The sequence below is a fragment of the Schistocerca gregaria genome, chromosome 2, assembly GCF_023897955.1.
Source record: "Schistocerca gregaria isolate iqSchGreg1 chromosome 2, iqSchGreg1.2, whole genome shotgun sequence".
NCBI lineage: Eukaryota > Metazoa > Arthropoda > Insecta > Orthoptera > Acrididae > Schistocerca > Schistocerca gregaria.
In genome coordinates, this window is record NC_064921.1 from 301,700,198 (window position 1) to 301,961,325 (window position 261,128).

Sequence of the window (261,128 nt, forward strand, 5' to 3'; positions counted from 1 at the left end):
TCAGTGGACAGTTATTTATGGGAATTACATGATTTGTGGGTAGACATATGGTGTCACATAGCTCCACAGATGTACCAACAAACTGTAGAATCGATGATACACAGAATGACTGATATACTGCATTACAAAGATGACCCAACAAGCTATTAAGCAGGTGGTGATAATCTTTTGGTTCATTAGTGTATAATATGCTGCATATAAAAGTAGGGGAATAGCATAGCCAAAATTATTCAATTTTCTGACTCGTTTTAATATAATTGTTATAATAATTGTAACTAAATGATTTGGCCTTAGAGGCTCTAGGGAAAGGACCCCGAGGCTTGCATGACTTGCTATTGATAATTTTTATGACTAGTTTAGTCTTGATGTGGTTTACCTTGGACTAATCCTCATCAGTACTAAAAGGTGGATTTTGCCAGTTATCTTGAAGTTGATAAGAACAATCGTGGTATGTTTCAAACTGTACATCCATAGATTTTACGCCCTGTTCATTTTCACGGCTGGTATCATGTCCTGTATGAACTTGCAATCTGTCAGAACCTTCCCCATTTCATTTTTGCAACCCATTCCAACTTTTAAATTGTCAGACTTTTCTCTAATTTCACTTTCATTACTAATTTTGGTAGCTATCTGTTCTGGGCATGCAGCTGATCACTGAAAGTTCGTATCTCTCTTTATTGTGTTTTCAACTTCTTTGTCTTGGCAGACTTTCGACCTTCTCTTCTGAGCACCACTTAAATATGACCTGTTACAGACATTGGAAAACCCAGGATGTAAGGTAACAACATTTTGAAAAGAATAGTTGCCACTCATTTGACTACTGATGCCAGACAGTGAACAGCAGCATATTATGGAAGAGACAAACAGGTGGTGGGGGTAAGGAGGAGGCTGGGACAGGGAGGGGGAGATAGCAGATAGTGGTGGGGGATGGTAAAGTGCTGCTTGTGAGAGTGTACAAAGTGACAAGGTGGGGAGAGGGAAGGGCAGCTAGGTGTAGTTGGGATGTTAGGCAGAGGGAGGGGGGGAGTAACAGTAAAAATACTGAGGATGCATTGGTGGAACAGAGGGCTGTGTGATGCTGAAATTGGAACAAGGAAGGGGCTAAATAGGGACGGATAATGACTAACGAAGGTTGAGGCCAGGAGGGTTATGGAAATGTAGGATATATTGCACGGACAGTTTCCACTTCCGACATTCAAAAAACTGGTCTGGTGGAAAGGATCCACATACAATGCAGCACAGTGATTGCAGCTTAGCTTGTAGATCATGTGACTGGTTTCACAATTGGCCCTGCTTTTGATGGGCTAGGTGAAGCTTGTGACTGGAGTGGAGTAGGTGGTGGTGGGAGGATATATGGGACAAGTCTTGCATTTGGGTCTATTACAGGGATATGAGGCATGAGGCAAGGGATTGTAAGCAGGGGTTGTGTAGGGATGAATGGGGATATTGTATATGATCAGTGTGTGGCAGAATACCGGTGTGGGAGGGGTGGGTAGGATAACGGGTAGGACATTCCTCATTTTAGGGCACGATGAGAGGTAGTCGAAACCCTGGCAGAGAATGTGAGAATGTGAGTAGGGCAAGGTGAAGCAAATGGGAAAGAATGTGTTGTGGATCTGGAGGAATGTGGATAGGGTTTCCTTCTGCCAGGTAATCCTTGTGGTTCAAACCAGCAGTGGTTGAGACTTTGTCAGCAGGTAGGATTATAAGGTTTGGATTATTTTTAGGTGGTGGACTGCAGTACTGTCTGTGCATCTAAGGTTACTTTGGATGTTGAGGGGGGATTTGGGGAATTTTAGTGAGGCACAGTTTGAAATTAAGAAATTCTGGAATGTTAATAAAGGTTGATTTGGGGACAGTGAGGGTGGATCATGGTTGTCCTCCCAACTGCATCTAGCTGCCCTATCCTCTCTCCACCTAGTCCCTGTATGGTCTCACAAGCAGCACTTTTCTGTCCCCCTAACCCTATACTGCTATCTGGCCCTCTCCCAGTCCCAGCCTCGTCCTTACCCCCACCATCCAGTTGCCTCTCCCATCATGTGCTGTGCTCGCAATTTGGCATCAGCAGCCAGATACTGTGATCATGAGTGTGTGAGTTACGTTTTCACGAGTGTGTGTATGTTTGTTGTCTGTTTCCAACGAAGTCGTTGTGGGCTAAGAGCTCACTTTCTGGCGGTCTCCTTTGTTGCGCCTGTATATGACTCAGCATCTCTCCTATATGGGGAGTAGCCACTATCCTTGTAGGCACACATCGTTCACTTCTCCTAAATGAGTCTCCATGGCTACTGATCCCACATGGTACACAAAACGGATCATTTCGCTGCAGCAGAAACAGCGGAAAACCCAAGCCAAATTTAAAAGAACGGAATTCCCCAAGACTGGAATAGTTTTACAGAAGTTCGAAATGTGGCGCGTACTTCAATGCGATATGCTTTTAATAACTTCCATAATGAAACTCTGTCTCGAAATCTGGCAGAAAACCCAAAGAGATTCAGTCATACATGAAGCACACCAGTGGCAACACGCAAGCAATACCTTCATTGCTCGTTAACAACGGTGAAGTCACTGATGACAGTGCTATTAAAGCAGAGTTATTAAACACAGTTTTCCGAAACTCCTTCTCCAAAGCAGACAAATTAAATATTCCTGAATTCCAATCAAACACCTTGCAAGTTGAGAAACATAGAAGTAGATAACCTTGGTGTCGTAATGCAGCTTAAATCACTTAATAAAGACAAGGTTCCTCTCAGAGTATGCTGATACAATAGCTCCATATTTAGCAATTATATACAACTTCTCGCTCTCAGAAAGATCCGTACCTAAAGACTGGAAAACTGTTGAAGTCACAACAATATCCAAAAAGAGAAGTAGGAGTAAACCGTTGAATCACAGACCCATATCACTAACGTCGATTTGAAGTAGGGTTTTGGAACATATACTATATTCGAAGATTATCAAATACCTCAAAGGAAACGATTTATCGACACCTAGTCATCACGGATTCAGAAAATATCGTTCTTGTGAAACACAGCTCTTTATACTCATGAAGTAATGGGTACTATCGACAGAGGATGTCAAATTGATTCCATATTTTTTGATTTCCAGAAGGTTTTCGACACAGTTCCTCACAAGTGTCTTCTAACCAAACTGTGTGCCTATGGAATATCACCTCAGTGATTTCCTGTCAGAAAGGTCACAGTTTATAGTAATAGACGGAAAGTCCTGATTTGTATTAACAATATACGAGACAATCTTAGCAGCCGTCTTTGATTGTTTGCAGATGATGCTGTCATTTACGGTCTTGTAAAGTCATCAGATGACGAAAACTAATTGCAAAATGATTTAGATAAGATATCTGTATAGTGTGAAAAGTGGCAATTGCCCCTGAATAAAGAAAAGTGCGAAGTTATTCACATGAGTACTAAAAGGAACCTACAAAATTTCGCTTACGCGCTAAGTCACACAAATCCGAAGGCTGTAAATTCAACTAAATAATACTTAGAGATCACAATTACAAATAACCTAAACTGGAACGATCACATGGATAATATTGTGGGCAGAGCAAAAGAGCAAACCAAAGACTGCGATTCGTTGGCAGAACACTTAAAGGGTGCAACAGATCTACTAAAGAGACTGCTTACACCACGCTTGTCCGCCCTATTCTGGAGTATTGCTGTGTGGTGTGGGATCCGCATCATGTGGGACTCAACTGACGACATGGAAAAAGTACAAAGAAGGGCGGCTTGTTTTGTATTATCGTAAAATAGGGGAGATAGTGCCACAGACATGATACGTGAATTGGAGTGGCAAGCATTAAAACAAAGGCGTTTTTCGTTGCGACGGCATCTTCTCATGAAATTACAATCACCAGTTTTTCCCTACGATTGCAAAAACATTCCGTTGGCACCCATCTACATAGGGAGAAATGATCATCACGATAAAAAAAGAGAAATCAGGGCACGCGCAGAAAAATTTAATTGCTCGTTTTTCCCGCGCGCAGTTCGGGAGTGGAACGGTAGACAGACAGATTGAAGGTAGTTAATTGAACCCTCTACCAGGCACTTTATTGTGAATAGCAGAGTAATCACATAGATGTAGATGCAGATGTAGATTCTAAAAAAGGGGGAAATTAGTCTTGCTTCTGCTATTGGTATCAACTCACCTACCTTCCCACTAATATACAAAAGTTAGTGCAAACATTAATAAACCTTTGCTTATTAGAAATCAGGCATTTCTCTGGCAGTAGAAAAACGCCTTTTGATGTACAGGATGAAATATCATTTAACGAAAAAGAAAAAAACACTTTTGACCTATGTCTTCAGAATCAGTACTTGTACAACAGAAAGTTCCTTTTACTCTGCACTTTGTAGTGGCTAGCAGAGTGTAGGTGTAATTTCAAAGAAGAACATGACTGCATCTCACTAGTAGGAACTGGGGAATGCTAGAAGCTTGCTACCATTACTACTACAGAAATTTTCGTCCCAAGTAACACAGCGATGTTCTTGCAACTGTTCGTTATTCTTTGCAGCATATTACACTGAACTTTAGCAATCAGCCCTTGCTGACGCTGCACATTTTCAGTGCCATCAAACAAAATAATTATGTTAATGCCATTCGGTTCATGTAAATAATACAATACAGATACAATGCATAAGTTGGTAAATTACAACAACAAACAATCACACAATAGATCACTTACAAGATAAATGCACACGTACTTAGATAAATGACAGTCAGTAATTAAACAGCTAGGTGAATGACAATAAATAATAAAGTAAACACACAACATGACTTATGGTTATATAACACAGTCTGCTGCGGTGGTTCAAATAACAGCCACCATGACCGGGAAGGACAACATACCAAGGCGGCCACATAATTTAGAGGACTGCAAAGTACCTTCAGTGATATATTTAAAAATTCTATTCCTATATTCAATATCATTCCACAACTTTTCGAAGCTTACATGATCAGATCGGAAGGCGTGAAGACAGTCTCTTAAAACGGCATTAAGGGGGGGTAGGACGTCAAACGGGCCGACTTGGAGCAGGAGATGCACCACAGGACTTTTTAATTTCCACTGTCTATACTTTTACAAATAAATTCACAAAACTTTAACAGCATGACCAGGAAGGATTCAGGATTCATACTCATAGCAGTGGAAGCTCAAAAACGTAACAAAACACTTTTTTTTTACATGTGAAATTTCATCATTTTTTCACTTACTACTGGCTGCATGTGTTGCTATAGGTACACTTTTCTTCCTAAGTAAGAGAGATTCTTTGGTGACTTTTGTGCAGCATACAAACCATAGTTACAGGTGTATGAAACTCTAGAAGTTATTTAATTTATGAAAAAATAAATGAACTGTTACATTTTAAACTTCATGTCTAGAAAAAACTCAAGTTTTGTAGTTAATTATCTCAATTTTTTCACAGTTTTTTAGTAGATTTGGAAAATTCTAGAGTTTTATACACCTGTAACTACTGTTTGTATGCTATGAAAAATTCATCGAAGAATCTCTCTTATTTAGGAAGAAAAGTGTACCTATAGCAACAAATGCAGCCAGTAATAAGTGAAAAAATGATGAAATTTCACACGTAAAAAAAAGGTATTTTGCTACATTTTTGAACTTCCACTGCGATGCGTGTGAGTCCTCAATCCTTCCTGGTCATGGTGACAAATTTTTATGAATTTATTTGTAAAAGTATAGACAGTAGAAATTAAAATGTCCTGTGGTGCCTCTCCTGCTCCAAGTCCGCCCGTTTGATGTCCTACCCCCCTTAAGAGCATTGTTATACCTTTTTTAAATATATATACTTTGTGTTTCTTTTTTATGATTATAGGTGTTGCAGCATTCAGCCCAGCAACTGCCTTGTGGTCGCTAATCCTTGTATTCGTCATGATACTTTTTGTCCAGGATTATTTGGTCCTAAGAGGTCAAGTATGCTTTCGCAAACATTTACACTTCAAGTGGGCTCTTGAACTAACTGTTCAAAAAAATTTTCTGAGGAAGCATTCAGTAGAATTTCGGATGACATTTTATGCCTACTGCCGTCTTTAAATGTATAATTTTTCCTGCATAACGAGGGTAGATTGAAATCACACTGTCTTTAACTGTATGAGTGGGGAACCTATTTGAAATGAGACTCAAGTTTTCTTTGAACTGTTCGGCAACTATATCTACCCATACCGTAAAATGGGGTAAAGTGGATCAAAAATTGATTGATTGATTTATTATTTTTTTTAAGAAAAGAGGACTTAAATGATTAATGAGAATCTGACAAAAATTGCCAGGTATTTTATATTTATAATCTTTCATATTCCACTAACATTATATTTTTACAGAACATGGTTACCAAGAGAAAAATTATGAAAATCTACTTGGGGTAAAGTGGATCACCTATATATTTTCATAGTTAAACCACTTTACCCCATTCCAGGTGGAAAGTGGACCACTGTATGTCTTTTATGATGAAATAATGGTGAATGGTAGTATATATTTTTAAAAAAGACATTTAATATCAAAATTACAACTGAAAAAACCATTAAATGAGTACTACTTTTAAGAACTTGGACACAAAAACAACATCATAAAAATGTTATCATGTCACATATGTAAATTCTGTCAACTCCACATTGTTCATATTAATGTCTGAGTCTGCATAATGTGGAAGTAAGACAAAACGAATGTTGTTTGCTTCACAATCTTGGATAATTTGTAATGTTGAATGACTTGATAGATTGTCACATCAGGATACACAAAATGTGTCTCTTTTTTGCCACCTTTTTTGCTTAAAAAACTGACCATAGCAGTGTCTTTATCTGCTTCCATAATTTTTCCTACATAACATCTTTCTCTTTTTTCAGTATTGAAGGGAACAAGGACATGATCGCCTTTGTCATAAGGCATTTCGGAAAATCCACTCTCTTCTGTTTCCATGACATCCTCCATATCAGTGTCATTAACTGTTCTTTCTGCCTCATCTGTAACAATCAAATCTTTGCATTGGACACTTTTTCCTGGTAAAATGTTGAGTCGTTTCCCAACTTTACAAGAGCCTGTTGGTATTTCACTTTCATGAGTTTTATGTTTGAGGCAGTTTGCTCAGAACTTTCTGTGGATCTAGAGGGACTATGGCAGAAGCTTTACAACCCGATTTCACATTCTCTGCTGAATTAGAATTTATGGCTTCGAATGCAGATTTCAGCAATCTAGGAAATTCTGTTTTAGGAAGTGGTCCCCTGTTTTTCATCTCCCACACACCAAGAACTTTTTGCCATGCTCTCTTTAAAGGAAAAAAGTATGCCACATCCAGAGGCTGTCATGTGTGAGTTGAGTTAGGTGGAAGTAAGACAAAACGAATGTTGTTTGCTTCACAATCTTGAATAACTTGTAATGTTAAATGACTCGAGAGATTGTCACCAATAAGCACTTTTGGACCACCAAGCATCCTGCAATATGGCATAATTATTGTGGAGAACCATTCACAGAAAATGTCTGCATCAAACCATCCACTGGAGTTTCAGTTGTATGCAGCACTACTAATTCCACCTTCAGTCCATCCTGAGTAAATGTATTTTGCCTTATATAACACATAAAGGGGAAGAACATTTCTATCTGCTGCTGCAGCAACCATATGATGGTGTCACTTTTGCTCCAGTGTACAATTCTCTTAGGATGTTTTACGCTCCTCTTCACAACTACTTTGACTGCTCCTGGGTCATCTGTAAAATTTGTCTCATCATAATTTATAATGTGAGACAATGGAACTCTAGGTTTCTAAAATAAGGTACAATAACTTCCTGTGATATTCCAGATCTATCCCTCTTTATATTCTCTGAACATTTCACATTCAGTTCACAGTTCTGTGACATAAATGACTGAAACCAGTCCACACCTGGCATATTGTCTGTAAATCGTGACTCTGTCACTCCCTTCCTGTTTAGATACTTCTGTACTACAATTCTAATGTCTGTACTTCCAAGTGGAAACCCCCAATGTGCACATAGAAGAAGACCTTCCACAAGACATTTCTCCTCATTTTCACTTAACACAGTCCACCTTCCATATTACATTAATTTATCACCTTCTTTCACCCATCTTTGAAGTGTAATATAAGGCACAGCATAAATTTCAGAAGCTTTTCGCGAACTCATTTCATTGTTCTTTACTTTTTTCACTGCTTTATGCAAATAAACTTCATTATAATTCCTTTTTCCTTTTGCTCCAAGCTGTTTTATGTATTTTTGAGGCATGATCCACTTCACCCCTGGGATTACAAAAAAGTCATGTTTGGAACAATAACTAAAAGATAACCTATGATAAGAAAGTGAGTGTCATATACATTGTAGATGTAGTATTGCTCTGATTGAATTCAGCTGAAAAATAGATGTAGCTACTAACCTGTGGGCAGTGCAACAGTTTGTTTTTGTTGAAATCACAAATCTTTAAATGTACACTAAGATAATAATTGCTGATGGTTGTCACAATCTTCATTTCTCATCTTGCTTATGACACAGGTAACAAACATATAGGTCACAGCCTTCTATGTACTTCTCAGGGTTCATGTTGCTCTCTCCTGTCACCAGTGATTTAGTACAGTAATGTGTCTGCTTTACCCCATGTGATCCGCTTTACCCCATTCTATGGTACTATTTCGCAGGAACTACCTAATTCAATTTCACTACAAGGTAAACTACTTCTGACAGCAATAAATACTCCACCACCATATGTATTTAATCTATCCTTTCTGAACACTGTTAGGTTGTTTGAAAAATTTTTGGCTGAACTTATTTCTGGCTTTCCATACCTATAACTATTTGAGCTTCAGTGCTTTCTATTAGGGCTTGCTGCTCTGGTTCTTTCTCTACACAACTATGATAATTTACAACTACAATACCAATCTTGTCTACAACTACCTTACTATGTTCTACCTATCCCCTTTTAGACGGATGCCCATTCTGTGGTTCCCTGAGACCCTCTAACCTCTTGTTAAAATTCTTTTATCAGAATTGCATGTAGCTCATAGCACTGATTGGAAGTAATGGTTTACAGATCATAAGTGAATTTTATGATTGTTCACAAGAGGAGACAGTAATTTGTGGCATTATTTCTGTTGCATCCTTTGCAACTTAAACAGCTCATCACAGTCATATTGCAGTTTCCTAGCCAAATTATCTTCCCACAGAGGAATTAAAAGTGTTTAGTTGATGTAAAAGCAAGCCAGACAATTACCATAAAAGTTATAGTGGTGATGTCTAATTAATTCAAGTCAACAATTATTCATCACAATAAGTTATCTCATTAATAATTAACAGCCCCCAGGGACTCAGAATTCATTTGCTGGGTACGGGCTTGGCGACCCTGGGGTTACTGAGCTGGGGACTGGTAAGCGCCGCCAGTCCCCTGTCACTGTAAGCTCAGGGCATACTTCAGCGACCACCGTGCAGCGCGGCGGTGGAATGTTGTGTGTCTCAGGGAATGGGGATCTTGGCTTGACTGCCTGGATCGCGAGGATGGAATAAACCTCTATAAACAACCCCTCAATCTCAAGGTGTGCTGCGTGCTGATGAGATGCATGGCTGTTGAGGTGGAAGAGTCGTTAGCGGGCGACCTCTGGGGAACCTGCCGCACCTCAGTTGTATGAGGCTTACCTCGTCTCGTGGGGCTCTGTCTAGGTGGACTTCTAGTTCCCTAGCTGCTCGTGGGACCGAGCTGGAACCCTCGAACTTTTATTCTTCTCCTCTCAGCGGAAAGGGAGGACTGATGGTGGGTTCTAACACCCAATCCAATAAGAGGGCTCGTGTAGCCAGTCCTCCTGATTCAGTTACTAGTAACAGAATGCAAACTGCTTTGCAGAATGTGTTTCTCATAATTAAAAGAAAGGAGGGGAGTTTCGATAAATTTTCACCATTTTATATACAGAAAGGCTTAGAAGGCATTGCTGGCACCTTAAAATCTGTCAAGCGCTTGCGAAATGGAACCTTGTTGGTTGAAACATCTAGCTTCCAGCAAGTCCAGAATCTTCTTTCTTGGGGAGTTTGCGATAGAGACTGAATTTCACAACACCGTGAAATACAGCAAGGGTGTTGTGACTTGCAAACATCTCGTTGACATGCCCCAAGATGAACTGAAGGCTGAATGGTCCTGGGAAGGTATTGTCGACGTGCAACACATTATGAAACTGGTGGATGGTGCCCTCATGAAGTCTGACTCATTTATTCTTACGTTCAACAGCACCAAATTGCCGGAGCATGTGAAGGCAGGTTTCCTACGTCTCAGTGTACGGCCTTATTACCCCAACCCCATGCGGTGTTTTAAATTTCAACAATTGTGCACTGCCCAGCGCTGCTGCACCCCCTACTTCTTGTGAGGTTTTGGCTCCAATGCCACCTCAGGCCAAAAAATCTAAGCCAAAGCCAAGGTGAAGACTCTCCCGCTGAAGGAGACTTATGTTATACAATCTGCTGATGTTGATGTCATTCTCTCTGACGTCTCTCTCGACTCCTCTTCAGAGGCGATGGAGGTTGATGTCAGACTGGGGCAATCATCTCGCCCCAAAACTGAGCCTCCACCTGTTGTGGGCTCTCCTCCTCGACAGGAAGTGAGGATGAAGGTACTCCCACCCTGATAGATGGCTCCCATTATACAGTTGAATATGAATGGATTCTGGGCACATGTGGAGGAACTGCACCTCCTAGCACGGCAACACCCCCTGTGCTTGTGTTTACAGGAAACACATTTAAAACCATGTGATGCTCCTGTACTAAGGGGCTATATGTTATATCACAAGGGTGACCTGACTGGGGAAAGGGCCAAAGGCGGAATCGCTGTATTTGTCACTAATGACCACCACTCCTCTGCTCTCCCCCTGGATACTGACCTGCAAGCAGTTGCAGTTGAAATTCATTCACGTTGGAGGCTTACTGTTTGCTCCCTTTATTTACCTCCTCTGGATGCAGTGAACTTAGAGGCTCTCAGAGATCTTATCGAACAACTCCCCCGCCCATTTCTCCTCCTGGGCGACTTCAATGCCCATCATGTCCTGTCGGGCTCAACTTCTCTTTGTGCTTGAGGTCGAGTTTTGGAGAGCCTCCTAACATTTCAAGTGTTGTGCATCCTCAACACAAGTACTCCAACTCATTTCTCTGCTGCTACTGGGTCATTCCCAGCCATTGACCTATCTTTCTGCTCTCCAACCCTCACCGACTCTGTTCACTGGCAGGTCATTGACGACCTTCATTCCAGTGATCACTTCCCCATCCGCATTCATCTCCTGGATGGTGTATTTCTGGAGCAGAGGCCGCCATCGTGGATGATTGGCAGGGCTAACTGGCCACTGTTCAGTCGGTTGGCTGTCTTTGAACGCCACAACAGTGTACAGGAATGGGTGGACCATATCACACTTGTTATCCATCATGCTGCTGACCTGTCCATACCAAAGTCTTTTGGCCCTCTTAAGCAGTGCCTTGTGCCTTGGTGGACAGAAGAGTGCCTTTCAGCCATCCGGGACAGGGGTGGGGCTCTTCAACAATTTAAATGCCGCCCAACAGCGGTCAATCTTACCGCCTTTCGAATCGCAAGAGCCAGGGCATGCCGTGTCATTAAAGAGAGCAAGAAAAGGTCATGGCAGGAGCTCCTGGACTCCATCAATCGTTCCACTTGTTCTACAAAAGTATGGGAAGCCATCCAGAGGATTTCCAGTAAACGCAGCTGTTTACCAATAGCTGCAGTCCTGAACCACAGATGCCTGCAGACGACACCCAGAGCCATTGCTCAGATGCTGGCAGAGCATTTTGCACAAAGTACTGCCACTGCAAACCAGGATCCAGCATTTTGTTGCTATCATGCAACTGTCGAAAGAGCAAACTTGGACTTTCGGTCGAACAGTTCTCACGCCTACAACTCCCCTTTCTCTATGTGGGAACTTGAATTGGCACTTATTGAGAGTTCTGACACTGCACCAGGTCACGGCCACATCCGGTACTCCATGCTTCGACATCTGCCAGGAGCGTCAAAGGAAATCCTCCTCGAATGGTTTAATCTCATATGGCAGACAGGAGTGTTCCCCACCTCGTGGAGGGAGGCAATCCTCATCCCTCTCCTCAAACCAGGTAAGGACCGCACATGTCCCAGTAGTTATTGTAGTATCCCTTTGACAAGCTGTGTCGGAAAGACCCTGGAATGGATGGTTAACCGGCGTCTGGTCTGGCTTTAGAGACAAGACAGCTTCTTAGCTGCTTTCAGTGTGGATTCTGGAAATTTTGGTCCACGGTCAACAACCTGACCCTCCTTGAGGCGGCTATTCAGCAGGCTTTCCTCCATCAGCATCACTGTATCAGTATCTTATTTGATATACTACTTGGAGACACTGTATTCTTGCACAACTGCATCAATGTTTCGTGGCCGCCTCCCCATTTTTATTCGGGCTTTCCTGCCTCAGCGGTTTTATCGGACCTGCATTGGTAGCACACTGTCTGATTTCTTTGAGCAAGAGAACGGTGTCCCCCAGGGCAGTGTTTTAAGCATTACCCTCTTTGCCATAACCATCAACAGTATAACGTCTACAGTGAGGAGTCCAGTACAGTGCTCCTTGTTTGTGGACGAGTTTGCTGTTTTCTGTTACTCCTCCAGTGTTGCAACCGTGAGCCGTCAGTTGCAGCTAACAGTGTGGCAGTTAGAGGAGTGGGCTGCAAAGACAGGTTTTTGGTTTTCTGCCAATAAGTGTTTTTGTGTTCATTTTAATCATTCTTGTCATCTTTTTACTTTGCCTGCCTTACACATGGGGGATACTGTCCTACATTTTAAAGACACAGTACGGTTTCTGGGCCTAATTTTTGACTCCAGGTTGTCATGGCTGCCACACCTACACGACTTGAAAGCTAGAACCCTGAAGGCACTGAACATCCTCAAGTGCCTCAGCCACAGGTCTTGGGGAGTGGACAGGGCGTGTCTCCTTCAGTTTTATTGAGCTTTTGTGTGTTCATGGCTCGTCTATGGGTGCACAGTGTATGGGTCCACAAGGCTGTCTTAGTTGCAGATCCTTGATGCTGTCCACCATGCTGGGATTTGACTGGCCATGGGTGCTTATCGGACCAGTCCCATAGCCAGCCTCTGTGCTGAGGCTGGGGAACCGCCACTTACCATCCGGTGACAGCTCCTGCTGGTGCGCCAGGCTTGTAAGTTTCTTGCAGCTCCCACCTCGCCTGCTCACCATCTTGTTGCTCATCCACCTCTGGACTGCCTTTTTTCCCACTGTCCCCTGGCTATGTTGCTGTTTGGGATCCGTGTACAGCGTGTCCCTCGGTGTGGAGTCTGTTCAACCCCAAATCCTGGGTTTTAACCACCTGCCACCCTGGTTACTGAAGAGGCCCAGAGTGATTTTAGATTTATTGCAGTACAAGAGAGATTGCATTCCTGCCATTGTTTTTAATGCAACATTTTCTGCCATTTGATCTGAGCACTACAACTATGTAACTGTTTTTACGGATGGGTTGAAACAAGGGGATTCCATTGGTTGTTCTGTTGTTTTTCCGGATCATGTCCTCTAGGCCCGACTGCCTCAAGCATTTACTGTCTTTGATGCTGACTTATCTGTGATCTTGCGGGCACTGGAGCAGATGAGACATTCTTCTTGTCCTAAATTTCTTGTCTGTTCTGATCCACTAAGTGCCCTTCACTCTTTGCAACATTTGTATCCAGCAGATAAAATAGTCCAGATCATTCAGGATGCCCTCCTCCACCTACAGCGATTGGGGAAGGTGGTGGCTATCTGCCGGGCTCCGGGGCATGTCGGCATTGCTGGGAATGAATGGGCAGATCTCGCAGCCAAGGAGGCGTGTCCTTATCCACAAGTATCTCAGTGTGCTATACCCCTGGATGCACTCACCTCGCTGTTGAGCAGACGAGTCATGCACCGGTGGGAGGATGAGTGACTGGAAGTGACTGACAATAAGCTCCGTATACTCAAGCCCACAATGCAAGTGTGGTGTACTTCCTTTCAGCCCTATTGATGGGACGAGGTTCTCCTCACTCGGCTTCGGATAGGCCACAGCCCTATAATGCATGGCTTCCTGCTCCGGCAGGAGGACACTCCAATGGTGGGGCTTGTGGCGTCCAGGTCACTGTGCGCCACGTTTTAGCGGATTGCGTTTTATTTTCTGACCAGCGGGCCGCGGCTGACTTGCCAGCGGACCTGCCATCTCTTTTAGGCAACACTCAGACGAATGTGGTTAAAGTTTTAAAGTTCTGTGCCATGTCTAATGTTTTTACAAATATTTCAGGGAGAGGATCTTAGTTTGCGCACTGTGTGACAAGCTCGCCTATATTTTATGTAAGTGGCCAGCCAATGGCAATTTACGGTGGCATTCTTGTTTCTACATTTTCCCTTTCCTTACGTTCTGCTTTCTTATGTAGCATTTTCCTTCTTTTCCTGCTTTCTTTGTGTGTGTGTTTCATTTTTATTAGGTCTGTCCACATTCATTCCCTCTAATGTGTGTCAGGGCGCTGATGACCTCGATGTTGAGTGCCCATAAGCCCCAACACACACAATAATTAGCAGTCATGATATTCTGAGCGTTGCACATATCTGGAATCTAGGGCAGTTCTGAAATGCTAAGATTCATAAGCCAACATTGGAAATTCATTAGTTCAACTGCAAAAATAAACAAACATTGTGAGGTTTGCTCCTACTGCCGGCAACAAAGAATGTCCCTGTTTATGTACATTGTTGTAAATGTACATTGCTGTAAGTGTTAGTTTTCGCTAAGACATTGTCCACCAGGGTACAAGCAGCAATGGAGCCTCACAAGCAGCTGTTCAGTTCCATAATAATACCTCCACATGTCATTCTCTGAAGCTCTTTTTATGACTGCAGTTTGTTAGCTTGCACTTATATTTCCTGACGAAATAGAGCTCATTAGAAAAAAAGAAGTATTCCCCCCCATCCCACCCCCACCTAATATATTAGTGAGCTCTTCTTTCTTGCCTCTGTGCAGATTAATCAGTTTTGCTGATGTCTCTCACAACTTGCAAAATTGTTTCCCTATTTCTCTAGCTCCTCACTACGAGTTATTTTTAAAACATCCTCAGAACTCCTTTCTCCCACATTTTTGTTAATCTTAATCACTCAAAACTGAGTACTTTCATTTATGTCATTCTGATTTATTGCTTGTCATGTACTTAATATTCATTTTCACCAAATCTCTTTCATTAATACTATAATGGCAGAATGACCCCCCTCTCATACTTTTTCCTTCACTATAGTGTTCAACTCTTCTTACTTCATTCATGAAATCACATGTCTTTTCTAATTTTTTTCTCATCTTATTTTATTTTCTTTGAAATTTCATTCAGTATACCTGGATTGGTGGAGGGTGTCTGTTTGACGCAACTGTAATTTCTCTTATGGATGTATGTAAATAATCCAACAGTGAAGTGGCAACAATCAGCAATCATGCAGAGTTGTTGCTGCTCATTGTTGTGCCTTGGCACATGCATGTTCAGTCTGGCACAGTTTATATGTTACTCAGGAAATGTTCTTTGTCCGTGAAAGACATTTTCAATCATGTCTAGTCAGTGTGGGCTTTCTGATGAACAAATGTTACATCTTTTAGAAAATTCCAGCACTGAATCAGAAATTGACTCCAGACAAATGAAGATTAGGATGAAGACATTATGAATGGGGAGAAATTAGTGGAGGAGGATTCAGGATGCTGATCTACGCCAATCCTCACCTCATCCATAACAGCAGGCCCAGCTGAATGTGAATGTGTGTACGAAGATGCTTGCTAGGGATGAAACAGTATGGGAGATTGCCAGTTTTGCATTTTCTGGAGGAAAGTTGGCTGTGAATGTGCTAAAGGAGAGAGGAGGTTCCTCTACTTATGCTTGCCCATGAATAGGTGACTATGTCATAAGTGCTTTCTGTCTTAATTTTGATGAAGCCGTGCTACTCCTCACAAAGAAATACCAAGAAGCAAATGCTTGAAAAGTATAAAAGAAATACTGAGTGGACTGTGTCACTTGAGGAACTGGATAAAATTATAGCTATCATATATGCTCGGTGTGTGATTTGTATAAAAGATAATCTCTGGTTGCATTTCTGGGGCCTAAGTTGATCAAGGATGTTATGTCAAGGGAAAGAGTTTAGGAGCTTCTCAGATTTTTCTGTTTTGTTGAAAAATCAGTCCAAGCTGAGTGCCTGCCAGCCAACAAACTTTCTCTTGTATCTGAAATTTGGAGAAATTGGAAGAAAATATAAATGAGTAACTATTACCAAGCAAAACAAGATAGAGGTTCACAATTTGTGCTCAACATATTCAACAAATATAATTTCAAATTCTGGATTGCTACCAGTGTAGCAACAAAGTATATATTTAATGCTTTCCCATCTTTAGAAAAGAGGACACACATAGGGAGAAGCAACCAGTCAGAGACGGTGTCATTCTGTGTGTGCATAAAAAAGAAATCACCTGTGATAAGTGTGCATAGCAGAATCCAATGACGTGAGTAAAAATTACAACAAAGTCACATATAGAATACATGCAATTATAATATGGATCACAAATACTAAATGTCTCTACACGGTTATACAAAGTGTTAACATTCATGGTGTCTCAAGAGGAATGGTCAGTATCCAGTGATATGACAAGAATGACAATTTGAAGCAGAAAAGTCTAGTAAACATTGATTTTGAAATGCTTACCTTAACAGCTCTGAGAACTTCTTTAACTTCTGTACTGTGAAACAAATATCTTGTACTGAAAGCTCTACGATTTCCACATTTTGGCATGAAATACTTTGGACCAAAACAAGAAAAAACCGTCTAGTAAACACGGTTCTAAAATATGTAGCTTAATGGCAATGAGCACTGGTTCAACAGAAGATATGTACAGTAGTATAGATTTTTTTCCTTGTTTTCATCCATGCTACCACCTATCAAAATGTGGAAAGCAGAGACCTTGTGGTAGAAGAGATTTGTTTTGCAGTACAGATAATGAAGTAGTGCTGATAGGTCTTTAGGTATACATTTTAGAGGCAATGTTTCCTAGCATTTTTTGCTTCAAATAATTCCTGTAATATCCCTGAATACTGATTATTTATAGAAAATTTAAAAAGGGAAATGGACAGGTTGAAGTTAGATATAGTGGGAATTAGTGAAGTCCGGTGGCAGGAGGAACAAGACCTCTGGTCAGGTGACTACAGGGTTATAAACACAAAATCAAATAGGGGTAATGCAGTAGTAGGTTTAATAATGAATAGGAAAGTAGGAACGCGGGTAAGCTACTACAAACAGCATAGTGAACGCATTATTGTGGCCAAGATAGATACGAAGCCCACACCTTCTACAGTAGTACAAGTTTATATGCCAACTAGCTCTGCAGATGACGAAGAAATTGAAGAAATGTGTGATGAAATAAAAGAAATTATTCAGATAGTGAAGGGAGATGAAAATTTAATAGTCACGGGTGACTGGAATTCGAGTTAGGAAAAGGGAGAGAAGGAAACGTAGTAGGTGGATATGGATTGGGGCCAAGAAATGAAAGAGGAAGCCGCCTGGTAGAATTTTGCACAGAGCACAACTTAGTCATAGGTAATTCTTGGTTTAAGAATCATGAAAGAAGGTTGTATACATGGAAGAACCCTGGAGATACTAAAAGGTATCAGATAGATTATATAATGGTAAGGCAGAGATTTAGGAACCAGGTTTTAAATTGTAAGACATTTCCAGGGGCAGATGTGGACTCTGACCACAATCTATTGGTTATGACTTGTAGATTAAAACTGAAGAAACTGCAAAAAGTTGGGAATTTAAGGAGATAGGACCTGGATAAACTGAAAGAACCAGAGGTTGTACAGAGTTTCAGGGAGAGCATAAGGGAACAATTGTTAGGAATGGGGGAAATAAATACAGTAGAAGAAGAATGGGTAGCTTTGAGGGATGAGGTAGTGAAGGCAGCAGAGAATCAAGTAGGTAAAAAGACGAGGGCTAGTAGAAATCCTTGGGTAACAGAAGAAATACTGAATTTAATTGATGAAAGGAGAAAATATAAAAATGCAATAAATGAAGCAGGCAAAAAGGAATACAAACGTCTCAAAAATGAGATCAACAGGAAGTGCAAAATGGCTAAGCAGGGATGGCTAGAGGACAAATGTAAGGATGTAGAGGCTTATCTCACTAGGGGTAAGATAGATACTGCCTACAGGAAAATTAAAGAGACCTTTGGAGGTAAGAGAACCACTTGTATGAACATCAAGAGCTCAGATGGAAACCCAGTTCTAAGCAAAGAAGAGAAAGCAGAAAGGTGGAAGGAGTATATAGAGGGTCTATACAAGGGCGATGTACTTGAGGACAATATTATGGAAATGGAAGAGGATGTAGATGAAGATGAAATGGGAGATACGATACTGCGTGAAGAGTTTGACAGAGCACTGAAAGACCTGAGTCGAAACAAAGCCCCCGGAGTAGACAACATTCCATTGGAACTACTGACGGCCTTGGGAGAGCCAGTCCTGACAAAACTCTACCATCTGGTAAGCAATATGTATGAAACAGGCGAAATACCCTCAAACTTCAAGAAGAATATAATAATTCCAATCCCAAAGAAAGCAGGTGTTGACAGATGTGAAAATTACCGAACAGTCAGTTTAATAAGCCACAGTTGCAAAATACTAACATGAATTCTTTACAGATGAATGGAAAAACTAGTAGAAGCCGACCTCAGGGAAGATCAGTTTGGATTCCGTAAATATACTGGAACACATGAGGCAATACTGACCTTACGACTTATCTTAGAAGAAAGATTAAGGAAAGGAAAAACCTATGTTTCTAGCATTTGTAGACATAGAGAAAGCTTTTGACAATGTTGACTGGAATACTCTCTTTCAAATTCTGAAGGTGGCAGGGGTAAAATACAGGGAGCGAAAGGCTATTTACAATTTGTACAGAAGCCAGATGGCAGTTATAAGAGTCGAGGGGCATGAAAGGGAAGCAGTGGTTGGGAAGGGAGTAAGACAGGGTTGTAGCCTCTCCACGATGTTATTCAATCTGTATATTGAGCAAGCAATAAAGGAAACAAAAGAAAAATTTGGATTAGGTATTAAAATCCATGGAGAAGAAATAAAAACTTTGAGGTTCGCCGATGACATTGTCATTCTGTCAGAGACAGCAAGGGACTTGGAAGAGCAGTTGAATGGAATGGACAATGTCTTGAGAGGAGTATATAAGATGAACATCAACAAAAGCAAAACGAGGATAATGGAATGTAGTCAAATTAAGTCAGGTGATGCTGAGGGAATTAGATTAGGAAATGAGACTCTTAAAGTAGTAAAGGAGTTTTGCTATTTGGGAAGCAAAATAACTGATGATGGTTGAAGTAGAGAGTATAAAATATAGACTGGCAATGGCAAGGAATGCGTTTCTGAAGAAGAGAAATTTGTTAACATCGAATATAGATTTAAGTGTCAGGAAGTCTTTTCTGAAAGTATTTGTTTGGAGTGTAGCCATATATGGAAGTGAAACATGGACGATAAATAGTTTGGACAAGAAGAGAATAGAAGCTTTCGAAATGTGGTGCTACAGAAGAATGCTGAAGATTAGATGGGTAGATCACATAACTAATGAGGAAGTATTGAATAGGATTGGGGAGAAGAGAAGTTTGTGGCACAACTTGACAAGAAGAAGGGATCGATTGGTAGGACATGTTCTGAGGCATCAAGGGATCACCAATTTAATATTGGAGGGCAGCGTGGAGGGTAAAAATCGTCGAGGGAGTCCAAGAGATGAATACACTAAGCAGATTGAGAAGGATGTAGGTTGCAGTAGGTACTGGGAGATGAAGCAACTTGCACAGGATAGAGTAGCATGGAGAGCTGCATCAAACCAGTCTCAGGACTGAAGACCACCACACACACTAATCATTCCTCCAAGAACACTGCTACGAAAGACTACAGTTTAGGGAACTTGTTTGCATGAACAATGATAAATTAGTAAGATATTTTTTTATGGAAATAAGCAAGTAATGTGTTAGTTATCATCTAGGATGCGTTGCTGCAACTGTAAAATGAGTCGGGCAGTTCTTTTCATTTGAAAATTAAGTCAGTGCCTACTTCATAGTTTGAGGGGTTTGTCTTCACATATGTTGGGGCAAACTGAAGCCCGTTGGTCTAATGTGGGTATTTAGGTTGCTTTGTAATCTGGTGGTGCCATGTATGACATCACTTGTCAAGTTGTTCTGTAGTAGTGTTTATAGTTGGTTTCCTGGATTTCAGCCTGCCAGATGTAGCATCTGGGATATAACCACAAATAGGAAGCTTGGAGTTGACTTCTATCTTCTTACACTTATGTGACAAAATCTTGTGTGTTCAGTTGGAGAGAAGTGGGTTAGATTTGGGAGCCAGTGAGTTGGTATAGTATTTAGACAGCTTGTGATCACAGGTGATGGTGTATTGAAATGGGTGTCAAGCTTACTGTTAGTGACCTAGGAGCATCATATTCTTCTGTGCTATAGACTAATCCCAGTTCACAGAAGCAGAGCATTGCAACTCTTGATCTGCATGTGGTGCCCCATAGATTTTGGAGGATATTATTCCTGATACAAACTTTGGTTGACCTACTTACATAATAAAATGGTCCTGCAAAGGACATTTGTCTTCATATGATGTACTCTACTTGTGTAATATGGCCAGATCAGAAAATGATGACTGTATGAACACTAGTTGTTATTGCTCATTTGACACCTGGAGACACATGCAGGGCAATTGACAGGTAAGTTTTGTGGAGGTTAGCAATGCTAATCCCCCTGTGGAATGCTACAACCATATTTTATGTTACATTGGTGAGTGAGGAGAGTAGTGTGTTGGCAATTTGTGATTATCTCTGTGTGCTTGGGTAACCAGCCACCTTTCTGCAGCTCAGTGAGGTCTTATTATTTATTTATTTACTAGCCTTTGCTCCCTCACAGAACTTCACTGAAACACACCGTGAACAATTGTGCATTTAACAAGTTGGTTTAATGGTACAAGGATGTCCTGAGCAAAGAGATTGAAAGCAGTGAGGTAGGCTGGGCTAGAATAAAGTACCAAAGAGGTTGAGTGAGTAAGACACACATATGCATACCACTAGCCCAAAAATTTTTTTGCTTCAAATGAGCATTCCTGTTATAGTGTTCAATATTGATCACCCCTCACGAGACACCCTGTATATATAGATTACCTAAAGTTTTTACATATGCCCTTCATGCTAGAAGCTGCTACAGGCCACGTGTGACTGTTACTGTTATTATTATTAAAATCACAGTGAATGAATAAAATTATTTCTTTCTTTTACAAATGCAGTTATCTGCGCAGTCCTGAAACCCAACACCATTTTACATTACTGAACTGTTTAAAAAGAAAAAAATGAAGAGAAAGTCATCAAGTCATCTAGAAAAGATTGAAAAAGGCAAGGGACTACCTAGCTGCAGACAGGTGTTGGACATAACCAGTAATAATAAAAAAAAGTAAAGAAATTAGTGAGATAAAGCTAGGCATAAGTAATACTTGTTCATGATCCACTTATTGTTTTATCTGCACATAATGAAGGGCAATCAACCAATTGTGGAGCAATACAGTATCTTCAGACCCTCAGCACCAGATCTGGAAAACATGGCCTTCTTCTTTTCTTGAAAAATGCATGTCATTCGCTCTTGTAGTTAATCTGTAGAGATAATGAGAACAAGGTCATTTTTACCTCAGCATGAGGATCATCCTCTTTGAAGGTATTAGGTAACCCATTTTTGGACATTCTCTAATGTCTGGCAAAGTACTATACACTCTTCTTTCTGTGCTGGTACTGTCTCAGATATGATGCCGTTTACCTGTCATCCATCTTTTTATGCCTTTCTTGTCAGTTATTGGTCATTTCTCTCACTTTTACAATACTTGACTTTTCTGAGCAAATATTCAACATCCTTTCTCAAGATCCATAGATTGACTTGATATACTACGAATCTTTCAACCAATATTATCAGAGAGGCTCCAAAGATCCTTATGATGACACTGCACTGCATTCTGTGAGGATTTGAGGTCTCACTTGCTGAAGTTTGAATGTGCACACACTTGTACTGAGAGAGATTAATGAGGTCAATTTTGCGTCACGATAAAGTTTAATGAGACTAATTGATAATCTAAATCATTGATAATCTACATTTATTTGCTGCAGTAGTGGCCGCTTTGCGTGTAAGCTTTGAGGCCTTCTCCCAGACTTCAGAAATGTGAGCGAAGTATGTCCTACTTTCATTCAGTTATATCCCCAAATATCTGTTAACCTCTTTCCTATTAATCAGACCACCATTTATTCTAAGACAACGATTCACAGGCTTTGTCCACTTTCCCTTCAGCAGCATGCAGGAAGTCTTGTTTGTGGCAATCCTCAATATGTTGTGTTATGCTTTTGTTCTACCTGAGCTCTAGAGTTTACACTAATAATGATAAGTATACCATGAACACCCTCTGCTCCCCACCCACCACCCCCACCCCCACACCCCAGGGGGCTTGCCACTCTTTGCCAGGTTCGTGCTTGGCTACCACAGGGCCCCAGCCTTTGCAGCATTTTTCCCCTTCCATGCTGCATGTCTATCCTCTTGCTATTCTTTTTCCTCTCCCTTGGGGAACATGTCTGGGGTATTCTTCATTCTGTTGCTGATGTGTGAACAGTCTTATCTGCTGCCTTTTGCTTTCTTTGTCTCCCTTTTCCTCTCATTTCACCACTTCGGTGTTTAAGGATCCTCTTTCCTCTTCTTCCTCCCTGTGTGCTCCTGAAGGCCAGCCCATGTGTCTGACGCATAACAGGTGACTGGGTAACGCATAATTCCCAGCCCCAGGTCAACAGGTAGGGTTCACATGTACCCCCTGGTACAGGCCAGGCCCAGGGAGGGGTGGCTGCCTGAGCTATAACCTTCCCAAATTGCTGATTGGTCCCTCCATTAGGGGTTCGGGAATTGTGACCTGAGATGAGAACAATCACCTAAGACGGGTATGCCGCCTTGTGAAGGAGGGGGCCCTCAGTTGGAAGGAGCACACCATTGGAGACACTAGCAATCATGGGGGATTTGCTTGCGATGAGTCAATCATCTTCCCACTCAACTTCTACAAAACATAAACACAATGAGGCTAATGATTCAATGACTCTTCCCACTGCTCCATGGTTCCTCATGGTCTCACGCACTGAAGACGGTCAGTCTTTTGCCACAGTAAATTGGGTCATTATTCAGAAAGGTGTTGATGCAATTGCTGGCCGTGTGAAATCTTGCTCTCGTTTATGGAATGGTACTTTGCTTTTGGAGACCACTTCCGATTCTCAAGCACAACAACTGCTTGCTGCATCACTTCTCCACAGTTGCCCTGTTTGTGTCAAGGCCCACAGAACCTTGAATTCTTCCCATGGTATAATTTACACCAGGTTGCTTGACTGTCTAACTGAGGCCAAAGTACCATATTACCTCTCAGATCATGGTTCAGCATGTAATGAAAAAGGTAGATTCCTCTTTAGTGTCCACCTGCACTCTTTCTCACCTTTGATAGAGTGGTGCTTCCATCCAAGCTCAAAGCCGGCTATGAAATTATCACAGTCCTGCCATACATTCTGAACCTGATGTGCTGCTACCAGTGTCATTGTTTTAACCACACCAGAATGTCTTGTTGACACCCAGCCAAATGTGTCACCTGTGGTAGGGATGCGCACTAGGGTGATTGTCCACCTCCTTCGCCCTGCTGTATAAACTGCAATGGTGGCCATGCCATCTCTGCTTCAGGAGTGTCCAGTATATCCAGTATATCTTGATGAGCGGGCTTTTCAAGAGATCTGGATAAAGGAAAAGGTGCCTTATCCAGTTGCTCGCAAGTTACTGGCTAGTCACAAACCCTGTGTTCTCCCATCTGGTACCTATAGTTATGTTCTTGTTACCTCTCACTCCATGAAGGACATGGCCACACAGACATGCAACGTCCAATTCAGCTCTGAGCTCTGAGGTTGTGGAATTGCCCAGTGTCAAGGTAGCATCACCAGACCCCCCCCCCCCCCTCCCCCCTTAATCCAGCTGTGCAAGAAGCTGTCAAACTCTCGCCTCAAGGAGTGAATCCATCAGCTGCACAACCAGTAGGCTGAAAATGACAGAAGGAATACTCCTGTGAAGACTTCCTCTGTTGCTCCAGCAAACCAACACCTGAGACTTCATCTAACCGGAAAGGCTCGAAGAAGTCCTCCAAAGGCCTTCTCCTTCACCACCTCAAAGATCCTCTTCGATGGTGTCGGCATATGATACCTTAGCCCAGCCAGCCTCCATGTCACAGGTGCGCACCAATAACCATTTTTTGGCGTTGGACTCTACAGACCGACTGCACAAGCAAGCTGATGCTCTGTGGACCTCATGGCGCAGGATCCTCCTGCTTCTGTGCCCTGTATTAGTGCCCTTCTGCAGCTGTCACTTGGCAGCCACCCAGGTCCCCAGGTCTCTTCATCATGACTCTCCTCCAATGGAACGTTTGTGGCCTTCAGTCCCACAAAGAGGATTTATGGCTGCTTTTAGTGTCGCAGCATGCCCTTGTATTCTGCCTTCAGAAAACAAAATTGCACCCTCACAACCGCTTTGAGCTTTCAAATTTCTTACTGATTCATTTTGACCTCCCTCCTGAGGTCGGCACTTTGGCACTCCCTCTCATGGGGGCATCATGCTGCTAATACGGGATGACATTCATAGTCAACCCATTTCGCTGACTACAAATCTTCAAGCTGCGGCAGTTCATTATTTCTTTCCCCACCTGACTTTTTCCCTCTGTACTATATATGTCCCTCCATCATTTGCTGTCGCCAGGACAGACTTCCTTCAACTTATTGGGCAGCTACCTCCCCAATTTTTGCTACTTGGTGACTTAATGCACATCATCCCCTTTGGGGCTCTCCCAGAACCTGTCAGAGAGTTGCCCTCTTGGCTGACCTTCTTAACCAACTTAACCTCTACTGCCTTAACACTGGAGCACTCAGTTTCCTTTCCGACTCCTTGCACACCTATTCCCCTTCTGCACTGCCCAGCTTGCCCATCGTCTTGAATGGTCTGTTCTCTCTGACACCTACTTGAGCGACCATTTCCCATGTGCTATCCATTTGCTGACCCCTACCCCATCTGTGTGCATGCCTAAATGGTAGCTTCCTAGAGCTCACTGGCAGCTCTACTCCGCCCTGGCGACCTTCGAAGAACAAGATTTCCCCAGTTGTGATGACCACGTCGAATATCTCACAAACGTTATCCTTACTGCTGCAGAACATTCCATCCCCCCACATGTCGTGCCCCAGTCCCTCAGTGGACTGAGGCATGCCGCAACACAATTCGCACACATAGACATGCTCTCTGCATTTTTAACCACCACCCTATGCTGGCAAACTGCATTCATTACAAACAGATGCATGCGAAGTGTTGTCACATTCTTCGGGATAGGAAAAGAGCCAGCTGGATTTCATTCACTAGTTCTTTTAACAGTTCCACACCTTCCTTTGCTGTGTGGGCCAACATCTGACGGCTCTCTGGAACCAAGATCCATTCACCAATTTCCAGCCTGACAGTTGCTGATGATGTCATCGTGGACCCTATTGTTGTCTCAAACACTTTAGGCCATCATTTTGCGGATGTTTCGAGCTCTTCCCCCTATCAACCTACCTTCCTCCATCAGAAACAAGTAAAGGAGGCTCAGACGATACCCTTTTCTTCTCTGAATTGTGTTTACTACAGTGCCATCTTTACTGTGAGGGAGCTGGTTTATGCTCTCAGTTCGTCCTGATCCTCCGCCCTAGGGCCAGATGCCATCCACATTCTGATGTTGCAGCACCTTTCTCTTGCAGTCAAGCACTTTCTGCTTAACATGTACAACTGCATCTGGGCAGTGGGCACATTTCCTGGGTGCTGGCATGAAGCCTCCGTCATACCCATACCTAAGCCCAGTAAGGACTAAAACCTTCCTTATAGCTAACGCCCCACCTCTCTTACTAGCTGCTTTTGCAAAGTGATGGAATGTATGATTCATGCCTGGCTGGTGTGGTGGCTCGAGTCTCGAAATTTACTAACGAATGCACAGTGTGAATTTCGAGTGTGGCATTCTGCAGTTGACCATCTCTTTTCTTTGTCCACCCATGTCATGAATGGTCTTCTGCAGAAATCCCAGACTGTGGCTGTGTTTTTCAATCTGGAGAAGACCTATGACATCTGCTGGAGGACTGGTATCCTCCATACTCTTTATACATGGGGCTTCCTGTTTTCTTTGGGCATCTTTACAAGACCAAGTGTTCAAGGTGTATGTGGGTTCTGCCTTGTCGGACACGTTTATACAGGAAAATGGTGTGCCTCAGGGCTCCATCTTGAGCATCATCCTCTTTTCATTGATTGATGTCTTTATTAATCCATGTAACAATTTACATTGTGTGGATTTTGTCAGCAAAAACATATACAATACAATATACCTACAATTATACACATAAAATTAGTATTTAGACACATTTTTGAGGTATCTTAAATTAGTTTTATATCCTTATGTAATTTGTAATTTTCTTATAGTACTGTACAATTTTTTGTTTCATATTATAATTATTTCCTCATGTATTACAATGCAGGCTACTTTAATTACACTACATGTTTTAATTAAGATAGTCCGTTACTGCGTAATAACTTTTATTTAATAAAAAAATTTTAGTTTTGTTTTGAACTGTCCGATTGTGTCAATATCTTTTATTTTTTGGGGTAATTTATTATATAATCAAACAGCATTGTACAACAAGCTCTGCTGAGTTTTAACTTTATTTTTTCTCTCTAGATGCAGATTGTATTGGTTTCTAGTTTCATAGCTGTGTACTAAAGAATTTTTCATATAGCAGTCAATATTTTTTTTACATACATAACACTTTGAAAAATGTATTCACAGGTGACATTTAGGATTTCCAGCTTTTGGAAATGTTCAAGGCAGTGAGCCCTACTGCCACTCTTGGTTATTATACGAATTGCTCTTTTCCGTAATTTGAAAACTATTTGAATATCTTTACTGTTGACTCCCCAAAATATTATTCCATAGGTAATAACAGAGTGAATATAAGAAAAATATACAGATCTGACACATGTAGTATCACACACTGCAGTCAGAATTCTCAGAGCATAGCATGCTGTAGTGATTCTGTTACTAAGTATTTTAATATGTTCTTCCCACTTTAACTGACTGTCAACATGCATACCAAAAATTTTTGTGTAGTCTACACATTCTATAGTTTTATTGTTTAACTTAAAGTTGTTATAGTGTGGTTTTTTGCAGACATAGAAGTTAACAGCATTTGTTTTTTTTTTAAGATTTAGTGTTAGTTTATTATTGGATGCCCACGCACGTACACTGTTTAGTGTTTGTTCGGCTTTTTCTGTTAGTGCATCTGGTAATTTGTCACTGATTAGAACATTTCAGTCATCTGCAAACAATATTGTTTGTCCATGCTTGGTGCTCTGTGGGAAGTCATTTATGTAAATGAGGCATAGTACTGGGTCAAGGACACTACCCTGTGGGACACCTATATTTACATAATTTGGGTCTGAAGTATACTTTACAATATAGTTTGAGCAACTTGAAATATGTGAGATTTCAGTTAACTGTCTTCTTTTAGATATGACTGGAACCACTTTTTCACAAGTCCCCTTATTCCCAGTTCATCTAACTTATTTAACAATATGTTGTGGTCTACTGTATCAAACGCTTTAGTTAGATCAAGAAATATACCTGTTGTGTAGTTCCCTTTATCTAATGCTTCTAGAATGTGTTTTGTGAGGTGTGCTGTTGCTGATTCTGTGCTTTTCCCTGTTAAATCCAAACTGGTCAACAGACAGTAAGTTGTATTTATTTAACTAACTCATTAGCCTATCTTTCATAATAGTTTCTAAGAGAAATTGGCCTATGATTTTCAATTTTTCCTGCATCACCTTTTTTGAAGAGAGGTAGTAATTTCGCATATTTCAAAGTAGTAATTTCGCATATTGTAAATAGTCTGGAAAGTAGCCCTGCTTGAAAGATTGATTTATAATATCAACTAAAGGTGGAAGTAGGCTCTTGATACAGTCCTTAATTATAAAAAATGGGGACTTCATTCAGACCAGCTCAGTTTTTGTTTTTCAGTTTGCTGACTGCTTTATAGACTTCTTCCTGTGTTGTAGGGAATAACACCATTGAGTGTGATACACCATTATTTGGCTTTTGGACCTGAGGGGCTGTTAGAAAATTTTCATGTAATTTCAATCCTATGCTACTAAAATAATCATTTATATAGTTTGCCAAATATATTGGGTCTTTTATTAGAGCCCCTTCCTCTTTGATTTTCAAGTTTGACAGATTCATTTTCCTGTTACCAGTTTCCTGCTTCACAATCTTCCATACTGCCTTATTTTTGTTTTCAGCAAACACCAGTTTGGAGTTATGAGCTCTCTTTCCTGCAAGCAATATTTTCCTGTATGTTTTCCTATATCTTTTATAAAAGAGTGAGAAAACAGGATTAGTTTGGCTGTGTTTAATGGAGCTCAGGTACTTTAGTGTTTCAGACGATTTTTTGATTCCTTATGTGACCCACTTGCTTTTTAATGCTGTTGATAATGGACATAATACTTTAGGAAATGTTTCTTCAAAATTTAATTCAAACAATGTCATCAAATTTTTGAATTTTTCATTTGCACCTACCTCTGAGTATACTGAGTCCCATGTTTGTCCTGCTATCTGTTTGGCAAACTCATGTCTATTTTGTTTAGAAAAAATTCGTCTGTAAATATGCATTTTCTTTGTTTCTTCTGGAGCCACTTTTATATTAATGATTTGACCCGAGTGATCAGATAATCCTACCTCTGCTACCACCACCTCACAGTTTTCTTTGCCTAAATCTGTTAATACCTGATCAACAGCTGTCTTTGAGTATTTTGTTATTCTGGTTGCACTGTTAACCATTGGAACTAAATTGAAAGTTTGAGCAAGACTTTGTAATGAGTCCCATGTAGAATCAGGATTCAGTTTATCCACATTGAGGTATCCACATATGAGAATGTGGTTCTTTGGAGTGGATATCTTGTCAAGAATATGATTAAGTTTGGAGAAAAGGATATTGAAGGCTCCACTAGGAGATCTGTATATACATAAGATAATCAACTTCCTACACCTGTATTGGTCCCTGATTTCAACTGCTGCCAGTTCAAAATGTTGCTCTTCACTGATTGCACATAAATCGCTTCTGGTCTTATACTGATAATTTTGTTTTACATAAATACAACACCCTCCAACTTCATAGAAGTCCTACAGTATGCACACGCAAAATTATAAGACTGCAAGACTAATTGATTAATTTCAGCCTCATTGCACCAATGCTCAGAGAGACAAACAACTGAGCACTCTGTAGACTCCAGCTCCACTTCTAGCTGTTGGGTCTTATTTGCTAGGGATCATATATTTTGGTGAACAACTGTTAAGCAATTTTTTCCAACACTATTTGCATTTACACTTTTTTTCGTTTTAATCTCATTCTGTTTTGGTTCAACTGCTTCCTTATTACGATTACACTCACATTTTATGTTTGCATATGGTATTCTTGGATAGTCACCCCCTGCAGACCGTATTAGTTTCCCTTATTTTTTATAATTTGACATAAATCCAGGAGCATTTTACTGAAAGTCATTGCACCTAGTCTGTTTAGGTGCAGGCCATCCCTACCCAGACATTTGTCATCAAGAAATTTATTTGGGTCAACAAATACAACACCAAGTTCATCGCACTGTTCCCTGATGCCAGTGTTTATTTTGTTTGTATACTTGTTACTCACCAATCTTCTTTGTAGAATTCTGTTGATAACAATTCTGGAGCTTGTACACAAACTTTTGGCTCACCGAATTACATTGCCACTAACCGTATAGTGGCCTGTCCCCCACTGGGCATCTCCGGCTCTTTTTTTGTAGATGATTTTGCCACCTATTTCAGTTCTCTGTGGACCTGTCTCACTGAGCGGCGTCTTCAGCGCTGTCTTGGTTGTCTTTACTCCTGGAGCATCAACAATGGTTTTTGCTTTTCCCCTGACAAAACTGTCTGTATGAATTTCTGGTGGCGTAAATGGTTTCTCCCACCATCTCTACATATTGGGCCTGTTGCCCTTCCGTTCGTTGAAACTACGGAATTTCTGGGGCCCATGCTCGATAGGAAACTCTCTTGGTCCTCCCATGTGTCTTACCTGGCAGCCCTTTGTATGCGGTCCCTCAGTGTCCTATGTGTCCTCAATGGTACTTCCTGGGGTGCTGATTGAACCACCCTACTCAGTTTGTACTGGCAACTTGTCCATTCAAAACTAGACTATGGGTCTTTGTTTATGCGTCGGCATGCCCACCCCTCTTACGACATCTCAACAACACCCACCATCATGGCATCCGTTCGTCCACAAGTGCCTTTTACACCAGCCCAGTTGAGAGTCTGTATGCTGAACTACCAATGTGCTACTGCTGTTACCTTCTCCTCAGCAGGTACGCATGCATTTTGTCTGCCATGTGTGGCCACTCCTCCTATGCCTCCTTGTTTGTTAATTCCTTTGATCATCAGTAAGGGGCTCGTCCCTCTTCTCTGTTACCTCCTGGAGTCCGCTTTTGCCACTTGCTACAGTGGCTTACCTTCACACTATCTGCAACATTCCTAGTGGGTGTTAATCCCTTCACCACCTTGGCTTTGTGAAACCACCCATGTTAACCTTGGCCTTCATTCGCTTCCTAAGACACTACTCCAGCCTCTGTCTGTCGCCTCCAGTTTCATGACCTTCACATGGAACTTCGCGATAGTACCTTTGTCTACACTGATGGCTCTGGGACTGACCGTGAGGTCGGGTGTGCCTTCGTCATTGGCACCCATGTCTTTCAATATCAGCTTCCAGTACACTCATCAGTATTTACAGCTGAGCTCTTCACCTGGTGTCAGGCCATGGAGTACATTTGGTGACACAGCCTTTCCAATTGTGTCCTCTGCTCTCTGACTCACTCAGTGCCCTGCTCATCCCTTAGTGCAGCAGGTCCAGGTAAACTGTCACTTGCTCACTCTTTGTGGAGCCACTGTCATGTTTCTGCTGGTCCCTGGTCATGTTGGTCTGCCAGGAAACAAGGCTGCTGATGCTGCTGCCAAGGCTGCAGTCCTCGTACCTCAGCCCGTGAGTACCTACATTCCCTTCGATGATCTCTGTGTTGCCGTCTGTCAGGAGGAGGTGTCCCTTTAACATCACCATTGGTCCTCCCTTCACGGGAATAAGCTTCGGCTTGTTAAGACTCTCCCAGCACCTTGGATGACCTCCACTTGGCTCTCCCACTGGGAGGAGATTATTTTAACACGGCCGCTTATTGGACACTGCCTTTTTAGCCATCATCATTTGCTAAGTGGTGCTACCCCACCACTTTGTACACACTACACCCAAATTTTAACTATCTGACACTTCCTGCTGGAATGCCCCTTTTTTAACAATTTACAGTCCAGCTTGGGTTTGCCGTCTCATTTATCAGCCATTTTAGTGAATAATGCGCGGGCTGTCGACTGTGTTTTACTTTTTATCCGCAAAGCAATATGGCAAAGGCCATTTAGTTTTTAGTTTTTTACCTCCATTTCTGTACGGTGTTTTTTACCCCTTTCTCCACCTACCTGTTTTTAGCTGTCTCCTATTGTGTCCATCGGGACTGACGTATAGTCATTTCGCGCCTCTCTGTGTTTGTGTTGTATAGTTTTGACTTGGACGCATATGACCCCAGTTGTTTTTTGCACCCTAAAGCAAAACAAAACAAAACAGTCAACACACACAAATGACCATTGCACACTTTTCTACCATTTCCAAGAGTAATTCAATCGCTACATTCCAGAAGGGCCATAGAAAGACCCTTCAAATCGTCCTTTTGTTATTACTCTTCTGACTGTCATATCAGGAGATTTACATGTCAATAGTCTATCGTGACAGTAGTCTATGAAGAATGGTAATTTTACAATGAGAAATAACGTTGAAGACCCAAACATTGCTAGAGTGGCATCTAGTACAAATGAAAACAACGAGTGTGTCAGTGAAACTAAATCCCTCATCAAAAACAAACCAAATACAGACGTAAACAAGCTGATAGATGAAAACTCTTCAGAAGGCATCAATGCAGACTGGCAAGAAGTGAAAAACAAGCAAGGAGGCAGAAGAAATTCGACTGTAGTGAAACAAGAAAATGAACTGGCCAAAACCACTGAAGACACAGAAAAAGAAAACAAAACATCCTACAAGACTGTGCTGCAAAATGGAAAATCTGGTGAACAGTGTTTGAGGTCCACTATACAAACGTTTGTGAATGCCAGTACTAAACACAGAAATAAAGCCATGATAGGTATTGGCGATGAAAAAAGAATACTATATGGTGACAAAAAATCCTGGTTCCACCTATGCAAACTAAGACGTGGCACCACAGCTGAACTATAACTAACTTCTTACAGAACACTTTCCCAAATAACAACAATTTTACAGTTGAAAAACTGGAAACAAAGCGAATATATAATAGCTTCAAAATTGGTGTTGATTTCGACCTAAATGATAAAATAATGGACAACAGTATATGGCTGAAGAACATTGCAATAAAATGTTTTTTATTCCTGAGGGTGCCCAGTGCACCAGTGCGATAAACTCCAAGACCAAGAACATTCCAGTGAAAAAGAAAATGATATCATTGAAGAAAATGCTGTCTTAGTTATAGTGAGTGTAAATGTACAGTGCCTCAGAACAAAACTTGATACATTATTACTGTTTGTCGATGAAGTGAGACCTGATGTATGATGTACACTACTGGCCATTAAAATTGGTACACCATGAAGATGACATGCTACAGACACGAAATTTAACTGACAGGAAGAAGATGCTGTGATATGCAAATGATTAGCTTTTCAGAGCATTCACACAAGGTTGGCACCGGTGGCGACACCTACAACATGCTGACATCAGGAAAGTTTCCAACTGATTTCTCATACACAAACAGCAGTTGACTGGCATTGCCTGGTGAAACATTGTTGTGATGCCTCGTGTAAGGGGGAGAAATGCATACCATCACATTTCCGACTTTGATAAAGGTCAGATTGTAGCCTATCACAATTGCGGTTTATGGCATTGTGACATTGCTGATTGCGTTGGTCGAGATCCACTGACTGTTAGCAGAATATGCAATCGGTGGGTTCAGGATGGTAATACGGAATGCCGTGCTGGATCCCAACATTTTTGTATCACTAGCAGTCAAGATGACAGGCATCTTATCCGCATGGCTGTAATGGATAGTGCAGCCACGTCTCGGTCCCTGAGTCAACACATGGGTACGTTTGCAAGACAACCATCTGCATGAACAGTTCGATGGCATTTGCAGCAGCATAGACTATAAGCTCAGAGACCATGGCTGCAGTTACCCTTGATGCTGCATCACAGACAGGAGTGCCTGTGATGGTGTAGTCAACGACGAACCTGGGCGCACGAATGGCAAAACGTCATTTTTTCGGATGTATCCGGGTTCTGTTTACAGCATCATGATGGTTGCATTGTTTGGCGACATCACAGTGAACGCACATTGGAAGCGTGTATTCGTCATTGCCATACTGGCCTATCACCCGGCATGATGGTATGGGGTGTCTCGGTCACCTCTTGTTTGCATTACTGACACTTTGAACAGTTGACATTACGTTTCAGATGTGTTACACCCCATGGCTCTACCCTCCATTCGATCCCTGCGAAACCCTACATTTCAGCAGGATAATGCACGACCGCATGTTACAGGTCCTGTACAGACCTTTCTGGATACAGAAAATGTTTGACTGCTGCCCTGGCCAGCACTTTCTTAAGATCTCTCACCAATTGAAAACGTCTGGTCAATGGTGGCCGAGCAACTGGCTTGTCACAATACACCAGTCAATACTCTTGATGAACTGTGGTATTGTGCTGAAGCTGCATGGGCAGCTGTACCTGTACACACCATCCAAGCTCTGTTTGACTAAATGTCCAGGTGTATCAAGGCCGTTATATTATGGCCAGAGGTGGTTGTTCTGGGTACTGATTTCTCAGGATCTATGCAACCAAATTGCGTGAAAATGTAATCACATGTCAGTTCTAGTATAATATATTTGCCCAATGAATACCCGTTTATCATCTGCATTTCTTCTTGGTGTAGCAATTTTAATGGCCAGTAGTGTATATGTGAACACTGGCTAGCCCAACCAGAAACAGAATACTGCAGAAACATTGAATATTTAGAAGTGGTGAATGCCTGGTGTAGAGAAACTACTATCCACAGTGGTATGGCTGTGTATGTAAACAGTAAACGCAATGGCAATAAAATTGACTTAAGTAAATTTTGTGTAGATTTAGACCTAGAATTAGCTGCTTTGGGACTGTCAGATGCCAAACTGATTGTTGTTTCTGTGTACCGTTCTCCAGATGGAAATTTTGAAATTTTCCTCAACCAATTGGAACGCTGTCTGTGTCACTTAGGGACAAAAATTGCTTTATGTGGAGACTTCAACATTCATATTGGAGAAGGTAATGATAAAGAAAGAGCTGTCATGAACTTAGTAAGCAGCTACGGGCTATTTGTAGGAAACTCCATCCTTTAACGCGTTTTGGCGGCAACACAACCACCTAACCTTTATGCACATCGTTGTCTACCACAGGATCAACATAACCCAGCTTTAACAAACACTTTGTCGGCTTTTTTCACACCAGATCACCAGTAGCTTTCTAGTTCACCTTTATCTCTCCCCATATATTTCTATTTTCATTTTCATTTCAGCCTCATGTTACACTTTCCACCTACTAATACCATGTCACCCTCACAACACCCCCACAATGACCCCATTAAGTTTTATTTACATTCCCTCCGCAAACATGCCTTCACCCTAGCCAGATTACGCTCTCATATTTTATTTTCTTAGGCTTGTCTGACATTTGGTATTACCTCCAAAGGCCTCACACTCAAAGTTTCCATCTCTGGCTGCAACCCTTCTTTCCATCAGTCCCTATACCAGTTCCAAACTGAACAATCCATTGCCCTCACCCACCTAATCCTTCACCTACAAATCAACTCAGCTAATGAACACACCCGTCAACTCCTATCCTTAATAAAAGTCCTCAATCTTTCCTCTCCCACATCCACACCGGCTGTTCAGAGCATCCTCCTACAGGCCAATCGCAAATTAGAACAGCATGCCACCCTCCACCTCAAAAAACTATCCAATCTCCTGGTTTCCCACCTCCGAAAAGGCAACTCACTCACCCTTCACGACCTTTCCAGCAAACCTCAACCTCCTCTCATTGCACACAAACCCAGTCTCTCCCATCTACTCAATCTCCCACTTTCAGTTCCACTCCCTCCAAAACCTCAAAATTCCAATCAACACAATCTGGAACCACAAAACCCTAATTCAGTAGTTAACGTTTCCTCCAAAGCTCTCTCTCAATCCGAAATCTCTGTCCTATCCAAAGGCCTCACCTTCAGCCCCCCTCCCAGATTCAACCAAACAGCCCTCGTCAAAGATTTACTGTCCTACACTCGTACTCTCTGCTGGAAATATCACTTTGCCACGAACAGAAATGATCCTAATCCTACTCCTAATGATCCAACTCCCCAAGACACTATCCAAATTGAACCCTGCCTGGAACAGTTCCGTCCTCTGTCACAGCAGGACCCACCTCCTCTTCCTCAAAATCACCCTCTCCAAACCTTCCAGGAGTTTATGACTTCCAGCCTTGCCTCTCAATCCTTCTTAAAAAAACCTTAATCCTACTCCCAACATCACCACTGCTGAAGCCCAAGCTATCCGTGATCTGAAGGCTGACCGATCCATCGTCATTCTTCCGGCGGACATGGGTTCCACGACTGTGGTACTTCATCGTCGGGAGTATGTGGCTGAGGGACTGCGTCAGCTTTCAGACAACACCACATACAAAGTTTGCCAAGGTAATCCCATTCCTGATGTCCAGTTGGAGCTTCAAGGAATCCTCAGAACCTTAGGCCCCCTACAAAACCTTTCACCTGACTCCATCAACCTCCTGACCCCACCAACACCCCGTACCCCTACCTTCTACCTTCTTCCTAAAATTCACAAACCCAATCATCCCGGCCGCCCCATTGTAGCTGGTTATTAAGCCCCCACAGAACATATCTCTGCCTACGTAGATCAACACCTTCAACCCATTACATGCAGTCTCTCATCCTTCATCAAAGACACCAACCACTTTCTCGAATGCCTGGAATCCTTACCCAATCTGTTTCCTCCGGAAACCATCCTTGTTACCATTGATGCCACTTCCTTATACACAAATATCCCGCACGTCCAGGGCCTCGCTGCGATGGAGCACTTCCTTTCACGCCGATCACCTGCCACCCTACCTAAAACCTCTTTCCTCATTACCTTAGCCAGCTTCATCCTGACCCACAACTTCTTCACTTTAGAAGGCCAGACATACCAACAATTAAAGGGAACAGCCATGGGTACCAGGATGGCCCCCTTGTACGCCAACCTATTCATGGGTCGCTTAGAGGAAGCTTACTTGGTTACCCAGACCTGCCAACCCAAAGTTTGGTACATATTTATTGATGACATCTTCATGATCTGGACTCACAGTGATGAACAACTCCAGAATTTCCTCTCCAACCTCAACTCCTTTGGTTCCATCAGATTCACCTGGTCCTACTCCAAATCCCATGCCACTTTCTTTGACGTTGAGCTCCAACTGTCCAATGGCCAGCTTCACACATCCGTCCACATCAAACCCACCAACAAGCAACAGTACCTCAATTATGACAGCTGCCACCCATTCCATATCAAACGGTCCCTTCCCTACAGCCTAGGCCTTCGTGGCAAACGAATCTGCTTCAGTCCTGAATCCCAGAACCATTACACCAACAACCTGAAAACAGCTTTCGCATCCCGCAGCTACCCTCACGACCTGGTAAAGAAGCAAATAACCAGAGCCACTTCCTCATCCCCTCAAACCCAGAACCTCTCACAGAAGAACCCCAAATTGCCCCACTTGTGACAGGATACTTCCCGGGACTGGATCAGACTCTGAATGTGACTCTCCAGCAGGGATACGACTTCCTAAAATCCTGCCCTGAAATGAGATCCATCCTTCATGAAATCCTCCCCACTACACCAAGAGTGTCTTTCCGCCGTCCACCTAACCTTCGTAACCTCTTGGTTCATCCCTATGAAATCCCCAAACCAACTTCCCTACCCTCTGGCTCCTACCCTTGTAACTGCCCCCGGTGTAAAACCTGTCCCATGCACCCTCCCACCACCACCTACTCAAGTCCTGTAACCCACAAGGTGTACACGATCAAAGGCAGAGCCACGTGTGAAAGCACCCACGTGATTTACCAACTGATCTGCCTACACTGTGACCCTTTCTATGTGGGAATGACCAGCAACAAACTGTCCATTCACATGAATGGACACAGGCAAACAGTGTTTGTTGGTAATGAGGATCAACCTGTGGCTAAACATGCCTTGGTGCACGGCCAGCACATCTTGGCACAGTGTTACACTGTCCGGGTTATCTGGATACTTCCCACTAACACCAACCTATCAGAAGTCCGGAGATGGGAACTTGCCCTTCAGTATATCCTCTCTTCTCGTTATCCACCAGGCCTCAATCTCCGGTAATTTCAAGTTGCCGCCACTCATACCTCACCTGTCATTCAACATCATCTTTGCCTCGACTGACATCTCTGCCCAAACTCTTTGCCTTTAAATATGTCTGCTTGTGTCTGTATATGTATGGATGGATATGTGTGTGTGTGTGTGTGTGCGAGTATATGCCTATCCTTTTTTCCCCCTAAGGTAAGAGTTTCCACTCACGGGATTGGAATGACTCCTTACCCACTCCCTTAAAACCAACATCCTTTCATCTTTCCTTCTCCTTCCCTCTTTCCCGATGAAGCAACCGCCGGTTGTGAAAGCTCGAAGTTTGTGTGTATGTTTGTATTTGTTTGTGTGTCTATATATACAAAGATAATGTGACTTACCAAAAAAAAGCGGTGCCAGGTCGATAGACACACAAACATATATATACAGGGTGTTACAAAAAGGTACGCCCAAACTATCAGGAAACATTCCTCACACACAAAAAATGAAAATATGTTATGTGGACATGTGTCCGGAAACACTTACTTTCCATGTTACAGCTCATTTTATTACTTCTCATCAAGTCACATTAATCATAGATGGGAAACACACAGCAACAGAACGTACCAGCGTGACTCAAACACTTTGTTACAGGAAATGTTCAAAATGTCCTCCGTTAGCGAGGATACATGCGTCCACCCTCCGTCGCATGGAATGTTCTGGCTTGTGTCTGTGTATGTGCGGATGGATATGTGTGTGTGTGCGAGTGTACAACTGTCCTTTTTTTCCCCTAAGGGAAGTCTTTCCGCTCCCGGGATTGGAATGACTCCTTACCCTCTCCCTTAAAACCCACATCCTTTCGTCTTTCCCTCTCCTTCCCTCTTTCCTGAAGAAGCAACCGTCGGTTGCGAAAGCTAGAAATTCTGTGTGTGTGTTTTATTTATTGTGCCTATCTACCAGCGCTTTCCCGCTTGGTAAGTCTTGGAATCTTTGTTTTTAATATATTTTTCCCATGTGGAAGTTTCTTTCCATGGACCTTGCCGTTGGTGGGGAGGCTTGCGTGATTCTGCGATACAGATGGCCGTACCGTAGATGCAACCACAACGGAGTGGTATCTGTTGAGAGGCCAGACAAACAGGTGGTTCCTGAAGAGGGGCAGCAGCCTTTTCAGTGGTTGCAGGGGCAACAGTCTGGATGATTGACTGATCTGGCCTTGCAACATTAACCAAAACGGCCTTGCTGTGCTGGTACTGTGAATGGCTGAAAGCAAGGGGAAACTACAGCCATAATTTTTCCCGAGGACATGCTGCTTTACTGTATGATTAAATGATGATGGCGTCCTCTTGGGTAAAATATTCTGGAGGTAAAATAGTCCCCCATTCGGATCTCCGGGCGGGGACTACTCAGGAGGACGTCGTTATCAGGAGAAAGAAAACTGGCATTCTACAGATCGGAGCGTGGAATGTCAGATCCCTTAATCGGGCAGGTAGGTTAGAAAATTTAAAAAGGGAAATGGATAGGTTAAAGTTAGATATAGTGGGAATTAGTGAAGTTCGGTGGCAGGAGGAACAAGACTTTTGGTCAGGTGAATACAGGGTTATAAACACAAAATCAAATAGGGGTAATGCAGGAGTAGGTTTAATAATGAATACAAAAATAGGAGTGCAGGTAAGCTACTACAAAAAGCATAGTGAACGCATTATTGTGGCCAAGATAGACACAAAGCCCATGCCCACTACAGTAGTACAAGTTTATATGCCAACTAGCTCTGCAGATGAAGAAATTGATGAAATGTATGATGAGATAAAGAAATTATTCAGGTAGTGAAGGGAGACGAAAATTTAATAGTCATGGGTGACTGGAATTTGTCAGTAGGAAAAGGGAGAGAAGGAAACATAGTAGGTGAATATGGATTGGGGGGAAGAAATGAAAGAGGAAGCCGTCTGGTAGAATTTTGCACAGAGCATAACTTAATCATATCTAACACTTGGTTCAAGAATCATAAAAGAAGGTTGTATACATGGATGAATCCTGGAGATTCTAAAAGGTATCAGATAGATTATATAATGGTAAGACAGAGATTTAGGAATCAGGTTTTAAATTGTAAGACATTTCCAGGGGCAGATGTGGACTCTGACCACAATCTATTGGTTATGACCTGTAGGTTAAAACTGAAGAAACTGCAAAAAGGTGGGAATTTAAGGACATGGGATCTGGATAAGCTGAAAGAACCAGAGGTTGTACAGAGTTTCAAGGAGAGCATAAGGGAACAATTGACAGGAATGGGGGAAAGAAACACGGTAAAAGAAGAATGGGTAGCTCTGAGGGATGAAGTAGTGAAGGCAGCAGAGGATAAAGTAGGTAAAAAGATGAGGGCTGCTAGAAATCCTTGGGTAACAGAAGAAATATTGAATTTAATTGATGAAAGGAGAAAATATAAAAATGCAGTAAATGAAGCAGGCAAAAAGGAATACAAACGTCTCAAAAATGAGATTGACAGGAAGTGCAAAATGGCTAAGCAGGGATGGCTAGAGGATAAATTTAAGGATGTAGAAGCTTATCTCACTAGGGGTAAGATAAATACTTCCTACAGGAAAATTAAAGAGACCTTTGGAGAAAAGAGAGCCACTTGTATGATTATCAAGAGCTCAGATGGCAACTCAGTTCTAAGCAAAGAAGGGAAGGCAGAAAGGTGGAAGGAGTATATAGAAGGTTTATACAAGGGCGATGTACTTGAGGACAATATTATGGTAATGGAAGGGGATATAGATGAAGACGAAATGGGAGATAAGATACTACGTGAAGAGTTTGACAGAGCACTGAAAGACCTGAGTCGAAACAAGGCCCCCGGAGTAGACAACATTCCATTAGAACTACTGACGGCCTTGGGAGAGCTAGTCCTGACAAAACTCTACCATCTGGTAAGCAAGATGTATGAGACAGGCAAAATACCCTCAGACTTCAAGAAGAATATAATAATTCCAATCCCGTAGAAAGGAGGTGCTGACAGATGTGAAAATTACTGAACTATCAGTTTAATAAGTCACAGCTGCAAAATACTAACGCAAATTCTTTACAGATGAATGGAAAAACTGGTAGATCCGGACCTCGGGGAGGATCAGTTTGGATTCCGTAGAAACATTGGAACACGTGAGGCAATACTGACCTTACGACTTATCTTAGAAGAAAGATTAAGAAAAGGCAAACCTACTTTTCTAGCATTTCTAGACTTAGAGAAAGCTTTTGACAATGTTGACTGGAATACTCTCTTTAAAATTCTGAAGGTGGCAGGGGTAAAATACAGGGAGCGAAAGGCTATTTACAATTTGTACAGAAACCAGATGGCAGTCATAAGAGTCGAGGGGAATGAAAGGGAAGCAGTGGTTGGGAAAGGAGTGAGACAGGGTTGTAGCCTCTCCCCGATGTTATTCAATCTGTATATTGAGCAAGCAGTAAAGGAAACAAAAGAAAAATTTGGAGTAGGTATTAAAATTCATGGAGAAGAAGTAAAAACTTTGAGGTTCGCCGATGACATTGTAAGTCTGTCAGAGACGGCAAAGGACTTGGAAGAGCAGTTTAATGGAATGGACAGTGTCTTGAAAGGAGGATATAAGATGAACATCAACAAAAGCAAAACGAGGATAATGGAATGTAGTCAAATTAAATCGGGTGATGCTGAGGGAATTAGATTAGGAAATCATACACTTAAAGTAGTAAAGGAGTTATGCTATTTGGGGAGAAAAATAACTGATGATGGTCGAAGTAGAGAGGATATAAAATGTAGACTGGCAGTGGCACGAGAAGCGTTTATGAAGAAGAGTAATTTGTTAACATCGAATATAGATTTATGTATCAGGAAGTCGTTTCTGAAAGTATTTGTATGGAGTGTAGCCATGTATGGAAGTGAAACATGGACGATAACTAGTTTGGACAAGAAGAGAATAGAAGCTTTCGAAATGTGGTGCTACAGAAGAATGCTGAAGATAAGGTGGATAGATCACGTAACTAACGAGGAGGTATTGAATAGGATTGGGGAGAAGAGAAGTTTGTGGCACAACTTGACCAGAAGAAGGGATCGGTTGGTAGGACATGTTCTGAGGCATCAAGGGATCACAAATTTAGCATTGGAGGGCAGCGTGGAGGGTAAAAATCGTAGAGGGAGACCAAGATATGAATACACTAAGCAGATTCAGAAGGATGTAGGTTGCAGTAGGTACTGGGAGATGAAAGGGCTTGCACAGGATAGAGTGACATGGAGAGCTGCATCAAACCAGTCTCAGGACTGAAGACAACAACAATATATATACACACAAAGATGATGTGACTTACCAAATGAAAGCGCTGGCAGGTCGATGACACACAAACAAACACAAACATACACACGTATATATAAACAAAGATAATGTGACTTACCAAACAAAAGCGCTGGCAGGTCGATAGACACACAAACAAACACAAACATACACACAAAATTCAAGCTTTCACAACCAACGGTTGTTTCATCAGGAAAGAGGGAAGGAGAGGGAAAGACAAACTCTTTGCCTTTACAAATGTCTGCTTGTGTCTGTGTATGTGCGGATGGATATGTGTGTGTGTGCGATTGTATACCTGTCCTTTTTTCCCCCCAAGGTAAGTCTTTCCGCTCCCGGGATTGGAATGACTTCTTACCCTCTCCCTTAAAACCCACATCCTTTCGTCTTTCCCTCTCCTTCTCTCTTTCCTGATGAAGCAACCGTTAGTTGCGAAAGCTTGAATTTTGTGTGTATGTTTGTGTGTCTATCGACCTGCCAGTGCTTTCATTTGAAGTCACATCATCTTTCTATTTAGATATATTTTTCCCACATGGAATGTTTCCCTCTATTATGTATATAGGGAAACATTGCACGTGGGAAAAATATATCTAAAAGCAAAGAAGCTGTAACTTACCAAATGAAAGCGTTGGTATGTTGATATAGAGACAATAAAAACAAAAAAAAAAAAAAAAAAAAAAAAACACACACACACACACAAATTTCAAGCTATTGCAAAGATGATGTGACTTACCAAACAAAAGCACTGGCAGGTCGATAGACACACAAACACACACAAACATACACACAAAATTCAAGCTTTCGCAACCAACGGTTGCTTCTTCAGGAAAGTGGGAAGGAGAGGGAAAGATGAAAGGATGTGGGTTCTGAGGGAGATGGTAAAGAGTCATTCCAATCTTGGGAGCGGAAAGAGTTACCTTAAGGGGAAAAAAGGACAAGTATACACTTGCACACACACACATATCCATCTGCACATACACAGACACAAGCAGACATCCTTTCGTCTTTCCCTCTTTCCTGAAGATGCAAACGTTTGTTGTGAAAGCTTGAATTTTGTGTGTGTGTTTGTGTTTGTTTGTGTGTCTATCGACCTGCCAGCACTTTTGTTTGGTAAGTCACATCATCTTTGTTTTTAGATATATTTTTCCCACGTGGAATGTTTCCCTGTGACCCACCAAATGAAAGTGCTGGCAGGTCGATAGACACACAAACAAACACAAACACACATACAAAATTCAAGCCCCTGCAACCAACGGCCGCCCCATCAGGAAAGAGATTGTTTTTAGATATATTTTTCCCACATGGAATGTTTCCCTCTATATATATATATATATTGCAATCTAAGTGTTGGATAGCTTGATAAATAAGAGCTCTCAAAGCCAGTAATGATTTCATGCAAAGTGTTGGATCATAAAAGTCGTTCAACAGCAGCTTCTTTTGTGAATGACAGACCTAAATTGCTGTGGCCTGAGGGAATTCAAGATGAAAAAAAAATATTGTTCTGCATTTGGATGCTGTGGCCTACATGCCAAAGGCAGCAATTGCTCTTTACGTCTTCTTTTTGCATTCCACTTTACCTGTCTATCTCATTCTATAACTGCAGAAAATTAGAGAAGTACTTGTCTTTTCATTGTGCTTCAGAATGAAAAGTAAGGTTGCGTACATTGGTAATTTAAGTGCAGACACACATTTTAGTACACAGATATGACCAAAAATAATAATCTATTATGGTACAGTATAGACTTTCAAAATAGACTTTTAATACCTTCTCCTTTGTTTTTGGAACTTTTATGTGCATGTTAAAATAATATAGCGGAGTATGGTGCTAATTCAGATGTTGATTCAGTTGAAATTATTATTTAATGCTAAATATTTATTAAAGCAGTTTCATGATATTACATATTTTCTTACATGTTTTACCATTTTAATTACTTAAATATTTACATATTTTGTGTGTTGGTATTGCAAAAACGTTTGTGCTGCAGTCGTAACTATTAGCAATGATTGCAGATATCTGATATACAGTGTCACTAATCGACTTTCTCTTCCTGAAATCATATTAAGTCTGTTTGAGCCTTATTAGCTCTATCTAAGTGCAAATAAATCTTTCAACTTAATAAGAGCTTTATGAGGACGTGATAGAAATTTGAGAACTATTTCAGCAGTGTCTTATAAAACTCCCAGTCAGCCTGGACTGCAAGTCGGCAGTGAAACTACCACCATGCCAAGAAAATGGCACAGTTTTGCTTGAACAACCTGGTAGACAAGAAAACCTGTTTTCCATTGCCCTCTGAAATTCTAAATATGCAGTTCAGTAGAATCACAGACAATTATTTTTGTAAATACAATAAATAACTGAACCCCGGAACCCCAGGTTTCATTCTGGATACTGGAAATGGAAATAATTTCACTGTATTATCCAGTTGCTCATGAAACAATTTCATCCAAAAAAGATGTTCTGTGAGTAATTAGTGCCATCTTTTCCCTCACTGCAAGCGATAATCTCAAAATAAGACAGACACTTCTTCCTCCTTCCTAGTATCATCTAGTATATTTTGATGTAATCATTCAGGGTTCCATTTTTTCGTGAATATGATAATAGGTTTAACAATCTAAATACAGGGGTATCAAAAAGAATCATCTGATTTGGCTTGTCTATATTCCTGTAACTAATAAACATATGCAATGAATTTTATTTTTTGATGAACAGGAAACTCAAAAAGTTTTTTTTTCCTCTCCATACCTTTCCTAAGTGTTCAATATGCCCCCTTGAGATGCACAGCATATGTCAATGCGGTATTCAAATTGTTTCCACACTGCAACGTGAAAATCTTGAGTTACAGCTTCCACAGCCGGTAATGAAGGCACATAAACAGAGTCTTTTATAAACCACCACAAGAAATAATCACATGTAGTCAGGTCTGGTGACCTTGGAGGCCAGTAATCTAAGGCTGAATAATTTGATCCAGTGCGACCAATCCATCATTCAGTAAACATTTGATTGGAAAGTTCCCGCACTTCCAGATGCCAGTGTGGTGAATCGGTCTCCAACTGTGGGAAAAGAAAGTCCTCAGGCATATCGAGATATGGTTCCTGTAACAGTGTTCTAGGGCCCTTTTCCCATGAAACTGCACAAAACACATTAAATGTTGGAGAGCCCCTCTCATGTTGTACAACTTCATATAGTTGTTCTGTACCCCATATTCTCACATCATGATGGTTCACCTTTTATATAGATGGAATTTTGCCTCGTTACTAAACACTAAGCATGTAAGAAAACTGTCATCCTCCATCTTGCCATGAATGAAATTACAGAACTCCACATGTTGTCACCTTCAGGAAGAGTTTTCAGTAGCTGAATTTTGTATGGTTTCATGTGTAAACATCAATGCAACACATGCCAGATGGACATCAGGGCCATTTTGAGCCATCAAGCTGCACGGAGAATGAATTTTTGTGGACTCCCTGTGAAACTATGGCTGATGTGTTCGATGTCTGTGTCAGACACTCGGGGATGGTCTGGTGATTTGCCTTTACACAAACAACCTGTTTCTTGGAATAGTTCATGCCATTGTCCAATGCTCTGTACTGTAGGAGGATCCACACCATACCTATTACAAAAGTCACACTGAACAGTTATTACTGACTCGCAATTCGCAAAACGTAGAATACAAGAAACTTTCTATTGTCCTGGCACCATTTTTACTAGAACTGAAGTGGGTGCACATTGCTGCTACCTACTATCGGGACCATGTAAAACTTGAGAGTTTACTCTTTCCAACAGTATATTTTTCATGCACATATCTCAAATAATATGAGAGTTATGATTTTTTTAAATCAGAAAATTCTTTTTGATACACCCTGTATTATGATGGTCCTTCAAACTAGGCATAATTCTGACACTGTTTGCTGACCCAAATCATCCGATAAATAATTAATGACAAAAGCAGATTTAATTGTCTCAGTCCATATGTTTGAGAATACACTATTCAATCTTCATGAAAGCTGCTGAATGGTCGTCATTACCTAACTACTTAAATGATTGAAAGTGACATGTATCAAATAATTGTCAGCTTGCTCTCCAGTCATTGGAGTTGCTAATACTCTTTAATGATCTTGAATACTTTCATGTACTTTGTAAAAAGCTTCTTCTGTACGTCCTGCAATCAGGAAAGTTCACTCTGGAAATGCTGTTCAGCAAATCTACTGATCTTGTCCAACTTCCAGAAAGATACACAATATCACCGTATGTACAAATACACTATGTGATCAAAAGTATCCAGACACCCCCAAGAACATTCATTTTTCATATTAGGTGCATTGTACTGCCACCTACTGCCAGGTACTCCAGGTCAGCGACCTCAGTAGTCATTAGACATCATGAGAGAGCAGAATAGGTTGCTTTGCGGAACTCTCGGACTCGCTATGTGATTCGGGTGTTACTTATGTCATACGTCTGTACATGAGATTTTCACACTCCTAAACATTCATAGGTTCCTTATTCCCAATGTGGTACTGAAGAGAAAATGTGAAGGCACACTTACAGCAGAAAAATGTACAGGCTGATCTCGTCGGTTGACTGACAAAGACTGCCGACAGTTGAAGAGGGTCGTAATGTGTAACAGGCAGACATCTATCCAGACCATCACACAGGAATTCCAAACTGCATCAGGATCCAATGTAATTACTATGACAGTTAGGCAGGTGGTGAGAAAATTTTGATTTCATGTTTAAACATCTACTAATAAGCCACACATCACGCTGGCAAATGCCAAATGACACCTCACTTGGTGTAAGGAGTGTAAACATTGGATGAGTGAACAGTGGAAAAACATTGTGTGGAGTGACGAATCATGGTACACAATGTGGCGATCTGATGGCAGGGTGTGGATATGGCAAATTCCCAGTGAACATCATCTGCCAGCATGTTAGTGCCAACAGTAAAATTCAGAGGCAGTCGTGTTATGGTGTGGTCATGTTTTTCATGGATGGGGCTTGCAGCCCTTGTTGTTTTGCATGGCACTATCACAGCATGGGCCTACATTGATGTTTTAAGCACCTTCTTGCTTCCCACTCTTTAAGATCAATTTGGGGATGGTGATTGCATCTTTGAACATGATTGAGAACCTGTTCATAATGCACGGCCTGTGGCGGTGGTTACATGACAATAACATTCCTGTAAGGGACTGGCCTGCAAAGACCCCTGTCATGAATCCTATAGAACACCTACCAGAGGCGGATAACTTTTAAGTCTTTTTCAGCCAGGTGTCTGGATACTTTTGATCACTTAGTGTATAAGTATAGTGGGTTACGTTAAATCAAATGGTACTGTGCATCAATTTTTCTCCATTCTGATGTCTAATGATAGCTTAGCTCATTAAAAAAAAACTGTGTACAGTTAACAAATTGCACTCTATACAGAATCTAGTATTAAAAGTGCCCTTAATGCCACAGACGTTGATCTTGTCTCACAACTGAACTAAACTGATCTGAACATATGTGCTGTGGCTGTAGGACTGCTGCTGAATATTGTTCACGTGCAGGTGACCAGAGTATTTGTTCACGTTTCAGCAAATGCAGTCTCTAGTTGTAATTGTCACTCATGTAGTCCAGTTGGTACACATCATGGATTATATATTAAATGCTCTCTTATATGTCAAAATATAGGAAAAATACAGTTTATCGACGTCACAACATCAGTTGAAAATTTGCATATCTGGAACCCTGACACTCTTTCTACAGGTGCTGACAAATGTACATTGTCCAAGAAAACTTCTTTGTCTGTGGTACTTAACCAGCTGCACTTTTGGCACTCCTTAAAAATAACATACCCATGTCATTAGCTACCATGGAGTAACCCTTATCTTGGGTTATTGAAAGTGAAACCAAATAACTTGCAGGCTTGGAAGATTTCACTCCTTCCATGGTTACCACAGTGCCAGCTCAGTCCTGCCAGAACTCATGGGTACCAACCAGTATAAAACTGCAAATGGCAGTGACCTGATCAGTAACTCACCTTTCAGCTCCTGATGACTGGTTACATCTTGACTTTGTCAGCTCAGATTAGTGTTCATCTTTGAGGGAGATGGGCTTTGGAGAGAGAAAGTTCATATACAGTGGAGTCACTGAAAAGGACACATTCTAGATGCTGAGATTTTATGTTTCAGATGGGTGGACTTTTGAGAGGATGAGTGCATTTTTTAGTTCATGTGAAGTGGATATCTGGATAAGATATACAAGTACAGACCACAAAGTAATCATTCACCATTAGTACTCAAGATTTTACCTAATAATAAGTAATATTGATTTGCAAAAAAGGTTTTTAAGGAAATTTATTTGTGGACTGGACAGTGTCATTCTTTTCCTGGAAAAATATGATGTTTCCATTCAAAATAATTATTTTTAATAGGGATAATAGTGCAGTTTAATGATACATTTCAGAATTTTCCTCTGTAATGACAGGAGGTAACTACTTGGTTTAGTGAACGTCAGTGTATAATTTCAGATAATATCTCATTGTACAGAATGTAATGTCATGGATTAAGGGTGACCAACGTTTTTTTTTTTTTTTTTTTTTTTTTTTTTTTTTTTTTTTTTTTTTATGCAGTGGTTGTGGTATGAGCCATGTGTAATACAGTAAGATCCAAGGCTGTTTCTACATTATATTGTTGGGTACAGAAAGTTGTTTTCTTTACTACCTTTGTACAACCTCTAATTACAAGTTGGCCTTTTCTTTAAAGATTAGCACTACACAGTTCAGTTTTAGTCAGATACATCACTATGAGACATGAGCATGGTTACACAGTGATGGTAATTAGTGTATGTGATGGGCAGAGGTAAGCTCTAAAGTTCACTTGAAACATGGCTTAGTAATAGCCTACTACTTATTAGTGTTGACTGGGTGAACACTAAAGTGGTATACAAGATACAATATTTCAAGAGATAAGTGATTGTGTAAACTTGCAAGTAATAATTCAGAGAGAGAGAGAGAGAGAGAGAGAGAGAGAGAGAGAGAGAGAGAGAGAGAGAGAGAGATTAACATTTCACTGAAACTTGTATACAGAATGAAATCAGGAGCCAATTTTAATATCAAGCCTGGCTTTCTTGTCTAAGGGATGAGAAAATGGAAAGGAATGACACATGCCTCCTTTCCTCTTCTTTTTTTTTCAAACACAGAAAGTGTCAATATTTGTGGCAAAATTGGTTTGTTTATTACACTCATAATGAGCAAGGACTACGTCTATGTATCTGAGAATAGTGTTAACATGAGTGAAAGCTAATTTAGAGAACTCAGTTTCATACTTTACTGCTAAATGTAATTATAATTATGAAGTATTACATGCATGTCATTCACAGGGTGCTGTTAACCAGATGAGTCATGTAATTATTGCTATAGGAGAGCATTTATAGTGGACTGCCAGCTTAATACAACTTCTACAGCGATAGTATATACAACTGTTAGCAATTAAGTCCAGTTTTTCATTAATTGATTTGAATATTTGTTGTCATTCATTGATTCATCTGGAGAATGTGTATGTACGATAAAGGAGATCATCTAGTTAAACTTGTTTTTCAGCTTTAACTTGGAGGAATTTTATAATTGGAGCAAAAGACAAGCATTTTCTATAGTCAAAATGATCGTAGAATTAACTCTTGATGATTTATGATTATAACACTGATTTAAGATACAGTTCATCTATTGTTGTGCTCAGTGGCTGTCACAGGCAATTCTTAAGAGCATACTAAGTGCACACAGATATGTATTCTCTACTGTGTATAAACACCTTCAAGAACAGAAAGATTTTACAACTCTCAAAATTGAAACCAGCACTAGAAAAATAAACTAATGACAAGCAACAATCAGACTTTTGGAAGACTGTGTGGTGCTTTTACTCATTTATATCAATTCTTTTTTCTTTCCCCTTCTTCTTGTTTTAGTGTATAGGTTTTTACTTTTTCTTTATATTGGTTTACAGAATGTAACTTTTGAAAAAAAAAAATTATATTCATGTGTGCCTTTGTCAATAAATGAAGCTGAACAAAAAAATGTATTGAAATTGAAAGGATATTGAACATTTATGGCAATGACTCCTAAATATACTGTACACAGTACCTCATTATGAGACACATTTTAATTTTGTTGTGTCATTTTTACAGTGATACATAAGATATTGTTGCCTATAGATTTTAAATTGTTACATTTTTGTTTTTTGGTGATTATTTTTATATCCAACAAAGTATCAAATGTGTTCTCCTTTGGTGCTGTCAGTGTAATAAAATACAGAAGTTACAAAGCATCTCTCAGCAAAAGCCAATATGGCAGGCTGAGGTTGTTGGATCAAAGTATGTGAACAGTGGGCACCACCTCAAAGCCATAGTCAGAGCTCCACCCCAGGCCCGCCAGCAGTGCACATACCTGCAGCAACAATGATGCACTATGTCAAAAATCATGTAAGAGATGGATTTTTATTACATATAATAGCTCTTGTTTTAGCCAAAAAATCCTTGAACCATGGTAACAGACTGACTAACTAAACTAAACATAAAATTTTATCCTGGAAATGAAAACACGAAAATGATATTATGTGACAGGAAAACAATTAAAGAGAATGAATAGCAGTGGAGTTGATCTGAAAAGTATGTGAGGCCTACATCCCAAGAAGTGTAGTCTATGGATGGCACAGCAAGGTAACTAATGTGTGCCTTTGGAATTGGCAGCCCACCCAATAACTTTAATTGCATTTCAAAATAATGTATTGTTAACAAGATAAAACAGTAAGATGTTTCACCACTACCATGCTCTTTTGATTTCTTCCACCAACAGTCAAAATTACTACATTCATGTATTCTATCAAAATTTTCTATAGTTTTAGCTACTCATCCAATCCATTGTCATGGTATTCATAAAGTTATTTACTGTAATGTTAACTAAGACCCAGAGTCTGAATTGTAAGAGCAATGTGTGTAAACTACCACCTCACTGTTTAAGTTAGGCCTATTCTAATATGTGCAAGTGGATAGCATTCTCATCTACACAATTTCTTTCATTTGCTGACAGTCTTCTGACAGATGGAACACATCACCAGACACTTCTTGTGAGTTTACTGCTCTTTGAAGAGAAAGTAGTTCTTTTTATTAAAAGAGCTTTTCTATTTCAATGAAAGATACAGAAATAATACAAACATATGAATTTATACCAATATTCCATACTTACATCCAAACAGTGGTTGCCATGAACCAATGTCACAAGTTCTCTACTTGGGGAAGAAGGCATTTTCGGATTTTTGTGAACTACTATCATTTAGAGACAGAAATAGCCCATTTCAAAGTTTTATGCTTAAGCAGGAGTAGCTCCCCATCTTGGCTTCTTAAGAGATTCAGAATAGTTTTGGACATTACAGTTTTAAGAAGGATACACCCATAAGTTAATTTTAAATACTTTTTTTTGTAACAGTTTAGATAAGCATGATGATTTCCATGTCATATACATGACTATTGGCTGCTCAGTCATTTTCTCTGACTATGGCTCCAGAATTTACCTTTCCAATCAGTAAATGAATATTTAGTACAGAACTGCATGTGATCCCGAAGTTCTGTAGGCACTTGAGTAGTCCTGATGACTGAGTGTCTGAAGATGATAATAAGTCATGCCTTTTGGACTAAACCAACTGGCTGAATATCTTGGAACATTTAAGAAACAAATTATACATGCTTCCCTAGTTGTTGAAGAAGCAGCAGTTTTTTCTTCAAAGCAAAAAGTTTCTCATTTGTTGCAGTTTTCTTAGTCCCCTAAAAGTACTGCAGCAAATGTATCCAGCAGATAAAATGATACAGCACTGCAGGAAAAACACTGTTTTTTCAACAGCAAGGGAAGCATGTATAATTTGTTTTTTAAATGTTCTCAGCAGATAAAATGATACAGCACTGCAGGAAAAACACTGCTTTTTCAACAGCGAGGGAAGCATGTATAATTTGTTTTTTAAATGTTCTCAGGTGTGTAGATGGTTGACTTTGTCCAAAAGGTGTGATATTTTGGCAAACTGACTTGTTGCCATCTTCAGACAACCAGTCATTAGGACTGCCTGAAGGCGACAAAAAATCAGTTTCTTTATTTGAGTGACATCACCTAGCCGACTACTCAAGAACATTAAAAATACTCATATGCTCAGAACACCTGAAATGACACATGTTTCATTATGTTATGTACTGGGGCATGAGGGAGTCTTGGGAAATGAATAAGCAACCAAGAATTCCTGCTAGGAACTCAACGTGACAAATGAGACATTCCCTTGTCAGCTGTCATCCTGCTGCTGACTCAGAAAGCCATATAGCTGAGGGAGGAGGAGGGGTTCACACTCAACTATCTGGCTGTAGCAACTCTCTGTATGCCACATTTTGTAACTGATGCATTTTATATTTTAATAAGAGGGTGGGGGCAGAATTATATTGACATTTGCCCTTGCAGATGATGACAAGATGGATGTGGTAACACTGTTGAAATTTTCATGTAGTGTGTTGCAGATTGCCTGGTTAATTGATCCAGTGATCAGCCATGCACACTTACCTGCTATACTATTTTAGATCATTCCAAAGGATTTATCCTTTTATCATAAGTTTCAGAACTGTCTACCAACATGAATTTGGTGTCCCTAAGTGTGTGTGTGTGTGTGTATGGGGGGGGGGGGGGGGGGGCAATATGAATTCACACCCTCTCAAGTTTTTATTGTCTTTTCATATTTTAATTCTTGTTGTATCTTACTGTTTTTATACTTTTAACCACTCTCATCTCTTAAAAAGCTTTTAGTTAGGCCACCCAAACCTATATGTCACCACAATTACAATTGTGCATCTACTGCTAGTCTGCACCTTAGTCTTTCTTTTGTCCGAAGAGAAGTTATATGTATTTGTTGCAAAGTGTGGGAATTGCTTGAACACTAAATTGGTTGCATATAATGATTTTGGTGAACAACAGTGTCAGCAGTCTTTCAACTGCTGTATTTTGACATAAATTCATGTTGAGAATTGTGTTGGTAACCCAGTAGCTTTCCACCAACTCCACCTGTGTGTAATCATACTAATATGTGAAACTCACGTGAAGTATCCTTTTCGGCAAAATTTGTAATGGTGTACTCAGTTTTGTAATAAGACTGTGACCTATTTAGTGGTCACTACTAGTACTATATTCTCTCTCTGAACAAATATGTTCCTAAAACTGTGTAGATTACAAGGAACATTGCTGAGCTAAACATTTGGAATAAACATACTTCTGATATGACAGTTGTTGTAGAGGAAGCACAACAACGAGTTTGATAATCCTGTAAATTGACTGCTACAAGAAGTATCATGCTGTGTCTTACCTATCTTAGTTCCTTCCCTGTGTGGTTTGATGTTGCTCCCCACACTAATAATCTATCCCATAGAGTTTCTTCTCTCTCTCTCTCTCTCTCTCTCTCTCTCCTTGTTAGTGGTCACGCCCACATAGAATGTTGGACAGTGTTGCAGCTAAGTTGGTAGACCACTTGGCTGCTATGACAGGTAGCCCTGCCTTTGATGGGGTAGAAGGTACCTGTGGCAGCATTGGAGTAACTCATAGTGGGAGGATGTGTGGCTCAGTTCTCAAGGTTAGGTCTTTTACAGGGATATGAGCCATGGGGCAAGGGGTTTGGAACAGGGGTGGAATAGGGACAGGAAAGGATATTTCATAGGTTAAGTGGGTGACAGAATACCACTGACAAAGGAGTGTGGAGAATATTTCTCATTTCAGGATACGGTTGCATATATATGAAACCCTGATGGAGAACGTGATTCATTTGCTCCAGTCCTGGGTGGTACTGAGTCACAAGGGAGAACTTCTTTCTGACCAGTTTACATCAACCACTATACTCTTCAAGCTATCTTCTTATGGTGTGTGGTTGAGGGCACTTGCTGTCACTCCCCCACCTCTTTCCTGTTCCAGGTGAGAGTGGTTTGTGAGAAGGACGTTCATAGTAAGCCTCTATGTCAGCCGGAATCTCTCTAATTTTATGTTCATGGTCACTTTCTTTGTGAGTGGGATATGCTTCCTGAGGATTCTTCTAATGAATATGTCTGGCTTCTGCCTTACTGTGATAAATTTTATGTGGTCATTCTACTTTAAATTGTTTCACATGCATATCTTAGATATTTTATGGGTGTGACTGCTTCCAGTGATTGTTCTGCAATCATGTAATCATACAGTAGTGGGTATTTCTGCCTGTTTATGTTCAGTATGTTACACTTGTTTATGTTGATGGTAAATTACCAATTCCTGCACCAAGCATCAATGATCTGCGGGACTTTTTAGGCACTGCGACTTCTCTGTATGCAACAGCCTTGTGGAACTATTGACATTATTCACTTGGTTGTTTATATCTGTTATGAGTGGTAATGGTCCTATAGCACTCCCTTTGGGTTGTTGTTGTTGTTGTCTTCAGTCCTGAGACTGGTTTGATGCAGCTCTCCATGTCACTCTATCCTGTGCAAGCTTCTTCATCTCCCAATACCTACTGCAACCTACATCCTTCTGAATCTGCTTAGTATATTCATCTCTTGGTCTCCCTCTACGATTTTTACCCTCCACGCTGCCCTCCAATGTAAAATTTGTGATCCCTTGATGCCTCAAAACATGTCCTACCAACCGATCCCTTCTTCTGGTCAAGTTGTGCCACAAACTTCTCTTCTCCCCAATCCTATTCAATACCTCCTCGTTAGTTACGTGATCTATCCACCTTATCTTCAGCATTCTTCTGTAGCACCACATTTCGAAAGCTTCTATTCTCTTCTTGTCCAAACTAGTTATCATCCATGTTTCACTTCCATACATGGCTACACTCCAAACAAATACTTTCAGAAACGACTTCCTGATACATAAATCTATATTCGATGTTAACAAATTTCTCTTCTTCAGAAACGCTTTCCTTGCCACTGCCAGTCTACATTTTATATCCTCTTTACTTCGACCATCATCAGTTATTTTATTTCCTAAATAGCAAAACTCCTTCACTACTTTAAGTGTATCATTTCCTAATCTAATTCCCTCAGCATCACCCGACTTAATTTGACTACATTCCATTATCCTCGTTTTGCTTTTGTTGATGTTCATCTTATATCCTCCTTTCAAGACACTGTCCATTCCATTCAACTGCTCTTCCAAATCCTTTGCTGTCTCTGAGAGAATTACAATGTCATCGGCGAACCTCAAAGTTTTTACTTCTTCTCCATAAATTTTAATACCTACTCCGAATTTTTCTTTTGTTTCCTTTACTGCTTGCTCAATATACAGATTGAATAACATCGGGGAGAGGCTACAACCCTGTGTCACTCCTTTCCCAACCACTGCTTCCCTTTCATGCCCCTCAACTCTTATAACTGCCATCTGGTTTCTGTACAAATTGTAAATAGTCTTTCGCTCCCTGTATTTTACCCCTGCCACCTTCAGAATTTGAAAGAGAGTATTCCAGTCAACATTGTCAAAAGCTTTCTCTAAGTCTACAAATGCTAGAAACATAGGTTTGCCTTTTCTTAATCTTTCTTCTAAGATAAGTCGTAAGGTCAGTATTGCCTCACGTGTTCCAACATTTCTACGGAATCCAAACTGATCCTCCCCGAGGTCCGCATCTACCAGTTTTTCCATTCATCTGTTAAGAATTTGCGTTAGTATTTTGCAGCTGATAGTTCAGTAATTTTCACCTGTCATCTGTCAGCACCTGCTTTCTTTGGGATTGGAATTATTATATTCTTCTTGAGGTCTGATGGTATTTCGCCTCTCTCATACATCTTGCTCACCAGATGGTAGAGTTTTGTCATGACCGGCTCTCCCAAGACCGTCAGTAGTTCTAATGGAATGTTGTCTACTCCGGGGGCCTTGTTTCGACTCAGGTCTTTCAGTGCTCTGTCAAACTCTTCACGTAGTATCTTATCTCCCATTTCGTCTTCATCTACATCCTCTTCCATTTCCATAATATTGTCCTCAAGTACATCGCCCTTGTATAAACCTCCTATATACTCCTTCCACCTTTCTGCCTTCCCTTCTTTGCTTAGAACTGGGTTTCCATCTGAGCTCTTGATAATCATACAAGTGGCTCTCTTTTCTCCAAAGGTCTCTTTAATTTTCCTGTAGGCAGTATCTATCTTACCCCTAGTGAGATAAGCTTCTACATCCTTAAATTTATCCTCTAGCCATCCCTTCTTAGCCATTTTGCACTTCCTGTCGATCTCATTTTTGAGACGTTTGTATTCCTTTTTGCTGCTTCGTTTACTCAATTTTTATATTTTCTCCTTTCATCAATTAAATTCAATATTTCTTCTGTTACCGAAGGATTTCTAGCAGCCCTCGTCTTTTAACCTACTTTATCCTCTGCTGCCTTCACTACTACATCCCTCAGAGCTACCCATTCCTCTTCTACTGTCTTTCTTTCCCCCATTCCTGTCAATTGTTCCCTTATGCTCTCCTTGAAACTCTGTACAACCTCTGGTTCTTTCAGCTTATCCAGATCCCATGTCCTTAAATTCCCACCTTTTTGCAGTTTCTTCAGTTTTAATCTACAGGTCATAACCAATAGATTGTGGTCAGAGTCCACATCTGCCCCTGGAAATGTCTTACAATTTAAAACCTGATTCCTAAATCTCTGTCTTACCATTATATGATCTTTCTGATACCTTTTAGTATCTCCAGGATTCTTCCTTGTATACAACCTTCTTTTATGATTCTTGAACCAAGTGTTAGATATGATTAAGTTATGCTCTGTGCAAAATTCTACCAGACGGCTTCCTCTTTCATTTCTTAGCCCCAATCCATAATCACCTACTATGTTTCCTTCTCTCCCTTTTCCTACTGACGAATTCCAGTCATCCATGACTATTAAATTTTCGTCTCCCTTCACTACCTGAATAATATCTTTTATCTCATCATACATTTCATCAATTTCTTCATCATCTGCAGAGCTAGTAGGCATGGGCTTTGTGTCTATCTTGGCCACAATAATGCGTTCACTATGATGTTTGTAGTAGCTTACCTGCACTCCTATCTTTTTATTCATTATTAAACCTACTCCTGCATTCCCCCTATTTGATTTTGTGTTTATAACCCTGTATTCACCTGACCAAAAGTCTTGTTCCTCCTGCCACCGAACTTCACTAATTCCCACTATATCTAACTTTAACCTATCCATTTCCCTTTTTAAATTTTCTAACCTACCTGCCCGATTAAGGGATCTGACATTCCACGCTCCGATCTGTAGAATGCCAGTTTTCTTTCTCCTGATAACGACGTCCTCCTGAGTAGTCCCCGCCCGGAGATCCGAATGGGGGACTATTTTACCTCCGGAATATTTTACCCAAGAGGACGCCATCATCATTTAATCATACAGTAAAGCTGCATGTCCTCGGGAAAAATTATGGCTGTAGTTTCCCCTTGCTTTCAGCCGTTCGCAGTACCAGCACAGCAAGGCCGTTTTGGTTAAGGTTGCAAGGCCAGATCAGTCAATCATCCAGATTGTTGCCCCTGCAATTACTGAAAAGACTGCTGCCCCTCTTCAGGAACCACATGTTTGTCTGGCCTCTCAACAGATACCCCTCCGTTGTGGTTGCACCTACTGTACGGCCATCTGTATCGTTGAGGCACGCAAGCCTCCCCACCAACGGCAAGGTCCATGGTTCATGGGGGGTCCTTTTGGGTATGCCCAGAGATATTTTTATGTCCACTAGTTTAGCTCTGTTGAGAGTGTCATGCTGTGTTTCATTTGCTAGAACTCTTCAATCCAAACACTCAGCTGGTTTGATATTCCCCACACTCGTATTTTGTTCATTAGGCAGCAGGGTGAAGCTGTGTCAAATGTGTTCTGAAGTCAAGAAACACAGCATCAACTGGGCACCAGCATCTACTGCTTTCTGGCTCTCATGGGCAAACTGAGCAAGCTAGGTTTCATGTAATCACTGTTATTGAAACCCATGTTATTTCCTACAGAGGAGATTTTAGATCTCCAGTAATGTTGTAATACATAATTATAAAACACATTCCAAAATTCTACAGCAGACAGTTTTGCATGTCTTTTCTATGACCCTTCCTGAAAATGGGAATGACCTGCTATGGTATGTGGGGGATGGTAGGTAAGTAAAGAGATAAGGTGCAGGAGATCTGTTTTTGAACAAGGTAGTGAGGATAATTTTGGTCTGTGAAAGGAAGGGTAACTTTTGTCCATGAAAGCCTCTGTGAGAACCTCAACATATATGATGAGGGACTACTCATCACTGCATCATGAGTAATTAGGCTTTATGGAAGAGACTTCTTGGTGAAGAATGGTTGGCAGCCATCAAAAAGAATGTATTGTTGGTGGTTGGTAGGTCTGATGTGGATCTGAAAGCCGGAGGCTGACTTCCAGGAAGGTATCTTGCTGGAATGAGAAGGACCAGGTGAAACGAATGGAGGAGACAGTGTTGAGGTTCTGGAGGAATGTGGATATGGTGTCCTCATTGTTAGTCCAAATCATGAAGGTGTCATCATTGAACTTGAGCCAGGTGAGGGTTTTGGAATTATGGGTGGTTAGGAAGCACTGCTCCTGATGGCCCATGAAGAGTTTGGCATAGAATGTTGCCATGAAGGTGCCCATGAATGTACCATGGTATTTGTTTGTAGGTGATGCATTCAAAGGAGATGTAATTGTGGGTGAAGGGATAGCCAGTCACAGTGACCATGAATGATATTGTCCCTACTATTGTCCCCTCCTCTGCCATCCACCCATCCTATGCAGCATCCTTGTTCATACCTGTTCCACCCCTGCTCCCACCCCATGCCCGTTGGCTCACATTTCTGTAAAAGATGTAGCCACAAGACCTGACCCATACATTCTCCCACAATCACCTACTCCAGTCCTGTCACAAGCATCTCATAACCCATGAAAGGCAGAGCCAACTGTGAATGCAGCTATGTGATCTACTAACTTTGCTACAACCACTGTTCAGCACTCTATGTGGGCATGACCACTGACAAGCTGTCTGTCCTCATGAATGGCCACTGCCTAACTGTAGCCAAGAGAGAGCTGGACCATCCAGTTGCTGAGCATGGCACACATCGTGGTGTACTTGACTTCACTAGTCCCTGTTCCACCTTACCTCTACCCCCTTACTGCTCCCACTCCAGCCTTACACACACCTGCTATCCACCCAGCACATCTGCATAGTCATTTTCCCTTCTCTTCTTCTCTCCTCTCCAGTTTTCCTCCATAGCAGAGACACCTGATACTAGCAGCTCACCACACTGTCCCTTCATATTGCTGCATACTTGCACAGGCAGCACTACAGCATCTCCCTCCCCCCTCCATCCATACCATAATATCCCTCGCCCTCAATGCCCATTTGTCTTCTGTCCCTCTGCTACTCCTCAGCCAAGATTGCTGCTGACCACTTTCATGCTTTAGTGCCCAGGAACAACAGTGGCCATATGTATGTGAGTTGCGCATGTATAAATATGTGTGTGTGTATTTTTCTATGTCTGAAGGAGGACTTTACTGATGGTATATGATATCTAACAGTCTTCTCTCAGTGTGTGGGTCTGCCACTCAATGCCTTCTTTATGTGGTGGTAATCTATCAATTTTACATTGTTGTCATTCTAGCCCAGACTTTCTGTTCTCCTCTAAGGTAAATCATAGTGTCAGTATTACTTAAAATGTCCCTATATCTCTGAAACTCAAACTACTTTCCCCCAGGTCAGCTACTACCAGCTTTCGGTACATAAATTGTAACCATCTTGCAATCATGACTTATTAAACAAACATTTTGGTAATATTCACACCTGTCATCAAATTTACTTCCTTTCCATAACACTTCTATTTATTCTTTGCACTTTTCAACCTTCCTTTCTTTGCTTAGAACTTCCTTGCCATCTATGGTCTTGGTGTTCATGTAGCTGCTGCTTTATCTTCCAGAGTTTTTTAAAAATATCCTGTAAGCACCCCCTTAACTAAAGTTACACGTGCTTCTACAGCTTTGGATTTCTCCTTTTGTCATTCTTGTTTTGCCACTTTACACATACTGACAGTCTCACTTTTTAGACATATGTATTTCATTTTACAAGTTCCTTTTGCTGCATTTTATATTTTCTACTTTCCTCATTCAAATTGAATGTCTTCTGAGTCATCATATGTTTTCTGCTACGACCTGTCTTTTTACATAAATCTTCCTCTATTTCATTCACTACTTTATCTCACAAAGCTTCCCATTTCTTTTCTGTTCTATTCATGTCCTATGTTTTGGTTTGTCATTGCATAATACTATCTCTGAAATGCTGAAAAGTTTCCAGTTGTGTTAACTTATCCAAGTACCATCTTCTAGCGTCCTACTTTTTTTACAGTACCTGAACCTTTTGTCTGCAATGTCTGCAACTAATAAATTATTGATTGAGTGCTCAACTGCTTCTGGAACTCTTTTGAAGTTTAAAACATTACTTCTAAATCTCTGTATACAACAACGCAATCTCTGAAAACTTCTTCATTACACAGTATTCTTTCATTTTTATAAACCAAGTGTTTGCAATGATTAAACCACGCTCTGTGAAAAATTCTGCTTGGCAGCTTCCCCATTCTTCCTCCATTTCATGATCTGCTCTTTTTCTTTCTCATCCTCTTCCCACTACTAAATTCTAGCCCCCAAAAATTATTAAATTTTCTCCTTTCTTAGTATACTGACGAATTTCTTTTATCTCATCATACCCTTTTTAAATATCTTTTTCATCTACAGAGCTAGTAGCATGTATTATTTTACTACTGTGGTGTGTTTCTGTTTTGGTTTATGATAATCCATTCGCCCTGTTCTTCATATTAGTTCACCTACATGTCTCTCTTCTTGTTCATTATTAGACCTACTCCTTCATTAACTCTATTTGATTTTGTATTGATCCCCTTGTGCTCACATGGCCAGAAATACGGTTCTTCCCACCTCTGCAGTTTAATATTTTTGACTATATCTAACTTCAACCTATCCATTTCTCTTTTAAAGTGTTTCTAATGTACGTGCACCATTTTATTTTAAATGTTTAGTTCCATCAAGCCAAATTAAGAAGCAGAGCTCCATGGTTACAGAATATGTCAGCACATGAAATTACAACAGAAAACTAATAACAGATTAAATAAAATGTTCATGAATCCTAAAAAAATCTCAAGCTATAAGTTTATGTAAATGGAATCAGAAATATAACCCAGGAATCAGCTTAATTTTTCAAGGATCTCTGTGACAGAATAGAAGGAATGACCCATGAGGAAATTCTTCAGTTTAGATTTGAAAGTGCATGGATTACTGGTAAGATTTTTTAATTCTTGTGGTGGCTTGCTGAAAATGGATGCAGCAGAATACTGCACACCTTTCTGCACCAGAGTCAAGGAGGTACAATCCAAATGCACTGGATTTCTGCCTAGTATTAACTGAGTGAAAGCTACTAATTCTTGGGAATGAGCTGAAATTGTCAATAGGAAATGACAGTACAGAAGATATATAATGAGAGGCCAGTGTCAGAATACCCAGACTAATGAACAGGGGTTAACGAGGAGTTTGCAAACTTATACCATTTATTGCCCAAACCGCCCAATTCTGAGTCAAAAATACCCTTTGAGAGTAGGAAGAGTTGCTCCAAAATATAATGACATACAATCATAACTGAATGAAAATAAGCAAAATAGATAACTTTTTGTGTTGAATTATCACTTACTTCAGGCGCTGTTCTAAATTGTAAAAATGGCAGCATTAATTCTTTGGACAAGATCCTGAACTTGGGCTTTCCACGACAGTTTACTATCATCTGAGCACCTAGAAATTTGAACTGTTAAGTATCACCAATCATATGCCTATTCTTTGTAATTAATGCTTTGTAATTAAAACATCAGATTTGGTTGAACTGTGTTTTGGAAACTGTATAAACATAGTCTTACTGTGATTTAGCATTAGTTTATTTTCTCTACAAACCATGAACTCATGTCTTGAACTGCACTATTTCAAACAGTGCCAACATTGCACACAATGTCTTTTATTACCAAGATAGTATCGTCAGCAAGCAGAAATAGTTAATAATCACTTGTAATACTACAAGGCATATCCTTTATATAAACAGGGAGCAGGAGTGGCCCCAGCTCTGATCCCTGGGGCAACCCCCATTTAACTGTGCTCTTTCAGATCCCACTAACTATTGTCTGTTGAGAATGACCTTTTTCTGTCTGTGCTTGAAGTAAGAGGTGAAACAATTGTAAGCTACTCCCCTAATTCCATAATGGTCCAATTGCTGGAGCAATATTTTGTCATCAACACAGCCTTAGTTAAATCAAAAAATATGACTAGCATTTGAAACCTTTTGTTTAATCCACTCAGTATCTCACAGAGAAAAGAGAATATTGCATTTTCAAGTGTCAAACCACTTCTAAAATCAAACTGAACATTTGACAGCAAATTATGTGAAGTGAAATGATCATTTATCCTTACATACACAACTCTTTCAATAGCTCCACCAAACACTGATGGCATAGAAAAGGGCCTAAAATAGTCTACATTATCCCTTTCCCATTTTATAAAGTGATTTTACTACTGAGTACTTTAATTGTTCAGGAAATTGACCATTCCTAAAGGGAAAATTACAAATATGTCTAAGCATGGTGCTAACATGTACAACTTAGTACTTTAGTAATCTACTAGATACTTCATCATATCCTTGAGAGTCCTTAGTTTTTGGTGATTTAATTATTAACTCAATCTCCCCCTTGTCAGTATCACAGAGAAGTATTTCAGATACCAGTCTCGGAAATGCATTTTCTAAGAGTGTTATATGATTCCCTGTAGAAACTAAGTTTTATTTATTTCACCAGCTATGTTCAAAATGTGACTGTTAAATACTGTACCTATGTCTAACTTATCAGTAACAGATATATTTTCACTATATACCAACTTTATATGCAACCTTTTGGTGCTGACCAGACACTTCCTTCAGAACTAACCATATGGTTTTAATTTTATCATGTGAATTAGGTAGTCTATTTGTGTACCACTTCTCTTTGCTGACATAATAACATTTTTTAGCATCTTACAATACTGTTTGTAATGGACTACTGTAGTTCAATTGTGACAGCCTCTAACATTTTGATATAATTACCACTTTCTTCTTCATGAATCTGTCTGTCTGTCTGTCTGTCTGTCTAAGTCTGTGATAAGTTCCCATGGGACCAAACTGCTGAGGTCATCAGTCCCCAGGCTTACAAACTATTTAATCTAACTAAAACTAACTTACACTAAGGACAACACACACACCCATGCCCAAGGGAGGACTCGAATCTCCGACAGGAGGAGCAACATGAAGTGTGGCAAGGCACCTCTTCTTCATGACAACCTTATCCCACTAGTCAACTACCCAGGCTGTCTTTTACTGCTAGTGCCCTGTTTAAAACGTTTTAATGGAAAGCAGCTTTCAAAGAGCATGAGAATTGTGTTAAGGAAAGTATTATATTTTTCGTCTATGTTAGCAGCACTATAAACATCCTGTCATCTTGTTCCTTGTTTAAAAAAATCTCTATTGCCATTGGATTAACTTTTCTACTTAGTTTGTAATTATATATAACCTTTGTTTGAGTATAAAAACATTTTAGTATTAAAATTTGTGCATTGTGCAAGGAATCAAACATTCCATGCTCTGAAATGTAGGACTTCAGATTTGTTTTTTCTTCTTACAACATCCTCCTGAGTAGTTAACACTTAGAGAATCAAATGAGGGGGTGTTTTACCTCCAAAATAATTTATTTCAGAGGATGCCATCATCATTAAACAATGCAGTAGAGCTGCACACCCTCAGGAAATTTAATAGCTGTGTTTTATCCTTGCTTTCAGCCGTGCTACATTATTACCAAAGCAACATGATATTGGCTAGTGTTAAAATGCTAGATGAGCCTGGAATCAGGACTGATGCCCCTGGATTTAATGAAAATGCTGCTGTCTCCATGTGTCATAGTCCACAATTCATTCCTTTTATATAAAGGAATTTAATTGTACAAGTTTACAAACATATGAATCATTACACTTATGTCACTGCTAACATTATACATGTGAGTGATAAATCCTCAGATAATCACCCATGTACTTCCTTCAACACAAGGTTTTAAGTAAAACAAACTTATGGCAACTGATCATATCAGAAGAAATTGTGACAAACCAACAGCTTGGCTGACCTGTTGAGCGCTATACAGAGGCGGGCATGGAGAACTGGTTTTTTGTTGTGTATAGCTGGGCTAGGTGAATTGGGGAAGTTGAACAGAGATGTAGCATGAGTGAAGTGGCTGAGTACTGGCTTGTCCACAGACAGAGCATGACACTGGGGAAACCTGAGGATAATGTGCCTGGTGACAAAGGAGCTGAAAGTCAATGTGGCCTGGCAACTGAATGTGTTTCATTAAAAGTATTGATCATGTATTAAAATAGCCAAAACCACCAACAGTTGAGGTAAAGATAATATAAGGACATTTCTGGAATTTTTGGAAGCCATAGAACACAATAAAATTAATACCAAATTTATATGACAGCTTATTTAGATGTCATTAAAGTTTAAATGTTTATTTATTTATTACATAACATTGATTAGCAGACATCTTATAAAACAAAATTTTAAATTATTTATTATTTTTAATTAAGCCTGTTACAACAGAATTCTGCATACAAACACTATTATTTAGCTTCAACGTGTCAGAGATTAAGATATAATATGTACATAAATATGATTTGCAATGTTCATTAAAAAAAAAAAAAAAAAAAAAAAGATGTTTGACTTCCGTAATGCCACAGTGACGAATAGAATACAGTTGTGTATTTTACTAGCTTTTGAGATTTCATTTCTGAACAAAAGTAAAATAATAAATTAAAAGGATAAAGTGGAGACATTTAGTTATAGTATAAGATGTAAATATATGTGATTCAAAAAAATTAATTTTCATAATGTATTCAAAACAATGTAAAGTGTATTTTCCATAAGGAAGACCAGGGAAAGTAACAGACTTGACTGCAGTAGTTGGTCATGTGACCAAGCTCTGGAGTAGGCAAGCAGAGTGGTCTTTTGACACAGTTGTTGGTGTAGTGAATATAGTTTTCTGATCATTGTCACTGGAACAGCCAAGGTTTTTGTTGACAAGATTGGGCGGTTGATGAGCTGCTTGTGATAAAGTGGTTCAGGATAGTGGTAGTATGGATTTATTGTGATTTTAATTGACTGTGTGGTGTCGATCCATGGATTGATAGGCCAGAACATCAAATGTGTATCATGTCTTCGAGTTGAGCTTTGTTTTGTATACCTCCGGGACCTAAGTTCCCACCTAGTCTTTGACCTATATGTTTGTCATGTAATAAAAGTATTGATGATTAGAAGAGAGAAACATGGTCATTACCATACCACCCTAATATTCCCTTAAGTGGTGACCCCGAAGTTAGAATAATCCGTCGAACCGAGTACAAAGTGACTACCGCGCCAGCTTCCGCGTTCCACGTGGACCTTTGTCTGCTACACAATGGCCTTCTACAACACACCGCTGCCGCCTGGTTTTCACTAGCAACAGCAACTAAATTCAAGCACTCCAGCTGTAGTCAGTGCCTGACATGAATTTCCGCAGTCCTATAGCCTCGAGAACCCAGGGACCTCGTCAGGTGCAGTGGTTTTGAACATGATGCCAGCGGTCTCCACCTCCATCTTTGTTAACCCTGAAGTGCTTCAGTTTTCACCGCACAGCAGTGCAAGATACCAGTACACACTGATACCGAACTTTAATTCAAGTACTGTAAATAGTGGGGAGCATAGTTTTAATAATGAGCCACAACAGGACTCCTTTTTGAACGTGCAAGCTCCACATGTGTATCACTCCGTGCCAGTTGCACACTACGTGAATGGCATTCGCCAGCCTGTTACTCCGAGTGTTCATCAGTGCAGTAATTTGAGCACGTCAGGTTCCACCAAGCTCATCAGTGACTCTGTGATGGACAATTTCGTTGCAGATGTGGAGGACCAATTGCAAAATAGCCTGTCGAGGACCCGCAGTGACCAATTAGACCTTCTGCCGCAACAACCCGTCCCGCTTCGCTTCCTGCTAACGGATTTTGCTTCCCCTCCAGCTACTATGAACACAGCTGGCACATCTGCTTCCTCTCTAACGCCCTCACGACACAGAGTTAACTTTGACTTGCCTACTTCTGCGTCCGCGAGTGGCTGCCCGCATTCTTTGACTGCCAGTTCATCGAATCTACCGAAACTTCCGGCATTCAAACCTGTTAAACCAGAATTCTGGTTCAACCTGGTCGAGCAAACTTACGTTGTCTGTGCCTTGATGGCAATGCCCGTTTCACATGCCTCATGAACCACCTCTACGACCAGGTCGACTTAGTTTATGACCTGGTTAAGTCACCTCCTCCAAACGAGAAGTACGCTACAGCTAAACAAGCAATACTGGAACATGTCTCCAAGACAAGAAGAGAAAACGTTTAACAGCTCATCTACGAAGAACGCCTTGCCGACAGATCTCCGTCCCAGCTGTGGTGGTGCCTTCGACTTTTTGTCTGGGAATGCGACATGCCAGACGCCACGCTCACCGAGATTTTACGGAAAAGCTGCCTCTGTCTGTCCAAATGGCCATCTCCACCTAAGAAGATAGACCAAATAGTGAGCGCTTGCACGCCGCCGACTGAGCTTACTCCACTCTACTATGTGAACACCTGGCCCAGCAGTCTGGCAGCTACGCCAGTTTCCAACCACAACCAGGGCTCCAACGTGGATGTCCCACTAAACCTAAGTCTTTCAAGCTTGTCGCACTACCAGCACCTTCACATTTGCACAACAACAGCACATCTGACGCCGCGGAAGATTCTGGGCCACCGCCGTCTGAACGCTTGCAGGAGTAGACATCCATCATAAATACTGTTTCTTCCATGCAAAATTCGGGGAACAAATACGGAATTGTAAACCGCTGTGGGCTCCTACCCAAACTTCAACCGCAGACAGGCAGCGGTGCCACCTCCTGCGACGTAAACAACAGGCGCCGTCCCACGCTCCATTCTGTGTCCAACACTAATGCTTCGACTGGACGAGTCTACGTCTGTGACTTGAACTCTGGCACAAACTTTTTCATCGACACGGGCGCAGATGTTTCCCTACTTCCATCTCGTCTTACTACCGAAAAGGTCTGACTACACAAAACTGTCCTACGTGCTGTAAACTCATCTAGTTTGTCGCACTTAGGTTCTACTTCATATGCAGAGTCCCTCTCGCCTGAGTGCAACCTGAAGTGGTCCTTCCTGGTGGCTGACATCAATGATCCCATTTTGGGCATCGACTTTCTACGACACCACAAACTGTGGCCTGACCTCATCAAGAATACAGTGTACTACCACCCCACACAGGAACACATCCCATGTGCTTCGTCGAGTGTCAATAGTACTGCTAAACAGGTCCACTTAGCTAGGAAGTGTAATAACCCCTCCTCCAAGCTCTTGTCATGGACCAATAAGTGGCTCATGGAGATTCTTAGGCTACATCGTGTCAGCTAAGGCCTCACTCCTCCAGAGGGTAAAATCAAACCTGTTTTGGATTTGCCATGCCCTCACTCGTTTAAGGACTTGCGCAGATTCATCAGAACAGTTAACTATCATAGGAAGCACTTGCCTGCTGCAGCTGAGTTTCAGGCTCCCCTAACAGACGCCCTTGCTGGCAAAAATACACTGGTAACCGCCCGGTTCCCTGGACCCCTGACATGAGAAAAGCTTTTGACAAACTGAAGCAAATCCAGTGACTGTTGCCCACCCACATCCAAATGCTACATTTTTTATTACCGTGGATGCCAAACCATCGGAGATACTACCTCTCCTTTGCAGTTCTTTTCTAAGAAGCTCAACCGCGCTCCATAAAAGTACTCAGCCTTTGATAGGAAGCTCTTGGCAGTTTATGAGGCTGTGAAACACTTTCGTGCTGAGGTTGAGGGCAGTGACTTCTGCATTTTAACCGCCCATAAACCTTTGGTTGCTGCTCTAAAGACCCCCCCGACTGACCCCCCCACCAAGACGCTTCCGTCATTTGGACTTTATATTGCAATTTACCTCTGACATACGATACATCAAGGGTGCAGATAATGTGGTCACAGATTTTTTGTCTCGTGTTGGCGCTCTCACAACTCTGATAGACCTCTCTAACTTGCCTCAGCTGCAGTCTGCCAACACGGACATTATGGACCATATTTCCGACCACAGCTCATCACTCAAACCTGTGTGATCCACCTTTCCCTGTGTCACAGGTGAGGTTTGGTGTGACAAATCAACTGATACACTTCATATCCAAAGCTCTACAGAAACAAGTGTTCGACAAATTACACAACCTAGCTCATCCAGGTGTGAGAACCTCTACCAGACTTAATTCAGAGCACTTCATCTGGTGCGACATGCGTCGTGACTGCCAACCCTGGGCCCGTGCCTGCATTCCATGCCAACAAAATAAAGTTTCGCGGCACACATTGCCCCCACTAAGCAGCATGACCGCTCCTCCCAGTGGCTTCCAGCACGTTCACATCCCCCCTCTGAGGGTTACATATACGTGCTATCTATTATAGACAGAACCTCTCATTGTGTGGAAGCTGCCCCACTACCCAATATTACATCCGAATCAGTGGCACGATCCTTCATAGACACTTGGATTTCATGCTTTGGCTGCCCTGTTTACTTGACGACCGACCAAGGCCATCAATTTGAGTCTGCCTTGTTTTCTGAACAATGTAGAAAGAAAATTCATTCAACAGCATACCAACACCAAAGCAACAGCCTCGTGAAATATTGGCATAGCACGCTTAAGACGGCCCTAGGTTGGCACGGCCTCCTTTAGATGGAAGCCCTGCCATTCGTCTTACTCGGTTTACAGACCAATTTCAAGAAAGACCTTAAAGGCTCAGTGGCCGAGTTCATCTACAGCCAGTCCCTTACACTGCCAGGCAAACTTGTTGCTCCTACTCCAGTTGCCAAACCCTCGTAACTGCCGTCCTTAGTAGAACAGGTGAGGTTACACTGTAACAAGCTCCAACCCCCTGCCCCCTTCCAGCCACACTCTGTCGCACACATATGTTCACAAGGTGCTCAACACTTGCGAATTTGTGTTCCTGACGACACTGTAAAAGCCCCATTACAGCCCCCTTACACAGGCGCATACAGAGTTGTCAAACAAACCAATAGCACAATGGACATCGTAATTAAGGGCTCAGTAACTACTGTCTCCCTCAACAGGGTTAAACCTGCTCACATCGAGTTTCCCCCTACCTCACCTACTGTCAAAGAGACCACGCTCTCTGGCCACCCTCGGCCTTCTTCCTCTGCTCATGATCCGAGTAAACTACACCAGCCCCATCAATGAGCTCACACTCATTCCGGGGTTTTCCACCTCCCAGCTCCCATAGTAGAGGTCCCAACTCCCAGGGCTCTAATATAACAGTTCCATCTTCATGCAACAGCATACCGTGCCGCTCTTCTAACCAGTAGAGCCCGCAGGTTCCTGCTACACCCACTCAGACCTCACCGTCTGACACTCACCCCTCTACACACAGCACACTGCCCTCACCATGCTCGGTTTCCCCACCCCACCGGCTCAGCATACTTCTCCATTAGCAGGTGCCACTTACGAGCTTTCTACCCACGTTTATCCTAATGACATTTGTGGGTTATCTATCGCTGTTAGTGGTGATACCGCATTAGTGCTGCTTGCGTGTGACGATTCGTGTGACTTGTTAGGTGGTGTGTCACAACGTGTAGTGAAACATTTCAAAATCTCTCGAAGTCCTACATGTGGCAACCTACGTGCTTAAGTTAGGCCAAGTGGAAAGGTGATCATTAGGTTCCCTGCCGACGACACCCTTCCACACCAGTGCTCCCGCACCAGCCGACGACTACAACCGCCGACGTCGCTTCAAGACTTCAGCATCAGGATTCCAGGATTTGCTCCATGCTCTCCTCCCATATGGCCCACGCCATTAGAGATGTAGGAACTGTAACCCACTTAAACTCTCGCCAACCCCCCCCCCCACCCCCTCCCTTTGGGTACGTACTCCATACTGCAGGGGGGAACTATCTGGCGTCCACAGATCGATAGACCAGAACATCATATGTGTATCATGTATTCGAGCTGATCTTTGTTTTGTCTACTTCTGGGACCTCAGTTCCCACCTAGTCTTTGACCTGTATGTTTGGTTTGTAATAAAAGTATTGATGATTAGAAGAGAGAACCGTGGTCATTACCGTGCCACTTTGATATCCCCTTAAACTGCATTAGGATATTAAAGTATTAAGAGGGATGGGTGTGAGAAAGTAAACTGAATTAATTCATAAAGACAGTAAGTGAGAAACCAGTTGGTGAAATAAAATCTGGTTGTGATGATAAATTTGAAGAGATAAAAATCTGAAATTGGCAAGAATAGTAAGGAACTGGGAAATATAATCAGTGCTGTGTGTAATAAATTGATCAGCTGGAAAATAAATTTGCAGAAGTAGAAAATAATGTTAAAAGGGTTCCAGAACACTCTAATAGAGTAGAGGGGTGGAAATAGTGTTATGAGAAAAAAACAGAAGCTGTGCAAAGTAGCCTTCCGGGTCAAATTCAGGTGGAGGTACAAAACTGCACATTACTTGAAAGACAGACAGAGGCAGAAATTAAATTAATCAAAGTGGGAATTTCTGACTTTCATAAGAGAATCTGCAATAATAAAAGGGAACTAGATGGGGAAATGAATTTATTGAGGGAAACAATTATCTTTGCAGCAGCAGGGAATGGGAATGTGTTGAGATGTACTATGGGACATGGATATTGGTGAAAACTAGTGGGGAAAGTAAATACCATGCAGTTGGCTTGGCTTTTTGGCTGCATCCAGAGATGACTTTGTGACAGGAAAGAGTGATGTGGCAGGAATAAAATTTGTTAAGATACCGTTGGAAGGGGGTGCTTAAACATGGGCAGCCAAAATGCAGATAAGGTTTGTGATCTTTGAAACTTTGTTCTTGAATAAATACTGGTGTCAGTCAAAACAACTAAGATAGCAGAATGATTTTTTAAATGGACTTAGTTATAAGAGTGGAAAGGAGAGTACGAGAGAGGTTTGTTTGTTAGAGAACTGAATAAATTACATTGTTTGGACAGACCACTGGGTATGCTAACAGAAATTTCAATACTAAAGAAAAGGTTAACAGAGCACTTGCAATGGGATTTGATTCATAGTGCAACAAAGTCAGCAGAGGAATTTCTAAATTTTGTGGAGAAGATGACAGGGCTTTATGTTATAGATCTAGATATATGGAACAGAGGGAGAATGAATGGAAGGTATTGTGAAAGGGTAAATATTAAAAAGGAGTACAGTAATTAATGACAGTAATTAATCACAATAACAGGTGTAGAGAGCATATAAATGGTCAAAATAATCAGGATAGAGATTGGAGAAGCAGACCACAAAAGGATAACAGAAATTTTGGAGGGAGAAGGAACAGTTTTGATCAGAGGAGTGATAGGGCAGGTATGAGAATAGGCGAATTGACAGATGCAAATGGACAGGATAGGCAGTCAAAAACTTAATGTCTGCATGGGGAACAGTAATTATGACATGGACAGCACCAGACAAGGACATGATGGGATCAGGAATAAAATTAGCAAGGAAAATAAAGAAGTTGGGAAGTGTCATATGAATGTTGTCTTAAGTAATCAAAGTTTTGGGGAGGATTTAATAATTACAGAAATAGAGATAAAAAGAGAAAATGGTACATAGGTCAATACCAGTAATGAACAATGCAATTTTAGCAATGATGAGATTATTTAAGAGAGCAACAGAATCAGAGGACAATATTGGTTTAAGTGGAACAAAATTCATTGACATATCAGAGACAGATGTTGTAGTTTCATCAAAAGGGGAAACAGAAGTGGGTATAGAAACAAGGGCCAATGTTCACAGTAATAATGGGTGTGATGAAGAAAGGAAAGAGGTAATGTCTCCATTGAATTGCAGGGAGAATTATGCAAAAAGTAGAGAAAGGATTATTCATTGTTTGAATTATTTGGTGATAATGTTGATGAGCCTGTGGTTGCAGGTGATAATTATGGAAATGGAGATGTGCAATGATATGGAAACTGCTATAGTTTTCCCTGAGGATAAAACTGAAACCTATGCTTTCTTAAATGGTGAGCATGCAAGTCTGAATGATGTCAATTGTAGTTGATAAGGACAGGAGGAGGCTGATTGTGATTTAAATAATCATATGCAGAGTTACACAAGGCTTTGTTGCCTGAAGAATGGGATGAATTAAAATTTAAAACTGCCAATAAATAGGAGGAACAAAGTGCTGAAGAGGTGGGGGGGGGGGGGGGGGGGGGGGGGAAGGGTAGCGTCTTTGATTAGTAATCAAAACATCGTCATACCAGGTTTTGAAACCCGCCACTGCTTATTTTGATTAATAATCAGCATTTGGCAGCCAAAGACGTCTGGTATAAGAAGTCACCGTCATTCTGAGAATGGCCTTGTCAAAGAGGATGGAGGAGTGGACAGAGTTCAGGGCACTGTCTTGTCTTTAGGTTGGGAAACTGCCCCTAAGGGCAAATGAATCAGCAATGATCAATGGTATGAGGATGCAGACGGCAATAGAAACCACTGAATTAAAGACAAATAATGTGTATCCACAGGCCATGTGGCCTGTAATTGAAACAGTGTCGTGATGATCTCTCCATTGGCAAAAGATTTTGGAATAGTCCCCGCATTTAGATCTGTGGGAGGAGACTGCCAAGGGGGAGGTGGCCATGAGAAAAAGATTAAACAATCAATGAAAGGGTGACATTCTACGAGTTGGGGTGTGGACTGTCAGAAGCTTGAAAGTGGTGGGGAAGCTAGAAAATCTGAAGAGGGAAATGCAAAGGCTCAGTCTAGATGTAGTAAGGATCAGTGAAGTTAAATGGAAAGAAGACAAGGATTTCTGTCAGATGAGTATACGTTAATATCAACAGCAGCAGAAAATGGTATAACAGTTGTGGGATTTGTTATGAATACAAAGAAAGGCCAGATGGTGTGTTACAGTCAACAGTTCAGTGACAGAGTTGTTCTTGTCAGAATTAATAGCAAACCAACACCGACAATAACAGTTCAGGTATACATGCCAACATCGCAAACTGAAGATAAAGAGATATAGAAAGTACATGAGGATACTGAAAGGGTAATACAGTACATAAAGGGAGATGAAAATCTAATAGTCATGGGGGACTGGAATGCAGTTATAGGGGATACAGGAGAATATGGGCTTGGGGCAAGGAATGAGAGACGAGAAAGACTAATAGAGTTCAGTAGGCCCAATAAATTTCAGCTAGTAATAGCGAATACTCTGTTTAAGAATCACAAGAAGAGGAGATATAATTGGAAAAGATCAGGTGATATGGGAAGATTCCAGTTAGATTACATCATGGTCAGGCAGATATTCTGAAATCAGATACTGGACTGTAAGGTGTACCCAGGAGCAGGTATAGACTCAGATCACACTGTAGTAGTGATGAAGAGTAGGCTGAAGTTCAAGAGATTAGTCAGGAAGCATCAGTACACATGAAAGTGGGATACAGAAGTGCTAGGGGATGAGGAGACATGCTTGAAATTCTCTAAGGCTTTAGATACAGCAGTAAGGAACAGCTAAGTAGGCAGTACTGTTGAAGAGGAATGGATAACTTTAAAAAGGGCAATCACAGAAGTTGGAAAGGAAAACATAGGTACAAAGAAGTTAACCACAAAGAAACCTTGGGTAACAGAAGAAATACTTCAGTTGATTGATGAAAGGAGGAAGTACAAAAGTGTTCAAGGAATATTAGAAATACAGAAATACAAGTCGCAGAGGAAGGAAATAAATGGAAAGTGCAGAGAAGCTAAGATGAAATGGCTGCCTGAAAAATGTGAGGAAATAGAAAAAGAAATGATTTTTGGAAGTACTGACTCAGCATACAGGAAAGTCAAAACAACCTTCGGTGACACAAAAAAGTGAGAGGGGTAACATTAACAGTGCAACAGGAATTCCACTGTTAAATGCAGAGGAGAGAGAGGATAGGTGGAAAGAGTACATTGAAGGCCTCTATGAGGGGGAGATTTGTCAGATGCGATAGAAGAAGAAATAGGAGTCGATTTAGAAGAGATAGGTGATCCAGTATTAGAATCAGAATTTAAGAGCACTTTGGAAGACTTAAGATCAACTAAAACAGAAGGTATATATAATATTCCATCAGAATTTCTAAAATCATTGGGAGAATTGGGAACAAAACAACTATTGATGTTGGTGTGTAGAATGTATGAGTCTGGGATATACCATATGACTTTTGGAAAAATATCATCTATACAATTCCGAAGACTGCAAGAGCTGACAAGTGCCAGAATTATTGCACAATGAGCTTAACAGCTCACGCATCCAGGTTGCTGACAAGAATAATATGCAGAAGAATGGAAAAGAAAATTGTGTATGTGATAGATGATGATCAGTTCGGCTTTAGAAAAGGTAAAGGCACCAGAAAGGCAATTCTGATGTCATGGTTGATAATGGAAGCAAGATTAAAGAAAAATCAAGACACGTTCATAGGGTATGTCAACCTGAAAAAAGGGTTCAACAATGTAAAATGGTGCAAGATGTTCAAAATTCTGAGAAAAATAGGGGTGAGCTATAGGGAGAGATGGGTAATATACAATTTGTACTAGAGCCAAGAAGTAATAAAAGGAGTGGATGGCCAAGAATGAACCGCTCAGATTAAAAATGGTGTTAAGACAGGGATGTAGTCTCCTCCCCCCCCCCCCCCCCCCCCCTACTGTTCAATCATACATTGAAGGAGCAATGATGGAAATAAAAGAAAGCTTCCAGAGTGGAATTAAAATTCAAAGTGAAAGGATATCAGTGATAGGATTCGCTGATGACATTGCTATCCTGAGTGCAGGTGAAGAAGAATTACATGATATGCTGAATGGAATGAACAATTTAATGAGTACAGAATATGGGTTAAGAGTAAATCAAAGAAAGACTAAAGTAATGAGAAGTAGGAGAAATGAGAACAGTGAGAAATTTAGCATCAGGATGGATGGTCATAAGGCAGATGAAGTTAAAGAATTCTGCTACCTAGGCAGCAAAATAACTAATGACAGACAGAGCAAGGAGGACATCAAAAGCAGACTGGCCATGACAAAAAGGGCGTTTCTGGTCAAGAGAAGTCTAATTGTATCAAACATAGGCCTTAATTTGAGGATGAAATTTCTGAGAATATACATCTAAAGCATAGCATTGTATGGTAGTGAAACATGGACTATGGGAAAACCAGAACAGAAGATAATTGAAGCATTTGAGATGTGGTACTACAGGTGAATGCTGAAAATTAGGTGGACTGAAAAGATAAGGAATGAGGAGGTTCAGCACAGAATCGGAGAGGAAAGGAATGTGCGGAAAACACTGACAAAGAGAAGGGACAGGATGATAGGAAATCTGTTAAGACATCAGGGAATGGCTTACATGATAATAGAGGGAGCTGTAGAGGGCAAAACTATAGAGAAAGACAGAGCAAATAATTGAGTACATAGGTTGCAAGTGCTACTCTGACATAAAGAGGTCAGCACAAGGGAGGAATTTGTGGTGGGCTATATCAAACCAGTCAAAAGGCTAAGGCCACCCCCCCCCCCCCCCCACACACACACACACCCCCAAAAAAAAGGGCCTTATGCAGACTAAAGGCAATGAGGACTGGAATTAACACATATTAACTAGCAGTGAATAGTGTCAACCAAAGTCAGTTTTCCCTTGTGTGATGTAAGTGTTATGACATCATATAAATCTAGAGTAAGAAACAAAAGCGTGTATAAACTGAGTTAGATATAAGGTGACGGACAAGCTGGCTAATAGGCTAATACACAACAACAATATTAGCACACACCTTTGTGGGCCAATTAATAAGTAATCATTTGGAATTTTAACTGAGGAGTGTATTCTTGGTACTACTTTGTCTCAAATGTGATGGGCAAAATTGACACAAAATGGGAGTAAGTCACAAATTCAGCCGTCTGTTGAGTGCTATATGGAGGCAAGCAGTGGAGAGCTGGTTTTTTGTTGTATCTGTAGAGGCTAGGTGAATTGAGAAGGCTGGACAGAGCTGCAGTGTGAGTAAAGCAGCTGAGGTCTGGCTTGTCTGTGGACAGAGCATGGCACTAGGGAAAACCCAAAGCTAACACACCTGGCAACAAAGGATGTGAATGCCAAGGTGGAATGGAAATTGAATTACATTAAAAGTATGGCATATCCACTAAAATAGCGAAAACTGCCTACAGTTGAAGCACAGAAAATGAAAGGACATTTCTGGAATTGTTGGAAGCCCCACCCATACAATGCTATCCTTTACCTTCCCTGCCCCCTCAAGATTGTTGCTTCCACTACATGTGACAGTTGCATTCTGATCCGAGCTGCTAGATTTGAGGTCATGTGTGTGTGAGATGTACTTGGTGTTGTTAATGAATGATGTGTGTTTCTCTTTCTTTTTCTGATGAACACTATCGTCAAAAACCAATGTGTAAGTGTCTTTCAATTCTGCCTGTCTACAACTTAATGTATCATCTTTATGGTAGTACTCTATCTTTTCCTTACATTGTTCACATCACAACCTGGAGTTTCCATTGTTTGATAAAATTATTACCATATTTATACGACTCTGATTTAGAAGTCATTAAAGTTTAAATGTTTATTTATTTATAACACATAGTAACTGTTAGAAGGCTTCTTATTAACACATATGACACACCAACAAATAGGGTTGACATCGGTTATATGATAAGCAAGCTTGTTGTGCAATATGCGCAAAAACAAATTGTTAAATTATTTATAATTTTGAATTAAGCTGTGATACAACAGAATTCTGCACACAAACACTATTATTTAGCTTCAGCATGTTGATCTTGCAGTAGGGACTATGATGTAATAATTTATGTAAATATGATTTATTATGTTCATAAAAAACAATTAAGGAATGTGCTTTGAGTCTCACGGTGCCACAGTAGAATACAGACATGTATTTGACTAGCTAATGTAATTTCCTTTCTGAACAAAAATAAAATAATAAATTAAAAGTATAAAGTGTAGACATTTAGTTATTGGATAAGATTTAAATAAATGTAGCTTTAAGAATATGTTAACTGATGTTTCATAATCTATACCAAACAGTGTAAAGTGTATATCTGAGAAAGTGGGCCAGGGAAAATAACAGACTTGACTGCAGCAGCTGACCATGCGACCAAGCTCTGGAGTAGGCAAGAAGAGTGGTTTTTTGTTGCTGTCATTGTTGGAGTGAATATGGTTTGCAGATTATTGTTGCTGAAGAGCGGAGGTCTGTGTCGGTAAGACTGGGAGATCAATGAGCCATTTGTGATAATAAGGTTCAGCATAGTGCTAGTATGGACTTGTTGCAATTATAGGTGACCACATTGGGACACTAAAATAGTAAGCAAGTAAATATTAGGAATGAACACTAGATCGCGTGTTGGTGGAATTTAGAAAACACTGCGAAGTGTTTAAATTGTGTTACATGTACTGCAAACTCTGACACTTGTTAGCGTCCAGGACCTTTTATTCAGTGTCTTGCTAGCTGTGCTCTTCTCTATACACTGATTCATGAAAGTATCTGCTGCAAGTCTACTTTGAAATGTATGGCCACCTTTTTGTAATGTTTCCTCTGTTTGGTTCTTTGCTTGCAAGTAAATTTGCAAATTGAATTTAAACCAATGCATTAGGGATCTCATTTCCTGCCAGGTATATATCTAGAAGTCTCAAAGTGTTCAAAAACATAACTGGACTAATATTTTTCCCAGTATTTATAGCTGTGTTTTTCTGATTGCAACACTGTTGCCAGCAGTTACCAGTGATTCTAAGAATATTCAAACTATTTTGTTGACAGTATTTGACACAATTATTTTAAAAGTCCAGATAATTAATTTTGTTCAGTGATTAACATCTATTCTGTGTAATTATATGTAGAATATTTGAAGATGTTCAACACCGGATAAAATTATTGACATTTTTAAAAAACTATGATGGAAGACTACGCCTAAAATAGTTTCAGTAATGGTGTCTATTTTTTAAACCATAAAATCCATGAAAAATAAAATATTTATTCAGAACACACAAAGCACCAGAAATAAACATTCTGGATGTGTTAAATGCACAGTTAACTAGTCATAATTCAAATCCGGCTATTGATATCTTTTTGTAAATCTGTTGCTAATTTACTGATGAGGGTTGTTCTTTGTTTGGTTAATATAATGTAGTCACAACTGTGACAAGTCTTACCTCCTGCAATTTGAATGGTCTATAAAACGGCCCTCAGTGATGCAGAATGGATGCTGTGGCGCCTGAGTGTTGGTGATAGCTGGTGTCACTGATGCTTCTTGGACTGGAGATGGTGCAGCCTGTTTCATTTGTGAAGTTGCTGTGGTAGCTGGAGAGTTTACATGAGGAGGGCTTGTGATGCTCTCCTAACAACAGGAAATTTAACTGCTTCACAATGACACACATAACAACAACATTATGATAATGTAGAAAAAAGTCTTGATGAAAGGTTATAGTTTGATTACTACACACACGGGATCCAGTTCTGTTGTATATTTTTTGCAATTCCAGGAAGTCGAAGTTTATTTGTTACACTCTATATGTATCATTTATTACATAATTATGAGCATTACATAACACTGATCTACACAGTATGACACTTCACTTGCAAAAAGCAGATTTTATGAAATGTTCCCATTTAATATACAGAATCATTTGTTTCAGTATGTTATGCATTTGTAGCAATGAAGGGTTTCACTACAACTTTACATAGTCTGTAACAGCTGTAGTTTACTGTGTACTGGGTTCCATTTCATATGTGAAGATTAATGAGAATGCAAGAAGAGAAGTTTGTCTTTCACCGGACAGAGTATTCAGCATACACTGGCGACTCACCAATTCTGGAGATTCATCACTGTTAAACAAAAAAGATCAATACTGTTAAACAAATAAACAAGTTTTGAAATGAAAAGAGAATGTTGTTATTACTTTAGGAACTCACGGAAATGTGGAGTATATTTAGTTATAAAACTAGCTGGTTTTGAACTTAGACATTTAAGGTAAAATGAACTACTTGTATGAGGGTTGACTGAATAGTAATGCCTCCACCTTTGTAACTCTTCAACAGTTGGCAGCATTGGTATGCGGCAGGTACTGGGTTGTTCCGTAGCCTCTTCTCTACAACTCCAGTAGGCAGAAAGCCTTAGCACTGAACATTTGTCTTGTTACAGTGTTGAGTATAGAACCCTGTGCAGATGGTTGGTCGATGCGATTTAAGCAACATGCAGTCATTGAATTTTTGATAGCAGAAGGTGTCACCCCAAAGGAGTTTCATCAGAGAATGAAAGCAGTTTATGGTGATTGTGTTGATGTGAGTACTGCACGTTGTTGGGTGAGTAAGTTTAAAGGTGTTGAGGCGGGAACATCTGACCTGTGTGACAATCGAAGAGTTGGACGTCCTGTGATACCAAGCAAAATGTTGACAGATTGATTCAAGATGATCGTCATCAACTCAGAGAGAATTTGCAAGCACAATTGGCATTTCACAAGAATGTGTGGGTCACATTATTGCTTTGCTTGGCTATTGGAAGATCTGTGCACAATGGGTAGCCTGGATGCTGATTACTGAAATGAAAGGGCACCACTGTACAGCATCCTCCATACAGTCCAGATTTAACACCGCCTGACTTTTATCTGTTCCCAGTAATGAAAGATGATCTGTGGGGTCATCATTATGCTTCTGACGAAGGCGTGGAGAGAACTGTGAGACTATGGTGCGGAAACACAGTGTTGACTTCTTCCGTGATGGCTTCATAAAACTTGTTCATTGTTGGCAGCAATGTCTCCAAGTGGCTCGTGATTATGTGGAGAGGTGAATATTGGTAATTAAAGATAATGTTCTAAAGATTATTTGTGCATTTGATTTATTAAAACGTTCCCATTCAAACCCAATTAATGAAGCATTACTTTTCATTCAATCCTCGAATCATTTGCTTGGGAATATGTGGAAATGTGTATTTCACGGATAATATCAGTCAGAAATGGATCAGATTTTATTCAAACAATAATACAGAAATTAAGGTGCTTACTTACACCCTATAATTAAACTAGCACAGATAATTTTATGATTTATGACTGGGTATTAAGTACTTATACACACATCCTTTCTTGTATATACTGTTACAATTAGTCACTGAAACACACATTAACATGAGAAGAAGAAATATACTAAAACTTAAAATTGAAAAATAAATATATAAAATGGTCACTAGATTAGCTGGTCACTGCAGCTATGCATACCATCTGCTGGTATTCCTTGGGCCTTCTGATAGGCACAGGAGCTGTCACAATAGCAACATATCTGCATGAACTATTGGGGTGATGCAACACATTTGTTTATGTGTGTGTTTTACAATCTGTTCTTATAAAAATAATGGAAGGAGTAAAGGTAACTGTAGCAATGTGCTGTTAACTACACTCACCAACCACACCATATATAAATCAGGCCACTGTGGCAAATGTAGTGCATGTGCTGACATTAGAACAGCATGTCTGCAGTCAGAGAAACCTGATGTGGATAGCATCTTTTTAAGAACATGTTTGGGCATCCAAGGCCCTCAGATGTTAAATATTTTCCACATAAGTAAATACTGTCATTGTATGCTATTATATCTCTTTTACAGTCATTTGTCTATCTCTTTTACAGTCATTTGTCTCCTTGTGTTCCTATTTATAACACAAGTGGCAACATTGAGGGTTAAGTTTTTGTGTGATTTGGATTCTGTGTTTTTTCTGCTGTTTGGCTCTTACATGAAGGCTTTACTCCAGTCTCTTTTGCATCAACTTCAGGTGCATATGGCTATGTTGGAACAAATGTTGGCTGCATTATTCAGGCTAGCTCATTTGGCTTTACCAACATTTCATAGCATTCCGTGTGTCTGACACAAAGGTCTGTAAGGCTTTTTACTTATTTTGAATACTCAATCACAAGTATCACTCATTGTACCAATGTTCCTACGGAAAACCAGCATCACTTTCTTTTGACAATCTGTGAGGTTTGCTACCCTCCTGTCACCACAAGCATACACATGTGGTCAAGGCATGTGCTGAATTCTACTAGTGTCACAAGCAGCTGCAGCAATTGTTCCAAGTTAGGGTGACCAAGCTTCTTGGCCTCAGTGATAAGTGTCAGTTTGGAGTCCTATGCACACGCCATGGTCAGAGAGGCCATCATTTCTATGGCCCCAGAAAAGGAGGTGCATCAATGTGCCCTTCAGTTTGCAGAACATGTATTAAAAGAGGTTTTGATGCTGCACAACTGTTCAAGGCCTCCCACGCTCTGAATTACTAATTAGAGGCTTGGAATGATGTCACCATTGTTGACAGTGTTGTTGTTTTGTGCAGCATTAACAGGCACCCTGCCCCAAGTAGTGGGCCTCAAGGGGGGAGGGGAGAGAGGGAGAGGAGAGAGAGAGAGAGAGAGAGAGAGAGAGAGAGAGAGAGAGAGAGAGAGAGAGAGAGAGATGGAGAGAGAGGGGGGGAGGTCGGGGGGGGGGGGGGGGGGGAAAGGTCACATAGTAGGGGTATGTCGATGTTTAAATGCCACATTTGCTGTAGCCCACAACAAACTTTCCATTGAAATGTGTCCTACAAGTCGACACAGGGGCCGCTGTATGTCTACTCAACTCATAGATGTACATCAGGCTAGGGTCCCCACTGCTCGTGCTCTTTGAGTGTCAGTTTGTAAGCTGTAACAAAGAGCAGTTTTCTGTTCTTGACCAATTCACAGCCAGTTTACAAGTCAGTTGTCCACTCCATTACATACTTGGTGATTAATGATGCAAGTACTAAATATTTGCTTGGGTTAGATACCTTTACAACTTTTGGTTTATCTGTTGCTGATGTGGTGTATCTGGTGTCAGACCCCATGCCTTATCATGAATTGGATTCCTTGTGTTCTGACTTTTGTATCTATTTGACCCAGAGTCAGGTGGTGCAAACAATTTCACAAAATACATTGCCCTCAAACGCTCTGACAACTCTCATTTTTTTGGGTGTGTGGCTTTTGTCGGTAACTTTAGGTGATCAGGTAAAGATGGACCCAGATCGCTTAACATCACTGGGAGTGATAAGACTGATTTCCTGAAGTGAGTGAGCCATGCCCTTAGCGGTAATAAAGAAGACATTCAGTCAGCTGCAGCCCTGGGGTGACTTCAAAGTTGTTATTAATGGACAGGCAGTCATAGACACCTACTCCCTGCCTCGACTGGAGTAGTTGCTCACAAAGTTGGCTGGGGACCAATTGTTTTTAAAATTCGACTTGGCTGAAGTCTACCTTCAGATTTCTTTGAACAAGGCCTTGAAAAAGTTTCTTGTGGTTAATATTCATTTAAGCCTCTATCAGTATCAATGGGAAATGTTTGGGATCACTAGCGCACCTACCATCTGTCTTCATTTTTTAGAACAAGTTACGACAGTTGTCCCTCCATGCATAACTATCTTTATGATATCATTATGACAGGTGCCATGACAGAGGATCACCTACCTAACCTCTGTTTTTTGTTTACTGTTCTACAAACTATGGGCCTCAAGAATAATCTTGCTAAGTCTAACTTTTTCCAGCCTTCCATTGTTTATTTTGGTCTTGAAATTTTCCAACAGAGCATGTGGCCCATGGGACAATATGTCACCGCCACTACAGCATTGCCCCATCCTTCCAATCCGTAGGAACTTAAGACGTTGCTCAGAAAAGTGGCATATTATCACAAATTTATTCCCAGAATGGCTAGTATTATTCACCTCTTGCATTTGTCGCTTCAGAAAAGTGCTCCTTTTGTTTGGTCTGCAGCCTGTCAGCATGCTTTTATGTAGTTTAAGGATAGTCTTCACCCTGAACCATGTCTTGCAACATTTCATTCTGGTAAGCATCTGCTCCTGGCCACGGATACATCCCAGTATGGGTTGGGGGTGGTCCTCATCCATCGCCATTCAGATGGCTCTGTACAGCCTATTGCCTTTGTGTTGAATACACTCACCTCAACTCAGCAACATTATTCTCAGTTGGAAAAAGAAGCTCTTGCTATGACCTACACCCTAAAAATGTTAATGTGTTCCTGTGTGGTGCAAAAGTTCATTTAATTCTCACCCATAACTCTGGAATTCACAGTTTAGCCCATTTTTGTCCTTTCCAGACAAAGCTGCTCATCATCTTCAGCACTGGGCTCTGTTCTTGTCCCAGTACAATTATGAGATCCATTTTAGTACAACATTGCAACATGCAGAAACGGATGCTCTGCCCTGGTTCCACATGGGTCCTGACCTCTCACTGCACCAGGAGGAATTATTTTGTTTTCAACTAGATGCAGAGGTGGAAGAATGCCTAGTCCAAACATTTAAGATGTAGATGAGCAAGTACGTAGAACATTTCCCAGCCAGGGAGGCTCTCGTATTTTTTTATCCTCTTACAGAATGATACCAATTGGGACCAAAAGTCCTGACAAGCTCCTTCATGGCTGTCAGGCCAAATGCTGCTCAATCTCTTACTGCTGGGCAGGTGTTCCACAGCATAACTGATTTTGTCAACATCTGCACCTGGATGCCCAGGCCTTGGTGTTTGGACAGTACCCTCACTGGGTTGTGGCTATCATCCACAACCAGCACAGTAACTGAATCCTCATGGTTCACACCAAAGATTGACTCATGACATGCCACCAGAACCAATTGCATCCCATGATGGGCACAGGAAGCACTCCTCATTCTTCATTAGCCCTGACCACTTCGGCAATTGAGCATGCCTGGCCTTGTGCACCTATCCCAATGGTCAGGGCTTCTTCAGCACTGGAGGAGGTTTGCTTTCTGCAGCAGTGTTGGTGCCAGTGCCCCTCACCACACTGAGCAGGAACCGTGTCAGTGGGGACAGAAGCCAGGTCTCTGATACCAGAGCCTCTCCTCTCCAATCTACCAATGCCCATATAGGGTGGTCCTCCTTGTGGACTCTGACATCAAGATGGCTCCCTCCCCGGGGTGCAGCAGTGTCCTCATGTCACTCACTTTCATCCATATTCACAGATTTGATTTGATCGGGAACTTCTCAGATCTTTGGCTGCTGCCCTCAGCACCGCCACAGATAATGTGGACATCTCTTCAGTCACAGCTCATAGATGACAACACCTGGTCTTTCCAAGTTGGGGCACTGTGGTAAGTGTAATGTGCACTGACATTCAAATGGCACACCTGCAACTACCTGAGGAGACTTCCAGGGGCAGCCCTATCACTGACCACCAACAACAGATTCACCATGTGTGCACAGCACTACACCAGTGACACCTGACTTGGATACTGTATTTATAACGGCATGCACAGGCCTTCGGGCTCCAGTTGTTAAATGTGTTCAACATGTGTAAACTACTTCATTGTATTCTTATTGATGTCATTCTGTAACCCAATAAATTGTATCTCCTTTATGGACATGTGTTTCCTTGTGTTTCTAATTAGAACAGTAACGATCCACTATATAGCTGAAGCATTGAACAGTCAACCTGCGTATAAAGAAGACTGAAAAAGTTGGTGAGCCTTTGGACAAAGTGCTTCTTCATAGGTAACTAATACAAAATACACATACACTCACACAAACTCGTTTAAGTGCATGACTACATTGTCCAGACCAATTACATTCTCCCACCAATGCAGCATGACTGAGGTGAGTGGTTCTGTCAAGTGGAGTGGATGAGAAGTGAATGGAGGTGGGGTGAAGGAGGGAGTGGTGGAGGTGAAGGTGGATGAGGGCTGGGAGATAGAGGCAACAGTGGAATGGGATAGGATTGTGACAATGGCAAACTTACACTGCACAGGCATAGGGATTTGCATGTAGCATGCAATGACCTGGAAGGGCGTGTGGCGAAGAGTAGATAGAACAGACAAAGAGGGACCTGCGGAGAGGATATAGTGAGTATAGATTGATGAGCTAAGTGGGAGGAGGGGGGGGGGCATAGAGACAAGGACATAGGAGGGTGTGGGGCAGGGGTAATGGAGACTGGGGACAGATTGGAGAATGTGTTATAAGCACAGTTCCCGTTTATATGATTCAGAGAAGCTATACTGGGCAGGGGATATCCAGGTACAGTGGGTTGTGCGAAAGCCATTGACAATGAATACATTGGGCTCTGTAGCCTCTTCAACCATTGGGTGGTCAACAACACACTTGATCACGTATCCACAGTGGGTCACATATCCGCAGTGGGCATGCATTTGGGCAGACAGTTGACTGATTGTCATGATTACATAAAAGGCTGTCTAAAAGTTACAGAAGAGCTGCTATATAGTATGACTGGTCTTATTTGTGGCCCTGCCTTGTATAAGGCAAGACAGATCTGTGATGTGAAAGGAATGTGATGGGTGGGCGCATAGGCCTAGTCTTGTACCTTGTGTTCTGCAGGGATGTGGCCAATGTGTCAAGGGATTGTAAGTAGGTGTGGTGTAATATGGACTAGAATATTTTGCAGATTGGGTGAGCAGCAAAATACCATTTTGGGAGAGATGGGAAGGATTATGCTTAGGATGGCCCTCATCTGATATATTGATAGTCATTCATAACTCCTAAATTGTGTACATGTAAACAAGCCCATCAACACATAGGGGAAGAGGATCAACTGGCTGCCCTGACAAGGTCTACACCTGATCCCCACCCTCAGATAGGGTCCAAACTACCCAGCACAGTTGATGCTGTTACAGTACTGAGGGCAACAAAACAAACAGGAAGATTTGCATGTTCAGTAAAATAGGCAAAGAGGAGTATTGTACTGTTTCAAGGAAAAAGCTGGAACTTTTAAATCTGGAGAGGATCATGTAGAGAAATTGTGGCTCAAGTTGAGAAGAACAGTTGGCCAAGCATTGGTTTGCTATGTGGCTAGCAGAACATGATAGGAGGAAACTGCCCTCACTGAAAAGAAACTTAAAAAAAAAAAAAAAAAAAAAAAAAAAAAAAAAAAAAAAAAAACAGTGACTACTGCATAATGTTTGTAAAACGGAGTATAGCACTATCAATAGAAAGACGCTGAGAAGAACATGTAACCTTCAACAAATATTGTTGCAGAATCTTATGGAAGGACTTCCACAAAACTCAAATAAAGTCTGGTCATTTGCATTGGTTCTTAGTGGCACTAAAATTAGTGTTTAGGCACTCACAGATGACCAAAGTAATAAAGATGATATTAACAATGCAAAAGCAGAAGTGCTGAACCCCAGTTTCAAATGAAGGTAAAGGAGTACTGCCACAGTCTAATTCTTTCACTATTGCAAAGATGAATGACACAGATATTAGTATCAGCTGCACTGAGAAACTGTTGAAATTGCTAAAACTGAATGAGGTTCTAGGGGCCAATGGAATTTCTGTCACATTCTACACAGAACTTGCATTTGAATTAGCTCATAATCTAACTATAATAAACATAAATCCTTTGAACAAAAACTTTAATCAGCTGTTGGAAGAAAACAGGTCACACACATGGGCCAGAAGGTACCACAAGTGACTGACAAAACTACTGTCCCTTATCACTGTGGGCCATTAAACTTTGATATTCCTTCTGTTTTCTCCAATATCACTGACATCAATCTGTCTTGCAAAACCAAACTTGTGCTTTTCTGACATGACATCCTGAAATCAATGAATTAAGGCATTGGGGGATGCAGTATTTTCTGATTTGTGGTAAAGCATTTGACTCAGTACCAATGATTATTAGCAAAAGAATGTTCATATGCGGTATCAAATGAAATTAATGACTGATTTCAGGGTTATACCATGTTAGCCTAAACATTTCTCTTACAGACATATTTCCTCCTCCTTCTCCTACTTAGTTTTTGCTTTGAGGAGGCAGCGACACCCCAGGAGTGATGAATCTATATGCTTTGGTTGGTTGGGGGTTTGGTTGATTCAGCGGAGGGGACCAAACGGTGAGGTCATTGGTCCCATTGGATTAGGGCAGGACAGGGAAGGAAGTCAGCCATTCCCTTTAAAAGGAACCATCTCGGCATTTGCCTGAGGTGATTTAAAGAAATCATGAAAAACCTAAATCAGGATGGCCAGACAAGGGTTTGAACCATTGTCCTTCCGAATGCAAGTCCAGTGTGCTAACCACTGCGCCACCTTGCTCAGTCATGCTTTGGAAATAAAGGCATGTGTACCCTTCATTACTTATGACATTTGCAACACAATCAACCTCATTAACAGCTTCCAGTGCAATCTTTGCAGTATTGGCAACAAAATTACTGTCTGCAGTTCCACTCTGCTTCACACGAAAACTACCGGCACACGTGCTTGCCAGTACATCTGGCCCAGACTCTATGGCCTCTAAACATCACCCATTATCACTCAATGAGGCTGATACTACTGCACTTAAATCACCCATGTTGCTATCCACACGTTTAGCTACTTTAGTACAGACTACAGTTTTGAGGGCCAGTCAAATGAAAAGGAGACAGATGGAAAAAAAGTAAGTAAACTGTTTATTATTTCAAAAGTGATCACCATAACTGTTAAAACATACATCCCACAATGAGGCAAGTTGGTTAAAGCCTTCTTAGAAAAATGTTTGTGATTGTCTATGAAACCATGATAGTATCCTGGCATGCACCTCTTTGTCCGAAGCAAATCGATGGCCGTGAATGTTTTCCTTCAGAGGAAGAAATCACACGGGAAGAGAATGGGATTTGTAAGGGCTTCAAAGTGAAACTTTTGCAGCACAATCAACCTTATCAACAGCTTCCAGTGTAATCTCCGCAGTGTCGGCAACAAAATTACTGTCTGCAGTTCCACTCTAGCAACATGGATCTAGCAGGAAACGAGATTCCAAAGTACCTGGACGTGAAGAACAACAGTACAACTGCACACACAACAAAGAACAAAGGTGTGGTATTTGTACAAGAAACCATTATTGATGTCTGATGATGGACTCAGGCCCAAAACTAGTTAAAGTGAAATAAATCATTCATTCAAAAACTGTGGTTGGTTGAAGTTTTTTCTTCAGTGTTATTTTATGGAATATCCTAGAGGGGAGCTCACATGTAGCAATGAGTTGACACAGGAGTGGACACTGCAGTTCTGGAGGCAAGAACAAAGGCTGTATTTACAATGGTTGCATATCTTGAGAATGTTACCAATGAATGTGAACCAGACAACATGTTAAGATGGAAACCAGATAGTAGAGTTTCCCCTGTTATATGAACAGATTGGTGCAGAAAGGAGCCTATGGTAGTTCTGCAAATTTCTAATTCTTGTCTTCAAGGAGGAATAATTAATGCCAGAACGTAGTTAACCAAAAGAATTATAAATGGGGCAATTGTTCTGAGCTCCAAGAGGATGTTGGGAAAAATAAATTCTATGACAACAAGACTACAGGGTAGAAGAATTTTCTTGTACAGAATTGTAGCATCAGCAATAACAAAATACATACTGTTTGTGGTATTTAAGAAGGAAGTAAAGAAGATTAAAGTTTTAATCCCCTTGACGACAAGGTTGTTAGAGAGAGTGGTTGTGGGATAGTCTCATCACAATGCCTTCTACACTCCTGGAAATTGAAATAAGAACACCGTGAATTCATTGTCCCAGGAAGGGGAAACTTTATTGACACATTCCTGGGGTCAGATACATCACATGATCACACTGACAGAACCACAGGCACATAGACACAGGCAACAGAGCATGCACAATGTCGGCACTAGTACAGTGTATATCCAACTTTCGCAGCAATGCAGGCTGCTATTCTCCCATGGAGACGATCGTAGAGATGCTCGATGTAGTCCTGTGGAATGGCTTGCCATGCCATTTCCACCTGGCGCCTCAGTTGGACCAGCGTTCGTGCTGGACGTGCAGACCGCGTGAGATGACGCTTCATCCAGTCCCAAACATGCTCAATGGGGGACAGATCCGGAGATCTTGCTGGCCAGGGTAGTTGACTTACACCTTCTAGAGCACGTTGGGTGGTACGGGATACATGCGGACGTGCATTATCCTGTTGGAACAGCAAGTTCCCTTGCCGGTCTAGGAATGGTAGAACGATGGGTTCGATGACGGTTTGGATGTACCGTCCACTATTCAGTGTCCCCTCGACGATCACCAGAGGTGTACGGCCAGTGTAGGAGATCGCTCCCCACACCATGATGCCGGGTGTTGGCCCTGTGTGCCTCGGTCGTATGCAGTCCTGATTGTGGCGCTCACCTGCATGGCGCCAAACACGCATACGACCATCATTGGCACCAAGGCTGAAGCGACTCTCATCGCTGAAGACGACACGTCTCCATTCGTCCCTCCATTCACGCCTGTCGCGACACCACTGGAGGCGGGCTGCACGATGTTGGGGCGTGAGCGGAAGACGGCCTAACGGTGTGTGGGACCGTAGCCCAGCTTCATGGAGACGGTTGCGAATGGTCCTCGCCGATACCCCAGGAGCAACAGTGTCTCTAATTTGCTGGGAAGTGGCGGTGCGGTCCCCTACGGCACTGCGTAGTATCCTACGGTCTTGGCGTGCATCCGTGCGTCGCTGCGGTCCGGTCCCAGGTCGACAGGCACGTGCACCTTCCTCCGACCACTGGCGACAACATCGATGTACTGTGGAGACCTCACGCCCCACGTGTTGAGCATTTCGGCAGTACGCCCACCCGGCCTCCCGCATGCCCACTATACGCCCTCGCTCAAAGTCCGTCAACTGCACATACGGTTCACGTCCACGCAGTCGCGGCACGCTACCAGTGTTAAAGACTGCGATGGAGCTCCGTATGCCACGGCAAATTGGCTGACACTGACGGCGGTGGTGCACAAATTTTGCGCAGCTAGCGCCATTCGACGGCCAACACCGCGGTTCCTGGTGTGTCCGCTGTGCCGTGCGTGTGATCATTGCTTGTACAGCCCTCTCGCAGTGTCCGGAGCAAGTATGGTGCGTCTGACACACCGGTGTCAATGTGTTCTTTTTTCCATTTCCAGGAGTGCATATTGCTGTGGCATGTGTCACACACCATACTGAGCAACTGGTTTGATGCATCTGATTCTCAAGTTTCTCTCATAGCAGAGTGTAATACCTCCAATCATTCAGATAATCTGTAACTGGCACCTCTAATTATTAAGTTGTTGATTACTTTCCAATAAGCACTGCTGTGCTGCCTATGGGAGTGGGCAGGGAAGTGGTGGGGACAGGGAGGGCTCCTACTTGCAGAGTCAGGAGGCTGTGCTGGAGTGTGGGTTGGGTAGGAAGGGGTGAGGGGACAGTTGGTAGGGGGAGGGGAAAGGGAGAGAGAGGAGGAGAGAAGAGAAGGAGAAGAGACTAGTAGGTGTGATGGTGGGATACAAGTTGTGTGTACTGCTGAAGTGGGAGCAGGGTAGGGGATAAGTAGGTGTAGGGCAGTGGCTAGCAAAGTTTGAGATCATGGGGGTTATGGGACCGAAGGATATAGTGTAGTGAGGGTTCCCACCCTGTGCAGTTTAGAAAAGCTGGTGTTGGTAGGAAGAATGCAGATGCTACAGGCTGTGAAGCAGTCATTTAAGTGAAGCTTATTGTGTTGGGCAGCGTGTTCAGCAAGTGGGTGATCCAGTTGCCTCTTAGGCACAGTTTGATGGTGGCGAGTCTTGTGGACAGACAGCTTTGTTTGTTGTCATGCCCATGCAGAAATGGTACAATGGTTGCAGCTTAGTTTGTAGATCACATGGCTGTTTTTACAGACATCCCTGGAGTAGGTGGTGACAGGAGGTTGTATGGGTCAGGTTTTGCATCTAGGTATACTGCAGGAATATGAGCCATGAGGCAAGGGGTTGGGAGATGGTTGGAGTAGGGATGGACAGGGATATTGTGTAAGTTTGGTGGGCAGCAGAATACTATTGTAGGAGGGGTGGGGAAGATAATGGGAAGGATATTGCTACTTTCAGGTCACGACTAAGGGCAGTGAAAACCCTGGTAGAGAATGTGAATCAGTTGTTACAATCCTGAATGGTACTGAGTCAGCCATGAGAGAAGTGCTCTTTTGTGGCTAAAGAGTGCATATGTGGGAGGTGGTAGGTGATTGGAGAAAGGATGCACAAGAGATCTATTTCTGTACAGTGTTGGGAGGGTTATTTCGGCCTGTGAAACCCTAAGTGAAGCCCTTGGTATATTAGGGGGCTGCTTGTAACTACAGATGTGTTGACCTTGGGTTGCTGGATGAGAGGGACATATTGGTGTGGAATGGGTGACAGCTATCAAAGTGGAGGTACTGTTGGTGGCTGGTAGGTTTGATGAGGAGGGAGGTATTGATGTACGAGGGTTGTTTTTTAAGTAAGGGCTGTCCACGCGTATAGTCCCGTAGTTCGCGCAGATCCTGCAACAAACCACCGCACCACTTGGCGGCATCCTTCCTGTTCACACTGATGCAAGTTGCAGCTCTGTAGCTGACGTGTACGCATCGCTGTGCTACTTTTTAATGTTTACGATAATTAAATCACCTGCCGCGTGTGAGATACGGTCAGTGATACGTTTTTTGACTGCGAGAGGCTTATCAGCTGTAGAAATTCATCGTCAGTTAATAGAAGTCTATGGCTTGAATGCAATGAGTGAAGGTAAAGTGCGTCAATGGGTTTGAGAGTTTAAAAGTGGCCGTAAAAACGTCCATGATGAAGAACGCTCAGGCCGGCCCTCTGTGATCATTGATGATTTAGTGGCTGCAGTCAAAACAAAGATTCGTGAGGACAGAAGATTGACAATTTCCACTCTTTCTTTGGAATTTCCACAAGTTTCAAGATCAGTTTTGTACAAAATTGTGTCTGAAAACCTAAACTTTAAGAAACTGTGTTCTCGGTGGGTACCCAGACTCCTCACAGACCACAAAGGGAAGAGATTTGCCACTTCATTGAACTTTTTGATTCATTACGAGGAAGAAGGGGATGACATGTTGAGTCAAATTGTCACTGGAGATGAAACATGGGTATCCCATATCACTCATGAAAGCAAGCGACAATCGATGGAATGGCGACACACAACCTCACCTGTCAAGGTCAAAGCCAAACAGACACTGTCAAAGTGCAAGATTATGGCACTGTGTTCTGGGACCGGCGCGGTGTTTTGCTAGTGTACTTTATGCCATGAGGAACGACAATCAGCTCAGATGCCTACTGTGCAACTCTAAAGAAGCTCCACAGAGCAATTCAAAACAAAAGGTGCGGCATGCTGACAAAAGGAGTTTTGCTCCTGCACGATAACGCTAGGCTTCACACCTCTCAAAAGACTCGGGATTTCATTGATTCTTTTGCCTGGGAAGTTTTTGACCATGCACCATACAGCCCCGACCTTGCTCCTAGTGATTTTCACCTTTTCCGGTACCTGAAACACCATCTTGGCGGGCAGCGCTTCAATGACGACGATGAAGTGAAAGTGGTCGTGAACTCTTGGCTGTCGGGGCAGGCGGCCGAATTCTTTGAGGAGGGAATTAAAAACTTAGTTGCACGGTATGACAAGTGCTTAAATAAACAAGGCAACTATGTAGAAAAATAGGTAAAAGTGTGTAAATCAGAAAATAAAAGTTTTTTTTACAAAAGTATTTGTATCTTTATTTAAAAATAAAAACGGCCCTTACTTAAAAAACAACCCTCGTGGCTACCTTTGAAGATGAGGTCAGCATCAAGGAAGGTAGCTTGTTGGGTTGAGGAGGACTAGGTGAAGTGAATGGGGGAGAAGACGTTAAGGTTCTGGAAAAATGTGGATAGGTTGTCCTCACATTCCCCCAGAACCTCAACACCTTCTGATACATTTGCCTCACCTGCCTCCACCCCAGCAGATTGCTGCTCACATCAAGTGCAATCACAGTCTACAGTTGGGGCTTGGCGTCTGAAGACAGTGGCCATGTGTGTATGAGTTGTGCTTGTGTGTGTGTGTGTGTGTGTGTGTGTGTGTGTGTGTGTGTTGCTTGTGTATGTGTGTGTGTGTGTGTGTGTGTGTGTTCTGTTTCAGGAGAATGACTTTCTCGTCTGGAAGCTTAATTGTTAGCTGTCTTTCTCATTGTTCCTGTCTGCAACTAAATGCTTCCTATTTGTGGTGGGTAAGAAGCTGTCCTCATATTGTTGTTACCTATTAATGTGTCTTCCGAAATTATATACATTGCATATTTAAGTGTAATTTAGCTATATGAATGGACACTGAAGTAATTGATCAAATTTATGGTATAAGTGGAAAAAATTTCTAAGCTGACACAATCCTTGTGAAACAACTATGTAGGGAAAGCATAGAATAAAAAAAAGGAGGAAGAAATCAAAATTTCTTTACGAGGTCAAATGAAGTCACACCGATCTCGTTTTTTCTAAACATTTGTGGGATTCTATATATGGTATAGTAAGAGTACTCACTACACTGTCTAAGAGTTTCAATGCACTAAACAAGCAGCTGCTATTTTTAACTCATTAAATAAGTTTTTACTCTACAGAGATCCTGTTAGGAATATGTTCTTCAGCAACTGTAAAGTAGCAGATGATTACTGTTAGTAATGATTCAAACAATGTGCACTTAGTCTTTCATAGGGTATGCAATCCTGTCCTGATCAACCATCCATAACTCACTGTGCTAATAGTCATCTGCAAGTGTAAACCAGTGCAATGTGAAGGGAATTACAGTACCTGTTGAGAACAGCCTGGCACTTGAGACTCAGGCAGACACATGTGGCGAACAGCGTGGAAGGCAAGTCCTGGTCCACACATCAGGCGACGGGGTTGTGCGCGATCACCAGTGCACTCGATGTAAGCTCGGCAGTCACCCTCCACAGGCATCCGACCACGACGGCTCCCACAGCTATCATAACAAAACATTTAAATAATGCTGCCTTAACTTTTCTTTTCTATGGCTACTATCTCATTTATATTCTAGATCTGCAGTTGAGTTTTAACTGAACTGGGCAGACATAGCCAGAAACAGGGATACACTGATGAGCCAAAACATTAATGACCATCTGTTTAATAATGTGTTGGTGCAATTTTCAGACAGAATACAGCCATGATTATGCATGGTTTGGATTCAATACGTCCTTGGAAGGTTTCCAAAAGGTATACAACATATGTCACTGCTCAGATCAGGCAATTACCACAAATTACAGGCTGGTGGTTTGCATGTGTGCAGTTGACACCTGATATGTATTCCAACTGGTACAGGTCATGGGCGTTTGCTGGCCAAGACATCAAAGTGGCTTTAATGCCATGTTCCTCACACCTCGCAGCAAGAGTCTGACTTGTGACATCGAAAGTTATACTGCTGGAAGGTTTCATTGTCATAGGGGAAGACATCACACATGAAGCGATGCAGTTGGTGCTCAATAATGTTCACCTAGTCCACAGCTTTCATGGTGCCTTTGATTACTACCATGGGTGCCATAGAAGCCCAACTCAACATACCCCATCACATAATTCTGCCCTCACTGGTCTGCATCTGTGGCACTGTGCATGTTTCAAGCACCTAGATTATGGTGTGTAAGGACAAAACTGTCAACCTGGTATAAGAAGAAATGTGATTCATTTGACCAGGTGACCTATGTCTAAAGATCTATGGTGAATGCACAGAGATGACTTGCCAATTGTAACTGATGATGTTGTTGGGTCAATAAGGGAACAAGTAGGGGGTCATGTGCCCTGGAGTTTGATGTTCAACAATGGCCTTGTACAGTGTGCTCTAAAATACATGTGCCTGCAGCAGTGTTGTATTCTATCATCAGATCTGCCACAGATCACTGCCTATCCTGCTTTACACAGCAGGCAATACTCTAGTCTCCATGCTTTGTGATGAGATATGGATGTCTAATACCATGTGGCTTACTCATTATTTCATCATCCTCCAATCACATTCCACAGATGCTAATGACAGTAGTACACAAATAGCTGACTAGCTTCACAATTTCAGAGATTCTTGTTCTCAGGCTCAGGGTCATAACAATCTGACTTTTGTCAAAGTCACTCATATCAGTGAATTTCCGCATTTGCGGTCGTTATGTTCGCTATAAAGACCACCAATTCATCTCTGTTCCGCTTATATTCTTTCCTTACTGCATCATGTGACTGCAACGCTAGGAGAAGACATTCAGTCTTGTGGTGGCAGTGGTCAATTTTTTGGCCATCAGTCTATAATAAATGATTAATGTAAACAAAAGGCTGAACAAAACATGAAAAATTGATGCTGTCTTGCTCTAATCACCTGTGCATCACCTATATATGTATTTAGTGCATCATGTGACATAAAATCTTCCACTTAAGTAATTAGAAATGAGATACAAATGTCAGAGCACTAAGTTGATGTTAATGACACACCTTTTTTGTAAACTGAGATTTGACTAAAATGAAAGGACATAATTAGAAATGATATGTACTGAAACCTATTCAAGAAAACCAATATTTTACTGTACTCCACTAATTCCACATGAACAACTTTGACAACGCCAGCCAGCAATAATGCCCAAATGCTGCCTCAGGAATGGTACCCAGCAATGACTGAAATGTGACATTGGCTACAAGCACTGTTTTCCAGTTTTTTTCCATGCTCAAGTTAATGTCAGTTGCCATGCTGTATGATTTCTGGTAGGATAAACAGACATACACCATACACAATGGCCTTAACGATGCAATAATATGCATTTTACATCAGTAGAAACTTTCAGGTTTTTATAAATAAAAAACAGACGGCAACACAATCAATTTGTTACAATATAAATGGTGCAGCTAAAATTTTTGGTGAATTGACCAATATCCAAGTAAGGACCAATGTTGAATATTCTTACATAGACCTGAGCACTGGAGCACCATGCTCAAAAGTACCAGGAATGTCTAAAACAGTAAGCAGAAGCAGCTTCGTTTAGCTAACCAAATATAGTGAGTTCAGAGCAACTGATAACGTGGAATTTTGTTACACAATGAGAAGGATGGTGATGTACAAGCAAACTGTCAGCAAATTTTTTGTTTATGACTGGATAAAATGCTTCTTATATGGAAAAGACACTATTTATGATGTGTCACATTCATTAACTGTTGGCAGCCACAGTGTCAAACAAACCTGAGCATATTCTGCCACAAAATCAGTCGCTGCCTCTGAGACTGAAATAGAGATTAGCAAAAACAGTTTTAATGCTGTCATTCAGAGATATGTCTATTTAGAGGTAGATTTATTGAACATTTGTGCCACATAAATTGCCTGATAGGCAGATGATAACACAAATGGAAACTACTGAGATTTCATTGACCAGCATAACTGATGCAGATTGTCATCGCAGGACACAAACACTGAGAAGGATAGAAACCATACATCCATGTCTGCCAACTGGTATGACACACTTGTATTTACAGATGCAATTAATTCACTCAAAATTTTATAGGGCTTGATATGAACATATTTTGGGGGAATACACTTATTAATGTCTGTTTTTGTCACATAAGTGAGGATTTGATGTTCATAAATGAATTTTAGATTGCATCTCGGATTATCTGAAGTTCTACTGTTTCTTATGCCTGCTTTTATGAGCCAGGTATTCCAAAAACATTATATTGTAAACTTAGTACCACAATTTCCATCAAATTAAGTCAAAAGTAAATAACATGCACTGAAATAAAAGGAAAACATGATAAATAATTACCATACTGTTTGTTTATGTATAACTTGAAATATACTGACCTGTAGCCTTAATAAACAATGTATCTTTTTGTGTATTTACATCCTTCATTACTGCTTCTGCCTTCAATATTTTTCACCAAGAGTGCGAAATTTGGTTGCTGTCACATGATTGTGGGATTTATTGCAAATCTTATAAGCAATGTTTCATCAGGGCTGAGTGCAGTGAATGAGCACTTGGGAAAGTAGAGAGTCCAATAGATGTGCTGGGCTGTGTCATGTGCCATTATGTAGGGTTTTCAGAAAGAAAGTTTAGGTAGTAATAATGAGTAAGACAAGAGACAATCTGAACAGGGTCTTTAACGTAAGTAGTGAGCTGACTCTGTGAAACCAATGTGAAATTTGTTAAACTGTTACAACATTGTGACTGGCCTTGCCTCACTAAAGCTGCAATGAGGATTAATGTGAGGCTGTGGGTGACAATAGAGACAGTTGACTTCAGACACATTATACTGATATCAAAAGGTAGTAGTAGTAGTCGTAGTGTTATTCATCTGTAGATCTCTTTTTACAAGGATATAGGACATGTTAAAGTATTTAGAAGTTTAGACCAATTTAAAATAAGCTAATTCATATACACATACATTTACAGACTTCTAGTTGAGATAATCATTAGATTTATTCCTGGTATACTATACTTTTTTCACAAATAACTTATTAAATAATGTAATGCCACACTGTTCACTCATATCTCACTATCAGTCATTGCACACACTATACACTCATTGTTTCATAACACTTCACTCACTACACACACACACACACACACACACACACACACACACACACACACACACTGGTGATCTGTAATCTCTGGGCCATTTTCTGTGCAACATCTTCCCATTTTCTATCCTGAAAAACTGAGTCAGCATTCCTCTATAATGAGTGACATGTTGAGCTCAGGAAGAGGTATTAGCATTATGCAATGCATAGCTTGGGAGTAAGGTTTACTAGAAAAAAAAGAAGAAAAAAATATAGTGTGAAGGTGTTATATGGAATGTTGGGTGTTTTATAATCATTACTATTATTTATTTGTATAATATTTTTTTACCAAACCCTTACTCTGTTCTATCTAAGTAATCCTTCAATGTATAAAATGTATTGCATAACAAGTACTTTTTAGCTGCCTTTTTAAAGAAGTGTATTTTTGCAATTTCTTTTATCTCTTTTGGTAATTTATTGTACAGTTTTATTCCTTGGTAGAAAATGCTGTTTTGAGTTTTATGTTTAATTTTTCTTGGGAAATGTAAGTTGAACCTAGCTCTTGTTCCATAGTCATGGACAGAACCATTTGTGCAATAATTACCAACTGACTAATATTTTTGGTTATGCTTCTTATAGCTATTTTATGGAGTTTGAAAATTGTGTTCATATTTTGTGCATTTTTTCCCACAAGAATGCCACAGCTAAGAATAGAGTGCATGTATGAATAGTATGTAACTAAAAGACACTGCATCTTACACACTGATGATAAGATTTTTAGGGCATAACATGCTGATGCAATTCTGTTTGCAAGAACATTTATGTGTTCTCACCATTTCAACAGAGAATCAATATTCACTTCTGGAAATTTTGCATTTGTTACACAGTCTATAGAGGTGCCACTACATTTAATTTAAGATTTTCATTTTCCATCTTCAAATTGAAATTCATGGCATTAGTTTTCTTTATGTTCAATGTCACCTTTTTGCTTTTTGACCAATTGTAAACTTCCTTGGGAGCTTCATTTGCTTTTTCTGCAAGGAGTTCTCTGGTTTTTTCAGTGACTATAATATTGCTGTCATCAGCGAAGAGAAGTTTTCCACCATGAGTAACACTACTGGGAAAGTCATTGATATATATCAGGAATAGTATTGGTCCTAATATGCTACCTTGCAGAACCCCTATATTAATGTATTTTGGTTCTGGTATGTGTTTCACTAAATGTTTAGATCTATTTGAAGTATATGTTATCACCACAGTTTGTACCTTATCTGCTAGGTATGACTGAAACCAGTCATTAGCTACCCCTCTTATTCTGAATGCTTCTAATTTATTTAATAGAATCTTGTGGTCAATTGTATCAAAGGCCTTAGAAACATCCAAAAATATGCCTATGACACACTCTATCTTTGTCAAGAGCATCGAGTACAACCTTTGTGAATTCTATTATGACTGACTCTATATTTTTGCCACTTCGGAAACCAAACTGTGAGTCGCTTAAAAGATTGTGTTTATTTAGGTAATTTATTAATCTGTATTTCATAATTGCTTCTATTATTTTTGAGAATGGTGACAGCAGAGAAATGGGCTGGTAATTTTCTGATCAATTTTCTCTAACTCCATGGTTACCATTATTTTGGGATGTCATGAGTTCAAATGATCCAAGAAGCCCTCCAGTCTTTCCCAGATGTGGGGCCACATGACGATTGTGTCGTCCACATATCTGAAGAAACATGTCTGCTGGTAGGTGGCAGTTATAATGGCCTCATGCTCAAACTTCTCCAAAAACAGATTGGCTGCTACCAGAGACAAAGGGCTACCCATCACCACTCCCTCAGTCTGCTCACAGAATTGGCCTCCACATAGGAAGTAAGTTGATGTTAAAGTATGTTTGAAGAGATCCAGATGAGCTTCATCAAACATCTTACTAATAAAACCGAATGTATCCTAGAGTGGTATCCCAGTCATCATGGACACCATGTCAAAACTGACCATGATGGCTGCATCTGAGATATGGCCATAGTTTGTATTGAACGACAAAATACCAGTTTATATCTACTGGCCAACAGCTGCCATCACCCAGCACACAAGACCAGGGTGCTTGGAACGCTTTGACTCTGAGCCAAGACATTTTACAACTTAGACAGCTTGACAACAGGGTTGGAACATCTTCAATGAGTGTTCACTGACAATAGATATTCGACCAGGGACAACTGCAAAGCATTATGTCCCACCAGATGACCCAGTACAATGGAAGAGGTACAAGAAGAAGAGAACAAGAACGCCACTGCAGGGTACAAGCCTCATGGGTGCAGACCAAATATGTGATACCAGGAGGTGGCTGCCACCATGGGAGACAGTTACAACAGGTGCAGATGGAACAGGGAACACCTGGAGCAGTGTGGAACATGCCCTGTGGAACACGCCTCACAGGTGCAGGCTGAACACAGAACATCAGGAGATGGATACCACTGTTAGAGACAGCAACAGTGAGCATGGATGGCATGGGGAATGCCTATAGTAGTGCAAGATTGCAGAGAACATGCCTCATAGGCATGGACTGAAAACAGAATACCATGATGCAGCCACCACCATGGGAGACTGCAGCAGTGGGTATGAAAGGAATGGGGTACACCTGCAGTGGTGTGGGAGCATGCCTTGTGAGCATGGCCCAGAGAGGTTATACCCAATCTGGAGAGGATGGCAGATGGAACTCCAGGCACTGCTCAGGCATGAATATGGGACCCAGTCTGTCAGGTAGCCAGTCTCAGCAAACATTTAATGAAGACATCAAGTTTCAGTGTGGAAATGTCATTTTGGGAAAACATGGACCACCAGCAGAACACCCAATCTCAACAAGACGACAATGATTCACTGGGAAGTCTATAAGATTGTATCAACATATCCATATTTTAGAATTTCTTCAACCTGCCCATAAATGATAGAATTGAATACATAAAAAAGTATGCTTATTAGGTATCACAAACAAAAAGCCACAGCTACAAGTAAAAATAGAATATAGTAAAGAACTAAAAATACAGCAAAACAGCCCTCTATAAATAATACAGTTTAATGCCAAACATGACCTAATCACAATTAATTATGATAAATACTTCAAAATTTTCGTCTTGGAACTAAAAGAATTTGGCATTTACAAAAAAATTAGTACTGCGTTGTGTATACTTATCACCTGGAGGTAGCGTAAATAAATTTTCAATAATGCAACAGAAGTTCTAGAGAATATCTCATGTCTTTTATAAAGATTTTATATGAAGACATAAATATAAAAAAATGTCATGGATGAAATCAGTAGCTTTGTCATAAACATTTCTCACAGTTTTGGCATACCACAGCAGTTCAAAAGACCAGGAATTGTAAATGAAAATTGAGCATCAAGTGATTACAGATACATGCAGGGACCACTGCTATGTATCTTCAAAAGTTCTTGGACACTGATCATTTCATTCAAATAATAAAGGCTGTTGGAAAAATCCATCAAACAACAGACATACTTAAGATCTTTTTCTAAAAAATACAATCGTTGTTGAAGAAACAGTACTCTATAATTGGCTTTTCTGATTTTCTGGATTTTGGTCAGTTGACTAAGTGCACCTGCTGTTACTTCAGGATAATGAATATTCAATTCTTCAAAGTGCAAATTAAGCTGAAAGAATACCTAAATCGAATAAGTTAAAAGAAGTTTAAATTATAGGTAACTACAAAAGAATCTTTGCAGATTATTCTGTTGTCTGTAGGGAGGTGACAATGCCAGAAGACTATAGCAATGTGCAGGAAGACATGTAGAAGATTGATGATTGTTGCAGTATCTGGCAGCTATTAATCAGTCTCAAAAAGAAATCTCTTCTTTAATATCATACTTGCAAGTGAAACCAATCAATTATTGATGAAATTATTTAATTGGATAGATAAAAAATCTACTCACCAAGCAGTGAAAGAACACACACATAAATAAAAGACTGTTGTGACTGGCAAGGTTTCGGGGCCGGTGGCTTCTTCTTCAGGCAGAAGAGTTGAAGGGGAAGGAAGAAGGGTGAAGGAAAAATACTGGAGACGTCTAGGAAAAGGGACAGATTTTGGGAAAGTTAATCAGAATCGTAGATCAGGGGAGACTTACCATATGGGTTAGGTTCCCGTGACCTGCAGTTCTGGGTGACTTTCCCAAAATCTACCCCTTTTCCTGTACTTACTGTATGGGGTATGTTTCTCCTGACCTGCAGTTCTGGGTGACATTCCCAAAATCCCATTTCCTTCCCCTTTTCCTTCACTCCTCTTCCTTCTTCAACCCTTCTGCCTGAAGAAGAAGCCAGTGGCTCTGAAAGCTTGACAATCACAACACTGTTTTATGTGTGTGTTCTGCCGCCGCTTGGTGAAAAGATCTTTTATCTATCCAATTGAATAATTTTCTCACTACTTTCAAATGAGCAACAATTTCTTTCTCATATCTTGTGAAATAATGTCTATTTCCATTAGTGGTAATCTTGACTCAAGAACTACTTCCCTTCATGGAGAGGTAGGTAACATGCAGTAACAATGTATTGTGGCTGTACACACTTTTGCATTTACATGCAAATTGACCCAGAATACAATTACATTTTATTTTTCCTTGGTGATGAAATGCAGAAATCCTTAAGGGTATTTTTTAAATCAGAACTAGGAGGAAGTGGTACAGAAATGATATAGGTGGAAAATTTTCCATTTCTCTAGACTATTTAAACAGAATTTTGTGTGGACATTTGCAAAAGTACACATATCAGTAACAATATCAATAAAAAATGTGCATAACAACATTTATTAGAAATTCCTCCCAGACTGTTCAGTTTCTCACTCATTACCATCAAAAAACATAGTGAGCCTCAATTTCTTAGCTCTTATTAATATCACAAAATAGTTTACAGTATGCTGCTGCCCAGTGAAATAAGTGATCAAGTGATAAAATAATATTTAATGCTGAAAATAAATAAAGGAATTTTCACTCTGCAGTGGAGTGTTCCTCACAGACTAAAAGTGCATACAAGACTGTGACTTGAACCTGGGACCTTTATTTTTTGCAGGCATGTGCTCTACCAGCTGAGCCATTTAAGCACAATCCAGGAGCCACCCTCACAGGCTGGTAATGAGTTGTGCTTGGATAGCTCAGTCAGTGGAGCACGTGCCTGTGAAAGGCAAAGGTCCCATGTTTGAGTCTCAATATGACATAGAGTTCTAACCTGCCAGGAAGTTTCAAAAGCAATGGAATTTGGAAGGTCATTTAACAGCAAACACACATAAAACAAACATATGCATAAAACATATAGGGGAAGAACAGGGATAGGTTAGTAAATGATCCACACAACTGTACCTTCATCAGTGAGATGGGGGCAAGATGCGACCCACAAAGGAGTCATGAAAACAGCGCAAAAATTAAAAATTAGCACACATGGATGAAGTGCAAGTCTGTGTACTGGCAGAATGCACAGGCATAGTATCAGCTTTCATAACTAACATAATAAATAAGTCATTCAGTTAAGGTATCTTTCCAGAGTATCTAAAACAAGCTAAATAATTTAATTGGGTAGATAAAAATATCTAATCACCAAGCAGTGGCAGAACACACACAAAAAAGACAGTTGTAATTGGCAAGCTTTCAGAGCCAGTGGCTCCTTCTTCAGGCAGAAGGGTTGAGGGATAAGGAAGAGGGGAGAAGGATAAGGACTGGAGAGGTATAGGAAAAGGGGTAGATTTTGGGAAAGTCACCGAGAACAGCGGGCAGGGGATACTTACTGCAGTGATGAGAAGGAAAGACTGATTGTTGGGGATTGCATTGGACGATATTTGAAAACCTGAGAGAATTAAAGGTGGAGGACAAGGTAATGCGTAGACAGAGATTATTGCTCAAACATCATGCATGAGGTAATAAGAGTGAAAAGCTAATTGCATTGTACGTAATAGAGGTGGGAGGGGAGCAGTAAAAAATAGATGGGCAAGACAATGAAAGATGTAGAAAACTAAAACAGAGTGAAGTAAAGAGTAGTTACTGTGAAGAAATGGTGGGTCAGAAGAAATTAACGTAAATTAAGGCCTGGTGAGTGGCAAGAAACTGGTGTCTTGGGGGAAGAATCCAGATGGTATGTGTGGAGAAACAGGCACCGAGGTCACGTCTGTCATGCTCTGCAACAGGTTATTGTGAGTTGCCAGTATACACCCTCTGTCTATGCCCATTCATCCTAATTGATAATTTGGTGGTAGTCATCCAGATTTAGAAGGCCAAACAGTGTTTACACATAACAGCTGGTATATGACGTGTGTCGTTTGACAGAAGGCTCTCCCTTTGATAGTATATGTTTTGCCAGTAACAGCGGTGCTATAGGTAGTGGTAGGAGGGTGCATAGGGCAAGTCTTGCAGCAAGAATGATCACAGGATTAGGATCAATAGGGTAGGGAGATAGGTGCAGAAAAGAGCATGGGGTCTGACAAGAATATTGTGGAGATTGGGAGGATGACAGAAAACTATTCTAGGAGTGGTGCATAAAATTTCAGACACAATGGATCTCACTTCAGAGTATGATTTTAGGAAGCTGAAGAAGCTGATTAACACATTCCAGCCCAGGATAATACTGAGTCACCAGTGGTGTGCTCCAAAGTTGTATTTCGTACCAGGATTGGATGTGATGGCTCGGGAAATCTGATTTTTAACTAGGCTTGTGGGGCAATTATGTGCAGTGAAGGATGAGGTGAGACTGGTGGTATATTGCTGTAAAGAGTGTGCATCTGAAGAAATACATTTGCCTTGGATGCCAATGCTGTATGGGATGGAACATGAGACATGGAAAGGACGGCAATTGTCAAAACATAAGTTTGTTGGTAGGTTTAATGTGGACAAAAGTGTGTAGCTGGCCTTCGGTGAGGACAAGATCAAGATCAAGGAAAGTGGCATGAGATTCAGAATAGGACCATGTGAAATTTAATTGGGAGAAGGTATTCAGAGATTCCTGAAATGTTAGCAGGTTAGCCTCACCATGAGTCCATACGGTAATGATGTCATCGATGTATCTAAACCAAACCAGGGGCTGAAGACTTATGGATCCCAGGAAAGTGCCCTCCAAGCAGCCTATGAAAAGGTTGGCATAGTAAGGAGCCATCCTGGTTCCCATGGCCATACCACTGATCTTTTTGTATGTCTGCCCCTCAAAGATGAAATAGTTGTTGGTAAGTATAAAGCTGATTAAGGTGAGCACAAAGGATGTCATATGTTGGGAACCAGGTGGGCACTGACTGAGGAAATGTTCAGTAGCAGACAGACCATGTACATGGGGGATGTTGGTATAGAGATAGGTGGCATCAGTGGTGACAAGCAAGGTATGTGGTGGGAGTGGGACAGGCATGGATTTCAGACACTCTAGGAATTGTTTGATATCTTTGATGTAGGAGGGGAGTCTTTGAACTATGGGTTGAAGGTGTTGATCAACTAAGGCAGACATAGTTTGTTGGGTGCTTTGAATCCGGGCGAGTATGATTGGGTTTGTGGATCTTACGAAGAAGGTAAAAAGGTAAAAGTTTCTTCCTAAGAAGGTAAAAGGGCTGCACCCCTCATACCTCTGTTATGCACAATGCACTTAGCTTTTCACTCTTATCACTTGATGCACGATGTTTAAGCAGTAATCTCTGACTGAATATTACCCTGTCTTCCACCATTAAGCTCTCAGATTTTCAAATCTCGTCTGATGCGGTCCCCAACAATCAGTCTTTTCTTCTCGTCCCATGTGATAAGTCTCCCCTGACCCGTGGTTTTAGGTGACTTTCCTGAAATCTACTCCTTTTCCTAGATCTCTCCACTACTTTTCCTTTACCCCTCTTCCTTCCCCTTCAACCCTTCTGTCTGAGGAAGGAACCACTGGCTCTGAAAGTTTGCCAATTACAGCCATCTTTTATGTATGTGTTCTGGCGCCACTTGGTGAGTAGATTTTCTTATCTATCCTATTAAATTATTTTGTCAACAATTGATTGTTTTTGTTGTTATAAAACAAGCAAAAGTTGTATCTGCACAAAACAAAGGTAATACAAAAGACACAGGAAACTGCAGGCCTGCTTCTGTCATCATTTAAAACAATAATTGAATAAATTATAAAAGATGAATTACCTTAAAAAAGGTTACCTCACCAACAAAGCTCTCATTGGTTTCTGGATTAGTAGAAGTACAGAATCATAGCAGAGTTTACGAAGGTGGTACTTGATGCACTAGACAATGATGGCAGTGTCACAGGCATATGTTTAGATCCATTCAAAGTCTTTGATACTGTTAATGATAAAATCACACTAGAGAAGCTACAATCATTAGTAATAATGGGAATAGCAGATTAATCATTCTGTTTTTATCTGGAAAATGAGGTAGAAGTCAGAAATCTCCTTTCCTGTGAAATATTTAAGAGACGGAAAATAAATTATTACAGGAGTTCTTTGGTATAGCATACCGGTATTAAGACTATTATTATTTCTAATATACATCAATAACTTTTCAGATAATGCTAGACACAAGAAAATATTATGTTTGCTGATGACAGAAACACTGGTTAGCCATTTTAATTGTGGCGATCTCTACACAAAACGCTTTGCAGTGGGCATAAATTAGTTGGTAAACAACATGCGTTCAGGTTGTTTTACCTTTGATATTGTAGGAGGTACCAGTAGGGGGACTGGAGTAGGTGGTAATGGGTGTATGCATGGTGCAAGTTTTACATGGTGTTAGAGGTCAGAAGGGTAGCAGAAGGTGACTGTGGGTGGTGTGGGGAAGATAACAAGGAGACAGAATCCCATTTCAGAGCCTGACTTATGAAAGTTACAGCCTTAGAAGAGCAATGTAGTGGCCATCCAGGGCCTGGTAATACTAGATAACAAGGTGGGGGCTGTATTAGAGTGCAGCAGGGGGCAACTGCCAGGAGAATTGTTTGTAAATAAGATCTGTGGCGTAGCCACGGGAGGAGAAAGCATGGGAGAGTTGTTGGTGTAGATGGTAAAGTTGACTCCATTCACTAACAACAGTAACTTCTGTCAGGTATGAAAATCATCTGTTACTGACAAACCATGACACTCATCTCCAATTCCTGTCAGTTAGGATCTTCTTATGACCTTCATTCTTATGCCGTGTTACATGAGTGTGGGTGATATACAGAGGGGTCCAGAAAAATGTAGACACTCTTTGATAGTTAATATCTTTTGGAAAAACTGAGATATCATTGCAATTTTGTGTGGCAGTGTAGTCCATTGTTTTCTCAACACATCATGGTATGCATTTTCCGGCAGTTGACAGTGCAGCAACGAACGAAGTAAGATTGTCTTTTGAGGAGCACAAGTATATATAGAAGTGGCACTGGAAGTGCAAAAATATGATAGATATGATAGGGGTTGTAATGGTTCTTTATTTACATGACCATTACGCCACTCCAACCCCAATTCTTGATACCAGTAATATCGTACTACTTTTCTGCGAAGTAACAAGTTTTATTAATGTATAGGTACTCCGATGTATTGATATATTACAGTGATATGGTTCTTGTGTGTATTCATTACTGTGAGACTGTCATAATCTTTGACTTACTTGTAAATGTTTTGGCGCAAATGCACACAGAGCAGTCTTTGTTTCACTTTGCAGAAGTTAAGTTGTTATTTCGCTTTGTAAAAGAACAGTCAAGTCTTGTGTTTGGTTAAAGTGGAAATTAAATATATGAAGATTGATACAAAACTGTTTTCTTGATGATGTGACAATTAAGAAGAAGAATATGTGAACTTACGGGAAGTTTAATAAAAATGTGGATTGTGAACACCAAGTCAAAAATTATTTCTACCATACCATTGTTCTGATCTGGGATTGCCTGAAAAATGCATTTTTTAGGTCTTCAGATATTGCTAAAATACAGATCTGGACCTTCGAGCAGTCAAAGTGGAATTGTCCTAGAATCAACAAGATGAGCCATAACAACTTCCATGAAATCTGTGTGGGAATCCATTCAAGATAAGTGCCAAAATTAATGACTTTTTTTACAGTGACTTCATTATTTACAATCTGACAATACCATCCACAGTCAATAACTTTGTTGTTGCCCAATAAAGCGGACATATGCTGTGTGAGCAACATTATTAATCTGATTTCTAACCTACTTTGCAAGTGGTGGTATTGTTAGAAGGTGCAATGGCAATGGCACAAACACATATAACAATTCATTGCATTCAGGATAAATTTAAAGCTGACAGTACTCTTCAGGATGTGGCCAACCAAAAACATCAACAAGTCCAGGTTCCAGTGCTGCTGTGTTGTAACATTCTGTTAGGTAACCTAAAAAGTCTGAAACAAGTGGAAAGATTGCTGTGTGCTATGAACAAGGATGACCTGGATCAAAGGATGGAGTACTGTGAGTGGTTTGAGCGCATACTTCGGGTGTTGATGTGTGGTGTGGTTTGTCATCAGGCATTTGATTGGCCTATTCTTCTGTGAATGTACCGTAACTAGCGAGGTGTATCTTCATATGATGCAAACATTGATTTTACCTGCCATCCGAGAGGTGTTTGGAAAAGAAAAATTTTACCTACAACAAGATGGCACCCCACCTCACTAACACAGAGATGTCAGAGCCTACTAGGACAATAATATATCTGGACCATGGATAGGTCAAATAGGAAGTGTTCTGTACCCACCACAATCTCCAGACCTTACACCTCTTGACTTCTACCTGTAAGGAAAGTTGAAGACTGAAGTTTATCAACAGAAGCCAGCTACACTGAATGAACTATGAGAAAGCATTGAGACATCCTGTGCAGCTATCACACCAGCAACACTGACAGCTGTAGTTCAGTCAACAGTTCAACAGCATCTATGTTGTTTGGCTGCCAATGGGAGTCACTTTGAACACAAAATAATCTTCTCCCCCATGCAAGAATTGTAATTATGTCATTTCACTCCAGTAATATTGACGATCGGAGAGTGTCTACATTTTTCTGGACCCCTCTGTATTATTGCTTGTAAAAACATTGTACAATCTTTGTTGATTCACCATTAAATTGGTGTGTCCAACGGCAAGCCCCAACGATATATCATTTCTACAAGTCAACTCATCTTGCTGTACAGATTCCTACAACCAACTGGCTCATACACACCACCTCACTGCCACAATTTATATCAGCACTGGAGAATCATATGACTGCCTGACACTCCAGAAGATATGGCGGCGATTGAGAAGTTTAGTGAATTTGTGCCTCCAGCTATTTCGAATTTTCAAATGTTATCCGGCATCAATAGCAAGAAGATGATGAACAAAAGTGCTTCGCAAAGTTTCAAGTCTAGTACCACGTAAAAAACTCGCAGTGAAAAATCATCCAGATCAAAATGCAAGTGTGTAACATGTGAAGTCCATCCTGACAAAGCAAAACTAGTTGAAACTATTAATTCGTTGCAAGAAATTGTGCGCAGATCCCTGGCAGAAAACAAAGTGTTAGCTGATAGACTCAAATGTCTTGAAAATGATCGTAGAAAACTAAAAACCGCCGAGCAGGGCGTAAGTGAATTCGACAGAAATAAAGTATACACAATGACCGAAGATTCCGTCGCCATTTCAAGTTTTCCAACACATTCTGGGTGTACCGGTAACGCTAACAATAGCGCAATCATTTCGTCGTCTTTAGTAATAAATTCTCCTGCCGTGCTCCAAAAAACGGTAGGCCTATCTACAAAAGATAAAATCGTGCACCATCTGAAAGAAAAGCCTGTTATTAAGCCAAATGTGGAACCTCGCCAGCCAAAACCGTCACTCGTAAACAGAAGCAAGTTAAATTCAACATTCAAGACGACAATTAATTTAACTAACACCACAAATGCAGCAAGAAGAATAAACGTATGTTTAATGGGTGATAGTCATCTTAGAGTCCTTGCACACGAAATAAAAAGCGTAAACAGTGAAGTAAATGCTTCAGGTTTTATTAAACCTGGCGCTCGTCTTGACCAAGTGCTTTCAACTGTAAACAATATCTCTCGAAAGACAATGAAGGAAGACTTCACTGTAATATGTGGTGGTGCAACTGACGTCGCACACAACGATGGTTTGCATGCTGTTAATGCCCTAAAATCTGCCTTACACCATCTAAATAACTCAAACGTCATTGTTCTCGAAATTCCACACAGGTATGACTTGCCCAATTCTCGTGTGTAAACAGGGCAGTAGCATATACAAACAGTCAATATGCAGAAATTTGCAACCGTTATGCAAATGTACAAATGGTTAACGTGCAACATTTTAGTAGAGATCTTTATACCAGTCACGGCCTTCACCTCAATCGGCGCGGAAAAAGTCACTTAGCGTCCATTATTTGTGAAATCGTCGTAAATGCTAGGAACAACATATACTCAAAACACACGCATTCGAAGAATGAGTGCTCCGCAACACAAGAAGACTGCAGGAATGGCTACAGACAGACGACATTGGACAAATGGCTGCTGAAAACATCAGGTAAAGCTGATTCTTCCCAGGCTCCCAGTACATGGAAACAGACCAACTTGAATAAATGGATAGTGAAAAATACCAAACCCACTCTGTCAACTGATATTTCTTTTTTAGGGATAAATGTATAAGTGGTTCTGGTAGGGTGACATGTCCATCAAGCGTTCAACAATCCAAGCTCACTTTCAAATTAATTCAGCAGAACTTTCAAAGTCTTGGCAATAAGCACAACGAGTTGGATACCATTGCATCAATTGATAAGCCTGATGTTTTAGTTATAAGTTAACACTGGTACACAGTTGAGCTAATTAGTGCATGTGAGCCACTTTCCATGAACTTTTGCTCTGCCTTCAGTAGAAAAGAGAACCGGAGTGGTGGGGTAGCTATCTTTGCAGCCAGTGGTAGTAATTATAATGTAATAGATGTAAGTGCTTTCAGCATTTAGGGTGTAACAGAACTAGCAGCAATTAATTATAAGTGGGGGAAAGAGAACTTAATTATTATAGGCCTATACAGACCTCCATCTGGTAGCCTAGATAGTTTCTTTGATGTTCTTAATGACCTGCTTGTTGACATTGACAGTAAACACTGCAATAAAAATGACTGGGTTAAAATAATACTAACTGGAGATATAAACATTGACTTGCTGTCCAATGACTCTGAATCTAAAAAACTAATGCTAATACTAGCTGAATTTAACTTAACATTTCTGATAAACGAGCCCACCAGAGAGGTCAATAGTGTAAAATCATGCATTGACAACATTATAACTAACATGTCCCACTTTACATGCAGTGCATCAGTTCTGAAGCTTGCCATTTCTGACCACCACACAGTACAGGTATTGATAGAAGCTGAAAACGATCGTGTCAATAGAAAAGAGAAACAATATGTGACAAAAAGAATGACCAATGATGACAATGTTAAAGATTTCAACAGTTTGCTAAAAAGCTTACAATGGGGTGAAAAAAACAGCATTACTTTCAGTGAATTTTCATAAGATTTTTATTATTGCTTCAATGTCTCATGTCCAGAAATGACCTTTACAGTAAATGACTGCAAAAAGATACAAAGAAATAACTGGATAACTCATGAAGTTAAAACAGCAAGAGAGAAACTTAGACCTTTCCAATATGCAATGATAAGTAATAACAATAATAATAGACTAAAGGTAGAATTTAAGAACTATCAGAATTACTATAAAGATCTTCTGCTAGAAACTAAAAGTAAATATGTAGCCACAATGTTAAGAAACTCTACTAACATAGGTTTAGCTGTTTGGAAAGTAATAAATAGCTTCAGAGATTGTAAGGACAGATCAACAAGTGATTTTACTATAAACCATAAAGGGCGTATCATGAAATGCCAATGTCAGATTGCAAATATTTTTAATGAGTACTTTTCTTCTGTTAGAAAATCTGTCAGTGACGATTTTAAGAATCTTCAGCACAAATATTGGGGCATTCCAATCAAACAAAGCATATACTTGGCCCCAACCAATAACAAGGAAGTCAAAAACATAGTAATGTCAATAAAAATACAAAATCAGCAGGCTATGATGGATTGTCTATCTGTACACTGAAAAGATGCATAGACAACATATCTGATGCCATGGCCACAGCAGTAAATGGTGTAATTGCAACAGGTTGTTTCCCAGATAGTCTAAAGACAGCACAAGTAACCCTGATTCACAAGAAAGGTGATAAATCTAAAATTGAAAACTACCGCCCCATCTCAATCTTACCTGCATTGTCGAAGGTAGATTAGAAAGTTATTTATACTAGACTAATGACATATTTGAGTCAACACAATTTAATATTTGAAAATCAGAATGGCTTTATGAAAAACAAGTCAACATCAGTAGCAGCAGCACAATTAATAGACAAAATAATAACGGCCATAGAGAACAAGTAGAATGTAACTGGAGTGTTCCTTGATCTAGAAAAAGCTTTTGATTGTGTCAACATCACCATATTACATGACAAGCTGTGGAACCTGGGTATCAGAGGAACTGGCTATGAGCTAATAAGTATATGAGCAATAGAAAACAATTTGTCTTGCTTAAAACAAACAGTGGGTCTTACAAATCTAAAATTACAGACATCAAATATGGAGTGCCTCAAGGTTCTGTCTTGGGACCCCTTCGTTTCTTGATATATATTAATGATATACAGTATTGTTCTCCTAACTGTACAAAAATATTGTATGCAGACGACACATCAATAGTGTGTAAACACAAAGACTATGAGAGTCTGGAGGTACAGTGCACAGTGTAACTAATGAAATAGTCAAGTATTTTAATGAAAGCCATCTAAATGTAAGTGCTTCAAAGACAGCAGTGATGGAATTTAAGACAAGGAAATAAATAGAATTTGACATGAAATTATCCGTAGGAAATGCCATTGTAAAAAAGGAGAAATGGACAAAGTTCTTGGGAATTACAATCCAGGACAGCCTCAAACGGGATATGCATATTGATTCCTTAGCATGTAAGCTGTCGAAGAATGTGTTTGCTATAAATATGATTAGCAAATATTGTAAGGACATGGGTGTACTAAAAACTGCTTATCATGCCCTATTCTCATCAAACTTAAACTACGCTGTAGAAATATGGGGAGCAACAGCTCAAGCCAACCTAAGTACATTATTAATACTACAGAAAAAAGTTATCAGGATCATTTGTGGTGCCAAACCTCGAAAAACATGTCGGAATCTGTTCCCAAAATTAGGTGTGGTTACCATTATAGGTGTGTACATATTGAAAGTTATATTGCTTGTGAAAACAATAAATCCAAATTTCAACTGTGACCTGCACCAATATGATACAAGGCAAAAGTTCAGATACTATGTAAATAGCCACAGAACAGCTTTATATGAAAAAAATGCACTTCATGCTGGGCTGAAGCTAGCTAATGCCCTACCAAAAAGTCTCACAACCCTTCCTACTAACAAATTAAAAGATCAGCTAAAAAGAATTCTAATTGAAAACCCTTTTTATTCCCTAGATGAGTATTATATCTGTATGAACAGTGTTTCATAAGTACGTCAAGCTCATAGTTTTAAGTAACCTACAACTAATATAATGTTGATAAAAAAAATATTTGTAATATCGTGATTGTATAATACCAGATGTAAAATCCATCAAAATGTGAAATTTATTAATACAAACAAATCTTTAGTTTGTAATTTATAAACTGACGTATTCAGAAGAATAATCTGTATGATGTCCTGAAACTGTATTATTTCTAGGGATTGTATTTGATTATTCGATGTTGAATAAATATTATTGTTATTATTATTATTATTAAGTTCCCACACTGCTTCACCAGTATGTTCTTTCAATGAGGTGACTACTGTTTTGTCTGGAGAGGCTTTTGCTTTTCTGTATATGTCCTCCTCCTTCCTCTTTTCTCATTTCTTTTATTCTAGTTCTAATACACACTATTCATTGCTCATCCTCTAATTTATCTGTACTTCTCACTCTGTTCCAATCATCTCTAAACTGAAACTGGTACAGTGGTCACCAATGTACTATCTTTGACCTCCTACTCTCTCTGACATTTCCCTCTTCATCTTTGTCTCCTTTCAACCTCACAACAGGAGAGTCCCACTCATCCTGAGCTATGAGTGATCTACTTTCTTTTTTAACCTTCCCCAACCTATCCCTTCCTCCTCTCTGAAGAAGGAAATAATAGTTTCAACACCAATTATAGTGTTTGTACTTTTATATGTATCTACTGACAGTACTAAATATTTTGCTTTTTGATGATAATTACTGGCCAGCAATTCTGTCTCATACATGTTTTACTTTCTTGGTTGTTTTTTGCATTTCATACAAAAGTCAATTTTTCATGTATTATCAAAGGATTTCTGCTGTAACTTGTCTTTTGCCTTTTTAGTTCTATCCTGTCTTATCTATTTCATCTCTCAAAGCTACACATTTGTCTACTGTTGTATTTATTTCCCATTTCCAATCAATGCTAAATGCTCCCTTCAAAACTCCCAACAAGCAATGTTTCTTTCAAATTATTCAAGTTGCAGCTCCATGATTTCCAATTTTTCTGCAGTTTCTTCAGTTTAAAGCTGTAGTCCATAACCAATGATTTATGTGCAGAGTCCACATCTTTCTTGTGTATGTTTTGTGGTTTAAAATCTGGTTTCAAAATCTCTTTCGCATCATTACATTATCTACCTGAAGGCTTTTGGATCTTCAAACTTCTTCCGTGAATGCAATCTTCTTTCATGATTTGTAAACCAAGTGTCAGCAATGATAATTGTGTTCTGTACAAAATTCTATCAGGTGTCTTCCATTTCATTCCATTCCCCGAGTTTATGTTCTCCTACTACTTTTCCTACTATTTAATTTGAGTGCCCCATCAGAATAAAATTTTTGTCTCCTTTCATGGTCTGAATAATTTCTTTTATCACATCATAATTCTTTCAATCATCTCATCATCTGTGGACATAGTAGGCACGTAATACAAACTTGAGCTACTGTGATGGGTGTTGGTATTGTGTCTACCTTCGCTACAATAATGCATTCACTATGCTGTTTGTAGTAGCTTGCCTACTTTCTTATTTATTGATTCATTATTAGACATATTTGTGCATTACCTTAATTTGATTTTGTGTTGATAATCCTGTACTCACATGTGTAGAAGACCTGTTCTCCATGCCACCCCACTTAACTAATTCCCACTATAACTTCAACCAACCCATTTCTCTCTTGCATTTTGTCAGCTTACTGATCAAGGGTCTAACATTCCACACTCCAACTTGGAGAACATACTCTTTACAGTTCCCACCCAAGGAAACAAATGGGTTACTATTTTACCTCTGGAATATTCTACCCACAAGGATGCCATCATCATCATCAAATCAAAACAGTAGAGCTCCACGTCCTCGAGAAATATAATGGCTGTAGTTTCCCCTTGCTTGCAGCCATTCACTGTACTGTAAAAGCAAAGCCATGTTGACTAATGCTACAAAGTCAAACCACTCATTCACTTAGGGGAGCCTTCAGGGATGGACTTAACACATAAACAGTACCTATTTTGGGGGAAAAGGCGGAAAAATAGAAAGAAAAAAAGAAAGAAAGAAAGAGAAAGCCATTGCTCTTCTTCTTACACTTCTCAGCTACTGTTTTTATTTAATACTTTGTACTAAATATTTGTGTAACTTAACTACTGTAATAATTTCAGAAACCACTATCAGCTGTGTACACAAAGTGAGGCAGCTAAGAAAGGTCACCTCAAATATTTCCAGAATGAATGTCAGGGTGCAATTTTCTTTAAGTTACAGTAGGTGACGTAGCAAATTTTCTGAGATATGCAAGGAATTCTTGATGTTTATAGCTGCTAAATATGACACCAATTCTTTTAATGGAACTATGTACTTATTTCTGTGGCATCAAAAAGAGTGTTTGGAGGGCAATTCAGTCACATAATGGGTGGATCTTGATCAAATAGTAACAAGGTAACAACATAGCTAACCACTATCCCACTGTCAGAGGAAGAGATCCAACAAATGTCTGCCTTACTGTAAAAAAGCTTATGATCATTAACCATAGACCCCAAAAACTGTTGTAGCCAACTGCAGTCCAATGTAGTAGTAGTAGTAGTTTTATTCATCCGTAGATCTCTTTATACAAGGATATAGGACATGTCAAAGTATTTACAAGCTTAGATCAATTTACAATAAGCTAATTCGTATACACATATATTTACAGACTTCTAGTTAGAGACAATCATTAGATTTTACTCCTGGTATACAATAATTTATTTACAAATAACTCATTAAATAATGTAATGCCACACTATTCACTCATATTTCACTATCAGTCACTGCACACACTATACACACATTGTTTCATAACACTTCACTCACTACATACACACACACACACACACACACACACACACACACACACACACACACAGGTGATCCTTGGGCCATTTTCTGTACTGAAAGTTCCCATTTGCTATCCTGAAAAACTGAGTCAGCATCCCTTCATAATGAGTGAGATGTTGAGCTCAGAAAGAGGAATAGGTGTTAGTATTGTGCTATGCATAGCTTGAGGGGGAGAGTGTCTCTAGAAAGGAAAAAAGAAGAAAAATAATAAAGTGAAGGTGTTATGTGGAATATTGGATGTTTTATAATCATCATTATTATTATTATTTGTTTGTATAACATTTTTTTATCAAACCCCTACTCTGCTTTATCTAAGTAATCCTTCAATGTATAAAATGTATTGCATAACAGGTACTTTTTAGCTGCCTTCTTAAATAAGTGTATTTTTGAAATTTCTTTAATCTCTTTTGGTAATTTATTGTACAGTTTTATTCCTTGGTAGAAAATGCTGTTTTGAGTTTTATGTTTATTTTTTCTTGGTAAATGTAAGTTGAGTCTATCTCTTGTTGCATGGTCATGGACAGAGCTGTTTGTGCAGTAATTGCCAATGTTACTTTTGATGTGTACAACTGACTGGTAAATGTGTTCACATGGAGCAGTTAAAATTCCCAGTGTTTTGAACAGATCTTTACAATGAGCTTGACTACTATTTCTGGTTATTATTCTTATGGGTCTTTTCTGGAGTTTGAAAATTGTGGATTTGTTCCCCAAAAAAGAATGCCATAGCTAAGAATTGAGTGTATATATGAATAATATGTAACTAAAAGACACTGCATGTTACACGCAGATGATAGAATTCTAAGGGCATAACATGCTGATGACATTCTGTTTGCAAGTACCTTTGTGTGTTCGCACCACTTCAGCTGAGAGTCAGTATTCATTCCTAGAAATTTTGCATTTGTTACACAGTCTATAGAGGTGCCATCTACATTTAATTTAACATTGTCATTTTTCCTCTTCAAACTAAAGTTCATGGCATTAGTTTTCTTTATGTTTAATGTCAATTTGTTGCTTATTGACCAATCGTAAACTTCCTTGAGAGTTTCATTTGCTTTCTCGGTAAGGAGTTCTCTTGTTCTCTCAGTGACTATAATATTGCTGTCATCAGCGAAGAGAATTTTCTCACCATGAGTAACACTACTGGGAAAGTCATTGATGTATATCAGGAATAGTATTGGTCCTAATATGCTACCTTGTGGAACCCCTATATTAATATGTTTTGGTTCTGATAAGTATTTTACTAAATGTTTAGATCTATTTGAAGTATGTGTTATCTCTACTCTTTGTACCCTATCTGTTAGGTATGATCGAAACCAGTCATTAGCTACCCCTCTTATTCCTAATGCTTCTAATTTATTTAATAGAATCTTGTGGACGACTGTATCAAAAGCCTTAGAAAGATCCAAAAATATGCCTGTGACACACTCATCTTTATCAAGAGCATTAAGTACAACTTTTGTGAATTCTACTATGGCTGACTCCGTATTTTTGCCACTTCGAAAACCAAACTGTGATTTGCTTAAAAGATTGTATTTATTCAGATAATTCATTAATCTGTCTTTCATAATTGCTTCTATTATTTTTGAGAATGCTGACAGCAGGGAAATGGGCCGGTAATTTTCTATGTCTTCTGCATTACCTTTCTTAAGCAAAGGTACAACTCTTGCCTGTTTTAGCTGCTCTGGAAATGTCCCTGATGTGAAGGATTCATTTATTATATTTGTTAATGGGCCTTGTATAATCCCTATGCATTGTTTCAGTACACACATTGGTACATCATCTAAGCCTTCTGACTTTTTATTTTTTAGCTTTTGAACAGTTTTATTGACTTCATTCTCTGTGGTTGGAAGTAACATCATTGTATCTAGTGCAACAATTTTTGCAGGTGTTATATTTGTTTTGGGGAATTTTTGCTGTAACTTCTCTGCAATACTTGAAAAATGCTCGTTTACATAGTTTGCTAAGTGTTGTGGATCACTTATTACCTTATCCCCCTCCCTTAGCAGTATGTTATTCTGCGTTTGTTTGCCTCTCCCCGTTTCCTTTTTTATAACATCCCAGACTGCTTTGCTTTTATTCTCTGCATTATATATTATTTTGTCATTAAATGACTTTTTTGCAGCAATCAGCACCTTCCTATAAATCTTTTTGTATCTATGATAGAAATTTAAGAATTCTGGATCATTGTGAATCTTTTTCATGGAACTGAGGTGTTTAAGTGTTTGGGAGGACTTCTTAATACCTGCTGTTATCCATCTGTTTTTGTGAGATGTTGATACAGTCATGCATACTTTTGGAAATGCTGTTTCAAAGTTCAATTTAAACAATGTGGAGAATTTGGAGAATTTCATATTCACATTGGTTTCCTTATACACTTCATCCCAGCTTTGTTTTTCTAGTTCTTTTGAAAAATCTTTTATTTTGATTTCTGATAGATGTCGTTTATAGGCTTGTAGTTTAGGGAATGATGTTCATAAAAGAAGAAGAGTGAATGTGTATCTTGGTCTTGGATGGTTTTGTGTGAATTGTGTTATCGATCAGCTCCTCATCAGTGTAGCAAACAAGAGCTCCAGTGGTGACCTGTATGGTTCTATCCATCAGATTCAGGTATTGAGGGAGTTAAAAGATTACTGGATGAGTTAATGGTTGGTTGATTTAAGGGAATGGCCCAAACAATGAGGTCATTGGTCCCATTGGATTAGGGAATGATGGGGAAGGAAATTGGCTATACCCTTTGAAAGGGACCATCCCGACCTTTGCCTGCAGCAATTTGAGGAAATCAATGAAAATCTAAATTAGGATGGCTGAACGCGGGTTTGAACCGTCATCCTCCCAAATGTGAGCTTAGTGTGTTAACCACTGCACCATCTCGCTTGGTCACGAGTTAATGACGCTAACTACCACCTTCTGTTGCTTCGCTTTCTATACCTGCTCTTCTTCAGAACTGGCAAATGCTTTCCTCCTGACTGTTAAAGTGTCTATTTCAGACGTTTTACTTTATTTTAATTCATTGGCTTACAATCAATTAGCATTTGCTGATTTGTTGTTTTTCTATCAGTAGTCATTTCTACAAATTATCTGCAGGTGTTTACATAACTATGAGTTAGCTGGCACAGATGGCCAGTCAGCGTAAATGTGCCAGCAATACACTGGTGTCCAAAATTAAAGCAACAAATGGAAATTTTTGCAAAGTTGCATTTATTTTGCCACAAAACAGTACAAAGAGGTGATAGCAAAGTAGAAACAATGTATAAGAACACAGAATGTAAACAACTGCGACATGCATCGCAGTAGACAAAAACGTTGTTCACTTCTTCCAACTTAACAACACACACATTGTGACAACTGGTTAATGTCCTCAATATGGGGGCATGAACTACCGAGGGCATGCAACTTTACTGTATGGTTAAATGATGATGGCGTCCTCTTGGGTAAAATATTCCAGAGGTAAAATAGTCTCCCATTCGGATCTCCAGGTGGGGACTACTCAGGAGGACGTCGTTATCAGGAGAAAGAAAACTGGCATTCTGCAGATCGGAGGGTGGAATGTCAGATCCTTTAATCGGGCAGGTAGGCTAGAAAACTTAAAACGGGAAATGGATAGGTTAAAGTTAGGTATAGTGGGAATCAGTGAAGTTCGGTGGCAGGAGGAATAAGACTTTTGGTCAGGTGAATACAGGGTTATAAATACAAAATCAAATAGGGGTAATGCAGGAGTAGGTTTAATAATGAATACAAAAATAGGAGTACGGGTAAGCTACTACAAACAGCATAGTGAACGCATTATTGTGGACAAGATAGACACGAAGCCCACACATACTACAGCAGTACAAGTTTATATGCCAACTAGCTCTGCAGATGATGAAGAAATTAATGAAATGTATGATGAGATAAAAGAAATTATTCAGGTAGTGAAGGGAGACGAAAATTTAATAGTCATAGGTGACTGGAACCACTTGTATGAATATCAAGAGCTCAGATGGAAAGCCAGTTCTAAGCAAAGAAGGGAAAGCAGAAAGGTGGAAGGAATATATAGAGGGTCTATACAAGAGCAACATACTTCAGGACAATATTCTGGAAGTGGAAGAGGAGGTAGATGAAGATGAAATGGGAGATACAATACTGCGTGAAGAGTTTGACAGAGCACTGAAAGACCTGAGTCGAACAAGGCCCCGGGAGTAGACAACATTCCATTAGAACTACTGACGGCCTTGGGAGAGCCAGTCCTGACAAAACTCTACCATCTGATGAGCAAGATGTATGAGACAGGCGAAATACCCTCAGACCTCAAGAAAAATATAATAATTCCAATCCCAAAGAAAGCAGGTGTCGACAGATGTGAAAATTATGGAACTATCAGTTTAATAAGCCACAGCTGGAAAATACTAATGCAAATTCTTTACAGATGAATCGAAAAACTAGTAGAAGCTGGCCTTGGGGAAGATCAGTTTGGATTCCTTAGAAATGTTGGAACTTGTGGGGCAATACTGACTTTATGACTTATCTTAGAAGAAAGATTAAGGAAAGGCATACCTATGTTTCTAGCATTTGTAGACTTAAAAAAAGCTTTTGACAATGTTGACTGGAATACCCTCTTTCAAATTCTAAAGGTGGCAGGGGTAAAATACAGGGAGCGAAAAGCTATTTACAATTTGTACAGAAAGCAGATGGCAGTTATAAGAGTCGAGGGACATGAAAGGGAAGCACTAGTTGGGAAGGGAGTGAGACGGGTTTGTAGCCTCTCCCCAATGTTATTCAATCTGTATATTGAACAAGCAGTAAAGGAAACAAAAGAAAAATTTGGAGTAGGTATTAAAATCCATGGAGAAGAAATTTAAACTTTGAGGTTCGCCGATGACATTGTAATTCTGTCAGAGACAGCAAAGGACTTGGAAGAGCAGTTGAATGGAATGGACAGTGTCTTGAAAGGAGGATATAAGGTGAACATCAACAAAAGCAAAATGAGGATAATGGAATGTAGTCGAATTACAATGTCATCGGTGAACCTTAAAGTTTTTTATTTCTTCTCCATGGATTTTAATGACTACTCCGAATTTTTCTTTTGTTTCCTTTACTGCTTGCTCAATATACAGATTGAATAGCATCAGGGAGAGGCTACAACCCTGTCTCACTCCCTTCCCAACCACTGCTTCCCTTTCATGTCTCTCGACTCTTATAACTGCCATCTGCTTTCTGTACAAATTGTAAGTAGCCTTTCGCTCCCTGTATTTTACCCCTGCCACCTTTAGAATTTGAAAGAGGGTATTGCAATCAACATTGTCGAAAACTTTCTCTAAGTCTACAAATGCTAGAAATGTAGGTTTGCCTTTACTTAATCTTTCTTCTAAGATAAGTCATAAGGTCAGTATCGCCTCACGTGTGCCAACATTTCTATGAAATCCAAACTGATCTTCCCCGAGGTCGGCTTCTACCAATTTTTCCATTCATCTGTAAAGAATTTGCGTTAGTATTTTGCCGCTGTGACTAATTAAACTGATAGTTCGGTAATTTTCATATCTGTCAACACCTGCTTTCTTTGGGATTGGAAATATTACATTTTTCTTGAAGTCTGAGGGAATTACACCTGTCTGATACATCTTGCTCACCAGATGGTAGAGTTTTGTCAGGACTGGCTCTCCCAAGGCTGTCAGTAGTTCTAATGGAATGTTGTCTACTCCCGGGTCCCTGTTTCAACTTAGGTCTTTCAGTGCTCTGTAAAACTCTTCACACAGTATCATATCTCCCATTTCATCTTCATCTACCTCCTCTTCCATTTCCATAATATTGTCCTCAAGAACAACATCCCTGTATAGACCCTCTATATACTCCTTCCACCTTTCTGCTTTCCATTCTTTGCTTAGAACTGGGTTTCTATCTGAGCTCTTGATATTCATGCAAGAGGTTCTCTTTTCTCCAAAGGTCTCTTTAATTTTCCTGTAGGCAGTATATATCTTACCCCTAGTGAGATAAGCCTCTAAATCCTTACATTTGTCCTCTAGCCATCCCTGCTTAGCCATTTTGCACTTCCTGTCAATCTCATGTTTGAGACACTTGTATTCCTTTTTACCTGCTTCATTTACTGCATTTTTTTATTTTCTCCTTTCATCCATTAACTTCATTATCTCTTTTATTACTCAAGGATTTCTACTAGCCCTAGTCTTTTTACCTACTTGATCCTGTGCTGCCTTCACTATTTCATTCCTCAAAGCTACCCATTCTTCTTCTACTGTATTTCTTTCCCCCATTCCTGTCAATTGTTCCCTTATGCTCTCCCTGAAACTCTGTACAACCTCTGGTTCTTTCAGTTTATCCAGGTCCCATCTCCTTAAATTTCCACCTTTTTGCAGTTTCTTCAGTTTTAATCTATAGTTTATAACCAATAGATTGTGGTCAGAGTCCACAACTGCTCCTGGAAATGTCTTACAATTTAATACCTGGTTCCTAAATCTCTGTCTGACCATTATATAATCTATCTGAAACCTTCTAGTATCTCCGTGGTTCTTCCGTGTATACAACCTTCTTACATGATTCTTGAACCAAGTGTTAGCTATGATTAAGTTATGCTCTGCGCAAAATTCTACCAGTAGGCTTCCTCTTTCATTTCTTTCCCCCTATCCATATTCACCTACTATGTTTCCTTCTCTCCCTTTTCCTACTCTCGAATTCCAGTCACCCATGACTATTAAATTTTCGTCTCCCGTCACTGCCTGAACAATTTCTTTTATCTCATCATAAATTCCATCAACTTCTTCATCATCTGCAGAGCCAGTAGGCATATAAACTTGTACTACTGTAGTAGGTGTGGGCTTCGTGTCTATCTTGGCCACTATAATGCATTCACTATGCTGTTTGTAGTAGCTTACCCGCACTCCTATTTGTTTATTCATTATTAAACCTGCTCCTGCATTATTAAACCTACTCCTGCACTTAGTCAAGCGGGTGACTAAATTATTTTTTATTGACAAAAATATTTATTAAAAAAGTGCGTAGGCAAGAGTGTGATGGGGCCAGTGCGTTGAGCAGTGTTTGTAATGATGTAAAAAACAGATTAAGAATATTCAGCCAAATGTGGAGTGTGTACATTCCACCAGTCATAATTTGAATTTAATGATAAATGATGCCATTGGCAGTTGTGTGGAAGTACAGAATTTTTTTGCGACAGTGCAAGACTTGTATAATTTTTTTGGGAAGAGCGTTAACCATTTGGATGGACTGTCGAAATGCACTGGTGGATCAGAAACCGCTCTAAAAAAATTGAATACAGCTAGGTAGCGGTCTAGGGGAGTTAATAAGAAATTTGCAATAAAACTTCATTTTTTAAAATATAATCAAGACACTATCAGCAATAGTACTGAAGAGTTCCAATAAAGATGAGAATAGCAAAGCAAAAGGTATTAAAATAAAAGTGCTAAATTCCGAGTCTGTATCCCTTTGTGATTTCTTGCACCAAATATTGAGAGACATCCAAAATTCCACAAAAACTGGACCTGGCAAATAGAGCTTTAACAGATGTTACAATAAAACTGATATTTTATAGCTATGATTTCGAATCATTCAAGTGCAAAGCCAGTGGAACTGGGGGGGGGGGGGGGGGGGGGAACTGACAGAGATTACAATTTTCACAGAAAAGAGTGAAAGAAAGTTAAAAAAAACATTTTGATGCACTAGCTTTTGACCACTGATTTCAAAACAGGGAAGAAATATTTAACATTACTATTTTCAGAAATGTACTACACACAATAACAGCTCGGTTAAACACATGTCAAACATTTAATTTCCTAAAATCATCATTTTTGCTTATTGTAGATGAAGTAACTTTGTAACAAAAATGTTTCAATTCCAAGGTAAATATTATGATATAATAGGCCTTAATTTTTCACTTTACTTTATTAATAATTATCACCTTGTTCTATCTAAATTGACTCTGACATGGAGTGTTCACCAATTATGTAAGGATATTATAATTAAAAATGCAATATTATGGAAGAGTTTACCACAATTTTATTATTGTTTACAATACATGTCCCTTCTGCAACAGCCAAAAGATCATTCAGCAAATTAAAAATAATAAAAACTTATTTAAGGAATAGTATGTGTCAAGCTCAACTCCAACATTTGGCACTCAAAGCAATCAGAAACAAGACTGCATCAAGTCTAGATTTAACAGTAATTACTGATGATTTTAGAAGAAGTAAAGCCACAAAAAAAACTGTCAAATACTCTTACTGACAATTACCAATTGGAAATCATAGCTCTAAACAAAATGAGACTGATTGGTACAGTGCACTTAGCTCACAGTACACGAGTTTAGTGGGAATGAGTTGCTGGCTCTGATGGCAGCCCACCTCCCTGCACTTCTGTGCCTTCACAGATGCACAAGTCCTGACTTTGGTGTTTCCAGAGTGCTTTGCAGTAAGGGGCCATGTTTTCATGGCTGTCTAATTCTTCTTCATTGTTTATTTTTTACTAGCTTCTGCCTGGCACTCCGTTCGGTTGGTATGGACCAACATTGAAAATTATCTCATGGGATTCTTTTGTCGGTATGAAAGTATCCTATGTCCTACCCAGGTCGCACTCTATCCGTGTGCAAAATTTCATCCAAATTCAGCCAACAGTTTCTGCGTGAAAGCATAACAAACAAACAAACTTTCCCATTTATAATACTATTATGAAGTATGATTAAATAGTATATGCTGCATTACGCATAATAATTTACTCATAGTAAGTGGGTTTGCCTTATTGTGCCAAGAAGTGGGCAGCAAGAAGTTGATGATGAAGTAGTTTTGCATCTTTAAAGTGTATAGTTTAGTTTTAAAATGTTTAATTTAGTTTAAATAGGGCCCCAATTTCATTTTTGCCCTGGGGCCCTCGGTCACATAGCTACACCACTAGGCACAATCAGGAAAGCTTTCAGAATACAATCTCACTGCTGCACTAACAGTTTGGTACAACTCACTGCAAACGTAAATCATATCTACTTTTTTGACTGCCATGTACATTGCAAAAGTCTGAATAGCTTCCAGAACAATTTGTCTGATTTCTACAACAGCAGAGCAAAGACCAATGGGCTACAAGCACACAGGCAAACATACAAACCACACCTGAGTTACATGTTTGCATTTTGAAATTATTTTGTTCCTTGTATCATGTAAATTTTACAGTTAATCCTAAAATGATTCTTTATTGTTAACCACTAATACCTTTAGGGAGCAAACGTATTGGTACGTAAGATGTAAGAGCCCCAAGATGTGTGAAAAACCTCTTGCAAGCTGTTCAGTTAAATATTTTGCTCGGTATTCTTAATGCACATTTCTGCAGAATAAATAATTTTCTTACCTTAACTGAACCATACGATTATGCCATAGGACAGCAATTAGTGAAAGTATACAAAGTGTGCTAGGAATATTATCTGCAGATTAACACAAGGAGAGAGATTTTCAAGTGCAGATTAGGCAAAATTAAGTAATATACCTGCATATACAACCTTGTTAACTCTTAATTATGTTATATTGTTAACTTTTAATAATATATTGTTTTTGTATTAAGCTGATATGTCTAAAGTGACAGTAAAATGATCTGTGCATAAATCATCAAATAACTAACTAATCAACAAGGCTGCAATGCATAGATTTCGGCATAAATGTGACATCATTGCTTTGTCTGATTCTAAAAGAGGTGATGTGTGGCCAGCTGCAATAATTTTTAAGGTGACTATGGATATTTCATTAGTATTTTTTTTTATCGTTCACCTACACTTTTAGATATACCTTGAGAAAATATTTAACATAAGTTAAAAATAGCAACAATGTAGGAAAAGACAGGTTGCTACTTACCATCAATAAAGACATTTTAAGTTGCAGACAGGCACACAAAGCTTTCACCTGCAGCCTTTATCAGCAGAGGAGAAACACACACAAGCAAGCACACTTCATGCACACATGACCACCAACTCCGGCAGCAGGCTTTTTGGTCTGAGCTGCTGGAGCTGGAAGTCACGCGTGCATGAGGTGTGCTTGCTTGTGTCCAGGATTGGCATGTGTTTCTCCTTTGCCTTTAAAGTCAGTGGCTGAAAGCTTTGAGTAAATATCTTTTAATGGTGCATGCCTGCAACTTAATGTGTCTTCTTTGCAGTAAGTAGCAACTTATCTTTTCATACATTGTTGACATTCCTACCTGGAGTTTCCATTGTTTAAAATAAGTTATGAGCAGTTTCAATATTGCAGAGATGCTGAGTTGCAGATAAGCACAACAAAAGACTTTCACACTTAAAGCTTTCAGTTAATGGCCTTTGTCAACAATAGACACACACACACACACACACACACACACACACACACACACACACACACACACACACACACACACACACACGACTGCCTTACATTGTTAAATTCCATCCTGGATTTTCCATTGTTTGATTAAGAACAGTTTCAGTATTTAAAAATGTCCTAGAATGATATAAGTTTAGTATGGTATCACATCATGAGGAAAAATCTGAAACACAGAGCATAGATTGAATTTAACACATAAAAGCAGTTAGAACATTAAATTACAAAGTCTGATCAAAAAATTCCAGAACATTCATAATTTTGCACCAATGGTGTGTTGGAGCAAAATGCAGTTGGTAAAGCAGCACACTCCCGTGTTTAATGTGCAACTGCTGGAAGTTTCGTCATTGCATGTCTGCTAGTTATTGTTCAGTGCTGTGTTTGAGTAGAACATTGCCTTGCACAGTTTGTCAATTTTGAGATGGCAGAGTTAGAGTAGCAGCACATCTACATTAAATTTTGTGTGAAACTCAAAAAAACCTGCACAGAGACACACCTAACGAGCAGGAGGTTTATGGTGATGAGTGCTTAAGCCATACTGTGTGTTACAAATGGTTCATGTGTTTTAAAAATGGCCAGATGGAAGTTAAAGATGACCCTCGTTCTGGACACCCTTTCACGTTTACCAATAACACTCACGTCAGAAACATCAATGAAATTGTGTGCACCAATCAAAGACTGACTTTCTGAGAGTTTGCAGAAGAATGTAACATTTCAGCTGGATCACGTCAGGAAATCCTGACACAGCATCTCGGATTGCATTGTGTTGTCACCGAGTTCATCCCACGGCTCACGGATCACAACCAGAAAGACTTTCGCCTCGAGAACAAGACGTTCCTTAGAGAATCAAAACTTCCTGTGCTCCATACATGAATGGAACAGGAAGAAACCCTAATACCTGGTACAATGGGGTGTACCCTCTGCCATACACCTTACTGTGGTTTGCAGAGTATAGATGTAGATGTAGATGTGGTGATGAGACATGAGCCTACAGTTATGATGTTAAGATGAAGGTTCAATTGTCACAATGGGTCAGGGAATGTTCTACAAGAACAAACAAAGCTTGCCCGGTCAGATCAAATGTCAAAGCCAAGGTGATAGTTTTCTTTGACTTTGAAGGATTAGTTCATCATGAATTTGTGCCACAGGGACAAACTGTTAAGCAATGGCACTACCAGGACATGTTGTGATGCCTGTGAGAAATTGTGAGGAGGAAATGGTCTGAAATGTGGTGAGACAATCTTTGGCTCCCGCACATTCATCCCTGTTGGTATGTAAGTATTACACAAAAAACAAAATCACTGTGTTGCCTCATGCTCCGTACTCTCCAGGCCTGACCCCTGCCAACTTTTCTTTATTTACAAAGTTGAAAACCCCATTGAAAGGATGAAGATTAGCAATGATAGAGAGACAAAAGAAAATTTGCAGACAGAACTTTGCGTGCGAACCAGCTAGAGGTGTACCAAGACTGCTTCTGGAAGTGGTAAGGTGTTGAAAGTCGTGTATCATTTGTGGCGGAGCTTATTTCAAAAAAGATCATGTACAGTAAGTAAAAGGTAAGCATAGAAAAACTTTGTGGGCAAAGTTCTGGAATTTTCTGAACAGACCTCGTATGTGATAGGTTGCAGCGAAATGTGTAAGATACCTCAATGACCACATGTACCTGGGTCTACACTTCTTGAGTTTATCATCGAAGAGCTGTCCCTCTGGGCAGCTCAGAACTGATATGTGATTGGTTATCTCAGGCTTTGTGCCGTCCTTGGCAGGTGCTAATGAAGGCAAGCAGACTGCATAGTAGGCAGGTGCGTGGGCCAGTGCGTGCACTGCGCCCAGTTTGCTGCTGCAGTCCACAGCTGCTCCGCAAGAGGTAGGAGAGGTTGGTTCTTTAGTCGTAGGACTGTCCGTGCAGCTCTTGCTCTCCGGGTCATAGTGCTCATCACATTTATCTGTGGAGACAGCGTGTGTGATCATAAAATTGTGTTTACTTGCAAATAATTGTTTCTAGTTTGGTACAAACACTGGTTACATGTTCAATGTAATACTGTAAGCAATTGAATAATCAAGATGCTGAAAGCCAAATAAAGGAAACATAAAAATAAATCAATAAAAATAGAAGAGTGCCAGAAACAACAAGAAAAAGCAGATGGATATTTTTTGGACATTTATAGAAAATGAATGATGACAGGCTGACAAAACAAATGTTCAAGTGTCTTGGGGTAAAGGAATCAACAGTGAGTTTGATTTGAGAAGCTAAAAAAGATTTAGAAATGTATAACATAAAAGCAGGAGACTCAGCAGAAACGAATATTTTCAGAAGGAAAGAGTTCAATTTTGAAGGATTCTGCTGTGCCAGAACTGTTCATTGTCTCACATAGCAACCAGTCATATATCAGAATCAAGCAGAGCATATCTGCAGAGGGCAGTCCAGCAGACAACAGCTAGATGGGTTTTCATACCCTTGGGCCAGCAGTGTGACCATCAGAAGTTGCTGACCACATGGTCCTACTTGACTCTGCAGGATCACACAGCTGCATTTAGACCCAGTGATGTTAAGTCCGGTAGTGCTCAGAGCCATTTGAGCCAGACCCAGCTGTACTCTGGTATCTTCAAGGCTGCGACAGGCCAGTTCAATCCTAACAATCTCTCTGGGCCAGGTGCTGATCATAGTAGTGGTTTAGCAATCAGTCTCACTGAGGACCCACCAGCATCTTCCATTCTATATTCCAGCCAGCAATCTCCATCACACAGAGCATCCAGTGCTATTCCAGGCTTCGCTGAGACATGGCCTCTACACTGGGCACATGTGTGGATTACAGTATTGGCTGCAGTAGAGATTCATGCTATTAATTTTCTATCTAAAATGAATTCAGAAATTGACTTTGATATTTCTTGGGGCCACGAGCCCAACAAACAGTAAGTGCAACTCTGACTTAACCACATACTGTCAATGTAAAAGTTTATTCAATGGAGGAGATTTGAGTTCATGTGTTTACTAATTCACTTGTTCTGCACTGTTTACCTGGACTGCGTTCTTACTGCACCTCCTGTGGCACAGTGCATATCAGCTGGCAACAAGGTGTTTTGTCATTGAACTCAATTATAAATTGCATGCTACCTCCCAAGTAGATAGTGTTTTCTTACATGTAATTCTCTGTTCCAGCATGTCTGTTACAACAGATACTACCAACCAAGTGGTGATACTTCTCCAGAATATGCAACAGAGTCAAGAACTGCAGCTAGAGAAGACTGCTGCCATCAACATGACGCTGTCAGAATCTCCAACTGCTTGTGATGCATCAATTCACTGGTAAAAGGCACTATGTGACTAAGCTTGAATAACTTTTTCTGGTGCATGGTATCACAGGTGACGTTCAGAAGTGTACATACTTTTTAGTCTATGCAGACCACAAAGTGTACCGTTTACTGTAGTTGCTCAATGTAGGGGCTGAGGGTCATGCCCTTTGGTATGCACAGTTGAAGTTTTGTGTATTTGACTATTCTGACTCCCAAGTGCACATCACAGCTATCTGTAACAAATTTTTCAGCAGCCATAAGCTCAGTGGACAGTCATAGACGGTATCATTAGCAGCATTATAGGATCTGTCCAGAGGCTGCCATTTTCAGTAGGCAAACCTCCCAGTGCAAACAATCTTACACCACATCCCTAGTTCAGGGCATGATTTCCACCCACTCATCTGATGAAGGACTCTGCAATGATCTCCTGAAGCTTAAGGATTCCTCATTGGATACATTTCTTCCCATTATTACAGCCTTTACACAACCTGTTAGATACTCAGCAGTGTTGCAGGACCCATATCAGATGTTTGCAACTCACCTAACTCCCTGGATCCAGTCTCAGTCTCAGCCTCGGCCTTCACACAGGCTCAATTTGCTCACCACAGGTGAAGACACTTTAGACATGTGATACCTCCATTAGTTGTCCTCCCATGGTAATTGTTTCATTGCATCAACTAAACTGAATGCTTGTCTGTGTAAAAATGGACAAAAGACAAAAGTTTGTGAGTCATCTCTGAAATTAATGTGGACTGTGCAGGATTGTGAGGCTGCAAATAGACCTGGCTGTGTCCTGGCATCTTTACAATCTTTATGCTGGTGTCCAGGCTGTGCCAGGCCAGTTCATTCCTAACGATGAGCTCTATGGTCCGGGTGCTTATCACAGTAGCGGTTCATCAATCAGAGTGTCACTAAGGAGCCATCAGGATTTTCAACATCATTTCCCAGCCAGTAATCTCCACTGTGTAGAGCTGTCAGTAGTGTCATAGGCTCTGAAATGGGGACATGTGTGGTCTTAGGTCCTGGCCCTTGTAGTGCTTTGTATTATTAACTTTTCATTCTAAAGTGAATCCAGAAATTAACTTTGTTATTTCTTGGGGCCATGAGCTCAACAAACATTTACTGTGTCATTCAAGAGCATCTCTGACATAACCACATACTGTCAACATAAAAACTTACTCCAAGGAGGAAAACCTACTCCAAGGGGGAGAAATGAGTTCTTGTAGTTTCTAATTAACTTGTTCTGCATTGTTTGCCTGACGCATGTTCTTATTGCACCTCCAGCAGTGCAGTACGTATCAGATTACAAGCCAACCTGCAGTTCATATCAGATTCCAAGCCAAAAGCAATAAGAGAATAGGCATGAAGCTGTCAGAAGAAAAAATAGAGAGAGATAGTGAAAAGATGGAAAAATATTGGAGGAAAAAGAGAAATGGACATGAGATGGAATTTAAACTGTCACGTGATCTCTGGTTGGGCAGAACAGAAGGGGGAAAAATTGATCTCACTGTGTACTGATAAATTAAGAACACGCTATACTGGTGCCCCCTAAATTAAGAAACTATCACTAACACATGAATAACACAAGAAAATGAAACAACAGTTAGCACAAAGCTTGAGTATGTCAATTTTACATTAGTGCTGCTCATAACTGCTACGTGAAAACCAAAGGGCTTGCAATCCTCTCAAGCCATGTGCACAAAGCAGACAACTGCATAAGGTTTCCTGACAAACAAAACTGTTTGCTGGACAATTATTTGAAGCAGACTGTTGATATCAAGAATAATGATCTCACTAACTGAGTTATCTATGCATGATTCACAACCAATCACACACCTTCCATTTGTTTGTTCCCATCTCCTAGCTACTGTACTCCTGAGAATATTTCCCACATGGCTTGTTGGATTGGCATAGCTAGGGTAAGGGATATATTAGAGAATGAATTAACCTAGTGTTTGTTTGTAAAATGGTTCTGACAGCAGTGAGTGTTTCTGATCAACTTATAGTGTGCACTTGCTTTGCAGCAAAATCATTTTGATTTGGCTTTGTTTGTTAGTTCAAATTATCTACAAAAAATATTAAGACACATTTGTCTGTGGGGTCACAAATATTTGGGCAGATGCATTGACATCCGAGTCTCTTCACCTCTTTTTCCTAGCATGAATCTTATTGTGTAAGCTCAGATGAGTTGTAATGTTCACAGTACATTACCAACCCCCACTCCCCTTGCCATGTTACAAACACTTGAGGAGAGGAATGGTGTCATAGGTTTAATAGTTACTGTATATACTCAAATAATCCGCACATTTTTTCCTGAATTTAAGGCTGAAAAATTGCAGTGTGTGGATTATTAAAAATAAGTTTGGTTCTGCTCTGCCTCCAACAATAGATCCCATTATACTATTCCATTGTTGTGGCCTTGGTCTGTGGCATGTCAGTAGCACAGTAGCACATTAGAAGTGAAGTGTTAACAACATCTACAAACTTGTTAATTATGGCTACAAGTTCTCAAAAAAAAAAAAAAAAGATTCAAATGGCTCTGAGCACTATGGGACTCAACGGCTGTGGTCATCAGTCCCCTAGAACTTAGAACTACTTAAACCTAACTAACCTAAGGACATCACACACATCCATGCCCGAGGCAGGATTCAAACCTGCGACCGTAGCAGTCGCACGGTTCCGGACTGCGCGCCTAGAACCGCGAGACCACCGTGGCCGGCACAAGTTCTCACTATTGCTTGTTCACTGCTAAAGAAAAATTGAAAATTATTGAAGAAACCGAGAATATTGGAAACTGTGCAGTGGAAAGAAAGTATGATATGAGTGAGGGCTGTATTTGCAACTGGTGGAAAAAACAAAATGCGGCCTCAAGACACTAACAGTAATCGCTGGGTATTTTTCAGCCAAAAAGCAAAGCACCTGGACCTCAGAAAAAGGCACTGTGATTATAAGATGAGAAGCAACAATACGGATGCTTGGTGAAAAGTGAAATCTGCCAACTTAAAGAACTAGGCGTTACCAATTTCAAAGCTGGCCAGGGCTGATTATTAAGATTTTTCAATTGAAATGGGTTAAGTTTCCAGAGGAAAACTACCATCACTCATCGGCTTCCATGCTATTATGAGAAAAAAGTAGTGCATTTTCATTGTTACATGATAAATGTGCAATGCAAACAGTCCTATATGTTATTACAAATTGGTAGTGCTCTCAACAACACCATGAACAGGAAAGGAGAATCAAGCATCATGATATGAACTGGCAGCAGTGAGAAGCAAAGGTGTAGAGTGATATTGAGAGTAACTGGTGATGGATGAAAGCTACCACCTTATGTGATTTTTAAAAGGAAAACTATACCAAAAATATCAGTGAAAGGTGTATTAGTGAGAGTAAACCAAAAAGATGGATGGACAATGATTGTGTGATTGACCAGGTGATGCATGTTTGGCAACATCGTACTGGTGCATTACTGAATTTAGGTAACATATTGGTCCTGGACAGCTTCCACAGACATACAACTAAGGAAGTGCAAGACAAATTACAAAAAGGGAAAACTGACTTGATTATTATCCCTGGAGGCCTAACATCCATTCTACAACCACTAGATGCGTGTATAAATTGTTCACTCAAAGCTGTACTTAAACAGCGATATACGCAATGGATGGCTGATGAAAACCACAAGTTCACATTGAGTGGAAAAATCAAACAGCTGGATTTGCCCAAGATTGGTGAGTAGGTGAAAAGTGTGTGGGACTCCATTCTGCAACCACTGGTGGAAAAATTTTCAGAAATGTGGGTTCACAAATTCATTGGATGGACCAGAGGATGACGCTCTATGGGAAGGTGGTGAAGACAACAATTCTTCCCTCACTAGTGATAACGATGAAAATGATGATGAATACAGAGGTAAGGGAGCATACATATTGACTAAAATATTTTATTGCACATATTAACATAAAATTCTTAAACATGGTAATTCGCCTTTTTTTCCTATGGTAGGTAGGCCTAGAGTCCTGGCTGGTGGGGATAATGTTGCCCGGCCGGCCACCTGGTTATGGGCCAACTGGCAGGTCCACCGGCTGGATAGCTGCATGCCGCTGAATTGGTTGCATTTTAATGATTTATCAACTGGTACAACAGCATGAGAAGATTATGATGCATTTCTTCAAACCAATTGACATTATATGTAATTTTGAACACATCATTACCTCAGAAAAAAAATTGTGAATAAAACAAATTAAAGCAAAAAATAAATTCCCTCCCTCAGAATTATTGATTATATACGTTATACTTACAGCAGGTGGGCAATTGAGATATTATGGCTATAGTGAAGCATGGAGAGGAGCACTGTCAAAATGTTTTAAGTGCATCTCACAAACATCTATGACAAAAGGGCACAACATTAAGATCTGAACTAATGACTTGAAAATAGACACTAAATCCATTCATTAGGGAATTCAGGTCATCATCAAAGCTACACAGATAATTGTTTACCACATTGTGCATTCAAAACAGAATGAAAATATGGTATACAAGGTATCAGAACACAGCACCACACAGCATAAGTCGTGCAGTGGCTTTTGCACAGGTACTTACCAGAGATGTGTCCAAGATCAGTGCCACACAGGTGGTAGTGTATGCAGTCCTCAGGATCTGGGAAGATGCCAGGTTCCAGGCAGCGGAATGGCTGTGGTGGTGGACCCACATCGCATGCTGAACCATCTGGCACGCAACTATTTTGCTCGGTCTGAATCACACATTACTATTAGTAGAGAGGCACAACTGTCTCGTGATGTTATGGCACAAAACTCTACATTAGAGGACCAAAATAGAATGAAAGTAACAAAAGCTAAAGAATTTGTGGCGAAGATACATAACCCAGTTGAAGTTTGCAAGTGTGCTGCTGTTCAATTGTTAATCAGTGATGCCCAGGCTACTGACTGAATAAGATAGTAAAAATTAAATCACTGTCCAATTATTTGGAAGGAATCCAATATGATTTCCAAATCATCCATCCTAATTATATTTTCAGTAACTCCACTATATTAGAGTGAGTATATTCAGGAATGGTTCCTGTGATGGTAGATAGAATGTGATGATACAGAATCAGACGTAATAAAATATGTGCCAGAATTGCTAATTGCTGGCCCAAATTTACCTTCAGGAGGTGAAATGTATCAAGGGAAAAAAAATACTCAAATCTAAGCCGCACCTGAAATTTGAGACTCGAAATTCAAGGGGAGAGAAAAGTTTTAGGCCGCATCTCCAAATCGAAACACAGTTGGTCCATTGTAATATGAGAGACAATTTAGGTCGATACACCTACAGTAGTTTGGTTCGAGTCGTAAGCATAGCAGTTAAGCTTTACCAGGTAGACATAGCTATGCGTCAGGCGCTCCGTCGGTATTTCTACGGGTACCCTTCCATTTTCAAGTGCTTTGTCTGGTTTGAATTGATTGCTTATTTTTCTTTGATCTGATAAGCACAGTCTTCTTTGTTATAGGTGTTTACGTCAATCTAAGCTGAAAATGCATTATTGTACTGTGTCATGCATTGTTTGTCGCATTCTGATAGTGCGTGTTTACGGCCTGTTGCCGCTCGCAACATGGCTTGCTTTTGTGCGCGCTACCGCCGCCTACAATTTTTTTTTTAAAAAAAGAGAGGAATTGTCTCATTCGCGAAACAATGGCAAGAGACTGCTATTTGTTGTTACTTACACTGCTGCTTTCTTTGATAATGATCAACAAGAACCAAATAATAGACTGAGTGTGATAGGTGATGTTCTAAACGAGAGTTTAGCGAAAAATTTTCTCCGTTTGAAAATATAGTGCTCAGAGCCATTAGAATAATACGAATATAAACATGACATGATACTATATTCTTCCGCGTTTGCTGTTTTGTCACTCTAGTTTTGTGCCTTATTAGGCAGACAGGATTTAAATGAGATAGCAGCAAATACGAAACAATACATGGCTAAATGTTTATATTCGTATTATTCTTATGGTGATGAGAATACTGCATGTGATTCACAATTTATAAAAGTTCCTATTAGCAACCATCTCTTCTCACAGATAGGAAAAAATCCAGAAGGTAGAGTTAGCCATATTGACAAAGATCCCAAACAGTCTTGCCAGTCGTGTTTTCGTAGTACATTGAAATGCTGCTACATTCGAAGATGAACAATACGGCATTTGTATTTACTTCGTTGGATAATGTATGAAAATGCAGTGGTCGAAACTCGGGGCGGAAAAAAAAGCTCATCTTCCACGTTTTTTTAAATTTATTTACTGACGCACAGGCTTTGGCGCCAGTATTTATCTTTGTGCCTACAAAGCATGCTTGTGTAGCGCTACATATATTCGACTGCAGAAATAAGTTATGGCGGCACCCACCCACATTTTTCAGCACTTCTGCTTGCTTTGCACTCGATTCTAAGCCGCAGGCGGATTTTTGGATTATAAAAACCGGAAAAAAGTGCGGCTTAGATTCGAGTAAATACGGGTAGTACTTACTTGGTGCACGTACCACTTGTTGTCTGGAAAGAAGTACTGTTGGGTTAAGACCCATCTGCCATTGACAAGACAATAGAAGTAAAAATGGATTGACACGGGAGAGGGAAAGAAGGGGAAGAGGACATGGACTGAGAAAGGGGGGTGGGAGGAGAATATGGACAGAGAGGGAAGAGGAAATGGATGGAGAGAGAGGGGAGGAGGAGAAAATGGTCAGGGGGGGGGGGGCATGTGCAATATATGTATCGTACACAAATGCAGGTGAAATTGCGAGTAACCAGATAGTGGCCATAAAAAGCGACACATTTCCTAGCAACCAGGACTAATAGTTTCTTCATGAGTGAGGAGAGGGGGGTTTGGTGTGGAAAGTTAAAAAGGACGGGCTAGTCATTCAGACCCAAGGATGACAATATTATTTTTACTTTTGTAAATCTATTGATAGTACTACACATTTCACCTCCTGAAGATAAAAACTGATCAGCAATTCTCTTGACTGCATAGATTATTAATATTGTAACACAGCTTGTCTGTTGAGCAAATTGAAGTGTTTCACATACAGTAATTGTTTCTGCTGTGTATATGGAAACAAATTTTATCAGTGTATGCTGTCCCTTGCAACTGTAAGAAAAGAAAATTTGGAATATCCTTCCTAATCTTCCTTGGGCTTATTGAAATTGTCTATGTTTATCTGCAATATGCTCCCAGGTGTTTTATTTAAAATGCTCATATATTCCTTTCTCTGTGGTTAGCATCACATATAACATGAACTACCAGTTAATATTTTGAAAAGGCAGATTCATTTTCCATTTCAGAATTTGAGTATAATATCCCTCTTTGCACTGTGATGCACTGCTGGTGAAGACAGTTGCTGTACATAAATCTTCTCTGTTAGTACTCTGTGAGCGGGATTGTAAAAGCATATATCATGCCTTAATGCGAAAAGTGGTGTGATGTATCTGAGAACTAACAGGTGTTTCAGTACAAAGATATGTTGACAACGAAATTTGTATGAGAGAAAAAAATTATGTGTAAGAATAAACACACAGAGAAGCATATGAATTCAAAGTATTTTACAACTATTTATAAAAAACTGAAAGCAGAGAATCCACAATGTCAAATTAATTTCTGTGTACATTCTTCTGCATAAGAAGGACTCATACAAGTGATAAGTGTAATGAAAATTGTTGTAATATGAAGAAAGCTGAATTTAAAATTGATTATAATATTTAGTATCTCATTTCATTAGTTGTAATTACACTTTTTAATCATTAGTAAATCATTCTCACCCAAATGTCAATGTCAACATGCCTTTGCACCAGAATATTTCTTGACAGACCCCAGATACAATTAACTAATGCCAGCACAAAAATTTGCCCACATCTGTAATTAAAAGTCAATAAACCTAAGTTCAAGTGCTTCTTCATCATTGTCTGAACTTGGCATGATAGAAATGCATGACTACTTAAAGTTTTATTTAACTAATGTAATATGTGCATAATCAGGAAATCTTTTCTTTAATTGCCTTTTACACTCACAGAACAGGTATTTCCGCTTCCTAAAGAGGTGCAGGATACACTGCCAACAGGGATGATGCGGCCATTGAGTTGTGCGCAGATTACCAGCCGGCTGCAGTCAGCACAGATTGGTCCCACAATTCCAGCATCACAGTCTTCCTCTGCGCCAGCCAGGTCTACTCCTTCAGCACGACGCTGCCTTGAAGGGACATGAATGTGGACGGGACCGGTGTTGTTCTCATCAGCTTGCTCTGCACAGCCCGCTACCTGCCAACATCATATTATCATCATCCACAACACTGGCGTGTCAGCTCAATATTCATGCACATGATGCCCACTAATATTAACAATAGAATATATGTGAACAGATAATAAAACTCAAGTGATGATTTTTCTGACTGTGGAAATTCAGTGTGTCACTGTTGAGGGAAAGAGGTTAACATTCATAAAGTTGTAAATGACCTCTCCATCAAACAACCAGCCAACTCCATCAATTAATGACTGAGACAACCATCACATACTGTAACACAACACAACACACTACACACATTTCATAAGGACATTAATGATCAGTGCTTCCAATCATGAAATTTACCATTCTGCATACCCTTTATGACAAGAGAAACTGCATTCTTACTGACCAAAATTTTCACTATTCCCTCCATTTGGCAGTACCTATAATTACTTAACTAACAATGAAGGTCTGCTCTTACAATAACTCAGGTTATGGATGTAATGAAAAAGACTGCTAATTACATCATTGTGATGTGCTAGTAATTCATTTACTTTAATCCAGTGCACACTGGTTCAAACATTAACAAGCACTGAACTAATGTCTGATGCAGCATTGTCCCACACTTTAAACAATGGAACACTTACCACGCATAAGCTTTGCCTTTCTCATTCCTTTTTTCTCAACTGGAACCCCTTTCGGAACAAAAAGTCGCCTAAAAACTCTATTTCAAATACTGCAATAACCTCAAAGCCCATTTCCACTATGCATACTAATAATGGACTGATTCTGGCAGGAAATAGTTTACTTAGAAAGTTTTAGAATTATGCAAAACATTTGTATTGGTTGTGTTTCATGACCAAAATATATATATTTTTTAAATTTTAGTAATGTTGTGCAATAAGGTGTCAAGTGATCAAAAATGGATGCCTTAGTGGCTGTGGCCATGGCAGGGAGGGGTGGGATGGCCCTATATTAAGCAAGAACCCTGTCATTGGTGGAAGAGTAGTGAGAGAGATTCAAATAGTTTGTTTCTGAAGTAGCTGTGAAGTACTTGTAATGTTAAATTTATTAATAAAAAATGTAGACACTGATATAAAATTGTAAACCAGAATATCACCTATTTTCTGAATCAAGCAAAGGTAAAATATATTAGAGGAACAGAAGGCCATAAATACTAGCCAATGAAAGTCTTGGAAGATGCAGTGCTTCAGTTGCTGCTAATGACAGTACTACTGAGGCAACACAGATGGACAAGTGGAAGAGATAGCTGCATGCTACAATGTGAGTGACCTTAGGCTGCAATGGAGGCATCAGAGGACTGCCAACACTCATTTGGGCTCTGGAAATATGGTCTACCCCACTATTATCATCTACCAACATCAGTGGACAGGTTGGCAGAGTCCAGCCAGAGAGACGAGAGAAATTGGCTCACGGTATATAGACTTTTCAAGGAAATTCTCATCCATAAAGCTGTCTGCAATTGGTTTCAACATGACTTTGTCATTGGGAAAGGACAATAACTTCAGAGATTTACTGGGACATCAACTAATAGTGGCCAGCAGCAGTGTAACACATTGGTTCAGAACTGCTTTGCCAATTTAGAGGGTTCAAAATTGGTTCCTTAAGCTGCTCACTTTTATTTCACTGAAGCCTTTAATATTCCTAACGCTGTATCTGAATGCTTTCTTATGGAAACTTGCTTGGGGCACAAGATCAATGCAGGCAGGACCGTCAGAGATGAATCCTCAAGCCTACAAAAAGTAAGCAGCAATTCACATTACCTGCAGCTGTAACCAAGTGCTTCCACTGGGATGATTCATTATCTGGTGGGGCTCTTTGTTGGAGACATCATTGCTCTTATTAATCTTTCTCTTACAACTAATAGAAGCGTAAAATGCAGTAGAACCTACGAGTAATATTAGTAATTTTGACTATTAGTGTATAAGGTGGGCTCAATTCCTTCTCTGGAGTGAGGAGTGTTGCTCTACTATTTTGCTAATTTAATGAAAAAATAGAGACGATTGGTATCAGTTTAACAGGACAGATAGGTGAGGTTGATGATAAAGACCCTCAAAATGAAGAACATTATGGAAGAAATAAAAGTCTTGGAAAGGGAATTTCAAAACTTGTTTTTAGCTGATTGGAGAAGTATATAAGATGAAGATAAAAGCTTTTGACATACAGTAAAAAGTAAAACAACTAGAGAAAAGTTCTAAGGAACAGTGCCTTTCTCCAAGGGTTACTGATTGGTCTCATGGGGTAGGTAATCGTAATATGTAGTTTGATTCTAAAGGCAACACACATCCCATGGTATTTATAAATAAATTTAGGCACTATGTAGCAAATACTTGTAACAAAGCAGAAAAAAATTGCTTGATGGAGTATTGTCTTGCTGGAGATGCTTGAGGATGGGCAGTTAAAGCACTGAAAGGATCTGATACTTATAGAGAGTTAATTAAGTGATCCAAAGTTGAAAAATTGGCAAAGGGAGTAATGAATAGACTTCCAAAATTTCCCACAGTATTGTTGAAATTCACATGATTACATGAAGGAATATTGTGAAAGGTTGTCTAGAATTGTGGATTACATTGGCCTGCCAATGTGTGAGGAAGATTAAATCTATTTCATACACAAGAGGTTACCAAGAAAACTGCAAAACCACATTAGTCTAATTCTAGTGATTGTGCTCGGTTTTTAAGTCGAATAAATGAGGTAAATACATGGTATAATTGGGATGAAAACAAGTATTTTAGGGAAGGATCAACACCTATAGAAGGGAAATACTTTTGCAATGAGATCATTTCAGACAAAATGAGGATGGGCTGTAGAAATGAGAGGAGGAAGAGGTCAAAGCTACTGCTGCTGAGGTGCATATTCAGAGTGTATACGTGGACAAGGAAAACAAATTCTCGGATTTCCCGGTTAAAAATACACTTTCTCCCAGGTGACAGTATATTTTCCCTTATCAGTCTTTTGAATGGTAATGGTTTTATACACGGGCATACAATTTCCCGACACTTTAGAAAACGAAACTCAGGGAAAAAGACACGTTTTGGAAATATCTTGAATGTGCAGCAACATTTACGCTGCGTCTTTTCGTATTACGAAAGTATACATTGGAATTCCACCAAACACCGCCTGTTACTTTCCGAATCATTGAAATTGAGTTTTCGATGCGCTTTTGTAAGCCGTTAGTAGCTCATGTCACGTGCCCTCGCCAGCCAATATTCAGATCATAGGACACGTGATGCAGTCAGCCAACAGCAACATCACTGTTAAGTAGCACGAACACACAAACAAGAATAGTTTAAATTAATATACATAGTGTTGCCACAAAAAAAGCAAAGCTTTCACATATAATATTGGTCACAAAGCTGCAAGAGAAGCTAAGCTTTCGCACATACTGTTGATCTTTATGCGCGTGTTACACTTTTAAGACGTATCACACAAAAGTCCCAGTAAAATTTTTAATACTGACATAATGTCTGATCTTCAGGGTTCGAAATTCTTGTAAATGGCTCATCAAAGGGTTGAGTTTTAAATTAGAGTCAAACGCTCTGTGAATTAATGGTACATTCTTGCACATAGTTCAACCTACATAAAAGGATATTTACATTGACAGTAACGCTTTTCAAACCACTGTTCGCAATATTTCCCCGCGACCTGTTAGAAATAGGTTCGTTTCAGCAGTTGCCAGGGAGCGCAGGTACTGTAACACGCGACACCGCGCTTGGGTAGCTATCATGACATAGGAAGCCCGTATGTATGTACGTGTAAAACATTGAAAGATCATACAGTATGTCATAAAAGAAACAAGACACCAGAGGATACTGATAGAGCATCGGAATTTCGTGATCCATATTAAAATGTGAACATTTAAAGTGCATACTTAAAGGGCACATTGTACATCCGGATTCCAAATCCAGTAGACCTCGACCTGATATTAAGCTTTTCAGTGTGTTTTTCGGGATGTAAATTTTCTTGGAGCACCTGTACTGCATTATGTCATGTTTGTTTCCTTATTATGGCATAATGCCACACGTGCTAGAAAATGAAAACGTGCACTTGAAATGCAGCGAACAGTTGAAACTAGCCAGTACTGTGGAATTACACATTTCGTTTAAAATACATTGACTGCCTCTACGGCAAAGGATAACAAAAGTCAAATTTCTTTACCAAACAGACAAAAATAACATTATTGTTCCGCAAAGCGATTAATGCTCAACTGTCAGAAAGGTGGAAATAAAGTAAAATCTGAAACTAATGACATATTTCAGCCTTCCGAAATTATGTGAATGTGTTTTACTTCACTTGATAGCTCCCGGCCAAAGATATCCGTTTTGTTTTCATTTGACCTGAGAGTAAACGAAGGGCAAACAGCAAAATCACTAAATGTATACACGGGTCACTTGGAGACTACCCACTATAACTCAGACGGCCCTGCGCATCAGACCCGGATCCACGATATTTGCAAACCGGGTCAATACTTTAAAAAAACGAATTTTCAAAACCTTGTAGCGCACTTTTTTCTGAAAAGTCTGAAACATAAAACATATGTATTCGAGGAAATGTAAAGACATATTATTTGGTCTTAAGCATGCCAACGTACAGTGCCATCCCTCTCCATACAACATTTTTCTACCGCACATCCAAACTATATTCAGGCGAGTGGAAATTGAAACGTCCTGTGCTGCCTCTCCTGTTCCCAGTCGGCCAGTTTGACAGCCTGCCGCTCTTTAAAAAAAATCTCGCAATTAATAGCGGATGGGATTATTTGTAATCGAGAGAACAAGAACTCTTCAAAAAATCTGAACTCTTTATTTACTATTTAATAGCTTGCTGTTTTGTGTGACATAAAATTAAATATAGGATATATAAAACCAATACTGACAAGAGATGAGCAAGAAATTACACATTTCTTCAAACACCTTAGCTCCTAGAATTTTTCCTCTCTAATCTTGCTACAGCTTTACATGGCGTGCTTTACTTTCTGCGAAAGAATCTATTACATCATCAAAGTTCGTCAAACGTTTTGTTACATGAAAAATCGAAATGTCGTTATCTAATACTGAAAAAGCTGTTAATACAATTAATACCCAAGACTGGTGTGGTTTCTCGATCTGATTACGTCTATTTTGTCACTGTCTGCTAGGTAAAACAAAATTGGCCTTTCTAATATGGCAGCAATTTTGTAACACACCAAATAAAGACTATTTTGGCACAAAAGTACCAATATCAAATGCCTATTAGGCCTGCTATAAGCAAAAAGCTTTATGTTAGGAAATAGCTTCACATTTCATTCATACGCACCAGCTTCTCAAGCATGAGATCCAAAAGCAATATTACGAAATTTTTATATAAAATTTCGAATCGTCTTATTCTTCCATAATTTGTGTGATGTCACCGTTTCTTCTCCTTCCTCGTTCTAACAAACAATCTTGTCGTCACCAATTCTGTAGCTATTGCTGCCATTGTCAAAATTTGTTCGCCGATTAACTTCAGTAACACGGCGAAAACCACAGGTTTAGTCATCCCGCGATTATTTTCCGGTTAGGCGTTATTACGTATTCGAACAACACGTTTTCCGCGTTACTTCCTGAACAGAACTTACGCGGCTGTTAGCCGGGGACTGCACTACTGGTCTTTACTAGTGTAGCGATCTGGCCTATAATTTTCTGTCAAAATTTCATTTTCTTGGATACACCGAGAAGATAATACGTAATCTTTCTCACCTGTTATTCCTGTCAGTCGTTTATTTCCATTGTGGTAGTCTGAATCAATGGATTTCGCTGATCATTCGCAAACCCAATCAACCACAAAATCAGACAACGATTGACATTCATCGGTTCGGCATTACTCCCTCAGCTCGTATAGTCCCGTCCCCTTTTGTCTGAGGGAAGTTATTTCTAGATGCGACGAAGATTCTCCTGACACAGACATTACGTACACTATGCATGCATTCGAAAGTCAACTTATGATTCATTCAGAAATCAACTTAAAATGTGTTCAAAAATGTTCAAAAACAAACAGGGAAGCGTTTCAAAATCATGTGAATAATCGATGAACAAACGTGCGCTGGATGCTAGGCGCTCTATGAAACAAGTTTTTTTTCCTCAAGAATATGAATTTGGCGCCCCCTTTTCCCGGTAGCATCTATCTGCTTGCTGCGACTGCTCGCACAGCCGACAACCACATTTCTGTAGCCAGAAGCGGGAGAATCTACTACTCAAACGTGACTCAACTGCGCATGCGCACCAGCCCGCGCATAACTGCTAAAACAAATCGAATGTAAATAGTTGCGACTTCACGTTCATTGGAGTACAATTTGTTGTTACTAAACACTACATAGTCTTCCTAAAGCCTTTGACACATTTTCAATTGGCAGACGTTTGTATGAGCACTGTGTGTCGTTGTTGTATATGGCGCATTTCCTTTGGAATTAAGTTATTTTCGTTTTTTCTCTCTTTTGTGTTTTATTGTTGAAGTATTATTCTGCAGTAGCGGGATGCAGTAATATCCTTTGTTAGAGTATCGGTTTTTACCAGTCAAAATTACAAAAATTTAACTAAAAACTACAACAATGAAAAATTCCCGGAATTCTAAAAATAACCCGGGTTTCTCCCTGTTTTCTCCCGGATGAAAAAATTCCCGGGTTTATCCCGAATCTCCCGGTTGTCCCGGGTCGTATACACCCAGATATAATTAGAGTGATAGAGAACTCTTTGTGAAATAAGGTTCTCCACAACAATAAGGAGCTCAACTGGGATATAAAATGAGCTGTGGCCAATAACATTTACAGCCAATGCCTACTGAGAAAGAGAAGAAGGAAATCGAAATCAAATAAAAAGAGTAATATGCAGGTTCAGTGTGAGTCAAATTTTTGTCGGTCATGTGAAAATAGGGCATGTTTATGGAGACTTAATTCAGGGAATTTGCAAGACAAAAGAATAAGGATGGATCAAAACTGAATTGTTGGTGATGTGTAGGGATACAGCTGAAGAGCACTGTCCAGAAGGTAGCATGAAGAGAAATGAAGAAAACAAGGAGGCTGAGAGACAATTAAAAGATCCATTCAAAAGAAGACGAAGTAACCCAGTCTGCTTAATGAGAGTAGAGAGGATGCATTCTTGGATTTTTGTTTCAGGGTAGGGGAAGAGAAGAAGGAAGTCAGTCATGAGTCTCAAAACAAAATGTGGTAAACAGATCTCAGGAAGAAAATGCTGTTGATGTTAAACTGTGGCTAGGTGGGAAGAGCAGTGTCCAGGGGAGTGTGAGCTACTTGATATGGGGCAGAATTTTTTGAGTATAAGAAGGAAAAGGAGTGAAAGGTATAAAAGCAGATATGATAGATGGGAAGAAAGAGAAGATTTAACAGATGAAGGGGGTGAGGATGAAGATGAGGCAGAAAGTGATAATGAGCATGATAAGGGTACAGATTGATTAGATTTCAAGGAGAAATTGGAAGTTGAATTCATAGAGGATGACTAGGAAGAAATACTATGTCAAGGGAGCACAGGCAACAAAATAGTTTCAATGGCAACAGAAAAAGTGAAAATGAAAGGAAAGGATGAGAATGACAAAAATAAAATATTTTGTATAAGGAAGAACTGGTAAAGATGAGGAGGAAAAACCAGAAATGTGTGACAATCACCAGGCAGATGAAAATACTGAGATAGGAATTGAAGACCAAGAAGAAAAATGCCACAAGATAAGGGATTAATCCAAGAGGGCCAGAAAACATGAGACAATTAACCGTACAAAGAAGTAATGAGAAAATGTCCCTAGGACAGGGTGAAGTAGGAGGAAACCAACGTGAAATGCTAGAAAAATATCTGTTATAAAAGGAAATTATGGAGGAAGGGATGAACATTTGTCAACCCCTGATTAATATAAAAGTATATGGCAAGGCACAATGTGCATTAGTCAACTCAGGATAGTGAAATATTGGCTATCTCAAAATCTATTTATGAAGTTTTTGAAAGATCATCCAATGTTTAACAGAGATGCCAGTGAGCGGTGCCAAGGTACTAGGGGCAACACGCAAATTGATTAAGTCCATTACAAAACATGTATGTGTGGAGTTTGGAAAAGGAGGATTGAGTATGCGGCATGAAGTTTTAATTGTTTCTGGGATGAGTATGAACTTCATTCTAGGAATGGACTGGATGCTGATATGCAAAGTGCTCATGGATGGTGAGACTGGCTGTTTCAATATAAAACTGAAGGAAGGAATAGTTGTGGTAGATTATAAAGTAATGATAGTAAATACTGAAGAGGAAAAAGGACTGCTGCTACTGAAATTATTACATATAAATTGAAGAAACAATGATGTTGTGGAGTTACAAAGAACTGAGTGGATAGTCCCTGAGGATGAGATGAAAGAAGAAGTTTGAAAAATAATTAATAATCTTGATGGAATACCTGAAGCCAAAAACGACAGAACTAATGAATGTTGTCAGGAAAAACATAAAGGTATTTTCTGACAGGTTGGGACAAGTGATGTATTTTGAGTGCAAGCTTAATATCAAACCACATGAACCATTTAGTGTGAAACACTATCGTATTCCTATTCTTAAGAGGTGAAATCAACAGCAGATCCTCCAAAATGTGTGAACTGTAAAGGATCACACCCAGCCAATTACAGAAAAAGTCCCTCTTGAATAGAAATGGTGAAGTCCATGCAGTCCAAACAGAGACTGAGAGTGGAAGTTGCTCTCAAACTGGTCCTTGTTCTCAAAGTGCGAAATTTTCCACTGCTGAGAAACAGAGTCAGTAACAGCAACTGGTGACTGCAGAGGAGCCTGCTGCTCCTCCCACCACTGCTCTCCCTTCCACTGCCACTGTTGTGCCCACCACACAGGACGCCACTGCACCACCCCAGTCAGCTGGCAGCCTGCCGATGAGAACCACAACCAACTCAACAGCAGAGCGGCCATGCTCACCCAACTTTATGACATTGCCCACCTGTTAATCAATTTCAACATCAGCAAAATACTCACCACAGTGAAACCAATGATGGAGCAGCTCCTGACTGCCCCATATAATCTGTCAAAGTTCATGATTATTGCCACAGTTGTGATGTCATTCTTCAATGGATCTTAATCTTAAGGACTCCCTTACCATAGTAAATTGGAATGCAGATGACATTCAACACAAAAAATACTCCCTAGAACTATTCATAGAAGAACACTAGTACACGAAACTCACCTTATATCTCACAATAACCTTGGGATTAGAAACTGTACTATTCATATAAATGATAGATAAAATCATCCTAGAGGAGAGATGGTAGTCTTAATTAAGAATAGGTTGTCCCATAGTAAGGCTGACATCCTCCAGCTAGGGAGAATTGATTCCACTGGGATAAAAGTAAACAGGACGACTGTCATACTAGTGGCAGCCTACCATCCTGCTGATGGGACTATTACCACAGTAGATGTAGAAACACTATTAGGCTTAGGTCAGGGAGTGATTATTAGAGGGGATCAAACTCAAAAAACAAGGTATGGGGTTGTAGAACTGGAAATGTGACTGTGAGAACCTTGGACAATCTGGAAGAGGCAAAGAACGATATTAATATTATAGCACCAGAAGAGCCAACATAAAACCCTCACAACCAAAACTACTGCCCCAATATACTACACATCTTTCCAGTAAAAAATTTCCCTTGGGTGTATAACACAATGACAACAAACAAGCTCGAATCTGACCGTATTGCAGTCTGCCTGGAAGTAGCTGTTGCCAACCACATAACTAAAAGCACAACCTACTGCACATACTTGACTGACTGGGAGAGCTATGAACATCTGGCACGTCTCCACATCAATGATCTCACAAATACCAACAAAAAAAGACAGATTGATGAAAATTTGGAGCACTTTGTCAACACATTGAGCAAATGCTACTCAAGGTTAGTGACAAAGGTGCACCAAAATATATCCAAGGACTTTCCCAAAGAAATACAAGAACTACTGAGGTCTAAATGACACTTCAGAAAATGGTGGCATATGTACAGGGATTAAATAGCCAGGAGGATAGCCAACAGTCTTGCCCAAGAAGTCAGGACACACCTAACTGAACTCTCAAGTGGCCGATGGGTTCAGTCACTCCACAAAATATGGTATAGTCCACTAAAGCTCTGGTAGATTGTAAAATACCAACAAGAAGCACCAAAGGCTGTTAAACCACCACATAGTCTGTGCAGCCTGTAACAAAGCTGAGACAATGCCAATACTCTTGAATGCCAGTGAGGGAGGAGTTCGCTTTGGTTACACCAAACAAAACCCTTTTGCAGTAGTTAATTTATTCACCCAACACACATATCCATCCGCACATATACAGACACAAGCAGACATACGTATATGTGCGGATGGATATGTGTGTGTGTGTGTATATGTGCACGAGTGTATACCTCTCCCTTTTTCCTTACCCTCTCCCTTAAAACCGATATCCTTTCGTCTTTCCCTCTCCTTCCCTCTTTCCAGATGAAGCAACCGTGGGTTGTGAAAGCTTGAAATTTGTGTGTGTGTGTTTGTGTTTGTGTTTGTTATCGTCTCTATCAACGTACCAATGCTTTCGTTTGGTAAGTTTCAGAATCTTTGTTTTTAGATATAAAATTTATAATTGAATTTACTTGTCACTTAGACATTACAATTGTAATAGAACTACAAGAACATTAACATAAAAATATACAAGTAGGATAACAACATACAAAAGAAAGCTAGTGATTCTCACATCAGAGATTATTTCCATTCTTACATTGACACTGTTTCACACTTTCATAGAAACAGCAAGTATTTAAATGTGAGCAATTATACATATTTATTATGTCAGTGAAATATTAACTGCACTTTTATTGTCAGTGATTCATTAACTCTTCAATACTGTAAAAACTATTGCTCAATAACATGTTTTTTAATTCTCTTTTAAATATGTGCAGTTGTGGTATTATTTTTAGTTCTTTGGGGAGAGCACTGTAGAGGATTTTGGGTTGGTATAGTACACTTTTGTGATACATAGCTGTTTTATGAATTTCTTTGTGGAAATCATTCTATTCCTCATTTCATAGTTGTGAAATTCTCTGTTTAGTGTAGCAAATTCCTCGTGTTCTTTTAAGAAACATATCCATTCATATATGTATATGGAAGGTAGTGTCATGATTTTTAATTCTTTGAAAGCATGCCTAGAAGAGTCTCTATATCCTATACCTTTTATTATTCTGACTGTGTTCTTTTGTAGTCTAAATGAATGTTTTGTTAGAATGTTGTTCCCCTAATACTGTACACTGTATCTTAATAAACTGTGCATGAATGAGAAATAAACACATAACACTGTTTTAATATTACATGAGCTTTTAAGCATTCTAAGTATATAACATGTTTGACTTAATTTTTTGTTAAATGATATTATATGCTTTTCCATCTTAAGTGTTCATCAAACCATACTCCCAAGAATTTAGTGTATGATGCTTGTTCAATCTTACACTTACCCAGTTCTACTGTAACGTTAGTTATTATTTTATTTGTAATATGTCTGAAGATGATCCACATTGTTTTTTTGGCATTCATAATGAGTCTGTTTTCATTACACCATCTATCTGCTTCGTCTGTTGCTAATGTGACTTTTTCTGTAAGTCAGCTTCACTATTTGCTTTAACAAACAAACTTGTAATGTCAGCAAACAGTGCCTCTGCTTCAGACAGTTGACTTGGTAGGTCATTGTTAAATATTAAAAACAGTAATCGCCCTAATACAGATCCCTGGGGTACTCTGTGCAAAACTCTCTCGAATCTTGATGAATATGTCCTATCTGCATGGCTTATCTCCACCTTCTCATACCTGTCTGACAGATATGATCCAAACCATTTGTGGGCAACTCCACGTATCTAGGCATATAACTTCCTAAGCAGTAACTTATGGTCGATGACATTAAAGGTCTTTGATAAGTCTAAAAACAATCCACAATTTTTTCCTTTCTATTTATGGAATACAGAACAAGTTGCAAAAAATTGAAGATAGCTGTTTCAGTTGATTTATTTTTATGGAAACCATTTTGCGCATTAACCAATATTCTATTCTTAATAAGAAATTTGTAAAGTCTATGATACATTAACCTTTCTATTATTTTTGAGAAATGAGGTATCTTGAACAGAATGATCTTCTCAGTGGCAACCAACATGGATTTTGAAAACATCGATGATGTGAAATCCAAGTCTCACTTTTCACACATGACATACTAAAAGCCTTTGATCGAGGCGATCAGGCAGATGCTGTATTTCTTGATTTCTGAAAAGCGTTTGACTCAATACCACACTTACACATATAGTCAAAACTAGAATCTTACGGTGCATCAAGTGAAATTTGTGACTGAATAGAGGAATTTTTGGTAGGAAGGACGCAACATGTTATCTTGTATGGAGAGCTATCGTCATAGGTAGAAGTAATTACTGGTGTGCCCCAGGGAAGTGTGTTGCGACCCTTGCTGTCCATGTTGTATATTAATGATCTTGCAGACGAAGTTAACAGTAAAATCAGGCTTTTTGCAATTGATGGAGTTTTGTATAATGAAGTACGGTCTGAAAGAAGCTGCTTAAATATTCAGTCAGATCTTGATAAAATTTCAAAGTGGTGCAGTGATTGGCAACTTGCTTTATATGTTCAGAAATGTAAAATTTTGCAGTTCACAAAACAAAAAACAAAAAAAGTAGTAATCTAAGACTATAATATCAATGAGCCACAATTGGAATCAGACAACTCATACAAATACCTGAGTGTAGCTCTTAGTAGACATATGAAAAGTAATGATCACACAGTTTCTGTCATGGGTAAAGCAGGTGGTAGACTTTGATTTATTGGTAGAACATTGGCGAAGTGCAATCAGTCTACAAAGTAGATTGCTTACAAATCACTCATGCGACCGGTTCTAGAAAATATTGTTCAAGTGTGTGGGACCCATGCCATAGGCTTAACAGGGGATAATGAATGTATACAAGAGAAGGGCAGCATAATGGCCATAGGTTTGTTTAATCTGTGGGAGAGTGTCATAGAGGTGGTGAAGAGGCAGACCCTTGAAGACAGATGTAAACTGTTCCGAGAAAGTCTGTTAACAAAGTTTCAGGAACCGGCCTTAAATGATTACTCTAGGGATATACTACAATCCACTACATAGCGCTCACACAGGGATAGTGAAGATAAGATTAGAATACACTCCTGGAAATGGAAAATAGAACACATTGACACCGGTGTGTCAGACCCACCATACTTGCTCTGGACACTGCGAGAGGTCTGTACAAGCAATGATCACACGCACGGCACAGCGGACACACCAGGAACCGCGGTGTTGGCCGTCGAATGGCGCTAGCTGCGCAGCATTTGTGCACCTCCGCCGTCAGTGTCAGCCAGTTTGCCGTGGCATACAGAGCTCCATCGCAGTCTTTAACACTGGTAGCATGCCGCGACAGCATGGACGTGAACCGTATGTGCAGTTGACGGACTTTGAGCGAGGGCGTATAGTGGGCATGCGGGAGGCCGGTGGACGTACCGCCGAATTGCTCAACACGTGGGGCGTGAGGCCTCCACAGTACATTGATGTTGTCGCCAGTGGTCGGCGGAAGGTGCACGTGCCCGTCGACCTGGGACCGGACCGCAGCGACGCACGGATGCACGCAAAGACCGTAGGATCCTACGCAGTGCCGTAGGGGACCGCACCGCCACTTCCCAGCAAATTAGGGACACTGTTGCTCCTGGGGTATCGGCGAGAACCATTCGCAACCGTCTCCATGAAGCTGGGCTACGGTCCCGCACACCGTTAGGCCGTCTTCCGCTCACGCCCCAACATCGTGCAGCCCGCCTCCAGTGGTGTCGCGACAGGCGTGAACGGAGGGACGAATGGAGACGTGTCGTCTTCAGCGATGAGAGTCGCTTCTGCCTTGGTTCCAATGATGGTCATATGCGTGTTTGGCGCCGTGCAGGTGAGCGCCACAATCAGGACTGCATACGACCGAGGCACACAGGGCCAACACCCGGCATCATGGTGTGGGGAGCGATCTCCTACACTGGCCGTACACCTCTGGTGATCGTCGAGGGGACACTGAATAGTGCACGGTACATCCAAACCGTCATCGAACCCATCGTTCTACCATTCCTAGACCGGCAAGGGAACTTGCTGTTCCAACAGGACAATGCACGTCCACGTGTATCCCGTGCCACCCAACGTGCTCTAGAAGGTGTAAGTCAACTACCCTGGCCAGCAAGATCTCCGGATCTGTCCCCCATTGAGCATGTTTGGGACTGGATGAAGCGTCGTCTCACGCGGTCTGCACGTCCAGCACGAACGCTGGTCCAACTGAGGCGCCAGGTGGAAATGGCATGGCAAGCCGTTCCACAGGACTACATCCAGCATCTCTACGATCGTCTCCATGGGAGAATAGCAACCTGCATTGCTGCGAAAGGTGGATATACACTGTACTAGTGCCAACATTGTGCATGCTCTGTTGCCTGTGTCTATGTGCCTGTGGTTCTGTCAGTGTGATCATGTGATGTATCTGACCCCAGGAATGTGTCAATAAAGTTTCCCCTTCCTGGGACAATGAATTCACGGTGTTCTTACTTCAATTTCCAGTAGTGTATTTGCTGCACGCACAGAGGCATTCAAACAATCATTCTTCCCACGCCCCATACATTAATGGAAGAAACCCTACTAACTGGTACAGCGGGATGTACACTCTGCCATACACCTCACAGTGGTTTACAGAGTATGGATGTAATTGTAGCTGTAGACACAGACACTGTGTAGCAGGTGTGGAACAAAAGGGGGGCGGGAGGTGGGTTAATGGGGCTCTTGGCCTCCTCCTCCTCCCTCCCCCCACCTGGCCCCAAGAAAATTTTACAATAACGTATACATTTTACCTTTATACCTTTAAATTTCTCAGCCAATTTTGAGAAATAAAGTAGCATGATAACTAAGAATCTCGAAAATGGCAAGGATTCTAGAAAATTACACCCTATGTTTAACACAGGATACTTTTCAGTTGCTTGTTTGAGGTGCTACTCACATGGATGCAAGAGGACTTCCAACCAAGGGAAAGTTCTCGGAGAAAGGAAAAATATAGTGTAGTAAGGTATTATTCCTTCAAACAATTATTTAAAGTCGGTATTACGGAGGTTTTTAAAAGGGTCGGCACAGAATCTTTTTTGTGGCTGCTTTCGTCTTCCATATTAAAAATACCCTATACCCTCACGTCTATCCCCCCCCCCCCCTAAAAACTACCGTACGGGCGCCTTGCATGGATGGGCCTATGACTGACTGCCTGCTGGGCTGCTGGGAGTATTTCAGCCAGGTAAAGGCTGATCATGCCTGCAGCTGACGACAAATCCGACATGGCGCCTGAGTCCACAGGTAAAACCGGCGAACCACAGGAAGCCGAGTCACGCAGGAGAGGGAGGGACCTTCAGAAACACTAACATAAAGCCTGACTTTGATAAAAGTGGGCAGAAACAACTGGAAGATACAGCATTTCCCCCTCTTACACAGTTCTGTGTTCACTATTTTAGAACATGGTAAAATATGTTTAATGGTGAGAGGACATTTCGATTTTGTATCTAATACAGAACAATTTTGTCAGAGCTGCGAGAGTTTGTTACTATTGTAGTTCTGTAAGGTGTCAGGCAAATCCAACACCTTCCATGAAAAACCCTGACATGATAAGCAAATCCAGTAGTATGTCACATAGCTCCGAATAAATCGTGACATTAATTTAACCAAAGTAATTCGAGTAACGAGTGAGCAAATGGAATACCACAGACTAACACAAGAATGCCTAAATGCGTGTCATACCTTCCTACCGTGAGACAGACGCCGTTCCGAGGGAAGAAACGAGAACAGAAGCCGAGAGCAGAACCGTGTTAAGCTAGAAGGCCCTACGATAAGGGAAGGACTGGACACGTCGTCAGCTAACCACTAGGACAACGCCAGCTGCAAGTTTTAGCGTGAGACTTTTTCGCGTCCCTGTTACGTCAAGGACCACCCCCCAGCCCATGTTAAAAGCTAGAGCCCTCCAGAAAAACAGTATAGATCTTACGATAACACAAAAAGGGCCACACCAGCTGCACGTTTTAGCGTGAGACTTTTTCGCGTCTCTGTTACGTTGCAAACTTTAAAAACATTGCCCCACCACGAAAAGCATACCGTTTCTCATTGAATAGACAGATTTTTTGTAGGCGGAGCTTAAGTTTAACATTGAGACCCTGACTGGTCAGATGAAAACACAGCCAGATAGTTTTTTTTAAAACCAACTTCCGTAAATGGTAGTAAGGAGAAGTTAGGAGAGGTTAGTTAGTTCCGAGACGGCGAGCTGGATAGCTGCTGCGCCGGCCGCCGACCCCTGACGAACACCAACAAGGTAATGAACGCACGCGATGCCGCATAACAGCGCATAAAGCTTCACTCAGAACTGCAGAAGTCTCATCTGTTACACCCCCTTTTTGCGTAATACTAGTGTCGATCGTCAATTAAAGCTCAAGGTGTTCACATTTGCCACTTGAAGTAAAAATCTGAAACGCGATGATTTTTCTGTTATATAGTTATTGAGAAGCCACATCAGCCACTGTAATTTACGACAAGTTAGGTAAGTAATTAAAGATAATTGAGGGTCACAGTAGACCATTTTGATAGTTTTCTATTTTGTGAAACTTAATTTAAACCTAGATTATAGATGTGATGTGGCATAGGTCATCCTTCGATCCATTGTAGAACTTGGAAACCCATTCAGGGAATATTCGTTCACATTTTTGTTGAACGCAGTTGGTTTTTACCATCCTGTATCGTCAATTAAAGCTCAAGGTGTTCACATTTGCCACTTGAAGTAAAAATCTGAAACGCGATGATTTTTCTGTTATATAGTTATTGAGAAGCCACATCAGCCACTGTAATTTACGACAAGTTAGGTAAGTAATTAAAGATAATTGAGGGTCACAGTAGACCATTTTGATAGTTTTCTATTTTGTGAAACTTAATTTAAACCTAGATTATAGATGTGATGTGGCATAGGTCATCCTTCGATCCATTGTAGAACTTGGAAACCCATTCAGGGAATATTCGTTCACATTTTTGTTGAACGCAGTTGGTTTTTACCATCCTGTATTAAAACACTTCCTTTTATCAATAGTGCAATTTACAAACAATGTTTTGGGAGTAGAATAAAATTTCCAATGGTAAACTTAACTGCTTTTTCGACGTTATTTTACCAGCTAACTAAAAATAGGAAAGCCTTGAACCCCTTCCACTAAATTTAGTTAGTATTAAGATTCTTTTACAGGGAGTGCAATGGAGCTGACGCTGAAATCATTAAGTATTTGGTTATATCATCGCTAGTCTCACTGAACTCTTCTGAATTCTACAAGTCATGGGTGGTCTGGCGTCTCCTTACCAGCAACAGGTCCCAGGTTGAAACTAGTCAATTCCCTAAAAAACACGCTCAGAGCGTCGTTGCGCGAAAGTGGTAGGGAGACACGATATAGAACAAACAGACACCACCGTGATGTTAGAGTTCTTAAATAAATTGCATGACACATGTAAATTTTAAAGGGTGAATCACCTAAAATTTGCACTGCAAATATTGAGGAAATAGAAAGTGCTGTTGACGTGCAGTTTTCACAGAATGGATTGGCAGTCAGGGGCCTGTATTTTTAGCCAGTAGACAGATTGTAATAATACTTAGAAAGTGTATTTTTTGTGCCAAGTTTGACGGTTCGAATTCGGCGCCAGCGGCCGCCACTTTGAATTCCCAAGTGGCGCCTGCAGCGCTCCGGGATCGGCCACGCCCATCTGCTGCTGGCAGCGTGCAGTCAGAACCTTCTGTCGGCTGATGAAGAGTGGCTGCAGTCTTTGCCCCGGTGATCCGTTGGATTGATCCGGGCACATGGTTGATCAACCGGAGGTTCCAGGTTGTTGTTGGATCGAGTGGCCATGAAGAGCTTTACGAAGGGGCCTGCTGGAGCTACTGCATACCGCAATTCGCCGAATTGTGGACTCTGAGCGACGTTAAACAGCCACATAAAAGAAGGTGATGTTGGTCGTGATGGCCGTTTGCAAGTGTTTAGCCTGTGGGGGTTCGAGCGGCCGTTACAGCTTGTAAAGGCGTGTTCACTGCTTAGACCCCTGAGTGACTTGGTTGTAATGAAGTGCGTTAATGGCGTGCATCGTGGTTATCCTACCGAGTCAGTGTGGGTTTGGATGGGCGTGCTTGCCTTGACAAGAATAATCTTTATCACATTATGTGCTATTCATTTGAGTATTGTGTATCCTGTTATTCATTTGATTCTTGTTGAAAAAGATGTTCACATTTTGGTTGGTTGGTTGGTTTGAGGAGGGGCGGGGGGACAAGCAGCGAGGTTATCGGTCCCACCAGATTAGGGAGGAATGGGAAAGGAATTCGGCCATGCCCTTTCAAAGGAACGATCCTGGCATTTGGGAGGAGAGCTGTGTACGGCTTATGTTAAAAGTGTGAGCCGTCAGTTCAATGTAGTAATTGATTTGTCTGTTGTGTAAGGATTACCTGTGGTCATTTTAATATTTTTTATTCTGAAATGCAGGACGATGGACTCAGTCAGTCAATTTAATTCTTTTCTTGTTAATTGCTAGTGAGATCCGAGCAATTTTGCCCGACCATGTTAGCTTGACGGGATTCGTTTCTTATGTAGAGATTATATGTAGGCTCTTTAAAACTCTTTACTCTAAATGCAGAAAGGTGAACCTGGTACAAATATGAAAGTTGTTTTGGTTGATCAAAAGTACGCTTATGTCATGGGGGTTCATTAGCTGCTGTCTTAATATTTGTTTCTTGAAGATAAAGGGGAATGGTAGTTTAAATTGAAATTTTCCCTGTTCATTTATCTTGGAAGTGTTATTTTTTTTAAAAAAGCTTATTTGTTCAAAATGGTTCAAATGGCTTTAAGCACTATGGGACTTAACATCTGAGTTCATCAGTCCCCTAGACTTAGAACTACTTAAACCCAACTAACCTAAGGACATCACACACATCCATGCCCGAAGCAGGATTCGCGGCCGGCTACTCGTTCAGCGTCCAGAACATTGTGCAACAAAAACTGTTGTATCGAACCTCTTGTGTGGCTAACGGGGTGTTCACCTCTAGAATGAATTTTCTATTTAAATATTTGCGTGTAACAAAAGGATGGAACTTCGTTCATTTGCATGTTATTACATATACCTGTAACCCCAGTACCACCACTCCATTGGTACGTTACACAAACATACACTTTTTAAATGGAACAATGCCTATTGACAGTAACAAACTAAGAGTAGGATAAATTGGAATGTCAGCGGAGTTTGTTGCAGGATTCTAGTGCGAGTCGTTTACGAGCTATTGTATTTTGAAAAGTTCTCCCACCGACACTTGTATAATACCTGTGATAGCATGTGCTAAAGAACAACACAAGTGCACACACTAGTTATGTGGATACTGGCCAGTAACGAGACAATTGACCAACAGAGGTTGTGTTCAAAATGACCACAAGCAGTAGCAGTACACGCTTCCAGGCTGTTACGGAAGGAATGCCGCACACATGCTAGCATTTCCGCGAAGATGTCTGAGCAGGCTGGAGTAATATGTCGTTGCATATCATCAGGTGGAGTTAGTGTGTACTTATAGGCAGTCTTTCGGCTTTCCCCAGGGAAAAAAGTCTGCCGGCGACAATACAGGGAATTGGGAGGGGGGGAGCTAAGGTAAAGGTCCTCTGCGCCCAATTCAGCGATTTGGAAACAATCCGTGAGGACATGCTGCAGCAATTCGTGCGCTGTGCATTCGACAGCCATCCGTACCACAGGTTCTCCCTAGTCTGCAGACGAATTCTAGCACCTGTGGAAGATGGTCTGTCAGGAGGCTGTGATACTTGTGCATGTTCAATGTTCTGTCTATGAATAACGGGCCTATGAGTCGATGATTCACTATCCCTCACAACACGTTTACTCTCCATGGACTGACGTTCCACGTGACATAGCCAATGGGGACTGTCAACAGACCAACAGGATATGTTTCGGCGATTTAACTGACCGCGATTGGTAAACATGGCCTCATAACTAAACAAGATATATGATACATCTGAAGTATCGTATATTAATACCCACGTAAAGAAGTTAACACGATTCTCATAATAATTTCCATGCAGCTCTTGATGGAGAGAGACGTGACAGGGATGGAATCTCTGCCGATGGAGAATTCGTAGGACACTTGTCTTGACTAGTGCCACTCCCTCATGCAATTTTGCGGGAGCTAGAGTGCGGATCAACTGCAACAGCGGCAAGAATATTGATTTCCTCCTCTTCTGTCGTCGTTTGTTTCCTTCTGTTAAGTTGTCTAGGTGTTACCCTACTACTTTCACGTAACTGGTTGAACGCTTTTGATACCGTACCTCACAAGCGACAGCTAATCAAATTGCGTGCCTGTGGACTATTGCCTCAGTTGTGCGAATGCATTAGTGATTTGCTGCCAGAAAGATCACAGTTGTAGTAACTGACGCAAAGTCATCGAGTAAAACAAAAGTAACACTGGCGTTCCCCAAGGAAGTGCTACAGGGATGAAAAAAGGAAGGAAGCTTGGGTTTAACATCCTGTCGACATCGAGGTCATTAGAGACGGAGCACAGAGTCAAGGGCAGAGAAAGAAATCGGCCGTGCCCTTTCAAAGCAACATCCCGGCGTTAGGCAGGAGGGATTTAGGGAAATCATGGAAAATCTAAATCTGGATGGCCGGACGCGGGTTTGAACAGTCGTCGTCCAGTATGCGAGTCCAGTATGTTAACCACTACGCCACATTTCTGTTTCTGATCTACATAAACGATTTAGGAGACAATCTGAGCAGCCCTATTGGATTGTTTGCAGACGATGTCATTTATCGTCTTATAAAGTCATCAGATGATAAAAAAATGTAAAATAATTTATACAAGGTGCGAAAAGTGGCAATTGACTCTAAATAATGAAAACTGTGAAGTCACCCACACGAGTACCAAAAATTGTCCGCTAAATTTCGGTTACAGGATAAATCACACAAATATAAAGGCTGTACATTCAACTAAGTACTTAGATTACACTTACAAATTACTTAATTTGGAATGGTTACATAGATAATGTTGTGGACAAAGCAAACTATAGACTACGATTTCTTGTTGGGAGAACACGGAGAAAATGGAACATGTCTACTAAAGGGACTGCCTACCACTATACTTGTACGTCCTCTTCTGGAATATTTCTGTGCTGTGTGAGATCCGCATCAGGCTGGTTCAACGGGGGATATAGAAAAATCGCGAAATAGAGGAGTGAGCGCCATGGGTATAATACGTGAATTGGGGTGGCAATAATTAAAAGAAAGAAAAAAAAGGTTTTCGTTGCGGCAGGATCTTCTCACCAACTTTCTCCCCAGTGTGTGAAAATATTTTATTGGCGCACACCTACTTAGGGAGGAACGATCATCATAATAAAATCAGAGAAATCAAAGCTCGCACAGAAAAGTTAAAGTGCTTGTTTTTCCCGCGCGCTGTTAGAGTGTGGAGCGGTAGAGAAATAGCTTCAAGGTGGTTCGATGAACGCACTGCCCGGCACTTAATTGTAAATTGCAGATTAATCATGCAGAAGTAGATGTAGATGTAGGTATGTCTTCACTCACATTCACATGCAGTCCAACATCGGGCCACTGTCACATCAGCATGTCCCACAAATCTGAACAGTGCACCATTCGACCAGGCGGTCCTTCACAGTGATAACTGAATGCCTGACGCTCCTCACGCCCCTTGTATGCCGTACCAAGTCTGGTAACAACACTTAACATGAGGTACGGTAATGCATCTTCGAGGCCGTTGTACTGGTCACAGAGAACTGTAACTCTAATTATTTACATATCTGTGTATGTATACGAAGTTACAATGTCATCCGACAATGTAGTCTGGGTGCTTCACTTGAGTTGGACTTATACACTGACGTGGCAACAGTCGTCGTATGCACATGTTCAGACGGCGATAGTATCGCGTACACAAGGTAAAAAAGGGCAGTGCCTTGGCGGAGCTGTCATTTGTACTCAGGTGATTCATGCGCGAATTTTTCCGATTTGACTAAAGCCGTCGCGACACGGACCGTGCTGTCGAACGTTAACGTTGAGCGTGTCAAGTTCAACGTGCTGCTGAACGCTCAGGAACGATACGACTTGTGCATACGGTACGTCGGCCCCAACGTGGTATACGCCATCGCAACGCACTCCAGCGGCAGTTGGATATTGCTAGTTCGTAAATCAGACTGTTTACTCAACAAGCGCCCTTAAAATTCCCACCTTAGCTCTATTAAAACGCACATTTCTCCATCGTCCACGAAAAGGAAAGTACCATGTACAATCAATAAGGACACAAGACTTATAAAAGTTCAATTGCAGACAGTGCGGTAAAAATTTGGAATACTTCTCCGCATAAGATAAACATTATTTCATCATTTCCACATTTTAGTAAAGCCCCAAGGTCAGTCTTACTTGATCACTGTTCGTACCCAGTAGCAGAATCTTTGCAACATGTGAATTACGAAGCGTAAAAGAAAAAGGAGCAAAATATCTTTATACAGGAAGCGCAAGCTGTCCTGTAGATTAAGCCAAACTAACAAAGTCACTCCTCTAAAAAAGGTGAACTTATGTTTACATAACATCAAATATCATAGTATATACTTATATTAAACTAATAATAAAGTATCAGAACCTAATAAAAACGCGAATGTTAGGAAAAAAATTTGGAAGAGTCAAGACGTGAACCACCGCCCCAACAAACAACTCTACATAGGACAGTGGCGCTATTTTTTTTTATTTCACAAAAACAGTAACAATAATGGCTACAATGAAATGACATAAATAAGGTGACAGATAATTGCAGTCATAAATTAGAGCATTGAAAGAATGAGGAATCATATTCAGTCTTTAGCAGTAGCACAATTTAGCACTGTCACCTTTACGCTAAACCAACAACACACCCCCAGCATCCAACATAGTATGTTACCCCTTGCTGAAAACCTTAATCGTAGATATGTCACTAATATAAATTTACTTATAACAAATTGTACCAAGAACAATGCGTTTCGGATGGATCTACAGTGTGTCGCTGCCTTCAAATAGCCCAGTCTCATAATACGCAAGTTACAATAATTCTTTTTCCACGAATATGTTGTTTCTCATTATTTTATTGGAACGAATCACACAGTTAACAACGGGTTTTCCAGTGATTCTCAATTTGCTGGTGCTCAGAAACGGTATATATACATATAGGCTTGAAATGAATGCCAATATGGCGTCTCGCAACTCTGTACTGAAGGGAGACGGCTTGCGTGTGACGTAGGTGGTGTTGTGCCATCTCATTGGTCAACGCTCAGACGCACGCTCAGAATATCTGACATTCGATATATTGCTCTGCACGTTCGGAAAGACTCCCGAACTTGCTATTCCATGCTATGACGTCAGAAACTCGTTCGGATGCACGGTCCGTGTGCCGACGGCTTAAGGCCGCACGACGGCAATTGACAGACTTTAAACGTGAAATTTTAGTTGGAGCCATGGAATATTCCATTTCGGAAATCTTTAAGGAATTCAATATTCCGATATCCACAGCGTTAAGAGTGCGCCGACAATACCAGATTTCAGGCATTATTACCTCTCACCACGGACAACGCAGTGGCTGACGGCCTTCACTTAACGAGCGAGTGCCGTGGCGTGTCCGTAGAGTTTTCAGTGCCAACAGATAAGCAACACTGCGTGAAGTAATGCAGAAGTCAATGTGGGACATACAACGAAAGTATCCGTTAGGACAGTGCGGCGAAATTTGGTGTCAAGGGGCTATGGCAGCACCGACCACCCGGAATGCCTTCGCTCACAGCACATCACCTGCAGCGCCTCTCCTGGACTCGTGACTATGTCGGTTGGATCCTATACGACCGGAAAACGGTGGCCTGGTCACATGAGCACCGATTTCAATTGGTAAGAGCTCATGGCAGGGTTCGAGTGTGATGCAGACCCCACGAAGCTATGGACCCAAATTGTCAACAAGGCACTGTGCAAGCTGGTGGTGGCTCCATAATGATGTAGCCTTTGTTTTAATGAGATGGACTGGATCCTCTGGTCCAACTGAACTGATCATTGACTGGAAATGATAATGTTCGTCTACTTAGAAACCATTTTCAGCCATTCATGGTCTTCGTGTTCCCAAATAATGCACCATGTCACTGGACCGTTCACATTGATTTGAAGCACGTTCTGGAAAATTCGAGCGAATGATTCGGCTATCCAGATCGCCCGACTTGAATTCCATTGAACATTTATAGGAAATAATCGAGAGGCCATTTCATAGGAATATATTAGTTTTTATTCCTATGACATTTCTGTCTAACGGGAGCACTTTTGCTCAGACGTTTTAAACCATGGTGTGATTACATGTATACTATGTAATTTTTTATTCTGATGAAGATTGCTCTAGTGCAATCTAAACCGTGGTCAGTTGATAAAACTTTGTGCAGCCGAAGTGGCTGTATACACGTGCTGTAATTTCTATTACACTTTCTTATGGAGTATACCTACCTTCTAGATCCTAGTATCGCACCTCTCAATCCTTTAGATGCCTGTTGTCATGCCTATGAGAAGTCTCCAATTACTGGTACAACACTCTAGACTTAGGTGCACTAGCGTCTTGTAGACGATTTCCATTACGTAAACACAGCATTATCACAGACCCGTTGCAACAACTCTAAATCTTCCATTCGCCCTTCCTAACTTGTTCCCATTCCGGATTGCTTCTTAGTAGCACTCCTAAATACTTGAAACATGTGACATGCTCAAGGTGACCTTTGCTAATCTTGTAATCGGATACTATTGGGCTTTTTTTTCTCTGTTGCAGGCATTATCTTACATCTGTCCTAATTAAAGAGAGCAGTTCTTCATTAAACCAAGTGGAAATGATGTTCAAATTTTTCTGCATTTCCTTACGACCATCCAGTGACGATATGTCCCATACAGAACAGCAGAACAGAACTGTCAGTTCAGTCTTGTATGGCTGTTTGCTGTATCCACGAGGCTAGAACGCACCACGTGGTACTGCAGTGTTAACCTGGGTTGCCTAAGCAACAGGCCCATGTGGTTAGACGACACTAGATGGTAGCTCCGGTCCGGCATACAGAAGGGCACAATGGTTTAGAGCGCATATATGCAGAGAGAGAGAATGGTCATAGGTGAAATAGCACGTGACTGACTAATCAGTTACAAAGACATGTTTATGCCACGGGTCCATCTCGATTCGTACGTTTCCTTAGTTGGAATATTGTTTTCAAGACTTGTGAAAATGCCCGAAATGTATCTGAGTTATTTTCGGAGTCGTTACGCAATCCATATGTGTTTGGACTTTGGTCAGACAGCCTGTGAGCGTAAATATGAGCTTTTAGCTGACGAGAAGACCTTACGGACAAGCCCTCCTTGAGTTTTTTTATATTTATGGTGTTTGAAAGCCCGTGGCCAGAGATTAATTTCTTAATGGAGTGCGACGCAATTCTAAAAAAAAGGAAAGCTCGGAAAATATTTCTTTCAGAGATTAGAAGATTCCCAAGCGCTGTTAAATCCAAACATTTCGCATGCATTTACTGAGGCATTGGTAGGTGAATGGACAGAATTGAAGTCTAATGATCGAGGAGTCTGGTTCATATCTCGTACTTAGCATTTTTTAACTATATTTGGTGCTGTATTTGGTGTCAAATGGAAATTTTAATAAATAAATATTGAATCACAATTTTCTAATGAAAATATAATCTTGTATTTTTAATTGCTGAACACGTGACACAAAATTTTATACAAACATGTAAATTACTTATATACGTCAATACTTTTGGTGAACTGGTCGGTTTTGTAAGTTCTTATTTCCATGTAACAAGGAAAGAACGAATTAGTGGGCATTTGTAGTAAACAGAGACGATATAAAATATCCAGTAAATAATGTATTTTCAGCTGACTAGCAGACCTTTCTGTAGAAATTGTTTAGCCTTATGAATCTCTTTTACATAGGAAGACTCCATTAAATGACTTGTCAAGGATACTAGACATGACAGTTTTTTGCTTCCTTGCTTTACTCAGATTTTTAGCTGACTGTTTTAGATTGTTCCTGTGAAAGTAATTTGCTCTCCTGAATATTGCAATGTACTGATAAACTACATTTCTTTAAAATTTCGTCTATACGATCACCAGACTTTACGAAGCTTGTACCTCCCAGTCCTTGCAGCTAAATGTTTCACTATCAGTTAATACGATGCACAACACCGTGCTTCAGTCGATTTCAGTATTATCGCTGATTGCTAGTCCCAGTAAGTTGTGAACAGACTATTTTTCGCACTTTTAGTTGGTTACCGTAGCACTGTTTGCTGCAAAGAGCGTCCACCTGAAGATATTTTGCTGAAAAAATTGCCTTCACAGTACTTTATAGTCTCATGGTATACCACACGTGCCGATTTACTGCCTAATTACGACTTTAATATCTACTGTGTTTTACAGAAATTTTCCTGTTATATTTGTTCTTTTATTTAGTTATAACAGGGTAGTGCAATATGAAGTCTCAGAGGTGCTTGTTATTCGTAAAGTTGCTCATAAAAGGGATTTACCCTGAATCCATGAGTGATTCTGAAGAAACACTATCATATTTTCTTACGGCTTCTAACACTTATTCATTGTTGAAAACGTAAGATTGCTTACGATCTTATCTTATCTGTCGTTACGCGAGTTTCTTTTTTGACTTCTTCCACTTGATATGGAAAACAAATCTTGCAATAACGTATATACACTAATACTCATAAATTAATGCTGATACATAGTGAAACAACGCTCGGGTTTAAATCACATCGGGGTATGACCATGCGGTGCATTTGACCTGCGGTCGTCGCACCGTTGCACTGGCAGCAGTCCACATACGCAGAGGTGTGTTGGTGCATGTCAAAGTACAATGCAGCGAGTAAGTGTGTAAACGTTTTCAGACGAGATAATGGTGACTGTGTGTTGAAAATGGCTCAAAGAACACATATGGATGACGTTATGAGGGGTAGAATACAAGGGCGACTGGAGGCTGGTCAAACACAGCAGGTCGTAGCACGGGCCCTCCGTGTGCCACAAAGTGTGATCTCAAGATTATGGCAACGATTCCAGCAGACAGGAAACGTCCAGGCGCTACAGTACGTGACGTCCACATCTACAATACCGCAAGAAGACCGATATCTCACAATCAGTGCCCGCAGACGGCCACGGAGTACTGCAAGTGGCCTTGCTCGGGATCTTAGCGCAGTCACTGGAACAGTTGTCTAGCGACACACAGTCAACAGACGACTGAACAGACATGGTTTATTCGGCCGGAGACCTGCATCGTGCATTACATTGACCCCTGGTCACAGGGGAGCCCGTAAAGCCTGGTGTCAAGAACACAGTACAAGGTCATTGGAACAGTGGTCCCAGGTTATGTTCTCGGACGAGTCCCGGTATAGTCTGAACAGTGATTCTCGCAGGGTTTTCATCTGGTGTGAACCAGGAAACAGGTACCAACCCCTTAATGTCTTTGAAAGGGACCTGTATGGAGGTCGTGGTTTGATGGTGTGGGGTGGGATTATGATTGGTGCACATACACCCCTGCATGTCTTTGACAGAGGAAGTGGAACAGGTCAGGTGTATCAGGACGTCATTTTGCACCAGTATGTCCGCCTTTGCGGGGGTGCAGTGGGTCCCACCTTCCCCCTGATGGATGATAACGCACAGCCTCACCGAGCTGTCATCGTGGAGGAATACCTTGAAACAGAAGATATCAGGCGAATGGAGTGGTTTGCCTGTTCTCCAGACCTAAACCCCATCGGGCACGTCTGGGATGCTCTCGGTCGACGTATCACTGCACCTCTTCAAACCCCTACGACACTTCAGGAGCTCCGACAGGCACTGGTACAAGACTGGGAGGCTATACCCCAGCAGCTGCTCGACCACCTGATCCAGAGTATGCCAACCCGTTGTGCGGCCTGTGTGAGTGTGCATTGTGATCAGATCCCATATTGATGTCGGGTTACATGCACAGGAAACAGTGGCGTTTTGTAGCACATGTGTTTCGGGACGGTTTTCTCAACTATCTACATCTACATCTACATCCATACTCCGCGAGCCACCTGACGGTGTGTGGCGGAGGGTACCCTGAGTACCTCTATCGGTTCTCCCTTCTATTCCAGTCTCGTATTGTACGTGGAAAGAAGGATTGTCGGTATGCTTCTGTGTGGGCTCTAATCTATCTGATTTTATCCTCATGGTCTCTTCGCGAGATATACGTAGGAGGGAGCAATATACTGCTTGACTCTTCGGTGAAGGTATGTTCTCGAAACTTAAACAAAAGCCCGTACCGAGCTACTGAGCGTCTCTCCTGCAGAGTCTTCCACTGGAGTTTATCTATCATCTCCGTAACGCTTTCGCAATTACTAAATGATCCTGTAACGTAGCGCGCTGCTCTCCGTTGGATCTTCTCTATCTCTTCTATCAACCCTATCTGGTGCGGATCCCACACTGCTGAGCAGTATTCAAGCAGTGGGCGAACAAGCGTACTGTAACCTACTTACTTTGTTGTCGGATTGCATTTCCTTAGGATTCTTCCAATGAATCTCAGTCTGGCATCTGCTTTACCGACGATCAACTTTATATGATCATTCCATTTTAAATCACTCCTAATGCGTACTCCCAGATAATTTATGGAATTAACTGCTTCCAGTTGCTGACCTGCTATTTTGTAGCTAAATGATAAGGGACCTATCTTTCTATGTATTCGCATCACATTACACTTGTCTACATTGAGATTCAATTGCCATTCCGTGCACCATGCGTCAATTCGCTGCAGATCCTCCTGCATTTCAGTACAATTTTCAATTGTTGCAACCTCTCGATACACCACAGCATCATCTGCAAAAAGCCTCAGTGAACTTCCGATGTCATCCACCAGGTCGTTTATGTATATTGTGAATAGCAACGGTCCTATGACACTCCCCTGCGGCACACCTGAAATCACTCTTACTTCGGAAGACTTCTCTCCATTGAGAATGACGTGCTGCGTTCTGTTATCTAGGAACTCCTCAATCCAATCACACAATTGATCTGATAGTCCGTATGCTCTTACTTTGTTCATTAAACGACTGTGGGGAACTGTGTCAAACGCCTTGCGGAAGTCAAGAAACACGGCATCTACCTGTGAACCCGTGTCTAAGGCCCTCTGGGTCTCGTGGACGAATAGCGCGAGCTGGGTTTCACACGACCGTCTTTTTCGAAACCCATGCTGATTCCTACAGAGTAGATTTCTAGTCTCCAGAAATGTCATTATACTCGAACATAATACGTGTTCCAAAATTCTATAACTGATCGACGTTAGAGATATAGGTCTATAGTTATGCACATCTGTTCGACGTCCGTTCTTGAAAACGGGGATGACCTGTGCCCTTTTCCAATCCTTTGGAACGCTACGATCTTCTAGAAACCTACGGTACACCGCTGCAAGAAGGGGGGCAAGTTCCTCCGCCTACTCTGTGTAAAATCGAACTGGTATCCCATCAGGACCAGCGGCCTTTCCTCTTTTGAGCGATTTTAATTGTTTCTCTATCCCTCTGTCGTCTATTTCGATATCTACCATTTTGTCAACTGTGCGACAATCAAGAGAAGGAAGCACAGTGCAGTCTTCCTCTGTGAAACAGCTTTGGAAGAAGACATTTAGTATTTCGGCCTTTAGTCTGTCATCCTATACCGTGGAGTTATAGGTCTGTGTCGTGTGTGTTCCCTATGTGCCTATGCTATTAACGCCAGTTTTGTGTCGTGCCACGTTGTGTGGCACCACATTCTGCAATTATCCTTAATTTATGAGCATGAGTGTACAATGGAGAGGCTGAGGACGCCGCCTTTGCCACAAAATTTTGCTCTATCGGTCACAAGGGTCTAACTAGAGCTTCGCATTATCCTTCCGCTTTCCGAGTTTGTAAAGCAGGCAGGTACGGCCTTCTTCACGCAGCCGACTAATGGAGCAGGCCATGGGAGCCCTGGAGCGGTGCGAGTGCCTTTGGGGCGGTGCACTCGGAAATCTCCAGCACGTTCGACACTATGTGGCTTTATGGCCTCGTGTACGAACTTTTCGTGCACGGGGCTCGACATCATACGGTAGCCTGCTCCACTCTGACTTAGCCGGGAGGACGTTTCACGTTCGTGGGAACGGCGGGATGTCAGGGGCGCAACAGATTAAGGGGCGATCAAAAAGTTTCCGTTTGAGGCGTTGCTCCAGCGTACATAGAACCTAGCGCGGCTTCAATGAGGGTGTATAAGCACCGATACGTAGGCAAAGAAATACTATGGTATTCGTGTCTTTCAGACAGGCGTGCTGTAAATGCGGAAATGTGGACTATGGCGACGTTATTACCAAACAGGACCAACGCGCTGTTATTTTCTATTCGCCTGCCAGAGGATAAACAGCAGTATATACCAATCGGACAGTGAAGAATGTGTATCGGGCAGCATGACTGTCGAAAACTAACGCTGTGGAATGGTGTGCCAAGTTTCGCGCTGCTACTTTATGATAAGGCAGTACCCGTGGTCGAGGGGTAGCGTCTTTGATTCATAATCAAAACGCCTTCGGTCCCGGGTTCGGTCCCCGCCACTGCCTAAATTTTGATAAATAGTCAGCATTGGCGGCCAAAGACTTCCGGCATAAGAAGTCAGCCTCATTCTGCCAACGGACTAGTCAAAGAGGGCGGAGGAGCGGATAGAGGTTCAGGGCACTCTCTTGTCCTAGGGGTGGGAAATTGCCCCTAAAGGCGGAAGAATCAGCAATGATCAACGACATGAGGATGCAGAACGCAATGGAAACCACTGCATTAAAGACACGTAACGTGTATCCACAGGAAATGTGGTCTGTAGTTGAAGAAGTGTCATGATGATCTCTCCATTGGCAAAAGATTCCGGAATAGTCCCCCATTCGGATCTCCGGGAGGGGACTGCCAAGGGGGAGGTTACCATGAGAAAAAGATTGAATAATCAACGAAAGGATAATGTTCTACGAGTCGGGCCGTGGAATGTCAGAAGCTTGAATGTGGTAGGGAAACTAGAAAATCTGAGAAGGGAAATGCAAAGGCTCAATCTAGATATAGTAGGGGTCAGTGAAATGAAGTGGAAGGAAGACAAGGATTTCTGGTCACATGAGTATCGGGTAATATCAACAGCAGCAGAAAATGGTGATTCGTTATGAATAGGAAGGTAGGGCAGAGGGTGTGTTACTGTGAACAGTTCAGTGACCGGGTTGTTCTAATCAGAATCAACAGCAGACTAACACCGACAACGATAGTTCAGGTATACATGCCGACGTCGCGAGCTGAAGATGAACAGATAGAGAAAGTGTATGAGGATATTGAAAGGGTAATGCAGTATGTAAAGGGGGACGAAAATCTAATAGTCATGGGCGACTGGAATGCAGTTGTAGGGGAAGGAGTAGAAGAAAAGGTTACAGGAGAATATGGGCTTGGGACAAGGAATGAAAGAGGAGAAAGACTAATTGAGTTCTGTAACAAGTTTCAGCTAGTAATAGCGAATACCCTGTTCAAGAATCACAAGAGGAGGAGGTATACCTGGAAAAGGCCGGGAGATACGGGAAGATTTCAATTAGATTACATCATGGTCAGACAGAGATTCCGAAATCAGATACTGGATTGTAAGGCGTACCCAGGAGCAGATATAGACTCAGATCACAATATAGTAGTGATGAAGAGTAGGCTGAAGTCAAGACATTAGTCAGGAAGAATCAATACGCAAAGAAGTGGGATACGGAAGTTCTAAGGAATGACGAGATACGTTTGAAGTTATCTACCGCTATAGATACAGCAATAAGGAATAGCGCAGTAGGCAACACAGTTGAAGAGGAATGGACGTCTCTAAAAAGGGCCATCACAGAAGTTGGGAAGGAAAACATAGGTACAAAGAAGGTAGCTGCGAAGAAACCATGGGTAACGGAAGAAATACTTCAGTTGATTGATGAAAGGAGGAAGTACAAACATGTTCCGGGAAAATCAGGAATACAGAAATACCAGTCGCTGAGGAATGAAATAAATAGGAAGTGCAGGGAAGCTAAGACGAAATGGCTGCAGGAAAATGTGAAGACATCGAAAAAGATATGATTGTCGGAAGGACAGACTCAGCATACAGGAAAGTCAAAACAACCTTTGGTGACATTAAAAGCAACGGCGGTAACATTAAGAGTGCAACGGGAATTTCACTGTTAAATGCAGAGGAGAGAGCAGATAGGTGGAAAGAATACATTGAAAACCTCTATGAGGGTGAAGATTTGTCTGATTGATAGAAGAAGAAACATGAGTAGATTTAGAAGAGATAGGGGATCCAGTATTAGAATCGGAATTTAAAAGAGCTTTGGAGGACTTACGGTCAAATAAGGCAGAAGGGATAGATAAAATACCATCAGAATTTCTAAAATCATTAGGGGAAGTGGCAACAAAACGACTATTCACGTTGGTGTGTAGAATATATGAGTCTGGCGACATACCATCTGACTTTCGAAAAAGCATCATCCAAACAATTCCGAAGACAGCAAGAGCTGACAAGTGCGAGAATTATCGCACAATCAGCTTAACAGCTCATGCATCGAAGCTGCTTACAAGAATAATATACAGAAGAATGGAAAAGAAAATTGAGAATGCGCTAGGTGACGATCAGTTTGCCTTTAGGAAAAGTAAAGGCACGAGAGAGGCAATTCTGACGTTACGGCTAATAATGGAAGCAAGGCTAAAGAAAAATCAAGACACGTTCATAGGATTTGTCGACCTGGAAAAAGCGTTCGACAATATAAAATGGTGCAAGCTGTTCAAGATTCTGAAAAAAGTAGGGGTAAGCTATAGGGAGAGACGGGTCATATACAATATGTACAACAACCAAGAGGGAATAATAAGAGTGGACGATCAAGAACGAAGTGCCCGTATTAAGAAGGGAGTAAGACAAGGCTGTAGCCTTTCGCCCCTACTCTTCAATCTGTACATCGAGGAAGCAATGTTGTAAATAAAAGAAAGGTTCAGGAGTGGAATTAAAATACAAGGTGAAGAGATATCAATGATACGATTCGCTGATGACATTGTTATCCTGAGTGAAAGTGAAGAATTAAATGGTCTGCTGAACGGAATGAACAGTCTAATGAGTACACCGTATGGTTTGAGAGTAAATCGGAGAAAGATGAAGGTAATGAGAAGTAGTAGAAATGAGAACAGCGAGAAACTTAACATTAGGATTGATGGTCACGAAGTCAATGAAGTTAAGGAATTCTGCTACCTAGGCAGTAAAATAACCAATGACGGACGGAGCAAGGAGGACATCAAAAGCAGGCTCGCTATGGCAAAAAAGGCATTTATGGCCAAGAGAAGTCTACTAATATCAAATACCGGCCTTAATTTGAGGAAGAAATTTCTGAGGGTGAACGTGTGGAGTACAGCTTTGTATGGTAGTGAAACATGGACTGTGGGAAAACCAGAACAGAAGAGAATCGAAGCATTTGATATGTGGTGCTATAGACGAATGTTGAAAATTAGGTGGACTGATAAGGTAAGGAATGAAAAGGTTCTACGCAGAATCGGGGAGGAAAGGAATATGTGGAAAACACTGATAAGGAGAAGGGACAGGATTATAGGACATCTTCTAAGATATGAGGGAATGACTTCCATGGTACCAGAGGGAGCTATAGAGGGCAAAAACTGTAGAGGAAGACAGAGAGTGGAATACGTCAAGCAAATAATTGAGGACGTAGGTTGCAAGTGCTACTCTGAGATGAAGAGGTTAGTACAGGAAAGGAATTCGTGGCGTGACGGGCCGCATCAAACCAGTCAGTAGACTGATGACAAAAAAAAAAAATCTTCATGATAATGCACGACCACATATCGCAAATGCTGTAACGCAGAAGTTACCCCAAATCAAGTGGAGACATTCGAGCAAATTCCCTATGAACCTGATCTCTCCTCATGCGATTATCGCACCTTCGGTTCTTTAAAAAATATCTTGAAGGGTCGATGATTCATCTCGGAAGAGGATGTACAGCAGCCAGTTATGGAAATTCTTCACGCGGCAGGACGCGGTGTTTTTCCAAACGGGTATCTCCAACTTGGTGCATCAGTGGGATGATTGTCTAAATGCTCACGACGATTTTTCCTGATTGACATACCGATTCTGAACTGTACAGCCTTCGATCACAAATTCTTTCAGCGCCCATTGTGTGTCTAGAGTGCCGCTCGGGGGGTGCTCGGCCCCTGCTGTATATGCCCAACGTCCCAAGGTTCCGTCCTTCGAGCGCTCTTCGCCCGGGATATGATTGCAGAGATGCTACGACGACGTGTCTAAGTCACCTGTGGTGCTCTTGGCTCGTGTCGACGAAGGGGAGCCTTAAATTTAACGCCACCAGAGGTGAGGAGCTCGTGTTGACCACACGGGCGCTGTCTCCTGCCATCTTGTCACCATCATGGTTGGCCCCGTACCGTGGCCCAGGACGGGAAAATACCTGGGGGTGATCCTGAACGGACGTTTTACTTGAGAGATTCACATGGCGGACGCCAGGAACGGGGTTCTGAGGCAATTCCGTGCCTTGTACCATCTTCTCAACCTGACGTCAAAGCTCCACACTGCGACCTCACTCTCTATCTAGGGCTCGTGATACCCGTGCCGAAATTTGTTGCCGTCTGTGCGGAAAGGTCGCGGCAATGACCGTCCAACGACTCCAAACGGAGCACAGTTGGGCCGTGCGGCTCGCCTTCCACCCGATTATTCCGCACGTCAGCTCCACGAAGACACCGGCTTCTCACTACTAAGGGACTGCCTCCGTCAGGCGAGCGTCTTTCTTTATGGGAAGCCTCAACAGTCTGAGGGCCTCCTCATCTGGCGCCTGAGTCATCAGGCCCATCTCTGAGAGACTACACGATGGCTGGACTTCATACGGTTACGAGCTATACCTGCGGTATCAGAATATTCCCACCATGAAAGACGCTTAACCCAGCTAACAGTTCATAAGACAGGCCCAAATAAATATTGCAAGACGCCAGACCTGTAGGAATATCGCTGGACTGCTTGGCCTACACTACAGAAAGGCCGTGTGTGCATTTCATTACTAAGTGAGTGAGAGAGTAGAGCAATGTGGAGGATCTGCTGGAGCGTCAGCAGTTTTGTTTCCAGGGTCGACGTCCTGCCAGGTACTGCGGCGAGTGCCGTTCGCTTATCACGTTCGTCGCTCAGAGAATGTACTTAACAACTTATTGGAAATATAACTTAAACTGGTTATGGCTTTGATACAAAGCGATTATCAGTTTAATATTATGTCTGACGTTGGTGCTCTTCAGAAGAGAGTTGAGTACTGTATGTACTCCATTCAGTAATAGATATTGTGAATTTTTACTCATAACTGACTTTACAGGCATGCTCAATACAGCACTACCATAATTCTTTAAGTCTCTGCTGTACATCCAAACCATCTTTTGGTCCTGTTTTCGAGTTTTACTCTGTATAAACTAAGAATAAAACACAGGAAACTTAACTTGTCACGTAGTTTTTCGCCCCCGTTGGTTCCCCAATACAACTCTTATTTTTGAGTCATCAGTCTTCTGACTGGTTTGATGCGGCCCGCCACGATTTCCTCTGGTGTGCCGACCTCTTCATCTTGGAGTAGACTTGAAACCTACATCCTCAATTATTTGCTGGATGTATTCCAATACCTGTCTTCTACAATTTTTACCCTCTACAGCTCCCTCTAGTACCATGCGAGTTGTTTCCTGATGGATAAATTCATGTCCTACCGTCCTATCCCTTCTTCTTCTCAGTGTTTTCTACGTACACCTTTCCTCACCGATTCTGCGCAGAACCTCCTCATTCCTTACCTTATGAGTCCACCAAATTTTCAACATTCATCTGTAGCACCACATTTCAAAAGCTTCGAGTCTCTTCTTTTCCAGTTTTTCCACAGTCCATGGCTCAGTAACATACAATGCAGTGTTCCAAACGTACGTTCTCAGAAATTTCTTCCTCAAATTAAGGTCTGTTTTTGATACTAGCAGACTTCTCTTGACCAGGAATGCCCTTTTTGCCAGCGCTAGTCTATTTTTTATATCCTCCTTGCTCCGTCCGTCATTGGTTATTTTGCTGCCTAGGTAGCAGAATTCCATAACTTCATCCACTTCGTTATCACCAGTTCTGATGTTTAATTTCTCATTGTTTTCATTTCCACTACTTCTTATTAATTTCGTTCTACTTCGATTTGCTATCAGTCCATATTTTGTACTCATTCGACTCTTCACCCTATTCAGCAGATCCTGTAATTCTCCTTAACTTTCACTGAGGATAGTAATATCATCAGCGAATCTTATCATTGATATCCTTCCACCTTGAGTTTTAATCCAACTCCTAAACCTTTCTTTTATTTCCATCATTGTTCTGCGATGTAGAAATTGAACAGTAGGAGCAAAAACCTACATCCCTGTCGTAAACCCTTTTTAATCCGAGCATTTCGTACTTGGTCTTCCACCCGTATTATTCTTTCTTGGCTCTTGTACATTTTGTATCATATCTTTCCCTATAGCTTACCCATATTTTTCTCGATCTTCGATCATCTTGCCCCATTTTACACAGTCGATCGCTTTTTCCTGGTCCGCAGAGCCTATGAATGTGTCTTTATTTTACTTTAATCTTACTTCCATTATCATCCGCAGCTTCTGAACTGCCTCGCAACTGCCTTTACATTTCCTAAAGCCAAACTAATCGTCATCTAACACATCCTCAGTTCTCTTTTCCATTCTTCTGTACATTATTATCGTCAGCAACTTGGATGTATGAGTTGTTAAGCTGACTGTACGATAATTCTCGCACTTGTCTATTATTCCAGTCTTCGGAATTGCGTGGGCATTTTTTTCCGAAAGTCAGATGGTGTATCGCAGACTCATACATTCTACACACCAATGTTAAAAGCTGTTTTGTTGCCACTTCTTCCAATGATTTTAGAAATTCTGATGGAAGGTTATCTATCTCTTCTGCCTTATTTGATTTTAAGTCTTTCAGCGCTCTTTTAAATTCTGATTCTAATACTGGATCCCCTACCTCTTCTATATCGATTTCTGTTTCTTCTTCTGTCACGTCACCAGATAAGTCCTCGCCCTTATAGAGGTCTGTTAATGTTACCACTTTTGCTTTTAATTTCATTGAAAGTTGTTTTGAATTTCCTATCTGCTGAGTCAGACCTTCTGACAATCATTTCATTTTCGATTTCTTCACGTTTTTCATGCAGCCATTCCGCCTTAGCTTCCGTGCAGTTCCTATTTATTCATTCCTACGTGACATGTATTTCTGTATGTCTGAATTTCTTTTAACATTTTTGTACATCCTTCTTTCATCGATCAGCTGAAGTATTTCTCCTGTTACCCATGGTTTCTTCGCAGTTGCCTTCTCTGTACCGAGGGTTTTCTTTCCAACTTCTGTGATTTTTAGATATACTCATTCCTCTTGAACTGAAATGTTCACTGAGCTATCCTTATCGCAGTATTAGGGAACTTCAAGCGTACCTCTTGATTCATTAGTACTTCCACATCCCATTTCTTTGCCTATTGATTCTTCCTGACTAGCCTCTTAAACTTCAGCCTACTCTTTATCACTGCTAAATTGTGATTTGAGTCTATTTCTGCTCCTGGGAACGCCTTATAATCCAGTATCTGATTTCGGAATCTCTGTCTGACAATGATGTAATCTAACTGATGTCTTCCCGTATCACCTGGCCTTTTCCAAGTATGCCTCCTCTCTTGTGATTCTTGAACAGAGTATTCGCTGTTATTAGCTGAAATTTATTGTAGAACTCAATTCATCTTTCTCTTTTCTCATTCGCAGTACACAGCCCATATGCTCCCGCAATCCTTTCTTCTACTTTTTCCCCTGCAACTGCATTCCAGTCCACCATGACTATTAGACTTTCATCTCCCTTTACGAATTGTATTACCCTTTCAGTATCCTCATCAATTTCCACTATCTCTTCAGCTTCAGCTTACGATTTCGGCATGTATACCTGTACTATCAATATTGATGTTGGTTTGCTGTCGCTTCGGATAAGAACAACCCTATCACTGAACTGCTCAATGTAACACACTCTCTGTCCTACCTTCCTGTTCATAACGAATCCTACTCCCGTTATACCACTTCCTGCTGCTGTTGATATTACCCTATACTCATCGACCAGAAGTCCTTGTCTTCTTTCCATTTCACTTCACTGACCGCTACTATATCTAGATTGAGCCTTTGCATTTCCCTTTTCAGATTTTCTATCTTGCCAACCACGTTCAAACACCTGACATTCTACTCCTCGACTGGTAGAACGTTATTGTTTCGATGGTTATTCATCTCTGCACCTCTGCCCACTCCTCCGGCATCTTCGACAAAGCCGATGGCTGAATGAGGGTGACTTCTTACGCCGGAAGTCTTCGGCCGTCATTGCTAACGATTCTGATTCAAAATTTAAGTGATGGCTGGATTCGAACCCGGGACCGAGGACGTTTTGATTACTAATCAAGGACACGATCCTTTTTTTTATCTCATTTTGTTCGTTGTATTTGTTCGTGCCACTAGACCATTGGTGCAATTCCGATACAATAACGAGCACAGCAGTATTAAAGGGACAATAACTCTCAAACGTGGCAAAACCGCGCTCCATTATCCACTGGGTGTTATTACCATTTATAAGCACTTACTAACAGAGAAGAATGTTGCTGTTATTCTGATAATGGATATTTATAAATTAAACTCGCTTTCTTTAGATTCACACTCAGAAAAATGTGTGATAAATGAGTCAGTCTGACTGTAAAGGAGACTGGGCTCTCTGCAGCAGTCCTGACGTTGATGGTGTGATCCCGGCTCCCCCTGCTCCCCCTCTCCCCTCCCAGCCACGTCTCCCATTATCTTGTAGAGCCTGCCTCAAAGTAGAGAGGAAACGTAGAAGCACGCTTCAGTAGTGACATCGGCTACGGTAGTGGCTTTGCACGAGGCGAGACACGGATTTAATTTTTTGTCTTTGGGGGTTTCGGGGGGTGGGGGGGGGGGGGGGGGGAGTTTAGCGGTGTCACAATTTACTACAACCTCCTCCTTCCCAAATCTAACTTATCGTATGCCCACTTTCAACGTGATATAGATTCCTACGACTAGAAGAGAATTGTGGAAAAAGCCATTGGAACTATATTTTGTTGTTGTTGGAGATAACACCCTGGTTGGAAAATGCGACATACAACAGATGAAAAGACATTGAAGAACCTGCGAACACTGTGCATCACATATTTATTACGGTCGTGTACAGAACTATGTCGGATTATACTGCAAAATTATTACAGCACAGCACATACACAGTTGAGGTAAATCTAGGTCTAAAAGCCCTCAAAGTACTCCGCTGCAACGTTCACCACACGATGCCAACGCTGTGCGAGGCGCTGAATACCATCTGCGTCACCATGCCTGAATCGGGTCATCTCTTGTTGTCACACAACATTAAAACGGGGCTGGAGATTTTCTCCGGTCGGGGACTGGGTGTTGCGCTGTGCTTATCATCATATCATCCTCATCACCGGCGCGCAAGTCGCCCAATGTAGTGTCGACTGAAATAAGACTTGCACTTGGCGGCCGAACTTCCCCGCATGGGGCCTCCAGGCCAACGATGCCATCCGCTCATTCATTTTACAGTGTCCTCTCGTGTTGCACACCGCCTAACACGTGGTGGTTCCTTTACTAGTCGTGTGAGATTAAAGTCACAGGGCCAAAGGTCAGTGGGGAACGGCGGGTGTTCCAATTGCTGCAATCCCCAGCATCGCAGTTGCTGCCTTACATATTTCGACTATCAACATTTTATCAGTAAATTGTCGAAGCATTCCAAACAAAGTTCCCGAATTTAATGCCCTCCAGGAAATTTAGCGCTCAAATTATTCTTGGGATCGAGAGCTGGCTGAAATCGAAGTGGAATTCTCTGAGACATTTAGCAATTCGTGGAATGTATATCGGAAAGACAGATCAGTGACCGTAGGAGATGGAGTGTTCATTGCAGTTGACAAAAATATTGTCTCTATTGAGGTAGAAGTTGGGTGTGAGAAGGAAGTTATCTGGTTGCGTATAACAGATACAGGTGAAACCAAATTAATTGCTGGATGTTTTTACTGGCCACCCAATTCCGCTGCGACAGTTCTAGAGTCATTCAAAGAAAATCTACAGTCAGCAGCTCGAGAATACCCTGACCATGCAATACTAGTTGGAGGTGACTTTAACATACCGAGTACAGACTGGAATATCTATGGATTCATTTCGTGGGGTACAGGCAGACAGTCGTGCGAAGTACCTTTGAGAACTGTCTTGTGCAGTCCACACTCAATGGAAATATCTTAGACCTTGCAGCTACACACAGGCCGGACCTTGTCAGTATAGAAATGGGGATTAGCGATCAATAGCAACTATGGTTATGGAAGTTAATAAATCAGTCAAGAAGTTCAGGAGAGTGCTTCTCCTACATATAGCAGATACACAGTTGTTAGTATCTCACTTATACAATAAACTGACATCATTTAGTTCCAGTAAGATGGACGTAGAGGAACTGTGGACAAAGTTTAAGCAGATTGTAAATCGTTGTCTTGAGTGTTATGTGACTACACTCATGTTCATAAATTAAGGATAATTGCAGAACGTAGTGCCACACAACGTGGCACTACACAAAACCGGTACTAATACCACAGGCACATAGAGAAAACACCCGACACAGATCTGTAAGTGCACGGCATTGGTGATAAGTTGAGAAAACCGCCCCGAAACACATGTGCTACAAAACGCCTCTGTTTCCTGCGCACGTACCCCGACATCAGTATGGGATATGATCACCATGCACACGTACACAGGCCGCACAACAGGTTGGCATACTCTGGATCAGGCGATCGAGCATCTGATAGGGTATAGCCTCCCGTTCTTGCACCAGTGCCTGTGGGAGCTCCTGAAGTGTCCTAGGAGTTTGAAGTGCACCGATACGTCGCCCGAGAGGATCCCAGACGTGCTCGACGGAGTTTAGGTCTGGAGAACAGGCAGGTCACTCCATTCGCCTGATATCTTCTGTTTCAAGGTACTCCTCCACGATGGTAGCTTGGTGGGGCCGTGCGTTATCATCCATCAGGAGGAAGGTGGGTCCCACTGAAAGGGCGGACATACTGGTGCCAAATGACGTCCTGATACACCTGACCTGTTACACTTCCTGTGTCAAAGACATGCAGGGGTGCATATGCACCAATCATAATCCCACCCCACACCATCAAACCAAGACCTCCTTACAGGTTTCTTTCAAGGACTTTAAGGGGTTGGTATCTGGTTCCTGGTTCACGCCCGATGAATACCCGGCGAGAATCACTGTTCAGACTATATCTCTACTCGTCCGTGAACATAACCTGGGACCACTGTTCCAATGACCATGTACTGTGTTCTTGACACGAGGCTTTACGGGCTCTCCTGTGACCAGGGTCAGTGGAATGCACCTTGCAGGTTTCCGGGCGAATAAGCCATGTCTGTTCGGTCGTCTGTAGACTGTGTGTCTGGAGACAACTGTTCCAGTGGCTGCGGTAAGGTCTCGAGCAAGACTACGTGCAGTACTCCGTGGCCATCTGCGGGCACTGAAGGTGGGAGATCGGCCTTCTTGTGGGGTTGTACGCTGTGGATGTGCCGTACTGTAGCGCCTGGACACGTTTCCTATCTGCTGGAATCGTTGCCATAATCTTGAGATCACACTTTGTGGCACGCGGAGGGCCTGTGCTACGGCCTGCTGTGTTTGACCAGCTTCCAGTCGCCCTGATATTCTACCCCTCATAACGTCATCAATATGTGTTCTTTGAGCCATTTTCAACACACAGGTACCATTATCTAAAAACGTCTGCACACTTACTCGCTGCACTGTACTTTGACATGCACCAACACACCTCTGCGTATGTGGACTACTGCCAGCGCCACCGTGCGACGACCGCAGGTCAAATGCACTGCATGGTCATACCCCGAGGTGATTTAAACCCGAAAAACCGCCCACCACAGCGTTGTTTCACCATGTATCAGCATTATCCTTAATTTTTGAGCATGAGCGTAGTAAGCGGCTAGGCCACTGGAGGATGGAAAAGACGTACTATGGTTTAATAACGAAATTCGGAAGATGATGAAGAAGCAGAAGCTGCTGCACTCTTGATTCAAAAAGGGAGCGCATAAATGACGACAAGCAAAAGTTAGTAGAGATTCTTGCGTCTGTGGAAAGATCTGTGCGCGAAGCCTACAACTACCACCGTCACACCATAGCAAAAGATCTGCCAGAGAACCTAAGAATATTCTCGTCATACGTACAATCGCTAAGAGGATCTAAGGCTTCCATTCAGTCCGTTGTTGACCAGGCTGGTGTGGCAGTTGAAGATAGCAAAACGAAAGCAGAAGTTTTAAATTTCGCATTTAAGAAATCGTTCACGCAAGAGAATCGTGCAACCATACCGTCCTTCGACGACATACGAGTAGCAATAAGCGTCCCCGGCGTAGAGAACAACTGTAAGATTTAAAACCAAATAAATCACCACCTGCGGATGGAATCCCATTTCGGTTTTACAAAGAGTACTCTACGGCATCTGCCCCTTACCCAGCTTGCATTGATCGTGGGTCTGTCGCCCAGCGCAAAGTCCCAAGCGACTGGAAAAAGGCGCAGGTGACTCCAGTATAAAAGAACGGACCCGCAAAATTACAGACCAATATCCGTAACCTCGGATTGCTGCAGAATCCTTCAATATACTCTCAGTTCGAGTATAATAAATTTTCTTGAGACCGAGAAGCTTATGTCCACGAATCAGCCAGGTTATAGAAAGCATCGCCCGTGCGAAACTCAGCTTCCCTTTTTTCCCATGAAATATTGCGAACTATGGATGAAGGGCAGTAAGAAGATTCGATATTTCTAGATTTCCGGAAAACATTTGAAACGGCGCCCCATTGGAAGCTTTTAACGAAGGTTCGAACACACGGAATAAGTTCACAGGCATGTGACTGACTCGGAGAGTTCATAAGTAATAGAACCCAGTATGTTGTGCTTAACGGTCAATGTTCATCAGAGACAAGAGTCTCGTCAGGAGTGTCCAGGGAAGTGTGATAGGACCGCTGTTGTTTTCGATGTACATAAATGATTTGGCAGGCAGGGTGGGGAGTAGTCTGCGTTTGTTTGCTGATGATGCCGTGATGTACGGTAAGGTATAGAAGCTGAGTGACCGTAGGAGGATACGAGATGACTTGGGCAAAATTTCTAGTTGGTGTGGTGAATGGCAGCTAGCTCTAAATGTCGAACGTTGTAAATGAATTCGGATGAGTAGGAAAATAAACCCGTAATGTTCGAATACAACATTGATAGTGTCCTGCTTGACACAGTAATGTCATTTAAATATCTGGGCGTAACGTTGCAAAGCAATATGAAATAGAACGAGCATGTGAGGACTGTGGTAGGGAAGGCGAATGGTCGATTTCGGTGTACTGGGATAATTTTAGGGAAGTGTGGTCCACCTGTAAAGGAGACCGCATATAGGACGCTAGTGCAATCCATTCTCGAGTACTGCTCGAGTGTTTGCGATTCGTACCAGGTTGGATTAATGGAAGGCATCGAAGCACTTCAGACAACACATAAGTGTTATGGCGGTGTTTCGGGAACTCCAGTGGGAATCGCTGGAAGGAAAGCGAGGTTTTTTTCGAGGAACGCTATTGAAAAGCTTCGCGCAACCGGCATTTGAAGCTGAGTACCGAAGGATTCAACGGCGCCCACATTCATTGCGTGTAAGGACCACGACGACAAGGTACGAGAAATTAGGACTCATACTGACGAATATGGTCAGTCGTTTTTCCCCCGCTCTATTTACGAGTGGAATAGGAAAGGAAATGACAAGTAGTGGTACAGGGTACCCTCCGCCACGCACCGTACGGTGGCTTGCGAAGGATCTACATAGATGTAGCATGCGGTTTTGCGCTGTCGTACGGTAAGATTGCTTTGTCCACTGTCAGTGTCTCCCCCATCGGTGGCAGCGTGTGATGAGCATTACAGGGGACTACATCGAGGGCCTTTAGACCCAATTTTGCCTTGTCAGATGGATGTGTGCTGTGCTGTAATCGTTTTGCTCCATGAAACCAGTGTTGTCCTGTACGCTACCATAATAAATATGTGAGGCGCAACGTTCGCGTTTTCTTGAACGCCCGTACATGAAGTCCCCAACTCGTTCTTTCATTTTTACATGTCGCATGTTGCAACCGGACTGGTATCCGCAAAAAAAATAATTAATTTTAATGATTTCTGCCCCAATTCTCGTAATAATAATAATAATAATCGTAAAACAAATGAAATGTTTTAATATAATAATAATTTGTTTACATCAGCGCTTAGTACATCGCTTTAACAAATGGCTCTGAGCACTATGGGACTTAACATCTGAGGTCATCAGTCCCTAGAACTTAGAACTACTTAAACCTAACTAACCTAAGGACATCACACACATCCATGCCCGAGGCAGGACTCGAACCTGCGACCGTAGCGGTCGCGCGGTTCCAGACTGAAGCGCCTAGAACCGCTCGGCCACAGCGGCCGGCAACGCTTCAACGCAACTTCCAAGAAACTTCAGTTCTGATAAATATGGCATTTGAAAGCAGACTTGCCGTCGGCAGCAGGACCGGTGGCCTGTAGACGGTCTCCTTCACTTGGATGCAAAGCTCTACGAAGGCGGTCGGGGTGCAAGTTCATACAGGTGACAAACAGGAAAGCACCTAGTGTAAAAAACTAGCTTCTCTTTTTTCTAGGATTTCTTTCCATTTTCGAAACTCATAGTTTTCATGCTGCTTTTATCAAATGTTTGGAAATTGACTGCGTGACTTATACGAAATTGATGATTTTCAAATGAACAGTAATATTAGTTCACATCTTCTATTTGGCAAACATGGTCCCATCTCTGCCACACACTTCATTGTCAATTGCAGACTAATCACGTATATGTAAATGGTGGCCATTTCTGTGGTTGGTAGCCCTGCGCCTGCTATACGGACGTTTGAGACACAGCTCCCGTACAAGATAAGTAATTTTAGTAGTAATAAACTGTTTCTAACACTTTGAACTAATTTATTACGTTAATTACAGTGCTCTTCAAGCGTACCATTAAAAGTTTTTGTCTTACTCGCGTATTTTCACAGTAATCACGTAAAGTTCGTTTTGTTTACATATCGCGGCCAGGCCGAACTTTTGAGCTTTCAGATTAAACTTCATACCGCAATTTTAAGTGCATTTACTGATAGTTTAGTGTGCTAAATACGTTTGCTGCCCCTTTATATCTGTAGAGTATCGTCATCTCTTAAGTAATTTCCAGTAATAAACTTCTGAACCATTGTTTACATTGTCGCAAGTAGGCTTAATTTTTCGTACACGTATTTTCATTGTTTTCCGGTAACTTAATTGTCTTTCTGTCACTAAAATCGATTTGTACCATGAGTGTAAAGTGCGTGACGTGCCGTAGAATCGTTAGCTCCGGGGTCTGGTGTGATGGATGTAGTAACTTTTTTCATTGGGGCGATTGTAGTGGCGTGGGAATTGGGAAAAATGAGCGAGACTCATCAGTGGTTCTGTAGGCTATGCAGTAGAGATAGAACGATTGTGGAACAGGAGGCGAAAATTGCTGCCCTTCAGGCTGAGTTAGATGAGGCTAGGCGAGAACTGGGCAGATTAAGGGGGGAAAGGGTAAACAGGGGTGGGAAGTGGCAACAGGCATAAGGAACAGGCCAAGAAATTCTTCTGACAGCTTTGTTATTAATTTACAAAATAGGTTTGACCTGTTACCTCAGTCAGAAACTGATGAGCCTCTTACAGAAGTAGATGTATACAGGGCTCAACAAGCTTTCAGCAGCAAATTGAATAAGAAGGTAGGGAAGTCTGCAAAGAGAAAGAAAGTCTTGTTGCTAGGTAGTTCGCATGCTAGGAGTGTGGGCCAACTTCTGCAGAATGAATTAGGGTCAGAATACCAGGTCTCAAGTTTTTTCAAACCTAGTGCTGGACTGGGGCAGGTTACAGAGGATTTAAGTTCACTATGTAGAGGCTTTACTAAGGAAGATACCGTGATTATTGTGGGTGGGCCGGGCAACAGTATTGACAGAGATCCAGGGTACAGCATAGAGTGTCACCTGGCTAATATTGCATCGGCATCGAGTCATACCAGTGTTGGGTTTGTGTCGGTTCTGGAGCGCCACGACCGGCCTCATTTGAGCTCTTCTGTCAGGGGAGTTAGTTTGGAGTTGGAACGGCTACTTGGATCTGATGCAGGGTCACACATTGGTGTGGTTCCTGTTGATTTACTCTGTAGATGGGACTATACTAGACATGACCTACACCTCAACAAGAAGGGGAAGGGTAAACTGGCTGGGCTAATAGCAGGAAATTTAAAGAGGGGAGGAACTACATCTCATGGTGGCAACTCTTTTTTAGTGTAAGATCAGGGTCCAGTGGGAAACTCAGCCAGGCAAGTACTAAAGATGTTAAAAAAGTTCAAGATACTCACAAAAGTAAAATAAAAAATAATGTTAGCATATTTCATCAAAATATTGGAGGATTGAAGAATAAAACTGATGAGCTTCTGCTTTGTTTAGAAGATATAGAAACTGAGAATGTAATAGATGCATTATGCCTGTGTGAGCATCACATTGTCACTGATATGCAAAAGGTTAGCATCAATGGGTACAAATTAGCTGCACATGTAAGTAGAGATAATATGATGAGAGGAGTTGCAAAATATGTCAAAAGCTTACACAGCGCAAAAAAATTAGAAACTAAAAAATTTTGTGTAGAGCAACATATGGAAGCATGTGCCACTGAACTAAAACTAAATGATGGTGGCACTTTCATAATTGTAACAGTGTATAGGTCCCCCTCAGAGAATTTCCAGCTATTTCTAGAAAACTTGGAAGCTTTGTTGTGCTATCTGTCAGACAGGGGGGAAGCAAATTGTCATTTGTGGGGATTTCAATGTTTGTCATTTGTGGGGATTTCAATGTTGATTCCCTGAAAGAGTGTAATAGGAAGAATGACCTTGTAGTATTACTCAGTTCTTTCAATTTGAGCTCCGTCATTGATTTTCCTACTCGGATAACAAAGAACAGCAGTACATTGATAGATAACTTTTTTATAGACCAAGATACGTTTAAGGACATCAATGCTTATCCTGTTGAGAATGGTCTTTCGAATCATGGTGCACAGCTAGTTACAGCACTTGAGATAGCTCCATGCAGTATATCAAATCAGAAATTCAAAGCAGTGAGTTCAATTAACAATACAAATACTGCAAACTTTAGGGAAAGCCTAAAGCAGCTAGACTGGGATGAAGTGTATATGGAACCCAATGCAAACTTGAAATATAACTTATTTCACGATACATTTTTAAGGGTATTTGAAAATTGTTTTCCCAAGAAAATAGTTAAACATAATTCCAAGAAAACACATGAAAAACTTTGGCTAACTAAAGGAATAAGAATATCTTGCAACCATAAAAGAGATCTGTATCTAACAGCAAGAGGGAGTACTGACCCCGAAATTGTTCAATATTATAAAAACTATTGTGCGGTACTAAGAAAAGTTATTAAAAAGTCCAGAAGCATGTGTATCATGTCTGAGATCAGTAACTCTGATAATAAAATTAAAGCAATTTGGAATATTATTGAAAGGGAAACAGGTCAGCCAAGAGCACAGGAAGACTTTAGTGCCATAAAACTGAATGACAAGTGTACTAACAAACAATCAGAAACTGGAAATATTTTCAATAATCATTTTTTAAATGTTGTGGAGAAAATAGTATCTAGATCTTCACTAGAAGAGGCAAGGCTTCTAATAGAAGAGGCCATACCTGTGCAGTTTGAAACAACTGTATTTCCACCAACCTCTCCCTCTGAAATCAGTAAAATAATAAACTCACTTAAAAGTAAAAGCACTTACGGAATTGATGGCATTTCCAGCAAGATACTTAAAGCTTGTTCCCCGCAGATAAGTAGGATTCTCAGCCACATATGTAATAGCTCTTTGGAACAGGGTGTTTTTCCCCGATAGACTGAAATATGCCATTGTAAAACCATTGCATAAAAAGGGGGATACGTCAGATGTCAACAACTATCACCCAATCCCTCTTCTGACAGCTCTATCAAAAATGTTTGAGAAAGTAATGCATTCAAGAATAGGCTCCCATATTTGTAAAAATAAAGTACTAACAAAATGTCAGTTTGGTTTTCAGAAAGGCTTTTCAACAGAAAATGCTATATACGCTTTCACTGATCAAATATTAAATGCTCTGAATAACCGGACATCACCTATTGGTATTTTTTGTGATATCTCAAAGGTCTTTGATTGTGTAAATCATGGAATTCTTTTAGATAAGCTAAATCATTATGGTTTGAGGGGGGCAGTGCACAAATGGTTTAATTCATACTTAACTGGAAGAATGCAGAAAGTTGAATAAAGTGGTTCATGTAATGTTAAAACAACAACCGATTCCTCAAACTGGGGGGGCTATCAAGTACGGGGTCCCACAGGGTTTGGTCTTAGGTCCTTTACTGTTCTTGATATACATTAATGACTTACCATTCCACACTGATGAAGATGCAAAGTTAGTTCTTTTTGCTGATGATACAAGTATAGTAATAACATCTGAAAACCAAGAACTAAGTGATGTAACTGTAAATGATGTTTTTCACAAAATTATTAAGTGGTTCTCAGCAAACGGACTCTCTTTAAATTTTGATAAAACACAGTATATACAGTTCCGTACAGTAAATGGCACAACTCCAGTAATAAATATAGACTTTGAACAGAAGTCTGTAGCTAAGGTAGAATTTTCAAAATTTTTAGGTGTGTCCATTGATGAGAGGTTAAACTGGAAGCAACACATTGATGGTCTGCTGAAACGTCCGAGTTCAGCTACGTATGCTATTAGGGGTATTGCAAATTTTGGTGATCAGAATCTCAGTAAATTAGCTTACTATGCCTACTTTCATTCACTGCTTTCGTATGGCATCATATTCTGGGGTAATTCATCGTTGAGTAGAAAAGTATTCATTGCTCAAAAACGTGTAACCAGAATAATTGCTCGAGTGTACCCACGGTCATCCTGCAGACATCTATTTAAGGATCTAGGGATCCTCACAGTAACCTCACAGTATATATATTCACTTATGAAATTTGTTGTTAATAATCCAACCCAGTTCAAAAGTAATAGCAGTGTGCATAGCTATAACACCAGGAGAAAGGATGACCTTCACTGCAGGGTTAAATCTGACTTTGCCACAGAAAGGGGTAAATTATGCTGACACAAAAGTCTTTGGTCACCTACCAAACAGCATCAAAAGCCTGACAGATAGTCAACCAACATTTAAAAATAAATTAAAAGAATTTCTAGATGACAATTCCTTCTACTCATTAGCTGAATTTTTAGATATAAATTAAGGGAGGGAAAAAAAAACTAACTTAAACATTAGTGTCATGCAATATTTTGTGTAATGTAATATCTTGTACAGACATCTTTCATTAACCTGACACGTTCCACATCATTACAAAGTGTCGTATTCATGATCTATGGAACAAGTATTAATCTAATCTAATCTGATCTAAAATTCTCAACTCTTTACCAGAAGTTACTCATCATTTGGGCTTGGACAATCAAACCCACGACTTCAATGACAGCTCTCAGTTCCATTAAACTTAGACGTTTGTTAACACGTATATCCTCTTTCATATACCTGCGCAACTAAAAGTCACAAGCGGGAAAGGCTGGTGTTCTTGGTAGCGTCACTGAAGAGAAACAAAACGCGTCCAGGTAAAACGATCCTCAAAACTCTGTTGGATGCCTTTGTAATGTGTGATGTTGAACTATCCTGTTGGAAATAAAAAACCCTGAGTTTATCAGTCATTTCTGCAATTCTGGCAGAAAGAATTTGTTCAGCATATGTACGCAAACGCAACGTTCAGAGTCCCCTGTCACTTCTAAGCCGTCCTCCTTAAAAAGGTAAGGCATCATCACACCAGCAGCAGTTATGGGACACCACTGAGTCATGTGTGGTTAGTGAAGAAGTACGAGAGCGTTTAGAAAGTAATGTAACGCATTTTTGTTTCCAGAATGGTTCAAATGGCTCTGAGCACTATGGGACTTAACTACTGAGGTCATCAGTCCCCTAGAACTTGGAACTACTTAAAAATAACTAACCTAAGGACATCACAAACATCCATGCCCGAGGCAGGATTCGAACGTGCGTCCGTAGCGGTCGCTCGGTTCCAGACTGTAGCGCCTAGAACCGATCAGCCACCCCGGCCGGCCTTGTTTCCAAAACCAGGTTGGATTTATCAGGACTCCAATAAACAATATTGTTCCCAACTCTTTCGGCTACAAAACCCTATTTTCAATACGATATACGTTCAATGAGACGGCATTCGAATATCTGCGAAGCTCTGGTTTTCCGCCAAAAGAAACTCAATGTCAGCTCTCTGCTTGGAACGTACTTCCCTTACAAATGCCATTTTTAAAGCTAAGTACAGCACCACCACCTATCAGAACTTTAAGAAACTATACGGGATGAAGAGGGAATATTTCACGATGTCCCACAACAAATCCGGCATTTTTTTTTTCCAACTGAAATTGGCCGAGAAAGAATTTATTGCGTCACTTATTGAAAACCCTACGTATTTCATGAGCTACGCAAGGTCGTTCAGGAGCCCAAAAATATAGTTCCGTTAAACTGACCCATTTAAATGAAAATACACATCACTGTTCGTAAGCACTATCACATCTGTGTCATCTTTAAAAATCCCCTGCATATGTACAGGGAGGTCTTCTCATTGTTGGAAGTCGCTATCTTTGACCTGTCCGTACCATTACCATTGTACGAGGGGGAGTTGTAAAACAAGTTTCCCCTGTCGACTGATCTCAAGAGTTGTGTGTGAAAGGAAAAACAGAGAATGAGACATTAAAGATAAGACAAATCTTTATTTTTCTACGTAATTTACAAGTACATTGAGACATTTGTCATACCGCTTTATAAGCTTCAAAAAGCCTTCCTGGTAAAAAAACAGGGCGTTGCATACGGAAGAAGCGTTGAACGACTTGTTTGACGTCAGCATTGCTGCCAAAGCGCTTTCCGCCGAGTGTCTTCTTCAAAGCAGGAAACAGATGGAAGTCACTTGGTGTGAGGTCCGGACTGTAAGGCGGATGGTGTAGGCGCTCCCAACCAAGAGTTGGAATATGGTTTTGCGTTGCCGTCGCCGTGTGTGGTCTCGCATTGTCATCCAACAGCAGAACGCCAGATCTGAGAAGGCCAGGCCGCTTTTTTCGAATCACCTCTTTCAGTTTCGACAGTACCGCGTGCATTGATGGCTGCATCCTCCAGAAAGTCCACCAGCAATACTCCTTTAGCGTCCCAAAAAACTGTGTGTAGCACTTTACCTGCAGACGGAGTGCTTTTGAACATCTTTCGGACAGGTGATGACGGATGTTTCCACTCCATGGATGCGGCCTTCGATTCGGGCGTGTAATGGTGACCTACGTTTCATCCCCCGTCACAATCCGAAACAGAAGGCCATTGCCAGATTCATGGTAACGCACGAGCTGTTCCAGGCTCCACGCCATCCGTTGTTCCATGTGTGTCGGGGTCAGTTGGCGTGGCACCCATCGTGCTGACATTTTCCTGTATCGAAGAATGTCGTGGATGATCTTGTGAGCTCGCTCACGTCCGATTCCAAGTTCTGCCGCTGCTCCATCGATGGGGATACGCCGGTTCGCTTTAACCATGTCATCCACCTTCCATGACATTTGCATTCGTAGTGGGCATGCGCATCTGTCCAGGTCTCGTTGTGTCCTGCACTTGCTGACGTCCATCACTGAATTGCTGGCACCATCTCCGCATCATTTGCCTCGACATCACACCTGACCCACACACCTCAACAAGGCGGATACTCCTTGAGCCCATTCATAGCGGATAACAACTCTCACTTCCACCTTTGACCACGACTCCAAAACACACCTTCTCTCCATAGCTCTGGGAAATACTGAGCGGCTGGCCTTCGCTTTGCGCAGGCACTGCGACAGCGCGATCTGCTTGATCGCGGTCGACCTCTGCCCAATGGTGTATCGGTGTCTTGCACGTGCCCGTTCACGTGCCGTGTCGTCTGTCGCCCATATCACACAACTTTGCCCACAGTCGACAGGGGAACTTATTTTACAACTCCCCCTCGTTTCTTGTATTCAGATGGAATTCTAAATCCAGACTTTTTCTCTGGCACCTTCTACTTAAAAATATTTCCCTTTGCCTTGAAAGCTGTAATCCACCGTAGTAACGTACTGAGACTTGGAGCTGCGCCATTAAAATAGCTACGAACTATCCGCCGTGTTGTAATGGCAGACACAGCATTTAGGACAGAAGTATTGTACAACAACGTGCGATGATCTATTGTCCACTGTTCCATTGGTATTGATATGGAGAACAGCTCCGAAGTGAATGCGCTGTCTCCCTCCCGCCACTGACATAGGTACACACTGCGGTCCGTTTTGATCCGTTTGGGTACTTTTAGAACGACACCAGTGTGGTACGGAGAATTTTATTGAATGTAGCTTAATGTGTAATACATTTAGGTTAATGTACCTAAAAAAATCAAAATTTCAATATTTAGCAGACTTCCCACAGGTTTCCTTCAGAGAATGGATTCTTCTCGACACTGAGTGAACGAAACGTAGAAAGAACGCAGGTTCGTTTTCATGGTACCAGACACGATCTATCTTCCCTCTCAGCTGAATTTTCGATGGAAAGCAACATTAGTGAAACTTTATTGAATTACTGTCTAGATTTATCAATAGAACTCACGTCAGAAGAGCTAGCCACCACAGTCTCTGGAAATGCACATCATTCATCATTGCTGTGCAACCCTTGATCGGTAGCAACTGCCACTGTCATTTTGAAAAATAAATGGCCCAAGGTTTTCACCACTGAAATGTTCCCTAACTGTGTTCATTACTTCCTTTTTAACGATTATACAATATTCCATATGACTGACTTCGTCTCTACATACTTTACCCTTCCTCTGGAACTAAAGGCACCCATACTATACCACTTTACTGAACTAGTCGATTTGAATAACACACTATTTGTTCAGTTCCTCTTCAGTTTCAATTGAGTGTTTCAAGCCAGCATCGCTACCATACACACACTAAACGTATTTTTGACAGAGAAAGTTACTCTGTCTCCATCTAGTACGATCCAGTCTTCGAACATGTTACAAACTGAATCATAGCTGCAATGTTTTTCATAGTCACCATAGGTTTCTTCTTGGTAGTCTTCTTCCTGACCTGATATTCATCGTTGAAAGTCGTCTAAACATTGTTCGAAGTGAAATGTTTGTTGTTGTAGTCTTCAGTCCACACACTGGTTTGATGCAGCTCTACATGCTACTCTATCCTGTGCAAGCTTCTTCATTTCCCAGTACCTACTGCAACCTACATCCATCTGAATCTGCTTATTGTATTCATCTCTTGGTCAGACTCTACGATTTTTACCCTCCACGCTACCCTCCAGTACTAAATTGGCGATCCCTTGATGCCTCAGAACATGTCCTACCAACCGATCCCTACGCCTAGTCAAGTTGTGCCACAAATTTCTCTTCTCCCCAGTTCTGTTCAATACCTCCTCATTAGTTATGTGATCTACCCATCTAATCTTCAGCATTCTTCTGTAGCACCACATTTCAAAAGCTTCTATTCTCTTCATGTCTAAACTATTTATCGTCCATGTTTCACTTCCATACATGGCTACTACAATCCATACAAATACTTTCAGAAATGACCTCCTGACACTTAAATCTATGCTCGATGTTAACATATTTCTCTTCTTCAGAAACGCTTTCCCTGCCATTGCTAGTGTACATTTTATATCCTCTCTATTTCGGCCATCATCAGTTATTTTGCTCCCCAAATAGCAAAACTCGTTTACTACTTTAAGTGTCTCATTTCCTAATCTAATTCCCTCAGCATCACCTGATTTAATTCGACTACATTCCATTATCCTCGTTTTGCTTTTGTTGATGTTCATCTTATATCCTCCTTTCAAGACACTGTCCATTCCGTTCAGCTTCTCTTCCAAGTCCTTTGCTGTCTCTGACAGAATTCAAATGTCATCAGCGAACCTCAAAATTTTTAATTCTTCTCCATGGATTTTAATACCTACTCCGAAGTTTTCTTTTGTTTCCTTTACTGCTTGCTGAATATACAGATTGAATAACATCGGGAATAGGCTACAACCCTGTCGTCCACTCCCTTCCCAACCACTGCATCCTTTCATGCCCCTCGACTCTTATAACCGCCATCTGGTTTCTGTACAAATTGTAAATAGCCTTTCGCTCCCTGCCACCTTCAGAATTTGAAAGAGAGTATTCCAGTCAATTATGTATAATCAAGTATTCCAGATGTGAAATACACTTCTGAAAATCTCATTGTTTTGAAAGCAATATCGCTTGAACTCATTTTCCTTTGCGCTTGGTGTCGCAAGCTTAACATTTCCGTACGTATCTGCCTTTTTAAAGATATTCCCAAGGTTTCGTGGTCAATGAACATATCCCTTGCAGTTTCCCTTCTCGAATATCCTGTATTTTTGGGGCTGCCACCATTCCTTGCTTCCTCGATGAAATATCATTCTATCTTACCATAACCTAAAGCGAGAATTGTAGGTTACATATCGTGCAGGGATCTTTTACAAATATTCAAAACCATAGCAATATTATAACAATGCTGTGCACCTCATAAAACGAAAAACACGTAGCATCCTACAACTACAGTATCAACAAGTCACAGCTGGAACACAGTCAACTCATATAAACACCTGGTTGCAGCACTTAGTAGAGAGATGAGACAGAATGATCGCATAGGTTCAGTCGTAGGGAGATCAGATGGCAGACTTCGCTTTATTGGTAGAATCCTTGGGAAATACAGTCAGTTTACGAAGGAGGTTACTGACAAATCACTCGCGTTTCCCATCCTAAAATATTGGTCAAGTTTATGGAACCCCTACCAGATAGGACTAACACGGAATGGTTACAGCCGGCCGGAGTGGCCGAGCTATTCTAGGCGCTTCAGTCTGGAACCGCGCGACCACTATGGTCGCAGGTTGGAATCCTGCCTCGGGCATGGATGTTTGTGATGTCCTTAGGTTAGTTAGGTTTAAGTAGTTCTAAGTTCTAGGGGACTGATGACCTCAAATGTTAAGTCCCATAGTGCTCTGAGACATTTGAACGGAACGTGTACAGAGGAGGGCAGTACAGATGGTTACAGTTTTGTGCGACCACTGGGAGAGTGTCACAGAAGTTCATAAGAAACTGAACTGGTAGACCCTTTAAGATAGACGTAAACTATTCCGCGAAAGCCTACTTACAAATTTTCTAGAACCAGCTTTCAATAATAGCTATAAGAATACACGACAACCTCCTACGTATTGCACCCGTCGAAATTTTGGGAACAAAATTAATTACAGGATGCATTTTTTTCTTTATTGTTATTTCATGCCCCTGCCCCACACGACGCTCTTCAGCCCAGTGGCATACAAATAATAAAAGAGCAAACTTATAGATAAAAAGGGAGGAAAAGTGGGATAAAAAAAACACGTTAAATGGAGATAATGGAAGTTAAAATATACACTAACACGGGGACGTTCATTGGGGGACAGTTAAAAAAGTCGACATACAGTTAAAATAACATAGTCGGCGATTTGTGGGGCACTTAAAATACACTGAAGTCACACACACAAGGTAAAAGTCAGGATGCACGGAGGCATTTGAACAGTTGTTCTCCCCGGGGTCCTTACACGAAAGAGTCGTAAAATCCGATACATGCACTTCACAGTGGCTGGCAGAGTACAGATGTAGATGCAGATGTGTTTAACAAAAATTAACGTACAAAATATCAAACTGAAACTTACTGTGGTTTGTTTTCTCTTCGGGTAGAAGGAAAACGAGTTTTTCTCGCTTCAGCAGCTATTAGTAGGCACAAAATTTCACAAGGGAGTACTATTAAACTATCTAGTGGCATAATGATAAGTTATTGGCACTTGTCTACAAGATTTTCCAATAGTGTTGCCTTCGTAGTATATCTGTTTTTAAAATGCTCTTCATTAAAATGTTATTTTACATCTTTCAATGAATGTTTCAGACTGAAGTAGAGTTCTAAAAATATCAATATATAAGCAAAGAAGTGAAAAACAAGAAAATATTGCAATTCAGCTAACGGGGAAACATCACAAACTCGACTACATATTTTAAAGAGAAAAAGCATACTTGCAATCGATTCCGCACGAAAGTCTGGACCATAATTTTGATAATATGCAGTAATGACTTTCTAAATGTACAGCATTTAAACTTAAGCGGTTACCTTTTTTTGTTAATGCAGCAACCTGAAAGTACTCTAAAGCATAATGACTAAGTGGATTGTGAAACGCTGCTTCGACACTGATAACATCCTATCTTCATTGTGTCTAAGTGCGCTGTTTCTAACCTGTAGCTGGCTCCAGAGATCTGTTTGCTTTGAACATTTTTATGTTGCGGTTCACAAATGCAGCGTAAAAGAATGAAATTACGTTTCATCAAAGAAGTAACTTAGCGCTATTGAATTATTAACATCGTCGTTGTGAGCTACTTTCTTTCGATTTTAAAGCTGGCACTGTTAAACTGAAGTTCATTCGCAGGAGATGCGCTATTTTTCAGTATGATTGGAATAATTAAATCATAAGTGCAAATTATTAGCTTCATTTCATAGCTGTTACTTAGGTTTATTAATTTTGATTTTGAAGCGTATGTAGAGCTGCAGAATATCAATACGAGAATATCGTTAAAATAATATTGAAGGTATATGTGCGCAAGGTTGAAAATTTAAGTACTCACTGTTTCTGGTGTAGAATAACATGTTTTCGAAAGATTTCAAAGCTCGTTTGGCAGATATGCCCACCTTCCACCTCCTGACTTTCCACATCCCCGAAGAGGTCCCAGGTTGTCACTCCGCTGTACAGTACTTCAGGCTCGGAGATTAAGTGGCTGTAGTAGGGCAGAGCAAGTGACAAACAACCAGTTCCCGCGAAGATGGCTGTAACTGCATAATACCAAAGTTATTGTGGTATCGTAGATCAGTACCACCCCCACCAGTGCCTCACAGTTCGCAATTAAGATGATGAAGTCCCATACTCCGAGGAGCGTAGGGGACGATGCGGAAGACGTGCACCGCCGAACTAGGCAAGGGCCTAATGGAGCTGGTTTACCGTTTCCTTCCTCCGACCGTAATGGGGATGAACACCCAGTCATCTCGAGGCAGTCAAAATCCCTGACCCCGCTGGGAATCGAACCCAGGACCCTGTACGCGGGAAGCGAGAACACTACCACAAGACCACGACCTGCGAATAGTTCGCAATAGAAACGCACATTTCTAACAGGCACCGATAGTGATCGCCTGGGTATCTGGCGGATCCAGTGCTGCGCAGCCACTGCACCACACCTTTTGCAGCTTCGACTACAAGTGCCCTCTGTCGCCGTGATATAGGATGGCTGGCGAGTGCTGCACACCAGTCTCACTCGCAGTCTTCGGCAACCTTAAGTCTTAGTCAGTCTTCGACAATTAGTAGCTCGAACAGTTTAGAAAGTAGTTCAAACCAGTCACGAACAGCTGATGCCTGGTGCCATGACGCCTTGTCATCCGCAAAAGTTCCATCGTTGTTTGGGAAAATGAAGTCCATGAATGGCTGTAAATGATCTCCAAGTAGCTGAACGTAAACTTTTCTAGTCAACGGTCGGTCTAATTGGACTAGAAGATCCAGTCCAGTCCACATAAACACAGGACACACCATTATGGGGCCAAACCAGCTTGCACAGTGCCTTGTTCACAACTTGGGTCCATGGCTTCGTGGGGTCTGCGCCACACTCGAACCCTGCCATCAGCTCTTATCAACTGAAATCTGACGAGGCCACGGTTTTCCAGTCGTCTAGGGTCCAACCAATATGGTCACGAGCTCAGGAGAGGTGTTACAGGCGATGTCGTGCTGTCATCAAAGCCAATATCCGTGGCCATCTGCTGCCACAGCGTGTTAACACCAAATTTCGCCGCATTGTCCTAACGGATACATTCGTCGTACGTTCCACACTGACTTCTGCGATTATTTCACGCTGTGTTGCTGAGCACTGACAACTCTACGCACATACCACTGCACTTGCTCTTTAAGTGAAGGCATTCAGCCACTGCGTTGTTCATGATAAGTTGTAACTCCTGAAATCTGGTATTTTCGGCACACTCTTGACACTGTAGATCTCAAGATACTGAATCCCCCAACGCTTTCCCAAATGGGATGTCTAGCTCCAACCACTATTCCGCGTCTAAAGTCTGCTAATTTCTGTCGTGAGGCCTTAGTCATGTAGGAAAACTTTTTGTATGAATCAGCCGGCCCGTGTGGCGCTTCAGTCTGGGACCGCATGGCCGCTACGGTCGCAGGTTCGAATCCTGCCTCGGGCATGGACGTGTGTGATGTTCGTAGGTTAGTTAGGTTTAAGTAGTTCTAAGTCCTAGGGGACTGATGACCTCAGATGTTAAGTCCCATACTGCTCAGAGCCATTTGAACCATTTGTAAATGATTAGATTTACAATTTGCTGTGACAGCTACAACGGTCTCCTAGGTGCATTAGCGCAGTTCGTGTTCCCAGGCATGGTGTGGCATACAAGGGGCATGAAGAACGTCAGACTTTGAATGATCACTGAATAGACGGAGATGCTGCGTACAAATATAAGACAGCGTTATCAGGACCTTCAAGAGTTAAAGAGGTCCCTCGATGTGGGTCTTCATTTGGGCGCCTGGTCGAATGGTGCACTGTCTGGCCCGATGTTAACAGAGGGAGCCTCAAACTGCACTACGCTCTTTAGTTTGTTTTTGTAATAACTGGATCTTATTAATTTCCATTCTATTGTAAAGTGACTTCGCAACGCTTGGAGGAAGCCATAAATTAAATAAAACTCCCGTTTACTTTATTTTCGTGTTTGCAGCACCCTGTAGTGCACTTATCCTTACCATTGTGTTGTTGCTGTTGTGGTCTTCAGTCCTGAGACTGGTTTGATGCAGCTCTCCATGCTACTCTATCCTGTGCAAGCTTCTTCATCTCTCAGTACCTACTGAAGCCTACATCCTTCTGAATCTGCTTAGTGTATTCATCTCTTGGTCTCCCTCTACAATTTTTACCCTCCACGCTGCCCTCCAGTACTAAATTGGTGATCCCTTGATGCCTCAGAACATGTCCTACCAACCGATCCCTTCTTCTAGTCAAGTTGTGCCACAAACTCCTCTTCTCCCCAATTCTATTCAATACCTCCTCATTAGTTATGTGATCTACCCATCTAATCTTCAGCACTCTTCTGTAGCACCACATTTCGAAAGCTTCTACTCTCTTCTGTGTAAACTATTTATCGTCCATTTTTCTCTTCCACATATATGGTTACACTCCATTACCGTTGTGTATGAAGTGATAAACAATAGTTATGGCCCAAATTATCGCCCGGAATCGATTGTTGTGGCTAATATCTTGCAAGAGCTCTTTTTTTACTTGAAGCTGAGGTCGAGTTGGTGACGTTTCCTTGTAAGTGGGGTACTTCTCTGGACTGGATTTTACTAGCCAGTCCAAAAACGTTCATTTCCAGTAGATCACTCTGCACGTAAAAAGATAAACGCTCTTACTGAACTGTATTTTGAGGACAGTCGTGATCCCAAGGACTCCTCCCACCCTTCCTTCCCTCCGAATTGGACCCTCACATGTAACGAGTGCAGCGTTGCTTTTTAGCTGTAGTCACTTACCTGGATTCTCCTGCAGCGTGTGAACGCTTCCCTGTTGCTATAGCGTAGCAACTAACCTCTGAGGCAGGTACGCAGGTCCGCAGCTGTGCAGAGAAGGCGGTGCGAGGCGGGCAGCGTAGCAGGCGGGCTGCGGTCGCATTGGAGGACGCAGCGTCGGCCACACAGAGGACGAAGCCTCTGCAGTCCGCGGGCACCGGCCACAGCCCGAGGCCACCGGAGCACAGGGCCCCACTGCGCAAACAAGAGTGGCGTCCAGAATGAGATTTTCACTCTGCAGCGGAGTGTGCGCTGATATGAAACTTCCTGGCAGATTAAAACTGTGTGCCGGACCGAGACTCGAACTCGAGACCTCTGCCTTTCGCGGCCAAGTGATCTACCAACTGAGCTACCCAAGCACGACTCACGCCCCATCCTCACAGCTTTACTTCCGCCAGTACCTCGTCTCCTACCTTCCAAATTTTACAGAAGCTTTCCTGCGAACCCTGCGGAACTAGCACTCCTGAAAGAAAGGATACTGCGGAGACATGACTTAGCCACAGCCTGGAGGATGTTTCCAGAATGTAGTTTGGAAGGTAGGAGACGAGATACTGGCAGAAGTAAAGCTGTGAGTACCGGGCGTGAGTCGGGCTTGGGTAGCTCAGTTGGTAGAGCACTTGCCCGCGAAAGGCAAAGGTCCCGATTTCGAGTCTCGGTCCGTCACACAGTTTTAGTCTGCCAGCAAGTTTCAAAAGTAACGTCGTGTACTTGGCGTCGCCTCGTGGCTGGGGAAGGCGTGCGGCGTTTGGACAGGAAAGCTGGGGGCGTAGGCGTCCATTGGGAGGGAAAGAGGGAGAGGTGAGGAGGCATTGGTATGTGGAGGATGTAGTGTTTCAACGTCTGGAGCTGCACCACTACGGGTCTTGCTCCCATCACGATGTATGCTAAAGTAAATTTGTTTCATGTTCAGCGCGGAGCCTTGGCATCAGCGAATGGGTCTGGAGCGATTTGAGGTGCTGGAACAAGCTACCGCCGACGCGTGTAAACATGCCGCTTAATCTTATTAAAAATGCAAAACTAAAAGAAACAGGTACATGATTATGCAACGATGTATCAGTTCGCTTTCTGTCACGTTTACTTGTACACCTTCGATAAATAACGTAACACTTTTGTAAGCGGCAGTAGACCGTATACAGGGTGGTCCATTGATCGTGACCGGGCCAAGTATCTCACGAAATAAGAGTCAAACGAAAGAGCTACAAAGAACGAAACTTGTCTAGCTTGAAGGGGAAAACCACATGGCACTATGATTGGTCCGTTAGATGGCGCTGCCATAGGTCAAACGGATATCAACTGCGTTTTTTTAAAATAGGAACCCCCACTTTTTATTACATATTCATGTAGTACGTAAAGAAATATGAATGTTTTAGTTCGACCACTCTTTTCGCTTTGTGATAGGTAGCGCTGTAATAGTCACAAACATATGGCTCACAATTTTAGACGAACAGTTGGTAACAGGTAGGTTTTTTAAACTAAAATACAGAACGTAGGTACGTTTGAACGTTTTATTTCGGTTGTTCCAATGTGATACATGTACCTTTGTGAACTTATCGCTTCTCAGAGCGCATACTGTTAGAGCTTGATTACCTGTAAATACCACATTAATTCAATAAGTGCTCAAAATGATGTCCGTCAACCTCTATGCATTTGGCAATACGTGTAACGACATTCCTCTCAACAGCGAGTAGTTCGCCTTCCGTAATGTTCGCGCATGCATTGACAATGAGCTGACGCATGATGTCAGGCGTTGTCGGTGGATCACGATAGCAAATATCCAACAATTTTCCCCACAGAAAGAAATCCGGGGACGTCAGATCCGGTGAAGGAGCGACCAATTCATCTGTCATTAAATATGCTATTCAGTACCGCTTCAACCGCACGCGAGCTATGTGCCGGACAACCATCATGTTGGAAGTACATCGCCATTCTGTCATGCAGTGAAACCTCTTGTAGTAACATCGGTAAAACATTATGCAGTAAATCAGCATACATTGCACCATCTAGATTGCCATCGATAAAGTGGGGGCAATTATCCTTCCTCCCATAATGCCGTACCATACACTGACCCATCAAGGTCGCTGATGATCCATTTGTCGCAGCCATCGTGGATTTTCCTTTGCCCAATAGTGCATATTATGCCGGTTTACGTTACCGCTGTTGATGAATGACGCTTCGTCGCTAGATAGAAGGCGTGCAAAAAATCTGTCATCGTCCCGTAATTTCTCTTGTGCCCAGTTACAGAACTGTACACGACATTCAAAGTCGTCGCCATGCAATTCCTTGTGCATAGAAATATGGTACGGGTGCAATCAATGTTGATGTAGCATTCTCAACACCGACGTTTTTGAGACTCCCGATTCTCGCGCAATTGTTTGCTACTGATGTCCGGATTAGCGGCGACCGCAGCTAAAACTCTTGCTTGGGCATCATCATTTGTTGCTGGTCGTGGTTGACGTTTCACATGTGGCGGAACACTTCCTGTTTCCTTAAATAACGTAACTATCCGGCGAACGGTCCGGACACTTGGATGATGTCGTCCAGGATACAGAGCAGCATACATAGCACAGGCCCGTTGGGCATTTTGATCTCAATAGCCATACATCAACACGATATCGACCTTTTCCGCAATTGATAAATGGTCCATTTTAACACGGGTAAAGTATTACGAAGCAAATACCGTCCGCACTGGCGGAATGTTACGTGATACCACGTACTTATACGGTTCAAATGGTTCAAATGGCTCTGAGCACTATGGGACTTAACATCTGAGGTCATCAGTCCCCTAGAGCTTAGAACTACTTAAACCTAACTAACCTAAGGACATCACACACATCCTTGCCCGAGGCAGGATTCGAACTTGCGACCGTAGCAGTCGTGCGGTTCCGGACTGAGTGCCTAGAACCGCTAGACCACCGCGGCCGGCGTTCTTATACGTTTGTGACTACAGCGCCATCTATCACAAAGCGAAAAAAATGGTCCAACTAAAACATTCATATTTCTTTACGTACTACACGAATATGTAATAAAAAATGGGGGTCCCTATTTTAAAAAACGCAGTTGATATCAGTTTGATCTATGGCAGCGAGATCTATGGGGCCAACCATAGCGCCACCTGGTTTCCGCCTTCAAGCTAGACGAGTTTCGTTATTTTCAGTTTTTTCGTTTGACGCTTATTTGTGAGATATTTGGCCCGGCCACTATCAATGGACCGCCCTGTACACAGTAAAGAGCCAAAGAAACTGGTACACCTGCCTAATATCACGTAGGGTCCCCGGGAGCACGCAAAAGTGCCGCTACACGACGGGACATGGACTCGTCTAATGTCTGAAGTAGTGCTGCAGGGGACTGACACCTTGAGTCTTGCAGGGCTGACCATAAATCCCTAAGAGTAAGAGGGGGTGAAGAACAGCACGTTGCAAGGCATCCCAGATATGCTCAATAATGTTCACGTCTGGGGAGTCTGATGGCCAACGGAAGAGTTTAATCTCAGAACAGTGTTCCTGAAGCCACTCTGTAGCAATTATGTACGTGTGGGGTGTCGCATAGTCCTGCTGGAATTGCCCAAGTCCGTCGGAATGCACAAAGGACATGAATGGATGCAACTGATCAGACAGGATGCTTACGTGCGTGTCACCTGTCAGAGTCGTATCAGGGATCTAATATCACTCCAACTGCACGCGCCCCACACCATTACAGAGCCTCCACCAGCTTGAACAATCCCCTGCTGACATGCGGAGTCCATGGATTCACGAGGTTGTCTCCATACCCGTACACGCCCATCTGCTCGATACAGTTGGAAAAGAGACTCGTCCAACCAGGCAACATGTTTCCAGTCATCAACAGCCCAATGTCGGTGTTGATGGGCACAGGCGAGGCGTAAAGCTTTGTATCGTGCAGTCATCAAGTGTACACGAGTGCGCCTTCGGCTCTGAAAGCCGGTATCGATGATGATTCGTTGAATGATTCACACGCTGACACTTGTTGATGACCCAGAATTGAAATCAGCAGGAATTTGCGGAAGAGTTGCACTTTTGTCACGTTCAAAGGTTCTCTTCAATCGTTGTTGGCCCCGTTCTTGCAGGATCTTTTTCCGGGCGCAGCGATGTCGTATATTTCATGTTTTACCGGATTCCTGATATTCACGGTACCCTCGTGAAATGGTCGTACGGGAAAATACCCGCTTCGTCGCTGTTTCGGACATGCTGTGTCTCATCGCTCGTGCGCATACTATAACACCACATTCAAACGCACTTAAATCTTGATAACCTGCCACTGTAGCAGCGTAATTGATCTGACAAGAGCGCCAGGCACTTGTTGACTTATACAGGGGTTGGCGACCTCAGCACTGTATTCTGCGTTACATATCTCTGTATTTGAATATGCATGCCTATACCAGTTTCTTTGGCGCTTCAGTGTATCATGATCTGTTTCATGTTCAACGCGGAGTCTTGGGATCAGCGAATGGACCTTCTGGAGCGGTTTGCCGGCTTTTAGGTGCTGGCCGAAGCTATTGCCGACATGCAAGGTAACCATCCCTACTCGTAAGAAGATGAATGTCGCTGAGTAAAAATGCCGCTCATTGCTATTAAAACTGCATAAATGAAAGAAACAGATAAGTGGTCATGCAACGATGTTTCAGATCACTTTTAGTCACATTTACTTGTAACCTTTGTTAAATAACGTGACACTTTTGTAACTGGCAGTAGACTGTTTATTAATTTGCAATGAATTGCCGGCCGCGGTGGTCTCGCGGTTCTAGGCGCGCAGTCCGGAACCGCGCGACTGCTACGGTCGCAGGTTCGAATCCTGCCTCGGACATGGATATGTGTGATGTCCTTAGGTTAGTTAGGTTTAAGTAGTTCTAAGTTCTAGGGGACTAATGACCACAGCAGTTGAGTCCCATAGTGCTCAGAGCACCAGGAGTACGTAAATGACCGTGTGGGTGTGGAGAGTCTTACGTCGGACAGACTGTGCATCCTACTGAACAGCGCTGTGTAGAACACGAGAGATGCTTTCGACTTGAGTTATCTGAGAAATCAATGGTAGCAGTGCATGCTGTAGAAAACGGACACAATATTGCATTCAAAGATACCTGAGTTATTATACGGACTAACAGTTTCTGGGATATGTTAATAAAAGAAACGATCGAGATAAAAATTTGTGACAACACCCTGAGTACAGGTAGCGGCTACAGATAACTAAGCATGGCTTGGGGCACGTCCATCGGAAGGACTAAGCGCGTGAGGAGAGTGCGCGACGAAAACATGGTTCAAAAGGTTCAAATGGCTCTGAGCACTATGGGAGTTAACATCTGAGATCATCAGTCCCCTAGAACTTAGAACTACTTAAGCCTAACTAACCTAAGGACATCACACACACATCCATGTCCGAAGCAGGATTCGAACCTGCGACCGTGGCAGTCGCGCGGTTCCGGACTGAAGCCCCTAGAACTGCTCGGCCACAACGACCGGCCAAAAACATGGCTTTATATGCCGTGCAGCACCAGTGATGTCACAGAAGGCTGCACGGCTGTATAAGGTCGGTAGCAGCAAACAGAAAACAATCATCACTTAACAGTGGCCGGGGAGTACTCGGCCGGAAGCTCGTGAATTTAAGAAACTTGACGCGGCTGGAAGCTCGCGAGAATTTTATCAGAACATATCGCCGCGAAACCATCCACTCGTAAAGAGTGTATTATACAGGGTGTTACAAAAAGGTACGGCCTAACTTTCAGGAAACCTTCCTCACACCAAAGAAAGAAAATATGTTACATGGACAAGTGTCCGGAAACGCTTGCTTTCCATGTTAGCGCTCATTTTATTACTTCTCTTCAAATCACATTAATCATGGAATGGAAACACACAGCAACAGAACGTAGCAGTGTGACTTCAAACACTTTGTTACAGGAAATGTTCAAAATGTCCTCCGTTAGCGAGGATACATGCAACCACCCTCCGTCGCATGGAATCCCTGATGCGCTGATGCTGCCCTGAAGACTGGCGTATTGTATCACATGTTCTAGTAGCACAGGTAGAGTATCCCGTATGAAATCATGATAACGTGCTCCATTGAGCGTAGGTGGAAACTGACGAAACTAAAACGAGATCTAACATGGAAATTAAGCGTTTCCGGACACTTGTCCACATAACATCTTTTCTTTATTTCTGTGTGAGGAATGTTTCCTGAAAGTTTGGCCGTACCTTTTTGTAACACCCTGTATACACGTAAAAGGCAATGTACTGACTCATCATCACCCAGCTCAAACCGCTAAGGATAGCAACTTGGAATTTGGAGAGGGTGTTCATCTTATGCTGTAGCTGCCGTTTAAGAATTTATTTCTCGAAATTTCACCCCTAAGGGTTGAAATAGCGGTTAAAAGTTTTTTTTTAATATGTCGCTTTTAATGCAATGCCCAATACTGAGCATCTACAGGGTGTTACAAAAAGGTACGGCCAAACTTTCAGGAAACATTCCTCACACACAAGGAAAGAAAATATGTGGACATGTGCCCGGAAACGCTTACTTTCCATGTTAGAGCTCATTTTATTATTTTTCTTCAAATTACATTAATCATGGAATGGAAACACACAGCAACAGAACGTACCAGCGGTGACTTCAAACACTTTGTTACAGGAAATGTTCAAAATGTCCTCCGTTAGCGAGGACACATGCATCCACCCTCCGTCGCCTGGAATCCCTGATGCGCTGATGCAGCCCTGGAGACTGGCGTTTTGTATCACAGCCGTCCACAATACGAGCACGAAGAGTCTCTACATTTGGTACCGGGGTTACGTAGACAAGAGCTTTCAAATGCCCCCATAAATGAAAGTCAACAGGGTTGAGACCAGGGGAGCGTGGAGGCCATGGAATTGGTCCGCCTCTACCAATCCATCGGTCTCCGAATCTGATGTTTAGAAGCGTACGAACACTTCGACTGAAATGTGCAGGAGCTCCATCGTGCATGAATTACATGTTGTGTCGTACTTGTAAAGGCACATGTTCTAGCAACACTGGTAGAGTGTCCCGTATGAAATCATGATAACGTGCTCCACTGAGCGTAGGTGGAAGAACATGGGACTCAATCAAGACATCACCAACAATGCCTGCCCAAACGTTCACAGAAAATCTGTGTTGATGACGTGATGGCACAATTTCGTGCGGATTCTCGTCAGCCCACACGTGTTGATTGTGAAAATTAACAATTTGATCACGTTGGAATGAAGCCTCATCCGCAAAGAGAACATTTGCACTGAAATGAGGATTGACACATTGTTGGATGAACCATTCGCAGAAGTGTACCCGTGGAGGCCAATCGGCTGCAGATAGTGCCAGCACACGCTGTGCATGGTACGGAAACAACTGGTTCTCCCGTAGCACTCTACATACAGTGACGCAGTGATGTGGTCAACGTTACCTTGTACAGCAGCAACTTCTCTGACGCTGACATTAGGGTTATCGTCAACTGCACGAAAAATTGCCTCGTCCATTGCAGGTGTCCTCGTCGTTCTAGGTCTTCCCCAGTCGCGAGTCATAGGCTGGAATGTTCCGTGCTCCCTAAAACGCCGATCAATTGCTTCGAACGTCTTCCTGTCCGGACACCTTCGTACTGGAAATCTGTCTCGATACAAACGTACCGCGCCACGGCTATTGCCCCGTACTAATCCATACATCAAATGGGCATCTGCCAACTCCGCATTTGTAAACATTGCACTGACTGCAAAACCACGTTCGTGATGAACACTAATCTGCTGATGCTACGTACTGATGTGCTTGATGCTAGTACTGTAGAGCAACGAGTCGCATGTCAACACAAGCACCGAAGTCAACATTACCTTCCTTCAATTGGGCCACCTGGCGGTGAATCGAGGAAGTACAGTACATACTGACGAAACTAAAATGAGCTCTAACATGGAAATTAAGCGTTTCTGGACACATGTCCACATAACATCTTTTCTTTATTTGTGTGTGAGGAATGTTTTTTTGTAACACCCTGTAATTGCTTCTATTTCCACACAATATTCTATTTAGGACTGCGATTAGTTGATTTCAGTTCTCCTTTCTAAAAAAAATTAATATCTTTCCGTCAAAAACTATGATTAAAAAATAAAATATATTCAAATTCCATTAATTATACTCTCAGAGTGACTTCCCAGGACGTTGGTTATCCCTCTTAAACAAACGGGACATTGGCAGGGCAACTGTTCTGCCACTTAAGGTATACCAACAGCACCATACATGAAAAACACTGATTTATTAACATACGAGAGCTTGTAAACAAACGACACTGTCTTGGACAATCATAAGGAAATCTAAAAGCACTCAACAATATTTCGGCTTAGTGTAATAAATAGTAGCTACCTTTAAATTACAATAAATGTTGGTTGAGATCATAACAAAGAGAATTTATCCGATAGTACCCAATTACAAGATTAGTAATGAATATCTGGAGTACGTGACTACAACGAGATCTGAAGTGGAACTAACAAGTGAAATCCGCAGTAGAAGTTCCATGGGATACTGCGCATTTGGAAGGGAAATCGCGTACAACACACAAGTACCACTAGCTCTGGCGCAGCGCCCCAGCGTTACCAGTCCTTATCAAGCAGGTACAACAGACGAGGGAATTTGGAGGCACGCTCCTGGGATCTAGCACGTTCGTACAGCCCATACGAAAGTGCAACAGAAATGCTCGGGAAACTTACACGGGAATCCTTCACAAAAAGACAACATGTTGTTACTGTTGTTATGGTCTTCAGTTCGAAGGCTGGTTTTTAGTGCAGCTCTCCACGCTAGTCTATTCTTTGCAACCCTCTACATAACCACAGCAACCTACATAAATTTGAATCCGATACTGTATTCGAGTCTTAGCCTCCCTCCAAAATTTTTAGCCCCCGAACTTTCCTCAATTATGATTTACAGCTTCTAGAAATTTTTGGAAAATCGTGATTTGCACAAAGCTGTTGTTTGACAACCAGTTTCTCTCAGAAACGGACCATCCTCAGGTACAATGTGACACCCGGCATCTCATTAATGATGTCGCATAATACATGAGGATGGTCTGTTTCTGACCGAAACTGATTGTTTAATAAAGTGACAATACAGTTCTGTGGAAATCATAACTTCCACAAACTTAAGTTTATATTCGATGTCAGTAAATTTCGATGTTTCAGAAACGCTTTTTTTTGTTATTGCCAGTCTGCACAGATGCCTCGAAAATGAGATAAACAGAAACTGCAAAATGGCAAAGGTAGAATGGCTAGCGTAGTAATGTAAAGCCGTAAAAGCATGCATGACTAGGGGAAAGATAGATGTCACATAGGAAAATTAATTTAATATTTGGTCAAAAGAGAAGCAACTGTAAGAATATCAAAAATTCAGATGACAAGACAGTCCTCAGCAAACTAGGGAAAGCTGAAATGTGGAAGGAATACGTAGTGGGCTATATCTGCAGGAAGAAACACGTTCCGGTGAATATCAGTTTTCTGAAGGCCTTATCTCGGAAACAAAGCATTTTCAAACATAAGTTTTAATGAAGTTTTTTGCATGAGTATGGGAATACATAACCAAAATAATGCCCACCATTTTAAAAAAATGGGAAATAATTTTTAGGACAATATTAAACAGAAGAGGAAGAATGTGAAGATGAGCTAGAAGATATGATAGTACGAGAAAAATTTGGCAGAGCACTGATAGACCTGTGTCTAGATATCTAGAGTAGGCGACATTCCTTCATAATTACTGAGACCCTTGGAAGAGCCAGCCATGACAGGACTATCCACCTGGTATGCAACATGTACGAGACAGGCGAATACCCTGAGTCTTGAAGATGAATGTAATAATTCCTGTTGCAAAGAAGGCAGGTGCTCATAAGTGTGACTATTAACGGACTATGAGTCTAATAAGCCATAGTTACAAAATCTTCTTCTGCCTTTCCTAGACTAGGCTCGTCGACCTGATCTAGCCTCAGTTCTATGTTTTAACTGGCTGTCGTATGCCCTCCTTTCCTGTGGGTTTGTATGGGTTTGTATTGTAACGCCATTTCAGGAATTCTTGTTTATTGCATTCGTTCCAGATGTCCCTTACAGTTTTTTTATGTTCTTGTATTTTGTGATCCACTACAAAAATATTCAGTTCTTGTCAAATGTTTCCATCAGGAACCCTTTCCACCGTAGTGCAACCTTTGACTCCTCGTGAAATTTCTTTTCAGCCGGCTGAACATGACTAGAATCTTTCCTCTTCATAGCCGCGCATTCACTGACACGGTGCAGATATCATCTTATAAAATTTCATTTTTGTGATTCTTCGTGTATTTTATAATGTTCTGCTTATTGTGCAACGTATGCTCTAATAATTCTGTAATTTAATGTCCTCATCTTCGTTAAAAGTGTTATAAAAACGATTCAAATGGCTCTAAGCACTATGGGACTTAACATCTGAGGTCATCAGTCCCCTAGACTTAGAACTATTTAAACCCAACTAATCTAAGGACATCACACACACACACACATGCCCGAGGCAGGATTCGAACCTGCGACCGTAGCAGCAGTGCGGTTCTGGACTGAAGCTCCTAGAAGCGCTCGGCCTCAGCGTCCGGCAAAAGTGTTATAGCTCCGTAGGTAATTGAAGTGCTGAACTTGTTCCTACATCGCATCTCTGATTACAATACAGACACGAATCAATCACAAAAGAATGGAAAAACTGGTAGAAGCCGACTTGGGAGAAGCTCAGCATGGGTTCTAGAGAAATCTAGGAACTCTTGAGGCAATAAAAACCTACGACTTGCTTAGAATACGGGTTAAGGAAAGGCAAACCCGCCCTAATAGCGTTTGTATATTTAGAGGAAACATTTTACACTATTAACTGGATTAGATGCTTTGAAATTAAATACAGAGAGGCAATAGTTATCTACAACTTACATAGAAACCATACAGAAGTCATAAGAGCCGAAGGACATGAAAATGATGTTATTTGATGTGTACATTGAGCAAGTGGCTATGGAAAACAAAAGAGATTTTAAAACGGAATTAAATTTCAGGGAGGAGGTTCGCCGATGATACTGTAATTCTGTCATGGAGATCAAAGGACTTGGAAGATCAGTGGAACGAAATGAATACTAAATCTGAGCACTGGCCTCTTGCACTACTTAACGTCACAACTAGAGGAATAGATATTACCTTGACACAAGATTATAAGATGAACAGCAACAAAGTAAAAACGAGGGCAATCGCGTACAGTCAAATTAAATCATCTGATGCTGATAGAATTAAATGAGAAAGTGAGTGGTCGATGGGTTTTGCCACTTGGGCAGCAAAATAACTGACTTGGATGAAGTAGATTACATATAAAATGCAGCCTGGAATAACAAGAAAATCAATTTTGATTCCATTTGGAAGCAGCTGTGCCCAGCAACTCTATTTATGTCAAGTAGTACAAGGTACAGTAGACAGTCGCAAATATTGCTGTCTGCATATTCAGATTTCAGTCACCATGTGGCCGGCCATCTTCAGTGCAGTAAATGTAAGTTGAAACATTGAAGCCAGAGAGCGAACTCAATCTTTGACATGAATAGTCCAGTTGTGACTATGTGCATATCTGAGTGGTTTTAATGTTTTAAGCTACATTTACTGCACTGAAGATCACCACGTACTGACTGAAACCTGGATACGCAATAAACATTATTTGTGACTGACTGCTCATCCTTCAACTACCTTATAACAAGAAAAGCTGAAAAAGAGACATTTGTCAACATCAGATAAAAATTAATTATTATGAAGTCTCTTCTAACACTAAATTAACTAAAAGAAGGGTTTGGTTGATACCAAAGCGGGAATATACACTCCTGGAAAATGAAATAAGAACACTGTGAATTCATTGTCCCAGGAAGGGGAAACTTTATTGAGACATTCCTGGGGTCAGATACATCACATGATCACACTGACAGAACCACAGGCACATAGACACAGGCAACAGAGCAACAACAATGTCGGAACTAGTACAGTGTATATCCACCTTTCGCAGCAGTGCAGGCTGCTATTCTCCCATGGAGACGATCGTAGAGATGCTGGATGTAGTCCTGTGGAACGGCTTGCCATGCCATTTCCACCTGGCGCCTCAGTTGGACCAGCGTTCGTGCTGGAACTGCAGACTGCGTGAGACGACGCTTCATCCAGTCCCAAACATGCTCAATGGGGGACAGATCCGGAGATCTTGTTGGCCAGGGTAGTTGACTTACACCTTCTAGAGCACGTTGGGTGGCACGGGATACATGCGGACGTGCATTGTCCTGTTGGAACAGCAAGTTCGCTTGCCGGTCTAGGAATGGTAGAACGATGGGTTCGATGACGGTTTGGATGTACCGTGCACTATTCAGTGTCCCCTCGACGATCACCAGAGGTGTACGGCCAGTGTAGGAGATCGCTCCCCACACCATGATGCCGGGTGTTGGCCCTGTGTGCCTCGGTCGTATGCAGTCCTGATTGTGGCGCTCACCTGCACGGAGCCAAACACGCATACGACCATCATTGGCACCAAGGCAGAAGCGACTCTCATCGCTGAAGACGACACGTCTCCATTCGTCCCTCCATTCACGCCTGTCGCGACACCACTGGAGGCGGGCTGCACGATGTTGGGGCGTGAGCGGAAGACGGCCTAACGGTGTGCGGGACCGTAGCCCAGCTTCATGGAGACGGTTGCGAATGGTCCTCGCCGATACCCCAGGAGCAACAGTGTCCCTAATTTGCTGGGAAGTGGCGATGCGGTCCCCTACGGCACTGCGTAGGATCCTACGGTCTTGGCGTGCATCCGTGCGTCGCTGCGGTCCGGTCCCAGGTCGACGGGCACGTGCACCTTCCGCCGACCACTGGCGACAACATCGATGTACTGTGGAGACCTCACGCCCCACGTGTTGAGCAATTCGGCGTTACGTCCACCCGGCCTCCCGCATGCCCACTATACGCCCTCGCTCAAAGTCCGTCAACTGCACATACGGTTCACGTCCACGCTGTCGCGGCATGCTACCAGTGTTAAAGACTGCGATGGAGCTCCGTATGCCACGGTAAACTGGCTGACACTGATGGCGGCGGTGCACAAATGCTAAGCAGCTAGCGCCATTCGACGGCCAATACCGCGGTTCTTGGTGTGTCCGCTGTGCCGTGCGTGTGATCATTGCTTGTACAGCCCTCTCGCAGTGTCCGGAGCAAGTATGGTGGGTCTGACACACCGGAGTCAATGTGTTCTTTTTTCCATTTCCAGGAGTGTAGTACGCAGGCTCAAATAGAAATACGTTTCAGTAGTTAAACGAGATTACAGAATTGACCAAAGAGGAGAACTGCATCGAAAAAGTCTTCGGACCGGATACGACGACAATAACAACAGATAAACTTCAATAATGAATGACAGAACTTAACAGAAAGAATTTGGAAGTAATATTAAAAATAATTACGATATGATTGGTCCGTGCACATCAGAGTACGCTACCAGTATGTTCCAAAAAGGTATGCGAGGAAATGTGACTTTTCAGGGGGTCGTATCTTGGGTTCTGTTGATCACAGAGATAAGAGAGCAAGTCTTCCGGGTATCCCTTGTCCTAGCGACGATTTGCATACCTATCGCAAGAACGGGTATACTGTAGCTATCCTACTGTACAGTGTTAAAATTTAAACATCACACACTTTCTTCAGCTCAGGCAAATTGAGCAAACACTTGGTTCTTTTGCATTAAGTTTCGTCTAAGGTAGGCCATAGGCGGTTTATAAAAGCATCGTTTGTTCAGGGGCGGTTCCCGACTAAGCCCTGAAAAAACATTATTTTCGTCTACCAGAAATATCAATTGTAGGGATGATCACTTCTATAATTGTTATTCACGGTAAACCGTTTAAATTTTTAACATATTTTCTTTAGATGGTTTCCTTGGGAAACTAGAAATTTTTTTCGATTTCACTGTCCGTCCAGAGAAAATCGCAAAAACCGTAGGCTGCAATTATCTAAATAACTAACCGCAGAAAATGGCTCAAATTTTCACTGTTAATTCTGTAGATATTTATCTAGATTTATCTAGGAACACCATTGTCCCGTTTTCTAAAACCTTTATCCTTTATCAAGGGATAGCCGAAAAACCCGATTTTTGGGTACCAAAAGTACCAATTGTAATTCCAAATTTTTATTCGTGACAAATAGTCGAAATTTTTTGCTATATGTTCTTAAGATGATGTTAAAGAGGATCCTTGAATCTTTTTCTCGATATCATTACTCGTTACGGAGATTAGGAAGTTGAAAGTTACCATGCTTACGCGCTTAACATCCGGTTTGAGGCATAGATGAAGCTTGAACAGAGGTAGTGAGACGATTGCAACGGTTGTGGGGTAACCACACTAAGTTTTAAGTAGCAATTTTTTGATCAATAAAACTTTATGACACGATGACTCTGTAAATAGGTACTTTAAACCTATACAGGCCGTCTTGATCTGGAAATGATTCAACGGTGTCACCTGGCAGAGTAATCACCTTATATATAAAAATTTTTTTGTCATGCGAAATTGTAGTTGCGAATCAAACACTGCAATTTATGGTATATTGTACATGTAGCCTAAGAAGTTGTGCATTTTTGTGTAATGTGGTGAAAAGTAAACTTGCGCCAGAAGAGAGACAATTTTGTGTGAACCTCATATTGTATGTACTTAGTAGTTGTTTATATGTGTCAAAGTGGGTAAATGTGACGAAGTATATAAATTAACTGTCAAAACTTTACAGATCTACAGAATTCATTACATATAAGCAGCCCACCCTGCTGTAACAGGGAAAAGAAGGGAACCAGCTGAAAAATTCCCCAGTCGGGGAACAAGAAAAGGCGAATATGCTCCTCTTTAAAAGAATCTAACGGAAAAGTGGGGTACCAGCTGCCTCAACTCTTATTCCACCAAACTCATCAAAAATTTAGGCGTGCAGACATTTCACACTTTTTGAGCTGAAAGAAAGTAGCAGAGGTTAGAGCCAAAGACCGAGGAGGTATTGATGGTCAGTGAGAGCCAGTGGCCGTAAATAAGAAAAAGAGATGGACCGAGATAGAAGCAGTGGGATCAAAAAAGAGAGCAGACATTGGGACTGAAAAAGAGAGATGAGTGGAGACCATACATAGGTTGGGGGGAAGGGAGGGGGGGCTGGACCTGCTACCCCCAGCCAGACCGGCGAACTTCAACGAGAAAAATTTGCCCACTTTCACCTATCCACTACACCCACGTGTTAAAATCTCTCGGTCTAGTCGTCAAAAATCCGAGCAAACATCCCTAAGGACATGTGAGAAGAGGAGACAATGGTGGCTGAGGAGAACGACAGCAGACTGTAAGTGAGAAAGAAAGAGCAGTGAAAAAGAATGGGACAAATGCAGCAGCACTGGGTCACAGTGACAGTCAAAGTGGCAGGGACGGAGTCAGCAATAAGGAAGAACGAGAGAAACTGATGAAGACAGTGACAATGGAAGAGACAGATAGAGAAAATGCCAGTGGAAGATGGGAGAAAAAGGAGACTGTGGTATATACAGGCAGTGAGAGGAAGATAGTGAGTACAAACAATGAGAGACTAGGTAAAAGGATTTAGAATATTCTACGAGGGTTGGAACTAAAATAGTGGCAACTATTTATTCACAACGCGATACAAAAGAGTTACATGTTCGTACCCGTTACTGTCCTTCAAAGTAGTCACTAGCGTTGTGTAGAACCCGTTGTCAGCGGTGTGGAAGGCGTAGAATACCGTTAGTAGAGCCGGTTCTGTTGATGGTGCGAATGGTGCGGTCTAAAGTTATGATGATTCTCGTGTACGACTGTGATGGTGTTATCCTAATGCATTAAGTTTCTCCACGGCAGACTGTCAATGCAGAGTATTACTGTTCGGGTTTGGAACATCACCTGCGACCAGTTTTGCGAGAGAAGCGGCGAAACTTTTCTGCGCAACCCGCCCATCATTTTGAACGACAATGCGCGGGCGTATACAGCGCAAGCTGCGGCTACCCTGTTCGGTCGATGGGACTGCGAAGTACTGTACCACCCACCGTACTCCCCGGACTTAAGTCCTTCTGATTTTGATTTGATTCCGAAGATGAAGGAACCACTTCGTGGCATTCACTTCAGAACTGTTCCAGAGATTCGCCAGGCAGTAGACTGGTCTATTCGCACCATCAACAGAACATGCTCTGCTAACGGTATACTACGCCTTCCATGTCGCTGGCAACGGGTTCTGCACAACGCTGGTGTCTACTTTGAAGGACAGTAACAAGTGCAAACATGTACCTCTTTGGTATCGGTTGTGAATAAACAGTTGCCACTATTTAAGTTCCAACCCTCATATGTTAAACTTAGCGAATGCGTACGCATGTCAAAAGTTTTGATGACAAAGTCGGAATGTGAATTGAGGCAGCTGGTTCCTCACTTTTGTGTCAGAATCTTTTAAACAGGAGCGTATTCGCCTTTTTTGTGCTCCGACCTGAGCATTTTTCAGCTGATTTCAGAATAATGCTCAGCTGACAAATAGAAAAGAAAATAGTACAAAAGAACAATGAAGTCATAGAACCAGTGGATAAGTTTTGTACTTATGGGAGCTTAAGGCAACGGCTGGATGGACATAAACGTTAACAGGATAGTGTGTATGACCTGAACAGCTATTGGCTAGCCAAACAGACTTTTAAAATCGAGATTTCGATGTTTCTGAAATGCAGAGTTTACTATCAGTATGCTTCACCAGTTCTGACTTATGGCAGTAAGACACTCACTTCCTAATGCGAAAACGGTCATACTCTGAGAGTTACTCGTTGAGTAACAGTGAGATGCATGTTGCGAATTTCTAGAAGAGAGAGGAAAACAAAACGAACAGGAAAAGTCTAACGTGAAAGACATAATTATGACTGTGATGTTATGAAATTGAGGTGAGGAAGCCAGCGTGGCGAACGAACGGTGTAGGTGGACCAAGGAAATTCTATACTTGATTCGAAGAAAAAAGAAAGGAAATGAAGCAACGCCCTGATAGAAGGGAGATAGATGACGTTACAAAATACTTAGGTGCAAAATTAATACAAGGTATAGATGAAGACATACTGGCAACGCACGGGAACGCCGAGAGGAAGCATTCATTCAGCAGTGGGTGTCAAATGGCTGCTGGTGTTGATGCAAATGACGATGATTATGCTTTTGAGTCAGTGTTGGAGGGATAAGTAATTTAAACTATATTTGCCAAAAAATATAGGCATACTTTATCATGAGTCTTCTGACGACTGTTGAGTGAGGCACTCCATTAAGTCGATTTGTAGAGAATTATGTTTCACTGGCATTCTTCAGGTATGGTGGAAGCATAGACCTTCCGTCAGAATATTTTATGCTTAGGCCGCAAAGCTCCGGTTGCATTGATGGAATACCAACGCCAGTCTTTTCTTTACTTTACATTAGGCCCCGAGTGTTTTTCTTTTTTTAATCAGAAGAAGGTGTACTTGCTCCAGCATCCTCCATGCTGTAGTAACGTATCTAAATAACCGGTAGGAGTCTTTTTGAAAGACCAGTTTCCAATGGGTGCATTGTATTTCCTGGAAAGAATAGCGAGAAAACGAATTGAACAATTTAGTAAAATGGAGTATGTAGCTTACCTTCCACTTTGACGTAGTTTGTGCAATGTCCGTAATAATATCAACTGCATTGGTACATATTACGAAAGAACCAGAATGAAGTACGGAAAAAGACGAGTATATCTTGGGCAGAGTTAGGGATTTAAAAGAAGGGAACAAGCTTTTCGACTTATTTGACAACTTAAAACAAAACATCTTGACTTATTCGCGCTCTTTTACTCGTTTGGATCAGTACGCATGTCATGTATCACAATGCATCGATTCAAGTAAAGTAACATGATTACATGATGTCTTCCCCAAAGAACAAATCCAACAAACTTTATCCCTTCCAGAAATTTTTTTAGCTGTTACATGTATGCTCTTCAGTCATATGATATTATACATTGTTTACTGTGACTGGCGAATCTTCTGGATTTTGGGCACAGGACCGCCTGTAGCCTATAAATTGCAAGATGCAGGTGTGCCAACATCTTTCAGCTAACATCGCTCACTGCGCTGAGGAAGAAAGGTTTAACTGGTAAAAAAGCGAGAATATGTCAACAGGATCTCATTTAAATGTTTTTGAAGCTGACATAAGTTGAATAGCCAATTTTTTTCTTTTACCTTACTAACTCTGCATCGGACATATTCGTCTTTTGTTGTACTATGACAGGAGCAGTTTTCATTCTGGTTCCCAACTTTTATACTACCATAAATTTGACGTTAGACCCCCATAGGGTGGCAACCGATGTAGATTTCTGTTGGTTCGAGCGACGACTTATCCGTTATAGCTTTTCATTGTCTTACGAACCATGTTGCTTACATAGTAGCAACGGATAAAGATTCCAAAAAACAACTGGACGACCACTGATCACATCTATTAGTCTACCTTCTTACAAACTTTGCATTAGTTTGACCATAGACGTGACGTGTCTAAAGGAACTCACAAAAAAACGTGTTTTTTGCACTTAAAACCTGAATGAAAGAGTATTCAGTTTTTTTTATTTATTTGGATCACTTTATGAATGTATTTTGTTTGCTACATTTAGCTCGAATTTAAACCATAGCATCTCGACAACGCAAAAACGTCATTGGATTAAAAAAGTTTCGTTTTTAATTTTTTCTACCTTGTGCAAAGTATGAACTTACTGACACAAGTATAAAATATGGAAGGGGCGCTCTTCGTAAAGTCTGAGCGGTGCGCATAAAAATGGTGCCATTAGTTGAGCTTTAATTTCAGCCCACTTAGCATCTTTTGCAAAAGGAAATAATGATTTGCACAGTTTGCCTAGGCGCCTACTCCGGTTCGTCGTTCAAACCTTGTTTAATATACTGTAAAATAGCTACAGTCACAGATGTTCGAATGGCTATACAAACGGCCGCTGGTCCGGGCTGAAACAAAAACTTTCTCCTCATGTTCCTAACTCAAATAGAAACCGACTACCAAGACACCCCACCCCCGCTTCCTCAAAACCGCGATTCAGCGCGCGGCCTTCTCAAACATATTTTTTACAGCAAAAGGATACGCTTACGAGAGCGACTGAAAATTTTTAGAATGTCGTCGTTCAATAACAAATGAAATTCATTTATATGTGACAGATACTTTCAAAATTGTTGTGAGTTGATTGATATGTAGCTTGTTCGATTTGCTCTAATCGTTTGTTAATTATTATCATGGAAAGATTTCGTGTACACCCACAGAACGTTTCTGAGCTACGACGTTTTACGGGTTTGAATAGCGATTAACGGTTAAACAATGTGAAGATTGGCGTAGGAATGCATCTGACAACAAGCTACATCTAAAGCAACAATTATTTATAATTGGTACAGCTAATTCAAAAGAAATCGGTTTCGTTCTTAGTGATGCATTTCGTGAAGGACGCCCAAGAAGTGCTGTCACTGGTGGCAATATTGCCGCTGTTCGAGCAATGTTTTCACGATGCTCGAGAGACATTTTACGAGTTTATTCAGGGCACTGGTATCGATAGGGTCCACATAAACTAACTCCCCGTCAAAAATAACAACGCATTGTTTGGTGCACAAAAAATTTGAAAAAAAAATTCTTAAGCAGCTCTTCAAATTTGGTCTGGAATATCGATAATGATGATGAAGCTTGGATACATTGTTATGATCTTGCAAAGAAAAGTAGTTCAGTTCAACGTTTCTTTCGAACAGAATCTAAGCCTACAAAAGTCCGAAGGATTCACGGTGCTGGGAGAAAATGGTAGCTAGTTTTCTTTTTTTAATACAAAACGGGCCATACTGGTACTATAGCGTTAGAAGGAGGACGTACCGTTAACGCCGATTGGTACATAAATGTCTGTTCATCGGAAATTTTTGAAAATGTAAATGAAAAATTTCCAACAAGACAATGCACCATCGCATACGGCGAAACAAACAACTGAGTATCTGGATGCCCTGAAGGTCAGCTCCATGGACCCTCCAGCATACAGTCCTGACGCCATCAGATGCAGCAGGGGAACATTATAAAAATCTTATTTCTGAAGTGCCGCGGAAAAAAGTGGCAACGACTGGTTTCATATAATGCAAAAATCTTATAATGTGAAAGGGGACTATTTTGAAAACACTAAAATCATTTTTTAAAACTAGTTTGATTTTATGAAAATTATCAGTGTCTCCCTTTGTTGAACAATGCGGCGAGCAATATTATCCATGAATGTAGATCTCTTAGCTGTCTAAGTTAAGGAAGTGACATAGAGCAAAGTACATCAGTCGTGAAATTTAAGACTGAAGCACTCCTACATAACAGCGGAGCATCATTTCCTGCTTAATGTTCAAAACTCTGATGACCTGAGTGACAGTTCACTCGGTATTTTAAATAATTTAAAACTGCACTGCAAACACCCTGACGTCCAAACTGTTCATCAAATACAGCGACTGATTAGTGAAAGATATTGAATGCTGTTCTGAACGAATAGCACACAAACTTTTCTTGCTCTCTGTTTATTGTTAATGTGATTCCATTTAAAGACTTCTCCATTTTCTTCATTCCGTCTTTATTTCCTGCACGAATCTCTCCTAGTCCTCCCACGCCAGACAAATAGAGTGAAATTCAGGAGGCTCTACAGAGTAGTAAAACTAGGTGCAGGGGCTGGCAATTCACCCTTAACTTAAGTAAATGTAACATAGTGCGTACAAATAGGAGGAAACATTCGTTATTATTTAATTACACGATTGAGTATCAGCTACTAAAACAGTCACATATTTAAAATATCTAGGACTACTAGTCTGCAGTAATCTATCGTGAAATTACCGTATAAAACTTGTAGGAAAGCAGCTTTCTGAGAGAAGTTTGTTGGAGGAATAGTAAGGAAACGGAATTCGCTGACAAATGAGGTAGCTTGCGAAACTTGCGATTCTTAAGAATTACCCGTCAGTTTAGGACCACTGCTGGGTAGGATTAACGGAAGAGATACGTCCCTCATGGACTAGTTATGTCTGTGACAATATCACGGACATGCTCATCCAATTGCAACTACTGACGCTACAAGACAGGCATTGTGTAACACAGAAAACGTCGGTTCCCAGAAGAGCTAAGCAAAAAATTACATTTTCTGACTGTATCTCACGAAACAACAGTGGCGGTGAAATCAAAGAAATCGAGATGTTCCTTTTTTCCGGAAGTCATTCTTCTCGCGCATCATTCCCGAATGCAATTGGAGAGAGGGAAATGTTAGTTGGACGCAATATATCCTCCGTTTATCGCGGGAAGATGGCTTGCGAAATATAACTGCAAATTGTTCCTTTGGACGGAAACGAAGGATGATTAGGATATCGTGTCGTCGATGAGAATGTCATTAGAGACACGGCGCAGCTCAGATTGGATAATTATGAGGCAAGAAATCGGCCGTGTCCTTTTCAAAGGATTCTTCGCAGCATCCACCTTAGTTGCTTTGGAGGAAATCATGGGGAACTTATAATTACATGGTCGGACGGAATGTGAACCCAGCTCCTGCTGAATGCGAGTCGAGTGTCATGACATTCTGCCGCCTTTTGTAGATCTCTTAAAAAGACTGGAGGGCGGCTAAAGAGATTTGGTGGAGCCAGAATTGTAAACTTTGCTGCTGGATACACGTGCCAATTCCAGTGGAAGCATACGACCTGTTCTCTACCAGTTTTGTGAAAACAAACCCGATTGCTTTACAGTATCAGTATAAAAAGCAATTTGTTGCTGTTGTCTCTGTACCATTTCTTTATGTAAACTTACCTTTAAAGACATCTTGTGAATTTTAACAATTAATCTGCTATGTACTCTAGTTGCATTACCGCTAGAAGGGCAGTGTGAGTGATCCCGGATCTACTACGTTTCTCGTTCGTAACACATTTATTATTTCCTCTCTTTTGAGACACTTAGCATGTGTCTTCACAAAGTATCGTTCTGCTCCACATCAGATACCACACATTTGCGTCTGTCATTATCCGCGTACTGTTACTGTAGCACTACTGCGACTGCTGGAAACATATGTCGATTCCTAAGGTAAGTTATTTTCTTACACCTGATGTCAAACAGACTTCTCTACTTTACTTGCTTCATAAGGGATGTTTTTGGCAATACACATTACCTGATTAAAGGTATCCAGACACCCCAAGAAAATACGGGATTATCCAGTAGATGTGGAGAGAGGGCACCCACCAATATAATAGCAGAATTGTGTTGCCGGTAGAGAATCAGTTACAACAGAATGGATCGACAGGAGAGCTCAGTGATCTTTAACGTGGACTAGTCACTGGACGTCATCTGAGCAACAAATCCGTCAGGGAATTTCAACTCTTCTAAAGCTGCTGACGTTTCGGCCTTTATGTAATGGTTCACTGTAGGGTTTGACCTCCATTCTTCAAAATTGATGTGATGGTCCCCTGTAGGGTGTAACCTCCATTCTTCAAAATTGATGTGATTTTGACGTGTAAATGCAAAGAAAATATCACAGCTAAATTAAGAGAAGGCAGCCCTGACGAACAAGGACCATCGAGCACTGCAGAGGATAGTTGCAAAAAATCACGTGAAACCAGCAGATGGAATCACTCGTGAGGTCCAAAATGCTACCAGCATTCCAGCGAGCATAGTGATTACTTGTATGGAATTAAAAAGAATGTGGTACACTGGTCGAGCAACTCCTCATAAGGTACACATATCTGTAGTCAGTGATAAGCGATGCTTGATCTGGCGTAAAGAGTGACGCCAGTGAACAGTGGATGCTGTGAATGAGTGATCTGGGGTGATAAATGGCGCTAAACCTGTGGCAATTCTGTGCTGGCATAAGCTGTCGCCAGCACACCTGTCGGCAAATATAATGCGAAGATTGATTAGCATGCGCTGGATCAAGCACGCCTATCACGAGAGGGGCCGCAGACACACTGACAAACAACAGGCCACCAACGCCCTCTCGACAGTATGTATTTAGGTCGCCGCCGCTGACCGGAGGGCGTCAGTCACTCACACTCTCACTGACTCAGTCTTCCAGATTGGCGTCTCTTATTCACTCACGGAGTAGGTATAGTTCATCACAGGTTATGACAGTACAAAGCGACCATATTAGTGCCTATATTAGGACTAGCAGTGAGAGACTAAAGTTTATAATAGCGAGATTACCGCTGGACTTTACATGAGTCTGCAAGAGGACTTACTGATAAGTTAGTACCGCAACACATGAACTATTCAAGTTTAGCTTCCAGTTCATGTAAATAAAGAACCGTACTAATCCATGTGTGCATTTGTGTTATAGAAATAGGATCCTGGCCATCCATAACAACATCCTCTCCCTTGTTTCCTTGCAGTATAAAACTCTACAAATCTGATGGACGGATTTGGGTTTGGTGAACGTCTGGAGTGCGTGACTTGGCATCATGTTTTGAACCAACAATGAAGTATAGGGGAAGTGCTGTTATGGATGGGGATGTTTTTTGTGGTTAGGATGTGGCCCTCGTATTGTGCTTAGGGAAACGCTAAAGGCAGAAGACATGAACTAATTTTCAGCATTGTGAACTGTGTACAATACAGAAACAGTTCGGAGACAAAGATGGTTTCTATCAGCTTGACAGTGCACCTACCTTAAAGTATTCAAAATGGTTCAAATGGCTCTAACCACTATGGGACTTAACAACTGAGGTCATCAGTCCCCTAGACTTAGAACTACTTAAACCCAACTAACCTAAGGACATCACATACATCCATGCCCGAGGCAGGATTCGAACGTGCGACCATAGCAGCAGCGCGGTTCCGGACTGAAGCGCCTAGAACCGCTCGGTCACAGCGGCCGGCTCTTAAAGTATTATATGTGAGGCACTCCTGAAATGAACTAGCCTGCCGAGAGTCCCGACCTGAAGCCACTGCAACACCTTCGGGTTGAGTTAAAGCGTCGACCTCGCTCCGACTCCAACGTACAGCAACACTACCTCCTCTGGTTTCGTGTTCTGAAGGCGAATGGGCTGCCATCCCTCCACTGACATTCAGACACATCTTTGAAAGTGCCCCCCAAGCAGAGGCTAACACATAATAAAGGTGAAGAGTGGACCCCATATTAACGTTCATTAACAGGTGTCCGGATACTTTTGATCGGTTAGTGTATGTAGATAGCAATTTGTACCGTGAAACTTGTGTTAGAGAAATAGTCTTGGGAGGCATGAAAAACAGCTAGAGTACATAACAGAGTTCGCTGATCGTTTTGGTAAAAAAAGTCCGCACAAATATGTTACACTTAAACGATGTGGCGAACATGCGTAATGTAATTAGTTCATGTTTCACTCACCTAAGTCCTTCGAAATTTTCTGCCTGCAAACTGGTACCCTGTGAAAAAGAAAAGTTTTTGAGGATATATTTTTGGCAAAGGAACACGTTAGGGTAGGCCTGGATGGACCAGGAACTAGACAGAGAGCGTGGAATGACAAACAGGAAACGAAATGATGCAGCACTCTTGAGGCAATAAATCATCATAATCGCTACCAGCTATTTGGCGCGCACTGCTGGTTAAAGACACCTTTTAGAGTGTTGCGTACGTTACGGCCTTGGGTCAGACGCGTCCACGCAATTGCTGCAAGCTTTAAATGCTCGTCTGATCAGCGTCCACTAGGTCGCCGCCTCCGCCTGTCTTTATCTCTTGGTATCCAGTCTATGTCTGGTCCAAAGAACCCATCGATGTCATGTTTATAAACGCTTAGAACTATTTTATGGGGTGAGGGCAGCGGAATGACAACACTGTGGTCTTATTCATGGAAATATCCCAGTATTTGAACTGATTTAAGGAAATCATGGACGACTTAAATTGGAACGGGTCGATGGAGATACGGATAACACCATTCCTGACAGTTTTTTTTCATGCTACTAATTCTCATGCTTAAAATTTTTTTGAGATTCGGCCCATTGTACAACTGTGCTCTTTACAATCAAATCCCAGTGTAGGGGTTGTTCGGCAGATGAATTCCCAATTGCAGATACTGTATGTGGGAGAACTGAAGGATTGAAAATATTTTCAATTTGCTTATGGGTCAAACATGTTCGAGATAAAAAATACAGGCTAATGCAGCTAAACTATTAACCGCAAATGTTTCCCGAGCCGATTAAGGTATCGTAAATCTTTTTTCACTCAAAGGAATGGTGAAAAACTCTTCTTTAATAACGTATAGTCTCTTTTCATAGCTACAAGGCATGTTTTAAAAGTAAGCACCGTTTTGAAATTCCGTTACTGCAGCGCCGCGGTCGCCATTTGGCCATTACAGAATCACTGAGAGTGTTTACGTTTGTATGCGAGTATTTGAAACGCCTCCTCCGATTGACAAATCGATGACTGTGAAATACCCGGGTGAGGGCTTTTAAAGATAGCATACGAATGTGCATTATGATGAATGAAGGGGCGACCTTCAGTAATTACTGACGATTTAGTGCAGAAAGTTGGTGAAAATGTGAGAGAAAATAGAAGCTTTACAATTTCATAGTTACGTGATGAGTCTTCTTAAGTGGTGGTGGTTAGTGTTTAACGTGCCGTCGACAACGAGGTCATTAGAGACGGAGCGCAAGCTCGGGTTAGGGAAGGATTGGAAAGGAAATCGGCCATGCCCTTTCAAAGGAACCATCCCGGCATTTGCCTGAAACGATTTAGGGAAATCACGGAAAACCTAAATCAGGATGGCCGGAGACGGGATTGAACCGTCGTCCTCCCGAATGCGAGTCCAGTGTGCTAACCACTGCGCCACCTCGCTCGGTACTCCTCTTCAGTATCAAGAAGTGTGCATTACGTTACAGAACATTTCAGTTATCGAAAGTTATGCTAATCAGGAGGTAGATTTCTTGGAGGATGGTATTCAAAGCTGGTTATACTATACTATAAGAGCCTAAATACTCGTATTGGTGAGTATTATGTAGAAATGAGGTTAAAGTACAGACTTTCACGAAAAAATAAAATTTCTATGCTAAGTATACTTGTTTTATTTTTATTTCAAAACGATACTTACTTTAAAAAACACCCCTCGTATATTAATTACGGAGATAATGGTATCAACATCACATTTTCGAACAGAATTAAAGTAACATCTGCCGCTAGTGTCGTTCTAAATTAGAAGAACGCAATGACGTTTCACTCTTCAAAACGACATTAGCTGCTTCGGAGGAATTATAATATTTACAATTTAGAATTTATATGTTTTGAACTTGAAAGCGACTGCTGTTTTATGCGAAAGTTCGTGTTGTACACATAGTCGCGTCAGGCTGATAGAGTATTCCACCTCTAAGCTACTAAGAAAGTCTACTTACAAAAGCGCAATACGTGAGAATAGTTCAATTTTAAGTTGATCCTAATCACACTTTGTTACATATGCTTCGACCGACATACCAGCTATAAGGCAAACAACGTGCCAGTTGAGGATGCTTCACCATTTAACTACAGAAACGGTTCAGCTCTTGCTGCTGCTTGAGACTGGAAAGAAAATTGCAAGTAAAAAATTCTACGGATTTCTGAAACAGGAAACTGAAGTATAAATATTGTTAGTAATTTCGTGTCCTGAGTTTAACGTTATGATACACACTTACATTTCAAAATTACATCAGCAACAGCAACAAAAAGAAAATCACGAAAGAATTTATTCATAAAGACTGCCTTGAAATTCTATTTGCATCATCAACTCTTTGAAATTCCCACCATCTATTACAATACACGTTTGCAGTTACTACAACCTCTGGAGTTGTCAGCATTTGTGCATACACATCATATGTGAGTTTACCCCAGAGAAAAATGTCAAATGGCATGAAATCAGGCGAACGTACAGGCCAGCTGTTAAGGCCTTCACATCTTATCCAGCGAACAGGAAAGAACTGGTTGAGCGCTTTCTTAGCCACAAGCGGGTAGTGTTATACACCAGTCGTTTCGGTCTCACATACATCTATTTATTTCAAATGGTACTTCGGTAGCACTTGGTATAACATTACAGGTCGGGACTGATCTATGAGGTCTTGAATATTTAATTTGTATCTGTCAGTTGGTATGGAGAAATTGAGATTTGGGGGATTTCTTTATATAGTTTTGCGTGATTAAGTCCCGACGCTATGCAAAGCTGCCATTTAGTTACGTGCGACTTGCGATCTGTTATGTGTTGCTTTCCGATAATAAATCATATTTTTTCTGATTGCCGTCAAAATATAACTACGATAAATGTTTGAGATCATTTGGAATAATATTTTAATAACTAAGTAGATGACGTGACATCATTCGTGTACTCTTAGAAAAAAGAAAAAAAAAGGAAAGAGTGTTAACTTGCGTTCATGGAAGGTCAGTGTCGGGATCAGTGATTACGATTTCAGAAATAATTGATTGGACGAAGTTCAATTGCACACAATCACGTAGGGCGAATTATGACCTTGTAATTGATTGTAGATGTATGCAGGTCAATTTCGTGACAGGGTAGTATGCGTCGCGAGTGTGTCGCGGAATCAAGACTGCTTTCGCGCCGCCGATGGTTTGGGTTTAGTGAAGCAGGGGACACAACCCGTCGGTTTTGACCAATGACGTCATACATTAGTCATAGATAGTAATGTCTTCACTTCGAGGCATAGATAATAAAACAGTTCTGTGTTCCGGATAAGCGCTGCCATTGTACATTAAAATAATTATTCGTAATGATATTGAGGTAATTTGGAGTATTAGTTTGTTATTGTAGAACAATTTTTAGTGTCTTATTTTCGTTTATAAGAATGGATTTGTCTGATTGTGGGTATGTAATTTTCGATACTGTCTGTCTAGGCGAGCTTCGGTTATTCCTCGATATTTCCGTGTGGTAAATTCACTTTTCCATTTGCTTCTTTCACGGTATTTCACTATTTTGATATTTCACTGTTTTATTCCACCAATATGTGTATTTTCGTGTTGTGAAGAACGTAATAGAAATATCTCAGCTGTCGATCTTCTTTCGTTTGCCAGCACTGATATCAGTACGACATTTTCGAATGTGAACTTGCTATATAACAGGAGAAACCCCCGACACAACTAAAATTTGATCCCGTCCTTCACTTCTCCTTTACACTGACACTATATATGTCAATTGGCGAGCAAGATACAAATGTTGCGTACAGCTATATAGCTCAAGTAACGAATGGGATACTATTAGCGTCAAAGGCAACAAGAAAACTGTACTCCATAGTGAAGTACGGGATACAAATTATACATGTGTCGTCTTCGTGTCTCCGTGTAGCTCAATTGAGGTACAAGTTGCAAATGTAACGCACGTCTATTTCCACCTTTTCGTTACCAGTGTACATATTTAGAAGTCAACGGAAGTCTGGTATACATATATTACATACGTAGGTCCTTCTCTCATAAGTAGTACTGATATGTACGTAAGAAAAGAAATAAACAACACATCTACAATTTGTATCCCGTGTTACATTTAGGGTTTACTGAAGTGGAGGATGCATCGTTCAAGTGACGAACAGGACAGTGATGCTAGTGAAAACGAAGAAATCGACTTACGACAAACTCGTATTCCGTACTGTACCTAAGCAACATACTTCGAATGGGCTTTTAATTTGTATCCGGTGTTTCATTTACGGTTTACTGAAGCGGGGGATACATAGTTCAAGTGAACAACACGACAGCATTGCTAGTTGAAACTAAGAAATCGACGTACGTTAAACTTATATCCCGTACTGCACTTAAGCAATTCAGTTCGAAAGAGTTTCGAGATACAACTGACATACACGTAACGTGATGTATTCTTTGCTAGTAATATATCTCTTTCATTTCTTTCCATTGTATTTTGCGGAGAAATACTAAGATACAAACACGCGATATCGTTAACGTGAAAATACTACTGGCCCTTATATATGTGAAGTTCAGTTTTTCTCTCTTGCATTCCTTTGTTTCTGAACAGTCTTCTCAGCTCTTTCATCTTTGTAATACATGTTCTCTGACCAATTCTGACGTCATTGGTCAAAGCCGACGGGTTGTATCCCTGCTAAACTAGACCCGATGGTTTGCTTTAAACTCGCGAAAATACTATTTACGCGAATTCTTAATTATCGAGAAAGGGTAGAATATTTGATGAGTCTTTGTGGAGGACGTAAGTTTGGATAGAAAGATAATTTTCAAAATCCAATATAAATCCCGTTGATCGAAGAAGCCTAGCAACCCGGATAAATTCTAGTGCCCGATACTACCCGTCGGCTTTGACCAACGACGTCATACGTGAGGCAAAGATGCTGCAATGGACAATCTACGAATGGAATGGATCATACTCGTCAACAACCGAATGTTGCATCCCACAAAATAATACATTTAACGCGACTATTATTTACGCGCGAATTTCATTTAAACGAGTTGAAGATGACTGAAATAAATAAGAACACGAGAGCAACTACGAGTGCTTATATTATATTTTCTACATGTACTGCAAAAACAATCTAAATAATGAACCGTTGAACAGCTTGAATCGGTAACTAGAAGTAACCTATGTAGGAGGTCATTTCTAGTTACCGATTCCAATATTACTGTTCGTTGCGCAATAATATTGTAACATATCAGAACCGTGCTTAAAAATGATCTTGTTAGTGAACTACAGAATACGACTAGACTTCCAAAAAACGAAAATCCTTACACACATTAATGCACACGCAAAGCAGTAAAACAAAAAATTACCAAACCTTGCAACCGATAACTATACTACACAAAAGTCACACCAGCTACAGTAGCTCCAAGTTACACTCAGTAAAATCGATACAACAAGGGGTGACAGTAAAAATAAGAGAAGTGTAGCAGAAACATCGAAAAGGAAAACATCAAAATGGCTACAGAAAAAGAAACTTACCGTATATTAACTTCCAAAGGAGACAAAGATCGAGGCTGACAAGAAGGAAATAAGGAATTAACAAGAAATAATAATGTTAGAAGGTCAAACTGTAACGGTAGAAGCAAAATCCAGAATAACTAACAAAAAAATAATAAGAAACACAGACTGCCAGGCACGAATGAGGTACCACCCAAATCAGTTCTTTCCTACCACCCACCCTCAATCGGACAAAACTTTTAAAATAAACCCCCTGGCAAAGACACAGCAATGCCCCTCGGCCCGCCACAGTAACCAGAAAATATTGAAACGACAGAAAAACCTTCCTTCAGAGAAACAAAAAAAGTAGCATTCGCACAATGCAGTAACATAAAACGCAACGTAAAACAAGAAAAAAGTATCATACCCACCAACACCTAACTAACAAAACGAGGCTTCTACATTTTGCTGAATACTTTTATAAATGCAAGAAATAAACAATAACCTATAGGAATATTATACCTCCAACGGTAATCATCTAAATGGCCTTGCAACACTGAAATCCTTCGGTTTCCCCGCGCGACACAGATTTTATGCCTTCCTCCCCCCTCCCCCCCCTCCCCCCCTCACCAGTACCCCTCGATAGTATTAGTACATGCCCCCGTCTTATAATATTTAAACTGAATATTGTGATTCACAACCAAATGATGATAACCCCATGTACGAAGCAAACCCATCCGACGTGACTACAGAGCCTTCTTCTACATATTCTTTTATTAAAGATTCAAGACTTCCTTTGTCCGAGTTGTACAACCCTCAATACAACATCAGCACAATCTACCCCAGAAACTACTACTCCAAAAGCCCAAAGCCCAACAACCTCAAGCCCCCTTTCGTACTTTCTCTTTCCAAAATGTGACTCATCTATAACCCCTGGCTCCCCCCAATGAGCCCCTATACTTTATAAATTCCCCACAGACTTCTCTACAAAATTAGAACCAGTCGACTACAGTGCCACACAAAACCCCTGCTTCGTGTATGACAGATTTGCAAGAATATTCATAGCAAAAATAGTAGGTTAACGTGACAATCACTTCTAAATTCAGCCTCGATCTTTCGAACCACGTCCACCTGCCTATGGATCTCGATATGTTATTTTTTCTGCGCCTCCACATGTATTCGTCGGACGTTCGTGATAACGCAACCTTCGTCAAAACCATATAACTTCCGCAGACACTGAACTTGCAAAATTCAGCAATGACTCCCAATGATTGCAAAAATTGTATAGTTGATTTACGGTCACTCATTTTCTGAAGCAGAATTTTCGCAGTAAAAACAACTGACTCATCCATAACGAACAGCGTGAGAAATCAAGACCTTATAAATCACGACTACTTATAAATCACGACTACCTTCATTAACAAAAAATGCCTAAAACAAATTGCGAAATGAAAACAAAACAATCTACATCGAATTTTTAATATACGCGTGTAACGAGGAAATCCAGAGAAATCATTTAACGTTCATCGACAGCAATCTGCAGCACAAACTAAATAACATCACACATTACGTCATTGATCAAATCCAGCGGGTGGTATCGGACACTAGAATTGACCCTGGTTGTCACCATAAACAGTGTACTATTTTTCATGCAAACGTTTAAACTCTACATCGAGGTGTAGATGATTTGTGGGCGCGAAGTAAACTTTTGAAAGCATCTAATTAAATAAAAGGAAAAATGTAAAGAAGTTTATTCGTATATTTTGTTATTTCATGAACAGTGATATTTTCTTATAGTGGTGTAGAGCCTTGCGTATTATTAATATTGTGACAGAATGATCGTAAGTGCTCTCGTTACAAGTCGAGTTTTGGGCCTGATTAAGAGTAGCTGGCTCTTAAAGTCTCAAAGGTTAAGTGAAGAATAATATCACACAGAAATAACGCTGCATCGAAACTCAGTATCTTTATACTATATTAAGCTAGCTATTCCGGAAGCAGGTGATGCCGTGGCCGTGTAGTTGTGTGTTGTCGACAGCAAATAAGTAAACAACAAACATCAACATTTCTCATGTTCTGATATCGAAGAGGGAAAGAAGAGACGACAACGACGACATACACGTATACACATACAAACGGTATACGTGGCGCCTTACAATACAAAAACACGAAATTGTGGGTGTATTTTACCAGATAAGTTTCTTCAGTTAAGTAAGGATCAGTCATGTAGTCCCCAGAAGTACTGTCCCAAACGTTCACACTCCATTGCCTCTAATGTGCAACTTGCTTCATCCAGTGCGGATTGCCAGAGGCCGAATACTGCGTATCTATACACGTAAAAGGCAATATACTAACTGATTCATCATCACCCGGCTCAAACCGCTAAGGATAGCAACTTGAAATTTGGAGACGGTGTTCATCTTATGCTGTAGTCGTCGTTTAAGAATGGATTTCTCGAAATTCCACCCCTAAGGATTGAAATAGGGGTTAAAAGCTTTTTTTGAAAATATGTCGCTTTTAATGCAATATTGAAGCTATGCCTACGGAAATTAGTATTTGGTTTCTAATATAAACCGTTATTAAAGAACCACTGAAGTATTTTTAAATCGACATCTATTAAAATTGGTATTTGACTTCTCTGTTACAAATTAAAAAATACGTTTTTCGGTGTTTTTGGAAATTCTACCCTTAAGGGGTGAAATAGGGGTTGAAATGTTTTATGAAAATATTTCATTGTGAAACTATTTTTAGAGCTCTATGAAAACTGATATTTGGCTTCTCCGTTACAAATGAAAAAATACCTGTTTTACTGTTTTTGGAAATTCAATCTTTAAGAGGGTGAAATATGGGATTTAAATGTTTAAGCGAATATTTAGTTACATCAAAAATTTTTAAAGCTAAATATATGAAAACTGTTATTTCACTTGTTGGTTACACACAAAGAAATATATGTTAGGGAATGAAAGTTTGTATGAAACTATCACCACGGGAACGCAGAAGACAAGATTAACAAGAATCGTTTTTGGTCAGAAGTAGATTCGGAAAACACCATGCTTCTATAGCATTAATTAACGTGAAAAGTTTAGAGGGTGTTGCAAGTTTTGAACAAAATAAAAATGCGATTAAAGAATAAAAACCTGTGGAGGCCATATAGTCTATGCGAGCAAGTAGCAGACACTGAGCTAGTTTATTATGTCCAACTTTCCATAGTTTGTAAAGGTAGCTTCATCGGTAAAGAGAATTCTGTGAAGAAAGAACTTGTCCTGGTCTGCAAAAATGGTTCAAATGGCTCTGAGCACCAAGGGACTTAACATCTTAGGTCATCAGTCCCCTAGAACTTAGAACTACTTAAACCTAACTAACCTAAGGACATCACACACATCCATGCCCGAGGCAGGATTCGAACCTGCGACCGTAGCAGTCCCGCGGTTCCGGACTGCAGCGCCTAGAACCGCACGGTTACCACGGCCGGCTGTCCTAAAGTTGCATCAGGACCGGCCGACTGAATTCCATGCGTCTTCAGCAATCCCGCTGGTTAACTCGCTGGTGAAGTGACACGTGGTACGGATAGAAGCTGTCTGTGAAAAACGCAGACTGACTTTCTCTAGAGGCACTCAGTTCCTCTGGAGCTGGCTTGTGGACTACAAGCGACAGCTGTCAGGACATCTAGTTCATTCGCTTCGCTCGTTGTAGGCTTTCTTCTTGTTCTCTAGGTTGTACTACAGTGCCCTTTCAAAAACAATTTTGTGGCACATTCCCTGAATTGTCATTCTTGTTGGATACCGTCTGTTGGGATATCTTTGTGCGTACAACTCAGATCTTCTCTTCGCGTTCCTTCTGCATTCTCCGTAAAACAGTAACATATCTAGTTTCGCTTGGTTTGTGAAACGCATTTTTTTTTTCAACTGACCAGCACTCGATACACATGAACGACAAACAAAATGAGAGCTACATTTCTTATGCACCTCTTTTATACCGGTACTCCGACAGTGCAACACTGTTTTGTCCTTATTCGACTTGATGTATTTCCTTACATGGATATGAAATTACGAATTTGTGCATAAGGTAACAATCAGTTTCGTGTTCCAAAAAAATAAATTAGAAGTTGTAAACACTGTAATCACTCCGAAAGAAGTAATCATACTTCACAGAGTGAAACGCTGTTAAATTCGTCTCTCTAGAACTACAATACTAGCAAATACAATTACTATAACTTCATTTGAAAAAGCGTAATTAACACACTTATGAAAAGTGACTAAACGTCGTTTAGCCAGGACTTTTTCTCTATTCATCTAGGTGGAGACAGAATTGCGATATCTTAATCTTAACCACTTCCGGAAACATTTGAACACTTTAGCTGAATCGTCCGATATAATGAGTAGTGTGCCTAGGTAAACCTGTTGGTGTATATAACTCAGTGATGCCGAAAGACCTGCTCGGGATGTGTTGCAGGGTAATCCATCTCCCACCCCGCCCCTTCACAAACGTTTACTCGTGTTTTCTTTTTTTTTTTCAGATAAATCCCAGCGAGCTGGGAACGGGGCAGATGAGAGCACAATTAGGGATGTATGGGAAAGGGTTTCCAGGTCTGTCATTTGCTTCACGAAAAAACAATTTATCAAATGGCCCTGAGCACTACAGGACTTTCCATCTGAGGTCATCAGTCCCCTAGAACTTAGAACTACTTAAACCCAACTAACCTAAGGACATAACACACATCCATGCCCGAGGCAGGATTCGAACCTGCGACCATAGCGGTCGCGCGGTTCCAGACTGAAGCGCCTTGAACCGCTCGGCCAAACCGGCCGGCAACAATTTATCCTAGACAAAGATATGAGGACAGGGGTATCTTTAAGTCTATTATGTAACTGTAAATTCGGTGACTTGTTCGCCGTTTGTTGCAACTGCTCATCGTCTTTTTCTTCTTTTGTTACCCACGTTTCATTCTGTTCCTCTTAGGGAGGAGGCCGGGCTGTTTAGTATCAGAAATGCTCTTTGCCGTCGTTTGGGATTGGTGTTATTCTGTTTTACATCTTTACTGTGTTGAGAGGTAATGGTAAAAGGGGGAAGAGAAGAGGTTGCTCTCAATTAGGAATTCATAGACAGCAATTTCGTTAACAGCTGTGTTACTTACCTTTTAGCCAGAATAAATCTCCGAAAACCCTGACAAGAGCTGTCGTCTTCTTGAGTTCTTTGTTGTATTGTGTTTATCTACTTTTTTTTTATAATTTCCATTTTCCACATCCCTGCGCAAGTCGCCATCGCTAGTGCAGAAATCTTACGGAAAATTCTATTCCGAAATTTCTCGTATGCTTTTCAACCAAGTTACCAGTGTGAGTATTACAGTGCTTATATGCTAGAGAAAGGTAGTTCGCGAACGAACGGGTGCAAAGGAACGGGTTACCAAGATGAACGAAAGGACCGAGGAACGAATTCCAAGAACGATCGGTTCATCGTTCACTTAGGTCGCGGCGGTCTACTTACAGTTCCCGTGAACGATGAACGATCGGTTCATAGTTCACTAGTTCACTTCGGTCGCGGCGGTCACTTTGGCAGTTCTCGTTCCTGCCTCGGTCCCGTGCTGGTCTCAGTCTCGGTGTCCCTCGGCCGCACTGGTCGTTCTTTGCATGACCACCTGTCTCAGTTCCACTGCCGACTGCTCCTAGTTAGTTCAGTATCCAGTTGTTCGTTTCGTTCACTGCGCTCGCCCATTTTACATGTGTTCCAAACTGTTCTTGCACTTAGGTCTGGCTATTCAGCGTCCACGACCGGTAATCAAAAAGTATTTTATAGTTACGTAAATTACATAAAAATTACGTTGTATGTAATAGGTACGTCTTCTCAGGTAAAAAAACGGCATATCAGCTCACTTCATTATATCGATGAACAGCAGAAGACATACTTATAACAAGGCATGTTTTTTTGTTTCATATATTTTTTGGTTTCATCGACTTGATTTAGCAACAACATTCAATATTTAGCTTAATTTTTAGTGTAAGAAAATTCATATAAAACGATTTTCGTGTATCTTTCATATGCAAAACATTACATTTAGGAAGGCTCTAATTATTTTTAAGTTTGGTTTTTCCAATTTACGTTTCCTGCTAGTTTGGTTTCTTTGAAATAAAAAAAAGTGGGTTGTGGGTCATTTTGGCTCAGTAGGAAAAGCGGTGCCTCTCCATTTGAAAAGACATAGATTCCCATAAAACCATATTTACTTATTATCTCAAAAATATTTGTTCAGAAGGAGCTTTCAAACAAAAAACTTTATTACTGCGAACTTAACTATTATTATTATTGCTGCATTAACTTTTATAATGCAACGTAAAAACCTAATTTTTACGACAGATACAGTCGCATGTTCGAATCCTGCATCGGGCATGGATGTGTATGATGTCTTTAGGTTAGGTAGGTTTAATTAGTTCTAAGTTCTAGACGACTGATGACTTCAGAAGTTAAGTCGCATAGTGCTCAGAGCTATTTGAACCATTTTTGAACCTAATTTTTACTAAACATGTGACGCAAGTATGATGAGAAAACCACAGTTTGTTTTATACTTCCATAAAGTCTACTTCGCCTACGAACTCAGAGACAACGTGAAGTATATATAGGGTGTAAACGATTATTGTTTACAACGTAGCATAGCTATGTAGCGGAAGTCGTGACGAAGAATTTTATACAAGACTCTTGTGCTGTATTAAGTTGGGAAACAGCCACCAACAGGTTTACAAGACTGCATGTACTGTACCCCATGCGCGTCGCGTGAGATTTTTATGTACTCCTCTCCAGCTCTCTATACATCGTCATCGACTGTTTCGCCATTGTTGCTTCCATTAGCTTGTTATTTCTTCACTTCATAATTATTACATGTTTGTCTGTTTGTTGTATCTGCTCGTAACGAGCAACACATCGTCAGTAATTGGCGAGCAGTCTGTACTCGGGGCCGGTTTTCCGTGGGCCACCCTATATTATTTCCCTGCGATCAGCCACACAACGCTACAGTTGGTTAAACGAGAGGTTCTGCAGAATCACAGAAATTACTTCTAAAAGTGTGTGAGAACTCTGTAATGAATAAAAACTCTATACTGCAGGGGGAGGCAAGCACCCCTCTTGGTGCCCTCCATCCTTCAGTCACCTACACTACTGGCTTTCAGTTTTTCATAAGAACCATATACCAAGCACAAATGAACGGTGAACGAGTAAAAATGAACGGTTCCCAAAAAACAGTGATCAGCAGTGCACTAGTTCCCAACGATGAACAAATTTGCCCATCTCTACTATATGCCATCCCAGGATAGGACAGAAGCGGTTCATTCCAGTAAAGTTCGCTGAATCCAGCCCCACGCTACTTTTCTGGTGTCTCTGCCGAATAGACTGGAGTCACTACGACACCGTTTAGCCAGTAGGGTGTGTGGGTGGCACGTTACGTATATGGCCTGGATGAATAGAGCAGTTGCTCCTTCCTCTCTTCAGTTCCAGCCTTTGTTCAGAGCAGATGCTCTTAAGTTTTAGCTTCGTGCCGCCGATCTCTGAGTCTTTGTTCCTCAGAACCGGCCACCAGACACGTCTCCTCCTATCTACCCCGTTTTTAAGCCTAACTCCTAGACTGGTAGCAAGCCTTCACCTCCGCGCCCGAGGCGAACCTTCTTACACACCGAACTGTGAGAGTATACTCCCTCTTTCCTTTCTAACCGGCCTCCCTTCTGACGCTCACAACCATCCCGCTCAAGGCACTCTGAACACCACAGTGAACTCTTTACGATCCGGTACGTTTTCAGCCAAATATCATGCTAGGTGATAGCGGAACAGGAAGAGTCCCAGTTGGGACTGAAATACTCTCTTTCAAATTCTGAAGGTGGCAGGGGTAAAATACAGGGAGAGAAAGGCTATTTACAATTTGTACAGAAACCAGATGGCAGTTATAAGAGTCGAGGGGCACGAAAGGGAAGCAGTGGTTGGGAAGGGAGTGAGACAGGGTTGTAGCCTCTCCCCGATGTTATTCAATCTGTATATTGAGCAAGCAGTAAAGGAAACAAAAGAAAAATTTGGAGTCGGTATTAAAATCCATGGAGAAGAAATAAAAACTTTAAGTTTCGCCGATGACATTGTGATTCTGTCAGAGACAGCAAAGGACTTGGAAGAGCAGTTGAACGGAATAGACAGTGTTTCGAAAGGAGGATATAAGACGAACATCAACAAAAGCAAAACGAGGATAATGGAATGTAGTCGAATTAAGTCGGGTGATGCTGAGGGAATTAGATTAGGAAATGAGACACTTAAAGTAGTAAAGGAGTTTTGCTGTTTGGGGAGCAAAATAACTGATGAAGACGAAGTAGAGAGGATATGAAATGTAGACTGGCAATGGCAAGGACAGCATTTCTGAAGAAGAGAAGTTTGTTAACATCGAGTATAGATTTAAGTGTCAGTATTTGTATGAAGTGTAGACATGTATGGAAGTGAAACATGGACGATAAATAGTTTGGACAAGAAGAGAATAGAAGCTTTCGAAATGTGGTGCTACAGAAGAATGCTGAAGGTTAGATGGGTAAATCACATAACTAATGAGGAGGTATTGAATAGAATTGGGGAGAAGAGGAGTTTGTGGCACAACTTGACAAGGAGAAGGGACCGGTTGGTAAGCCTTGTTCTGAGACATCAAGGGATCAGAAATTTAGGATTGGAGGGCGGCATGTAGAGTAAAAATCGTATAGGGAGACCAAGAGATGAATACACTAAGCAGATTCAGAAGGATGTAGGTTGCAGTAAGCACTGGGAGATGAAGAAGCTTGCACAGGATAGAGTAGCATGGAGAGCTGCATCAATCCAGTCTCAGGACTGAAGACCATAACAACACGGGAAAGTGTCACAGAAACGCTGAAAAATCTTTCCTCGCAAACGTTTACAGATAGACGCCATCTACTCCCCTAAAAATGTTCCAAGAACCAGCACGGAGGATTCTAAGGGCACGCTGAAGAACCTGAGTGTGGGAGATGTAGAGATCACGAAGAGAAGACTAATTACCATTTACAAGGGAATTAAAGCCTTTAATAGCTAACGAATCTTCCGGGTTGAATGAAATTGATCCATCAAACTTTTTTTCTGACATTTCGTTCAGAACTGCACTGAACAATTTCAGATGTGCTCCTGGCTCCACTTAGTTGTCAAGTCTCAGCGGAACACGGCTCTGGAAGAAACTCCAGGAAAAAATTCATGGATCACAAGCACACAACCCAAAACATTCACCAGTAATTAAGAGAACCGAGCGTAAAAGCTTTCACTGTACGATTAAAGTCTTTATTTCTGCGCTCTCCATATGTGAATGCAATGGGAAGAAGCCTTAATCGTCGCGCAATGGGAAGTGCCCTCTGCCATGCACTTCACAGTGATTTTCAGAGCATGGATGTTTATGTAGATGTAGATACAAATGTGACGCCTGCAGATAGGCTAGAAGATCTGATTTCGTTGAACTACATGACTGACGACTAGTCACTGGAATCAGTCAAAACTGCCAAGTATGCCAGAACCTCTTTCCGAAAAGATTCAAGGAGAAACGACTGGGTACAAACATGGGTTGGACAAAAATATGGAAACACCGCGAGAAAAGCATGCTTGAACTTAAATACAGATGCTGGCCTAACCAGCTGGTTGCCCTGTTATATTTGATCAGGGACGGCACCTGTGCAACGACCTCAATATGATGCAGGTGTCAGTCGCGGTCTGAACAGTGCTCTGCGTAGTTGTGAGTGCATTATGTCGGAGCTAAGTGAAGTCCAGCGTGGGCGAATTGTTGGCGCTCGTGTGGCGGGACAAGATAGTCGAAGTGTTTATAGTTCCAAGAGGAACCGCATCGAAAATTTGTGCCACATACGAGGGTGGACCCATTAAGTACCGGGCATAACCGAGAGATGGCAGTCGTGGTTGAAAATTATCTCTGGATTATAAAGTATACGTCCTATGAAGCATATGTTTCAATACGTCAAAGATCCGCCTCAGTTGCGAAAAGTTACTGGTCTTCACCCAGGTTTCAGCCAGAGTAATCTTTAGAAGCATAAAATAAACTAATACATGCCAGTATAAGGCACGGTCAAACGTAGCGTTCGCGGCTAACCGACCGCTTTCCACGCAGTGGGGCCGGGGCTGTTCCTCAGCTAAATAACGAAGCTTGGCATGGTGCCGCGGTACTTTAGCTTTTTATGTTTGACTGTGCCTGATTCTGGCATGTATTAGCTTATTTTATGTTTCTGAAGAAGGCTAGATTACTCTAGCTGGAACCTGGGTAAAGACCAGTAGCTTTTCGCAACTGAGGCGGATCTTTGACGTATTACTTTATCACAGTTGCTGACAGGGCTGCAACATGTTAAAAATTCTTGCATATGCTTCGAGAAGTTTGAAGAGGCCACATTGTTTAGTATATGTTTGGCAGCCATCAATAGTTAACGTTGTGAGTGAACTTGTGAAAATGGAGAAAATTGGTCATCGTTATGTGATACATATTTTTTTTTTTTTTTCAAAATCCTTAGCGCAACCGATATTAAAGCTGAGTTAGATTCTACTTTGGGAGAGTCTGTTCCTTCGCTGACAACAGAAAATATTGGGTAGCTGAGTTTAAACGACGCCGTACGAGCTGCCAAGACGAGCACGCAATGGTCGACCAAATGAGGTGACTCCAGAAATGAAGGAAACCCACAAAGCGGTACTGTATGATTATCATGAAGGGGTTTCAACACATATGACAAACTCCTGAAAAGCTACCCTGAACTGAAAGATAAAGGCAAGGAAAAGAGAAGGCAATACAGCTTCAAAGGAAATCGTCCGCTGCAGTTCAATATCATCAAGCAGCTTGTGATGGCGAAGTACTATGAAGCGTGAGAATGCTGTTATTCCATCCAATATTGGTACTTACAGACATTTGTCGTAGCCAGGAATCTCGCGCATACAAACTTTACAGCATCAGTGGAATTTAGTATTAATTTGGAAAAAAAGTTTAGGATATCTGTGCTCCAAGCACGAAAAGATGAGGACAACGAGAAAGACGATTCAAAGAGCTCAAACATTTGTCACTGAAGTCAGTCTTCACATCACGACAGAAAACACCAAAAATGGTTCGGTATGGAACTGTGATGCGAGTTAGTTCAACTACGAGCTTGCTTTCGAAAGAACGATAGTCATGAAATGGGAGGGAAACACCGTCTCTACGTTGCAATCAGTTAACAGCGCAACACACAGCTACACGTTCGATGTAGCTACTATCAATGGACAGGCGATTGGCAGACAATATCTAAATGGCCAAATGGAAAGTTTTGGACCCCGACTGTCAAGGGAAATAGGAAAACGGTGCCCTCCAAATATCTTCGTAGATGCAAGTGTGAGCGAGGAGATGACGAAAGAACATCCGAACAAGCTTTTTCTGTCAGTTTTGACTCCGCATTTGCCGACAAAGTCCCTAGCACTACGTGATTCTTAGTCTGGACATAAGGATGAAAAAGTACTACTGGAAGATTCTGGCGGAAAAGATTAGTGTTAAAAAATCATTCCACCTAAAACTACAAAATATGCACGACCTATGGACGTGTATTTCTTTAGAGAACATAAAATACATCTCAAGGGAATAACATTTCGTAAGCTAAGTTCCAGCAACGTGCAGCTAAATTTGCATGACAGATTCTTTATCATGAAAATGTATTCTGTCATGTGCAATCAATTATTTGCAGAAATATGTAGACCAATGCTTCGTTACTTGTGGCAGAACTCTGGCTACGACATTGATGAATCTTTGGACAACTTCAAAAGTGTCACTGACATGGCATTCCGCACTGATATTATAGATTGTGTACGTGTGGTGGTGGTTAGTGTTTAACGTCCCGTCGACAACGAGTTCAGTAGAGACAGAGCGCAAGCTCGAGTTAGGGAAGGATTGGGAAGGAAATCGGCCGTGCCCTTTCAAAGGAACCCTCCCGGCATTTGCCTGAAACGATTTAGGGAAATCACGGAAAACCTAAATCAGGATGGCCGGAGACGGGATTGAACCGTCGTCCTCCCGAATGCGAGTCCAGTGTGCTAAGCACTGCGCCACCTCGCTCGGTGTTGTGTACGTGTCTCATATGATCAACTTGCTTGTCTTCATTTTGCGTTTTGTACTCATTCTTATTGCTTTCAGTATTTTATTGAAAGTCCTCACGTACATTTATAGTGAATATGTATGCATTGCGTGTGGATTCTACAATGACATTTGCAGAGACATCTACAGCCTTGTTTGCAGAGTCTTGTAGAAAATCGACACTCGCCACGTCATTGAGAAATATGTAACGGTCCTGCGAGTTTAAACAAAATTTCATACACATATGTTCGTTCGAATGCAAATACTTCCCTTGTGACTGAAAAGTGGCGCCACGCACATGGTCCCTTGAGCGGAAACGACATTACCATTCCGCGTGCTTCGAAAATTCACTATCCTACATGCGGACACTGCTGTCGGAAGTGGTGCGATTCCTTGTATTTCTGATTTCTTGTATTAAATTCGGGATTTTGAGCGGCCTTGGAGTAGCCTCGGCTCTTGGTCTGATTGATTGCTGCTTACAGTGGAATATCATTCACTACTGCGACGTCCTTAACGCCTGCAAATTTCTTAACGTCAGTGCAGTCCCTGTCAGTTGGACCACGGTTTCCAGAACAGTAGACACACCTTAGAATAGCAACGCTGTGTTCCGCGACATTAAGCACTTGTAACGTTCTACCGTAACACCGATAGCACTGTAGAACTGGCAGGAACTATAGTTGTACTGGACAACGCGTGTCCAGTATGGCAACATGTTGTGGAAAGTGTTGTGCTCGAAAACTTAAAAACACGGACAGGAATCGGGTGTACCTCACCTTTCTGATATTTTTTTTCGTGCACCTTTTCACATGTAGCACTGGAGCCGAGTACCGGATTTCGCGTAACATTTTCTCCTCGATGAGTGAGGTGTCAACATCCCTGATAAACCATCATTTTTGTGTTACGCTGTTTGGGATATATGCTGTTTAATTTCTCTCAACCCAAATTTTGCTATCCAGTAGTTTGTTCGTCTTTAATTGAAAACGTGTTTCTATTTGTACACGATTTCTCCCTACTTTGGCAATTTCAATTATGTACTGTTTGGCTGTTATACCTGCACGAAATATTATTTTCCCCAGGACTACTGGGTCTAATTTACTACCTGATTTTTTCAGCACTTTCCACAATAATTATAAACGGCCCATTATCTTTATTACTATATCTGTTGTCCTTGCTGGAAAGATTAAAGTTTAGTGCGCTGTTATCTAATGCTCTACCATTATGATCCCTAATTTCGTGTGACTTGAGTGCCCCGGGATTTGAAGCTACTGAATTATCTGAAAAACGGGTACGTTGTAATGTTAGGGTTAGTTTGCACACGAATCCTTTTCACTTGCATGTCTGGCTCTTCACTTCTCCTTAGTTTGTTAGCACCAGTTCCCGTCGATTCCAGCAGCTCGCCAGTACTCGGTTGAATGATGGGCTGATTCTCCTGCGTAGCACCATCTTGCTGATATTTGTCTATCATATACACATCTTCCTGTAGTGACGTGTTTTTGCGTGCAGTATTAAAGCATCTCGTCCATCCCCGCCGGATCTGAATAACACTTGCGAGTGGCAGTGTTAATTATCTGTCCTATAACTGCCAGGGAATGGCTATTTAATCATTAGTTTGAACTGAGTCTCAATAATGCAAACAGAGACAGTTGGTAGAACACCAAGCACCAGACTCATTCGCCAAACGTAATCGACTGAGGGGGGACGCGAATGGTTACAGACCTGTTTGACTCTCAGAAAAGTCTAATAGAAAAGCCGAATAATTCTAATTGGGACGCATTTGGAGGAAGGAGTTGTGCACCTCGCGAAAATCTTCTTGGAATATTCCAAGAACTGCCTTTCAGTGTGGAAACTACAAATTTCATTTACTTCTGCCCTCTAAGTATGAATTCGCAGACACACTGAAACGTAATTAGGCTAACGGCCCAATCAGAGACATATAAACAATCATTCACACCACGGTTTATCCAAAACTGGAATGGGAAGCTGCGTTAATAATAGTACAATGTAAAGGTATGTTCTTCTACACACTATACCAGTGGCAAAGTACGGTTGTAGATGTAAAGGCAAAATCGTCAATCAAGGTATAGCTTACCAGTAAGCAGGTGAAAAGAAAAACAGCACAAATTATTATCCCCATTTGCTCTACAAGCTGTATCGCAGCTGACTGTCTAGTGGAGTTTAAACTGAAAACATTCGAGCTGTTTCCTGGCTGCGGTACTTATATAGTAACACAATTGAGGTTACTAGCGGCTGCATGGAGTATTCAGCGGGTACCGCACGGCATGTTTACCGCCATTAGTGCGTCTGTGCTGCAGCTGTACACGCAAGAAACACCTCGTGGAAATGTCATCTTTTGTTCAACGTTCGTCAATAGCAGCTTCGAGCTGTTCTGTTACTGTTACGTATGTAGTACAGTGGTTATTTCCTTCTCACACAAACACACGTATATTCATGCATCTGCTGCACTGCATGAGAGGAGAAAAAAAAAACTCTTTGATAAATTGAAGTGTAGTGCTGCAAATAGTTTTCAGAGACATCACAAATGTTGCAGCTGCATCAGGCCAAAGCAGACAGCTAAGGAAATCTTCCCGTAAATGCAAGCATGCACCTCCAAACTAAAACAAACACTGAAACCCTCGCGCGATACACATACATATGCCTTTTCTAAGTCCGAACTGATTGCAGTCCAAACAGATTTTTTTTCGTTTCTGTTCTTGTGCATACCGTTCTTCTCAGTAAGAAGATAGTTCCCATATTCTGCTGTTGCTATCTTTGGAACAATTTTCCGAAAGTCTGATGATATGACTCCAGTTTCTAACATTCGACGCGCCAATCTAAACCGTCATTTGGGTGCCAGTTTCCCCAACGGTTTTAGAAATTCAACAGGAATATTATTTACTCTCTCCACCTTGAAAGGTGCCCATCTGACTCGAAAAGCGAATTGCGTATGGAAGTACATCCGAATACACCCGATTTTATGAAATGAATGCTTGCATCTTCTCCACAACGATTTACTGAGGACAAAGAGTTCTTATGAGCCAGAAGCAACGGTGTAAGTCCATTGCGTAAAATGAAGAAAACGAACAACAGTTGCTGAATCGACAAACTTTAATTGTTTATTACATTATGACACTATTCAAGCAGGTCAAGGGGAGCATGTAGCGTTATATACTTTTATTTAATATACTTTCCCTATCTAATGTGATGGATACATCTCGGTTCTGCTGTTACTTCCCCCTTTTCCGGTTTAAACAGTTCACCAATCACAGCATGGAAGAATGCCTTTTATCGAATTTATGTAAATAATTCCACACAATATGTGATTTATCTTTTTCTCTTTATTGCATTTACATGTATAAAAATTCTGGTGACTTCTGGTGCACGGTCGTGACGTCGGTTTTTTCGGATTTTTCTATTTGATACTGATCTTTTTTTCCATGACCACAATGGGGTAAAGATGGCCTCATATGGCCAAGTGATTTAATTTGTAAGTAACGTCCTGTTCTCTCTTTAAATTTAATTTAATTCATTTTAGAAATTTTAGCCGCATAGTTCCTTATTTGACTTTTCAGACTTGAAGATCCGATCCCAATGTCTTGCAAGAAAATATTTGCATTATTACAGTTTACACCAAATGATGGAACTTTCAGTGTTACGAAACCGGTCGTGTATACAATAAAAAATCGTTTCTTCAGCAACTGGCGTGCGGTTTTTTTCATTTTCGAAAACCGATTGACAGTGGGCGTAGCAAAAATGAAAACTGAATTTAAGTGAACATGAGTAATCGTACCAAATATCTGACCAAGCATAAAAGTGTTTAAGGAACGTAGGTTACAGCCATTTGCAGTGCAAATGGGTGTGTGGACCCAGTCTGTTATATTGACAAGCAGATATAAAGCACCGAAAAAGACGATTTCCACAGAAAAGGGACTGTGCCTCTCCCATCAACGACACCACCAAAGTCTCCCACTTTTTCTGAAATGCATGCAAAGAAATGTGAAGTACAATATTCGTGGAGGTTACTATTGTTGCTGATGTACATTCTAATAAAATGCTCAAAAGATTCCACCAACTGTGGAAGGCAAATTGTATTTTCGGCATCAAGTTACCGTACTGCTTTGTGCAAGTCGACCTAATACGTTTAAGTAGGAAGATGACTGTAAAGAATCATTTAATGGAAATTCATTTAATCGACTTTAGAAGAGAGATGAATTAACAATTGCACAGTTTCATTAGAGCCCAGGAAACAAGTGACAAACAGATTTCCAAACGCAAAAAAATCAAAGTCTAATGCGTACAAGTCGCAAACCATCTACAAATCATGTTATCTTCTTTGTTTTTCGATGTCTTTTTCCGCAGTCGCAGTGATACAAGTTAAGTAGGTTAAAGTCGTCTCTTACGACTGTAATGAAGGTACACATTTCGCCTTATTTTAAAGCATCTACAGTGGTCAGTTTCTTTTTCTTTTTTATACTTCATTCTTATCGTTCTTCTTCACATACGTGTTAGATTTTTGTACACAACACTTTCACTGATACCAAATGTATTTACGTTGTGTAGGTCCACTGCCATTTCTCCGTTTCGTGTTCGTTTTCATAAAAAAATGTACACGAATTGGCGAAATGGTAGTGGACCTACAAAGCATAAAAAAGTAAGTATTTGATATCAGTGAAAGTGTCGTGTACGAAAATCTAACACCTATGTACAGAAGAACGTTAAGAATGAAGTAAGGAACAAAAACGCAGTTGATATCCGTTTGACCTATGGCAGCGCCACCTAGCGGGCCAACCATCATAGCGCCATTCTTGTTTCCCCCTTCAAACTAGACGAATTTTTTCCTATATATATATATATATATATATATATATATATATATAGGATGGTCCATTGATCGTGACCGATCAATATATATATATATATATATATATATATATATATATATATATATATATACTTCGGGCGGAGTGACCGCACGGTTTGCGGAGCCATGACACGGAATGCGCGGCCTCTCGCGCCGTAGGTTCGAGCCCTCCCCCGGGGATGGGTGTGTGTGTGTTGTCCTTAGCATAAGTTAGTTTAAGTAGTGAGTAAGTCTAGGAACCGATGACGTCAGCAGTTTGTTCCCTTCGGAATTCACATGCATTAGAACATTTCTTTCTTTCCCCTTGAGGTTGGAGGGGGGAGGGGGCAGGGGCATGAATTGGGGCTGTAACATTACAGGACATATTGCGACATATTGAAGTATTCGATACTGTAGACTTTTAGGGGATGTCGATACAGATATGCAAAATGTAAAGGGAAACTTTGGTGATGTTTAAATATTGTACTGTGTCAATATTAGGACATTTTGCACAGAAAGAACAAAAATAGAATTAATGTAAATATATATTAGTGTTAGTAACCTATTTTCATTCAATTTTGTAATTATATTTCATTTTGTAAAAGAAAGACTCACTGTTTGCTGTAGCTCTGATTAATTGTATAAATTATCAGTTTTGAGCTAAATTATTTCGTATAATATGGACAAGATACTTTTAAAAACTCACCAGCTAAAGAGAAAGTCTCTAAATGAACATTTCGAAAGACGATTTGTATCAAGAAATATTGTTAAAAAGATTTATTTACGTTTTGAAACACGATTTAAATCATTTTACATATAAATAGTTGCTCTAAATCACTCAAGAAATATCCAGAATCAAATGTCAAGATATTTCTGGAAACATCGGTACAAATCTGGTGAAGGTTATCCAGAAGCTGGTAGAAAAATGTTATAAAATCTATTTGGAAATTATGCTTGTAAGAATTTATATATACTGATCCTTTTACTTACTTTAATCTGTACTAAAATTCTGTAATGTCTAATTTAGTTTTAAGTCATGAATTGCTATCGTATTGTAAACAAAACATTGTCAAGGACTCTCATTGTTTGGAAAGATATTAATACACCTAGGAGTTGTCAGTTGCCAGTTCGGATGTGCAGTGCGGTTGGCTCGGAGAGTCAGTTGTTGAGTCTGTGAAGTCTGTCAGTTCTGTTTGTAAATAAACGTCTGTAATGAAGAATTACTTGTTGTCGTCAATATGAGCTCAAGACCTTTTTGCACGAAGCAGACACCTCCTAATGCAACGTTTTAATTTGGTGTTGAGGAGCTGAAATGTTATAATTTGGTGCAGAAAGTCCTGGGACGTTATAATTTGGTTGAGGAAGCTGGGATGTTATAGGGCGCAATATTAAAACAAAAGCCTTATCATTGTGTACGTTATTTCCGTGATATTTCAATCACCATCTTTCTCCTCCGAATGCAGAGAGTTGTTGTTGCCACAGCCGAACAAAGAATAAATTAGAACTAGCACATTTGGATTTTGGTGTTCGTTTTTCTCGAGCTTCGTACGTGACTGGAACGGACGAGAATCTGAAGCGATTTTGTGAATACTTTACGAAACACTTAACTGTGAATTACAGCCGGCCGGAGTGGCCGAGCGGTTCTAGGCGCTACAGTCTTGAACCGCGCGACCGCTACGGCCGCAGGTTCCAATCCTGCCTCGGGCATGGGTGTGTGTGATGTCCTTCGGTTAGTTTGGTTCAAGTGGTTCTAAGTTCTAGGGAACTGATGACCTCAAAAGTTAAGTCCCATAGTTTTCAGAGCCATTTGAACCATTTTTTTGTGAATTGCACAGTAATCGTTTATCATTGCGCTGTAAATGAGGTGCCCCAGCAGAACGTAATTTCCGTTGTGCAGCACTGACTGTTTCAGAGACGCTGAGTATACTTTGTAAGTGCTTAAAATGTGAATTATATACTATACATTCCCAATTATTTGGTAAGGTTGCCACAAAAACTGTTTACTTTTACAATCCGCTAAGTTATCTTAAGGTGAGATCGAATGTAGAGCGCTTTCAAGGAAGACTAGTATAGTGCGTCATGCAATTGCTACATAGTTAAAATACATTCCTGGAAATTGAAATAAGAACACCGTGAATTCATTGTCCCAGGATGGGGAAGCTTTATTGACACATTCCTGGGGTCAGATACATCACATGATCACACTGACAGAACCACAGGCACATAGACACAGGCAACAGAGCATGCACAATGTCGGCACTAGTACAGTGTATATCCACCTTTCGCAGCAATGCAGGCTGCTATTCTCCCATGGAGACGATCGTAGAGATGCTGGATGTAGTCCTGTGGAACGGCTTGCCATGCCATTTCCACCTGGCGCCTCAGTTGGACCAGCGTTCGTGCTGGACGTGCAGACCGCGTGAGACGACGCTTCATCCAGTCCCAAACATGCTCAATGGGGGACAGATCCGGAGATCTTGCTGGTCAGGGTAGTTGACTTACACCTTCTAGAGCACGTTGGGTGGCACGGGATACATGTGGACGTGCATTGTCCTATTGGAACAGCAAGTTCCCTTGTCGGTCTAGGAATGGTAGAACGATGGGTTCGATGACGGTTTGGATGTACCGTGCACTATTCAGTGTCCCCTCGACGATCACCAGAGGTGTACGGCCAGTGTAGGAGATCGCTCCCCACACCATGATGGCGGGTGTTGGCCCTGTGTGCCTCGGTCGTATGCAGTCCTGATTGTGGCGTTCACCTGCACGGCGCCAAACACGCATACGACCATCATTGGCACCAAGGCAGAAACGACTCTCATCGCTGAAGACGACACGTCTCCATTCGTCCCTCCATTCACGCCTGTCGCGACGCCACTGGAGGCGGGCTGCACGATGTTGGGGCGTGAGCGGAAGACGGCCTAACGGTGTGCGGGACCGTAGCCCAGCTTCATGGAGACGGTTGCGAATGGTCCTCGCCGATACCCCAGGAGCAACAGTGTCCCTAATTTGCTGGGCAGTGTCGGTGCGGTCCCCTACGGCACTGCGTAGGATCCTACGGTCTTGGCGTGCATCCGTGCGTCGCTGCGGTCCGGTCCCAGGTCGACGGGCACGTGCACCTTCCGCCGACCACTGGCGACAACATCGATGTACTGTGGAGACCTCACGCCCCACGTGTTGAGCAATTCGGCGGTACGTCCACCCGGCCTCCCGCATGCCCACTATACGCCCTCGCTCAAAGTCCGTCAACTGCACATATGGTTCACGTCCACGCTGTCGCGGCATGCTACCAGTGTTAAAGACTGCGATGGAGCTCCGTATGCCACGGTAAACTGGCTGACACTGATGGCGGCGGTGCACAAATGCTAAGCAGCTAGCGCCATTCGACGGCCAACACCGCGGTTCCTGGTGTGTCCGCTGTGCCGTGCATGTGATCATTGCTTGTAGAGCCCTCTCGCAGTGTCCGGAGCAAGTATGGTGGGTCTGACACACTGGTGTCAATATGTTCTTTTTTCCATTTCCAGGAGTGTATTTTGTGGTTGCTACGTTTATCACGAGTGTATTCTTTAACTCACTTTTCATTAAATATTTGAATGAAACGTCAAAAGTAGGTGTGCCTGCTCACGTTATAGAAAAATAGCTCTAGTTGCGTTAACGTATGCTACAGACTCGGGTAGGGTAGATGAAACGTTCGAGCCTTCAAGAGGTGAGCGTTGCTTTGCGACCTGGGCTAGAGAGCCTGTATACAGAGAGAGTTGCCATATGTAAAGTTGCCCGTGGTTGGTTGATTAGCTTTGGCGCCATTTTTCTGCCAAACGTCTCTTTCTATGTTCGCCGTGCTTTTGAGTTGAATTGAAGTTCAGAGGACTTTCGGAAACGATTAAAAGGTATTTGAATTATTGAGAGACTTGTTAAGCGTTGTGCATGCATATTCGATTTAGTTGTATATCGTTTTTAGTACGTAATTAGCGTTTTGTGATGAAGTCGGTAGGCCTACATGTTTGAAGTAAACACGTTAGTAATTGTAGAGTATTGTTTTTTGACATCTGTAACTCGTTCTGCAAACGTTCTTAAACGATGCCAGGTTGCGCTGCATTTGGTTGTAAACAGCTGCTTACGACCAGAATGAGATTTTCACTCTGCAGCGGAGTGTGCGTTGATATGAAACTTCCTGGCAGGTCCCGAGTTCGAGTCTCGGTCGGGCACACAGTTTTAATCTGCCAGGAAGTTTCATAATAGCTGCTTACGACTGTCATTCACATGACGTAATAGAGGTACGTTAAATCTTTAGCGTTATGCACTTCCGATACAAAACAAATGCTATACACTATATATTTTTTTTATTTACGTTACTTTCATTGCAAAAAGTCTAGCAAACAAACTTTAAAGGAGATAAATACAAGTAACGAATAATTTTTACAGCCACTGTATCAAATTTTCCTGTGCTGTACGTAGTAGGCTACTGTGAGTATAGAAAGGCATTTAACGAATGATTTCGCCATATTGAGTGAGTGTGTACTCCACTACTGGCCATTCAAAAGTCCCGCCCGCAGTTTGGCAGAAAAATGGCCGCCGTATCGTCCAGGTGGCCACTCTCCCTATACAGGCTCTCTAACCTGGGCCTGTGCTAACTGCGGCTCGCGAGCTACAGGCCAGCCAGGCTGGACGGCTGACGGGCTGGCAGGCCAGCTACAACCTGGTGCCGAGGCGATACAGAAGCGAGCGACCTGCGGTGGCCCAGTTGCCCGGGGAGTGCGCATCTGCCGCTCCCGGCGTAGCCGCCCAGCGGTAAACCGGCCGAGTGCCCGAGGGTGGTGCTTGCTCCCCTTCGACGCAAAGCCGCGCAATTTGTCGGGGACTGCCGCGTAAGAGCTTCGGCTCACAGCTCCCGTTAGCCTCCGGTTACTCAACGCCCCCAGCGTGATTAGCACGTTCTTTTAGGGACTCTGAGGCAGTACCGGGGCTCCTTAACAGGACCACGCCAGTGTGCTGCAAGCCTTTTCTTTTCCGAGCCTCTGTACTAACAGCGCATGTTAGGACGTAGGGAAGTCCCACTTCTATAGGGAACAGTATACACTATTCTCGCATATTGAGAAAAGCAAAATTGCCGTCCCCCCTCCCTACCGAATAAATCATCCTGAGTACAAGATGGCGGACGCCAGTAGTACTTCTGCTGTCACCCGCAGCAAGGCTGCAACACAAGAGGCGCGCGGATTGGCTGCACCTGGCGACGATCGGCAGCTCGGCGCAAAAGCAGCTCGAGTCGCGCCGGCCAATCGCCGAACTGCTCGGGGCGGACGTTTCACCCGCAAAAACAAGCACACTGAACATAACATTACATTCACCTCTCACTGGACAATCATGTACCATTGTCCCACTGACGCCGCAGCCTCAAGAGATCGAGGCAGTGGCGGCGGAAGCGGACCCAGAAAACCAATACACAGAGCTCTGGCAGATGGAGGGCCCAAAACGCAAACAACACAAAACTACACAGACATGCGAGCAACCAAACTAGCTAGGTAACCGAAAGGCACACTTGCCTATACCAACAAGCACACCTCAGGCTAGCAACAACAACACAAACCAAACGCAAATACGGCTGCGGCGAACAACAACAAAGCGCAGAAAACCGCAGCTGTGACCACACAACACAAGACAGGTCCCCCTCCCCCCCAGTCGCCATACAGAACTACGGGAATCTCAGTGCCCTTAACGCCGCATTCGCGAAAAGGCACACTCACTGCACACTACATGGTACGCTGGGGATAGGGCCTCACTGTACGTTGCCACAGACAACGTATACAAGGATCTTCTGACCTTCCTCAAAGATCAGAAGATCGAACACTACACGTACAGAACGCTGGACGAGCGAACCTAGCTGTACGTGATCAAGGGAGTGGATCCCAGCACCCCTAACGACACAGTACAGGCGGCGCTCTGCTATCTGGGATTCGACTGTAAAAGTGCCTCCCGGATGACGGGGTTCCATACACACACACCGCTACCACACTACACGGTTGAGTTGACCAACACGGCTGATTCCCGCGATATCTTGCAGATAAAGAGCTTTCTGCGGATGGACGTACATGTAGAACACTACGAACCACCCATGGCCTCCCAACAATGTAACAACTGCCAGCGATTCGGCCACTCAGCCCTTCGTTGTGGCCTGGCAACTCATCGCCGCGAATGCGTTGGCAATCACAGATTCAACACGTGCATACAAACACAGCCAAACCAACGACGCTGTGCCAAGTGCAATGGGCGGCATTGCAGCATATACAAACAGGCGCTGAAACGTAAACAAGACAGACACAGGGCACTGAACGACTTCCCACGTCCAAGGCCGGTGCCGAACCCATTTAGGAACGGCGTAACGTTTGCAAAGGTTGTTCGCCCTGGTGGAGCGACACAGGCTGCGGAACCTCAGCGCCCTTCACTCACACACACGGAACAACCACTGCAACAACTACACAGTAGCCACAGACAACACCAGAAAATCAACAAACATCGGTGACAACACCTGTGCCCCCAAACAACCCGACCCCACTCCCTGAAGTCACGTGCTGCGAAGAAACGCACGCTACACAGTAAAACGCATCAACACAAGAACTCCCAGAACCCCAAGCCCAGAGGAAGAATAGACGTACTCCAAGGCACAGGGCGGGGAACACTAAAGCACCACAACAAGCCACCCAGCAACGACAGACCAGCAACACACAGGCAAACAGTCAACAAGACACCTAGACTGTAACCCACACCACTATCCCCCTCACCACAGAAGTAACACAGGCGCCACTTCGGCCACAAAACATGCCATCCCAAACAACATACCAATACCCGTACAAGTGGCCGCTAACTCTGCAACAGCACCACAGGTCTCCACATCCAACACCAACACATCACCTGGGGGAATATTGGAAACACTATTCCCTCGACACACGACCGCTCAAATCCTTACCAAGGTGCTGACGGCCGTCACTATTCATATCACACAGCTCATGAGTGCCGAACCCGGGCAATACTGGACTGTCATACACACTGCCATCACGACACTTTTTCACACCTCTACATGAATAATGCACCATACCCGGCCTGTAACACAAACCCACGTACACTATTACAGATCCTGTTCTGGAATGCAGACTCGATCAACGACAAAAGGGCAGAATTTGGCGCGTTCTTAGAGCGCAAGGAAATCCTTGTCGCACTACTGAGGGAGACTAAGCTTAAATCGCACAAACAATTAAACTTTCCCAGCTCTGTGTCTATAGTACCGACCGACCGGGCGACGCCGTGGCAGGTGGATCTGCAATCGTCATACACAAAGACATTGAGCACACAAACATAGAGCTCCCTGAACTGGAAAAAATCGAGGCCACGGCCGTCAGAGTCAAGTTTAACGGAGCCTACACTACAGTAACATCTGTATACAACAGTCCTATAAGCATTTCAACACGCGATATCAGCACGCTACTCAACATATCACGGCGAGTAATAGTCGCTGGAGATCTGAACGCCAAGCACCCACAATGGAATTCACGCATACGAAATCCCAAGGGTAAAAAACTATACGAACATTCACTAGGCAGAAACTACATTACACTAGCACCGACTGAACCGACGCACATTCCCTATCAGAGGGGACACAGGTTCAGACGTGATAGACATGGCCCTCATCAAGGGCATTACATCGACACTCAACGTTGCCGATGTAAACGATCTGCCCTCAAATCACCAACTTGTAATACTATACATTGAGGAAACACTGCAGCACATGGAACAATGCAGGATGTTGCAGTACGGGCGTGCGAATTGGACCTTGTTCAAGGACACGCTCGATAGCCACATACCACCCATACTCGAAATTAACGAAAGAGCACAAACCGACGAGGCAGTAGAAACCCTCACTAACGCCGTCCAGGATGCAGCGGCGGGCACCATACCTGATCGCACCCCACAACAACACAGTGCAGCTCTGCTCAAGGAAATCCTTGGCCTAATCTCAATGAGGAATCACCTCAGGAGACAATGGTAGCGTACCAGGCGTCAGTACTTCAAACGGCTCATTAACAGGTTACAGGACATCATACATGACAAAATACAAACATGTAGAACACAACAGTGGAACCAAAAACTTGAAGGGCTGGACACCACGCGTCCTGGCGTGTGGCATCTAGCCCGACTCTTCACCAGGGAGAAATTGTACACCCAACGCCCCAAGGGCCTGACGGACCTGCATACTTAGTGGAAGAGAAAGCAGAAGTAATGGCCCGCACCCTCGCAGCGTCATTAACATCAAACCTGGTACCATCAGATCCAAAGTTCACACTTGCTACTGACCAGGAGGTTACACGCACTTTAGCCCAACCATCACGCGACGACATTCGACATCCTAGTACAGCCCAAGTCTCCTGGGCTATAATGCATTCCACTGCTAGGAAAGCCCCTGGTCATGATGGCATTCAAAGCCGTCTCCTCCAGGAGTTCACGGATAAAGCCACATAATACCTAACACACATCACGAATGCCATACTAAAACACTAACACTTCCCCGCCTTTTGGAAGATGGCCAAGGTCCTGATGTTCAGGAAGCCGGGGAAAGACCACACTCTCCCACAAAATTACCGACCCATCAGTCTTCTGAGTTCGCTCAGCAAGATTGTTGAGAAGGTGATCCTCAAACGCATCACTAGGCATTGCTTAACAAATGACATCCTGAGACCAGAGCAATTCGGCTTCAGGAATCACCACTCCACAACACAACAACACTTACGGTTCGTTGAACATATAACACATGGCTTCAACATAAACAAAGCAACAGGGGCGGTGTTGCTGAACATAGAAAAAGCTTTCGACCTTCTATGGCACAATGATCTCATTCGCAAACTCAGCGACTTCCCCGACGGGCTGGTGCGTCTCGTACACACATACCTCACAGACAGGAATTTCAACACTGACATGCAAGGAAAACAATCAACACGACACGGTATACATGCAGAAGTACCCCAAGGAAGCATCCTAGGGCCCCTACTGTTTAACCTCTACATAAACAATCTCCCAACCACACACAACACAATGATGGCAATCTACGCAGATGACACTGCCATCCTCGCACGACATTGGAAACCTTCAAACATTACGTCACGATTACATACCACACTGAGAGTGGCTGAGCCTTGGTCAGAGAAATGGCGTGTTAGAGTAAACATCGAAAAGTGCGAAGCTGTTCTGTTCACTCGAAGACTGGAGCAACTGTACAAACATCGCGACTGCAGACCAATAACACCACATGCACGCCCAATACGTTTCCGTGAGAAAGTCAAATACCTTGGTGTCTGGCTGGACCAAATTACTCTGGAGGGTCACATACAACACATGACCAACAGAGCAAGTGCGAGGCTCAAACAGCTCTACCCTATGCTCAAGAGGCATAGCACACTGAACAGACGGGTGTTGAGGTCCATGTACATGACTCTTATTTGACCCCTGATGACATATGTAGCCCCTGTCTGGGGATACGCTGCACCCACATGCCTGTGCCGTCTGCAGAACATATAAAACAAAGTACTCAAAATCATAAGCAATGCTCTACGATACACACACATCGTGGATCTTCAACGAGAATACCGACTTGATACTCTCACAAAGGTAATCCACAAACTCACCACAAGACTATACATAGGTTTTTTTTCCCTTGGCACGAGCCTTGGCAGTTTTCTCCCTCTGCTTTTCAAATCGCTACCCTCATTCGCGTTTCGTCCACAATCTATCACCTGATGGACCGTGTTAATGCATAATCTTACCCAGACGCACGGATAACATCACAGCCCAGCATCCTGTGATCCACTGATTAGACAACTAACATGTTGACGGAGGTGACAGTAGAACTTTTGGCTTGGTCAACACGTTGGTGCGGGCTTGGAGGGGCCCCATCTCTATTTTAGGCTAAAAGCTCCCCCCACCGAAAGGCCCTTAGCACTAGGAATTCACGTGGAACAAGTCCCACCCATTCACCCCCTTCCAAGCCTATCCATAGTGTAAGGCCCTCCACTAAACAGCCGCCAGTTCCGCAAACTGGGAAGCTACAACAATGGTTCAAATGGCTCTGAGCACTATGGGACTTTAACATCTGAGGTCATCAGTCCCCTAGAACTTAGAACTACTTAAACCTAACTAACCTAAGGACATCACACAAATCCATGCCCAAGGCAGGATTCGAACTTGTAACAGTAGCGGTCGCCCGGTTCAAGACTGAAGGGCCTGGAACCACTCGGCCACTACGGCCGGCCTGGAAAGCTACATCAAAGTTTTTATCGTCACAGTCCAAAACATGTTGCACTGTGATGAAATTCAGTAATGATAAGAAATTTAAGTTTTTCTGGATAATAATATAACATGAATCTGAATTATTAAAGAAATAAAAATATTTATAGAGAATTGAAAGCATCGCCAGCAACAGAAAACAGAAAATAACCTGATGTTGTGTAAGAGCAATAAGAGCAAATTGTCATTAACTAATTCACTTATTGTAAGATCTTTATTTGAGGGGAAACAGCAGAGCAAACATACAATATGAAAAGCCGGCTGGAGTGGCCGAGCAGTTCTGGGCGCTACAGTCTGGAACCGCGCGAGCACTACGGTCGCAGGTTTGAATCCTGCCTCGGACATGGATGTGTGTGATGTCCTTAGGTTACTTAGGTTGAAGTAGTTCTAAGTTCTAGGGGACTGATGACCACAGATGTTAAGTCCCATAGTGCTCAGAGCCATTTGAACCATTTTTTTTTACAATGCGAAAACAATGGTCTTGAATCTGTCATGTCGGTAGTAAAGCCACGGATGCAGTCGAATAACTCTGTTGTCTAAAATCAACGTTATATAGAAATGAGTCAAAGTCATTTTTTTTTTGTGTAGGCCCTCATAGTAGCTCATGAAAATTAAAGAATATAAGAATGCCATAAAGTAGAAATGCCTAATGAAAGCAGTAATATTTTTGCTTATATGACATATTTCGTTAGTATTTGCTTGGGTAATGGGTGAATTTTAACTTGTAAATTCTTCCAATCCCATACCTGTGCATTATCAACAAGGTTATAAAGAATTATGGCTGTTTCTGTATGATTAGTGTCCTATATGCTGTTGCAAACGTCTCAGGAAAATTATCTGTAATTAATTTGTCCTGTCTGTTTTTAACCAAAAGATTTATTAATTTAGTAAATGTCATTCAAACCAATTTTTCATTACTTCTAGCTGAACATGTGCACATCTTACTACTGCTGAAGAAACAATAAATATTTCATATCTATCTTTAGCTACAAGACAATAGTGAAAGGTAACGAGTTCAAATCTCTACAACAGCGAAAGGTGCTAGGTTCAAATTCCCACCAGGCAAAAATCATTTGTATCATTGTTTCAGTTTTCAATATCAAGCTATTCATGAACATACTTAATATCTGACATCGGATTGTTCTTAGTTTACAATTCATATAGGTACTGGGTTCCAATCCCTGTTCATCACCACAACTTTACTTCATGGCTTTTCATACTAGTGCATTGCACTTTATTACATACTTGTCATGATTACTTCTCAGTGGCAATATAAGCTTCATGGAGTTCCTGGTGCATACTAAACATAATGTCATTTATTTCCAGGTTCGGAAATGATACTGGTGAACACTTCAATACTTTATGTCTCTGTATGCTTAGCTGAGTCTCTATCAGACACACAAGCTTTGTTTGGTTAACAGAGGGTTCAAATCTGAAACACAAACAACAACTCATGTGATGCCATTTAATGAGTGTGATAAGACTTCCACAGTATCACTTATTGTAATGAAGTTTAATTTACAAGCGGTAAGGACTGTCTCATCTATAATGGCATGTTTTGTATGGTGGTATTGGTTTACATCTGGTCTGATTTCTGTGAAGAGCAGTGTTCTCTAGTAATCCCTCATGGTATCCAGTGTGTATAGTCAAACAACAGTATGGTAGATGGGTTAGAGGACTTGTAACAAGCTATGCTATGTTGGTTGCATACAGTCAGGTGTGGCCTACACTTGGGAATGAAGGGGTAGCCTGCTTTTTGTGCTGTTGAGTATACATGGAAAACCATCTGCAGCACAGGAAAGGAACAATTATGAACAGATTTTGAATATGTACACAGCACTTTGTACAAAAACTGGTGCTTGTGCAACTTTACTGGATATGCACGACAGTGAACTGCTACATTGTGCATATTAAATTGTGCATGACACAAATTACAGTGATTTCAATGGAAACGGTGAATGGTTGCATAGCTTCAAACAGTGCTACAGAATTGGAAGATAAAAGCAATTTCAAACAAAATGCAAACTTAATGATCAACAGCATACTGCTGAACTGATCTGAAAATTTGTAGATGAGATAAACAAACTTATCCCACGGTTCATTAAGGAATTCGTTTTCAACTCCAACCAACTGATATTTGATGAGCAAGTGCAATGAAAACAACCCTGGAAATTAGAGGTACCAAGAGAATTGTATCAAGGTCAACTAACGTCAATGCCTTAATTTATTTGTATACAATTATGCCGACTGTTAATCTGGATGATAAAGCCACTGGAAAGTTATTTATTACACTGCAAGAATTTGGAGATGCGCTGCCTCCTATGATTCTTTCTCATGTGTGATCTTGCAAGGGCATTAGGGAACATTTATGTCACAGCAAGCAAGAGTGCTAAAATAGGAATAAGAGAACTACAACTGTGGCATGGGCACTGTGTTTGGCCAATAGCTGGTCAAAATAACTCGCTTTTGCTTAATTCCTGGTTTGCATATAAAAATCATACTCTTCTAGAGCAAACTTTCCCTCCTGAAAATTGTGTGACATGGCAGTTCATACCACCTGGAACCACTGGACAAATTCAGCCTCTAGGTATTCGTTTTTTTTTTTTTGCCCTGCCTATAAAACATACTAGTGCACTATCTGCAGCTACACCTTAAAGGGTAGTCAGTTTAATACATAGCTCCTTGACAGACTGTTCTGCATTCAGTTGCATGCCAATCACAATCCATCAGTTCTTATCACCCTATTACACCAATATGATTCTATACACATTGTTTTAGAGTGGATACCTAGCTGAACATCCTACATGGTTGGTAACTCCCAAGGAGTTCACTTTTGATCTTGGTGGTCTAAACCATTGTAATCACTGTGGCATGCCATTATTCATTTGGTGTTCATGCTGCAAGTTAACGGTTTGTTTTGAACATTTCTTGCATTTAAGGTTTATCCCATGTAAGGTTTATCTTTGCATCTCTCAGACACTCCTTTTCTGTCGCCCTCCTGATGAACACGGCGAGTCACTAGCAGCTAATATTTTTCCTGCCATAATTGTTAACACATCACTTACAAATAAGACTTACTCACACTCAAGGAGTTCCTTGTAAGATCTAATTACTGATGGCCTCGTTTCATGATACCTACGAGATGTTCTGTCTGGCAGCAGTCATGAATGCTTCAAGTTTTTATGAACTGAATATTTTTTCAGATCAGTAACTTGTGTAAATACTGATTACTATGCTTCCATCTCCTGTACACGTAAATCTGACAGTAATCAAGCAGGCAATATCTCCTCAGATTAAGCACATCTATTATGTACATTAGGATTGTGTTGTCTAGTTGCAGACATTGAAGCTCTATTATGAATATAGGTGTGATGTTAAGTAAGAGTTCTCATACATGTTCTCATACATGTTGTCATCTTTGTTTCTTGGGCTCTTCTTTCTACAGTTGCAGATAGTTAAGTTGTAAAGCTTAAATAACATCTTTTGTAAGTGTAATGAAAGTCTTATTAAGACCAATGTAACAATATTATGAAAAGGATAGTTGCTACTCACCAATAGCAGAGATGCTGTGTTAGACAAAAAGACTGTCACAAAATGAGCTTTTGGCCAACAAAGCCATTGTTGAAAATAGACAACCGAAACACACACATACTCATACAAACACAACTCACACACATGCACTCATTGATGTGTGAGCTGCATTTGTGTGAGTGTCTTTTGTTTATTTTTGACAAAGACCTTGTTGGCCAAAAGCTTGCTCATTTTGTGACAGTCTTTTTGCTGTGCCTGTCTGCAACTCAGCATCTCTGCTATATTGTGGGTAGCTACTGTCCTTTTCATAATATTGTTGCATTCCATCCTGGATTTTCCATTGTTTGTCTTATTAAGACGAAACATACTTTGCTTTATTCAGGAGTATCTTCACTGGTCACTGTAACAATACAAGTTTTTCCTCTTACAGTTCTGCCTGCTAGGATCATGAACAATTCACATGCTTTAATTTACCACTATTAACAGTGCGAGTAATGATAAGAATGAATACTGTTTCTACAGTAAATAAAGCATGTGAAATGTTCATGATCCTAGCAAACTAAACTGGAAGAGAAAAAACCATTTTGTTGTAGTGACCACTGAAGGTGCTTTAAAATAAAAGAAAACACATTTGGTCTTAATGAGACTTTCATTACAGTTGCAAAAGACAGTTTTTAACCTATATGACTTGAGTACCCCCTTTTACATTTGTCTGATGTAGATGTTCAGAAGCCGTATGTCAATCGCACCAGAAAGACACAACTGAAACAGTTAGCATGAAATAACACTTGAATATCCAGAGTGTTCAGAAACTACCATTACAGGCTTCTAGAGGGAAGTGAATACATAATATTTTGAATAGGAAAGCATGCCTGGAAATGTACTCTTTCTATTCTATGATGGTTTCAATTCAGATGCTTAACTCTTCCACTTCTGCTTGAGGAATTGGGTTATGTGAGGTGCAGTGAAATTATTATTAGGTAACAATTCAAAAGGAAAGATAATGAAACATCCATTTATCACTTAAACACATTTGTTTGTATTAACACTTAAACATTATGTGTTTACATTATTTCAAAACAAAAAAGAACCCAGCATAATGTACATACAGGACAGTAGCGATGCGTTACAACAGTAGCTTAATGTGGAAACCACCAACATTGTTACAGACTATGTACCTATGAAGCATGTTCTGGGACACTCTCTCTATCCCACCTGGTGACTCTTCCGTTTCTAGAGCAGCAGCCAGAACTGGTGCCATCAGTGCTTCCTCTGTCTCCACCAGAGTCTTGTAAATTCAACTTTGCATACAACCCCACAAGAAGTTATTCATAGGAGTTAAATCCCATGATCATGGTGGCTGTGCAATTGGACCACCTTGGCCTACCCATCTTTCACCATAGTGGCACAGCTTACAAGAATGGTTCAAATATATTTTGTAGGAAGATAAGTATGCAGAACCAGTTAGCTTGAGTGGAAGGAAGTATGGCCCAATCAAATGACTGTCTAGAATACTTGCCTATACATTAATACCAAACTGGTGCTGGAATCCCTGAATATGCATGGCACAAGGGTTTTCATCTGCCCAGACATGGCTGTTTCACTAATTCTGAACATAGTCCCTAATGAAATTACATTCATCTGTGAACAGAACTCAATGTGGAAATGGGTGTGTTGATGCAGCGTTGCAGGAAGCATGTGCAGTAGGTAACATGTTGTGGAAAATTGTCTGGACTCATAATGTGTACCCTTTGTAAGTGGTAGGGATGTATTTGCTGCTCACACAGAACATCCCACATGACTAACATACATTGCACACACAATTCTTCAAGGACTCATTGATGAGTTCTCTTCAGTGTGATGCAGTACATCTCCTTCAAATTTGGGTGTATGGCATAGCCATGGAACACCATTGTCCTGCCTACTTACAGTGAAGGTAGCTGTTTCTCGGAGCTGTTGTATAACTTGGGCAAAAAGATTTGTGTGATAACATGTTACATTGCAGGAAACATTTGTGATAGAGCCAACTAGCAGCTCTTCTATTACCTCGAGCTTTGCCATACACAAAGAGCATGTTCATGTATTCCAAAAACATGTACCGAACCATGTTTACTGTACTGGAGATGCACAGGCCCTGAATAGGTCTTGCAGCAAGGCACAGATGGTAAGTGAAATCAGGTGACCATCTGACTTAGTACACATCATCCTGTCTATCTGTTGCATACCAGGATAGGCAACTCTGAGAGTTCTCTCTTTCCCTCAGCAGACGTGGATGTGTTACACGTCAATGGTACATTCCTGGACATGTGTTCCTGTGTAAAATATAATGTGTTCACTCCCCTCTACAAGTCTGAGAAGTTGGTAATGGGAATTTCTGAACACTCTGTAGATCATGATATGGACTTCAGTCTGGAGGGGTTCGAGCAGGTCCAGAGCACCTCTTCACTAAATACGGAGCAAGTGATGTGAAAGCACTGTCTATCTCATTGAAGTCAAAGATTCATTCTGGAAAGTTGCATTTCAAGGCAATTCAGTGGAACAAAATGAACAGCTCCTTTTCTGTATCTGCTCCTGAATTCATCTCAGAAAAGCATATAAGAAAATTAAGGCCAATAAGTATGTCAAAAGCTTAACACAACAGGCGAAAACTACAATGCTCTCAACTGCTGCGCCTTTTGTCATGAGCAACTGATACTAGATAGTCAGTGGAGTGGCACACTAATGGACGAGGCTTCCTCCAGAATGGAGAA

General features: G+C 41.4%; 1 protein-coding gene across 4 annotated transcripts; it reads right to left on the minus strand.

Annotated features, from left to right (window-relative positions):
• Window positions 1-50,092: 50,092 nt before the first annotated feature.
• LOC126336923 (uncharacterized) lies at window positions 50,093-241,900 on the minus strand. 4 transcript variants are annotated; one of them, XM_050001076.1, is made up of 9 exons: window positions 241,777-241,900; window positions 222,097-222,134; window positions 197,770-197,944; window positions 137,512-137,757; window positions 134,064-134,214; window positions 127,822-128,122; window positions 93,730-93,901; window positions 78,351-78,535; window positions 50,093-50,410 (listed from the first exon to the last, which is right to left on the minus strand). In XM_050001076.1, exons 1-9 carry the CDS (start codon window positions 241,819-241,821, stop codon window positions 50,296-50,298), a joined length of 1,428 nt encoding a protein of 475 aa, XP_049857033.1. In that variant the 5' UTR covers window positions 241,822-241,900; the 3' UTR covers window positions 50,093-50,295. The 4 variants fall into 4 exon arrangements, with proteins under 4 accessions (XP_049857033.1, XP_049857034.1, XP_049857035.1 ...); XM_050001077.1 differs by having other exon boundaries at window positions 127,840-128,122; window positions 241,777-241,898; XM_050001078.1 differs by lacking the exons at window positions 50,093-50,410; window positions 78,351-78,535 and adding an exon at window positions 78,648-79,023 and having other exon boundaries at window positions 241,777-241,899.
• Between the last annotated feature and the right edge of the window lie 19,228 nt (window positions 241,901-261,128).

Excerpts from the sequence above, each read along its gene's own strand:
- LOC126336923 (XM_050001076.1), bottom strand. The coding sequence starts at position 241,821 with ATGGGGATAATAATTTGTGCTGTTTTTCTTTTCACCTGCTTACTG. Across the intron at positions 128,123-134,063 it reads TGATCTTGGACACATCTCTG|ATAAATGTGATGAGCACTAT; the intron begins GTAAGTACCTGT and ends CTGTCTCCACAG. Across the intron at positions 50,411-78,350 it reads GACCATTCAAATTGCAGGAG|GTATGTGCACTGCTGGCGGG; the intron begins GTAAGACTTGTC and ends TTGTTGCTGCAG.